Source organism: Elephas maximus, chromosome 3, assembly GCF_024166365.1.
Source record: "Elephas maximus indicus isolate mEleMax1 chromosome 3, mEleMax1 primary haplotype, whole genome shotgun sequence".
Lineage (NCBI taxonomy): Eukaryota > Metazoa > Chordata > Mammalia > Proboscidea > Elephantidae > Elephas > Elephas maximus.
In genome coordinates, this window is record NC_064821.1 from 37,610,023 (window position 1) to 37,893,667 (window position 283,645).

Consider the following 283,645-nt stretch of genomic DNA (forward strand, 5'->3'; position numbering starts at 1 on the left):
ATCCTTCTAGCCTTTTCCCGTTTTGTGGGCATGAAATGCAGACACACAGGACCCGGGGGGTGGGGCATAGCTTGTTACTTTTTTTTTTTTTACTTAATATGAAACAGGGAATCCCTGGGTAGTACAAATGGTCAAGTGCTCAGCTGCTAACAAAAAGCTTGGCGATTCGAACCCACCCAAAGGCACCTTGGAAGACAAGCCTGGTGATCTGCTTCTGAAAGGTTATAACCTTGAAAACCCTGTGGAGCAGTTCTACTCTGCACACATGGGGTTGCCGTGAGACAGAATCAGCTTTTTTTTTTTTTTTTTGGTTTAAATATGAAAGAAAGATCTTTACCCACCAGATCCATAGAGTATACGTTTATTTTTTAACTTATTTTTATGAGAAGTTCCGAACACACTTGTCTTAGTCTCCTGGGACTGCCATAACAAAATACCACAAGTGGGTGGCTTTAAAGAATAGAAATTTATTGTCTCACCGTTCTGGAGGCTGGGCGTCTGAATTCAGGGCATCAGCAGGACCATGCTCTCTCTGTCTCTAAGGGAGGATCCTCCCCCACCTCTGTCAGTTTTTGGCAGCCCCCCGGAGTTTCTCAGCTTGTAGACGGATCCTCACACAGTCTTGCAACTACTGACTGTTTCTGTCTCTGTCCTTTCATAAAACACCACTGAGAAGAACTGATGGCTTTGAATTACGTTGTTGGCGAAGAACGAATGAACAAATCTCTCTTGGAAGAAAGAGCGTTCCTGGGAAGTGAGGATGGCAAGACTTCGTCTCACATACTTTGGCCATATTATCAGGAGGGACCAGTCTCTGGAGAATGACATCATTTGGTAGAGTAGAGAGTCAGTGAAAAAGGGGAAGGCCCTTGATGAGATGGATTGACCCAGTGGCTGCAACAATGGGCTCAAACATAACAATTGTGAGGATAGCCCAAGACCACACAGTGTTTTGTTCTATTGTACATGGTAGGATGGCAAAACTGACCAACCTGTTTGGTGGTCACAATTACACACAGTCCTGACCAATCACTAGGGTGGGAGTTCCAAGACCATGGCTAGAAGGGCTATATTAAGTAATTCCTTACAAGCACAATTCAATCTATAACAATCCCCAAAAGCAGAGACTCCATATTCCCACAACCAGGCTCAGCAGGGACCTACTTGGGTGGTGGGTGTGTGGGTGGGGGGATCCCTGTCCCTCTGCTCCCCTCCCCCACATCTGGGTCAATCTGTTACCCCTTCATTTCACCAGCAAAGATTGTGCTGCCTTCCTGAAATACTCAGCCGAAATGTTAACTTGCACAAATGATTATTGCAGAAAAAAATTGTAAAAAGAAGCAAAGGAGATGGAAGAAGGGAGCGATGGGATGGGATGGAGTGAGTGTCACATGACCCCACCAGCCTTGCCTCGAGGCTCTCCTTGTCAAACCAGTTGCCATCCAGTTGGTCCAATATGTATCAGAGTAGAATTGTGCTCCACAAGGTTTTCAATAGCTGATTTTTCAAAAGTAGATCCCCAGGCCTTTTTTCCAAGATGCCTCTGGGTGGACTCCATAGTCAACCCTTGAACTGCCAAACTTTTGGGTTAGCAACTGAGCGTGTGAACCATTTGCATCACACAGGGACTCCTGGCCACCCCAAATTTTACTTCCTTAATCTCCAGACCCCACTGTCCCACATGCAAATAGGGACACAGTCCCTGTGCCCTAGGTTTATTTAAGAAATTACTTTTTTTTTTTACTTCAGTAAATACACACCTGAGCATTGTTCTTAAAACTTAATACTTAAGAATGACACAAAATATGATCTGTCTAGAGGGATTAGAAAATACATTTGAGTATTGGAAAGCAATCCTGGTAACATTCTCACCTAAACCCAGGCTTCACCTACGAAGTGCGTGCCCAGTCCCTTCCAGCATCGTTGGGCTCCATCTTCAAGTCCACCCTGCGTGGGTCCGTTATGACCCTGAGGCTAACACAGCGAGCCCACGGCGGAGGCTGTATTTGAACCTGGATTTGCGGACTCCAGGGCCCGGCCATTTAATGCCCAAGGACCTCCAAAGTCATGGGAACAGGGATAGTTAAAACCCATTTCACAGCCGAGGAAAATAAGGCGCAGATCTTTCAGGCCCCAAACCAGGTGGTAACTAGCCAGGCCGGCCTGGTGACCTAGCCTAGGACTTATTCAAGTGGAAGTTGGACGGCGCATTGGGCAGGGGTCCCCATGGCAGCAACAGCCTGGCGGGAGGGTCTGCACTGGACAGAACCGGTCGGGGCTGCGCGTCTCTTTAAGGCTCAGGGCTATGTCTGGGAGATCGGTTTGGAGTGCTCTGTACCTTTAAGGAGGGAGAGGGGGCGGGGCTTGGGAGGCGGGCCTGAGGGATGACGTCATCCCCGCACCTCCGAGGCTCGCGGCCCGGCCTGGGCCCGGACGAGTCCTTTAAGGGGCGGGCGGTCGGCCGGCAGAAAAGCGCCTTAAAGGCGACGCGTGGCGCGATGGCGGCGGCCCCACGCGCGGCCGGGCGGCGCGGGCAGCCTCTACCGGCGCTGCTACTGCTGCTGCTGGCGTCGCCGCCCCTCGGCGGCCCGTCAGGCGCCGCCGCCTACTTCCCCGAGGAGCGCTGGAGCCCGGAATCCCCGCTGCAGGCTCCGCGAGTGCTCATCGCGCTGCTGGCGCGCAACGCGGCCCCCGCCCTGCCCGCCACGCTGGGCGCCCTGGAGCGGCTGCGGCACCCGCGGGAGCGCACGGCGCTGTGGTGAGCCGCCCGCCGGGGGACCCATCGGGGCGGGCCGGGCCCTGACGCTGCCTCCTGAGCCCCCATTACAGCGGGTCTTCACCGCATCCTGCCGGCTGACCCTTCATTGGGCCAGGCCCTGACCTGCCAGCTGACCCCCTATTAGCGCAGGCATGCACTGCATCGTGCCGGCGGGTGACCCCACTGTTTCGGGCCATTCTCTAACCTTGCCTGCTGCAGCCCTTTGGGGTGGTCCAGATCCTAACCCTGCCAGTTATAGCCCATTAAGGTGGGTCCGTACCGCGCGCGCCCTGCCTGCTGTCCCCCATTGGGCCGGGCTGGGCCCACACGTTCCCTCTGCTTTTTGTCCTAACTCCCTCCCTCACATTAGGTGGACTAGGCCTTGCTCTGCATGCTGCCCTCCACTGGGCTGGCCCAGATCCTAACCCTGCCTACTGTCCCTCATCCACCACGGCTCCACGCTGCGCCCCGCGGTCTGACCCGCCATTAGGGGAGCCCAGGTTCTGCCCTGGCTCTGCCCCCCACTGGGGCTTCCCGGGCTCATGTATGCCCTCTGCTTGCTGTCCTCCCCCTACCCTTCAATCCATTAGGGTGGGAGGACCAGCTTTATGCCTGTTGTCCCTAATAGGGAAGGTGAGGCCACTGCCCCGCCTGCTGGACCCCCATTAGGGCAGATCTGGACCCCACTGCTGAGGACTAACTTCCTAACTCCTCCCGGTATGTGGGGGCTGTCCAGGGGACCCAGAGCTTGCGGCCCCTACCACATTGGGGGATTACTGTGGCCCCATCACCCTTGCACTAATGGGGAGTCCTACCCAGCTCCTGTTGCCACATGTACCCGCTCTGCCCCGTCGGAGTTCCAGGACCCCATCAGACCCTGGCCTTCCCTGACCAACCAGCGTAGGGGAGGAGATGGGACCCAAGGGTGGGGAAGTAGGGCGGAAATGTATCCTGCCTGGAAGAGGATGCGTTTGCTCATTGGAATCCGGCAGAGCCAAGGGGAAGCCTCATAGAGGGGACTTGGCACCTCCTGCTTTGTTTTCCCCATCTCGAAAATGGGGGTATTAATGTAACTCTCTTCCTGAGTTTGTCTCTTAGGATTAACCAGTTAGTGTGTGTGAGGCCCTTGGTGCTATCTACAGGGAGCAGAGATGTGGTTAGCATTCTCATCTGTGGCCCTGGTTATTATTACTGTCATCACTGCTCTGGATATTGTTGACTCAATAAGAATGCATTTGGGAAAATTAGCTCTGGGCTCATTGGTCAAACTGGACTTCCAAATGTACCCTCTTCCCTCTACCCCAGGTCCCACAGCCCCCGATAATCCAAGCACAGAGTTGGTGCTGAGCAGATGTTTGTTGAATGAATACTTGACTACAACCTGCTCTGAGGAGGTGTCGCTCTTAGGAGAGAATCAGGGAAGGCTGGCTGGATGGGAGTCAATTTTTTTAACTTGTTCATGCTGAGTCCCAAGGCATGGTTATAAGGCCCTACACCAAAACCACACCCATTGCCGTCGAGTGGATTCTGACTCATGGTGATCCTATAGGACAGAGTAGAACTGCCGCATAGAGTTTCCAAGGAGTGCCTGGTGGATTTGAACTGCAGACCTTTTGGTTAGCAGCTGCAGCTCTTAACCATACGCCACTGGGGTTTCCAATATGAGACCCTAGATGCTTTTAAAACCCACAATTGCTAATGTATTTGTCAAAAGTTAGCTCATTCGATCCACTTAATAGCTCTGTGAGGTGTGTCCTTTCATCATGCCCTGGTTACACAGATGAGGAAACTGAGGCGGGGGGGGAAGCATCTTGCCCAGGGCCACACAGCTGGTGGGAACTGAGCCAGGATATGGATCCTGGGTGGCCTCACCACTGCCTGGTCCTGCCTCAGTCTCCCTGCCTACACTGACTGTCCTCTTCTGACTGCAGGGTGGCCACTGACCACAACGCAGACAACACATCAGCTGTGCTGCGGGAGTGGCTGGTAGCTGTGAAGAGCCTGTACCACTCTGTGGAGTGGCGGCCGGCTGAGGAGCCTAGGTGAGTAGATGGGCCCTGTCCCTGCTCACACACCCTCCATGACTCCCTATTGCCCCAGGACAAAACCCCAGCCCCTCAGCCCAAATTTGCTGCCTTAAGCTCTGGCTGCTCTTACCCGTTCTTAGCTTCCACAAGGAGTCATAATCTCCTTCCAGACCTTTGCCCCAGCCGTTCCTTCTTTCTGCCCTGAATTCCCTCACTCCTTGTCTTTCTGGAGAACACCCATGGCTGTGTTCCTGTCTCAGCCTCAACCCCAGGATGGCTGTGCTGTGTAGCTTCCCGTAACCCCCTGGGCAGCGCGGACTCTGCCTCCTCTCACCTTTCAGTTTCTTTCTTTCTCTCTCTCTCTTTCTCCTTTCTTTTCTCCTCTTCCCTTCCCCTCCCCACCTGCTGGAGACAGTGGTGGTTCAGGAGTAGAACATTCTCTCCTTCCATGCAGTAGACCTGGGTTCAACTCCCAGCCCACACCTCACGTGCACCGGCCACCCATCTGTCACTGGAGGCTCGTGTGTTGCTGTGGTGCTGAATAGGTTTCAGCGGAGCTTCCAGACTAAGATGAACTAGGAAGAAAGGCCTGGCAATCGACTTCCAAAAATCAGCCAATGAAAACTGTATGGAGCACAACGGCCTGATCTGCAGCCTATCATGGGGATGGTGCAGGATGAGGCAGCATTTCATTCCACAGTGTGTGGGGTTGCCTTGGGTCGAGGGCTGACTCCATGGCAGCTAACAACCCCATTCACTGCACAGACACACTCGGGCAGTGGTGTCACTAGGGCTAGTGTCATCCATGCGGTAACTCGTGGTGTCAGCCCCCCACAATGGGCCTCCTCCCATACCAGACCATACAGAATCCTTAATAATGATTTTTGTACTAATCTTACTCATAAATGGTGAGTCCTGTATATCACTACTTCTTTCCTTTAATTGCTACTTCACCCTCAAAAAACGTTAATTGATATAGGTTTACAAATACTAAGTACTACAATATTGTAGCTGAAACACCAGAAAATTTGACGAAATCAGAGTATAAAAACAGCAGTGGAAACAACGGTGCATGCTCGTAGCGTGCAGACACAACCACGTGACTGGAAACATGACTGTAACTGAGTAATAACGACAGCTCTGACCGAGCATTAGAAGGTTCAAAAAGTAAATTAGCACAGAGTTTTAGCCATGTAGGCATACTGATGCACGTAAGCTGGGCTGATGAAAAATGTTTTCATTGTTATTCTGTAGGGATATTTTTATAGACTGTCATTTTGGTGTCACCCCCTTGACAGAGTTATCTGGTGCGATCCGCACCCGCTGTGTTTCCCTAGTGACACCACTGACTCAGGTTCTGAGATTTTTCCTGCTCTGTTTTCTTTTCCTGTCCCAGTGGCTCCCCTCACCTCTGGAGAACATCTTTGTTTGGCATTCAAGGGCCCTTCTCCCTCTACACCCCCAGCCACACTGAGCTTTCTCTGTCCTCTAAATCGCTGCATGTTTTCTCCCCTCCCGGCCTTTGTACATGCTGTGCCCCTGCCTGGAGTTCCCGAGTAGCTCAAACAGTTCAGTGCTCAACTACTAACCGAAATGTTAGAGGTTCTAGTCCACCCAGAGGCCCTCAGGAGAAAGGCCTGACAATCTGTGTTGGAAAACTCAGCCATTGAAATCCCCATGGAGCACAGTTCTTTGACACACAGGGAGTTGCCAAGTGTCAGGGTTGATTTGACTGCACCTGGGTTTTTATTAGTGCCCCTGCTGGGACACACCCCTCCCCTCCTCTTCTCTCCTTGCTTGTTGCTTCCCATCCACCAACTCCAGCTAACACATCCCTTCTTCTGGGAAGCTTGCGCTGACCATCCCCAAGGCTGGCTCAGGCACACTCTGGGCTCCAGCAGCGTGCCGTGCCTCCCACGTCACAGCGCCTCTCTGCAGGTTCTACCCAGATGAGGAGGGCCCCAAACACTGGTCTGACTTGCGCTATGAGCACGTCATGAAGTTGCGCCAGGCAGCCCTGAAATCTGCGCGGGACATGTGGGCCGACTACATCCTGGTGAGTTCCTGTGCCAGGCAGCCCACGGGTCACAGGAGGTCTGGGAGGTTCCCAGGGGAAGACTCTGCAGTGGGGTGCAGGGGGCATCCTTAACCCCATTTCACAGAGGGGTAAACAGAGGCTCCAAGAGGAGGAGTGAGTTGCCCAGGTAGCTCAGCTGGGGTTTGATCCTGGATTCTGCCCCCTGTGGTTGGACCCTTGAGTTGTCTCCACTTTTACCACCTCCGTAAATGACGCCAAACCTTTGTGACACCCTCCTCCCCCAACAACACCTGGGTCATTTCCAAGAAGAGTGAGGACAGGGTCAGGCAGGGGGTTGTTAGAGACACTGAGTTGCTGAGGCCTGACTTTCACTTCTTTCTCATGGGTCCAAAGTGTCTTCTAGTAGGAAAGGGAACTGTTGAGTCTTGAACACAGTACTGTTGGGATCAGTGTCCATATGTCACCGGCCTTCTGTGGGCTCCTTAACCCTGTCCCCTTGACCTTGGTGTGATTCCGCCTGATTCTGTCCCCCAGTATAGATGGGCCTGGCTTGCCATGGCAGTTGAACACAATAACGCAGCCTAACAAAGCTCTGGTTGTCTTCTGTCTCTGGCCTAGGCCTCGAGCTGTGGTCAGAACCTTCTTCGTTTATTATTCAACGTGTGTCTACAAGCCCCTACCGTGTGCAGGTTCTGTGCCGGGCCCTGGGGACAAAGAGAGGACTAGCACAGGCTTAACCCACAAGGGAAGGCGGACATGACCAGAAAGCTAACAAAGCTGTGTGAGGGAGTATCTGAAGGCAGCCAGTGCTGGGAGGACATTGGAAAAAGCCGATGAGATGGCATGACCAGGGCCAGGGGCCTCCCTGAGGAGGGGATGCAAGCTGAGACGTAGGAGAGAAGGAGCAGCCTAGGGAAGCTGGAAGAACAGTGTTCCGGGCAGAGGGAACAGAGGTGGGAGCAGGTGTGGGGCATTCCAGGAATGGCAAGAAGACCAGAGTGGCTGGAACAGAGTGAGCAAGGTACGTGGTGGTGGTGCGGGGGCGTGGAAGGAGTGAGGTTGAAGTGGTGAGCAGGGGCTGGACCATGTAGGCTGAGGGAGAGATTTGACTTTCATACCGAGGGTACATGGGAGCCATAGAGAGTGTTTGAGCAGGGGAGGGCTATGGTTGGATTTATGATTTTTAGAAGCCCACTGTGGCTGCTGTAGGAGCAGGGACTCTCCGGGTTAGGGGTGGAGTGACAGCAGGCCAGGGTGTTGGTTGTGTTGATTCCTTCCGAGTGAGACTCTGTCCCATGCCTCTCTCCTAGCTTCTGGTGATGGCCAGCGATCCTTGGCATCCCTTGCCTTGTAGATGCTGTGCTTTTGTTAGGTGCCGGTGAGCTGGTTTCGACTCATAGTGACCCTATGCACAACAGAACGAAACACTGCCCGGTCCTGCACCGCCCTTACAATCACTGTTATGCTTGAGCTCATTGTTGCAGCCGCTGTGTCAATCCACCTCGTTGACGGTCTTCCTCTTTTCCGCTGACCCTGTACTTTGCCAAGCATGGTGTTCTTTTCCAGGGACTGAGCCCTCCTGACAACATGTCCAAAGTATGTAGATAGGCCACTCCAATCTCCACTGTTTTCCCTCCATCTGTCTCTCTGTCTCTTTTGTATAAGGACTCCAGTCATGTAGGATTAGGACTCACCCTCCTGCAGTATGACCTCATGTTAACCCTACCTGAAAACACCTGCAAAGACCCTATTTCCAAACAAGGTCTCTCTGGAGAACCCTGCTGGAAGTGCAGGGGTAGGTAACCCAGTACGCAAGGTAAGCACAGGCTTACTTGTGCTTACTTATTAATCAATAGTGGACAAAATCTGCCCCTGTTAGGGATCGTAAATTCGAAAAGAGGCTTTGATTCTGTAGGGAGGTGCTATGGGGCTGGGAGAGAGACAGATGCCAGCCATACCTAGAAGCAGAATCTTTGATGTGGTGAAAAAAAATGTGAAATTATTCACTGCAGGTGACCCGGTAAGCAAGGTAAGCATCGTGCTTGCCTTGCCTGTTGGATGATCCACCCCTGTCGCTGTGCCAGTTGTATCAAACCAGTCCAGGGAAATCTCAGCTTCCCTTCCGTGGTCAGCCCAGACCCCAGCTGCTCTGCACAGCCCTTTCTCTGTCATCCTCATTCACCTGGGGCCAGGTTAGCAGGCACTGGCTTTGTCTCTCACCCCCATTCACCCAGGGCCTGGTCAGCAGGTACTAGTCTCTTCTGTCTCTAATCTCCATTCTACTGGGGCCAGGTCAGCGGGCATTGGCTCCTTCTATCTGTTGAAGGACTCACAAACTCCAGGGAATGGGCTATCTTTAAAAGGATACGAACACACAGGGTGAGGTCTGGGAGGGGTCTGGGCAGAGCTTCCATGTCCCCAGGGGACATGCATACCCTCCAGAGAGCAAAGCAGATGTTCACTGTGTCCACCCAGGAAGCTCGGCTAAGCCTCTGTCTTCCAAGGCCTTACCATGTGGCCGTGACAGACTGCATCATGCTTCCTGAGACTTAGTCAGCATTGGGCCTCCAGGTGATCTCTCTTGGTTTGGTCAGCCCTACTGATGGCCTCAGGCATGGTCTTTCTTTCAGGAACCAGGACCAAAGGCCAAACTGTTTGCTATGGAAGGGCCCGCACACCTCACACAATCCATAACAGCACCATCAGACCATTTTACAGAGGAGGAAGCTGAAGCTTAGTTGGGGGATGACAAGTCACCTGGTGGGGGTCACAGAGCCAGCAAGGCACAGAGGTGGGCAGAGACCACCCTGGACCATCTGCACAGGGCCGCCTTGTCCCGCTTCCCTGGGTTTTCCTTTTTGTGGTTTGAGGTGGGCTGGTTTTCACTGCTTCCCTCCCCCACCCCACAAACCTGGGTGGAACTCAAGGTGTTCGTTCAAAACTCAAAGCTGCCTTTGACACAAGATGGTATTTTTGTAAGTGCGGACTTTGGAAATTCACATTGGAGTGTGAATCATTGGTTTAATGTTTTAAAATTTTTATGAAAAAGCCTTTTTTTTCCCTTTTTACAAAAAAATTATGGATGTTAGTTTTAGGGAAAAAATAGAAGGAATATTTTTGTGGGATAGTATAGAAAATATAAAAATTATAAGAGATAAGGAGCTTAAGAAAGAAAAAAAACCAAACCGTATAATCTTACCTCCCAGAGTGACCTACTTCCTGGCTGTGTTTTTTTTTTTTTTTTAGGTGCAATTCATGTGACAAAATTGGCCATTTAAAAGTGAACAATTCAGTGGCATTTAGTCCGTTTACAAGGTTGTACAACAACCACCTCTGCCTAGTTCCAGAACATTCTCGTCACCCTAAAGGAGACTCCGTGCCCATTGTCAGTCACTCCCCACCCCCCTGCCCTCCAGCTCTAGGCAACCATGAATCTGCTTTCTGCCTGGATGGACTTGGCTGTTCTGGACATTTCATATGCGTGGGATCCTACAGCGTGTGGTCTTTTGTGACTGGCTTCTTTCACTGCGTAAATATAGCTCTGGAGGCCAGAAGTCTGAAATCAAGGTGTTGGCAGCATTGGTTCTCTCTGGAGGCTGTAGGGAAGGATCCTTCCTTGTGTCTTCCAGCTTCTGGTGGCTCCAGGCATTCCTGGGCTTGTGGCCACATCACTGCAAACTCTGCCTCTCTCTGCACACGCTGTCTTCTCTGTGTCTTGTATTATCGAGGTAAAATATACATAACAAAAAGTTTGCCGTTTTAACCATTCTTAAGTGTACAATTCAGTGACGTTAATTATATCCACCGTGTTGTGCAACCATCGCCACTATTTCCAGAAGTTTTTCATCACCCTTAACAGAAACGCTGTCTGTCCCCTTCAGCAATAACTTCCCCTTTCCCACTCCCCTCCCCCCGCTTAACCTCTAATAAATTTCGTTTAGTCTCTATGGAGAAGTGGGATTGTACAATATTTGTCCTTTTGTGACTGACTGACTTCACTCAGCATAACGTTTTCAAGGCTTATCCGTGTTACAGTCTCTCTCAGTGCTTCATTTTTATACTGAGTAGTATTCCATTGTGTAGATGGACCTCATCGTTTATCCATTATCTGCTAATGGACATTTGGGTGGTTTCCCCCTTTTGGCTATTGTGAATAGTGCTGCAGGGACACAAATCTGTCTCAGCTTCTGCTTTCAAGTCTCTTGGGTCATGTGGTAATTCTATGTTTAACTTTTTGAGGAACCACCACACTGTTTTTGACAACAGTTGTACCGTTTGACATTCCCACCAGCAACGCACAAAGGTTTCACTTTATCCACAGCTTTGCCAACACCTGTTATTTTCTGATGTTAGTCACCCTAGTAGATGTGGTATCTCATTGTGATTGTGATTTGCAGCTTGCTAATGCCGATGAGCATCTTTTCATGTGCTTCTTGGCCATTTGCAAATCTTCTCTGGGGAAATATCTATTTAAGCCCTCTGCCCAGTTTTTGATTGCATTGTTTGTCTTGTTGTTGTTGAGTTGTAGGAGCTCTTTATATATTCTGGATACTAAACCCTTATCAGATATTTAGTTCCCGCATCTTGTCTCCCAGTCTGTAGATTGTTGGCTACCCATTTTTAAATGTCACGTAAGTGGAGGCACATAGTGCATTTGTTTCTGTGTCCAGTGTCTGTTATCAGCATCAGGCCTGTGCAATTCACTTGTGTTGCTAGAGACAGGGGCAGCTCAGTGGTAGAGTTCTCACCTTCCATGCAGGAGACCTGAGTTCAATTATGGGCCAGTGAACCTCATTCGCAGCCACCACCGTCTGTCAGTGGACGTTTGGGTGTTGCTTTGACACCGAACGTGTTTCAGCAGAGCTCCCAGATTAAGATGGACTAGAAAGAAAGGTCTGGCAATCGATTTCCAAAGACCAGCCAGTGAAAATCCTACAGATCATAACGGCCCTACCTGTAATCAATCATGGAGATAGTGCAAGACCGTTTTGTCCCGTTGTGCATGGGGTCGCCAGGTGTCCTGGGGCACACTTGATGACAGCTAACAGCAAGTGCTCTCATTTGCGTTGCTGTGCATAGTTCTGGTTTGTGTTTTTTTGTGTGTGAATAACACAATTTGTTATAAAGGGCAGAGATACACAGCCCTTAGTGAGGATTAAGGGGTCCCAGGTCACATCTGCTTCTCCAGCTTGGCCGGGCCCCTATCTTCTCAGGGGCCCAGGCTTTGCCTGAGCCGTTTTGAGTCACAGCCCAATCCCGGGTTCACCCTGGCAGCCCACACTGATGCCATGTTGCTTGTTTTGCAGTTTGTGGACGCAGATAACCTCATCCTCAACCCTGACACTCTGACACTACTCATGGCTGAGAACAAGACGGTGGTGGCCCCCATGCTGGACTCACGGGCTGCGTACTCCAACTTTTGGTGTGGCATGACTTCCCAGGTCAGGAGGCTGCGGGGTCAGGGAGCGGGGCTGGGGGCCGTGGCTGGAGCCTCACTGATTGGCACACCACCCTGTGGTGAGCAGTTCACAAACACCATCGCCTTAAACATGAGGCAGCAGTGATTCACTGGTAGAGTTCTCACCTCCCATGCAGGAGGCCTGGGTTTGATTCCCGGCCAGTGCGCCTCATGTGCAGCCTCCACTCTTCTGTCAGTGGAGCCCTGCATGTTGCTAGGATGCTGAACAGGTTTCAGCAGAGCTTCCAGACTAAGATGGACTAGGAAGAAAGGCCTGGCAGTCTACTTCTGAACATCAGCAGTGAAAACCCTACGGATCACAATGGTCCCATCTGCAACCAATTGTGGGGATGGTGCAGAACCAGGTGGCCTTTCTCTGCATTGTGCTTGAGGTCGCCATGAGTTGGGAGCTGACTAGATGGCAGCTAACAACAACAATCCTTAAGCAGCCCTGTGAGGACAAGCCTAGGATCGTCCCCAGCATCTTAGTCTCCTGGGGCCATCTTAGCAAAATACCACAAGTGGGTGGCTTTAAAGAGTAGAAATTCATTTTCACAATTTTGGAGGTTGGGAGTTTGAATTTAGGGCATCAGCAGGACTATGCTTTTTCTTTGTTTCTCTCTTGGCCCTGAGGGGAGATCTTTGTCTCTCTTTGTGTCTGTAGCCCTGGGTGTCTCTCGACATTCCTTGGCTGCTTGGAGGTGTTTCTTCACTTGGCGTCTGTTTTCCTCCTGCGAGTCTTTCTGTGCTTACTCCACATTTTATATAAGACTCCACTCAGAAGGGATTACACCAGTTGAGCCTCATCTTAACTACATCTGCAAAGACCCTATTTCCGAGGTCGCATTCACAGGCACGGGGGGTTAGAAGGTGGACATATCCTTTTGGGGACACAGTTCAACCCCCAGCATCTTCCTTGTCATCACACTCCTGATGTTCAATTTCTTTGTAATTCAGAGGAACCCAGGTGTTTGTAACCTTTCTTCAGCTTTTCGATTTTTTCCTCAGCTCATGCCTTTCTGGTTGAAGTGGTGGATGTCTTAGCTATCTAGGGCTGCTATAGCAGAAATACCACAATGGGTGGTCTGAAAGAGCAGATATTTATTCTTTCACAGTTCAGGGGGCTAGACGTCCCAGTTCAGGGCACCAGCTTCAGGGGAAGGTCTCTCTGTCTCAGCTTCTCTAGCCCGCCACCTTGGAGCTCCTGGGCTTGTAGACTGGTCTGCCTGCCTTGTCTTCAGAAAGTGCCGGCCTGCCCCCTGTGTCTGCCTTTTTCTGTGCCCAGTCTCTCTTTATAACTCAAGAGTGATTGACTTAAAACTCACCTTATGCTGATATGGCTTCGTTAGCATAATAGAGTAAACCCTATTCCTAGATAGGATCACATCCACAAGAATGTTGTTGCTGTCTAGTTGCCATCCAGTCGATTCCAATTCGTGGCGACCCTGACCCCACATGTACAGCATAGAACTGCTCCATAGGGTTTTCAAGGCTGTGACCTTTCAGACGCAGATCACCAGGCCTGTCTCCCAAGGTGCTCCTGGGTGGGTTTGAACCAGCAGCCTTTTGGCTGGTAGCTGATTGCTTAACTGCAGCACCCAAGGGCACCTCCACAGGTGTAAGGATTAGGATTCCAACATGTATTTTGGGGGACACAATTCAGTCCATAACAGCCAGGGCTACAGATGGGTAACCATTTCCCTTTTTCTGTGGTTAACCTGCTGACTGAGGCTCTGCGGGAAGAGACCAGGCCTGACCCTGCCTGGAGCCAGGTCTCTTTCTGGGCTGTTCTTTGGGTCCCACCTTCCAGGTTCTAGCCTCACTTCTGGGGACCCCTACTCAGGACTCTTACCTCCATCCCCCACCCCCAGGGTTACTACAAGCGTACACCCGCCTACATCCCCATTCGCAAACGGGACCGCCAGGGCTGCTTCCCAGTGCCCATGGTGCACTCGACTTTCCTGATCGACCTGCGGAAGGCAGCCTCCAGAAACCTGGCCTTTTATCCACCCCATCCAGACTACACCTGGTCCTTTGATGATATCATCGTCTTCGCCTTCTCCTGCAAGCAGGCAGGTGAGCACATGGAGTAGGAGCATCTGGCTGGTTCCTTGGGGTCCTCACGGAACAAGGCCAGACAGCTGACAGAAGGCTTCAGAACCAAAAGTGTAGGGTGCAGGAGTGCCTTCAGGCATGGCTGTATCCAGGTGTTCAGATGATGCCACCAGGACTCAGGCTGTCTCTAGCCCTGGCTTTGTGGGTTGGCTTTACTCTCCAGCTCCTTAAGACCGCTTTATTGAAGGTTAAGGACCCCAGGTGGTACAAATGGTTTGGCTTGACTACTAACCGTAAGGTTGGCTGTTCAAGCCCACCCAGTGGTACCATGGAGGAAAGGCCTAGTGATTTCCTTCCATAGGATTATAGCCAAGAAAACCCTGTGGAATGGTTCTACTCTATAACATGTGGAGTCACCATGAGTCCAAATCAATGCCATGAAAACTTTGTTTAATGGAAAGTTATCTTCAACTCTATACTTAGCTGTATTCTCCAGGTTTTATGTAGTTGAGCATGTATTTATCATATAATCAGGAAAAGAATGTTTTAAAGACATTAGAGATATGCTGACTTGACATTTATTCTAAACCAGGGGTTAGCCTGGTGCTCAGTTCTGTCCCACACCCTCCCCACCTTACCTGCCTCTAGAAGGTTCTGTTTGTGACTCCCCCTGTTGGTGGGAGATGGAATGACATACTCCACCAGTGTGGGGTTTTTTGTTTTTTTTAATTTTTTTAATTAATTTTTAATTGTAGTAAATATGTCTGTAACAAAACATATGCTATTTCAACATTTTTTACGTGTACAATTCTGAGACATTGATTACATTCATCTTGTTATGCGACCATTACCACTATCCATTTCCAAATTTTTCCATCACCCTTAACAGAAGCTCAGTGCCCACTAAGCAGATTCCCCCTTTCTCCTCCCTCCCGTTGCTGGTAACCACTCTCTATACACTTGCCTATTCTAGATATTTTATATAAGTGGGATTACAAAATACTTGTCCTTTTCCGACCGACTTCCTCACTGTCATATTTTCAAGGTTCATCCATGTGGTGGCATGCATCAGAACTTCATTTCGCTTTAGGGCTGAGTAATATTCCATTGTGTGGACGGACCACATTGTGTTTATCCATTCATCTGTTAATGGACACTTGCGTTGTTTCCACCTTTGGCTGTTGTGGGTGTGCTGCTGTGAATATTGGTGTGTATTTATCTGTTAAGCCTCTGCTTTCAGACTCTTGGGGACATACCTAGGGTTGGGATTGCTGCGTCACATGGTAATTCTATGTTTAACTTTCTGAGGAACTGCCAGACTGTGTTCTACAATGGCTGCATCATTTTACATTCCCACCAACAATGGATGAGGGTTCCAATTTCTGCACATAGTCGCCAACACTTATTATTGTCCGTTTTTCTGATATTAGACATAATTTTTTTTTTAAGGGGGTGTGAGGGGGTCCATGGGTGATGCAAACGGTTATGCACTCAACTGCTAACCAGAAGGTTGGAGGTTTGAACCTACCCAGGGGTGCCTTGGAAGAAAGGCCTGACGATCTACTTCCAAACAGTTAGCCATTGAAGGCCCTATGGAGCACCGTTCCACTCTGAAACACACGGAGTCGCTAGGAGTCGGAATTGACTGGATGGCAACTGATTTGGTTTTGGGTTTAGTGAGCGTGAAGTGGTATCTCATTTCCCTAATGACTAATAACCTTGAACATCTTTTCATGATTTATTGGCTGTACAAGGCACTTTTTTTTTTTTTTGTAATTCTGTTTTTTGTTTTTTTACAAGGCATATTTAACAGCTCTGGAGTTTTTCCTTGTATCAACCAATGACATTACAAATGTTTCTGGTTTCTCACCCTCTGAACGGTCAACAGGGAGCATCCAGTGTGCCTGGCTGCCCACTCACATTTGAGGCTCTGTTCTGGCCATAATCCCTGGTGGAGCACTGAGGAGTCTGCCAGCGACAGCCACTGCTGGACCCCTGCCCCTTGCCCTTTGCTGGGCTATGGTGCCGTCCCTGCCCCTGCTGCCTCCTTGCTCTCTGGCTGTCTCTTTGTTCTGATTTTTGCCTGTTGTTCTCTTGGCCCCAGAGGTGCAGATGTACGTCTGCAACAAGGAGGTGTATGGCTTCCTGCCAGTGCCACTGCGGGCACACAGCACGCTCCAGGATGAGGCCGAGAGCTTCATGCACGTGCAGCTGGAGGTCATGGGTGAGTCCAGGCGATTCCGCACTGCTTGCATCCCACGTCACCCCGTGCACACTAAGTTGATCAAAGAGAGATGTGTACTGGACAGTGATAAAACAGAGTCCCTGGGTGGTGCAAACGGTGAACATACTCACTCCTAACTGAAAGGTTGAAGGTTTGAGTCCACGCAGAGGTGCCTCAGAAGAAACGCCTGGTGATCCACTTCCTAAAAGTCAGCCGCCAAAAGCCATGACACACATGGGGTCACCATGAGTTGGAGTCAACTCGATGGCAAGTAGTTAATGTTAAACCAGGCCAGGGTGACTTTTATTCAAAACAATTATAGTAAGGGAGCAAGAGTCCTGGGTGGCACAATGATTAAGCTCTCGGTTGGTGGTTCAAACCCACCCAGAGGCACCTGGGAAGAAAGACCTGGCAATCTCCTTCTGAAAGATCACATCCATTGAAAATCCTGTAGAGCAGTTCACGCTACACGGGGTCGCCATGAGTCAGGACTGCCTCCAGGGCAACTGACAACAACATAGTAAGGGAGGGGAAAGGATAAGGGACAGGGGGAAGGGACACTGCTGTGGGGGGGACCAGGACAGTCGGGGGAGTGAGAGAGACCCAGAGCTCAGTCTGAGCTGCAGCTTGCTCAGAGAACTGCGAGCCTTTTAAAAGAACGTGAGGGTTTATATGAATGTCTAGAACAGGCAGATGTGTGGGGCAGCGGTGGTTCAGTGGTGGAGCTCTCGCCTCCCACACGGGAGACTGAGGTTCGGTTCCCATCCATTGCACCTCATGGGCAGCCACTACCCATCTGTCAGTTGAGGCTTTAGGATGCAGCACAGATTTCAGCAGAGGTTCCAGACTAAAACAGACTAGGAAGAAAGGCCTGGCAATTGACTTCCAAAAGGCTGCAGCCTTGAAAACCCTATGGAGGAGTTCTACTCTGCACACATGGGGTTGCCGTGAGTTGGTACACACTTAATGGCAACTAACAACAACACTGCTACTAGAAGGTTCTATCTCTGACTTTTCTTTATGGCTGGACATGGAATGGGCACCCTGTCCTTCTTGTTTTGGGGATATTTTTGGGTCTTTACAAGAGTTAGAACAATCCCGAGTGGTGCAAACTGAGGCGCCTTGGAAGGAAGACCTGGCAATCTACTTCAGAAAAATCAGCCATTGAAAATCCTATGGAGCCCAGTTCTGCTCTGACACACATGGGGTCACTGTGAGTCAGAATCAATTCAGTGACAATTGGTTTGGTAATGTGTTCAAGGTTCATCAGGCTTGTTTTTTTCTAATTGAAATGTACATCCAAAATAAGAGCGTCTTCCACATACAAGTTTTCCACAGGTTCTGGGCCCTTAATGTAATATTTGATGCCTGTAAGAAATATGTCTGCCTTTTTTATTGGAAGAGAAAATATACTTGTTAAAAGTGCATGGGATCAAACTGTTTTCTCTCCAACAGTTTGGTGTGTGTCAAACCTCGACAGGAATCCCTGAGTGGAGCAAGCAGTTACACACTTGACTATTAGCTGAAAGGCTGGCAATTTGAACCCACCCAGAGGCGCCTTGGAAGACAGGCCTGGCAGTCTGCTTCTGGAAGGTGACAGCCTTGAAAACCCTATGGAGCAGTTCTATTCTGCACACTTGGGGTTGCGGTGAGTCAGAGTCAATACCTGGACAAACAGACAGACACAGGCCCCCCCCGCACTCCCATATTTGCTCATTGTGAAGTTTTCTCATTTTCATACATTGGAATACAAAAAAAAACAGCAGCCCTTTATATACACCCCTTGCCTTGCCATTCTGTCTCATGCCAGAACTGCACCCAAAATCAACCGTCCCTATTTTCTGTGCTGAAACTCAGGGCTCAGTCGCTGTGAACCAGCCCCACCTTGCCTTAATGAGCCTTACCAGTGGACGAGGGTTCCAGTCTCTCGCCACTACTTGTTATTTTCCATTTTTTCTTATCTTTTATCACAGCTGTACTGGTGGGTGTGAAGGGGTTATGTTTACTTTTTTCCACGTGTACAATTCAGTGCCATTGATTACATTCTTCAAGTTGTGCAGCCATTCTCACTATCCTTTTCTAAATCATTCCATCACCATTAATGTAAAGTCACTGCCCACTAAGCAAAAACTCCCCCATCCTCTCCCTCCCACCCCTGGTAACCGCTAATCATCTTTGGTTTCTATATATTTTCTAATCTGATGTGAGTGAGGTCCTACGGTATTTGTTCTTTTGTGACTGACTGATTCCACTCACCATGAGGTTTTCAAGGTTCATCCATGTGTGGTACGCATCAGGCCTTCGATCTCTTTATGGCCGAGCGGTGTTGCAGTCTATGGACGGACCACGTTGTGTTTATCCATTCATGTGTTGGCGAACATTGTTTCCTTTTGGCTTTTGTGAAAAGTGCTGCAGCGAACAGAACATCGGTGTACAGGTTTCTGTTTGCGTTCCTGCCTTCACTTCTCCGGGGTATATACCTAGTATTGGGATTTTGGGGCCGTAGAGTCATTCTATGTTCAACTTTTTGAGGGACTGCCAAACTGCTTCCCACAGCCGGTGTACCATTTTACAATCCCACCATCACTGCAGGAGGGCTCCACTTTCTCCAGAACCTCACCAACACTTGTTGTTTTCTGTTTTTTTTTTTTTTTTTATTGCCATTCTAATGGGCTGAGGTGCTATCTCATTGTGGGTTTGATTGGCATCTCCCTAATGGCTAATGGGGAACCCTGGTGGTGTAGTGGTTAAGTCCTCCAGCTGCTAACCAAGAGGTCAGCAGTTCGAATCCACCAGGTGCTCCTTGGAAACTATGGGGCAGTTCTGCTCTGTCCTATAGGGTTGCAATGAGTCGGAATTGACTCGATGGCAGTGGGTTTGGTTGTTTTTTTTTAATGGCTAATGACATGAGCATGCTCTCACGTGCTTGTTGGCCATTTGAATATCCTCTTTGGTGAAATGTGTTTTTGAGTCCTCTGCCCATTTTTTGGATTGGATTGTTTAAATTTTCGTTGTTAAGTTGTGGGTCTTGATTACTTTTAAAAACTTCTTTGATGTGTGTGATCTCCTTGCCTTTTTCATGAAAGTCTTGTGAAATTTATCGTCCTCATTTTATAGAAGAGGAAAGCTGAGGCCCAGACAAGTCAGGGGCACACAGCTTTTGACCATTCACTTTTTCCTTCCAGGAGTAGTTATTGTGTGCCTGCTGTGTGCCAGGCCCCATGCTTCGGGACCCTGTGTAAACAGGCAAACCAGGGCGTGGCCCCACAGGCTCACAGGGAGACAGGCACGTGGCCAGGGAGCTAGAACAGCGGTATCAGGGCTTTGATGGCAGAAGCCCGGGCACCGTCGGGGTCCAGAGGAGGCCCTGACCCAGCCTGGGGAGGTCGGGGGTCCTCAGGGAGAATGTGTGGGAGCTGAGAACCAATGGCTGAGGAGGGGGAGGGCAGAGGACCCGCCTTGCAGAGGTCGGGAGGTGGGAGTGGGTGAGTTGGGGGCCATGAAACAGCTGGAGGAACCGGTACGGGGAGGTGGGGTGGAGAAAGATGAGCTAAGACATTGTAGGTGGGATGCTGTAGGGGGGCCTGGTAGGGCCTGGAATGCCAGGCTGCGGGGCTCTGGGTAATAGGAAGCCATGGACGGGGTGGGAATGCAGTGTTGGAAAGAGGCTGGAGGCTGGTTCTGGAAGGGAGGCAGTGCGTCCCCCTACGCCTGTGACTCAGGGACCCAACGATACCCTAGTCCTCCTGGAAGGGCGCCAGTGACCCCGCAGCCTCTCTCTCCCCGCAGTGAAGCACCCGCCGGCGGAGCCATCCCAGTTCATCTCCGTGTCGGACCAGACACCAGACAAGATGGGCTTTGATGAGGTGGGTGGGGCCTCCCCGAGGGCGGGGCGGGGCCTGGGGTCTGTGGTCCGACTGGAGGCTCCGGCTGCAGGTCTTCATGATCAACCTGAAGCGGCGGCAGGATCGGCGGGAGCGCATGCTGCGGGCACTGCGGCTGCAGGGGATCGCCTGCCGGCTGGTGGAAGCCACAGATGGCAAGTGAGTCCCAGCCCTGGGGAAGGGGGACATGGGTGTAGACCATACTGGTGGAGGCCCTAGGTAGCAAGTGAGCCCTGATCCTCAGGGAGGGACTGGGGGAGTGTGAGGGCACCCATGTAGACCCTGCCGGTGGAGGCTGTAGATTGACTTGTGGGGGAGGGGCAGAGGCAGGGCCAGACACTGGGGTAGACCACACCAGTGGAGGTGGTGGACAGCAAGTGAGTCCCAACCCTGGGTGGAGGCATCAAGTCCAGACAGGTCTAAGCCACCATGTCCTGGAAGGCTGGGCCTGTGGTGTCCAGGAGGAGCGCTAACTGTGGAAGAGTAAAGCAGGGTGCTTAGCTGGAGGGAAGTGCTGATGGTGGACTAGCAGGCAGTGTTGGTCTCCTGTGTAACTCCACTCCTTCCTCATAGAGCCATGAACACCAGCCAGGTAGAGGCACTGGGCATTCAGATGTTGCCAGGCTACCGGGACCCCTACCATGGGCGGCCCCTCACCAAGGGCGAGCTGGGCTGCTTCCTCAGCCACTACTCCATCTGGAAGGAGGTGGGTGCTGTGGGGGTAGCGCTGGGGCTCCTTGTGGATTTTGGGAGGGACCAGAGGGTCAAGCAGGGAGCTGCCCATAGCCCATGCTGCTTTGCACGATGAAAACAAGCATGGCCTCTATTTAGCGATTGCTTCATGGGAACTGTCTCATTTTGGCCCAAGCACCCCTGGGTGGGGTGGATGCTTTCCTTCCATTGTGCAGATGTGAAAACTGAGGCAGGAGAGGGTTAAGGATGAGCGGGATGAGCTCTATGTGCAAAGAAGGTGCTTCCCAGCCTGAGTCTCAGTTTTCCCAAATGATAGTCATGAGCTCAGGGGGCGGTCATGAGGATTGTCAGGCTCATTCTTTCAGGGGGTATCTGCCAGGCATCTATGGTGTTCTCTGAGCTGGTGCTGGAGATGTGGCAGCTGCCAAGACAGACCCGGCCCTCCTCAGGGCCTCACAGTTAAGAGAGGTGGGAGACTAATGATATAAACCACAAAGAGATAAATATTAAAGTAATGATAAGTGAGGTGTATGTCCACAGCATAGGACTATGAATTGTCCTCAGTGAGGCAGATTTGGGCCTGCTGGGTAGGTGATATTTGAACTGAGACATGAAAGGTGAGGGGAAACGAGCCTGCTGCTTTCTGGAGGAATATACTCTGGGTGAAAGGCACAGCATAGGCAAAGGCCCTGAGGTGGGAGCCACCTGTGTGAGAGGAGCAGCAAGGAGGAGGGGAGGTGGTGGCTGAAAGGTCCCTGCAGCCATGGGGAAGGGTGTGTATTTGCCTCTCTCCTGAGTTGCCGCCTCCAGGGCCAGACTCAGCCTTGGTCTCCCTGGGCCTTTGGTCTCCCTGTGACCTGGGCAGGGCATCCCCCTCAGGTGGTGGACCGGGGACTGCAGAAATCGCTGGTATTTGAGGATGATCTACGCTTCGAGATCTTCTTCAAGAGGCGCCTGATGAACCTCATGCGAGATGTGGAGCAGGAGGGCCTGGACTGGGACCTCATGTGAGTAGGAGAGCCTGAGGTGTACTGGGGATCGGGGCGGGGTCAGGGTACCCTCGGACAAAAGCCCATTCTCCACCCTGGACCACCAGACGCCACGGGGTTTGGCCCTGCAGACTCCTCACCCTCCACCCTCCTTGCACCCCACACCTGCCAGGCCTGCCGCCACCCCAGGCCTTGACAATGCTCTTTGGGAGGCGGGAGGAGGGCTGCGGTGCAGCTGAGTAACACTCTGTGTATGCCCCAGCTATGTGGGCCGGAAGCGCATGCAGGTGGAGCACCCTGAGAAGGCCGTGCCCCGCGTGAGGAACCTGGTGGAGGCTGACTACTCTTACTGGACACTGGCTTATGTGCTGTCCCTGCAAGGCGCCCACAAGCTGCTGTCCGCCAGGCCACTTGCCAAGATGCTGCCTGTGGATGAATTTCTGCCCGTCATGTTTGACAAACACCCAGTGTGAGTGGGTTGGTAGATGAGTGGGTGGGAAAGCAGGCTCACTGGCGGGGGGTGCAGTGGTGCTTCAGGTTTAGGGGCCCCAGGGAGTATTCTCCTTCCCTCTGTCCCCTGCGCCCTCCATCTGCCTCTCCCTCTGTCCCTTCTCATCCCTGCTCCTTCCATCTGTCCCTGCTCTGTCTCTCTGCCCCTTCCTCTGTCCTCTGCTCCCTCCATCTGCCCCTTCTCTGTCTCTGCTCCATCCATCTGTCCCTCCTTTGTCTCTGCTCCATCCATCTGTCCCTCCTTTGTCCACTGCTCCCTCCAATATCACCTTGCACCCTGTGCCCACTTCTGCCTCTGTTTGTCCCTCCTGCAGGTCTGAGTACAAGGCCCACTTCTCCCCCCGCAACCTTCGTGCCTTCTCAGTGGAGCCGCTGCTCATTTACCCCACACACTACACAGGTGATGATGGCTACGTGAGCGACACGGAGACGTCAGTTGTGTGGAACAATGAGCATGTCAAGACTGACTGGGACCGTGCCAAGTCTCAGAAGATGCGGGAGCAGCAGGCGCTGAGCCGTGAGGCCAAGAACTCTGATGTGCTACAGTCCCCACTAGATAGCGCGGCCCGTGATGAACTTTGAAGGGTCAGTGCAAAAATAACAAAATAACCAAAAAATACAGCATCCCTCGCCGGGGCAGCTCAGGCTATATCAGAACCCCCCAGCAAGCTGTGGCATCTCTTCTCAACTCAGGGTGCATCCAGTCACCAACAGCTCATAACGGATCACCCACTTTATGCCAGGCATAGGGCTGGGCACCGGGAAATTGGGTGGGAAGTAGACGTCTGCATTCACCTGTTCACATGCCCAGCGTTTATTAAGCACCAGTTCCTGTGCTATGGCAATGAATGAGGCATTATTATCACCTCAATCAGCTGTTGATTGAGTTGTCAAACAACATATATATTGATCCCCTACGAAGAATCAGCCCTGGTGGCGCAATAGTTGAGCACTCAGCTACTAACTGAAAGTTTGGCTGTTCAAACCCACTCAGCAGCTCTGTAAGAGAAAAGACCTGGCAATCTGCTCCTGTAAAAGTTACAGAAAGAAAACCCTGTGGGGCAGTTCTACTCTGTCATATGGGGTCAGGTCAGTATGAGTCAGAATCAACTCAATGGCAACTAATAACAACAACTAGGAATTGGGCACTAGTGATGCACATTCAGATTTTAAACTCATTCAAGTATTTATTGAGCACCTACTGTGTATTAGGCTCCATCTCAGATGCTGGGAATATTGAGATGAATGAGACACTTTGATTCCTTTATTCAGACATGTATTATTGTGTGCTTGGTGACACAAAGCTCTTGTCATTGACTCAGTGGCATTTATTGAGTGCCTGCTGTGTGCAAGAGCTGAGCTAGGTGCTGGGGCTAGCATTAAACAAGGTGCTTTTCATTATTTCGTCGGTTTCTTCCCACATGCCTGAAGAACACCTACTACGTGCTGGGCATGAGAAATACAAAAGTGCGTGTGACTTTTGTCTAGTCCCATTTTTTATCACCTGCCGGGTACTGGGCCCGGTGCCAAGTGCTGGGACACATGAACAAGATGAGTTCCTTCATTTCTTCATGGAGCAAGCATTTATTGAGCACTTTCTGTGTGCCAGGCCTCTTGGACTCCCAGTTGGGTGGGGGACTGAGTTTGATTATTCTTTGTCCCTTCATCACCCAAGCTGTGTTGCAGACAACACCCCTCACCCCCCAGGGGAAAGGTGGCTCTTGCCCCACCTATTGCCCAGCTCCCCATGGGTGGGTGGCAAGATGGGTGGGGGCTGGGTCTCCCTTGCCCACCCTGGCCCCATTTCTTTGGCCTCCCTACCCTCGCATCTCAGGTGTGGTCTCTGCCTGCTTGATGAGGTTTTCCGTTCAAGCCTTTGCGGGGATCATGTGTTTGGGGGCCTTCTGGGGGAGCAGCTGCATGGGTAAGGAGGGGCCCTGGGGCAAAATGTTTCTAGCAACACTCTGGTGGGCTTCCCACGCCTTCAGCCTGAATTGAATGTCCGAGCCAGCCAGCGGTGTGTCACCCTCTTGAGGGTAACGGTACTTGCCTGGTTGGCTCCTGGGTAACTTGCTTATTTTTTAAATAAATTTTCTGGTTGGTTTTCACTTGTCTGATTCCTTCATGGTCCTTCACTCTGCTCACTGCCACTTTCCCCCCTTTCTTCCCCTCCGCCCGCCCCCGCTGCTGGTTGATAAAACCAAGCAGTTGCTGTTGAGAAGCCAATTGGTGGAGCGAGTGTGGGGTGAGAATGTAGTGACGACTTCGTGTCTCAGCTGCCCCATACAGTGCCCTGGAAATAGCCCAGGGACAGATGGCAGACCTTGCTCTATCTTGTGGGGTCCACTGCAGCATTGTCTCAGGTGACTTACAGTGGGAAGGAAGAGGGGCTGTCCTGGTTTGGGATTTCCAGAAAACAGACGCTAAGATGAGGACCTGTGGGCTATCCTGGAGGTGACCCCAGGAAGCCCTGGTGGGAGGTAGGGAACAGAGACAGGGAGGGGGCACCCATGAGCACATGGATCCTGGGCAACCCAGTCTCCATCCTGCTGGGGAGCTCAGGGAGACAGCATAGAGCACATACCTCAAAGTGGCCCCACCCAGGGGTGAGGGAGACAGTGTTTATCTACATCCAACCTCATTTGGATTTCCCAGAAAAGGGACCCCAAGATGAGGATTTCAGAGCACATGGGGCATCTAGGAATCGATCCCAGGAAGCCCATGCTGGGGGTGGGGAACTGAGACAGGAAGGGAAGGAGCCCTTCAGGGGCACCAAAGCCAGTGATGCTCTTTGTGGGAACCGGAGTTCAGTCCTGCTGGGGAACTCAGGGAGATGTCATAGAGCGCAGACCTCAGAGTGGTTCCACTTGAGGAGCAAAGGCAAAAAAACAAAAAGAAACCACTGCCATTGGCCTGTTCTGACTCATGCAAGCCAGTGTGTTACAGAGTAGAGCGAAGCTCCACAGGGTTTTCTTGGCTGTAATTTTTACAGAAGCAGATCGCCAGGACTTTTCTTCTGAGGCACCACCGGGTGGGTTTGAACCACTAACCTTTCAGTCAGTAGCCAAAAGCAAATCGTTTGCACCACCCAGGAACTTCTCAAGTTGCTTAAGGATTCTTAGGATTCTTGCCTTAGGATGTGTTCTGGGTTGAATAAACCCATTGCTGTCAAGTTGATTTTGACTCAGCAATCCTATAGGACAGAACAGAACTGCCCTGTAGGGTTTCCAAGGAGCAGCTGGTGGATTCAAACTGCCAACCTTTTGGTTTCCAGCCAAATGCTTAACAACTGTGATATATTGAAGTCCGAAACCCCAGTACCTGTGAATGTGATCTTATTTAGAAATAGGGTATTTGCATGTGTGATTAAGTTAAAATGAAGTCACTAGGGCCCACCCTAAGCCAATGAATGCTGTCCTCAAAAGAAGAGGCAGATTTGGATGCAGACACAGAGACATACAGGGAGAGGGCCAGAAGCAGACATTGGAGTGAGGCAGCCACAAGCCAGGGAATGCCTGGAACCACCGGAAAGAACCAACACTAGCGACACCTTGATTTAGGACTTCTGGCCCCAGAACTGTGAGAGGATAAATACCTGTTGTTTTAAGGCACACTGTTTGGTGAGGTGTTACAGCAGATTCAGGAAGCTAATACAAGGTGCCTAGGATCATACCCAGAGTCCCTGGGTGGTGCTAATGATTAACATGCTCAGCTGCTAACCAAAAGGTTGGAGGTTCGAGTCCATCCAGAGGTGTCTTGGAAGAAAGAGCTGGTAATCTACTTCCAAAAATTCAGCCATTGAAAACCCTGTGGAGCAGAGTTCTACTCCGACACACAGGGTGTCTCCTTGAGTCAGAGTTGATGTGACGGAGGAATGTAGGAAAGGCTTTTACAAAATAGCCCCGATGGTGTGTGATCGTTGCAGAACAATTAGAACATAGGGCTAAGCAAACTGAAAAAGCAAAATGAAATCTCATTTCCTCAGAGACAGCTACTACTAACAATTTGGTGAAAAACCTGCCTGCCTTGTCCATTTGCGTGGTGCGAGTATATACACATTTTAAACAAGAGAATCATGTTACATGAACTCTGCTTTTTTTTTTTTTATGCAAGACATTTTTATTTCATAAACTTGGCATCAAACTGTACCTTCTTGTCAGCAACTTTTTAAATTTGTGTCCTGTGGACATCCTTATCAAGTAGACAGTGCTCCCTGTTCTTTTTGGGTTGTTGTGTAATATTCTGTGGTAGGGATGGGCCATTGTCTTAGTCTCTTAGGACTGCCATAGCAGAAGTACAAATGGATGACCTTAAAGAACAGAAACTAATTTTCTCACAGGTCTGGAGGCAAAAAGTCCAAATCAGGGTCTCAGCCATGTTAACTCCTTCTCTGAACCTCTCTCCTAGAAATGCCTATGATCTCACGAGTTCCTTTGTTTATACCAAAACCAAAAAAAAAACAAACCCACTGCCGTTGAGTCGATTCCGACTCATAGTGACCCCATAGGACAGAGTAGAACTGCCCTGTAGAGTTTCCAAGGAGTGCCTGGCAGATTCAAACTGCCAACCTCTTGGTTAGCAGCCGTAGCACTTAACCACTACGCCACCAGGGTTTCCAAATAGATGAGTCCATATGGCGTCTGTCTTCCCCTGTGTGTGTGTCTGCATCTATTCTGCTCTCAGAAGTGATTAGGTTTAGGACCCACCCTGCTCTGGTATGACCTCATTAATATAACAAGAGAAAACCCCTATTTCCAAACAGAGTCACATTTACAAGTACTGGGGATAGAATTTCAGCTCATACTTTAGGTGAGCACAATTCAGTCCATTACAACTATCATTCACTTGACTCTTCCTGATTGAAGGACATCGCAACCTTGCAGTGAATGTCATTATACACTATGTCCTTCGTACTGGAGTTTTTAATTCAGTTACAGGTGACATTTCAGTTGAGGCTGCCATGTTGGTCTTTCTTGGTAAATCCTAACTCGTCATCATGTAGTCACCAGCGTGGATTACCCAACTTTATTTCCCAGTCTCCCCTGCGGGACACTTAATTAGTTTCTAATGATTTACAGTTCTATATGGTGTTTCTATATGATGTTTGGGAACCCTGGTGGCATAGTGGTTAAATGCTACAGCTGCTAACCAAAAGGTCAACAGTTCGAATCCCCCAGGCGCTCCATGGAAATTCTGTAATGTCCTACCTCATTAACAGTTCTGCTCCGTCCTATAGGATCACTATGAGTCGGAATCGACTCAATGGCAAAGGGTTTTGTTTTATGATGTTTCTAAATCTTATTAACTTAGCTGCCTATTTTTGTAAATAAAATTTTATTGGCACACAACCACGCTCATTCATTTACGTATGGTCTATGGTTGTTTTCATGATACAACAGTAGAGTTGAGTCGTTGTGGATTTCCTATATTAGATCCCTTTCTGTTAAAATGCCTCAAGTGGTTTGTTTCCTGCATGAGTGTGTTTGGCTCATGTTGTTATTGCCATTGAACTTGCTCCAACTCTTGGTAACCTTATGAATAACAATGGAACGTTGCCCAGTCCTGTGCCATCTTCATGATCATTGGTATGTCTGAGTCCCTTGTGACTATTGTGTCAGTCCATCTTATGGAGGGTTTCCTTCATTTTTGCTAGCCCTCTACTTTGCCAACTGTCTTAGCTATCTAGTCCTGCTATAACAGAAATATTACAAGTGGATGGCTTTAACAAAGAGAAATTTATTCTCTCACAGTCTAGGAGGCTAGAAGTCCAAATTCAGGGCTTTAGCTCCAGGATTCTCTCTCTCTGTCCACTCTGAGGGAAGGTCCTTGTCATCAGTCTTCCTCTATCTAGAAGCTTCTCAGCACAGGTACCCTGGGTCCAAAGAACAAGCTCCATTCCTGGCACTTCTTGCTTGGTGGTATGAGGTCCCTCTCCTCTCTGCTGGATTCTCTCTTTTATACCTCAGAAGAGATTGACTCAAGATAAAACCTAATCCTGTAGATTGAGTCCTACCTCATTAATATAACTGCCTCTAATCCTGCCTCATTAACATCGTAGATGTTAGGATTTACAACACACAGGATAATCATATTAGATCACAAAATGGTGGACAGCCACACAATACTGGGAAATCATGGCCTAGCCAAGTTGATACACATTTTTGGGGGACACAATTCAACCCATAACACCAACCATGATGTCCTTTTCTAGTAATTGGTCTTTCCCGATGATGTATACACAGTAAGTGAGAGGAAGTCTCGCCATCTCATTTCTAAGCACCAGTCTGGTTGTATTCCTTCAAAGACCGATTTGTTTGTTCTCCTGGCAGTCCATGGTATAGTCAGTGTTCTTCACCAACACCACAGTTCAAATACATCAATTCTCCTGTCTTCCTTTTTCATTATCCAACTTTCACACGCATATAGGGTGATCGAAAAGACTATGGCTTGAGCCAGACACACCTTAGTCCTCGAAGTCACATCTTTGCTTTTTAAAACTTTAAAGAGCTCTTTTGAAGTTGATTTGTTCAATGCAATACATCATGTGATTTCTTGACTGCTGCTTGCATGGGTTGGTCATGTCTGATATTGATATACATAAGATAGAGCTTATATCTTTTTCCTTGATCAGTCCCAAATTCCCTCATCCCTCCACCACAACTGCCTTTTAACACCCATCAAATAAAAAACCCAAACTAGTTGCTTTTGAGTCGACCCCAACTGGCGACCCCGTATGTGTCGGAGTAGCACTGTGCTCCACAGGGTTTTCAAGAGCTAATTCCTTGGAAGTTGGTCACCAGGGCTTCCTCCTGAGGTGCCTCTGGGTGGAATTGAACTTCCAACTTTTCAGTTAGCAGCCAAGTACAGTAACCATTTTTACCACCCAGGGACTCTCGACATGGAAATGCTGGTTCTGAAACACCGAGTGTTTCCATGCCTGGCTGCTGGCAGAGTGAGAGGGAAGCAAAACCTAGGTGGCACTGGTGCCTTCTGCGTTCCAAATTCCCGTGACGCCCCTGACTGGTGGCCCCGAGTGTGCGCCTCCAGTGTGCCAGGCTGCAGGGGACTCTTGGAGGCAGAGCTTGAGCTTTCCTGCCTCTGCCTGGAATGAGGGTGAGGCAGCTGCTGCTGTCGACCCACCACTTCCGCCCGTTTCTTATCATACGTTATCGTTCTGGTAAGAATGATTGTATAAGTGTAGAACATATAATTATGGAAACAATTGCATGTAATTGCAGGATTAGACATGGAGTAATTATAATGCAACATAATTATATAATGAAATGTAATCGTACATAGATCAGGAATTATATACTTGTGTTCCACCCGCCAGGAAATTGAATGTGCCTCTTTGGAAAGCTCCTTGGGTGATTTGGCTCTCTTAGCAAGTGGAGTGATGAGGAGGCAGGGCTTAAATGAGGTTAGGACCAGATAGAGGGAGGTGAAGAGAAGTGAGAAGCATTGGTGGTTCAGCGGGAGGATTCTCTCCTTCCACGCACGAGACCTGGCTTCGACTCCCCGTCAGTGCCCCTCATGTGCAGCCACCAGGCATCTGTCAGTGGAGGTTTGCGGATTGCTGTGATGCTGGTATTTCAGACACCAGCAGGGTCACCCGTGGTGGACAAGCTTCAGAGGAGCTTCCAGACTAAGATGGACTAGGAAGAAAAGCCTGGCGATTGACTTCCAAAAACTGGCCATGAAAACCCTACGGATCACTGCAGAATGTTGTCTGATACAGGAGGGGAAGATGAGGCCCTAGGTTGGAAGTTACTCAAAATATGCGGGGACTGCAATGGTGGACTAGAGCAGACCAACTGTCGCGAAGGCGGTGCAGGACCAGGCAACCTTTCGTTCCGTTGTGCATGGGTTTGTCAGGAGTTGGGGTGTACTCAAGAGCAGCTAACAATAACAACATATAAAACAGAGGAACATGGGGTGTGGGCTGAATTGGGGAGTGTGTCCCCCGGTATTTATGTTCCTAAGTGGCTTGAGTTTGGGAGAGCAGTTTTTATGAACTAGCCAAGGCACAGTAGTTAAGAGCAATAGCTGCCCAAGTTTTGGGTTTAAATTCCAGCTCTGCCTTTACCTGGCTGCATGAGCTGCGGTAATAAATCTTGCTTCTTGGGCCTCAGTTTTCTTGTCTGTAAAATGGGGATGGATACTAGTTGTGGATAAGCTGAGTTAGTGGGCGTTTACAACAACATTTACAACAATGCCTGCACATAGTAGGCATTCCCCCTGCCCCCCATAGGAGAACACAAGAAGGCCACCAGACTCATGTGGTTGTGTGCTTTATCTTTTTTTTTAATGTCTGCTGTTAATAAAATATTTTTACAGAGACCAAAAAGTGAGAATAGTGCAAAACATCTCAACACCATGCACCCATGACCACTTCTGGTTTGTTTTAAACATTTGTTCCAAGTCACATATTTACAGAGAAATGGGGCCTCTGTGTTGACACCAGACTGACGGGGTGGAATTAAAAAAAAAAAAAAATGACGTTTCAGAGTTCACATTTGCAATCACATGCTAAGAGAAGGTGCTTGGATGGGCTGCCTCCCTAGACTGCAGGCCCGGATGGGGAGGGTCAGAGGGGAGAGGAGTGGGGTCCGGGTCCCCCTGCCTGTGTGGCCGGGGAGCACGGGGGAGCCTCCGCCGGTGACCTATGCTGCAAGGAAGCCCCTATGGCTGGGGGATGGGGAAGAATGGGGGTGTTATTTGACACCGTCAACTTGATTTCTCTTTTTAAACAAACAAAAGGCAAAGAGAAAAAGCAACACGTGTCAGCGAAGACAACTTTGGTCCTTGATTCTCAGAGAAAGGGGAGGTGCCCAGAAGGCGGGCGGCGTGGATGGGTTCGGAGATAGAACCCAGCCCCCACCCCGCGCCTCCTCTTCCCCTCTGACGGCAGAGATGGGGCGACTCGGCGCTGTCCCCACTCTGCCCCGCCCCTCAGTGTCCCCATCTGCAAAGGGGATGGGGCGGGGGTAGGATGGACAGAGGGATCTCCGAAGTCCCGGCCAGGAGATCCCAAGGATTTCTGGCTGGGTGTGGTGTTTTTTGCATCTGAGGCAAGCACGGGGGCCTGAAAGAGTGAGGGATTTGGGATTGCAGTCGGCACCGCTGCGTTTATGGAAATCCGGGCTGGTGGCCTTGGTGGCTTTTCTTGGAGGGCTAGCAGCCGCCCCTCCCCACTCCGGACTCCCAGTGCTTTTTCTGTCTGCCTCCCATCTTTGCCTCTTTCTCCTGTGTTTCTCCACTCTGTCTCCCCTCTCTATCTCTTCAGAGTCTTTCTCTGTCCCTATCTGGGTGCCATCTCCCCCTCTCACTCCTTACCTTCTTTCTCTCTCCCTTTCATTGCCTCTGTGGGTCTCTGTCCCAGAAGTTCCTCCATATCACCCCCTTCCACCGGCCAACCCCACTGGATCCTTATCCCTGATCCATGGAAATGTGGGGCTGGCTCCCTGCATGAAAACCAAAAACCAAACCCATTGCCATCGAGTCGATTCTGACTCATAGCGACCCTATAGAACCCTATAGAACTGCCCCATAGAGTTTCCAAGGAGCACCTGGTGGATTCAAACCGTCAACCTTTCTCATTAGCAGCCATGGCACTTACCCATTATGCCACTAGGGTTTCCTCCTTGCATGAAGCAAGGTCCAAATGCAACCCTGAGCCCCCACTAGGCTCAGGCCCACCTGAGAACCCCCCAGCACCCAGGGCAAGGTGGTCAAAGCCCAGATCAGGCATCTAGGGCCTTGGGGGAACCCCTGCTCCTTGCTAGAACCTGTTGTGCCTATACCGCAGCTGCCTGACGTTGAAGCCCCTTCCAGCCCCTTGGGCTCCTTCCCATCCTCCTCCTCTCTCACTCTCTCTCTGCTCTGTGTCCTGTGGTCAGCCTCTGTCACCCCTACAATGCCTAGCCTCTGTGCCCAGGTCTGTGTGAGAGAAGAAGGTTAGTACAGACAGATATGAGTGTGGGTGCATGGGCACACACAGACCTTCCCTTGACATAACTCAATTAGACAAACCCTCCCTGTCACTCTTCTGTGCCCACTCTGTGCTGGGTGAAGTTGGGGCTCCTGGGAGGCCTCAGCCCCCAATCTGGTATAAGAGCTGGACAAAGACACATCCAGTCCCGTGGGGTCAGAACGGAGCCAGAGTGAAAACAGAGGCTGAGGGAATCCTGATGGAGAACAGGGAGGGTTTCCTACAGGAAGGGATGGGTTTTGAAGGATGAATAAGAGTTCTCTGGGGAAAGAAAAAAGGGAGCAAATTTCTAAGCCAGTTCTAGCCTGGGAGTCAGAAAAAGTCATTCAACAAATACTCCCTGAGGCTCCATTAGTGTGACTAGGGTGCTGCTGGTAACCCTCCTCACACACACCACACACATACACACACAAACACAGTGAGAGAGAGAGATTGCCAAAGAACCTTTTGAGAAAGATCTTGGCTCTCTCAGACTCCCTTTTTCCTGCCAACTATCAAAAAAAATCTTCTTCCAGGGCCCACCACAGAGCACATCCCCTTTGGGCGTTGCTCATGCTCTCAATCCTGAGTTCCCCCTGCCCCCTTGGCTGGGATATTAAATCTTCTGCCTTCAGTTCATGTGACTGATTGCAAGCTCTCCCATCACCACTACCCAGCCTGTCTCTCGCTCCTGGCTGGAGCCCACTGTCCCATGCGAGAACTTGCATCCTAAACTCTGGTTCAGAACCTCGAGTCACTCGACCCTGCCTAAATTTAGGGGACTTTGCAGACACACCGCTCCTCCGGCTAGATTAGAAAACGGCGCCACTTTCTCTAGATACTTGTGCAAAACTAAACAAAAATGAATCAGTTGTCACTGAGTTGACCCTGACTCATGGCAACCTGAGGTGTGTCGGAGTAGAACTGTGCTCCACAGGGTTTTCATGGCTGTGCCTTCTGGAAGCAGATCTCCAGGCCTTTCTTCCCAGGCACCTCTAGGTGGATTTGAACTGCCAACCTTTCCGTTAGTAACGGAGCACTTAACTGTCTGTGCCACCCAGCAATCTTAGACACTTGTGCATGTGTCAGGAAGCCATCACCATAAACATACAACCCTACGATGCCTAGGATTTGTGCGTGGCCTCCTCAGAGATGCTGGACCCCTTGGACAGTGCACAAGTGAAACTGTACCTAGCAGCCCCGGGGCTCATCTGAGGACAGATTTTTTTTTGTTGTTGTTAATATCCTCTAAAATCTTTTCAAGAATTCATTTCAGTGTCCTGAAAGCACTTTGCTGCCTCTCCTGGCTCCTTCCCCCTGCTCCCAAATGGTCCACTAGTCCAGAGGCAGCTTTTGAAAGGCGAAATCCAATTGTCCTTCCCTAGCTTTAAAATCTTGTGTGATTCCCCAGCCTCTTAGGGGAAAAACCTAAACTTTTCAGTGCTGCATATGAGGCCCTGCCTGGTCTGACCTCTGCAGACCTTCCTGTCCCCATTGCCCCCCCACCCCCCTTCATTCACTCTGCTCAGCCACACTGGGCTTCTCGCTGTGCCTCAAACGTCCCAACTCCTGGACCGTTGCACTTGCTCTTCCCTCCGCCTGGAGCTCTTATCTCTCCAGTGGGGGTTCCTTCTCATTGTTAACTTCCCCCATCTAAGGTATCACCCCCCTCTCCACAAGCTCAGCCACTCTTCCTCTCAGCCCCCCATTTAATTTCTCCCTAGCATTCAGCAAAATCCAGAAAGTCCAGAAGGTCCAAAGCCAAAAGGAGACCTGGAGCCAAACACAAACTTGGCAAAACTATTTTGTTGTGTGCTGTCCAACTGATTATGACTCATAGCGACCCTATGGGACAGAGTAGAACTGCCCCGTGGGATTTCCTAGGCTGAAATCTTTAGAGGAGCAGATTGCCAGGTCTTTCCATCACGGAGCAGCTGGAGGGCTCAAACCACCGACCTTTTAGTTAGCAGCTGAGCGCTTAACCACTGCACAACCAGAGTTCCTTGCAAAACTAGTAGGAGATGGAAAACTTTCCTGAAAGATTCTGCTAAAATGTGGGGACCCTCGGCTCTCCAGTAAAGTTTCCCCAATATTGCCATCTGGAGGAAGAGGCCAGGAGAGGCGCCTAGGTGTTTGAACAAATGAGATTTTCGAGAACAAGCTCCGAACATGCTTGTAAATTTGCTCGTTCATGCACGTATACACACACACCTAGAATTTCCGGTCTCTCTGTTTTTTTCCTGACTGGAGGGTTCTGGGAGAGGAAAAAAGGGTTGGGAGCCTGGGGGGACGAGACCCCCTATCCTCACTCCTTTTTGGGCAGAGGTCTTCTCAGGGCATCCCCCCTGGGGCTCCAGGGAAAAACAGAGAAGAGGGGTCTTGCTTGGCAGCCAGAGGAGGGAGGAGGCAGTGGGGGCCTTGGCCTAGGACCCCCGCTCCTTGTAAGGATGGGGGGAGGTCCCCCGAGGGGGAGTTAGCAGCAATGAGGAGCTTAGGTGGATCACCTCAGCCCACCCTTCAAGGAGGCATGGAGACCACTGGGGTGGGGAGTGGAAGTGGCACTGGGATCCTCCAGCCAGTCTCCAGCAGCCCTCTGGGCCTCAGTAATGCCATCTGTCCAATGGGTGGGTTGAACTCTGTGATGTGGAAGGGCTGGGTATGTGGGGGAGAAAGGGAGGTGTACCCGCAGAGAGGCGCGGGTGCCCCAGAGTCGTGCCCTCGGACCCCAGGGTGTGGGCGCCCGAGGGCGTATGTGCTTTTGAAACCCCTCGTTTCCCCCCCGCTTTTATTTTTTGCACAAACATAGGGACTCCGGTCCTCCCAGGTCCTCGGACGCCTCCAATCCGCATCTTGAGCCCTCCAGCCCCTAAACCATCCCAGGGGCGCTCTAGGAAGCCCTGTCCCTTGCCCAGGCCCCGCTCCTAGGGAGCTGAGAGTTCCATACTCGGCAACTGGTCTGGGGCTGCGAGGGCTTTATGGCTTTTCCAGGGGACAGGGGCGTGGCTTCCTCCAAGGGGTGGGGCCTCCTCCAAGTGGCGGGACTTCCCAGCTGGAAAGGCCCCTGGACGCTGGGGGCGTGGCCTCAAGTAGGGGATGTGGCTTCTTCCTTCCTCGCACCCTAGGGCGTGGCCACCACGAGAGGGCGGGGCGACTTCAGCTAACAATTCCCCAGAGGGAAAACTAAGTTAAGGGCGCAGGCGCAGCGCGCTCTCGGCGCGGAGGCTGAGGGCAACGCCTCCACGAAGTCCCAGCGCGCAGACACCGCCTCGGGCCCGGACGCCGCACATGCGCAGTGCCGCCCGCCCGGCCCGCGCTAGGGCGCAGGCGCAGCACCGCCCTCCTCGGCGGAGCGCGTGTCGGACTTGAGCTTGACGAACTCTTTGGCCACTTCGTCGTTGCTGCGCTGCGACAGGATGCGCAGCACCGTGAGGCCGGTGTCGTCCATGTGGATGCGGCGGCCGAGCGGCAGCCAGCAGGCGGCGCTCCCGCGCTGGGCCAGCTCGCGTAGCTGCAACACGGCCAGCCCCACGGTGCGGTCCTCGCGTGCGAAGCAGTAGTCCTTGACACACACTTGCAGCTCGTAGCACTCGGGGCCCGCGTCGGCGCTCAGTGTGCTGCGGGGAAGGGGCACGAGGGGCGCCTGAACACGCGCTGGGCCACGCCCACACCAGTGATACTCTCCCTTCCCCCAACACCTACTACTCAAGCCTCATGACCTCTCGAGGCCAACCCTGCCTGGGTGATGCCCATGTCCCACCCTGTTAAGCTTCGCCCCTTCCGGGTCACCCTGCAGCCCAGGCTGGGCCGTGCCTACACCAGGTGACACCCCCTCCCCACTCTCATCTCATAACCGCCCACTTAGGCCAGATGACCCCACCCTGTGATTTCCCATGCTAGGTGTGCCCTTGCCTGAGCTCAGGTGACCACGCCCCCACAGCCCTACGCTGGGCCATACCACACCAGGTGACACCCTCCTCCCTGTCCCTCAGCCACATGATCTCCCACTCTAGGCCGACCCCGCGCTACCTCGCGGCTTCAGTGGCGCCAGCGTCCCATCTGGTGACGCCCTGCCCCAGGAGACAATGCCCCTGCAAATTTGCTGGGCCGCACTCACACCAAATGACAACCCCCCCCATCCCCATGACCTCCCACGCTGAAACACATTCCTGCCCCAATGACTACAGGCTCCGTTGAGGCCCTTCAAAACCGAGGCCATGCCCAATCCAGGTGACTCCACCCCTATGATTGCCCACACTAGGCTACGCCCTGCCCCAGGTGACCCTATGCTTGGCCACACCCACACCAGGTGACACCCCCACCTCCATGATCGCCCACTTTAAGCCATGTCCTGCCTCACCCTAGGTGGCCCAGCTCCCACAACCCTACGCTGGGCCATGCTCACACCTGGTGATACCCCCCTCATCCCCATGACAACCCACGCTCAACCAGGTCCCTGCCCCATAAGGACCAGCACTCCAGAGGGCCCTACACCAACCCAGGTGACTCTGCCCCACAACGTCCACTCTAGACCACACTTTGCACCAGGTGACTCCATCCTGTGACCTCCCCTGTGGGCTGCACTCATAATCCTGTTGATTCCAGTCCCTAAATCCCCCAGGACGGGCCACACCCCCACCACACTGGGAGTCTGGTTGGCCCACCCCCACGCAGTGACACACCTGCCGGCCTAACCCATCCCCTGCTGAACCAAGTTCTCCACTGTAAGTGACCCTTCCCTCATCACCCCCATAGCTGGCCATGCCCACACCCAGATGCCTGCACCCACACCCTCGGTTGGCCAAGGCTTGGGCTCCCGCACCTCACCCCCAGATAGCCCAGAAGCCCCGACCAAACTCCCCCCTGAACTCAAAGTGCTCCCCATGTGTCCCCTAGTTCCCCCCTCCTTCCCCCACTCAGCACAGGTGACACCCACTCTGGGCCACCTCTCCCATGACACTGGGCTTCTGCCTCCCAAGCATTCCCCAGGTGACCTGCCCTGAAGCTCCCTGATCAAGCGCCCCCTCCCACAAACGGGCTGCATAAACCAAAGACTCCATCAGCCTGAGACCAGAAGAACTAGATGGTGCCCGGCTACCACCAAAGACCGCCCTTATAGGGAACATAACAGAGAGTCCCGGATGGAGCAGAAGAAAAGCATGGAGCAGAACTGAAATTCACATAAAAAGACCAGACGTCATGGTCTGACTGAAACTGGAGGAACCCTTCAAGCCATGGCCCCGGGACACTCTGTTAACCCAGAACTAAAACTATTCCTGAAGCCCATTCTTCAGAGAAAGATTAGACTGAACCATAAAATACCACTCGTAAAGAGTGTGCTTCTTAGTTCAAGCAGATACACAAGACCAAATGAGCGGCTCCTGTCTGGAGGCAGGATGAGAAGGCAGAAAGGGATAGGAGCTAGTTGAATGGACACAAACCCAGGTTGGAAAGGGGGACTGTGCTGTCACATTATAGGAATTGCAACTAGGGTCACATAACAATATGTGTATACATTTTTATATAAGAAATTAACTTAAGCTGTAAACTTTCACCTAAAACAGAATAAAAAAAAAAAAGCCTCCTCCCTTTGGGCCACACCCACACCGGTACTTCCTTTTCCCCTGAAACAGGTTGCATTCCCAGCCCTGAAGTTACTCTGCCCCATGCCAGGTGACATCTGGTCCCCTTGCCCCCATCCAGGCTGAGCTCCTTCTCCCAAGGTTTTTGTCAGGTGACCTTCCCCCTTGAAGTCCTCTGACCAAGAAACTCCTCCAATATGACACCATTCTGGCAGGTTATCACACACTTCGGCCCTAGGAGATCCCACTCCCCCAGGGGATCTCCACTGTGATGCCCTCTTACCCTTCATTACTTGTTTCCCCAAGAGCACCTATAATATTGCCCTGCCCTAATGCCCTGTAAGTTTCACACCTGACCCAAAGAACCACCCATGGGACCCCACCCCCAGGTCCTAGACCCAAGCCCACTCATGCTCACCAGGAACCTCACTTCCCCAGGTAACTCCACCTCAACCCCCACCAGACTCACTCTTGACTCTTAAGGTCCCTGCAGGTGACACTGCTTCCCCCCATGCCCCCTTCCAGATCTACTCTGAAGTCCAGGACCCCCCATTTGGATATGACCCCACCCCACTCCACATGACACTCACCCCTAAACCCTCAACCAAGCCACACTCTTGTTCCCAAGAGTCAACTCCCCCAGGTGGCTTATCCCAACAGCCTTTTCAAGTTCCACTCCTGACGCCAGGGGTCCCTGTCCCCATGTGATACCACCCCTACCCCATGAACCCCTCTCTACCCCATTGTGACCACCCATGCGCCTTAACCAGACTAGAGTCTCCAGCCCCAGAAATGGCTCTACCCACACACCCCTCTGCCCAGACTTCCCCTTTCATCTACAGAAGCCCACATCCCCATCTTCCCCACCCCATTCCCCTTATCACGTTCACTGCCTCCTTGGGACTTGCCTGCCCCCCAAGGTGACCTCCATCCCAGTGTCGCTTCAAACTTCACTCTTAGACCCTCCTAGAACATGCCCCCAGGTAACACTGGCCCCTCAGATATTAATCCTGCCTTTTTGCCCCTGAGGTTCACCAGGCAGGTACCCCCTCCCTTCTGTCCCCCCATGCTTTCCCAAAGCATCCCAAACTCACAACTGGAAGCTCTCGTTGTACTTGGGGGCCCAACTGTTGTTCTTGGATTTGGTGGCAAACTTGCGCTTCTTATCGCTGAGCTGGGGCCCAATAATGTTGACCTCAATGAATGGCCGGAAAATGCCAGAAGTCTGCCACTTGAGGTCATTGGCAGCCACCACTGTTCAGAAAAGTAGAGGGTAAGGCTAGTCAGGGTCCCTGAATAGGACCCAATAAACATCTGTGGTTTTCAAAGCCTGTCTGAAATAAAGACTACATTTCCCAGCAACCCCTACAGCAAAGCATGGTCATGTGAGTTCTGACCAATGAGATGTGAGAGGACGGGAGGTATCCACTTTCAGGTTGTGGCTTTAAAAAGCGGGGAGTGTGCCCTAAACATCCTTCTCCTAGCTGCAGGCTGGAATGGTGGGTGGAGCTGAGCTCTCTGAGACCCCATAGAGAAGGAAAATACATTGGGGATGATAGCGCAACATGGAAGGGGTCTGGATTCCCAATACTGCAAAGCCACTACATCAGCTCTGGATTAATTGCACTTGTCTTGTTACCTCAGAAAAAAATAAGCCAGTTGCCATAGAAGCAACTCCAACTCCTGGCAACCCCATGTGTGTCAGGGTATAACTGGGCTCCATAGGCTTGCCAATGAATGAGTTTTCAGAGGTAGATTGCCAGGCCTTTCTTCCAAGGTGCCTCTGGGTGAACTTGAACCTCCAGCCTTTTAATTAGCAGCTAAGCGCATTAACCATTTGCACCACTCAGAGAAAAAGAAATTCTGTTTTGTTTAAGCCACTTATTTTAGGACTTGGCTACAACAGCCCAGATTGTATTCAGCTTGTATTCTAATTCACAAAATAAAAACAAACCAAAAAAAAAAAGGTAAGTAGAATTGAGAGAAGTGGGATTGAGTCTGGATGCAGCCATGCCTGAAAGTGGTTTATCTCTGAACTTTTCAGTTTTATGAGCCATTAAACGAGATTTTTTTTTCTTGGTTAAGCCAGTTTAAATTGAGTTTCTGTCTTAGAATTTAAGGAGTTCTGGCTGAGGTAGCCCCCAATCCCTACCCCTACCTCAGGCCACTCACCTTTTACTGTGACTTTCTGTTCTCCAGTTCCAGGATGAGTGAAGAGCTCAACGTGGACAGAGACTTCACCCACAGGGTCTTCCACACCCGAACCTGGGTGGTGCAGGGGAGGATGCTTGGTGTGAGCTCCATTCTTCCCTACCCTTCAGGAGGGACCAGGCCCACCTCCCACCCACCATGTGCTGGCAGCACCAGGTCATCAGTCCCAACAGAGTGGCACCGAGGGGGGGCTGGGAAGGTAGGTGCTCTTGGGGGGCGAAGAGTCCTGGGTTCTGGCCTTTTACCACCTTCATGTGTGATACTGGACAGATGTCTTAACCTCTCTGGGTCTAACCCATCTGCCTCCCTCTCTCTAGTTCCAATGACTGCCATGTCGTCAAAACTCAGCCCTTATCTTACACACCATCTTGGCAGCCTCTGATACCCTGGCCCCCTGTGCCTCAGTTTCTTCTCTTGGCTTTTCTGCCACATTCTTCAGGTTCTCAATATACTGCACTAGCTGCTCATTCTCACCCTCCTTTGTCAGTTCCTCCTCTGTTGTAGGTCCTAAAAATGTTGGGGTGCCCCACACCTCAGTCCTGACCCCCTTCTTTGGTTTCACTTTCCCTCTAAACCTGATGGCTCTCCCTTCCAAATATACCCAGAATTTGACTCATCTGCTTGGCCTCCATCCTGATCCAGCTCCCACCATCACTCACCTGGACTATTGCAGTAACCTTTGTAATCACCTTCAATACACAGTACAATAATGTACATGTAATGTAATGTAATCACTTTCCATAATGTAATAATGTAATCACTTTCCTTAATGTAATAACGTAATCACTTTCCTTAATGCAATGTAATGTAATCCATCAGTCAGTTGAGATCATACCAGTGTAGGGTGGATCCTAAACCTAATCACTTCTGAGTTCTATAAAGGGTAAAACAGACACAGACACACACATGGGAGAAGACAAACACTATGTGAAGATCATCTACAATCTGAGGAATGCCAAGGAATGACTTGGGGTACCAACAAGGAAGGAATCAACTTAGCTAAGATCCTGATTTGGACTTTTAGCCTCCAGATCTGTGAGAAAATAGATTTCTGTTCTTTAAAACCACCCCCGTGTGGTATTTATGTTACAGAAGAATAGGGAACTAAGAGAGTCTCCTCCCTCATCTCCCTGCTTCCATCCTTGCCCCATCTCAGACACTCTTGATACACCACAGGAATATTATTAAGGCGGATCATATCCTTTTTCTGCTCAAAACCCTCCCGTAGCTCCCATCACACTCTGTAGTAATCGAAGTCCTTTTTGTGACTACACTGTCCCTCCTGATATATCTCCCTCCACTTGCCCTTACTAACTCTGCTCCAGACCCAGAATCCTCATCCCTCCTGAAGTGATAGTTTGTAGGAACCTCCATTACTTTCCTTGCCCCCACACCACTACCCTTCCAATATAGAATCTCACTTCCTGTCGAGGAATGCTCCACCCTCACCTCAGACCTCGGGTTCAGGTAGGGTGGGCTCCATCCCAGCTTCAGGTATGGCTAAATGAGCCACAATTGCCCAATCAGAGCATTCCCTGTGCATGACTGCAGTGATTGGCCCAGGGATGGTCATGTGACCCAAGCTGAACCAATAGGACTTGTCCCTGGAATTTTGGCTGGAACTGGTAGTTAAGAGTCTCTACCTTTCCGTGAGAGGTGGGTGCTAAGCTGGCAGGGACAATGTTGGAACTTCCAGGGCTTTCTCTGCCCAGTGAGGGTGAAAAGTGAGTCAGTAGTGTCAGCCAGAAACAAACATAACCAGGCTAGACCAGCCTTAGGTACTTCCACCTATAAACCTTATTTAACTGGTATCTTCTAAACTCATGTTCTCTTGAGACTTCCTCACAGTAAAAGTTAAGAACACTTGCACCTATTACAAATGAAAAAAAGGACACATAGCCCAATCACAAACTTGCTCCTTCTTTGAAACCAAACTCATTGCCCTCAAGTTGATTCCAACTCATAGCGAACCTACGGGACAGAGTAGAACTGCTCATAAGGTTTCCAAGGCTGCCACATCTTTCTCCGGCAGAGTGACTGGTAGGTTTGAACCATAGACTTCTTGGTTAGCAGGCGAGAGCTTAACCACTGCCCCACCAGGGCTGCTTTCCCATTTTGAAAAGACCTGCCTTTGCTTAAATGACAACATTCCAGAACCTATCCCATTTTTTCCAACTGACTTTCTTAAAGGTTCTACCAGAAAAGAGAAAGCTATCTTTCTCAAATCGATGTCCTTCCTTACTGCAGCATTTTGGTTTACTCCCAAATAAATTCTTTCTTAAAATTTGTATAACACAGACCAGAATCTTTCATTTAACAGTTGAGACCGATGACCAATGGTATTTTCACAGGCTCTGGATCAAGCTATTCCTGATGCCAACCCTACCTTTAGTCTTTCAGTTCTAGAGCCAACAAATTCACTTGTTTGCCTGAGCCAGGGTGGAGTGTCCTGTTTCGGACCACCACAATCCTCCTGACTGTTTGGTCTCTATGGGGATTGAGATTGAAGGGGCAGCTTAAAGGTTTCTGTCCCTATCCCTCCCTCTGTGACTCTGGGAAAGGTATCCTGCTGGGCCTGGGGACCTGTGACCGCCAGCACTTCCACCCAGTCCCTCCCCAGCCCCCCAGGCAGCTCCCCACATCTGGAGCCCCACATGCATGGGGAGAGGAGCAGGGGGCAAGTCGGGGTGGGGGGACTGGGCCGGCCCAAGGTTGATCCAGGTTACCTTACGCTGGACTGGAAGTGGCTGAAGCTAGGGGCAGGGGAGGCCTGGAGACCCCCATCATCTCAGTGCTGGGATGCGTGCCCCCCATCTTCACTGCCTACCCCCAGCCACCTTCCTGGTCATCTCAGGTGCTTAACCCCACCCCCACCAGTCGCATGCTCAGCCTCACGGCCCCCCAGGCTGATGCTCTGCAGCAAGCTCAATCCGGGCCAGACTTGGGGTGCCAGGGTGGATTTGGGCGGTGGTAGGTCGGGTGAAGGGTCAGATCAAGGCCAAAGCTAGTAAGAAGAGAGGAGGGGGGCAGTGCTGGGCGCCCCCATCCCGTGCTTTGCTGGCTCCTAGGGGAAGGATCATCCTTAGGTCTCTCTGTGCTTCCCCAACCCCACTCCCCACTCCCCAATTCCCGGGCCCCCCACAGAAAAGGCTCCTTGGGCAAGTGGCTTAAGCCTCACTGAGACTCAACACTCTCATCTGAGACTCGACATCCTCATGGGGCAGTTGGGACCAACCTTTGAGATAATTCTTAGCCAGCACAGGGGCTGGCTCATAGTTAGCACCTGGCATAAATTTTCATTGTGTTCTATTCTGGGAAAAGTGGCATCGAGTGTAATAATAATGTCGTTGTTAGCTGCTGTGGAGAAGATTCCAACTCATGGCGACACATATGTGCAAAGCAGAGCTGTGTTCCATTAAGGTTTTCAAGGAAGCAGATCACCAGGTCTTTCTTCCCAGGCACCTCTGGGTGAGTTTGAACCATTTGCACCCCCCAGGGACTCCTATAATAATAAAACCCGAAACCCACTGCTGTCAAGTAGATTCTGACTCACAGCAACCCTGTAAGACAAGGTTTCCAAGGAGTGCCTGGTGGATTCGAACTTTTTGTTAGCAGGCGAGCTCCTAACTACTACACCACCAGGGTTTCCATAGTAATAATAAAAAAAAATTTTTTAACCACCTAATAATTGTTTCGAGCTTGTTACATGCCAAGAACATCTCTCAGTTGAACTCATCTAATTCTAAAAGTAATTCCATGAAGTAGGGCCCATGACTGTCCCCATTTTACAGATGAGAAAACTGAGGCTCAGGGAGGCGGCCACTGGCCCTAGATCTGAGCGCCACTCTTGACAGCACAGGCGGTTTGTCCGGAGGCCCGGGACCTGGATTAAGACGAGCGCCTAGGGAGAGCCAGGCAAACTCCAGTTGCTTCTCCTTCCCCTGGTGGAACCAGCGCCCCGTCCTTCCGCCTCGAGCTGTGGCCCTCGCAGCGCGGGTCCTGGCCCGCGGGCCGGGGAGGCGGAAGGACGGGCTTTTTACTAGCCAGGGGCTGGGAGGGGCGCAGGCACCGGGCACCGGGCGCGGCGGGCGGGCGGCGGAGGCACGTACCCTTCTCAGGATAAATTTCTTCACTAAGGGTAAACCTAGTCCCTTTGCCACCATGAACTAATCGTGGGGGAGGAGAGAGGTGGGGAGGGGGAGAGGGCAGAGAGACGGAGACGAGCGAGAGGATGGAGGGGTGAGTGCGTGGCAGGGAGCGGGGGAGGCGCGGAGGGGTCGGCGTGTGAGAGGGAAGAAAAACAAGAAAGAGAAACATCAGCGGCAGACGGACGGACAGACGGCCTCCTGCTCCCGGGCGACGCCGGTGACAGTAAAAGCAGCGAGGGCTGGGGACGGAGAGCTGAGCGCGGGAGCATGGCGCCCGGAGGGTCCCAGGTGACCGGGTTGGGGGTGCCCGAGATTGCAGCCTCTCCCCTACCTCCGGGCTCCAGGGCACCTCTCCCTCCCGGTGATCAACGCCCTTAGGGCCAATTGCGAAGAGAGGACCGCCAGGGAGGGGAAAGAGGACCCGGGAGTCCTGCCCCCCAGCTCCAGCTGTTGGGAGTGAGCTCCAAGAGGGACAGGAGACAGAGGGAAGAAGAGAGAGATTTTGAGAAAGGGGGCTTCCCTCTTCATCCATCCTCCAAATTGCGGGGGGGTGTGTCCCTTACATCCCCTGGGACTGTCAATTATTCCTTGGCCACCGGACATCAGAGGTCCCGCCCAGAGCTGTCCATCATTCCTGGCTCCAAAATGTCACAGGTCCCACCCATCCCGGAGCTGTCAATCACTCCCTTGTTCCTGACGTCAAGGTCCTCCCAGGAGATGACAATCACCTCCTGGTCCTATGACGTCATAGGTTCCGCCTCCAAGGCCTGTCCACTTCTCAATGGCCCCTCGACATCACAGAGCTCCCGCGGACCCTAGAGTTGTCAATTACTGCCCAGCCCATGACGTCACAGAGGGGCGAGCCAATGGCGGCCGCACAGGCTTCAGGCCCGGTAGCGCACCGCCACCTCCGCGGGCCTTGCCGCTCAGAGGCTGGGCTGGCCCTGCGGGCCTGGCGGGTGCTTTCCGCGGGCGAGGCGGCGCCCTTACCCTGGGCCGCCTGCGTCTGCACGAAGGTCTTGATGAGCAGATCGGTGGCCTGTGTGTAGAGGGACAGGGCGTAGCGCAGGGACTGCAGGTCCGGGCTCTTCTCCAGGAAGGTCTTCTTGAGGCCCACGCCACCCGCGTGGAAGTATTGCTAGGAGAAAGGCGGGAAGGTGAGACTGGCAATCGATGGTCATACATTTGAAGGTCAGCTGGGGGGATTCAAAACACCCAGATCAGGTTCTGCTGCTCCCCTCTCATTCTTGCCTCAGGGCCTTTGCACATGTCCTGCTTTGCCTGGCAAACTCCTATGCATTCCTCAAAACCAATCTCTCATATCCCCCTTTCCAGCAAGTTCTCACTGCTCCCTCCCCATCCTTCCCTTTCCCCCAGCCCTGACCACAGGGCTGGAGATGTCTGTATCCAGGTGTCTACCCCGACTGGGCCTCCTTAGGGGCCCAACATCACCCAGACTAGCTCTGGCACAGAAAGGGCATCAGGGAGTGTTTATAAATGGAATGAATTTGTGTGGGTCTGAGCCTAGGTCCACGTCCACACCAGCTACGCCTTCTGCCCGCTGTACTTAGGAGGGGCAGGGGTGGGGAATCTCACCTTGATAGTGTCCAGAGCCAGCTCAACGACGGCGCACTGCTTTGGGGTCAAGCTCTTGGCTTCTTCTCGCACCATATGGTCCTGGACCGGTGGAAAAAGGGCCAGGTAGGCAGAGCAGGCCCCGCCTTGGGGATCTGCCTGACTATGGATCTCATCCCTTTTACACTCTGAGGGGTTGGAGGTTGGGTCTGTCTTTTTCATTAGTCTCCCCAGCATATGACTGGTATACAGCAAGCACTCAATAAATATTTGTTGCAATAATGATGTGCACCCTGTTATGGATTGACTTGTATCCCCCCAAAATATGTGCTGGAATCCTAACCACTGTACCTGTGGATGTGATTCTTTGGGGAAATAGGATTTCCTTTGTTATGTTAATGAGGTCATTATCAGTGTAGGGTGGGTCCTAAATCTAGTTGCTTCTGATTTATAAAAAGAGCAGATTAGACACAGGAGGGAGCGCAATTGGGGGAAGACAGATGCCACCTGGAGATCACCAACAAACCCAGGAATGCTGGGGCTACAGAAGCTGAAAAAGACAAGGATGTTCCCCCAAAGCACGGGGGATGGGGTGGGGGAGGGGGAGGGGAGGGGAGGAGGAGGGAGAGAGAGGTGGGGAGGGAAAGGGAGGGAGAGCCTTCCCCTAGAGCTAGTGCCCTGAATTTGGACTTCCAGCCTCATGAACTGTGAGAAAATAAATTTCTAATCTTTAAAGCCACCTACTTGTGGTATTTCTGTTACAGCACCACTAGGTAACTAAGACAGACCCTTTGATCGGGCTATATCTGAAGCTGGTCCATGGGCATCTTCCTAACACATTAAAAACCAAAACCAAACCCATTGCCATCGAGTCAAATCCAACTCCTAGCAACCCTATGGGACAGAGTAGAACTGCCCCAGAGGGTTTCCAAGGAGCACCTGGTGGATTTGAGCTGCTGACCTTTATGGTTAGCAGCTGTAGCACTTAACACATTAGAGCCAATAAATTGTGCTTGAGTCAGTCTGCATTGGGTTTTTGTTCCTTGAGCCTGCAGAGCATGTCATCATCCTGGGACACCCTCCTCCCCTAAATCCCCAGCTTCCCCTCCCCACCCCCACCTCTGGCCTCACCTTGAGTTTGGACAGTTGACCCAGCTCCTTGGCTGCATTAAAGATCATCTGGGTTCCCTGCAGGTGACAACAGACATAGCCAGGATGAGGGCAGGGGTTCTGCCAGCTCAGACCCCAAGCACCCGGCTGACACCCCAGCCCTGGACACCATCTTGGTCCTTGTCCAAAGGCTCTGGCAGAGCAGTGTCCCCAGGAGGGACAGAGGTCTGAAGTCCCCCAGGAAGTGTTATGAAGGAGGTGATGACCTCATTCCCCAAAACCCCAGACCCACGGGGACTCTGCCCACCCTCCCATCCCCACCATGACCTTAAGTCTGTGGGGTCAGAGAAGAGAAATGGTCAGAGAGTGGGCTTCGAGGGGCAGTAGGTGGGATGGAGCCCCAGATGTGGGGGTGGGGTAGAAGGAGTGGAGTTTGCCAGCCCCAGATCAGGGGCCTTGAGAAAACCACAGGATGGGCCTGGGTCTTGGGAAATAATGGTGAAACCCTTTCCCCTCCCATGGGACCACCCTCCCTTTGGGGAGGTGAATTACCCTGGGGAATCTGGGGGCACTGTTAGTCTGACCATTTTAAGGAAGAATATCCCCTCCCCCAAACACACACCTCAGTACGCATCCTCCATCCCTCCCCAAAACAGACACCGCAAAAATAGTATGGTGGTTACCACCCAGAGGGGGAGTGGTGGAGAGGTCGGGTGATGGGGGAGTGGAGGGGCTGGGTTCAAATCCCAGTCCTGCTGTGTGGCCCTGGGTAAGTCACTTAACCTCTCTGAGCCTCACTTTATCGCCACCTAGATGTGGGAAATCATGTCCATTTCCTCCCTCAGTTGGACTAAATGTCTTTGCTCAGTGTTCGCTGTTATCACTTGTTGTAACCTTCTGAAGGTCATGGGTGGTGCTGGAGTAGACAGGCTCCCAGGCTAGTAGTCACATGTCCTGCTCCCTCCCTGTTGCCTCCATCACCATCCTTTGACATGTCCCTGGGCTGATCCTCTCTGGGCCTGGATAATTGGGATATGAGGCTAGCTTGGGGTTGTGGTGGGGCTAAGTATAGATAAGGTCAGGAGCCTTGCATTTCTGGATCCTGGTGGTCCTGGGGTGGGCTAGGCAGGGAGGGGGGCTTTTACAGCTGGGATATTTGGAATTATGTTGATAGACTAAGAGTTAGCCACTCTGCCACTGCTAGTGGTATTATGATATTACTATTCTTCCTTCTTGTCTGCAGTTCCTTGAGGTTCTCACAAGGCACAGCTACTCAGAAGCCCAGCTGTCTGAGCCTCCGTTTCCCTTGCCACATTCATCTGCAGTCCGGTGAGGACACCTTCCTCCCCACCCACCACCTCCTGCCCACCAACCCCCACGAGCAAGCCAGACAGACAAAGGAAGAAAAGACCGACAGACAGGTTCACAGCGGGCCCCCACACGGCACGGCACGGCACGGACCACAGAGACGGCAGGGGGCACAGGGTAGGTGGGGTGGAGGTGGGAGTGGGAGCCAGACAGACAGTGAGAGGCTGGTCTTACGTCTGAGTGGCTTGGCAATTTCACCCTGCCCTGTGGAGAGAATCAGGCGGAGGTCAGAATTCTGGTGGCTGCTGGGGGGATATTCAGTGGGACATCCCTACTCCCTCAAAACACAGTCCCACTCTTCAGCCCATGAGCTCCGTCCCGGGTCCTGGGTCCCCTCCCCAGGTGGGCATTTTCCCTTGCCCCTCAGTGGGGGCCAAGGGAAAGACTCCTGGACTGCCAGGGCACTCTGGGGGTGCCCAAGAGGCAGGAACGAGCCCCTCACTGGGGACAAGTGGCCTGATCCCACGGTCAGCCCACTCTGTGATGGGGCCCCTTGGGGACAGGGAGAGGAGAGAGGGGGCTTGGGGTCTCTCCTCCCCCAACCCCCAATGTCTTACCCCAGCCTGACTCCAAAAGAAACATACCAACAGGTATTTCCAGTACACGCGATACATGATACACCCAGGCAAGTCCACATGCATGTGCAGAAAGTTCATGCACACACACAGCCAGGTCAACATACAAACACATACATACACATATGCAGAAAGAACTCAGGCTAAAACACACATGTGAACTCCTAAACACTTGCACGTGTACACACAATCACACACACACACACAAACTCATACACTCTCACCTCCCCCCACATTCACATTTGTGTATAGGGTGCCCAGCACATAGACGTGCCCCCAACAGGGCTGGCTAAGTGAGTGGAGAAGCCCTATAGCCCAAGATCATGAATCTGAGATCTCATCTGTGTGCACATGGACATGACAGCTTTTGCACAATTGCTCAATAGGGCAGCTTCCCCTGTGCTGCCACAGTGCCCATCACTTACAGCAAACAGCCATTAGAACAAAGACCACATAAAACAACACATGCCCCAGCCCAGGGCAGTGGCCCAGTGTCTGGGAACTTGGCAAAGCCAGAGAGTTTCGGCTGAGCCCTAGGCTGGGATGAGCCCCTTGAATATTGCTGTGAGTGGGTGGGAGCTGTTTCTGCACACCTGTTTGCTCACATCTGTACTCACACTCCAAGTTATATCCTTGGGGAATCACCTTGTCTCTGATTTCTGGTTTTGTGGGACTTGGTTAGGATGCCCACCTCCTACCCACACCCTCCACTGGCCTTCCTGCCCATGCACACACAGACACAGACACAGACACACACACACAGACACACACACACACACACACACGCCCAGACACCGGAGCTTGGGGCCTCAGTGGGGGCGAGGCCCTCATTACCTTTTCTAATCCCTTGCCATGTTTTCTCAAGAGGGTCCCCTGTAGAGACAACGTCACAGGGTGATCAACCTGGCAATTTGCGTGGGGTGGGACATGGGGAGCTCACATGTGTATTCACAGGGAAAGGGGCTAGCGGGCATCTGCACCGTACAGGGAGCTGGTGTTTGTGTTGCATGAGGGGACATGTGTATGTCTTATTGACCAACCCTCAAAAGGTGTGAGAGAGACAGGAAAGAAACTGAGAAAGGAAGAGAGAGAGAGAGAGAAAAGAAGCAAAGATAAAGACAGAAATACAAAGCCAGAAAGAGAACAGTCACTGCCAAAATATAATCCATTTACATTTACTGTACATATGAGGCTCTTGGTCCTTGGGTTAACAGGAAATCAAATGGGCTCCATATTCAGAGAGACCTGAATTTGAATCCCCACTCTGGCTTATATTTACTACGTGACCTTGAGCAAGTGACTCCTCCGCTCTGACCCTCATTTTCCTCATCTGCAACTGGAATTGGATTTAGTCAAAGGATTGTCATGAAGGTGAGCTGAAACAGCAGCTATGGGAAGGTCGGCACACAGGAAGCCATTAATAAATGTGGATTCCCTCATCTCCCTGCCTACGAGTGCATTGCCTGTCGTTGGGTATGCTGCCACCAGGTGGTTAAAGACAAAGTGTCAGGTTGCAGCCACCAAGAAGTGAGATGAGCACTAGAAAACTCTGGACAAGGTGAAATCTTTTAACATCTTTGTCTCATGCATAAAAAGGGACCCAAATGCTTTCACTGACATGTCTCTACCCTTGTGCGTGTCTGTATATTACCACCATCAACAATAACAATATTAGCTCTGATTTAGTGAGCACTGCCTCTGGGCCAGTCACTGGGATGAGGACTTTAATGCATCATCTCATTTAGTCCTTACTACACTCAGCGTAGTTGCTGCAATTAACCCCATTTTCCAGAAAAAGATACTGAGGCTGAGGTAGAGTGACCTGCCCAGGGTCACAGAGAGAGACAGAGAGAGTGGCTGGGCCAAGATTTGACTCCAAGTCTGCCCGACACCAAAGCCACAATGCTGTCTCCATGTAAACACCTGAGTGTGTGTCTGGGATTTCTGTGTGTCTGTGTGTGGGGAGGGATGGGGGAGTAGGGTAGGCAGAGGTGGTGAGGGGTGACAGAGGAACAGAGGCTGGACCCTAGGACTTTGGGAGAGTCAGAAGTGGAAGCAAGGATCAGCATGGTGAGGACCTGTATTTGAGGGGGCTGTGAACTCTTCAGAGCCTGAAGGGGAGGGCAGAGGAGCCCCCTTGACTTTTACCTCCTTTTAGGTTGGGGGAGAGACCCAGGTATACTGGGGGCATCTAAGCACAGGATGAGGGTGAATCCAACTAAAGGGCGAGGGCAGAGGTGAAGGGAAAGCTGGCCCCCTTGTTTTTGGGGGGGATTGATCCCTCCTCCTTGCGACTGATCAGGGGGCCGGCCGGGTGGGCATGGCATCCCTCCCTCCCGGCCCCGCCCCTCCCCATGCCCCGCCCCGAGACAGACACAGGCACATCTAGGCGAGAGGTGGTGGGACGGTGGGTGGGGGCCGGTGGGTGAGAAGAGGGCGCTGGGTGAAGGGGGTGCAGCCGCGCGGCGGGCCGAGTCCAGAACATAGAGCGGACGGACAGACAGACGGATAGACGGGCCTCTACTTACGATCATCTGTCAGCCGTGGTGGGGGCGGGGTGGTGGGGGAGGGGGGGAATAAGGCACCATGAGTCTCCCCGGAAGGCCAGGGAGGGGGCGGCAATGGCACTGAGGGCCCCAGCGCAGCCCCCAGGAGGCATGGTAGCAGGAAGTCTGAGTCTCCCCTGCATGGTGGCCTCTCTGTGACCCCTGCCCTCCAGAGTCTTCCCCATCCACCCAGGAATGTCCTCCCTTTTTGTACTTTGATCTCAACTCGTGTGCCATCGCTGTCCTCAGGCCCCCCACACCTCCCCAGATGCCCCAGACCAGGACCTGGGGACCCCAGCCCAGACACACCCCTCCGATGATGTTGGGGTCCCCCACCACTAACCATCAGCAAGTTTCCCCAGCCTCCATTTGGCAGCCTGATCTTTGGGCAGCCTGAACTTTGGGGATCTTGGTCTGTGTTTCTGAAGGGTCTCAAATGCAGATTCCTGGTCTCTGGGTGACCCCTGATCTCTGCTTGACCTCTTAGACTTGGATGCACTCGGTGACCTCTGGCTGACCTCCTGAAGCCCTCTGGTCTATTGGTCTCTGACCTTTGAAGTCCATGATGTCTCTCCTCCTTGTCTCTTGATTGACCCCTAAAGTCCTTTGAGGAACCTACTAATCCCTAGAAGGCCTCTATGACCCGTAGATGCCCTTGACCCCCAAGGTGACTTCTCTGCTCCCAGACCAACATCTTTGTTTACTGGGTGATCTGACCTTCAAATGATCCCTTGACCCCATGTGTGACCTCTACATCCCTTAGACATCTTTTGATTCTAGGTGACTAATCTTCGAATAACCCTGACTGACGTCTGAATGACCTCCTTGATCTGTTGATGACCCTCGACCCATGAATGACCTCTCTGATCTTTGAATGGCCCACTGACCTCTGGTGAACTCTAAGAACCTTGGATGACTCTTGTGCCTGACTGACCTCTCTGAGCCCCAATGCCTTTGGTCTGATCCCTGTAGTCTCTAGGCACCAAGCTCTCTGGACTCCCACAGGGGAGGTGGCCTAGGTGTCCCCTGGCCTCCTGCTGGGCCTCACCGTTTGGTCAGTGAGGGGTGGCAGAACGATGGTCTTTTCCATGGTGTTCATGACCAGCTTCCATAACTCCTTCAGCACCCGCTTCAGCACCGTCTTCTCACAAATTTTGGCAAAGAGAGTCAGGCTGGGGGCGAGGGGCAGGTCTGAGAGAGGGTCTGACTGGCCTCAGCCTGCGTAGACCCTTTCCCTCAACACATCCATCTTCCTTCCTTCTTTCATTCCATCCATCCATCCAACCACCCATCCATCCATCCATCCATCCATCCATCCATCCATCCATCCATCCATCCATCCATCCATCCATCCATCCATCCATCCATCCACCCATCCATCCACCATCCTTGCATGAACTTATCCTTCTCCCCACTCATCCATCCATCCATCCATCCTTAGTCATTCATCTATCTATTCACCCATCACCCACCCATCCATCTACCCATACATCCACCATCCTTGTGTGAATTTATCCTTCTGCCCATCTGTCCGTCCGTCCGTCCGTCCGTCCATCCATCCATCCATCCACTCATCCATTCTTTTTATCCATCTGTCCTCCTAAGCATTTATTTTTTAACCCACCCATCCACCTCATGTCATTTATCTATCCAACCACCACCCACGCATCCATATAAATATTTATCAATCTATCCTTCCAATTATTTACCTACCCTTCCTTCATTACTTTATCCATTCATCCCTTCATGCCTCCACCCATCAAACCATCCAATCACCACCCAGCAAACCATAGTACTCTCCAGGTCAGCCCATAGGTTTCTGTAGCCCCAGCCCCCTAGTCCCTCCCCTTCCAGCCCTGTCCATCAGTCTGGCTCACTTGCTGTCCAGCAGGTCCATGATGGGTTGTAGCACGTTGTCAGCATCCTGGGCCACGCTGCTGCAGGCACTGGCTGGAACATTTCCTGTGCCCTTCACCTGGCTAAGGATGTCACCCATCTGCTTGACACACTCCTCAATGTGCGGCTGGAAGCTGGGGACAAAGACAGGAGCAGGTCAAATGGACTCTTCTGGCCTCCCAGAGGAAGGACCAGATGAAGACCACAGAACCTGATCTCTGGACCTTGACCTTATATCACCAACACTAGGGAGCCATGGCCAGTAACAGAGTAAGGGGGTGGGGACATAATAACAGCAGTCTCAGCTACCATCTTTACTATGACTCGGGCACTCTGCTAAGCCATTCACCTGTGTTGTTTATTTCATTCTCCCAATCCTATTCAGGTACTATTATTATCATCATCTCCACTTTACAGTGAATAATGTAAGACTCAGAGAGATTAAGTGATCCACCCTAGGATACACAGCTAGTTAGCAATGAAGCCAGAATTTGAACTCAGCTCCATCTAATTTTCAGCCTGAGGTCTTTACCATTACATCTACTAAGCCTCAGATGCCCCAGGCTCAGAGGACTGGGGGCTGCCCACCCCCCCTGCCCCAGCCCTGGAGATGCCCCCACCTGGTAGCAAACACCCGGCTGAGTTCATCCAAGACATTGTTGAGTTTCACCTGAAGCTCCTTCAAAATGTCACTGGCCTCGGCATCCAGCTGAGAAGGGAGGAGGCAACGTCAGGTCTGGTTTATGGAGTATCCATATTCCCGGGCATTTTCTCATTTAACCCAGAGAAAAGCATCTCGATGGGCTGGAGAGGAAACTGAGGCACAGATGGTCAAGCAGCTTGCTTGGGTCTGAGGGAGTGGCTCTGGGGCTTGCAGGGACACAGAGGCAGTGGTGATCCCGCCCCATCTCCGGCCCCGCCTGGACTCCACCTCACCTCCTTCCCTCCCATGGCTTCGAACATCTTTTCAAGCTGAACTCGTAGCTGTTGAGTGTTGTTCATGAGGATGCAGGGCTGGGGATGGGAACAGAGGAGAAGTCAGGCCTTGGGACCCCTCCCCAGGGCCTCCCCACCCATTTCCAGGGACCTCAGGGTTGGTTTTAGGGTCTGGGTCTGGAGGAAGCTGGGGGTCCCACAGTGGGGTCTGACAATGGAAGATACCATTTGGGCCCCGGTTCCTGGGCTGCTGGGGGAATTTTTAGGGATGGGGGGAGCAGGGAGAAGGACTCAGGTAACTTCCACCAGGGTCTCAGCTGGACCTGGTGGGTCTAGAAGAGAGCTCAGTTCTCTGGTAGCACCAGGAAGGAGATTCATTGTCACACACCCACAATCTCCTACTCAGACCCAAAGCTTTGCACATTCACAAATACCCTGAAGGCTTCATTCACAAAAATGGTCAGAGCTGGGGATGGGATCAGGGTTAGAATCAGGGTTAGGGTTGAGGCTGGGATTGAGGTTGAGGCTGGGACTGAGGCTGGGATTGAAGTTGAAGTTGGGTTTAGGCTTGGCATTGGTGATGTCATTGAGGTTGGGGTTGAGGTTGGGGTTAGAGTTGGGGCTGGGATTGGGGTTGTGGTGGGGGTTGGGGTTGAGGTCAGAGTTGGCGATGGGATCAGTGTTGGAATCAGGGCTAGGGTTGAGGCTGGGCATTGAAGCTGAGATTGGGGTTAGGTTTGGTGTTGGTAATGTCATTGAGGTTGGAGTTGAGGTTGGGGTTGACAAACTGATGGCATATTCTCTCAAATCCAGAAGCATGCACACAGTCAGAACACCCCAGGCACGCAGAGTTGGATGCACAGTCACACACACACACACACACACTCACACATACACTATACCCAATTAGTCAATACAGTCAGACACATGCACTGAGATTCCACATACACAGACACACACAGCTGGACACACACTCAGACCATACACACTCAAACAAGCACAGCTACACATACACACACATTCACACTATATCATCAATACAGTCATACACACACACACCGACATCAACCCAGGGCCAGTGCCCTGGGAAGGATGGAGCCTGGGGGTGCTGAGTGAGGCAGGGAGAGGGAAGGACAGGGCCCCCCCAGGTCACCACTTTCTCCTTCTCCTTGGAGCAGTAGGAGGCAAAGTCCTTGGAGATGATGTCTGCATACTGGAGAAGCACATTGCTGATGGTCTGGGAAGTACACAGAGTAGGAGGACAGAGAGTGGGTGAGAAGAAATACTGAGGCCAAGGTGGCCTCAGGTCACCAGATCCCACCAAGAGCTTCTAGTGAGACCAGAGATGAACCTCAACTCCCATTAGCACCCAAAATAGCCTACTGGGCTTGGGCAAATTGTCCACACAGGATGACCATTGAGACACCACCAGACACCACCAGATAAAAACAATTATTTTGTGTGGACCCAGGTCTTTTTCAGAGTAATCAACCATCATATTAGCCCAACCATAAGCCTGACCTGATCTCTAATCTAATCCCAATTCCTAGTTGCAAACCCCAACTTCAACCCAGCCTATGCCAATCCAATCAAACCCCAGCCCCAACCCAGTCCAATGACCCTAATCCCCAAACTCACCCCAAGGTCCACCCAAATTCTACATAAATCCCCACACTCATTCCAACCTCGATGTCAAACCAAATCTGCATCCTAATAGTAACTCTAAACCGCAGCCTCAGATTCAACTCTAAACTTAACCACAATTTGGATCTCAAACACAAGCTCAACTCCAACGTCAATGACTTCATCAATCATGATCTCAACTCCAATCTTGATGACATCACCAAACTCAACCCTAACTTCAACCTCAATTCCAACCTCAACTGAGACCCCAACTTCAATGATACTATCATCCCCAACCTCAACCCTGACCTTAACCCCAATCCTAGTCTCAACTCTAGTCCCAGCCCTGACTCCAATCCCAACCTCAACTCCAACCTCAACCCCAAGGTCAACTTCAATAACATCGCCAACTGCAATCTGAACTTCAGTCTCAACTCGAACCTCAGTGACATCACCAGTCTCAACCCTAAACTCAACCTTAACTCCAACCTCAACCCAAACCCAACCCCAACCTCAACTCCAACTTCAAAGACATTGCTAACCCCAACCCTAACCTCATCCTCAATTCCAGTTTCAACCCTAACCCTGGCCTCAACCCCAACCCTGACCCTGACTCCAGCCATAACCCCACCCTCAACCCCATCAACCTCAACTCTAGCCCCAACCCTGACCCTAACCTCAAACCCAACCCCATTTCCAACCCTATCCCCTACTCCCACTCCCGCACCTTGGCAAAGCGCCTCATGTAATGCCCCACAATCTGGGGGTCGGGACACTCAAGTTTCTTGATGATCTCAAAGCTCTGGTTGAGCTGGGAGAAGACATCCACTACGGAGCAGGAGAACAGGGCATGCTCCGAGGTTTGCTGGAACTGCAGTGGGAAGGAGGTCAGGAGAGAGGAGAAGGATTAGAGCCAACAGCCCCCAAAGCCCATCCCTCCCATTCTTCTTTGGGAGATCCAGAGACCAGGGTCAAGGACTGCAGCGTTTGCTAGACTGAAGGCATGCCTGACCAGGTTGTTGAATCCCCACTGCTCTGGGGCAAGATGCAGAGAGCAAGGCTGACTTAGAGCTAACCTCTAGAGGTGGACACAGGGACCATGGGGTGGGGGTGGGGGACCAGAGTTGGGCTTGATGAACTCAAATTCCATATTTGTTGAATGGACAAAAGATTCTGAAAACCCTGAATGAGAAAAAGATGGCAGACCCCTTTCAAAAATTGGCCCCACCCCAATGGCAATTTTTGCCCCGTTGGATCACAGAAGGAGTGAGGCCACTGTGGGTGGACCAGGAGCTTGGTCATGGGCCTGCCTCTTACCCCATCCTTCTTGTCTCGCTCCAGGGCCCCATGCAGGAAATCCCGGGATACCTCCTCATTCTCATCAAGCCATTGGATGACAAAGGGTTCAAACCACCTGGAATGGAAGAATCAGGGTGGAGCCCTGCTGCCTCTAGCTCCCCTCGCCATCTGCTCTGCCTGGTTCCAATCCAGCACTGGGTGGTGCTGGGGGCAGGATCCTCTTCTATCTTGCTCTCCCTCAGACTTACCCTGTGACCTTGAGTGGCTTCTCCCCTGCTCCCCTTCCCTACCAGGCCTCAGTTTCTTCTTCCATGAAAAGGATGGAGCAGCCACTGTCAGAGCAGGGTACTGCCTTAGGGGAATACTGGTTCAGATAAACCCAACCCCAACCTTGGGCAAGTAGGTTTGTTCTCTGAGATCCCCTTTCCTATACACTAGAAGAGCAACTATCCCATAACACAGCTGTGAGCAGTGAATGAAAGCACAGAGTATGTCTTTGGTAAATGGCAGCCACTCTCTCATTCCCCAACATGGCATGGAGTCAGACATTCCAGGTTCAAACCCTGCCTCCATCACTTACTGGACCTCACCTTGGACCAGTGGTTCAGCCTCTTTGATGGATGCATGAATGGATAGATGGGTGGAAGGCTGGACAGGTGGAGAATGAATGAATATATAGGTGATGAATGATGCACAAATGGTTTCCTCACCCACACGATGGGAATTACAATGATCCCATCACATAAAATCATCAAAAAGATTAAATGAAAAGCAGAAGGAACTACTCAGCATGATTACTGTTCTTCTGATGATGATTAGTAATTTTCAGGGCTATAGGAGTTCACAATCTAATTGCTGGGAGTCAAGAAAACTGGGTTTGAACCCCACCTGTACCCCTGATCCCCAGGTGACCCTGAGTAGGTCAGCCCTCATCTCTGGACCTCATCCTAGCTATTGGTTCTTCAGTCCTGGCTTGGGCCTGAGGCAGGGAACTTACGCGGGGTACTCAGGCACGCGGTCCTTGAAGGCAGGAAGTTCTGCCACATACTCATTGTAGAGCCACTTGACCTTGAAGTGGAGGTTCATGTAGTCGGCGCTCTTGCATAGGCGATGCTTGTCATGCTCTGGTGAGGGTCGGGGAGGGGGTTGCAAGGAAGGGGCAGCTCAGCCAGGAGGGTCTGCCACCCTCAGCCTGTCCATTCTGACCATCACTAGTGTCTGACCTCAGGCATGAGCATCCAGAATAGTCACAGCCTTGGAGGGGACACCAAGGCACAAGTACCTCCCATAGGCAGGCTGGAGGACATGAGGGTGGGGGGCTCACCTTCCATGGCATACTTCATGTCCTGAGCAAACAGATTCCACATCACTTCGGCACTGATTTTACCCACGTTCAGTTCCTGGGGAAACCTGGCAAAGGTCACAGGAGTATGAAACCTTGGCAGACAGAAGCCAGACTGCATGGGCTGGTTTCCTTTACCTGCCCCAGGGGGCAGTGTAGGGCAGGGCAGGAAAGTGGAATCCATATTCAAGTTCTTTCACAGCCACTGACTTGCCGAGGGATTCTACATGAAGACCCTACTTCTCCCTGAGCCTCCTTCCACCCATCCATCCATCTCTACAACCACCTATACATTCTTTCATCATCTACTCATCACTCATCCATCCACACACCCACCCATTCACCCACTTGTGCAACTGCAGTACAGTGAATTGGTTCTGTGTGGCCCTTCTAGCCCTGATCTCGTAACGCCCACAAAATCATTGGATGGGACTATGCAAATGTGGTGCTTGTGCCCCACCAACGAGATGGGACAGTTTTTACTAATGCAAATAAGGCTCATGGAACCTTGTGGGGGGTGAGAGCATGCAAATAAGGTGCATGGAACCCTTGTAGGGGATTGGTCAGTGTTACCATCCCACTAGGCTTAAAGGGAGTTGATCCCAGATGTTGGAGGGAGGGACCTCACTACCATCGAGAAGAAAAGCCAGGGGCAGAATGTGGAGTGGACCCAGCGTCCCTGCACTGAGAACCTCTTAGACCCAGGAGACAGAGAGCTGAAACACTGATGACAGCATGAGATGGCAGCAGTACCAGCAGACTAGTCTTGCTGACCCATGGAATGAGAGAGCTGAGTGCCTTCAGGCAGGAGGCTTCCTGGCAGAACGGGGTACCTCTGGGCACTTATCAGCAGAGCTAAAGAGTTTTGTAACACTTGCCTAAGCAGGGCAAAGACGAGGGCTGAGAGCCAAGAGGTGAGAGTGAGAGCCAAAAAACCAAGAGAGAGGCATGCTTGTAGGCATGGCCAAGAAGAAGCTGTCCTAATAGAAGAGCTGTATCATGAGTCATTCCTGTTACTTCTAAGTTGATTCTGATCCTAAATTTTAAGCCATTACTTCCCTAATAAACCCGTAATCATGAGAATGGTCTGCAAGTTCTGTGTGATCATTGCAACGAATTATTGAACACAGCAGAGAAGTAGAGAGTGCCATGGAGGGATGGCTGGTGCCAGAGTTGGTTAAAAAAAAAAAAAGTTTAGAGAGAGGAGGTATGTCTGACCTCCATCTCATAGCAATCAGCACTGAGCTGTTGCTGATGTTGATTCTCCTCTATCCCCCTGAAGTTAGATGAGGTCTGATGCCTTGCTACTTTTACCCAAAATATCCACTTGTTCATTCATTCCTCCATCCATTCATTACCTGCTCCTCCATCCATTTATTACCCACTCATCCATCCACCCATCCACCCATCCATCCATCCATCCATCCATCCATCCATCCATCCATCCATCCATCCATCCATCCATCCATCCACCCCCCCACCCCCCCCCACCCATCCATCCTTCTCTTCCTCCTTTTCTCCCTCCCTCCCTCCATCCATCCCTCCAACTAGTTATCCATTTGTTACCCATTCATCCATCCACCACCTATCCATTTACCCACCCATTCACTGATCTATTCACCTATCCATCCATCCATCGTTTTGTCCATCTGTCCATTCATTTATCCACTCCTCAGCCCATCCATCCAAAATGCCTGACTTTAACTTCATATCTAAGTAACCAGAAGATGTTAGCACCCCAGAGTTTGGGGACCCTCTAGTGCTAACCTTGGGGAGATAAAAGAAAACACAATAGCTGATTCAGATACACACAGATGAGAATTCCTACAGACACGTAAACCCACAAACCAAAACTGTGTACACACTCATACAATTACACAATACAGAATATTATATATTTAAGTGTATTCCACAATTATACACACTTAAACCCCTAGACCACAACTATACACAAAATTACATACACTCACACGTCTAAGATATAATGTAATCAGACAAGATCGCCTTAACACACGAGACACAGTTATATGGACATTAACATGATGACCCTCAGACAATTAAATGCACAGACACACTACTCACTGGTTGAGGCAGGGAGTGTAGGAATTCTTGTCTTCCTCAATGATGGACACTATAAGGGTGATCAACTTGGACCAGAAGTCAAGGTTCTTGATGCTGGGGCCCTGTTCCTCTGGGGGAACCTCCCCCTTCTTGGCCTGAAAGAGTATGTGGAGACACTGGTGAAAAGGGGTCCAGGGGAGGGTGTCTCATTCAGTTCGTCAGTGAGGGGCAAGAGGTTGATGAGGAAGGGGCCGCGTTAAGGCGTATGTGTTTCAGACAGGAGATCTGTGTGGAAAGGAACTGAACTCATGTAAACTGGCCCAAACAAAACCCACACTAAGGCAGCTCAACAAAGGTTAATTAGGCTAACTCATAAAACTGAATGGAAATTAATGGAATTTAACTTAAATAGACCCAATTCCACTAAACCAAATGGAACTTAAATGAGTTCAAATCAAGCTCACTTAGCTTAAAAGTTAACTTTCTTCAGAGTGAGTTCAGTGGAAGTGGACTTGGGTCCAATTCCACTGACTGGAGTAGAATTAAACATTACTTGATTGAATTCAACTCAAGTTAACTCAATTGGATTGAACGTAATCAATCTGTCCAAGATCAACTCAATCTAAATCAAAGTAATGGAAATAAATTGACCTCAACTGAATCCAACTCAACCCAACCCAACTCAACTCAATTCAACTCAGTCTAACTCAACCCAACCTAACCCAATCCAACCCAACTCAATCTAACACAACCCAATTCAACTTTTGCTGTCTCAGTCCAACTTAACATACTCAAGCCAACTCAGCCTAACTTTAGGGAGTCAGTGGAAATAAATGTAGCTGAACTCAACTGAAATGAGTGCAACTCAACCCAAGTCAACTGAATTTAACTGTATAACTCATTAATACAGTTCATCCTAACTCAAGCCAAGTGAACCCAGTCAAGAGCACCTCCAACTCAAGGCAAATTAGTGAAAAGGACTTAATCTGTACTCAGTTCAATTCAATTCAATTCAATCCTACTCAGTTCTGCTTCTTAACTAGCAATTTTAACTTAAGTGAAGCAAATGGAAATAAATGACAGTGAACTGGCTACAGATGAACTGAACTCAACCCAATTTAGTATTGTTCACCTCAACCCAGTCAAACAAAAAATGACTAAGCTCAACTCAAGTCAACGGAACGTAAACGAACAGAATGAAATCAAATTGACCTGAATTCATCTTCTGTGTTACCACCTGTTGAAAGCTCAAGTTGGAGTAGGGGCCAACCCGGGCTCCCACAGTCTCCCATGTAGCCCCTCTCCCTGTACTAATCACCCTGGGTTGCAAATTTCCAATTTGTGTATCCTTTCCTCTTACTAGATGGTAAATTCCTTGAAACCTTATTTACAGCCCTGGGACACTGTATGTGTAGATAAATGTCTTTTGAAAAGTCTCAAATAAATTGAGTTGAACTATATTCAAAAAAATTAAATTCTACTCAACATTTATTGAAAAGTAATGATGTCAAGTACACTATCTTGTGCCAAACTCAACTGAGTTTAATTCAAACAGAATTTACTGAGCACCTACTGTGTGCCAGATGCTAAACACTTAACTATATTTTATCTACAGGTTGTATGTCACTAAATTTTCTCCCTAAACACAACAGAGAGTCCCTGATGGGGCAGGAGTAAAGTGGGTTCAGAACTCAAATTCTAGTAAAAGACCGGACTTAATGGTCTGACTGAGACTGGAGGAACCCTAGAAGACATGGCCCCCAGACTCTTTGTTAACCCAGAAATAAAACCATTCCTGAAGTCAACTCTTCAGACAAAGATTAGACTGGACTATAAAACATAAAATGCTACTTGTGAAGAGTATGCTTCATAGTTCAAGTAGATATACAAGACAACATGGGCAGCTCCTGCCTGGAGGTGAGATGAAAAGGCAGAAAGGGATAGGAGCTGGTTGAATGGACACGGGAAATCCAGGGAGGAAAAGGGGAGTGTGCTGTCACTTATAGGGAGGGCAACTAGGGTCACATAAAAATGTGTATATAAATTTTTGTATGAGAAACCAAGTTGAGCTGTAAGCTCTCACTTAAAGCACGGTAAAACAACAACAACAACAACAACAAACTCCTTAATAATGAGATGTGGGTTTACGACCCTCATTTTACAGAGGAAGAAACTGAGGTCCAGGGCAATTAAATCACTTGGGAAGGGGTGGAGCTAGGACTTGGGCCAGGGTCTGATTGACATTCACTATTCCCTTCTGCCCCATCCAGGGTCCTCACCGGGTCTGTTTGATACTCCCGGCTGTAGAGTTCATGACAGTTATTGAAGATGTACTCATAAGTAGAGTTGAGGCAGGCTTTCACACAATCCTTCACCACCTGGCTGGCTCGAGGTGGGCTCTGAAGTTCTTGCACCTGGAGGGAGGGAGACAGGCATAGGCGGACACAGCTGGAACAGGGGTACCCAGGAAGTGGCTACAAGGGGTTCTGGACTGGGTCCCCTTTACTACCTTCATCCGAAAGAAAGTGATGCTGGTGAGAAGGTCCACAGTGGATTTGAGGTCCTGGAGTCTCTCCGGGCTGCTGGCTGGGAAGTTATTCTGTTGGGAATGAGAGAAGTGGGGTTATGGAAGAAGGCTGGGAGACAGTCTGTCAGCTTGTTGTCCTGTGGTGGCTGGCGTGTTGCTGTGATGATGGAAGCTATGCCACTGGTATTTCAAATATCGGCACGGTCATCCATGGTTGACAGGTTTCCAGACTAAAACAGACTAGGAAGAAAGGCCTGGTGACCTACTTTTGAAAATTAGCCAATAAAAACCTTATGAATCACAACAGAATATCATCCAATATTCAGCAATACAGTGCTAGAAAATGACCCCTGTAGGCTGGAAGTTGCTCAAAAAACACAGTGGTCATAACAATGGGCTCAAACATACCAATCAATGACCATGAAGATGGCATAGGACCAGGCAACGTTTTGTTCTGTTATACATAAGGTCACCATGAGTTGGAGCTGGCTCAATGGCAGCTAACAACAAGAACACAAGAGTACCCAAGTTTCAGGAGGTGGGTTAGGGGTCAATGAGAGCACCTTGAAACAGCTGGGGTCAGCTTGGATGCACCGAGCACTTTGGGGCAGGTACTGCCTGCATATACGTCCATGTGTCTGAAGAAGGCACTCCACAGTTTAACATGGGTCCTCCCACATGCGCACCTGCTAGCAGCTGTCCCTTCCCAGCACACACAGGTGTGGGGTTGAGCCCGTCATCATGCGCAGGCTTCTTACCCGGTACATGGAGAGGTCGATTCGCAGCGAGTTATGTAGCTGGTCCAGGAGTTTCACAAATCGCTCTTTCTAAGGAGGCAGGGGAGGAAGGAGGACGGATGGAGACGACTAGGAGGTCAAGTGCAGCAGCTAATGGTGGCCACCATATTGACATTCTATATACTAAATGCATCACTTTCACCATTGAATTGAGCCCTCATCACATTTGTTTCCATTCTACAAAGGGGTAAACTGAGGCTCAGAGAGGGAAAGTGACTGGTATGAAGTCACACAGCAAGTCAGGTTCAGACTGGGGACCTGGGCATCACATGGGGTCTGAGCAGCATGGGGGATCTCCCACCTCCCCCGGTCCTGGCCCCTGAAACTGACCCCAAAGTTGGAGGCAGCGAAGCGGTCAGAGGCAGACACGTTGGTGGAGGCGGTGGTGTGTGCGTAGTAGGCATTGATGTTGGCGAGCAGGGTGCTCATGACAGCAGGCACCCCAGGGCACATGTACTTGGAGGAGAGGCAGGCAAAGTGGCTGGTGGGAGGGAGTAGGAGGCACTGGGCCCAGCGTTCAGCCACAATGGGCCACGTCCCCCCAGGTATTCCCAAGACACCATCTGTGAGAGACCCCTGGTCCCCTAGCCATTCCCCTTCCCCCTGCCCATTTCTGTCTTTCTGAGTTTCTTTCTGTCTCTGTCTTTCTTTCTATCCACTTTGGTTGCCCTATCTTGTCTCTAACTCTGCTCTCTGTTCCTTGTAACTTCAGCCCCCAGTGCTGTCTAACTAATAGAGAGAATTACTTATCTCTCTACACCCATTTTCTTTCTGGCTCCTCCTTCCAAGAAGCCCTCCCACCCCAGATCTGGCCAGTGTCTACTCGGTGACTTCCCCACTCCAGTTTTCTGAGCCACCCTCTCATGCCCACCCCGGCCTACAGCCTCACGTCATGGCTTGGTAGATGGACTCAACGCCGTAGCGCATGGCAAACTCATCCACAATCTCCTGGGCTGTCTCATCGTAGTAAACCTTCCAGGCGTCATCACCCTTGGCATCAGGGATCTTCACGACCCCGTTGTTCTGCACGTCCGTCACGAAGTGGAACAAGTTCTACCACGGGGGTGGGGGTGATAAGGTGTCTGAGGCAACTTACATCGTCCATCCATCAGTTTACTCATTCATTCACTGATTCATTAATTCATCTATGCTTGCACCCATCCACTCATTTGCTCACCCATGCATTCAGCTACCCTCAAATTCACCTCATCTATCCTTCCAATAATTCAACTACACATCCATCTGTCCATTCATCCATCTACCTCTCTATCTACCCATCCATCTGCCTGTCCATCCATTCATCCATCCAACCATCCATCCATCCATCCATCCATCCATCCATCCATCCATCCATCCATCCATCCATCCATCCATCCATCCATCCATCCATCCATCCATCCATCCATCCATCCATCCATCCATCCATCCATCCATCCATCCATCCACCCGTCTACCCACCCATCCGTCTGCCTGTCCATCCATCATCCACCCACCCACCTATCCATCCAACTACCCAAAAGTTCACCCATCTGCTCATTCTTCCAATAATTTAACCACACATCCATTCATCCCATCCATCAACCCACAACTTAATCTTTTCATCCAACAGTTCATCTTTCCACCCATTCAGCCATCCATCCACTCACCTATATATCCACACATCAATTTATCCATTCATGCATTATCTATCTGTCCATCTGTCTACCTGTTCATCCATTCATCCATCCATCCATCTACTCCAAGATTCACCCATCCACTCATCGGTCCCTCCAATAGGGACATGCCACACATCTATCTGTTCATCCATCTGCCCATCACCCACCCGCCCGCCCATCCACCCGTCCGCCCATCCGCCCGTCCGCCCATCCGCCCGTCCGCCCATCCGCCCGTCCATCCATCCATCCATCCATCCATCCATCCATCCATCCATCCATCCATCCATCCATCCATCCATCCATCCACTCATCTATTTATCCACCCACAGACTCATCTATCCATCCATTTATCATTTTACCTACTCATCATTCATTCATCATCCATTAATTCAACAAACTGTGTTGGGGATGGGGCTCTCCCCAGGAGCCCCTAGGCAGCTGGAAGAGACAGATGCAGAGACAAACAGCCTGCCCCCAAGGGTTCAGGACTGGAACAGATGGAAAGACTTGGAGTTGGGTAATATGAATCTGTCTGTAAGGTCAAAGAGGGCTTCCCAGAGGAGGGGGCCTTGAAGCTGGACCTTGATGGTTGGGGAGAAGTTTTCCAGACAGAGGAAATGGTGTGAAAAACAGTCATAGGTGCCAGAAGGATGTGGACAGTGTGGCCTGAGAGAGGAAGGCAGAATTGGGGCAGGTAAGAATAGTGAGTAGGAGGCAGTATGGGAGACCACAGTGGGCCTTGAAGGCTGGACAGAGCAGTGGGCCTCACCTCGTGCAGACAGGTGTACTGGACATGGTAGGGGGCCACCTTCTCTTCGCCTTTGATCTCCACACTGATGTGCAGACGGATGGCACCCGACACAGCCGACTTGTCAGTCCGCTTGTCTGCAGTGCAGAGACAATGGTAATATGAAAGGCAGAACTTCCCAATATGCCCTGGGTTATTTTAATGTGTCCCTGGGTGATGTGAATGGTGAATGTGCTTGGCTGCTCACCAAAAGGTTGGAGGTTTGAGCCTACCCAGAGGCACTTCTGAAGAAAGGCCTGGCAATCTACTTCTGAAAGATCATAGCCATTGAAAACCCTAAGGAGCATAGTTCTACTCCAACACACATGGAACGATCATGAGTCAGATTTGACTTGATGGCAACTGGTACAGGTATTTTAACGTATGTGTGTGTGTTTTCCACCCAGACTCCCTGAAATTAAGGCCTGGTGTCTTGTCTCAAATTGGCTTCCTAGGCTTATATAGCCTACTCCTTGGACTAGAATTTCTTAGACCCTGTTTCTCCCAAACTAGGATCCCAGATCTCACTTCCTCACTCAGATTAACTTCCTGGGTCTGTGTCTCTCCCCTTAGACTAGAAGTCCTTGGCCCCACTTCTCTCCCACACTGAGCTCCCAGGCCCTGCCTCCCCTATCAGATCTGGCTCATAGACCCTGCCCCTCCCATCAGATTGGACTCCTTGGGCCCTACTCCTCCCCAGACTGTCTCTCCCACCTGGCTGGCTCCAGAGGCCCCAGCCTTGTGCCCCTGCAGGACCTGCCCATGCTCACCCAGGTTGTACCACACGTCCATCTCGCCGCTGAGTGTCCGCACCTCAATGATTGTCTGCCCCAGGAAGTCATCAGACTCCCTCTTGAACCGCTGCTTCACACGGGATTTGATGTCATCATCCTCGTCCCAGACTCGCACTTTGATGCGGTCTGAGGAATTGTGACATTCGCTGTCGGGGGGGGGGAGCATGAAGCAGGATCAGCTGGGTGGGGTGGCCACTTGAGCTTCTTGGAGCCCAATCCGCTGCCCCAGCAGGGTGCTCTGTGTGGGGTCGTGGCGGGGGGTGGGGGGGCCTAACCAGGCACTTACAAATGGAAATTCTCCTCCCACACAGGGTTCAGGTTTCCATAGATGGTTTTCGTCCGTTTCTTGGTCTTCCCGACCTGGACAGTGACGTAGGGGTCACTGGAACCTGTCTTGTCCTTTGCCTGCAAGCCCTGGGCACACACCACTGGGAGGCACACAAAAGACAAATACACAGATGTGCACTCATGGGTGAGGAAAGCTGAGGGTGGATTGTTTGGGCAGTCACAGTCACACACTGCTCAATGGGGACACCTGTGACCCTGCTGTGGACTTTGTTCAAGAAGAGTTAACACCAGGGGAGCCCTTTGCCAATGAAGGGTGGGAAAGCACCCCACTCGCCTCGCTCCTGGGGTGAGACCACTCTGAGGTGTGTGCTCTATGCTGTCTTCCTGAGTGCCACAGAGGGACCGAGCTCCGGTTGCCCACAGCGTCACATGCTCTTTGGCGCCCCCTGCAGGGCTCCTCCCATTCATGCGGCACTTCCCTGTTCTTCACATGGGCTTCCTGGGGTGACCTTCGGGATAGCCCATGTGCCCTGAAGTTGAAATCATCATCTTGGGGTCTGGTTTCTAGGAAATCTAAATGAGGCCAGGTGTGGGTAAACACGCCAGCCGCCTCACCCCTGGATGGGGCCACTCCGAGATGTGTGCTCTACACTGTCTCCCTGAAGTCCCTAACCACCAAAAACCAAGCCTACTGCCGACCAGTCCATTCCAACTCACAGAAACCTTATAGGACTGAGTAGAACTGAACTATAGGGATCCCAAGGCTGTAATCTTTACGGAAGCCGACTGCCACTTCTCCCCCAGAACGGTATCCTAATCCTCGACAGTTAGGAGCGGAGTGCTTAACTACTGCGCCACCAGGGCTCCCTCCCTAGCCACACAGAGCACCAATTGCCCACAGTATCACCAGCTCTTTGGCACACCCTGCAGGGTTACTTCCCTCCCTGTCTCAATTCTCCACTCCCGCCCAACTGGGGCTTTCTGGGGTCATCGCTGCAATAGACAACGTTTACCTCTCATATCCTCTCCTTGGCGTCTGGCTCTGGGGTCACCTACCAGAACACATGTAGAGGCATAAAGGTTCACCCCACGAGGATAAACAAACAATCGTGGACATGGAGGCACATGGACACAGCCAAGAGAATGCCAACCAGGGGAGGAGTGGGAACGCTGGGCCCACCGTGAGTGCCCCTGGCCTCACCAGTGATGCTGATCTTGGCCGACCATTTGGACGTGCCGTCCAGCACGCTCTGCTTGACCGCCTTCATCTGCTGCGTGTGCGCTGTCTTGGTCACGGCAAAGATCTCCTGAATAAGCTCGAAGATCTCGGGCTTGTTGCGCTCCCGGATCTTCATGCGGTCCTTGAGCACCATAATGATGTTCTGCGTGCGGTCCTCCGCTCCATGCTTCGAGCTCTTCTCCGCCGCCCCTGCCAGGTTGCACCAGGCCGGTCACTGGGCCTGCCCACAGCCAGCGCTTCTTTGGTGCCCGAGGGGACCGCACTAGGGACCGTGGTGACAGTCTCATCTGTGGCGGCTCAGGTGGGTCACCCCGAAGAAGCTAGGCCTGCCATCTCCCGGAAACATCTCCTTCGAGTGTCCAACTCACTTCATAGCCTTTTCCTCTCGGGTACTGGCCTCCTCTCCTTCCCTGAGCCTCTGTCCCCTCTGAATCCCCGCCCATTCTGAGGCTCCTTCAGTTTAAGAGCTAACTGTAAGCCAGTCTCCTCCAGGGGAACCGCCACTTCTAAGCCCCTAGAAATTCTTACTCGTCCCTGAGCCCCACCCACCCTGCTTCTCTCAGATCTCCTTCCCTCTCCCTTCTCCTCCTCTCGTCCCCTAGCTCACCTCGCAAGGACTCCAGCTTCTCCCTTCGCCTAACCCAAAAAGCCTATTGCCTTCGAGTCGACATCGACTCATAGCGACCCTATAGGGCAAAGTAGAACTGCCCCATAGAGTTTCCAAGGAGCGCCTGGTGGATTTGAACTGCCAGCCTTTTGGTTAGCAGCCGTAGTAGGTAGCACTTTACCACTATGCCACCGGGGTTTCCTCCCTTTGCCTACCCATTGAACTCAATCCATTGTCGTCGAGTCTAGCAGCCCATAACCCCATCCCCAGCCCCCTTTCTCCAAACCCTCCCCTCCCGCCACCCTTCTATTCCCACCTCGAGAAACTCCCCTAGCTCAGGCCCGCCCCTCTGGCCCCGTCCCTCAGCCAGCAGAACCCAGCACCTTTGTCCTCACGCCATCCCTGCAGAGCCCCGCCCCTTTGTCCCCGCTCTACCCCACACTGAGCCGGGCAGCTAAATCCTGCACAGCAAGGAGACCCACCCGAGCCCCACCCACCCTTCCATCCCCGCCCCGTATCGTACCCCGCCCCAGGTCCCCCCAAACTTTTCTGTCTTGGCCTCATTCCTGCAGAGCCCCGCCCCTCTGGCTCCGCCCCTCACAGCCCCTCCGTTGTCATAGCCCCTCTTTGTGGAGCCCTGCCCCAAGCTCCGCCCAGTGCGAGGCCCCGTCCCAGAGCCCCACCCTGTGTGGAGCCCTGCCTTGCAGGGTGTTAGGACCCCATTCTCTGTCCCCACCCCGCACAGCCCAGCCCTACCCAGCCCCGCCCCTGCCCCCGCCCTCACGCTGCAGGCAGTCGGCGTTGAGCAGGTCCTGGCACTTTTCGTGGCACTTGACTCCGCATTCAGTGCAGCGCATGCCCTGTCGCGCGATGCCCCACAGCAGCCCCTCACACTCGTAGCAGTAGGTGGGCGTGGTGGCCGTCCACACCTCAAAGTTGTGCGGTGTCGTGCACGAGATGGGGTAGATTAAGGCTTGCAGGGTCTTCTTGTAAACGTGGTTTTTCTGCGGAGAGTGGGCGTAGCCATGGGCGCAGTGGCCTCAGGGAGGGCGCAAAGAAACCTCAGTCCTGCGCTGCTAGAAACTCCCGTGGGAAGGTGCGTTATCCGATTCCCCATAGCGAGGTATGCCCACCTCCTCGCCCATGTCTCCCGCTTCTCCCCCCAGGCCCAGGGGGCTGCGCCACTTCCAGGAGCCCCTAGCCCAATCCATCCCACCCAGGGCCAGAGGAGGCACCCGCGTACCAGCTCCTCGTTGTTCAAGGTGCTGGAGGCCAAGGCAGAGGTAATGCCTGCTTTCCGGGACTGGACGAGGGACTGTGGCCAGGAGGGACCGTAGACACCCAAGAGATCATCACCCCAGCAGAATACACAGCCACGGATGGGGTCAGTCAGCCATGGATTCCAGCCAGGACCATGAATTGGAAGCAGGTCACCAATGGCAGCCAGGAGCAACAAAGAATTGGAAAATGACATGGGCTCCAGGTTAGAAGGGATCATGGTAGATGGTCAGGCCCACACTCCTGGCCCCGCTGTGGACCAGATTTGGTGCCATGCTTGGCACCCCTCTATGGTGATGGCCACAGAGCAAAACCATCAGCCATGCCAAGGGCCAAGGTAGCTCAGAGGGGGAAAGACACCAGCTCTCTCCCCCACCCATGAACAATGGGACATGGAAAAATACGTACAAAGTAATATAGAACAATGCAACATATTTTTATGATGGTACTACTGACCTTCTCTTTGATAGATGATGCATTATTTCTTTAAAAAACCATGGTGGAAACTGGACTAAACCAAAAGCTAAGAAGTTTCCTGAACACAACCAAACACTTTGAGGGACAGAGTAGCAGGGGTGGGGGTCTGGGGACCATGGTTTCAGGGGACATCTAGGTCAATTAGCATAACAAAGCTTATTAAGAAAATGTTCTGCATCCCACTTTGGTGAGTGGCATATGGGGTCTTAAAAGCTTGCAAGTGGCCATCTAAATGCACCAATTGGTCCCAACCCACCTGGAGCAAGGAGAATGAACAACACTACAGACACAAGAAAAATATTAGCCCGAGAGGCAAAAAGGCCACATAAACCAGAGACTCCTGAGATCTGAGGCCAGAAGAACTAGATGGTGCCCAGCTACTACCAATGACCACCCTGACAGGGAACACAACAAGAGAATCCCTAATGGAGCAAGAGAAAAGTGAGGTGCAGAACTCAAACTCAAGTAAAAAGACCAGGCTTCATGGTCTGACTGAGACTGGAGGAGCAGAACACATGGCCCCTGGACACTCTGTTAACCCAGAACTAAAACCATTCCCAAAGCCCACTCTTCAGACAAAGATTAGACTGGACTATAAAACATAAAATAATACTCGTGAAGAGTGTGCTTCTCAGTTCAAGCAGATCCGCGAGACCAAATGGGCGGCTCCTGTCTGGAGGCAGGATGAGAAAGCAGAAAGGGACAGGAGCCGGTTGAATGGACACAACACAGGGTGGAAAGGGGGAGTGTGCTGTCACATTATAGGGAGAGCAACTAGGGTCACAGAACAATAGGTGTATAAACTTTTGTATGAGAGATTAACTTGAGCTGTAAACGTTCACCTAAAGCACAATAAAAAAAAAAACAAAACATGGTGGACATACATAGTATTTTGTGAGTAAGTCCCCCAAAACCCATACCAAGCCCCCCCAGAACCCATGGATTGTGGGTGGATTGGAACATCAAGTGGGGGGTCAGAGAAGGAGGCACAGGGACCCTGGTCACCGTTACTCACCATGGCCTGTGTGTCCATGCAGCAAGTGGGGTAGAGATCAGACTACATTAGTCCCAGAGAACACCTTGCTGGCCCCTAGTCCCAGGGCTGCCACGGACAGTAGCGCAGGATGCGCCCCGCTCCAGGCAAGCCTGATCAGCCAGGCGAGGGAAGGGTGCAGGGGCTCACCAGGTCGCTCACGAGGGGAATGGGCTTCCGCTTGCGGATGTCCGGCATGCTGTCAATGATGATGAGGCCACCACCAGGGCTGCAAGACACACGTAAGGCCATAGAAGGCTCAGGCTCCCCCACCCCATCCTCACACAGATATCACCTGGGGCCTGGGCAGGTCACTCTACCTCCCTGGGCCTTGACTTCCTCATTTGGGGAATAGTGCAATCCAACACTGAATCAGCACCTGAATTAAGGCAAATCTAAATAATGTGAGTTTTATGTACATATTATGACAATGCAATTGCCAGAACAATCGGCTCAAACATATCAAAGATCATGAAGACGGCGCAGGGCTGGGCAACGTTTTGTTATGTTATACATAAGGTCGCCATGAGTCAGCTCGACAGCAACTAACAAACAACAAATAATATAAAATATTAATAAAACCTTTCTTTAGGCTCAAAATTGGAAATATATATGCATATTTGAAGTCTGTCTTGGGAGGTGATTTCAAAGCTAATGTGGACCAAAAAAAAAAAAAAACCCCAAAATCCAAACCACTTGCCATCAAATTAATTCTAACTCATGGCAACCCCGTGGGTCCCTGGGTGGCGTAAACGGTTAAGCAAGCGCTCAACTACTAGCCCAGAGGTTGGCGGTTTGAACCCATACAGAGGAATCTCAGAAGAATGGCCTGGCAATCTACTTCTGAAATGTCGCAGCCATGAAAACCATATGGACCACAGTTCTACTCTGCACACATGAGGTCGCCATGAGTAGCAGTTAACTCGAGAGCAACTAACAACAACAATGAACCTAAAGGTTGGCAGTTCGAACCCACCCGGCAGCACCATGTACAAAAGGTCTGGTGATCTGCTTCCCATAAAGGTTACAGCCAAGAGAACCCTATGGGGCAGTTCTACTCTATAACACACGGGTTCTCATGATGTGGATGAGGTTACTGGAAATTGGGATTGTGTTTATCTCTTGGCGACTCTGCTTAGCTGGTGAGTTGAAGTGGACTCTGTGGTGGAGGCTGTAGTAGCCCATCTGGATCCCTTTATGGAGAGGGGCAACCATCCCCTGGGGGATTTGGGGGTGGCTCCTCCTAGACGGTTCCCATCAGCCAGTGAGAGAAATGCCTGACAGCCATGACTCTGGACAGACTCCGTGGCGCTGTCCACACTCTGGAGCTCCCCACAGGATCAGGCTGAGGCTGGGCAACTCCAGAACCCATCTTTGTTCAGCTGCTTTTCCCCTGCTGAGAGCTCCTCCTCCATAAATCCCGTGCACAGGACCACCCATCTCAGGCTCTGCTTGCAGGGAGTCCCACCCAGGACACTCACCTAGCATCCCGGGAGTCACAGCTGCTGTCTTCCCTGCCTCTGTTTACAAAGGACCTACAAGCAAAGGAGGTCACTACGCTGCCACTATTTTAAAACGTTCTTGTTGTTAGCTGTCATTGAGTCACTTCTGACTCGTGGCAGCCCCATAGATGCAGGGTAGCACTGCTCCATAAGGTTTTCAAGGCTGTGACCTTTCAAAAGCAGGTCACCGGGCCTTACTTTAGCGGCATCTTTGGGTGGATTTGAACAGCCAACCTTTTGGTTAGTAGTTCAGCACTTAACCATTTACGCCACCCAGGGACTCCCCTTTAAAACATTAGAGTAATTTTAACATCTCTTTTGCATTTTCTAACCTCACCACCTAAATGCTGGGGGAAAAAAAAATTGCCTTTGAGTCCATCCCAACTCATGGCAACCCATGTGTGGTCAGCGTAGAGCTGCTCCGTAGGGTTTTCAAGGTTGTGACCTTTTGGAAGCAGATCGCCAGGCCTTTGGTCTGGAGCACCTCTGGGTGGGTTTGAACCGCCAACCTTTTGACGAGTAGTCGAGCACTTAACCGTTTACGCCACCCAGGGAGCCAGTAATGCTGAAAAGCACCTTTGAAAATCAATAACTTAAAAACGGAAGTTAGATGTCACAAAATGCTCCATTTAAGGCCAAACTGAACCCACTGCCATCGAGTCAATTCCAACTCGTGGCAACCCCATGTGTGTCAGAGTAGAACTGAGCTCCATAGGGTCTTTTTGGCTGTAATCTTAGTGGAAGCAGATTGCTTGGTCTTTCTTCCAAGGTGCCTCTGGGTGGACTCAAGCTTTAAACCTTTTGTACAAACTGATGGTGCTACCCAGGGACCTTAACGCCAAACACTATCATTAATTAAAGAGCCAGCAACTTAAGCAATAATCTAAGAAATTAAAGGTAGAATCAAAGCAAACAATTCACTCCAGTGTAGTGTAACATAACACATTTATTTCTGGGGCCGGGGGGGAAGGGCCTTGAATTATGCAAGTGGCTTTGGCTAGGCATGAACCTCTATGTACTCAGTCTCCCCATCTGTGAAATGGGTTTGCTGTAAGGATTAAACGTGTTACTATCTTCAGCTCCTGGACTTTGTAAGTGCTATGTGAGAGTGGCTAGGTTACTTGGTTCAAGCATGGTCTATCTCTTTCATAAATGGAATCTCTCCCCACCCTTGCTGCATTGAGTCCCTGGGGGCAAACCAGCCTTGAGCTTTGCATTCAAAATCTCTCCCCACAGGCCTGTTACTCACCCGCCTTTGAACCACAGGGATTTTGACATCTCTCCTTCTCCCCGGGCCTGTGGGATGGACAGACAGACGTGGTCAGTGTGGCTGGCCTTCCTCTTCCCAGGGCTGGGCAGCCTCCACGCCTACTTCTGTGTCCCCTTTGGGCTGGGGGTCAGAGGCCCGAGTCCTAGTCCTGGCTGTGTGCTCTTGAGGAGCTCACTAACTTTCTCTGGGCCTTATTTTGTGCATCTATAAAATGGGCTGGAGGAGAGAGGAGCTCCTCTCTGTCAGGGACCTCAGTTTCATCTTTCAAACCTGGGAATTCCTTAACATCGTCTCCAACAACAGCACCGTGCTCTATAATCGTGGAATTCTCAGGGTTTTTTTTTTTACACTGTTAAGATTGTGAAATTCCCTGTAGCCTCACTTGCTCGACCTGCTCTTATGCCCCAGGACCTTTGCTTGAACTGTGTCACCTGCCTGAACAGACCAGCCTCTGTTCATCACTCAGATCTCAGCTGAGACCCAGGGTCCAGGCGACATCCTTACCTCCCCCATGGTCTCACAACTAAAGGGTTAACATGAGTCACTTGCTGAATTAGGTGGGGGTATGGGCTGAGCGCTGTCTAACCAGGCCGGGCTTGGTGTAGTCAGATGGGGGCATGGCCCAGCTGTGGGGGGGGGGGGGCGTGGCCATGGGTGGGGCACAGGCAGATGGACGGGGTTCTCACTTACCTCCTGTAGCTGCATCCGCACCTTGTTGAAGATTCGAAGCCAGTTGGCCTTGGCCCTGGGCATAGAGTCCTGACCCTCCTGGCCTTCCTCATCTTCCCGAGTCCTGAAACTAATGCAAGGGTGTTGTGAGGCTCTACAGCCGGCTCTCCATGACTCCTGATCTTCCCTTGACCCTCAGAGCAACACCACCCCTCCATGGCCTCTCTGGCTCTTCAGAGCCACTCTGGTTCACAAGTGACCCCTCTGCCTGGCCCCTTTACACCTCTCCAGCCCACCAGCACCTCTCTGACACCTTCAGGATCCCTGGCTCCCTCCTCAACTCCCCTGCCCCTGACCCTTTGTCACCTCTTACGCCCCCAGAGTCCTGATTCTCTGTAACCTCTCCAACCCTGACAGGCCCTCCAGTCCTCTCCCAACTCCTAACACCCCTTCAAGGCCCCATTTGACCCCTACAACTGCTCTGACCTCTATAATCCTCCTGTCACCTCCAATCCCTTTTATAAACCCCATGATCCCATGACAATCTCTCGCTCTTACCAGGTCCACTCTGACCCCTCAGGACTCTGTGCCCCTGTGACCCCCTCGGTCTCCTCCCCTTACCTCTCCTCTGCCTTGGAGGACTCCAGCTCAGTGGTCTGCTCAGCTGGGGACCTCTCCTCAGGCACAGTCGGCTTAGGGGCCACCTTGGCCACCTCAGGGGCCTTGGCAGGTGCAGCTGGAGCCTTGTCTTCCTTCTCAGGGATGGACAATGGGAAGCTGATACGCTTGAAGTCCTTGGGCTCAGACACAGGTGGCCCCTCACGCTCGGAGTAGCCACCCCGTGCCAGCTCAACTTCATCTGGCACCTCCTCCTCCTCCTCCAGCTCCTCTTCGTCCTCAGGGAGCTCCTCCTCCTCCTCCAGGAAGTCCTCCAGATCCTCCTCTAAGTCCTCGTCCAGCTCCTCCTCATCCTGGTCCCAGCGCGGTGAGTCCTTGTGGTAGCTCACTGAGCTGTGGCACGAGTGGTAGGAGTCCCGGTCCCTCTCGTCCTCCAGCTCAGAGCCTTGCAGGCTCTGCTCATCTGGGTCAAAGTCCTCGCTGAGCTGAGAGCTGCCCTGGCTCAGCTCTCCTGAGGAGGCATAGCGGCTGCTGCCTGTGGGGCTGCGGGGATAGCAGGCCAGTCATTTATTGAGCACCTACTGTGTGCCAGGTCCCTGGGTACCACAAGTGGTTTACACTTGGCTACCAGCCAGAAGGTTGGTACTTCAAACTCACTCTATGGAGCAGTTCTACCCTCTAACACATGAGGTTGTCATTAATCAGAATTGACTCGATGGCAATGGGCTTGGTTTTTTGTTTGTTTTTGATTACTGCGTGCCAGACCCTGCCCAGGGACAAAACGTCATGAACAGAAGAGACAAAACTCCCTGCCCTCATGGAGTTTATGGTCTGGGGAAGAAAAACACCTGCTCATCACCCCACTTTTCTCCCCTGCTGTCTACAATGAAAAACACAAACCTGCTGCAATCAAATTGACTCAGAGGAGAACTGCCCCAGAGGGTTTTCATGGCTGTAATCTTTATGGAAGCAGATCACCAGGCCTTTCTTCCGTGGAGATGCCAAACTAGATTAGCAGTTGATCGAAAACCACTTGTGCCACCCAGGCTCCTGCCATCTGCAATGATGGGTACTAAAAAGAAATGAACTATACATGTAAACTAACGAACAAGTACTAGAGGGAAAAACCTCGTTTTGATTCCTACAGCATCCTCAGGGCCAGTGGGGAGGGGGATCCCAGGTATTGAATGGTGGGGGCATTTAAGACAGGGAGTGAGTATGTTTGTGGAGTGACTGAATGAAGCAAGAACCTAGATCCATTATTGTGGTAGCTCCACTGGGAGTGAATGTGCTCATCCATCCACTCGGCGGGTGGACATGCTCTGCCCACGTGCTGCGATCCCTAATTGGTATCCTCGCCATGCTACCAAGATATCTAAAGCTCATTGCTGTCGAGTCATTCTGACACACAGCAACCCTACAGGACACAGCAGAACTGCCCCATTGAGTTTTTAGGGAGTGGCTGGTGGATTCGAATTGCCAACCTTCTGGTTAGCAGCCGAGGTCTTAACCACTGCACCAGCAGGGCTCCCAGGATACGTAGAACTCCTGAAACTTAAATGTGGCCATGCTCAGCTCTTGATGTCCCTTGGTCTCAACCTGGGCCTCCCTGGCCAGGGACTGGGTCTTATCTGCCTCCTCTCCTTGCTTCAACCTCTCTCCACAGCTGATCCTGCAGCAAGTCCCCTCAGCTGTCCCTCGAACATACAGCTAAAATCAAATTGCTTCTCTGCGCCCTAGGCCCCTCCCTGATCCAGGCTCCATCATATCCCTGGGAGGCCCTGCTTTCCATGGCAGCCACAGGGGGGCTTCTTAAAATCACAACCCAATCATATCCCTCCCCTGATCCAAATTCTACCATGGCTCCCTATTCTCCTTGGAACAAAACTCATGCCATGTCCTTTCTCCCCCCGTGTGGCCCAAACCTTCCAGCCCCCCAAGCCTTCCTCTCTTTCCCTTTCCCCGTCACTTCCTTCCTTACTGTTCCTCCAACAACCTAAACTTGTTCCCACCCTTGGGCCTTCGCACATGCTGTGCCCTCTGCCTAGATCACCCTTCCTTGCCTGCTTTATCTGACAAACTCCTACTCAGACTTCCATTGCCCACTAAAATGTCACTTCTTTGGGTAAGTCTCCCCTTAGGCCCACCAGGTCAGGGCCACTGTTATCACCTCCTAAACCCCCAAAAATCCAAACCTACTGCCTTTGAGTCTCCTAGAGCCCCTTAAACCGGGAAAAAATATCTGTCTCTGCCCGGTGGCAGGCAGACACCATGACTTATGGGCCACCATTCATCCCCCTTCCAAGAGCTCATTCAGTCATTCAACGAACTTCTCACTTCCTGTCTTAAGTACTCTGTTCACTCTCATCACCCGGGATCCCCTTACCTGGCCAGACCCGGGGATGCTGTAGGAAACAAAACAGGGTTTCTTCCTCCAGTCTTACTAGTTTACGTATTTAGGAACTGCCATTGTAGCTGGGGAGCCCTGGAGGCACAGTGGTTAAGAGCTCAGCCTGAAAACCAAAAGGTTGGCAGTCCAAATCCACCAGCTGCTCCTCGGAAACACTACAGGTGTTTGGCAGGAGAAGTCCCAGGGTGGCACAAACGGTAAAGGGCTGAACTACTAGCCAAATGGTTGGCAGTTCAAACATACCCAGAGGTGCCTAGGAAGACAGGCCTAGCGATCTGGTTCCGAAAGGTCACAGCCTTGAAAACACTATGGAGCAGTTCTACTCTGCCCTGTGATTCGGAATTGACTGGAGGGCAACTAACAACAATTGTAGTAGGCAGGAGATGGACTGGGCGGTGGGGGGGGGGGGGGGGGCTGGTGAGCAGATATTTTTTGGCTGTAATAAAGTACCCTAGGCTCACCAGTAGGGTAAGTCCATTCCAGCACATCCTAGGGTCCCTGGTTAAGGGGGCAGCCTAGGACTGGAGTCAGGGCACCTGGGGCTGGACCTGCCCACCTGCCTTGGGACCTCAGCTACCACGTGAACTACCCTGGGCTTTGCTGTTGCTTCTCAAACTGAGGCATGGAACCTGGAGGCTCCCCAACCCGGGTTCAGACATCCAGGGTCTCAGCACAGCTTTGGCCCCACTCACACCTCCCCTGCCTCCCAGTGGCCTCTGGATCAAGTCTGTACTCTTGAGTTTGGCACCTAAGGGCTTCCTGCATGACCTGGCCCCCCACCCCTCCAGCCTTTAGCTAAGCTATTTTCTCTGCCTGGAATTCCCTTCCCCTCCCCAGCCACCTCCTTTGTCCTTCAAGATCCACCCCTCATGCACTCTCCTCCAGGAAGCCCTCCCTGCCTTCCTCCCAGATTGCCCAGCCCCATTTCCCCCTCTGATTGAGCCCTGACCCCGAGGGCTGGGAATGTCTGTGTCCAGCTTTGTCTCCCCTAGTCCTTCGGGGCGCTCTGGGCAGCATGGCCGGAGGGGCAGCTGGGGGTGGGGGGCTCAAGGCACTGTCAGGAGAACCCAGGTGGTGCCTACTTTTACAGGTCCCTCGGGGGTGCAAATGGTTTGTCCTCGACTGCAAACCTAAAGGTCGTCTGTTTGAACCCACCCAGTGGGGCCATGAAAAAAAGTCCCGGTGATCTGCTTCTGTTAAGATTACAGCTAAGAAAACCCTACGGAGCAGCTCCACTCAGTAACACGTAGGGTTGCCATGAATCGGAACAGACTCAATGGCAACTAACAAGAGCAACCTCTCCGCACTTGCAAAACTTGACTCTGGGAAGTCTCACCTCACCCCTGCGTGGCCTGCCCATGGCACGAGGAGCGGAGCTCCTCCTTTCCATTCACCCCTCTCCTCCCAGGAATGCCCACAACAGACAGGCTCCACCAGGGACAGAGAAACACACCCAGAGAGTCGTAGTGTACACCCAGCTCTGTAACTCAGGCAACTGTGAGCCTCAGTTTCACTATCTGTACGTGCGCACGATGCACCCTGCGCTGCCTGGTGTCACGGGCATTCACGGAGGTCATGGGGAGTCTCTGCCCAGACACCCAGGGAGAAAAGGGTCAAAGAATTATCTCCCCTCAAGAGAAAATGCTTCCATGCGTTCTCTGCTCTCCTGTGCTTTTTCTCTAAGACTTTCTCTACTTCTAAGAGTTAATATTGTATTATATTTAGTATCTTTCTTGTTCTTCAGCAGTTTCCAATGGTTGCAACTTTGTTCCAATAACAGCTTTTGTCTGAGCCCTGTGCGGTGGAATTAGTGATACTTTAAACATTGTATCAGATAATGCTCAAGATGGAACAGGAAACTTAAGAAGGTTTTCTTCACATTGCTCATGCCCCAAGCCCTTTACAGCTATATCCCACAGAACGTTCTGAGAAGATGGCAATTTTTTCTATCTGTGCTGTCCAGTGTGGTCACCACCAGCGACGTGTGGCTGTGGAGCACTTGAAATGTATCTGATGACTGAGGGAGCTGAATTTTTATTTTATCTTAATTAATTTAAGTTTAACTTGGAGACGCCAAATGCAGGTAACAGCTACCATATTGGACAGCACAGTGCTAAAAAGCTCAGTTTCCCTTCGAAGGCATAAAGGTGAGCAACTTATAATTTGCTTTCTTACTGCACTTTGCTGTTGTTAGTTGCTGTCAAGTCGGTTCTGACTCATGGCAACCCCATGCATGCACAGTAGAACTGTGCTCCATAAGGTTTTCTTGGCTGTACTCTTAAAGGAAACAGATGGCCAGGGCTTTCTTCCGTGGTACCCCTGGGTGAGTTCAAACTGCCAACCTTTAGGATGGCAGTCAAGTGCAAACTGTTTGCAAAAGAAGATGTTTCTGAGGGTTCCTCAGCCATGACATCAATGTTTGTTTGTGTAACTAAGATCCTCATCAAGGCTCTGAGAAGGTCTGCAATTCAGGAGGCTATGTGATTTTGTCTAACTTGGTGTTGCCTCCGATTTTTTTTAACATGGAGCCACTTGTTCCCTGCAGGGTGGTTTATGAGAGATCCAACACCGGAAGTGCTGCTGGGAGCACAAAGGAGGGACCGCCCCTTCACTGACATTTTTGCCGCGTGATGCAAATGGAGCATCATCGTTGTCCAGCTGTGGGACCTTGGGAGACTACCCTTGTGGGTTCCCATGTGCCCCTTTTAGGGTTGAGAAGCAGTATGGCATTGTAGCTATGGATGTGGACTCTGCGGTCTGCTTGCCATGGTTCAAATCCTGGCTCAGCCACTTATTAGCTGTGTGCCACTGGGAAAGCCACGTAACCTCTCTGTGCCTCACTTCCCACAACTACAAACTTGTGGGGAAATGATATTAGTCCCCACCTCATAGGCGAATAAGTTAGGACTCCCAGAATCCCTAGGATACAGTGAGTGCTCAATTAACCATCATCATTTTTTCTTGCTTCCTCTTGTTGCTAGTTTCAGTCAAGTCGATTCTGACTCATGTGTGTAGAGTAGAATAGCTCCATAGGGTTTTCAAGGCTGTGACCTTTTGGAAGCAGATCACCAGGTTTGTCTTCCAAAGTGCCTCTGGGTGGATTTGAACTGCCAGGCTTTTAGTAGCAGCTGAGCATTTAACCATTTACACTGCCCAGGGACTTATTTCCTTGCTTAGAGACTAGTACAGCAGGGCCAGGACCTGGGTGAAGTGGGTGAGGCTGAGCCGTGCAAGTACAGGGTCAAATTCTGCCTTTACATAAAATTTTGATGTTTTGTTCATCAAGGATTTTAAACTTTTTATTGAAGTGTAATTTATACACAATAAAATCCACCTTAAATTTTGGTGAATATTTTCCCATCATGAATTTTTGTTCATTCATTTTGATTTTTAAAAACACTGCACTAAATATGATTTACCTTGGATACAGTATTTTGGTGTCCCCTTAAATTCTGCACCTAAGACAACTTCCTTACACACCTCACCCAAATCTTGAACCTGAGATACCTGAGATATGTCAGGTTCTCACAGTAATAGGAGCCCCTGTAGTTTGTATGAACTGAACCTAAAATCTTAAAGTGATTATTACTATTATTATTATTACTTGCTATATTAATAGCGGAAACCCTGGTGGTGTAGTGGTTAAGTGCTACGGTTGCTAACCAAAGGGTCAGCAGTTCGAATCCGCCAGGCACTCCTTGGAAATTCTATGGGGCAGTTCTACTCTGTCCTATAGGGTCGCTATGAGTCGGAATCGACTCGACAGCACTGGGCTAGGTTTGGGTTTATATTAATAGAAGTACAGGTTCAACACCAAGGGAATATATTTTTTGGCTATATTAATAGAAGTATAGGCTCTACACCATGGGAGTACTTTTTTTTTTTTTCCTTACTAATAGAAGGGTAGATCCAACCCAAGGGAGTACATTTTTGGGCTATATTAATAGAAGTATAGGTTCAACACCAGAGGAGTATCAAGTACGCAAAATTTCCTTCCTGCTCACCCTTCAGCGGAGGAAATGTACTCTTGGAAGGTGATGGGGGGACAACCATCTGGGAAGAGGGCCCACTACCAAAAATCATGCCACACCACTGCCTGACACTAAGCAGATCCACCATAAATGTTATTTCTTATGATGATTTGCCAGCTGTGTGACCTCAGGCAAGTTACTTAACCTCTCTGTGCTTTGATTCCCCATCTGTCAAATGGGATCAATAATATTCCTACCCCGAGAATGAAATAAGATGATGCAGAGAAGGTGTTGGACCAGCACTGGGCACACAGTCATCTACTGAACCCGTTATTTGTTCAATTTGTTTACCTAACAGTCACTGTGTAGCACTTCCAGACACGGCCCTAAGTGTTTTACAGGTATCTAACTTGTTTAATGTCCTGTTTGTCATTGTTTGCTTTAGAAACCAGGGCTGGGGTGATATCAGGGGGTGGTGCGAAGAGGCGGCAGGTGTGGACTTCAGCCTCCGAGGCTCAAGGATCAGCACACAGCACTGGGCAGTGGGTGGCCCACACGTGCGAGGGACCCACCCATCTGACACACAATAAAATCCACCTTTTTGAGGGTGTATTTTGGTGAATTTTTTCCCCTGATGGATTTTTGTGGGGGCAGCCTGCTTTTAGGGAAGGAGTGATGGCAGCTGAGCAGGGACACCAGGACAAGGGGCCACCAGGGAGGGCTGGACAGGCCCACCCAGGACCACTAACCACTTGCTCCCTGGGAGTCTTTCCAATACCATTATGCCTCACTCCTCTTCCTCCCCATTAATCCTCATCTCTTTTTTTGCATCCCAGGCCAATTAGAGAATACACAGGGAACAGTGTCTTTTAAAGGCAGTGCCAGGGAGCCCCCACACTTCAGGGGAACCCCTCAGGGGCCTCCTAACTTCCCTCTCTTTCTTCTGCCAAAGCAAACCCACTTGTATTGAGCTCTTGGAATTTCCTTGCAAGTTTAGGCAAAGAAAGGGCTGTACTGCCACAAGAAAGGGTGGATTCTGGTCTCCAAGATCTCTCCGCTCCCAACTACCTACTGCCCTATGCTCCTGTCTCCTCTCCAAGGGACGAAGAAGGACCCTCACTCACACCCCACACCGCAGTGGCTCACCTGAGGGCCCGTGGCTCAGAGAACTCTTCATAACTGTGCATGGAGTCACTGTAGGATTCCCGGGAGCCCAGGGGTGGTGGGCGGACAGAGTACTGGTGGACGGAGGCATTGGGCTGTGACGTGGTGTAATAGGGTGGTGGGATGCTATTGCTGGTCTCACTGCGGTAGTCGCTGTCACGATCGTCCACCGCACTGTCAGGGTCATCGTCTGGAAGGGAAAGAAGGTAGGGGACAAGGTGAGGAGAGAAGAGAGGTGAGAACAGGCAATAGAGGGTCTTCACTGGCTGCTAAGCCAAGAAGAGGAACTTCTCTCAGACTAGATGAAGGATCTTGGGTCATGTTAACAAAGGTATAAGCTTTAAAGTAAAGAGAAGGTGAAAACCCTGCTCTACCTCATGTGGACCAAATGGACCTGAAGTCTGGGATGCGAGGTGGGTCCTACATTGTGAGGAGGACATGGACGAATTACAAGGTGTCTTTCTGCTCAAACATGAGCAGAGACTTTGCCAAATTTGGGACTCTGAAAATGAGATGGATTTTTCCATCAGGCAGTGAGCTCCCCATAAGAGGAGGCACACGTGCAAGTACTTGGGGGAAGCTGGAGGACTACCAGGTGGACCAGGTGGAATAAATACTCTTTAACTCAAAGAGATTTCCTGATTATCTGAGAGGTGGGAACCCTAGACCCAAACTCAAAGGTGCAGAAACAAAGAAGAGGCTGTGGAAAGATACTGTCTCCCTCAAAAAGGACTGTTAGGTGCCTTTGAGTCGCTTCCAACTCTTAGTGACCCCATGCATAACAGAATGAAACACTGCCTGGGCCTGTGCCATCCTCACAATCACTGCTACACTGGAGCCTATTATTACAGCCACTGTGTCAATCCACCTTTTGTGGGTCTTCTTCTTTTTCGCTGGCCCTTTACTTTACCAAGTATGATGTCGTTCTCCAGGACTGGTCCCTCCTGATTACATGTCCAAAGTACGTGAGATGAAGTCTCACCATCCTCACTCCTAAGGAGCATTCTGGCTGTACTTCCTCCAAGACAGATTTGTCCATTCTTTTGGCAATCCATGGAATATTCAATACTCTTTGCCAACACCATAGTTCAAAGGCATCAATTCTTCTTTGGTCTTCCTTATTCTTTGTCCGGCTTTCACGTGCATATGAGATGATTGAAAACACCATGGCTTGGGTCAGGCTCACCTTCGTCCTCAAAGTGACATCTTTGCTTTTTAACACTTTAAAGAGGTCTTTTGCAGCAGATTTGCCCAATGATATACTTTGTTTGATTTCTTGACTGCTGCTTCCATGAGCATTGATCACTGATCCAAGTAAAACGAAATCCCTGACAACTTCAATTTTTTCTCCTTTTATCAAAATGTTGCTTATTGGTCCAGCTGTGAGGGTTTTTGTTTTCTTTATGTTAAGGTATAATCCATATTGAAGGCTGTAGTCTTTGATCTTCATCAGTGCTTCAAGTCCTTTTTGCTTTCAGCAAGCAAGGTTGTGTCATCTGCATATCACAGGCTGTTACTGAGTCTTCCTCCAATCCTGATGCCCCATTCTTCTGCATGTAGTCCAGCTTCTTGTATTATTTGCTCAGCATACAGACTGAATAAGCATGGTGAAAGAATACAATCTTGATGCACACCCTTCCTGATTTTAAACCAAGCAGTATCCCTTTACTCTGTTTGAACAACTGCCTCTTGGTCTATGTACAAGTTCCTTGTGAGTATAATTAAGTGCTTTGGAATTCCCATTCTTTGCAATATTTTATCCATAATTTGTTATGATCCACACAGTCAAATGCCTTTGTAGAGTCAATAAAACACAGGTAAACATCTTTCTGGTATTCTCTGCTTTCAACCAAGATGCTCTGCTTTCAGCCAAGATCCATCTAACATCAGCAATGACAGCCTTCATTCCATGACTTCTTCTCAATCAGGCTTGATTTTCCAGCAGTTACCTGTCGACATATTGTTGCAACCATTTTTGAATTATCTTCAGCAAATTTTTATTTACATGTGATATTAATGATATCACACATGCTTACCCATTAAGCAAGGTATGCACAGGCTTACTTACTAATCTGTAGTGCATAATTTCACGTAATAAGCCCCTGCATACCTTGCTTACTGGGTAATCCATCCCTGGTTGCATCCGTTTGTGGAAACACCTCACTTGATATTCTGTCAATTCCTGGAGTCTTGTTTTTTGCTGAGGAGCCCTGGTGGGGCAGTGGTTAAGAGCAGCAGCTGGTAACCAAAAGGTCAGCAGTTCAAATCCACCAGCTGCTCCTTGGAAATTCTATGAGGCAGTTCTGCTCTGTTCTATAAGGTCGCTATGAGTCGAAATTGACTACAGCAGTGTGTTTGGTTTGGTTTTCGTCAATGCCTTCAATGAAGCTTGGACTTCTTCCTTTAGTACCATTGGTTCTTTCTGTCTCCCCACGCCCCTTTTTTTTTTATTGTACTTTAGATGAAGGTTTACAGAACAAACTAGTTTCTCATTTAATAGTTAATACACATATTGTTTTAGGACATTAACAACCCCACGACATGCCAACACTCTCCCTTCTCAACCTTGAGTTCCCTATTACCAGCTTTCCTGTCCCCTCTGGCCTTCTAGTCCTTGCCCCAGGGTTGCTGTGCCCCTTTAGTCTTGTTTTGTTTTGTGAGCCTGTTTAATCTTCGGCTGAAGGGTGAACCTCAGGAGTGGCCTCATTACTGAGCTGAAAGGGTATCTGGGGGCCATACTCTCAGGGTTTCTCAAGTCTCTGTCAGGCCACCAAGACTAGTCTTTCTTTTTGAGTTGGAATTTTGTTCTGCATTTTTCTCCAGCTCTGTCCAGAACCCTCTATTGTGATCCCTCTCAGAGCAGCCAGTGGTGGTAGCCGGGCACCACCTAGTTGTGCTGGACTCAGTCTAGTGGAGGTCACGGTGGATGTAGTCCAGTAGTCCTTTGGACTAATCTTTCCTTTGTATCTTTAGCGTTCTTCATTCTTCCTCACTCCCAAATGGGTAAGACCAGTGGAGTATCCCAGATGGCCGCTCATTGGTTCTTGATCATGGCTTCTGAAATGGCTGAATGTCAACCATTCTTTTCAGCACAGTCTCTGTGTATTCCTTCCAGCTTCTTTTGAAGCTTCCTGCATCATTCAATTTTTCGCCCATACAGTCCTTCAGTATTGCAACTCAGGGTTTGAATTTTTTCTTTGGTTCTTTCAGCTTGAGAAATGGCAAGCACGTTCTTCCCTTTTGGTTTTCTAACTCCAGATCTTTGCACGTTTCATTATAATACTTTGCTTCTGAAGCTGCTCTTTGAAATCTTCTGTTCAACTCTTTAACTTCATCATTTCTTCCATTCACTTTAGCTTCTCTTCGTTCCAGAGCGAGTTTCAGAGTCTCTTCTGACATCCATTTTAGTCTTTTCTTTCTCTTCTGTCTTTTTAATGACCTTTTGCTTTCTTCATGTATGATGTCCTTGATGTCATCCTACAACTCACCCGGTCTTCAGTGTTCAATGCATCAAATCTATTTTGGATCTCGTGGACTTGTTTTAGTTTTCTTCAGCTTCAACTTGAACTTGCATATGAGCAATTGATGGTCTGTTGCACAGTCAGCCCCTGGCCTTGTACTGACTGATGATATTGAACTTCTCCATTGTCTCTTTCCACAGATGTAGCTGATTTGATTCCTGTGTATTCCATCCTGAGAGGTCCAAGTATATAGTCACTGTTTATATTGTTGGAAAAAGGTGTTTGCAATGACTAAGCCATTACTCTTGCAAAGTTCTATCACCTCTGGCTTTGTTTCGATCACCAAAGCCACAATTTCAAACTACCAGTCCTTCTTCTTTGTTTTCAACTTTCACATTCTAATCACCGGTAACTATCAAAACATCTCGATTGTATGTTTGATCAATTTCAGATAGCAGAAGATGGTAAAAATCTTCAGTTTCTTTATCTTTGGCATTCGTGGTTGGTGTGTAAATTTGAATGATTGTCGTATTAACTGGTCATCCTTGTAGGCATATGTATATTATTCTGTCACTGACAGCATTGTACTTCAGGACAGATCTTGAAAATTTTTTTTCCCTTATTTTTGCCTTGTAATTTCTAGCCTTTTTTGTGCGTGTGCTTTAGATGAAGGCCTACAGAGCAAATTAGTTTCTCATTAAACAGTTAATACACATATTGTTTTGTGACATTGGTGGCCAACCCCATGACGTGTCAACACTCTCCCCTTCTTGATCTTGGGTTCCCTGTTTCCATTTGTCCAGTTTTCCTGTCCCCTCCTGCCTTCTTGTCCTTGCCCCTGGTCTGGTGTGCCCATTTAGTCTTGTATACATGGTTGAGCTATGCATATTATTGTTTTATGGGCCTATCTCATCTTTGGCTGAAGGGTGAACCTCAGGAGTGAATTTGGTACTAAGTTAAAAGGGCGTCCAAGTTGAAATGTTCTTTTTGATGATCAGTGAGACACCATTCCTCTTTAATTTGTCATTCTTGGCATAGTAGACCATATGATTGATGGTCTGATTCAAAATGGCCAGTACCAGTCCATTTCAGCTCACCAATGCCTAGTGTATCAATCTTTATGCATTCCATTCCATTTTTTACACCTCCCGATTTTCCTTCATTTATACTTTACACATTCCTTGTTCTGATTACTAATGGATATTTGTGGCTGTTTCCTCTCACTTTAAGTCATACCACTTCAGCAAATGAAGGCCCCTAAAGTTTGACTCCATCTACATCATTAAGGTTGACTTTACTTTGAGGAGGCAGCTCTCCCCCAGTCATATTCTGAGAGCCTTCCAACCTGAGGGGTTCTATTTTCTGGCACTACATCAGAGAACATTCCACTGCTATCCATAAGGTTTTCACACCAGTTTTCCCAGAAGTAGACCACCAGGCCCTGGTTGCCAATCTGTTTTAGTTTGGAAGATCTGCCAAAACTTGTCCACCATGGATGACCCTGCTGGTATTTGAAATACTGCTGACATAGCTTCCAGCATCACAGCAACGTGTGAGCCACCACCATATGACAAACTGACAGAAGAGTGGTTGTAAAAATGATTAGATTTTTAATTTGGTGAGACTGCCACACACCCAGAATCTATTACAAACATGGAACATCAGGAATGTGGCCAAACTTTAAGTGCTTAATAAAAATGAAAGGATATTTTGGTTTGACTTTTTTGGTAAAAAAAAAAAAAAATTTTTTTTAAATAAAATTTTTTTTTCTAAATCTTAACAATGGAGCCCTGGTGGCTCAGTGGTTAAGAGCTACAGCTGCTAACCAAAAGGTTGACAGTTTCAAACTCACCGGCCGCTCCTTGGAAACCCTGTGAGGCAGTTCTACTCTGTCCTCTAGGGTCACTGTGATTCGGAATCAACTCAAAGCCAATGAGTTTTTAAATCTTAAAAAAAAAAAAACTCTGATTTTAAAAGCAATGCGTCTGGGTAGCAGGATCATTGGGAATTGTCCTCTTTCTATTCTTTTTCTGTACTGTCTGATTTTTTTTTTTAATTGCAGTGAAAACACATACAGCAAAACACGCACCGATTCAACAATTTTGACGTGTATAATTCAGTGACATGGATTAGACTCTTTAAGTCGTGCAATCAATGTCACTATCCTTTTCCAAACCTTCCCACCACCGTTAGGATAAACTCACTGCCTCCGAAGCAAAATCTTCCCTCCCCTTCCTCCCACTCCCGGTAACTAGCAACTAATCATTTTTCGTCTCTCTTTTTTTTTTTTTATGTATTTGCTTACTGGAGCCCTGGTGGCGAAGTGGTTAAGAGCTAGGCTGCTAACCAAAAGGTTGGCAGTTTGACTCCACCAGCTGCTCTTTGGAAACCCTATGGAGCAGCTCTACTCTGTCCTATAGGGTTGTTATGAGTAGGAATCAACGGCAACGGGTTTTTATTTATTTTTAGTTTCCTTGAGTTCCCGGGATGACAGAAATAGTTAAGCACTTGACTACTAGCTGAAAGGTTGACAGGTCAAACCCACCCAGAGGCATCTTGGAAGACAGGCCTGGCAACATACTTCCAAAAGTTCACAGCCTTGAAAGCCCTCTGAAGCAGTTCTACTCTGCACACGTGGGGTCACCACAAGTTGAAATCAACTCAGTGGCGACTAACAACAACATGTATTTGCTTATTTCACAGGAGTGAAATCATACACTATTGGTCCTTTTGTGACTGACTTATTTCGCTCAGCATACTGTTTTCTAGGCTCATCCATGTCATGGTGTCCATCAGGACTTCATTTCTCTTTAGAGCTGAGTAATATGCCATTGTACGTGTTGTACCTTCTGAATTTTGACAATGCACATATTACTTTTGTAATTGAAAAGAAGGATCCAGTTATTTTTATTTGGAAAGTACAGTAAAACAGTCCCTCTAGAAAGAGTGAAGGGTGCAGAAGGGGGGGGAGAAAAAAAAGCAGAGGACACCCCAGGCCCCCAAATCTCAGACCAGCGGGAGGGAACTGTGGACTTTTGCTGAGTTCTATGTGCGTGTGTGTGTTTGTGTGTGTGTGTGTGTGTGTGTGAGAGAGAGAGAGAGAGAGAGAAAGAGAGAGAATGTCAGAGGACAGTGTCAAAGGAGATGTTAAATTGCAGTGGGAAGGGAGAAACTCAATTTAGTTAGAAAACAACAATTTGGTTGAAAACCAATCAGCTGAGAAGGAAAATTGAAATCCTGACTTGGGGGCCCATGGTACACTCAGCCATTACGTAAATTTACTGGTGATTTTACACACCAAGAAGGTGGTTTGCATCTTCTTATGTCTTTAACTGTTTTTGCTCATTTCCCAGATGTTTGTCTATTTTTTCTCACGTTGTTATTTTAACTTTCTAGTTCTTTTTTAATCATGTCCATTTCTAACATTTGAAAAATAGGTCCAAACATTTTTTAAATGTGGTGAATTGTTCAAAAATTAATCTTGTACTTCCTGTATAAAGTTCTTTTGACTGTTCCCTAAAGTTATTTTGCTTTTAAAAAAATCAAGTTCATTTTCAGCTACCAAAGCCAGCTTTACCAAGGTATCTCTGGTTTCCAGGGTTCTCATTTGACTTGGGCCACTGTGACCTACAAGCTTTCCTTCCTGTCCCTGGGAGACAGGACCACCATTTGATGTGCTGTGTCTTAGCTCTGATATTAAAGGCAAAAGCCAAGGCAAACTTGCCACAAATTCTTGTAATCTAGATTTGTGTGCGTCGGGATGGAACAGCGACGTTGTAAATGATCCCTCACAAAACTGTGAACGTCGTCTTGATGTAACCAAATTTCTCCTCTGACCAACTTCATTTCTACCCAATCATCTGGGTTTATAGTCTTTAGCCAAATCAGTATTTTTCCACCGAATTGTCCTTGAGTTTGCCAAGGTGTTTCCAATGAAATCACATGAAGCTGTTCGTATGTGTGTTCACCAATTTTTTTTTTTTTTTTCCTGATGAATTGCCTTTTGGTGGGACAGAGTGTTTTTGAGTGGATTGTCTTCGCTTTTGCCCAGATTCTGCCTTTTATCAAATTATTTTTGACCAAATTGCCTGCTCCGGGCTAAGCCATTTTTGGCCACTTTGTAACAAACGCATCTGCTTTTGGCCAAGTTGTCTTTGCTTTTGACCCAATTATCAGCTTTAGCCCAATTGGCTTTAACCAAAAATGCCTTCTCTTTTGACTGTTTGTGGCAAACTGGTACCAAGCCACCTCGTCCTCCTCTGCCAAATGCCTATTTTGGCTGAATTGATTTCTGACCAATTTGTTTCTGACCAATTGTTTTGGATTAAAGTGTTTGTAAACAGTTACCCTGGTCCTGGTAGGGGAGGGGAGGGAGGGTGGGGCTGAGCTGGTGCACCAGGATGTGGGGAAGGAGGGGAGGACGCTCCAGGTGGTGGAAGAGAGGAAACGACATAGTTTCACGACTCAGATTAAACCACAAAAACCAAACCCATTGCCGTTGAGTAGCTTCCAACTCATAGCGACCCTAAGACTCAGATTAGAACGACTGAATTTCTCTTGAAAGGGCAGGTAAATGGGAAAAGGGAGGTATTCCTTAGGGAGAAAAATAGACATCCAACTGGGAGGGTCTTGCTTCCTTCTCCTGGGGGCAAAGGGGAGAAAGGTGGTGTATGTGGCGGGGTGCTTTTGGGGCTGAGGTTTCTGGAGTGATATCTGCTTGAGGGTCCCTGCCCAGCCCCTCTGTTTCAGGCCCTCTCCCCTTCCCCTCCCCACCCACCACCATACAAGTGCCGCTGGGGCCATTTCCTGGTGGAGGAGGAAGATGGGAGACAAACAGGGCAAGGGGTCACAGGAAGGGAGATGAAGTTATACATGGGGAGCAGGGGTAGGGGGAACAGAGTGCCCAACTGGAGAAAGGACAAGTCTCCAGTCTAAATGTCCACCCCTCCCGGCTGAAACCCCCACTCCAGTGCCAGTGCCCACTGCCTAACAGGCAGAGCAGGAATCCCAAGACAGGAGGCAGGAGGGCACAGGAGGGGTTGTGACAGTTCCCCACATCCCTATGCAGTGGGGTGGGGTCCTCGGGGTCACCAAGGCACCCACCTCCCCATGACTACCCAGAACAAATAGCTGAGTACTTACTCTGCTGCTCACCCCAGCCAAAATAATTCCAGTTGCCTATAAAGAGAAGGGGCAGAGATAACAAAGGGGAGCAGGCAGAGGGGTGGGCATGGGGAGCAGGAGGGCTCCCCCATCCTCCTCTCTTCCCATCTCTTCCCCCACCCCAGGACTCCAATGCTTTCCTGCCCCTCTTCCCCAAGTATCATTTTAATTGCTGACATTTGTCATGCTGTCTCTCACAGAGCCCTCATCATCTTGAGAGGAAGGCGGTATATCCCCACTTTTCATTGAGGCCATAGGCTCAACCAGAGAGTAACAAAGGGGGCACTGGGCCTCCCCCTCGACTTGAGGATAAAGAAACACTGAACCAGAAGCCCTAAGCTTCAAAACGCCCCTGTTGGTTAGGTTTTCTCATTCTCTTTACAGATGAAGAAACGAGGCTCAGGGAGGTGGAGTGAGTGGCTCAAAGTCACACAGCCTCTGAGCATCAGGACCAGGGAGAGAACCACGTCTCCGCCCCTCATTCCCAATGCCTGGCATCTCAGAAAACACCCTGGAACTGCACCCTGACTCCTTTGACTCTTGGCTGCCTCCTCTGTGAAATGGGGGTGATGAAACATTCCCAAAAGGACTCAGAGGCAAATGCTGGGCGATGGGTTCCATTTGCCACATCGAACCACCCCTCAGCTTCGTTCCACTTCCAGGTACTGTTTGTGGCTCTGTTCCTGCTCCCACCTTGCCTGCCCCCACTCCATTCACCGGGAGGGGGGTTTGTAATCCTCCAAGAGAAGTCAAGGAACCCACTTGATATCACATCCCAAGGTAGGGTGGAAATGGGGTTCCCCAACTGCAGGACTCTAGTGCTTCCCTCCAAGCTTCATCACCACCATCCTAGGCACATGGGGGGGGGGGCGGACAACGGATACAGGAGAGACTGTGAGAGGGAGGGAAAGATAATGGGAAAGCAGATGGAAAGGAGAAGGAGGATGAAGAACAGGATTGGGAGGCCAGGTGTCAGTGGCCCATGGGACAGGGGCGTGGGGGTTCTGCTTTGAAGCTGTATGATTTGCCACTTCCTCCCACCACGAGGATTTGGAGGACACTTTTAGGAGGGAGAATATCTCTTTGATCCATAGAGACCTGGTCTGGGGGTGACTGCCCACAGGGCCAAGGAAGACAAACAACATTAACAACTCCAGCCTTAGTGGGTTCAGTAGGCGAGGAACATGACCATCACAATAATTAATAGATATGGTACAGTGGAAAGAAAAGCAAAATGGGAGTCCCTCAGACCTGAGTTCAAATCCTGGCTTTGCCACTTGCTGGCTGTGTGACCAAGTCACTTCTCTTGGACCTCAGTTTCTTCATCTGTGAAAATGGGCACCAGAAATGTACTTCGTACATCGTATGCATGTTGGTGGGGTCATTTGATTAGTGTCTGTCTGTGCCATCAGACACAGATGTGTTGGCCCTATGAATAGTTTTTTGAAGAAATTATAGACACTCATCCAGGATCTTCAGAATGGAATTGAAGAGTCCACAAAATGCTTTTATACCTTTAGATGCCTTGGGTTCTTCCAACAGCCCTCAGAACGAGGGGGCTCAGATGCCCATTTCAAAGAGAGGGGCCCCACGGGTCAGAGAGGGCCACTGACCTGTCTGTGATTGCATAACAAGGCAGGACTCAAACCAACTCCCAGATCTCTTCTTCTTTCCACTACACTATGAGCAGACACTGTGGTCACACTCAGGACCCATCTCTCTGGGGAGTGACCAGTTAGGACAGTAAAGGCGTGGGGAGGGATGAGGGTTCCTTCCAGAGAGGAAGCAAGAGGTACTTACAACACTGGTTGCTGGGGACAGGAAGAGGCTTCTCTTGCTCATCTTGAAAGGAGTACTGAGGGGGAGGGAAGGAGAGAGGGCTTGTCACAGGGGAGCAGAAGCCAGAGAAGCAGGGTGGTTCTCTGTCCTGTTCCATTTGACTCCTCCTTGCCTCCTCAGTCTCCTCCCTCTGGAGGAGAAGGATACAGGTGTCCACAGAGACAGAGAGAGAGATACCCAGAGACAGAGAGACAGTAAGAAACAGAGACAGGGAAAAAAGAGAGAAAGAGACATCCAGAGACAGACACCAAGAAACAGAGACAAAGCAAAAAGAGCGACAGAAAAAGGGAGAGAGAGAGAAACCCAGAGACAGAGAGACAAGGGGAAAGAGAGAGAGAAAAAGAAAAAAGAAAGACGGATGAGGAAAGAAACACAGAGACAGAAACGATGAAGGCAGGGAGCTAAAGAAAGGGGAAGAAAATTAGTTTAGACAAAAGTTATTAACACATGAGTGTTGGTCCTTTGAAGTCCCTGGGTGTTATGGATTGAATTGTGTCCCCCAGAAATATGTGTTATAAATCCTAACTCCTGTACCTGTGATTGGGGCCCCGGTGGCACAGTGGTTAAAGAGCCTGGCAGCTAACCAAAAGGTCGGCAGTTCGAATCTACCAGGTGCGTCTTGGGAACCCTATGGGGCAGTTCTACTCTGTTCTATAAGGTCGCCATAAATTGGAATTGAGTCAACAGCAATGGGTTTATACCTGTGGGTATAATCCCATTTGGGAACGGGTTTTCTTTGTTACTTCAATGAGGCAGCATGAGTGTGGGGTGTGCCCTAAGTGAATCTCTTCTGAGATATAAAAGAGCAGATTAAGCAAGCAGCAAAAAAAAGAGAAAAAAAACAGAGATGGGGGAAGATAGATGCCAAGCCACAGGGGGGTCACCAAGGCACCAGGGAACAGAGGCTAAAAAGAGACAAGGACCTTCCACCAGAGCCGACCGAGAGAAAGCCTTCCTCTAGAGCCGAAGCCCTGAATTCGGCCTTCAAGCCTCCTAAACTGTGAGAAACGAAATTTCTGATCGTTAAAGCCATCCGCTTTGGGTACTTCTTTTACGGCAGCCCTGGATACTAAGACACTGGGTAACATAAACGGCGAATGTGCTTGGCTACTAACCAAAAGGTTGGCGGTTTGAGTTCACCAAGAGGTGCCTCAAAAATCAGCCACTGAAAACCCTGTGGAACACAGTCCTACTCTGACACACACGGGGTCGCTATGATTTAGGGTTGACTTGACAGCAACTGATTCGGTTTGGTTTGGTTGCTCCTTTGCCCTCTGCCTCCCGCTAAAAAAAAAAAAGGTTCTGGGCTCACCTTCTATTTCTTTCCTGCTGTTACTCTCTGAAGACTGTCTTCCAGGGCTACACTGGATCTTTCAACTGTGATGAGGTAGGGCCAAGAAGAAAGGGGATGGCATGAAAGAAGAAGTGGCACAAGGGGTAGGACTAGTGGGAGAGAGGACTTTTAGGAAAGTCTGGGTATCACTTGAGGACCTGAGGGGTGTGTGAACAGAAAGAGAGTGTAAGAAGTGCTTTCCGGGACCATGTGTCCCCTTAAGGGCATTTGGCAAGAGCAGAATTGGAGTTGTCTGAAATTGTGATGTGGTTGGTGGACTGTATGTTCCTGGAATCCCAGAATTGCTTTGAAACTGGACCATATGGACTGTGAATTTAATTGGGTTACAAAGAGGGACACTGATGGTGTAGTGGTTAAGTGCTACAGCTGCTAACCAAAGGGTCGGCAGTTCAAATCCGCCAGGTGCTCCTTGGAAACTCTATGGGGCAGTTCTACTGTATCCTATAGGGTTGCTATGAGTCGGAATCGACGTGACGGCACTGGATTTGGTTTTTGTTTCTTTTTAAGAGAGACACAGACACAAAGAAAGACAAACTGAGCGAGCGAGAGAGAGAGAGAGAGAGGAGGAGGAGGAAATGAGGAGGCAAAGAGAGACAGAGGAGACAAGGAAGAAAGAGTCTCTCACCCCAAATGCTCACCTCATCCTGGTCCCGCATAGCATTCAGCTGCTCCAGCTTCTTGGCCCAGTAGCGGGCCTCCTCCTCAGGAATGTCTAGAAGCAGAGCCAGGGCTGTGAGCAGGGAAGCCCCTCTCTGCCCCTCAACCTCCTCTGGCCCAGCCTCTGGGGTCTTTGGCAAGGTCTGAGTGGGGCCAGGCTGGTCTTGAGTGGGTGAGGAGAGGACGGGAGGACAGGACAGTGCCCCCACACAGACCTGAACCCCCTAGAGCTACCTTGGGAATGGAGGGAGGGTGGAAGGGGAGATGTGTCCTAGCCCTATGAGGGAGAAGGAATCATGAGTTCTTAGAAGAAAAGACAATGTGGAGCGACAGCAGCTGCCTCCAGGAAAGGCAGATGGGGCTCTTTCATCTCTCTGCTCCTATCTGTCTCTGTCTGTGTTTCTCTCTCTGCCTCTACTTTTCTCCCTATGTCTCTGTTTTTGTATCTTTGTTTCTGTCTCTTTGTCTCAGTGCTTCTCTGTCTCTGCTTTTCTCTATTTCTTTTTCTCTCTGTGTCTGTGTTCTTCTGTTTTTCTGTCTCCATCTCTCTGTGTGCCTTTCTGGCTCTGTGTCTGTTTTTCTCTCTATGTCTCTCTCTGTTTTTCTGTCTCTGTCTTTGTCTGTCTCTGCCTCTCCTCCTACCTGCAGATCACTCTTGCAGTACACCAAGCACCAGCAGTTCATGGTCCCTCCCTCCAGCACAGGCAGGGCTGAGAAATGTGCTCTGTACACAGCATGTGACCAGCTGATGCCTGCAAGCCAGGGAACTCTCCTCTGGGGAGTGCGACTCTGGTCTGAAGGGACGGCCCCTCCACCCGGGTCCAGCTATTCTCCTGGCCTCACTGGGTGAGCCCAGGGAGTGGGGCGGAGCTGAGCAAGGGGCTGAGGTTCCACACTCACCTAAAGGCAGTTCGAATCGGGTGTCGAGGAGAATGCGGTGGAAGGTGGGGTCTTTGGTGCCACAGATCTCATTGTCCGCCATGATGACCTGGGAGTCCAGTGTCAGCCACTCTCCAGGGCCCTCCTGGGGCAAGGGTTGGGAACAGGATTAGGGTCCCAGCTGGGAGGTTCCCTCCTTTCACATGAGACATCCGCCTCACCCCATCTTGCCCCTACCCTAACAGCAATGGTTGCACTCCCACTTTACAGATAAGGAAACTGAGGCTCAGAGAGGGGAAACCCCCATTCAAGGGCCACATAGTAGGTCTGAGGAACCCAGAGAGAGAGCCCCACGGGGCCAGGCAAGAGCGGTCCCAGCCTTGTGTGCCCACTCCCCACCCCCCAATGAGGGGGTATGGGGATCTGATTCCAGATGAAACCCTGATCCACCCACCATCCTGAAACAACCCCAAATGAATCAGCCAACATCCTCCTGAGGGCTGGTGTTCCCTGGTTTAGAGACATGAGCCCTTGAGCAAACGGGGTTCACTCTGACCTCAGTGTCTTCATCTCTTAAATGAGAATGGACCTTCTGTGGAATCTGCTTTCTGAAGCTCCAGGAAGAGGCTGGGGGTGGGGGTTGTTGGTCCAGGGTCTCTTGCATAAGAGCTTTCCTCCCACTTGGGGGCCACTGAGAAAAATTTGAGTCCCCTCTCAAGACTTCTTTTTGCCCTCACTTGCCTAGACTATTGCACCCATTTCCTCCCTCTCTGTTCGTTCATTCATTAAATAACAAACCTTCCCTGGCGTCTCCACTGCCTGGCCCATGCTGGGAGTGCTGAGATCCCCAGAAGATGGACAGAGTGGACACAGATATCCTCAGTCCCATGGGGTCGCATTGGGTCAAAGGGACGGAGGGGGGCTGGGGGGTGGGGGGGGTGTTAGAGAGGGCTTCCCAAGGAGGGAGCATCAGAGTTGGAACCTAGAGGGTGATGGAAGGGAGACACTGGAAGCCAAGGCAACAGCAAACATGAAGGAAGGTTCCAAAGCCATCCTTGGGGACCGTGAATGGTGGAGGCCGGGTGTGGTGGGAGACGAGGCTGACCAAGTGGGCACCCCAGATGCCTACGTGGAGGTTATCATGGGATGGGGGATAAACGTTCATTCTGTCGTGGCACAGGTGCTCCTCCTCCCCATCCTCGGCCCACCCACTCACCTCATTGGACTGGCGGATGGTCCGCAGTGGGATCCACACGGTGCCCACCATCGTGTCCCAGATAAGCCCTTTGTTCCACACCTCCACAGTCAGCCCCAAGTCCAGGCGGTTAATTTCGCTGTGGAGAGAGGGGAGGGGCACCGAGAGACACAAGTGAAATAATGGAGGCTCAGAGAGGTCAGTTTACTCACCTGAGGACACCCAGCAGGCTGGAATTCAAACCTCTTTCCTAGCCAAGCCAGGAGATGAAACAAGATAAGACAGTGGTTCTCCTTCACAGAGGGGAGACGGAGGCCCAGAAGGGGAAGTTACTAGCTCAGCATCTCTCAGCAGAATCAGGGTGTCACATGTCTCCTGCACTCCCAACTCACCTGGCCCTACCTTGTGCACTCAGACCTGACAATGCTGGGTTAGCAAGCAAGAGACTCCAGCATTTCCAATGGCTCCCTATTACCCCAGGATAACAGCATTCAGGTGCCTCCATTTTTCCCAGGGTCATCTCCCTTCAATCACACAGGGATGCCCCCCCATTTATGCATGATCCCAGCTCCAAGCACTTTCCCTACAGGATCTGCCCCCACAATCTGCTGATTTTGGAGGGAAAATCTCAGTGAATGTCCAATTCACCGACTGAATCAGTTTATCAAAGATTTATCCTAAGGAATGTTCTCTTTGAATACATCTGTTGATCGTGACCTGGTCAGTCAGTAACTGGCTCTGACTGAGTTGGGACCACACTGTCCCTCCCCTTCACATCTCCTCTAGAATTGGGGGTTCAGCTCCTTTCTTCCTTCCTGGAATGTTCCTCTAACCCGGGACCCTAACTCTGGGGCCTGTGGTGCCCTCCACAACTGACCATCCCCAGCAAGGCCCTGCTCAGGGAAAAGCCCAGAGGTTAAGGGTGACGGGGTTCAAAACCCAGCCATGCCACTTATCAGATGTTGAGCAGGCACCTCTGCCTCTCTGAGCCTCTGTTTCTGCATCTGTAAAATGGGAATGATGATAGCAAACCCCTCGCAGGGTTTTGGGCAGAATTGACTCAGTGTGTGCAAAGCATTAGAATAGGACCTGGCACAAATTGTTCCCCATCATCAGGGTAGGGGGATTTTATAAGTAGGGGGATATGAGGCCTTGGGGGTTGGGCTCCAGGCTAGGGCAAGAGTTCAGGTCATTCATTCATTCGGTGATTAGACAAAAATCCTTATTGAGCAGCTAATGTGTGCCAGGCCCTGTGCTTGGGAAAGGAGTCATAGCAGGGACTGAGACAGACCCAACCCCACCCTCCTGGAACTCAGAGTTCAGAGGTGCAGGTGGGGTATAGAAATGTGTGTCCAAAATTCACACAAATGGCTCAAACAACAAATTGTGGTGAGGCCTGGGGAGGATGGGATCCTCTTAAATCACAACTTGGAGGTGGTGGTCAGGGAGGGCTTCCTTGAGGAGGTGTCACAAGCTGAGACCCAAGAACAAGGAGGACCCAGCTGGGGGGCAATAAGAGCATGTGCAAAGGCACTGGGGTAGAAGGGTTGGGGGAGTTGGAGGGCGGTGCAGACGCAGGTGGAGCTGGGCCAGTGAACGAGGTGGCCATGGAGGGAGATACTGGTGGGAGGGAGGTCTCAGGCGCTGTGGAGAGAAGACTGGGTTTTATTCTGAGGTCCACGGGCAAGTTTGGAACCTGGGAGCAAAAGGACGTGATTTGCAGTTTTAAAAATATCCCCCTGGCTGCCTGGTGGAGAACAGATTGCAGGAGGTAGTTGGCACAGGAGGCCAGGACAGAGGCTAGGCGGTAGCAGGGACTTGGCTGGCAGCCGCAGAGATGGGAGAAATTGTTGGATTCAAGGCGGAGGGAAGGGAGCCCAGTGGACTCACAACATGAAGTCCTGTTCCCAACTGGGCTGGCTGCCCCGGACGGCAATGGTCGTGCTCTTGACGTTCTGCACCTTCAAGGTCACATACGTGTTGAACTTCTCTGTGATGGCAAGACAGCATGTGATGGTCAGAGATAGCATGGAGCTCAGCGATCCTCCGATGCCCCTTCCCAGCCTCCACACAACCCCATCAGGTCTCCCATGCTCCGTGGGCTCAGGGCACCTCCTTCTGCCATAACAGTGCAGCTCTGTACCGCCACCCCCAGGTCATCCCCCATTCCCACTCAGAGCCCCCAAGCACAACGAAGGGGCCCAGTTCCAGGAAAGTGGAATTGTAGGGTGCTTAATTCTGTTGTTTGGAAATGCCATTGTCCAATCGCCTTGGTTTTCATCTGGAAAACTGAGGTCCCAGAAAGGGGGAGGGGGCAAAATTGACCAATCTCGGCCCCACTTTTCCCATTTGTAGCCACGTGGAAGAGTACCTTCCCTGCCTCTCAGAATCCTGGGAAGGGCTATGGGCTCAGGGGTCTCCTGATGGGAGCCTGGGGAAGTTCCCACACTCTAGGGGTGGGGGGTGGGGGGAGGGAAACCCAGGTCTTGATCTGCCCCTCCCTGTTTAACCCTTCAAGCCCCCCTCTGATGTTCAGCAGTCATAAACACCAAGTCCTCTTTCCCTAGCTCAGACCCCCTCTTCAGTTTCTTCAAGAGACGGACAGACAGCACAGGACAGGGCAGCAAGAAAGGTTACTTACCTTGGGCACCATCAAACTGGGCTTTTTTGACTGTGGAAAGAGACAGAGATAGGGAAGGGAGAGGGGGAAGAGAGGTGGAGAACAGAGAGAGATAAAGATGCAGTGAGATATAGAGAAACACACCAAAATAGAGACATAATGTGAGAGAGAGAGAGTGGAGAGAGACAGAGGTAAGGAAGGGAAAGGGGGGAGGGGGAGAGAGGTGGGGAGAAGAGAGAGAAATATAGAGAGACATACCACAAGAGAGACATAACAAGAGACATGGAGAGGGGAGAGATACCAAGAGAAAGAAACAGAAGAGAGAGGCAAAGAGAGAGAACTCACGAAAGAGACAAACAGATAAAACAGAGAAAGAAATAGAGAGATGAGAAAGAGAGAAACCGAGATAAAGAAAGAGACCAATTCAGAAACAGAGACAGAGACAAGAAAAGGAGAGTTAAGGAGAGGAGGGAGGCAGGGATGAGAGGGAGAGAGAGAGAGAGAAGTCATCAGACAGTTTAGCACAGGCAGATCTACAGGTGGAAGGAAATTTGGAGGCTTAGAGCCACCCTCACCCCTCTCCTGCCCTCCCCATTTCTATAAAATTCCTCCAAAGCCCCCTGCCCAGCTGCGCCTCCACCTGCAACTGAATGAGATTCAAAAGGAGGAGTTGGAGCAGGTGACATGAGATGTTTTTCACAGGAAGTCCTCCAAGATTGCCAGAAAGGGAGAAGAGTTAAGGAGGAGGAGAAGTGGGGTGGAAGAGATGGCTCCGTGGCCCTATGAGACCAGAGAGGCCTCTCCTCCAGTTGTTCAGCTCAGTCTGTCCTTCTTCCAAATAATCCCAGGGTTTGGGGTCCCAGGCTCAAAAGGGGGCTGGGTGAGGTGGGACACAACAGTCCAGAGAGCTGACTCCAGTGCACATGGAGACATCTTAGTGGAGCTGGAAGGCTATGAGAGATCGTCTGGCCCCACTTGCCTGCGGAACGTGTAATCTGAATATATGCAGGGCTCCATGCTGTCCAGTGCCTTCATATTGCACAAGATCCCACAGCCCCAAGGGATTAAAAGCAATTCCAATCTTTGAAATATGGGTTTTCCCACAAGATACTAATTTTCACTTTCAAAATCCTGAAACCCTGAGGCTTCCCCCAACATCTCTTCCCACCACTCATTCTCCACCCCCACCCAAAACCTGCCCCCAAACCACGCCTATGCCACCCTTCTCTTGCTCACCTCTTTTTCCTGCTGCCTCTTTCCTTTGCAAATTAATTTTCTGTTTGTGTAAGCAAACCATGCCCACTTGAAAACCAAAAACCAAACCAATTGCCATTGAGTAGAACCAGACTCCTGGCAATCCCATTTGTGTCAGAGCAGAACTGTGCTCCATAGGGTTTTTTTTTTTTTTTTTAATAATTTTTATTGAGCTTTAAGTGAACGTTTACAAATCAAGTCAGTCTGTCACATATAAGCTTATATACACCTTACTCCATACTCCCACTTACTCTCCCTCTAATGAGTCAGCCCTTTCAGTCTCTCCTTTCGTGACAATTTTGCCAGTTTCTAACCCTCTCTACCCTCCCATCTCCCCTCCAGACAGGAGATGCCAACACAGTCTCAAGTGTCCACCTGATACAAGTAGCTCACTCTTCATCAGCATCTCTCTCCTACCCATTGTCCAGTCCCTTCCATGTCTGATGAGTTGTCTTCGGGAATGGTTCCTGTCCTGGGCAACAGAAGGTTTGGGGACCGTGACCGCTGGGATTCCTCTAGTCTCAGTCAGACCATTAAGTCTGGTCTTTTTATGAGAATTTGGGGTCTGCATCCCACTGTTCTCCTGCTCCCTCAGGGGTTCTCTGTTGTGCTCCCTGTCAGGGCAGTCATGGGTTGTGACCGGGCACCATCTATTTCTTCTGGTCTCAGGATGATGTAAGTCTCTGGTTCATGGGGCCCTTTCTGTCTCTTGGGCTCATAGTTATCGTGTGACCTTGGTGTTCTTCATTCTCCTTTGATCCAGGTGGGTTGAGACCAATTGATGCATCTTAGATGGCCGCTTGTTAGCATTTAAGACCCCAGACGCCACATTTTAAAGTGGGATGCAGAATGTTTTCATAATAGAATTATTTTGCCAATTGACTTAGAAGTCCCTCCATAGGGTTTTCAATGGTTGGCTTTTTGGAAGTAGATCACCAAGCCTTCTTCTGAGGTGTCTCTGCGTGGACTCGAACCACCAGCTTTCCAGTTAGAAGCCTACTGTGTTAACCATTTACACCACCCAGGGACTCCTATGCCCATTTTACAAAATCTAAAATATACAAAAGAGTAATGAAAGTAAGGCTCTTTCTACCCCAGCCCTCACTCTCCCTCCCAGAGCAAGCAAGGTCACCCGTTCCTCATGAGTCCTTCTGGAGAGATCCGTGCATCTACAATCGTGAGCTCATGCACATTATTTCATTTCCCACATAAATCCCAGCCTTCTGCACCCTCTGTTCTGAACCTTCATGTTTTTCAGTATATCTTTCAAGGTGTGTGCAAGAAGTCGAAGGCTAGATTCCTGGAAAGGGAATTTGGTGCCCGCTCTTTCTTCTCTTCTGAGAGTCAAGTTCAGCCTTTTCCCATGCAAACGTCAAAGTAGCCTCCCACCTCTGGTTCATATCTCTGTCCCCATCACTTGAACTTCTGTCTCACAAAAGCCCTTGAATGGAGTCAGTGAAGAGAGAATTCCCACCAAGCTGGGAGACGTGGGGCAGCTCCAAACACATGTCAGTAAAGACTGTTTGTTTCCCTTGCAGACAGACAGGGAGATGGTGGTCCAGAGGCATCAGTGAGCTCCCCAGAGCTACAGAGCTTCTTCCTATGCCAGTGCCCCCGCAAAAAAAAAAAAAAAAAAAAACCCAGATTTTATATGAAAATGAATTAGGCATCCTGCCCGCCACAAGGCTGCCCACTTGGGCTTGGGTGTGGGAGGTGGGTCTGGATGGAGCCTTTGGCAGGAGGTTGGGAAAGCTGAGCACTGATTCAGCATGGAGCCAAGTGGAGCCAGATTTAAATCCTGATGCTGTGTGACCCTGGGCAAGTTAATTTCCCTCTCTGAGCCCCCACCTCTGTCTCATTCTCTCTCTGACTTGCTCTGTCTCTTCTGGATCTGGCTTTCTCTTTCTCTCCCTCTACCTTTCCCAGTATCTTTCTCTCTCTCTTTGTCTTTCTCTGACACCCCAAATCACTCACCATGGCCTGTCTTCCTCACCTTCCCACTCTAGGCACATGAAAGCACACCCACCCACACCCCTCATGATCCTCTTGCCCACTCTCAGCCCCACACAACCCATGGGAAGCTCACCCACCCAGCCCCTCAGGGTCTGGGGGTCCTCTGGCCCTGGAGTGTGTCTGTGTGTGGGGGGCTGAGAATCATTGTCTGCCCCAGCCTCCCCCTTTCCAGCCCCAGGATGTGCCCAGCAGGAGCCCCAGGCCATTTCTAGGGGAGGGCCAGGTTGCAGACCTGACAATTTGAAGGGGTAGGGAGAGGGGAGGCAGGGGGAGGGAGGGTGAGATACAGGGAGAGAAAGGAAAAAGAGAGAGAATAACAGGAAATGAGAGTCAGAGACACTGAGTCAGAGAAAGACAGAGAGATGAAAGAGAGAGAGACACACAGATTCCACTAGGGAGGGCAAACCAGGGAGAGTTAGGGGAGGAAAGTGAAGGGTCCTGAGGGGAGGAAGAGGTGCTGGACCGCCACTTCAGGTCAGATGAGGCATGACTGGGTCTGGCCTGGCCTGGACCCCATCTTGCAGCTGCTCTTCACTCTGGGCATCATTTAACAAATAAGGCCCTGGCTCAGCTGGAGGGCCAGTAGTCCTAGGTTTGTCCTTTAATCTCTGGGGGTCTCACCCTGTTTCTTCCCCCTTCTCCCTGTTCTCTGTCTCTCTTCCTCCCCTTCTCCCTCATCTTCCTGTCTCTCTGTCCCTTTCTCTCCATCTCTCTCTGCTCCTGTCTCTGTTGGCCCCCTCCTTCCTCCCCTCCTCCCCACACAACAGCCTCTGCCTCCCAGTTCAGCCCCTGACCACCTGCTGCCTCAGCTTCTCTGGTGGGTATCAGCTCTGTGGGATGCAGGCAGCCACAAATCTTTGAGAGCTAAGGCCAGGGCTCAAGCCCTCAGCCCCTGTCAGAGAGTTGGGGGAGGACATTAATGTTTGTGCACCATGGAGGGGGCATGAGAGGGGATGGGAGACTGAGGGGGTGGGAGTTCGGGGGGGAGGGGAACGAGGGAATGGAGCTTAGGGTTGGGAGGCAGACTGGAGGGGGATTGTTGGGGAGATGGAACTTAAGAAGGGGGAGAGGCTCACAGTGGGGACGGGGACTCAGTGGAGGTCATGAGGGGATGGAACTCAGGGGAGAGAGGAGGCTAAGGTTAGGGGACTTAAAGAAGGGAAGGGTGTGGGGAAGAAAGGCTTTGAGAACAGGAGGATGCTCATGGTGGGGGGAGGGGACCATGGAAGGGGAAACTGAGAGGCAGGTGGTCTCACGGGAGAAGAGGGCTTGGAGGCAAGAAAGGGCTCAGGACAGCAGTGGATGGGGCTCAGAGAAGGAACAGAGGCTCTCTCTCTCCCTCAGTCTTCCCTGGTCTGTAAACGCCCCGAGTCATCATCACCTTCATCATCATCATCACTGTCGTCGTCACATCCCACCCCCCTCCAGCCCCCTTCATCTGCGGTATCGGGGTCATCGGGGCGGAAGCACCTCCCCCGTTCCCCGCGGGCCCCGGGTCACACGCGCTAGACTATTTATAACATCGGCACAGCGGGCGTGGGTGACGTGACGGCGGGGAGGGGGGCGGGGAGTGGCCTAGGCGGGGTCGGGGGTGCGTCTCTGGGGCCCACGCGGCCACACCGCGTCACGCCCCGCCATCGCCTGCTCAGCTTCTGCTCTCGCTGCGCCCCCTATAGGCAGAGCCAGAGGGGGCGTGGGGCGGGGGGCACTGCGTGACCCCAAAGGCGCTGCCCCTAGCTGGGTCTCAGTTTCCGCTTCTGGGAAATCGGACAAGTTAAGCCTGGCTGGTCTCACCTCAGTCTGCTTCCTTCCCTCTCCCCTCCTCTTCCATCTTCTCCCTTCTTCATCATTTATTATTACTTTTCATTACTATTTTTAACACTATTAATATAATTATTACCATAATTATTATCATTAATATTTTTTTCATTTGATCTGAACCACCCTGGAGGTGGACTCCTGCCTTGGGGCACCTGGTCCTTAACCTGTCTTTTTTTGGTGCGGGGCGGGGGGGGCATTCAGCCATCAAGAGAAGCAGCCCATCCACAGGACCTGCTCACTGAGAATGTCAGAACATACTAGAAGGCGTAATCAAATCAGCATGGCTTTGGCATGTGGGGGGTGGGGAGGCATAAAGAATCCAGAAATAGATTCTAGGGTATTTGAGCGTTCCACATGTGATGCCGGTGGCGGACCTTTCAGCGGGAGACGGAAGAGCTTAGTTATGAAGGACCTTGGCCCCGCTGGCTTTGCATCTGGAAGGGTAAATGTAGACTCCCATCCTTCAGTGTAAAAACAATAACACCAAGGACCTGGAGCTCCAGGCAGCTCCAGGGGTCAGAGATTTTTGTTTGTGTTGTTTACCATGTGGCACTTAGACCAAGGCCTGGCTTACAGTACCAAACCTGTTGCAGTTGAGCCAATTCTGACTCAAAGCGACTCTACAGGACAGAGTAGAACTGTCCCATAGGGTTTCCAAGGAGCGGCTGGTGGATTCGAACTGCCAGCCACACAGTAGACTGGTTCATCCTCCCGCTAGTAAGTCTGTGCAGGTGCTGTCCACGGTGCTGAACTCTCGGCCTGTACCCCAAGCACCTCCAATGAACTTGTCCTCCTCCTGCCTATGGACCTGGTGACTTCTCTTACCTCCTGGGCACCCCAGAGCCCTCCCTGCTCAGACCTGAGAACTCAGTGGACACTCAGTAAATATCTTAAATCTACAGACCACCTTCCACAAATCTTTTAATACCCATTAATAAATACACCACCATTGATTTTTAAGGTTTTTGGCTCTACGTGTCTCATCTCATATCACTGGATAGTTCCAGCAAACCTGGGTGGTGGGAGCTGTTAGTCTGCCCATTCTACAGGTGGACAAACTGAGGAATGAAGAAGGTATGGGATTTGCCAGGAAGCGAGGGATTTAGGGATTCAAACTCAGGCCTGCTGAACTCAGGATGCCCTCATTGACTCCTCACAGAGGAAGCTCGTTGTTTGTGGGGAAAAAAGTGAGGCTCACGTTGGGGAAGGGGCCGAGGTTGCAACCCTGAAGATGAATCAGAGCTGACCCTGGAGGAGTAGCTCCCACGAGGCTGTCAAGAGCAAAGCCCCAGATGTAGACTTCACCCTTGCTTGGTGGTATCAGGGATGGGGCAGCGGGGGGCAGAGGGACTTGTGAAGGTTTCCTGAGAAAGGGGCAGGGAACAGCCATGATAAATGGGAAACCCATGACATGTCTGTTCACTGAGTGGATAAAGAAGGAAAATAATTCCCCAATCCAGCATCACACTCTCACCCCATGGAAGAGACTTGGCTGTCTCTGAGATCCTGCAGGCTCAGAGGAGGCTCAGGAGTCTCTGGGTGGGCAAACAGTGAATGTGCCAGGCTGCTAACTGAAACGTGAAGGTTGAAGCCCATTCAGAGGTGCTCAGAAGAAAAATCTGGTGATCTCCTTCTAAAAAATTAGCCATTGGAAATTCTATGGAGCACAGTTCTACTCTGACACACACGGGGTTGCCATGAGTTGGAATCAACTCAATGGAAACTATTGCTGGTTTGAGAGAAGGTTCAATTCCCTCCCTGGAGCAGATTGTGGAGTCAGGCAGTTCTACTGTCTGGCTTTGTGACACCAAGCAAGTTGTTGAGCCTCCCTGGGCCTCAGTTTTCCTCATCTGTAAAATGGGGCTGCTGTAAGGATTAAAGAGGTTAATGGGCATACAAGTCCTCAAGACTGTGCCTGTGGAATGGTGGATAAATGGGGCTTGTCACTGATATTCATTGTGAGGCAAACCACCTGTTATGGATTAAATTGTGTCCCCCAAAGAGATATGTGGAAGTCCTAACCCCTATGTCTATAAATAGGGCCCTGTTTGGAAATAGAGGTTTTTTGTTACGTTAATGAGGTCACTCCACAGTCAGGTGGGTCCTAAGCCTAAACCTGAGTGGTATCTTATAAAAGAAGACAGACACAGAGACACACATACAGGGGACAGAAAGACACCACGTGATGACAAAGACAGATGCATTATAAGCAGCGAAGCAACGCCAGGGATTGAGACAGCCACCAGAAATTAGGAGACCACCCTCGAATGCATTTACTGATTTGTTTAATTTATTCATTCATCAAATAATTACTGAGCCTTTAAAACATCGAGTGACCAGTGCAAAATACTATGAGGCGGGTAAGAAGCGCTTAACTGAGTCCCCCACTTGCTTGGAGATGCGAATCCTTCCACCTGAAGCACCCTCTTTCTTCTGCTTAGCAAACTCTTCCTCACCTTCTGAGGCCCCAGAGAAAGACAGCCCTGGAACTCCCCATCTAGCTCCCTCAGCCTTGTCCCATGCCCCCCATTCTGGCCCCACCACATGCAGACTAGGACCAGGGCTGGGTCCCCAGAGCCAAAAAAAGTACCTGGCACACAGTAGCTGCTCAGTTAATATTTGAGTAACTACATGAATTCATGAAGGACTTGCCATTCACAGCCTCAAACCCCAAAGTGGATTAAGGGGGCACTGGGGATCCCCAGAAACGGAGAAAGAGGAGGTAGACATAAGTCTGTTCAGGGGGTCAGCCATGTGTCGGTGCCAGCGTGAGCACACGGGAGCCTGCATTTACATAGGACCCCATGTGTATCTGCAGGAGGAGTGTGCTTGTGTTACCAGGGCATGTAAGTGTGTGTACATGGATGTGTGTGTGCAGGGGAATGGGGGGTGACCAGGTGTGGGGCACGCTGGTATGTGTGAGCTCTGGTATGTGTGGGCTTGTGGGAGCTGTGTCAGGTAGATACACACACATGCACACGTTTTGTGTGTGTGTGTTATGCAGTTATATGGCACGCATGTTTGTTTACATGCATGTGTTACTATGGATTGAACTATGTCCCCAAAAAGATACTTTGAAGTTTTAACCCTGGTACCTGTGAACATGATCTTGTTTGAGAAATAGGGTCTTTGAAGATGTTATCAGTTAACATTAGGTACAACTGGAGTGGGGTGGGTCCTAATCCCATCTGAGTGGTGTCCTTATAAAAGAGAAAAAGAGACACAGACTCAGAGAGACAGACAGAGAAAGGACACCATATGAAGAGGCACCTACGAGCCAAGGAACACCAAAGATTTCTGGCTGTTACTAGAAGCCAGGAGGGAGGCATGGAATAGATTCTCCCTCAGAGTCTCAGGAGGAATCAACACAGATGACAACCTCATTTCGACTCAGCCTGCAGAACTATGAGAAAATAAATTTCTGTTCTTATAAGCCACCCACTTGTGGTACTTCGTTATGGCAGCCCCAGACAGCTCACACACATGTGCATATGTGTGTGTAGCTATACAGGTTCGTGTGAGTTTATATGCCTGGTCACCTGGTCAGCTAACACAGGCCTGGAAGGGGCCGGTTTGAATGCGTAGGCAAGTGTCGTATCTGCATATACATGCCCTCTACATTTGGTTGTGTGTATTGAGAAAAGTTGAATTCCCACCCCCACCCCGACCCCTGACCCTTTCGTATTCTGGAAACCAGAAGGGCTTCCTGCAAGGAACTGACTCAGGCTTCATGATTGGCTCTGTTTGAATAACCACAGTTTCTTTTTCCTAATCCCTCCCTCTCCTTCCCCCTGGGGCTCCCAGGAGCCCCATAACCAAAACCAAACCAGTTGCCATGGAGTCAACCCTGACTCATGGCAACCCCATGTGTGTCAGAGCAGAACTGTGCTCTATAGGATTTTCAGGGGCTGACTTTTCAGAAGTAAATCACCAGGCCTTTCTTCTGAGGTACCTCCAGGTGGATTTGGACTGTCAACCTTTTGGTGAGCAGCCAAGTGTGGTAACCCTTTGCATCACCCAGGGGCTCCTTATCAAAAACCAGAAAACATTCTGAGCAAATTGGCCCTAATTGCGACCTTGCTACATCACTCACCCCACCCCCATTTAACCTTCTTTTAAGAAGCGCACAGTCCTGTGTCCCTACGGACACGGCATGTCTGTGCTAGGACCATGCGTGTGGCAGCAGAGACTCTGCCCAGTGTACCCATGTGTATCATGTTCACACAGGGACAGACTGAGGCATGTAACGTGGGCACCCCTGGGTGTAAGAGTGGAGGGGGCTAGTTGGGGTACCAAGGTTTATCTTCAATGCCAAAGATGATCTCAGACCCCATGGAAACCCCTCCCAGCCTAGCTTCACTCGGCCCTGCCCACTTCACCCCTCCCAGCCACTCTCCCCCTTGACCTCCCAGCCTTACCTTGTGAGCCTCACACCACCACTCTTAACCCCTCCCCCACCCTGCACCCCCATCCTCCCAGCCTTGCTCCCCCCAGAGACCACCTCTCTCCACGCCTCCCAGCCACACCCACTCCGCTTACCCCATGGGTTTCAGCTTCGCCTTCCCAGCCTTGTCCCCTTCTGAGGTGACCCGTTTTCCTACCCCTTCCACTCTCCCCCTCCGCCCCTCTCAGCCTCCCCAACTCCCTTTACCCCTCACCCCGGACTTCACCCCACCCCTTCCAGTATATCCCCTCCCACTATACCCCCTCCACTCCACCCCTCCTGTCCCCAGCCTTCAGCACACCCTTCCTCCAGGCCTCGGTTTCTGGAAGCCTCACCCCTTCTGCCCCCTTTACACCACCCCCGCAGCCGAGCCTCCTGTTTGCGTCAGAGTACAGGGTGAGATCCCGCCCCCCCCACCAGGCAAACCTTCCAGAGAAGTGAGGCAGGCAGGGTGGGGGCAGAGGGAAGAGGCTGGAGGAGTCTGGCAGGAACCCCACGTTGGCCGCCCCCCCTCCAGGGGCCTGGCTGGTTCGTGACTTAGAGGCGGGGCCGGTAGGAGTCTGAAGCTTCTCCGCCTCCTCCCTTTCTTCTCCTGGGACCCAGTCTCGAGGGTGGCCGGGGGTCGCCTCTGCCTCCGCGCTCCCTAACTCCAGAGCCCTCGAGGCCCTAACTCAAGGTCAACCTTTGATCCTAAGGGCACATCTTCCACATCCCCCAGTCCCCCGGCCTCCCGAGTGTGCTCGGGGAAACGAGGCTCCTGTCGCTTTAAGAACACCAGCATCCACGCGGGCGCCGCCCGCATGCACAGGAGCAGCCTCTGCTGCTGCGGGGTGCAGGCAGGCGGGGCCGGGTTTGTGAATGAAGCGACCCGAGCGGGAGGGGGTCGGGGGGAAGGGCGGCGGGGGCGGCTCCCGGACCTGCCCTCCCAGGGCCTAGGCGGCTGCCGGTTCGACTGTCACAGACGCCCGCACACCACACTCTGCCCGACGCCCAAGGTCTCCAGGATACTGACATCTCAGGCTTGGTCAGGCTTGGCTGACACACCCCTTCCCCCACCCCAGGCTTCCTGAAGGGGGTTAGGGTGAGAGGGCGGACCCCAGTCCTTAAGACTCGAGGGTCAGACCTACGGAGGCCTTGAGCCCCAGACCGCTGCCAGCCCCGCCGCCCAAGGTCTCCCTAGACCTGAGTTCGCAGCAGGCATTACCAGGCGCCTGAGTTTTGGTGGGCTGGCTTCTTCCCCACCCCAGACTCAGAGGTGGAGGGGGGTCATGCCCCTCCCGCATCTCTCCCCCTCCCCCAACGCTTAGCTTGGGTCTGGGCGTGGGCCTCGGTGCATATGGCGTTCTGGCCCCAAAATAGCTCCCCCCCACGCCTCCCTCCCTTTCCCCTCCCGCGCAGAGTGGGTGAGGTGAGGATGGGCTGGGAGGGGGTTGGGGGCCCTGCCCCTACAAGGGGTTGGCTCCCTGTCGAGAAGGCCGGCCGCATACACGTCGGGGGGGGGGGCTGGAACGGCAGGTAGGTGGAGGGGGAGGCCCTCAGACCATTCCCTCAGCCCCCACGGGGCGGGGAGGGGGAAGAGTTAACCAGAAAAGCGCCCCTAGACCCCAATCGCCGGCTTCTCTGGATGTTGGAAAGGGTTTCCCCGGCCCCCCAGTCTTTTCCACATCCAGGGCTTGGGGCTTCCTAGGGCTTGCAGTAGTCCAGATGGCCAAGGCCCCCACCCAAATTTTACGTCCCCAGGGCTGGGAGACCCTTCCCCTGCACTTCTCCCTCGGAATTCCGAGCCCAGCCCGCACTCAGGAACCCGGCAAGGCGGCTCACAGCCTCCTTCTAAGAACCCTGCAAACATTTCCTGGAACTCCCAGCCCGGCCCCTTCCACACGAGCCCCCAGTAGCCCAGTCTACACAGACGTCCCCGTCTAGACCATTTCCAGATGGAGCCCCAGATCCCTGCCGGCGTCCACGCGGGCCTCCGCGTTCAGTCGCGTCCGCACGACCCCCAGCAGCAGCCACCAAGATCCTCTGAGCGCCCAGCCGCGTCTACAAGGGCTACCGCCGCAAAAGTCCAGCCGCGTGTGTGCTCGGGCAGGAGCCCGGTCGCCTCCACACGGACCCCGAGCCCAGCCCGAGTCCACACGGCCCCCCGCCCCCCAGCCTCGCCTCCTACCTCCCACACACAGCAGAGACATGTCTCCGGGGTCGCCGACGGGCCCGGGAGGGCCGGGCCGGCTGTGTCGGTGGTCGGGCTCAGTGGCCAAGGGGCCGGGGCATCGCCGGGGCTGCAGCCCGCGCGCGCTCGCCTCACGCCGGGGCCCGGCCACCGCCGCCGGCCATCTTGGTTCAGCACTGGGGGCGCGGACAGCTCCTTACGTGGCGCTGACGCGGGGCCGGCAGGCGGGGTCCGGGGACTCCTGATGGGGCGGGGGCGCAGCCGACTGTGGGGGCTGTTAAAGGCCCAGCGCCGGGGCAGGGTCTCCCCGTCCCTAGACTGCCCCCCGGTGGCACAGAGGGCGGCCCTCGCGCAGAGTTGCCTCTGATTCTGTGTATTTTGTCTCTTCTTGGGTCGTCTGTGGATTCACTGCCTCTCTGTTCTCCCTGAGTATCAGTTTTCCTCTTTCTCTCGACTCTATCTCTGCCTCTGTTTCCCTATTTCTCTCTCCCAGGGTCTTTCTGTTCCTCTGACTCTTCGTTTCTCCGTCTGTTTCTGTCACCTGTCTCCCTCACTCTACCTTCTCCTGTCTGGGCCTCTCCCTATGTCTCTGTCTCATTCTCTCCAGCTGCTCAGCCTGTGAATCTTTGCACACGCTCTAACTGGATCCCACCCTTCACCTTCTGTGTAACTGGCAAACGCTCCTATTCATCCATCAATGCCGAGTTTGAATATCTCCTCCTCCAGGAAACCTTCCTTGGCTTTCCCTAGCTGAGACTTTACTCCTTCTGGGGTCCTCTGTCACAGACCACCCCCCACCCTGGGTCCTTTGGCCCCGGCCCCAAGAAGCTCCGCCCACCCTGCCCTTCCCCAACCTCATAAGGCCAGTTTATACCTACATAGTTTCCTGCCTACCAAAAAAACAAACCCATTGCTGTCGAGTTGATTCTGACCTATAGCAACCCATGTGTTACAGAGTAGAACTGAGCCCCATAGGGTTTTCTTGGCTGTAACCTTTATGGAAGCAGATCACAAATCCTTTGCTCTGCGACACCCCTGGCTGGGTTCAAATCGCCAACCTTTCAGGGAGTAGCCCCGTGCAAACCATTCATGCCACCAAGGGACCCGTTTACTGCCTGAGCATCCATTAATACCTCCTAGTTGTCCTTTCACCCAGTTTTGGACATGGCCATTCTTATTTTACCACACAGCCTCTCAACACTTAGGGTCTTTAACTGACCCTCCCAGGCATGCCCCATATGGTCTCCTGTGGTAGGAAACTATTATTATCTTGTAACCTAGTCTCTCAAAGGCCATAGTTACTCCTTACCCCTCCTGGCCATACCCCATATGGGTGATTAAAACATCTCCCTTTTCCCAGACGAATGCCCTGGAAAACTTTAAACTGACCAGTAAGACTTCAGCGCATGCTAGCCCCAAGACCCCAACCTGCTTGCCATACGTAAGCCCACTCCAACAATTCCAGCTTGTTGTTGCCTTGTCCCTGGGTGCAATTCCCTGTGTGGCTCTGCATCCAGGCGTGCTGTTGTTGCCTCTCTGGGACCTGGGAGTATTAAATCCTATTTGTTTTCTGGCCTTCCTGCGTGAGTCTCAAGGTCCTTGAGTGGTGCAAATGGTTTGTACTCGCCTACTAACCTAAAGGTTGGCTGTTCGAACCCACCCAGTGGCACCACAGAAAAAAAGGCCTGAAGATCTGCTTCCATAAAGATTACAGTCACGAAAACCCTATGGAGCTCAGTTATACTTTGTAACACGTGGGGTCATCACAAGTCAGAACTGACTTAATGGCAACAGGTTTGGTTTTGAGTGAGTCTCGCTTCCTTGGGCCATGCCTCACAGACCATTTGAGACCCTCCCTGTGGGTCAGACTTAATACACCTGCCGTTTAGCTCGGAAGCTCCCTGCAGACCCTTCGCTGTGGGTTCCCATTGTCTAGAGCAGACCCAGAGGCTTAGCCAAACTGGGTCCCCTGCCCTCCCTCAAACAAGAATGAACTTTGTAAAGGGTGAAATGGGTATGGGGGTGGTTGTGAGAGGCTTGTGTTGAAAACCGAACTGTGCCTCTAATTTCCAGCATAATCTTGGACAAGTTACATAACCACTCTTTCCTCAGTTTCCCTACCTGCAGAATGAGGCTAACAGGACCTGCCTCATGGGGTTGCAGGAGATAATGTATAAGTTAATATCTGAAAGCAAGTGGGATAATAAAGCATAATGTTAACCACTGTTCCATCTTTTACTGCTTTTTAAATTTTTGTTAAATATCAGTAGTTATATGTAAGGGGGTCACCATGAATCAGAATGGACTCCACAGCAACTAGTTTTCCACCACTTGTCTGTCAGTTTGTCATACTTTGGTGGCTTGTGTTGCTTTGATGCTGGAAGCAGGGTCACCCATGGTAGACAGGTTTCTGTGGAGCTTCCAGACTAAGACAGGCTAGGAAGAAAGGCGTGGCAATCTACTTCTGAAAAGTAGCTAACGAAAACTCTATCGATCACAACAGAACATTGTGTAACTTGCTTGCTTTGGACATGTCATCAGCCAGGATCATTCACTGGAAATGGACATCATGTTTGATGAAGTAGAGGGCCAGCTAGGGTGAAGGAGATTCTCAGTGAGATGTATTGGCACAATAGCCACAACGATGGACTTAAACATACCAGCGATTGTGAGGATGATGCAGGACCAGGCAATCAATGTTTCGTTCTGTTGTACATGTGGTTGTCATGAGTTGGAGTGGACAGCAACTACTATCCATCCATCTATCTAGCCATCCATCCTTCTATCCATCCATCCACCCACCCTCCCATCCATCCATCCATCCATCCATCCATCCATCCCTCCCTCCCTCCCTCCCTCCCTCCCTCCCTCCCTCCACCCACCCACCCACCCATCCATCCATCCACCCACCCACCCACCTGTGTATCTGTTTATGTGTCTATCTATCTATCTATAGCCCTGGTGGCACAGTGGTTAACAGATACGGCTGCTAACCAAAAGGTTGGTAGTTTGAATCCACCAGCCACTCCTTGGAAACCCTATGGGGCAGTTCTGCTCTGTCCTATGGAGGCACTATGAGTTGGAATTGACTCAATGGCAACAGGTTTTTGGATGTATCTATCTGAGGAATAAGTCACAGCAGGCTGGGATGAGGAACATTACTATCACAGTGGAGGGCCCCTGTGTGCCTCTCCCCAGTGACATCACCCCTCCTGTTATGTATTGGTCCTCCAAAAGCATGTGTTGTAAATCCTAACCTCTGTTTGTGATTATAATCCCATTCGTGAATGGGTTGTTTGTTATGTTAGTGAGGCAGGATTAGGTTATGTTAATAAGGGTTAGGTTACATTGGTTATGTTAATGAGGCAGGATTAGGGTGTATCTTGAGTCAATCTCCTTTGAGATATAAAAGAGATTAAACAAGCAAGTGAGTGCAGAAAGAAAGATGCTAAGCCACATGAGGATCGCCCAGGAGCAGAGGCTCAAAAGAGACAAGGACCTTCCTCCAGAGCCAACAAAGGGAGAAAGCCTTCCCCCAGAGCCGGTGCTCTGAATTTGGACTTCTAGCCTCCTAAACTGTGAGAAAATAAATTTCCATTTGTTAGAGTCCCACCCATTTATGGTATTTCTGTTATAGCGGCACTAGGTAACTAAGACACCTCCCCTCAGAAGGAAGAACCATCCCAACTTTGTTTTCACTCCTTCGCTTTTCCTTAGTTTCACCATGTTTATCAGCAAAAAAAAAAAAAAAAATGCATGGTTTAGTTTTTGTTCTTGTTTCTTTTGCAACCACTGCCGCTATTTACTTCCAGAACAGAAATCCCATCGCTATTCCCCCAGCCCGTTAACCTTGAATCTACTGTCTCCATGTATTTGCCTATTCTAGATGTTTCATATAAATGGAATCATACAATATGTGCCCTTTTGTGCCTGACTTACTTCACTCAGCATCGTGTTTTAAGGCTCATCCATGTTGCAGCGTGTATCCATGCTTCATTCCTTTTTATGGCTAATATTCCATTGTATGGATGGACCACACTTATCCATTTATCTGTTGTTTTCACCTTTTGGGTGTTGTGAATAATACTGCAATGAACACTGATGTACAAGTCCTTGTTTGAGTTCCTGCTTTCGATTCTTTTGGGTATGTACCTAGGAATGGAACTGCTGGGGGTCTTAGTTATCTAGTGCTGCTATAACAGAAATACCACCAGTGGATGGCTCTAACAAAGCGAAGTTTATTCTCTCACAGTCTAGGAGGCTACAAGTCCAAATTCAGGGCGCCAGCTCCAGGAGAAGGCTTTCTCTCTCTCTCGGCTCTGGATGAAGGTCCTTGTCATCTATCTTCCCCTGCTCTAGCAGCTTCTCTGCACAAGAACCCTGGGTCCAAAGGATGTGCTCTGCTCCCAGTGCTGCTTTCTTGGTGGTATGAGGTCCCACTGTCTCTCTGCTCACTTTCCTCTTTTATATCTCAAACGAGATTGACTTAAAACAAAACCTAATCTTGTAGATTGAGCCCTGCTTCATTAACATAACTTCCTCTAATCCTGCCTCATTAACATCATAGCAGTAGGATTTACTAGGCATAGGAAAATCATATCATATGACAAAACAGTGGACAATCACACAATACTGAGAATCATGGCCTAGCCAGGTAGACACACATTTTTGGGGGACACAGTTCATTCCATAACACTGGGGCATATGGTAATTCTATGTTCAACTTTTGAGGAACCACCAAACTCTTCTCTGCAGTGGCTGCACCATTTTACAATCCCACCAGCAAAGAATGAGGATTCCAATTCTCTAAATCCTCACCAACAGTTGTTATTGTCCATTTATTTTTCTGATCACAACCATCTTAGTGGGTGTGAAGTGCAACCTCGTTGTCGTTTTGAGTGTCTTTTCATTTGCCAGTTGGCTGTTTGCATATCTTCTTTGGAAAAAGTCTATTCAAGTCCTTGCCCATTCTTTAATTGTGTTGTTTGTCTTTTTTGCTGTTACATGGTTTAGTTTTGCATGTTTCCGAACTTGTTCACAAATGTTCACATTCTTTACTAACTTATTTTGCTTTTTCAATGTTATTCTGTTGATATTCATCTGTGTTGCTGCAGGTGGCTCTAATTTATTCATTTTTCACTGCTTCATAGTATTTCTTTGTAGTATATTATCAATTACCTATCCATTCCCCAGTTGGTGGATATCTGGGTTGTTTCCAGTTTGGGTTTGTTTTTAATTGGATTGTGTCCCCCAAAAAGATGTTGAAGCTCTAACCTCCAGTACCTGTGAACATGACATTTTTTGGAAACTAGGACTTGAAGATGTTATCAGCTAACCTGTGCTCATACTTGGAGTAGGGTGGGTCCTAATCCAATATTACTGGTGTCCTTATAAAACAAGGGAACAGACACAAATGGACACACAGAGGGAAGGACATGATAAGATGCAGCGGCTACAAGCTAAGGAACACCTGGGGCTACCAGAAGCTGGGAGAAACAAGAAAGGATCCTCCCCTAAAGCCTTCAGAGGGACTATGGCCCTGCCAACACCCTGCATTCAGACTCCTGGCCTCCATTACTGTGAGAGAATAAATTTCTGTTCTTATAAGCCACCCTGTTTGTGGTACTTTGTTAGAGTTGCCCCAGGAAATGAATACAGGTTTATTATAAGCAAAGCTTTTATGAATGTTCTCAGACATGTCTGCTATTGCACACAGGTAGGAAATGGCTGGATCATAGGACTTAAGTTGTTTCAGGTTCTCAGCAACACTTGGAATTGTCTAGGCTGTTGAATTGTGCCAATCTGGTGGATGTGAGGTGACATCTCATTTTGGTTTTGATTTGCTCCCTGATTACTAGCGAAGGTGAATTTTTAATGTGATTATTGGTTTCCTCTGCTGGTGGAAGGGGAAGTAACAAGGATGAGTCCAGGGTTTGAGGCCTGGGCAGCTCGGTGATGGCGGAGCTGCTAATAGGTGGAGAACAGAATATCTCAGGGCAAGAGATTGGAAGCCCTGTTTTGGATGTGGTGAGCTTGCGATGCCTCCAAGGCACCTGGTGAGAATATCCGATGCAGTTGTAGATTTGAATTTGGACTTAGTGAGATTCATCAATGTGAGATGTGGCATGGCTACTTGCGGTGAGAGTGTAGACAGAGCCATCCTGAATTCCAGGCCAAAATCCAAGGCATCACACCTAGAAGTCCATCCTTCACACCTGTCCACCCCCAACTTCAGTCACTGTTACAGGTCAATAGTGATAGTATGTATAGGAAATATGGAATTCAAGGTCCCAGGACGGCCATACACTCTCATATTATTCCCCAGACAGTTCTATTGTCCATGATCCTGTCCTACGCACTGAGGGAGAAGGGGAAGAATAGCACATGAGTCCTGAACTTGAGGTTCTCATGGCTGCAAACAGGAAGGGAGCTCAAGTATTTCCTGAGGACCTACTGTGTGCTCTGGATAATGGTAGTAATAGTATCAGAACTTGCCTAACATCAGGGGGGATGGTGAGAATCACCATCCGCCCAAAGCTGATTTCTAAGAGGTGGAGATCAGACATACCTCCATTTTCCAACCTTTTTACTAATTCTGACACCAGCCATCCTCTCCACGGCACTCTCTTCTTCTCTGCTGGGTTCAATAATTCATTGCAATGGTCACGCAGAACTCACAGACCATACTTACACTTAAGTGCTTTATTAACGATGTAAAGGGTGCAACTCAGGATCAGGATCAGGAAGTATGTAAGCAAAGTCTGGAAGGCTCCCTGGAAGTGCAGAGCACATACCTACTTTCTTCAGTGTAGGACTGCACTCTAAGCTCCTCACAGCGGTGCAAGCAAGCAGGCCCTTCTCTTTGCCATGCATGCCCCCTCTCAGCCATGCAGGTCTCCTCTCAGCCCCCTCAGGACAGGCCTCCTTTTGGCTGTGCACACAGCCCCCTCTCCACAGACTCTGCGGCCTGTGGCTGCTGGCTCTGCTGTGGGGCCTCTCATGGTCTTCAATGTTCCAGCCCTTGACCTGTGTTACATACAACTCTTCCAAGTGGTTCCTTGCCTCCTCTCTCTACTTCTTCTCTCTTCTCCTCTTTTGCCTTTTCTCCTTTCCTGTTTCTTTCTTCTGTCTGCCAACCTCTGTGGGATTGGCTCCATATACAAGCAAACTCCTGATCAATTTTAAGGCATGGCCCTCCTATCAGGGCCATGAACTGACCAACCCCCTCTTGGTAGGCCACAGTCACTTCATCTGCATAGTAAGCTATAGTCACTTCATTTGCATAGTCTATTGACCATTCCCTGCAACGTGCATACCAATCACAGCGCAGGCTGCAGCCCAGGACCAGACAAAACGTATCAAACCAAGTTGCTTACAGCTTGCCCAGGAAGTGCCAATCAACCTGGACAAAAGTAACAAACTCCTGGGGTAGAAAACAAAGGCAAAGGTGACTTCTCAGGGATTAGGGGGAAAATATCTCAAGCTGTTTTCCCAAAGAACCAAGGCAAAAGGCCACATAAAGAAACTCATTTCACTACAGCTCTCCAATGACATGCGCTATTTCCCTTAACCCTCTGTGTTATCTGATTGGGGTCGGGTGCCCTGGAGCAGTAGAGCCAATGAAATGTACTCCGAGTCAGAAACAGAGAGAAAGTTCATTAGGGGGTGACACCAACAGAGGGGCCCCAATAGCAACGCAGGCTGTCCTTTATGGAGTCCCCCCAAAAGCAATGTTTACATCAGAGCTTATATATCATTTTGGCAAGGATTACCTAATGTTTTAAGCACTTAGCCCACAGATAGTCATATATATCACAAAAAACTACAAGAAACTCTTTATTAAACTAAAGATACGCATGTCAGACATCTGGACTCTAATCTGTGTGTTTGTAACAGGTTGAAAAAAAGCTTACGTAAGAATCTCTTGGCTAGTGGAACTGGCCTGCCAAGTCCACTCTGACTGAGATAAGGAGCAGGAAAGAAAGTTGCAGACCAAAAGCACCAGACAGCCTTCCTAACTGCCGTCTTGAAGGCTGAAAGCCATTTCTCAAGAGAACAAAGAAGAGGAGAGAAACCAAGGCCGCAGGAGCCCAGAGGGCTCCGCACGCGTTTGGAAAGAGACAAATGTAGCTGGTGCAAAAAAAAAAAAAAATTCTTATAGATTACTTAGAGTATCATTACGGCATTCGTTATGTCAAGCTCTCAATGACCCATTTTGAAAAGGAGAAACATGTTTTGAGGTACTGGGGTCCTACCTGGTCGCTGTGGTTAGTTGTCATCAGGGTGATTCTGGTTCATGGTGAACCCATGTGTGCAGAGAACAACCGCTCCGTAGGGTTTTCAAGGCTGCGATCTTTTGGAAGCAGATCACCAGGCCTTACTTCTGAGGCACCTCTTGATGGGTTTGAATTGTAACCTTTTGCCTACTAGTTGAGTGCTTAACCATGTGCACCACCCTGGGACTCCTCTGCAACATGGAGAGGGGTTAATATCATGCCCATTTTACAGCTGCGGAAACTGAGGTCCAGGGAAGTTGGAAGGGTGAGACTAGGATGTGAAGTGAGGCTGGTGGTCTCTTAGAATTGGCTGTTACCGCAACACAGATGTCCATGTAATCATTCATTTGCTCACTGAGCAAAGCCCTATTCTGTCTCGGTTCTGAGTCAGTGCCCAGGCCGTGTAGGGTCGGAGGTCCTGCCTAGAATTTGGGAGTTGGGGGACAATAGAACCCAACCTTGTAGGTGAGAGCTGGGACAAAGGAGGGGAGAGACTGGGGGCAGGGAGGCTCTGACTGGGGTGTCTGGGAGGGCTTCCTGAAGGAGGAGGCCCTGAAGGAGGAAGAGTGAGGAGAAGTGGGAATCGGAGGAAAGGACAAGCCTGACTGGGGGCATGGAATGTGCAAAGGCTTAGGAGCTGGATCTCCTGCTGGAACCAGTACAGGCCAGCTGTGACAAGCGAAATCAATGACAGCAATGCTTCACCTTGATTTAGCACCTATAAAATGGGGATACAAAATTGTTCCCCAGCCCGGCTACGACCAGGATCACAATAGAAGGTCCCAGTTAGAGTGGGAAAAAAATATAGAATAAAATTCAAATGGATAAAAAAAAAAACCAGGTTACTGGCCCAAGAGAGACTGGAGTAACCCCTGAGACTAAGGCCTGTAGACGCCCTTCTAACTTGGAACTAAAGCCATTCCCAGAGATCACCTTTCAGTCAAATAATAGGCCTATAAAAGAAGCAATAATACCCATAAGGAAAGTGCTCCAAGGGACAATCATCTATATGAGGCCAAAAGGGCAACATCTGCCCAGAAGCAAAGATGTGAAGACAGGAAGGGGCAGGGAAACCAGAGGAACAGAAATTGGGAACTCAGGGTGGTCATGGGGAGAGTGCTGACACATTGCGGGGATTGTTACCAATGTCACGGAACAATTTGTGTATAAACTGTTGAATGGGAAACTAATTTGTTCTGTTAACCTTTACCTAAAGCACAATAAAATAATAATAATAAAGTAAACAGAGGGATTTCATGGTATCTGGCCTGGATACCAAAGTCCAAAGCTTTCCCTGTATTTCCTCTGATCCTCAGGCTGGGTTAGGTGCCTCCTCCAGGTCCCCATGGCACATCACACTGTATTGCTACTGTATTGCTATTGACCCCCCCCCCCATAGACTGTAAACTTCCAGAGATGGAGACCACGGTACGTTCCCATTAGTCACACTAGGCCTGGTATGCAGCAGCCCTTTAGTAATGTTTGTTGAATGAATGATCAAATGACTAAATTCCTTGGTGTCAGTAAGTCCTGGGCCTCTAGGACTCTGGAATGACCCTTGCATAGTTATGTCACCCTGAGTCATAACTCTTAATCTTGTACTCCTTGATTCTGACCTGTTATCCTGTCTGGGATGATATCTGCCAGAGACCTATGGCAGCCCTAAAACCCAGCTAGCTGGTGGGAATCCTGGGTTGCTCCTACAGACTCCATTTTTCAGCCAGAGGCCTGGGCCCCTTCCCCTACCCTGAGTCTGGGGATCCTGCCTGCGTGTAACTCGACCACTCTTCACCCCCATTCTAATACTGAGCCCCATCTAGATTTCCCACCCCATGCCCCGTCAGGATCATTAGACTCTCTGGTGCCAATAATGTCTGGAACGAAGTGGGAATGGGGAGAAAGAAAAGGGAGGGCCAGCCTTCTATTTCTAACACCAATCTTAGGTTCTTTTTTGAGACTCAGACACTGTAGAGTCTTGATCCTATGGCTCCTACTGTTGGCATCACCTGACACTGGCAACCCCAACAGTTTTGTCTGGCCTCCTTTGGTTAGCAGATACTTTGATTGGTTGATTGTTCTAGTTTCCAGAGCACTGCTTTTGTTCTCGACAGTGGGCACTGATGTCAAGTCTCATTCTAAGGAATAAAAAAAAAAAATAGGGAGTGAATTTTTTTATTTGTAGGTGTAGGTAGGAATGGTGGTGCTATTCCTTTTTGGAGATTTGCCTTTCACATCTCCAAGAGGGAAAACATTACAGATGACTGGAATGAGTTAATCTTACATTGTTAGATGCCCCATGTTTTTCTTATTTCAAAATAAAAACATAGTCTTTTTTTCTGATTATACTCTCATAAAAATTCAAATATGTATAAGAAAAAAATTATAGAAGAAAATAAAAATCATCCAAACCCTATTACCTAAAGGCAACCCCCGTGTTGGGAGCATGAGCTTTGGAGTTAAACACACCTGGGCTGGAAAGACATCACCACTCGCTACCTGCTATGGAATGAATAGTGTCCTCCAAAAAGATATGTTGAAAGCCTAACTTCTGTACCTGTGAATGTGACTCTGTTTAGAAATAGGGTCTTTGAACCTATAATCAGTTAGGCTAACATAAGGTTATACTGGAGTAGGGTGGGTCCTAATCCTAGATGACTGGTGTCCTTAAGAAAGAGGAGAGGACACACAGAGACAAAGGATGCCACATGCTGCTGGAGCTACAAGCCAAGAAATACCTGAAAACCACCAGAAGCAAAGAGGGAGGGATGGAACAGCTTCTCTTTCTCTCTCTCAGAGCCCTCAGAAGGAATCAACATGGATGATAACCCTGATTTGGACTTCTAGCCTCCAGAACTGTAAGCCAACACATTTCTGATCTTATAAGCCACCCAATTTGTGGTATTTTGTTACAATAGCTCTAGGAAGTAAGACACTACCTGGTTTTGGACAAATTAGTTAACCCCTCTGAGCTCCAGCTTCTTCATCTACAGAGATAAAATATTACCTACTTTATAGACTTGTTTTGAAGATTGAGGACATTCAATATCAATAGTCAAATAAAACAGGCATGGTGCCTGTTTGCTTTACACACTCATTAAATGATATGTAATGGTCAACACTATCTCAGGTCTTAATGTTTCCTATTCCCGTGTTTTTCCTCCTTAAACCTCACTGCCCTTAGTGTAATTGAACTTAGGTCAATAAACACTAATTGAGGATCTATTAAAAAAAAAAAATTTGTTCCCCAGAGAACTAAACGGAGCAACGGCGGTTCCAACCTCTTGCAAGTTCACGTCGGCCCCTCTTCAGCCAGTGCGGGCCTCCAACCTAGGGCTGGGGTGGGCTGGGCTGCAGGGCATGTCTGGGGCGAGGCTGAGAAAGGAAGGAAGCCAGGTATTGGCCCGAGCAGCCGGGGTGTGACTGTAGGGTGGGACTAAAGCAAGGAAGCGAAGGGATTGGGTTGGCCTGGAGCAGGACAATGGAAAAGAGTTACTTGACTGGTCAAGAGGGAGAGGCATGGGCGGGTCACAAAAGGAGGCAGAGCAATGGGATAAGCCGGAAAAAAAAACTCGTTGCCCTCAAGTCTATTCCGACTCATAGCGACTCTATAGGACAGAGTAGAACTGCCCCCATAGAGTTTCCAAGGAGCGCCGGGTGGATTTGAATTGCCAACCTTTTTGATTAGCAGCCATAACACTTAACCGCTAGACCTCCAGGGTTTCCAAGCATGAGTCCAGGCCCAGCAAAGGGTGGGGCTCCAAGCTCAGAGGCAGAAGTGAGGCCCATAATCCCCAGAGAAACCAGTAGGGGGCAGCACTGGGACAATGGGAAATCCCTGGGCTGGGAGCTGCCTGAGGCCAGGGCCACTCAGGAGGGGAGTCTATTTAACCAATGCTTTTTTTTCTATAGAGTGCCAAGCTCTGTGCAGACCTCTACAAATGTTCACTTGTTTAATCCCCCAATCAGTTTTACACATGGGGAAACTGAGGCACAGAAACGTTAAGTCACTTGTCCAAGGTCAGGCAGTGGGCATGTGGCAGACCTGAGATTCCAGCGCAGGTAACCCAGCTGGAGCCATTAATCCCTACACTCTATTACCTCTCGTACCCCCAAGTCTCCTAAAATGATAGCCTTATTAAGACAAAAAAGCCAGGTCTCTCAGATGGGTACGAACATGTGTCCATTTTACAGATGTGGGAACTGAGGCACAAACGAGTGAAGCTTAGGGCCAGGGTGGTGTTATTTCCAACACAAAAAGCCCAGGAGCCCCTCTGCAGTGGGGTCTGGGGTCAGCTCAGGGGCACTGGGGCCCAGGAGACCCCCAGCCCCTGCCCTCTGCAGCCTCTGCCTTCTGCCAAGCCCTTCCACGTGCCCCAGCCCAGGGTTATACCTGCATTCATGCATCCTGCTTCCCGACCCCTGGGGTCTTAGACTGGCGGGAGACCCACAGACTCACACCCCAGCCTGAAGGGAGGGCTGAGAACACTGAAAATGGGGCCTCTATGCTTTTACCTCTAACAGAGATATCCCAGGTGGGGAGTTGGTGAATCAGAGACTCCCAGACATTTTCCCAAAGCCTCCCAGTCATAAGGCATAGTCAGTCAGAACTTGAACCCAGAGCTTCAGCTTCCCATGCCTCTATGACCACCCTTAGGATACTGTCAGGCAGAGCCGACTAAGCACTTCTGTAACACACACACACACACACACATACACACACACACACACACACGGTGGTTCCCAAATGCAAAAGGGAAGTCCAAAGGAATTGATGTTTAAATGCGTTCAGGAGCAAAATGTCAATGTTATTCAGGGTTCAGTCTGACGTATCTGGAACAGGCTAGAATTAGATGTGCACTCTGGGAAGACCCCAGCCAAACCACAGCCAGCTGTCGATTCAGAGAGCTATATTTGTGGCCAGAGGCTTTCCAAAGCAAAATGAAAAATTACAAGAATAACTAACCCTGAGCGAGCTCTTAGCACACGCAGTGCTGATGGGAACGGAAAATGTTGCAGCCATTATGGAAAGCTGTTTAGTGGTTCCTACAAAAGTTGAACATAGGATTATCCTATGATCCAGTAATTCCACTCCTTCTTGTTGTCGTTGTTAGGTGCCATCGAGCCAGTTCCAACTCATAGCCATCCTATGTCCAACAGAACGAAACACTGCCAAGTCCTGCGCCATCCTCACAATCATTGCTGTGTTTGAGCCCACTGTGTCAATCCATCTCACTGAGGGTCTTCCTCTTTTTTGCCAACCCTCTATCTTACCAAGCATGATGTCCTTCTCCAGGGACTGGTCCCTCCTGATAACGTGTCCAAGGTACGTGAGATGAAGTCTCTCCATCTTTGCTTCTAAGGAGCATTCTGGTTGTACTTCTAAGACATTCTTCTGGCAGTCCAAGGTATATTCAGTATTCTTCACTAATACTGTAATTCAAAGGCATCAGTTCTTCTTGTCTTCCTTATTCATTGTCCAGCTTTCACACGCATGTGAGGCGATTGGAGCCCTGGTGGTGCAGTGGTTATACAACTGATTGCTAACCTAAAGGCTGGCAGTTTGAATCCACCAGCTGCATTTTGGAAACCCTGGTGGCATAGTGGTTAGCAGTTCGAATCCTCCAGGTACTCTTTGGAAACTCTATGGGGCAGTTCTACTCTGCCCTCTATGGTCACTATGAGTCGGAATCGACTTGATGGCAGCGGGTTTGGTTTTTTGGGGGGTATAAGGTGATTGAAAATATCACGCCTTGGGTCAGAAGTACCTTAGCCCTCAAAGTGACATCTTTGCTTTTCAACACTTTAAACAGGTCTTTTGCAGTAGATCTGCGTGATGCAATACAGTGTTTGATTTCTTGACTGCTGCTTCCGTGGACGTTGATTGTGGATCCAAGTAAAATGATATCCTTGACTATTTCAATTTTCTCTGCTTATCTTGATGTTGCTTATTGGTGAGGTTGTAAGGATTTTTGTTTTCTTTATATTGAGGTGTAATCCATACTGAAGGCTGTGGTCTTTGATCTTCATCAGTAAGTGCCTCAATCCTCTTCACTTTCAGCAAGCAAGGTTGTGTCATCTGTATATGGCATGTTGTTAATGAGTCTTCCACCAATCCTGATGCCAAGTTCTTCATATAGTTTAGCATCTTGGATTATTTGCTCAGCATACAGATTGAATAATATGGTGAAACGATACAACCCTGACATATACCTTTCTTGATTTTAAACCACACAACATCCCTTTGTTCTGTTCGAACGACTGCCTCTGGATCTATGTTCAGGTTCTTCATGAGCACAATTAAGTGTTCTGGAATTCCCATTCTTCACAATGTTATCCATAATTTATGATCCACACAGTCGAATGCCTTTGCATAGTCAATAAAACATAGCTAAATTCTCTGCTTTCAGTCAGGATTCCTGTGACATCAGCAACGTTATCCCTCATTCCACATCTTCTTCTGAGTCTGGCTTGAATTTCTGGCAGTTCCCTGTCAATGTACTGCTGCAGCTGCTTTTGAATAATCTTCAGCAAAATTTTACTTGCATGTGATGTTAATGATATTGCTTGATAATTTCCACAGTCAGCTGGATCACCTTTCTTTGGAATAGCCATAAATATGGATCTCTTCCAGTTGGTTGGCCAGGTAGCTGCCTTCCAAATTTCTTGGCATAGACGAGTGAGCACTTCCAGTACTGCATCTGTCTGTTGTAACATCTCAGTTGGTATTCCTTCAATTCCTGGAGCCTTGTTTTTCCCCAGTGCCTTCAGTGCAGCTTGGACCTCTTCCGTCAGTACCATTGGTTCTTGATCATAAGCTACCTCCTGAAATGGTTGAACTTCAACCAATTCTTTTTTGGTGTACTGAGTCTATGTATTCCTTCCATCTTCTTTTGATGCTTCCTGCGTCATTCAATATTTTCCCCATAGAATCCTTGAAAATTGCAATTCGAGGCTTGATTTTTTTAATTCAGTTCTTTCAGCTTTAGGAATGTTGAGTATGTTCCCTCCTGTGTAGTGTAGCTCACAAAAACCCAAAACAATTGAAAGCAAGGACTCAAACAGATACTTGCACACCACTGTTTGTTGCAGCATTATTCACAATAGCCAAAAGGTGGGATCAATCCAAGTGTCCATCAACAGATGAATGGATAAACACAATGTACTCCATCTATACAATGGAATATTACTCAGCCATAAAGAGAAATGAAGTCCTGATGCATGCTACAACATGAATGAACTTTGAGACCATCATGCTCACTGAAAGAAGCCAGGCACAAAATGACAAATATTGTATGATCCCACTTATATGAAACTTCTAGAACAGGGAACCCTGGTGGCACAGTGGTTAAGAGTTCAACTGCTAACCAAAAAGTCAGCAGTTCAAATCTACCAGCTTCTTCTTGGAAATCCTATGGGGCAGTTCTACTCTGGCCTATAGGGTCGCTATGAGTCAGAACGGACTTGATGGCAACGGGCTTGGATTTGGATCTTAGAATAGTCAAATGCATAGGGACAAAAGTAGATTAGCTGTTACCAGGGGCTGTATGGGGAGAGGGGAAGCAGGGAGTTACTGCTTCAGGGGTACTGAGTTTCTGTTTAGGGTGATGAAAATACTCTGAAAATAGTGGTAATAATTACACAACACTGTGAAGGTACTTAAATTATACACTTAAAAATTGTTGGAGTGGTATATTTTGTTATATATACTTTATCACAATTAAAAAACTAACACCAAGCTTAGCTCGTGCCCTGATGGGTTCGGCACTTGGTGTGTTTTAATTCATTTAGTCCCCATGATGATATTATGAAGTGGAGGCTCTTATTGCACCCGTTTAAGAGACAGGGAAACTGAGGCACAGGAGGCTTGAGGTCTTCTCCCTTGGCCACTGTGCTATCCTCAACCCTGCAGCTTCATGGTGGCATCCTTAATGGGATAGGAAATATGGGTACATGGGTGATCTTTTGACTTTATGAGAGTTGTGATCTAGGGACGTGCCCTGCCTGGGTACCCAGACACTGCGAGTCATACTCACTTCCTAGGTCGATGCCTCCCACCCCAATTCCTGGGCCTGGATGCCCACCCCTGACAACGCCCCTGAGGCTACCTCTGATTGGACAAGGGAAGTGTGACTTTAACAGCAGCCCTTAACAGGACAGCTGATGGCCAGTGAAAGGACATACCTCAAAAGCTCTGGCCACAGAGTCCCTCTTGCACATCCCCATCTAAGCTTTCTTAGCACTACTACCCCAAGGGTCTTTAATTCCTCCATCTACCTCTCCCGCCAGGCCCTTGGTCTGCCTGAAACACCCCCTTCCTGGCTCTTCTGCAGATCCCCCACTTTCAGCTGAAAAACTTCCTCCTCTGGGAAGCCTTCCTGACACATACACCTCCCCCACACTGGGCTGACCCTCCTTTTGGGGTCTCAGCGCCATGTGTATCCTTAACACAGTTTTATTGTCTGGACGATGCATAAGGAAGATTGAAGAACTGATGCCTTTGAATTATGCTGCTGGCGAAGAATATCGAATATACCATGGACTACCAGAAGAACAAGCTAATCTGTCCTGAGGAAGTACAGCCAGAGTGCTCCTTAGAAGGGACAACGGGCGAGATTCTATCTTACTTCACACATGTTATTAGGAGGGACCAGTCCCTGGAGAAGGACATCATGCTTGGTAAGGTAGAAAAAAAAAGAGGGTCAGTGAAAAAGAGAAAGACCCCCAATGAGATGGATGTGGCTGTAACAATGGGCTCAAACAACTATGATTGTGAGGATGGCACAGGACTGGGCAATGTTTTGTTCTGTTGCACACAGTGTTGCTATGAGTTGGAAACAACTCGACAGCACCTAACTCCTCACCAGGGGGCAAGCTCCTTAGAAGCCAGGATTGGAGCCCATAAAACATTGCCTCCCCAGCACTTAGCACATAGAAAAGTGCTCAAAAAAAAAAAATGTCAACAATAGAATATTTTGCTGTTGTCGTTAGTCGCAGTTGAGTCAGCTCCAACTCGTGGCAGCCCCATGTACAACAGAATGAAATATCGGCTGGTCCTGTGCCGTCTCCATGATCGTTGGTATGTTTGAGTCAGTTGTCTCAACTATGGTGTTGATCCATCTCATTGAGAGTTTACTTCATTTTCCTTGATCATCGACTTCACCAAACATGATGTCCTTCTCCAGTGATCAGTCCTGCCCAATGATGTGTCCAAACTAAGTAAGCCGAAGTCTCAAACAGTATTTTGTGATTCATAGGGTTTTCATTGGCTAATTTTCAGAAGTCGATAGCCAGGCCTTTCTTCCTAGTCCGTCTTAGTCTGGAAGTTCTGCTGAAACCTGTCCACTATGGGTGACCCTGCTGGTATTTGAAATATTGGTGGCATAGCTTCCAGTATCACAGCAATACGCAAGCCCCCACAATGTGACAAACTGACAGGCAGGGTGTGGAACGTTACGCAGCTACAAAAAGGAATGAAATCCCGATACATCGTACAACATAGAGGAACCTCGGAAACACGGGGAATGAAACACGAAAGGCCACATATTGTCTGATTCCATGCATATGAAATGTTCAAGACAGACAAATCCAGAGACAGGAAGTAGATTAGTGGTTGTCAGGGACTGGGGGAGGGGTGATGGGGGTGGCTATTAACAGGTGCAGGGTCTCCTTTGGGGTGATGAGAATGTTCTGGAACTAGATAGAAGTGGTGGTTGCACAACACTGTAAATGGACTATAGGGTACTGAATTGTGTAATTTAAAATGGTTAGAATGGTAAATTTTATGTTATGTGTATTCTACCATAATAGAAAAAGGGGGAAAAAATCTGGTACCCAGGAATACCACACAGCCATGAAAAAGAATATGTGCCTGCTCTTCACCACAACATGAGTGGCCCTCACAGGAGCTGGCCCCGAGAGTGATCCCACTCATGTGAAGTTCAAAACCAGGTAATATGCATCTGTGTAGACAGAGGACAAGACGGAGGTCACCCTGGGGGAGGGGAGTATCAGCTGGGAGGGTTTCAGGAGCCATTGGGGGTCTGGGAATGTTCTAGATCCCAACCCAAAGACCAATGGCCTTGTTAAACCCCACTCCTGACTTCCAGGAACTTGACCATGTTATGTGCATATTAAACCTCAACAAAAAAAACCCAGTGCCGTGGAGTCGATTCTGACTTATAGCGACCTACAACACAGACATGAAAAAGAATCCAGAATTTCCAGGGTGCTGTGGGTTGGAGTGTGTGCTCCAAAAATATGTGTTGAAGTCCTAATCCTTGATATCTGTGAGCGTGACCTTATTTTGAAATAGGGTCTTTGCAGATGCAATTAAGTTGAGATCATACTAGATTAGCTGTTGTTGTTAGGAGCCCTCAAGTCAGTTCCAACTCATAGCAACCCCGTGTATAACAGAACAAAACACTGCCTGGTCCTCTACCATCCTTACAATCATTGCTATGTTTGAGTCCATTGTTGCAGCCACTGTGTCAATCCATCTCGTTGAGGGTCTTCCTCTTTTTTGCTGACCCTCTGCTTTACCAAAGATGATGTCCTTCTCCAGGGCTTGGTCCTTCTTGATAACATGTCCAAAGTATGTAAGATGAAGTCTTGCCATTCTCGCTCCCAAAGAGCATTCTGGCTGCACTTCTAGTACTGAAAGAAGTACTAGACTAGGATGGACCCTAAATCCAATGACTGGTGTTCTTATTAAAAGAAAGAGATGTAGACACAGAGAGACAGACACACACAAGGAAGATGGCTATGCGAAGATGGGAGTAGACGTTGGAGTGATGCAGCCACAAGCCCAGGAACACTTGGAGCCACCAGAAGCTGGAAGAGGTAAGGGAGGACCCTCCCTAGAGGCTCTGGAGGGAGAAGGACCTACCGACATTCTGAATTCGGACTTCTGGCCTCCAGAACTGACTATCAATAGATTCCTGTTGTCTTAAGCACACCTCCCTCACCTCCCCCCAGGAAACAAACCAGTTGCCGTTGATTTGATTCCAACTCATGAGTACCCCATGTGTGCAAAGAAGGGCTTTCAAGGCTGTGACCTTTCAGGAGCAGATTGCCAGGCTTTTCTTCCAAGGTGCCTGTGGGTGGGTTTGAACCTCCAACCTTTCAGCTAGTAGTTGAGTGCTTAACCACTTAACCGTGTGCGCCACCCAGAGACAGCTTAAGCTGCCCAGTGTGTGTAATTAGTAACAGCAGCCAGAGAAAAGGAATACACAGGGGAAGAAGATGAGAGTGTCTGGCAGTTCTGAGGGCCCAGGGCTCCGTTTTCCCAGCAAACGCCAGTGCCTGACTGCTCTGGGGCTGGATGACCTGGAAATGGCCCAGAGCTGGCCAGGAACCTGAGTTCGATGCTTGTGATTTTGTGAACAGTCCCCAGATGCTTGTCCATTTCTGGAGAGATTCCCCCCACAATTTCCACACCAGGACCCCCCAGCTGAGGGATGCTCTGAGACAGGAAGACCCCAAGGCTCCTGAACACTCACCGCACCAGCCCCCAAAGGCACCAAGTTAGATCCCTGCTGCGGACACATCTTGGTGACTCAGGCCCGTTTATGACTGACCAGAATTAATACCAAAAATCATAGCTCACAGCCTTGAGCAGAGGGAAGAACATGGATTCCAGTTAAAAGGTCCCGGGCTCAAATTCTGACTCAATGTTGTGGATTGAATTGTGTCTCTCCAATATGTGTTGGAATCCTAACTCCTATACCTGTGGATGTGATCCCCTTTGGGAATAGGATTTCCTTTGTTTTGTTAATGAAGCCCTATCTGTGTAGGGTGTGTCTTAGACCTAGTCACTTTTGAGATATAAAAAGAGCAGAGTAGGAACAAAGAAAAAACTTATTGCTGTTAAGTCAATTCCAACTCATAGCGACCCATAGGACAGAGTAGAACTGCTCCATAGGGTTTCCAAGGAGCGGCTGGTGGATTTGAACTGCCAGCCTTTTGGTTAGCAGCCAAACGCTTATCCACTGTACCACCAGGGCTCCAGGAACAGAGAAGTAAGCACAAATGAAGGTGAAGATATATGACCTGTGACTATCACCAACGATTCAAGGAATGCTGGGTCTACGAAAATTGAAAAACATCTTCCCCCAGAGCCTACAGAAAGAGAGGCTTCCCCTACAGCTGGTGCCCCGAATTTGGACTTCTAGCTTCCTGAATTGTGAAAAAATAGATTACTGTTTGTAAAAGGCACCCACTTGTGGTATTTCTGTTAAAACAGTACTAGAGAACTAAGACACCCAGTAAAAAAATACAAGAAGGAATCATGAGTAAATGAATAAATGATGGACAAATGGGTTTTTGATCTCATTCCATATGCCTTTATTGTGATCTTCCCAAATGGCTAGCCTTGTCCTGCACCAAGGCAGGGCCCTAAGGAGGCTTCAGCCTGGTGATCTGGCCCCCAACGAGCTTCCAGCCCCGTCACAGACACGTCTGCCCCGTTATTTCTCAGAGCCCTAACAGAGAAAATCACAGGCTGCCTGGACATAGGCAAGGGAGCCAAGGGGGAGTGACAGGGATAGCGGAAGGATGCGGGGGGCCAAGGAGAGAGAGGAAGTGGACTCCTGGCCAGGGGCCATTAAACACTGGCCAGGGAGGAAGTTGGGCTGAACAAGTCAGATAAGCAGAGCAGCTGGAGGCTGATTCCACTTCCCAGACATTTCCCATCTCTGCCCTGATTTGCTTTGGATATGTGTGGAGACAGAGCGCTCACTCCCAAGAGAGACAGCCCAGACTTTCCTGGACATGGATGACTGTCCAAGTTTGACACAATATGATTTTTCGAGTAGTAGACATCAGTGAAAGGTTTAATGAGATTGGGAAGCGGAGGGATGCTCACGTGAGTCAGACAGTCAGTCACTACCACGGGCTGGATCTGGAGTCAGACAGAGCTGGGTTCAAATCTGGGCTCTGCCACTTAAGGGCCTGGTGACTTTATCACTCCAAACCTCAGTTCAGGTTTGTGCACAAACTGAAATCGGCTAACGAAGATCATTCCAAACATGGCTGCAGCAGTATATTGACAGGGAACTGCCAGAAATTCAGGCCAGTTTCAGAAGAGGACGTGGAACCAGGGATATCATTGCTGTCAGATGGATCCTGGCTGAAAGCAGAGAATACCAGAAGGATGTTTACCTGTGTTTTATTGACTATGCAAAGGCATTTGACTGTGTGGATCATAACAAACTATGGATAACACTGTGAAGAATGGGAATTCCAGAACACTTCATTGTGCTCATGAGGAACCTTTACATAGATCAAGAGGGAGTTGTTCCGACAGAACAAGGGGATACTGATTGGTTTAAAGTCAGGAAAGGTGTGTGTCAGGGTTGTATTCTTTCACCATACCTATTCAATCTGTATGCTGAGCAAATAATACAAGAAGCTGGACTATATGAAGAAGAACAGGGCATCAGGATTGGAGGAAGACTCATTAACAACCTGGGTTATGCAGATGACACAACCTTGCTTCCTGAAAGTGAAAAGGACTTGAAGCACTTACTAATGAAGATCAAAGACTGCAGCCTTCAGTATGGATTACATCTCAACATAAAGAAAACAAAAATCCTCACAACTGGACCAATGAGCAACATCATGATAAATGAAGAAAAGACTGAAGTTGTCAAGGATTTCATTTTACTTGGATCCACAATCAACAGCCATGGAAGCAGGAGTCAAGAAATCAAAAGACTCGTTGCATTGGGCAAATCTGCTGCAAAGAACCTCTTCAAAGTGTTGAAGAGCAAAGATGTCACCTTGAAGACTAACTTGGGCCTGACCCAAGCCATGGTATTTTCAATTGCATCATATGCATGTGAAAGCTGGACAACACATAAGGAAGACCTAAGCAGAATCGACGCCTTTGAATTGTGGCATTGGAAGAATATTGAATATACCACGGACTGCCAAAAGAAAGAACAAATCTGTCTTGGAAGAAGTACAACCAGAATGCTCGTTAGAAGCAAGGATGGCGAGACTGTGTCTTACATACGTTGGACATGTTGTCAGGAGGGATCAGTCCCTGGAGAAGGACATCATGGTTGGCAAAGTACAGGGTCAGCGGAAAAGAGAAAGACCCTTAACAAGGTGGATTGACACAGTGTCTGCAACAATGAGCTCAAGCATAACAACGATTGTAAGGATGGCTCAGGACCGGGCAGTGTTTCGTTCTGTTGTGCATAGGGTCGCTATGGGTCGGAACTGACTCCTGACGGCACCTAACAACAACAATGGAATAAAATGCCTGGCGCACAGTACGATCAGAAAAAGTGCAGTCCCGCGCAGACCTAGTGTGCTCTGAATGTGTCCCAAACCACATGTACTTTCCTATCTCTAAAACTTCTCTGTGCTGTAACTTCTGCCTGGCATGCTCTTGCCCCACCACCCACACCTGGCAAACCCCTACGCATCCCTCAACGCCCTACCTCCAAAATGAGTTCCTTTTTTCTGCTCAAGTCCCCATCCTGGGGTCTGGGAGCATCCGGGTCGTAAAATGGGAGTTACCTGAATGCAGGGACACTGTCCGGCCCGCAGTAGGCGCGCGGTCCATGCTGGCTGAATGAATGAATGGTCAGTTGGAGAGCCCCAGGTGGGGAGCCCCAGGAGTCAGCCGACCCCATCAACGCCCCGATTCCCAGCTGAGTAACTCCTCTCAGGGCCTGGGGGTGAAAGCGGCAAAGGGGGGCTTCCAGGCGCGGTCTTTAGTGGGTTCTGCCCGACCCCTTCTGGGGGCGGGGCCAGAGCCCGGCGCGCCGCGCCCGGATTGGCCGCAGGTGACGTCAGCGCGGCGCCCGCGGGCGGGGCCGGCAGCGATCTGGGCGGCGGGCGGTGCGAAGATGGCGGCGGCGGCGGCGGAGCAGGGGGCGGCGGAGGCGCCGTGCGCGCTGCTGCTCGTGGTGGGCGGCGAGTGCGGGCGCCCAGGGCTGCTGTCCTATGTGCTGGAGGAGCTGGAGCGAGGTCGGGCGCCGGGGGAAGCTGGGGGCCCCCGAGGGCGAGCGCGGCAGGGGCTGAGGAAGGGTGTCCGGGGGCCGCTGGGGGACGCCAGGCGGGCGCGGCGATCTCGGGGCTCCGGGGCCTTCCCCGCTCGGCCATGGCGCAGGCCTGGGCGGGCGGCCGAGGCCCAGCAGAGGAAGCAGAGCCCCAGCCCGGCTTCCCCGCCCCACCCGGCGCGGTCAGGGGAGGGGACACGGGTGGGGACACTGCCCGGCCCGCTCGATTGGGCAACGTGGGCAACGGTCCCGTTTCCCGCCCGCAGGGCCCCTCCTGGGGGTAAGAGGATGGAGGGGCGGGGCTGCCTCAAACCCCCGGGTCTCAGCACATCTTCCCCAACCCAGGCCGTGGTGGCCCGTGGAGTCCCAAGTTCGGGAATCGCCCCTGCCAGAACCCTGGAATCCGTTGCAAGCGGAGTCCACGACATCATGTAACCCCATCTTGGGGCTCCTGGGTCTCCGCGTGCAGATACGCCATGCCCGGGTCTCTGTGTTTGCACCTGGGGCCAGAAGTCCCCACCTTGGATCCCAGGACCTGTTAGGAACCCCCTAGGGACAGGGAGCTGCTGCTCCGCCCTCCTGGGGCTGACACAGGGGCGGGGTCCTGTCCCTGCAAGGGGGTGGTGACCAGACAAGGCTGTGTGCCACTTGCTGGGGGGAGGGGTTGGGGAGATGGGAAGGGGCTTAGGGAACAGGCACTTCATCCTGACCTGTAGCAGACAGAAGGGGACATCCTTGGGGGGGGGCAGGAAGGGCACCTGGGGGAGGCAGGGATGAGAAGCCAGGCCTGGGCCCCCAGGCTCCATTTTCCACTTTCCGTTGCTGCACACGATGCTAACTGGGGCGTAGGTAGGCGGCCTGCCCAGGTGAGGTGAGTCATACAGGTGTACCTGCATCTGCCTGGCACAGTGTGATGGCAGGTATCGTCCACCACACGCTGATTCCAGAGGGCCTTCCTTCTCCATCCCTTGGACATGTCCTGAGGCTCTGTCTCATCACCTATAAAATGGGGCAACAGGGCACACCCTGGTCCCTATGTCCTGGCTCATGGTGTAGCAAAAGCCAATGAGGAGAGGAACAAGGTTTAGTTTGGCTTGTTGCAAGGAGTGTGGGGAAGGACAGCAGGGCCTGGTGGGAGCTTCTCAGGGGGGAAGCAGTTGAAAGATGAGACGTGAAGGGCAGGGGGAGGGCAGTGGGAACAGCTGGTGTTAAGGCCCAGAGCTGAGAATAGGCCTGCACAGTGGAGGAGCAGAAGGAGGCTGGGAGCAGGAGGGGAGGGAGGAGAGAGAGGTGATAAGATGACATCCAGGGGGTTCTGAGTCTTGTCCTTAAATTGCTGAGGTGCACCATGGGTCCTGAGACACAAGCTCGGCTCTGACCCACCCCAGGCCTGCCGCAGGGCGCAGGAGCAGCTCAAGGGGAGGAACTGGGGATAGCTCTCATCCCCCAGGTGCTTGTTGCTTGCCGTCGGGTCAGTTCTGTTGTATGTGCAGAGTAGAACTACTCCATGGGGTTTTCAAGGCTGTGACCTTTCAGAATCAGATCACCAGGCCATTCTTCAGAGGTGCCCCTGTGTGTGTGTGAACTGCTAACCTTTTGGCTAGTAGTTGAGTGCTTAACTGTTTGTGCCACCCAGCTGTCATTTGCAAACAGTTAAGTGCTTAAGTATTAACTGAGAGGTTGGTGGTTTGAACTCATCTAGAGACACGTTGGAAGAAAGGTCTGGTAATCTGCTTGTGATAGGTCACAGCCTCAAAAGCTCTCTGCAACACAGTTCTACTCCGACACGCCTGGGGTTACCAGGAGTTGGTGTCAACTTGATGGCAACAGCCTGGGTGCTAGTTACTGAACTACCCTGGGAGCAGGGGCTGCTGACTTCCCTTCTGCCACCCACCAGGCATCCGGTCCTGGGATGTGGACCCCAGCATCTGCAGCCTCGATGAGCAGCTCAAGGTCTTCGTGTCTCGGCACTCGGCCACCTTCTCCAGCATCGTAAAAGGTGAGGCCAATGCCAGCTCACCTGTCCTCAGCAGCCCACAGGCAGGAGCTAGTGTATTCACCCTCATCTTACACATGAGGAAACCACGGCATGGGGGCAGAGCCCAGAGCCCTCCGAGGAGAGTGTTTTGTGAGGGGAGCAGCAGCTAAGTTGGGAGATGGGATCCGATGTGCGCACTCTACAGGGCCTTGTACACAGTAGGTACTCAATAGATGGGAAACTAAGAAGCGGTCAGATGGAGAAGAGGGGATTGCAGCCCCTGGGAATCCAGGGGTGACCCTGTGAGCAGAGCATACCAGGTGTCACCCCAGCACCTCCCCCTACCCCCCCGCCTGAAGACCAGTAGTTGAGTCACCCCTGGCCACCATGAGAGGGGAAGGAAGTGCCTGCCGCCTCATTGTCCTAGCAGGTCCTGCTGGCTTCCTGACCCCTCATGAGGGTGAAGAGTCTGGAAATCCCATTTGCTCCATGTGGCTTTGGCAGCCACATGTGCCTCTCTCTGCCTTGGTTTCCCTGCCTGTGAATGGGCAATATCTGTGCTTGCTTAGGGGTTCAATGATCAGAGACTGGCTTTGGTGGGCCTTGGCCTCCAAAACTTCAGGGCCTGGTACACGATGACTAGAACTGGGTTCTTGGGGGATGGACTAGGGTTTGAGTCTCAGAATCAGCCCCACTGTCCCACATGGTCCACCCCTGGCCCTCTGTCCTTGGCTCCCTTCACACTGCTTCTGCCTGGCGCTGTGCCCCTACCTGGCATGCCCTCGTTGGTCCTCCCTTTTTGGTCCTCCTTGGGCTCAGTGCCCCAGTGTGTAAGATAAGGTGCCAATCGCACCCTCCTACCAGGACTTTTGGGAGTGTTCAGAGAAAGCAGCTCTGATCGCCACGGAGCACCATGCAGTGGGGACTCATGGTCACTGTGGTCACAGTGTAAGGCTGAGTGGGGCAGCTCAGGGGCACCCCCATCCTTCCTCATTCTAACCCGGGCTGGGGGGCTCACGTGGGGAGGCGGGATCCATCCCCAGCTCACAGCCCGGCACTCACAGGCCAGCGGAGCCTGCACCACCACGGAGATGCCCTGGACACCCTGGTCCTCCTCAACCCGTCGGACAAGTCGCTTTGTGACGAGGTAAGGGGGTTTTGGTGTCCAAGGGGACAGGTGGCTGAGACCCTAATGTCATTCTGCCTGAAACCCTCTTCTTGACCACCAGCGACAGCACCCCTTCCCCAGGAAGCCTGCCCCTCTTCCTTCCTCCATGGTGATGGTGGGGCAGGTGGTGGTGACGGAACTGGGGAGCACTCCCAGCTCAGGCTCAGCAGGTACAGAGGTCTGGAGGGACACAGGCCACACTGATGTTGGTGTCCAGAAGGTTCCCTCCATGGCCCTAGTCAATGCCTGAACTGACTTGTTAATGCTCCTGCCTCGGTGAAGTCTAGATCTTTCTCCTCATTATTCGTCAGAGAGCAGCAGGACAGAGCCCTGGGGCACCCCATTAGAGACCCTCCGACAAGCTGACTGCTTCACTCAGTACGAGCCCCTGTGTTCTTGGAGGGGCTGCCATCCCAGCTCCGGATCAAACACTGATCTGGCTGTGTGGTGGGGACTAGGGAAGGGCATGGTATGTAGATTTGGGGCTGGGGGCTTCCCCACTACAGGGAGTAGGACCCTTCACACTCTGCCCTCCTCTAGCTCCGGAACTTTCTGCTGGATCCTGCCCCTCACAAGCTGGTGGTGCTGGCCGGGCCATGCCTGGAGGAGACAGGAGAGCTGTTGCTCCAGACAGGGGGCTTCTCGTCACGCCACTTCCTCCAGGTCCTGGCGGACAAGGAGGTGAGGTGTATTCTCCCCTCCTGCCATTCTCACCACCGCCCGCCCCCGCTCTAAATCCTGGCTCATCCTGTCTGGGTTGGGCAGGAGCAGGACGCTCCCTGGTTGTCAGGGCTCAGTCCTCTCATTCACTAAAGTGTGCTGCAGGAAGCTGGGTTGTAGCTTGGCCAACTTCCCAGAAACCTCATGGAGCATTCTAGATTTCGAGTCCCAGGGGGACGGAGGCAGACAGGGTCCTCAGTCTGGTTGGGGAAAAAAGGGCAAAAATAAACCGGCAGACCATGTCTCCATATTGCAGGTTGCAGTGGGCTCTGTAAAGTTGGGGAAGTTGGGGTTGATAACAGTGGAGGGAGGTGGGGAGTCTGGGAGGGCTCCATGAAAGGAGCTATGTCCCAGGAAGCAGAATAGCTGCCCTGGGCTGGGGAGGGGGAGAAGTCTGAGAAGCAGTGGGGAGAAAGGCGGGAGGGGAGGGCAGGCCAGGTGGGGGAGGCTGTTTGGTCCCAAGGGGGTGGGGAGCAGGTGAGGGGCCAGCTGGAGGTCCCCTAACTCTAGGTGTCCCCACAGATCGGGGAGCTCCTGGCCTCGGCACCCCCGCCGTCTACCCTGCCCACACTCACCATCACCTGCCCGACCTTTGGCAACTGGGCCCAGCTGGCGCCCAATGTACCAAGCCTGCCAGGGGCACTCCAGCTGCGGCTGAACCCGCCAGCGCGGCTGCCAGCCTCTGAGGGCCTGCGTGAGTTCCTGGAGTATGTGGCTGAGTCGCTGGAGCCTCCCTCACCCTTTGAGCTGCTGGAGCCACCGGCTGCCATGGGCTTCCTCAAGATTGCCCGGCCCTGCTGCTACGTCTTCCCCGGTGGCCTGGGCGATGCCGCCTTCTTTGCTGTCAACGGCTTCACCATCCTGGTCAATGGTGGCTCGAGCCCCAAGTCGAGCTTCTGGAAGCTGGTGCGGCACCTAGACCGCGTGGATGCAGTGCTGGTGACCCACACTGGCGCTGACAGTCTGCCAGGCCTCAACAGCCTGCTGCGGCGTAAGCTGGCTGAGCGTGAGGCAGCGACAGCTGGCAGCGGGGGCGATGAGGGGCTGCGCAACCTCATCTCGCCGGAGCTAGGCGTTGTGTTCCTGAACACAGGGGCAGCCGGGGACTCGGTGGTCGATGAGGCCCAGCTGGTGCGCGGCGTGGACGAGGCAGGGTTGGCACTGGGCCTGCTGGCCCGCCTGGGCATTCCACCCCTACCCCTGAGCCGTGGGCCACTGCCCACCCAGCCCACTGTACTCTTCCAGAAGATGGGTGTGGGCCGACTGGACATGTACGTGCTGCACCCACTCTCTGAGGCTGCTGGGCGCAATGCCGACCGCACGCTGGCCTCAGCCTGCGTCTTGCTAGTATGGCAGCCGGCCAGCCCCACTGAGAAGGTGGTGCGAGTGCTCTTCCCGGGCTGCACGCCTCCCGCACGCCTGCTTGAGGGCCTGGCCCGCCTGCAGCACCTGGGCTTCCTGCGCGAGCCCATAGTGACGCCCCAGGATCTGGAGGGGCCACGGCGCACTGGGAGCAGGGAGAGCGTGGCCTCCCGGGACAGTGCGAGGGGCAAGGAGCGCCCTGGAACGGCCCGCAAAGAGCCCTCCCGTACTGAGAAGGACGCCAGGCCGCCACCCCGCGAGGTCAAGAAGGACCCCAGACCTGGTGCCCTGCGGACCCAGCCCCGGGAGGCACGCCGTGGGGCCTCCACCGCCCCTGATGTCAAGAAGGCAGTGGCCCCAGGGTCAGCTAAGACCCGGAGAGTGCCCGACACACCACGTCCAGCCATGGAGAACGGGCCCTGCAGTCCCCCCAGCTTCCGCTGTGGTGAGGCCAGCCCCCTGCTGGCAGCATGCATGTCCCCAGCTCCCCCACTGGCAGCTACGCCCAGCCTAGAGCATAGCTTGGAGCTAGGCCTGAGCCCAGCCGCTGGGGATGAGGGCTGCAGCTCCGAGGAACAGACACTGGAGTTGCTGTCGGCAGCCAGCACACCACGGCCACACACGCCCTCGCCCACTGGGCCACACCACGGAGGCCCCACTGAGAGTTGCGGGCAGCTGTCACTGAGCCCACTGCGATCTGGGGAGGCAGCACCTGATGCCTCACCCACTGTGACCACGCCCTCGCTGCCCGCAGAGGTGGGCTCACCGCACTCCACTGAGGTGGATGAGTCCCTATCTGTGTCCTTTGAGCAGGCGCTGCCGCCACCTGCCACCACTGGTGAGCCTGGGCTGAGCCTCCCGCTGCGTGGTGCCCGGGCACGGCGTTCAGCCTCCCCACATGATGTGGACCTGTGTCTGGTGTCACCCTGCGAATTCGAGCACCGCAAGGCTGTGCCCCCTGCCACCGCAGCCTCCCCTGGCGGTGGCTCCAACGATAGCAGCGCCCGATCCCAGGAGCGTGGCCCAGGGCCGGAGGAGACACCACCCACCTCCCTCAGTGAGTCCCTACCCACTTTGTCCGACTCAGAACCCCTGCCTGTTATCCCCGGCCCTGTGGACTCAGACGAAGATGACACTGAGAGCCTGGGTGTGCCCCGTCGCCGCCGTGACCCACTGCCCACCTCGCTCAAGGACCCTCACCCGCTGCCTGCCCCACCTGGTGTCTGCATGGTGGACCCCGAACAGGCACGGCGCCCGGAGAGCCTCGGCCGTACCCGGAAGCCCCTGGCCCGCACTGGCCTTGGTACCACTGGCCCCAAAGCTGCGACGGTTGGCACTGCCAAAACCAAGGGGCTGGCCAGTGGGGACCGGGCCAACCGGCCTCTCAGCGCCCGGTGCGAGCCCAGTGACAAGGCAGCCCGGGCACCCCTGTCCAGAAAGGCCTCCGTGCCCAAGACGGCCACTCGAGGCCCACCAGGTGAGTACTGGGAGTGGGGCCGGATTCGTGTGGTGGGAGGGGGCAGGAGCCACGCCCTTCCAGTCCTGTCTGCTGTGTGACCTTAGCCATGCCCCACCCTCTCTGAGCCTCAGTTTCTGTCCTAAAGTGGCAGTGGTGGCCTCAGTATTTAAGCCCCTGCCCTCCCTGTGTCTTCGAGCTGCACCACCCGGTAGAAACGTAACTCAAGGCACATCTGTCGCCATTAACTCCGTTAGGAAATAAACTATTTTTCATAGCATATAATTGATCCCCATAACGCACGGTAGTTATGTTCTAGAAGCTGGGGCAGTGGTGGTTCAGTAGTAGGATTCCCGCCTCCCGTGGTTGAGACCCAGGTGCCACTCCTGGCCAGTGCACCTCATGTGCAGCCACCACCCACCTGTCAGTGGAGGCTTGCGTGTTACTATGATGCCAGACAGATTTCAGCAGAGCTTCCAGACTAAGGTGGGCTAGGAAGAAAGGCCTGGCCATCTACTTCTGAAAACCCTGTGGATGACAGCGGTTAGATCTGCAACCGATTATCGGGTTGGCACAGGACCGGGCACTGTTTCACTGGGCATGGGATCACCATGATTTGGGGCCGATTTGACAGCAGCTAATAACAGTTCTTTGAGTTGTGCAGCCATTCTCACCCTCCTTTTCTGAGTTGTTCCTCCCTCATTAACATAAACTCACTGCCCCTTACGGTTCCTGTCTAATTTTTGAGTTGCTGTTGTCAATTTGATTCCATATGGATAGGTCTTAAAAGAGCATACTGCTCAAGGCAGACATCTTTTGCTAGTTAAGCTAAACTATTGTTCGGTTTTAAGATGACTTCAGGGGATATTTTTGGTTTAAAGTTTAAAGATTACTTCAGGGGAATAGTTTCAGAGCTTTGTCCACCCTCCATGGTTCCAGAAAGTCTACAGTCTATGAGAATTTAAAATTCTGTTCTGCATTTCCCCCCTTTTGATCAGGATTCTGCTATGAAATCTTTGATCAAAATGTTCAGTGAAAATAGTAGCCAGGTACCATCCAGTTCTGGTCTCATTGTTCATGGATGTAATTTGCTACACTTTAATAACAGTGTTCTAGAAAGTTCCCAGGAATGCTGGATTAGCGAATACGGACCACCCTCGTTGGACTGCAACTGGGAACATGCATGTCCACGAGTGACCACAAACACACTGTGATGCTGATTTTGGGGTTACAACTAAGTTTTAGTGAGTCGGTGAGTTAGCAAATGTGGAATCATGAATACAAGGAGGACAAATATATTTTCTTTAGCTCATTTGTGCTGGGGCCCCCGACACCACCCCCGGGTCTAGTGGTTTGCTGGGAGGACTGAGTAGGTAGTTGCACTCATAGCTGTGATTTCTCACAGAGAAAGGACACAGCACAATTAGCAAAGGATGAGTGTGAGTGGGGTGGAATCTGGGGAACCAGGCGTAAACTTCTGGCATCCTCTCCCCGTAGCGTCACACCAAAACCAAGAACAAAACTCATTGCCATCAAGTTGATGGCAGACCCAATGTGTGTCTGAGTAGCACTGCTCCCTATGGTCCATAGGGTTTTCTTGTCTGTAATCTTTGCGGAAGCAAATCACCAGGCCTTTCTTCCATGGCACTGCTGGGTGGCCAGCAGCAAGCTGTGATGACTCTTGAGAAGTGTTGTCTGCTAGGTAAGTTTGTTACAGACCCAGCGCCCGTGGTCATGTAGGCAACTCTCTCTGGTCCTTCCTGGAATCCCAGACGCCCAGAAGGAGTGTCAATGTTGAGCGTAAACCACGTTGAGTACACGAACAGTCTAGGCCCGGGGAGCCACTCTTACCAGTTCAAGGAATGGTGGGAACCCCCCTGAAACCCATGCCCTCAGACTCCAGATGCAGGCCGGCCTGGCCAGCAGCCTTTCTAAGGGCACCTCACTCAGGCTGCAAACTCTTCTCTCCAAAAAAGAAAGCAGTTGCCAGGGTGACTCCAATTCACAGCGACTCTATGTGTGTCAGTAGAACTGTGCTCCATCAAGTTTTCTGTGGGTGATCTTTTTGAAAGTAGGTCGCCATGCCTTTCTTCTTAGGTGCCTCTGGGTGGATGTGAACTTCCAACCCTTCGGCTAGCAGCTGAGTGTGTTACCAGTTTGCAACACCCAGGGACTCCCTTCCGCTCACCATTATACCCTAAGTAACATCACTTCCCCATGCAATCAATGCAAAAAATGGTTAGTGAAACATGTCACATTGCTTTTTGCAGCTGAGTCTTAGGGACCTGGTACGTGTGTTGCACCAAAACTGCACGCTCACCCCATCTCAGCTGCTCGGTGGTGCCAGTGGTCCATTCAGCTCCAGAGGAGGGCTGGCAAGAGCAGTAATAGGGATGACTACAGTTTCTCAAGCTGAAAGAACTGAAGAAAAAATTCAAGCCTCGAGTTGCAGTAGTGAAGGATTCTATGGGGAAAATATTAAGCGACGCAGGAAGCATCAAAAGATGGAAGGAATACACAGAGTCATTATACCAAAAAGAATTAGTCGATGTTCAACCATTTCAAGAGGTGGCATATGATCAGGAATCGATGGTACTGAAGGGAGAAGTCCAAGCTGCTCTGAAGGCATTGGCAAAAAACAAGGCTCCAGGAATTGATGGAATATCAATTGAGATGTTTTGACAAACAGATGCAGTGCTGGAGGTGCTCACTCGTCTATGCCAAAAAATATGGAAGACAGCTTCCTGGCCAACTGACTGGAAGAGATCCATATTTATGCCTATTCCCAAGAAAGATGATCCAACCGAATGTGGAAATTATAGAACAATGTCATTAATATCACATGCTCGCAAAATTTTGCTGAAGATCATTCAAAAATGGCTGAAACGTTATATCGACAGGGGACTGCCAGAAATTCAGGCCGGTTTCAGAAGAGGACGTAGAACCAGGGATATCATTGCTGTCAGATGGATCCTGGCTGAAAGCAGAGAATACCAGAAGGATGTTTACCTGTGTTTTATTGACTATGCAAAGGCATTCGTCTGTGTGGATCATAACAAACTATGGATAACACTGTGAAGAATGGGAATTCCAGAACACTTCATTGTGCTCATGAGGAACCTTTACATAGATCAAGAGGGAGTTGTTCGGACAGAACAAGGGGGTATGATTGGTTTAAAGTCAGGAAAGGTGTGCATCAGGGATGTATTCTTTCATCATACCTATTTAATCTGTATGGTGAACAAATAATCTGAGCAGCTGGACTATATGAAGAAGAACGGGGCATCAGGATTGGAGGAAGACTCATTAACAACCCGTTATGCAGATAACACAACCTTGCTTGCTGAAAGTGAAAAGGACTTGAAGCACTTACTAATGAAGATCAAAGACTGCAGCCTTCAGTATGGATTACACCTCAACATAAAACAAAAATCCTCACAATTGGACCAATGAGCAAGATTATGATAAACAGAGAAAAGATTGAAGTTGTCAAAGATTTCATTTTACTTGGATCCACAGTCAACAGCCATGGAAGCAGCAGTCAAGAAATCAAAAGACACATTGCATTGGGCAAATCTGCTGCAAAGGACCTGTTCAAAGTGTTGAAGAGCAAAGATGTCACCTTGAAGACTAACTTGGGCCTGACCCAAGCCATGGTATTTTCAATCGCGTCATATGCATGTGAAAGCCAGACAATGAACAAGGAAGACTGAAGAATAATTGACCCCTTTGAATTGTGGTGTTGGTGAAGAATATTGAATATACCATGGACTGCCAAAAGAAGAAACAAATCTGTCTTGGAAAAAGTACAACCAGAATGCTCCTTAGAGGCAAGGACAGCGAGACGGCATCTTACATACTTTGGAGATGTTGTCAGGAGGGATCAGTCCCTGGAGAAGGACATCATCCTTGGCAGAGTACAGGGTCAGCAGAAAAGAGGAAGGCCCTCAACGAGGTGGACTGACGCAGTGGCTGCAACAATGAGCTCAAGCAGAACAACGATTGTAAGGATGGCTCAGGCCCGGGCAGTGTTTCGTTCTGTCGTGCATAGGGTTGCTGTGAGTTGGAACCAACTCGACAGGACCTAACAACAACAACAGTAACAGTAACATGGTCTGCAATTACTAAGCATTGACTCTGGCCAGGTCCTCCTCCCAGTGCCCAGGGAGTGACCCGAAAAAAAGGACTGATTGTCCTGGTGGGCATGTCCCAGCTGGCAGCTGTCTCCTGGCTCTTGTCCTCATGGCCTGTCCTGGTCTCTACCTGAGCTGCCCCCTCTTGTGTTTCTCAGACAGGTTCTGAGGGGGAGCCCATGGGCTTCCGGAGCCTCTGGGGATAGCGTTCCCAGCACAGTAGGGGGAGGGGACACCAGGGCCATGGTCTCGGTTGCTTGGGCTGTCTTGCTCCCACCACCTTGGATCACCTGACCCTCTAGCCAGGGGCTGTCTGACTGTTCTGGAAAGGACCAGAGAGTCAGTATTTAAGGCAGCTGTTATAGTACTTTTTTTTTTTGTTATAGTACCAAAGCAGCCACAGTCATGTAAACAAGTGGGCATGGCTTCGCGCCAATAAAACTGTTTACACAAACAGTGGTGGGGAGGGGAGATGCGGCTGCAGGCCATGGTTTCCTGACTCCAGGTCTACATTGTCCTTCCGGTTCTGTGACTCCTGCCCACCTCCTCCCTCCTCACCTGTCAGCCTTTGCCACAGGCAGACAGCTGATCCACCCTCCCTCTCAATGACATCTTCACATAGCTTTCTCCCACAGCTCCCTTCCGAATCCTTGTCACTGTCCTGGGACAGTGGAGGCAGCTGAGGCAGGAGGCAGGGGGCAGCTTCCTGGAGCTGAGATGTGTTCTACCAGCACCAGCATCTGCCCCTGTGCCCACACCTGAGCTTGGCAGCTTTGTGTGCCAAAGACCCAGGTGCATCCTTCCAGCTGCTGATTATTGATCTGTTTGCTCGGGGATGGTGGGACCTGGTGGTCTAGAGGTTGATAGCCTGTCTACCTTGCACAGGCCCTGAGCTGAGGGCCTAACCCAGCCTTTGGTGGCTCTGGGGGACTCAAGGGGGCAGCTACCTGTCTCCATGCAGCCCATCCAAGCCTAGGTCCCTCCCATCTTAGCCTGGTCCCTCCAACCCCCACCTGGCTCCCCACTGCCAGCCCTCGGGAGGGACCCCCATGCCATAGCTGGGCTGGTATTCTGTTTGCTGAGCTCACTCTGTGCCCCCAGGGTCTGGTGCCCACTGGGGCTGGGTAAGTGCCCCTTGACTGAGTGAACTGCTGACTGTGGAAGCAGCAGTGTTCCAGGTCCAGACAGTCTCGGGGGTATGTCTCTCACAATCCTTCGTTCAGGAAGCCCTCCCCGATTGCCTCACCCTCTGTCTCTGGGGATGTCTGGCTGGGGTCTGGGCACAGAGGAGCAGCTGAGGGTGTTTGCAGAGCTAGAGAGATTTAGGGAGCAAGTGTTGCTTGGGGGAGGGTGGTGCCTGCTGTCAGGTGGGTGGGGCCGGTGAGCTCGAGGTCAGGTTGGGAGCCCATCTTGGCCCTGTCTCAGCCAGGACCCCTCCTTCCCGCCCTGCCATTCTGGTTGTGCCCCCTTTCTTGGCCAGGTCTCACTTCCCCCTTTCCTTCCACCTCACTGACCAATCTCTCTTGCCTGCAGGCGCAGCTGGTAGTCGTGTGGGTGGGTCAGCGGCCCCTCCAGGCAATCCTGTCTACCTGGATCTGGCCTACCTGCCCAGCGGGAGCAGCGCCCGCCTGGTGGACGCTGAGTTCTTCCGGCGGGTGCGCGCCCTGTGCTATGTCATCAGTGGCCAGGACCAGGGCAAGGAGGAGGGCATGCGGGCCCTGCTGGATGCGCTTCTGGCTGGCAAGCAGCAGTGGGACCGAGAGCTGCAGGTGAGGAATGGGACCGGGAGAGGCACAGCTGAGGGCTCCAGGGGAGGGATGGGCCGGGGTGCTCGGGACATGTAGTTATAGGCTCTTGGAGCCCCTCTCCATCTCCTGGGGTGGCCAAAACAGAGTCCCACAGTGTGGGGGCTTTAGAGGACAGGCATTTACTCTCATGGTTCTAGAGGCTGAGAGTCCAGACCTGAGTGTCGGCAAGGCCACACTTCACTCGTTCCGAAGGCTCTGGGGAGTGTCCTCTTTGTCTTCTTTCATTTCTGGTCTCCTCTGAGTGTTTGTTGGCTTATAGAGGGGTCCTCATGTGGCATTTAACCCCTGTGTGTGTGTCTGTCCTTCCCTTTTATAAGGCACCACTCAGGAGGGGTTAGGTTTAGGACCCACCCTACTCTGGTATGACCTCTTCTGACTTAACTGATAACAAAAGAAAAACCCTATTTCCAAGTAAGTGATGCTTGCAGGTACAGGGGTTAGGACATCAACCAATCTCTTTGGGGGACACAGCTCAACCCGTAATAGTGCCTCTGAGAGTGACAATAACAGTAAACGTGGTCGGTGCAGTTTATGGAACCCTGGGTTGGGGGTCAGTGCTCCACAGCCTCTTCAGGTTGAACCCACATAAGAGTTGGCATGGTCGTCACCCACCCCATGGAGACAGGGCTCAGAGCAGTCAGGGCGCATCCCCGAGGCCTCCAAGGGCAGGCACAGGTTCCCACCCTGTCCCTGGTTGGATCTGAGAGAAACCTGGGGCAGAAGGGGGCTGGCCCTTGTCCCCATGACGCCCTGCCAGCCCCTCCGCAAAGAGAGCTAGGGAGGCAGTGGGGTGTGTAATGTCTGCAGGGCTGGAGAGGTGGACAGTGACCACAGGGTTGGGCTGCAGTCATCCCCAGAGGCCACAGGGAGACCAGGGCCAGGACTGAGAGGTGTGGCAGTCAGGGCACAGGGAGGAGCCTTGGATCCTAGATGGAGCCACACGGGGTTGAACGGGGCACACGGAGCCTTGCAGAGCCTTCCTCATATGCAGCTCAGTGTTCCGCGCCAAGAGGAGGGCTCCCAGCAGGGACAAGACAGGACAAAGGCCAGAGTTGGGGATGAGCATGGCATGTCCAAAGTGGGGGCGGGGGGGTGATGCTGTGGGAAAAGGAAGGGGCTTTGAGGACGGGGTGACCACCGTTCAGATGTCCAGGTGGGTGAGAAGGGAGCCGAATGCTGAGCTCTAAGCTCAGAGAAAAGGCCAGAAGGGCCTCAGATGTTGGGAAAGGGCACATGGCACCTCTGGGCAGGGGCAGGTGGTGCCCCTCACCATCACTGTCTGTTTCCCGCAGGTGACCCTGATCCCCACCTTTGAGTCGGCAGCCATGCACGAGTGGTACCAGGAGACACATGCGAGGCAGCAGGCTCTGGGCCTCACGGTGCTGGGCAGCAACAGCACAGTGGCCATGCAGGACGAGACCTTCCCTGCCTGCAAGGTGGAGTTCTAGCCCTCAGCCCTGTCCCCCACACTCCCACCGTCCCCAGCTCTGCCACTGCCTGAGAACTCACCTGTCAGGAATAAACCACATGCTCACTCCACTGTGGCCTCCATTCCTTCGCAGTGCGGGCCCATGCCCATTTCACAGATGGGAAATCTGAGAGCTGGGCAGGGGGAGGGTGTCTTTCAGAGCTAATTACCACTAGGCGGGTGAGTCACTCCTCTGCGAAGCCCTGAGCCTGTCCTGGCTGCTCCCTCTCCTGGTGGCTGAGGTTTGATCCCTTGTCTCTGTGTCTCCAAAGCCATAAGACAAAAGTTACCCTTCTGTCCATAGGCATAATCAGTGCTCCAGGCAGAAAAAAATCACAGCAAGATTTTAAAAACAAGCTGGAGTCCAAAGGTTACAATATTCTGGTCAACCCCCTCCTGCTATCTCTCTGTATGTGTGGAAATACTCAGATGTAATAGTAGGTGAGAGGCCTTTCGTAGTGGGTTCAGTGGTGACCATCAGAAAGATGTGTCCACTTCCTAACCTGGGACCTGTGAGTGGGACCTCATTAGGGAGAAGGGTCTTTGCTGAAGTGATTGAGGCTGTCCAGATGAGACCATCCTGGATCACACTCTCCTTAGTTTTTGGGTTTTTTTTTTTTCAGTTGCCATTGAGTTGATTCCAGTGCATGGTGCCCCCATGTGTTACAGACTGGAACTGCTCCATAGGGTTTTCTTGGCTGAGATCTTTGTGGAAGAATATTGCCAGGCCTGTCTTCTGCAGTACCACTGGGAGGGTTCAAACTGTCAACCTTTAGGTTAGCAGTTGAGCACAAACCACTTGCACCACCTGGGGACCTTGATGGGCTCTAAACCTGATGACAAGTGTCCTTATAAGAAGAGAAGAGAGACACAGGCACACAGGGAAGGCGCCATGTGATGACAGGCAGGCTGGAGCAATGTGACCACAAGCCCAGGAACACCTGGATCCACCAGAAGCTGGAAGAGACAAGGATTTGCCCCTAGACCCTCTGGAGGAAGCATGGCCCTTCGGACACCCTGATTTTGGACCAGCTGGAGATAGATGTGTGCTATGGCCTGAATCCTGGGAACCTGACCGCCCATGGCCAGGGGCTGGTTTGAAGGGGCTCCGGAGCTAGCTTTGTGGGGGATCTTGAACTTGAAGCCTGTGAGGTGGGTAGACTGGAAGGGCAACAAGCCGGAGCCCACAATGACAGACTGAGGGGGTACCGGTGAAGCTGCACCCCAGGCCTTGCCAAGGCCTCACAGAAGCTGGAGGAGGGCCCCAGGGAGTGTGGGGCAGCCACGAGGTGAGCCATCAGGCCTGTGGAACCCCCAGCCAGCCTTCCAGACTAAACAGACTACGTTGCTCAAGTCCACCTCCAGACCTGGTATCCAAGGTCACTCCCAGCGGACACCCGCAGGGAAGAGAGTTCTGGGAAGCCTGGCCCACACTGCCCCACCTCCCCCCAGAGATACAGGGAGGGACCTGTTCTTACTCGAGGCCTGAGCACCCCGTTTTTCATTGGGCCACACTGTCGAGTAATGACTGCTGCCTCCTTGTTCTTACTTCATTTTATTTTTTCGCTGGTGAGGTTTTCTTAGATTTATTGCCTTTTTTTTTAATTAGCTAATTCAATTTTTTCAAATTGGGTCATTTGCTTTTTTCTCATTCATATATAATGTTTTTTTTTTTTTTTTTAAATGGGGATAGTACATTTTTATGCTGTAAATTAAGGAGTCCCTGGGTGGCACAAATGATTAAGTGATCAACTACTCTAGCCAACAGGTTGGCAGTTTGAACCCACCCAGAGGTACCTCAGAAGACAGGCCTGGCAATCTGCTTTCGAAAGGTCACAGCCGTGAAAACCTTATGGAGCAGTTCTACTCTGCACACAGGGTTGCTTTGAGTCGGAACCAACTCGATGGCAGCTAAACAACAATAAACTCTAACATTGTATTTTTTTCCCCAAATTTATCTTTCCATTATGTTTACGGAAGGTTTTGGTGCACAAAACGCTTTATTTTTATGGTTTTTAATTCTGAAGCTTTAAATTAGAAAATTCTTTTCTATACTTAGGTTTTTTTTCCACAGTTCATAAAATTTCTCTCAGGCTGTTTCATTTGTAGTTTCACCTTTTGCTTTTGAACCTTTAATCCACCTAGAACTTAGTTTGGGATGAAGTATGGGGTGGAGCCTGTCTCCACCCCTAGGGCTAATCAGTTGTCCAGTTGCCCTTTGCTGACTTGGAATGCCCCTGCCCCTTGAATAAAGCCTGAGTGACCAACATCTGTTTCTGGATCCACCTCTCCTGGACCCACCTCCGACTTTGCTGACCTTGACTTGTGGTTTTCATCGGCAGCGTAGCTTTAGAGTTCTTGGATGGTGCAAATGGTGAATGTTCTCAGCTGCTAACCAAAATGTTGGAGGTTTGAGTCCACCCAGAGGTACCTTGGAAGACAGGCCTGGAGAACTCCTTTTGAAAAATTGGCCATTGAAAACTCTGTGGAGTGCAGTTCTACTCTGACACACAGGATCACCATGAGTGGGAGTTGACTCAATGGCAACTGGGTTTTTTTGGCGTGTGTCTTGATATCTTGTCAGGCATGTTGTATCACCTTGATTTTCCTTTTCTTCCATTCATATATTTTCAGTTATTTTCATATGTTCATTCCTCTTGAAATCCTAGAATCTCTGGGGATGGGCTTGTCTTAATCTCCTAGGGCAGCCGTAACAAAATACCACTAACTGGGTGTCTTTAAAGAAAAGGAATTTGTTGTCTCATAGTTCTGGAGGCTGGGAGTCTGAATTCAAGGCATGGACAGGGCCATGCTGTCTCTGTCCCCTCAAGACCTCAAAGGGCTGCCTGTCAACATAAAGGTGAAATAGAAATAAAGGCTATCTCTGCGTGCATACCCCATAGGGAAAGGAAAATTGCATCTCTCAAACGTTGCTTTTGGGAAAAAACAACAACAACAAAAACCCATTGCCATCGAGTTAATTCCAACTCATAGTGACCCTATAAGACAGAGTAGAACTGCCCCATAGAGTTTCCAAGGAGCAACTGATGGGTTTGTACTGCTGATCTTTTGGTTAGCAGCCAAGGTCTTACCACTGCACCACCAGGGAAAAGGAGGGGGGAAAATTCTCATCTGCTAACTTGTAGCTTCTTATGGGTTTGCAACTCCAGTCACATTATCTGGCCTTGAGTCAATAACATGGTTTAAAGTGGCCCAGGATAGTGGTGACCCTGACTCCTCACGTAATGCCCCAGATCACATCCCAGGAAATAGGAGCGAGCTTCAAACATCTCGAGCTGTAGCTGTAGACGGCAGCTGATACTTCCAAAGTCAGCATCATCAGACACAAATCAGTGTGTTTAACCCCGAAATGTGAACAAAGGAAAGAGACAAGTCACATTTGAATAAGAACCGAAGAGAGCTAAAACACATTGAAAAGATAGTCATCGAGGTTTAAAACTCACTGGACAGGTGCACAGGTCCCTGGGTGGCACAAGTGGTTTGCTCTCGACTGCTAACCCAAAGGTTGGCAGTTGAAACCCAAGCAAAAGAAAGGCCTGGTGATTACACCCGTGAAAACCCCTTAGAGCAGTTCTACTCTGCAGCACATGGGGTCACCATGAGTCAGAATCAATTCGATGGCTACAGGTTTTGGTGTTTTTGGATGGGTGTAACAGTGGACTTGAGATAGCTGGAGAGAGAACTGGCTAGGTGGAGCTGAATAAATATCCCAGAGCACAGCACAGATAGACAAGAACAAGGGGAGAAAAGAGAGAGGTTATGAGGAGAGGAGGGATTTAAAAAAAAGAATAAAACAGCCATTGAGTCTACCCTGACTCATGGCTCCTCCGTGTGTGTCAAAATAGAACTGCACTTCATTAGGGTTTTCAATGACTGATTTTTCAGAAACAGACCTCTAGGCCTTTCTTTGGAGGTGCCTCTGGGTGAACTTGAACCTCCAACATTTTGGTTAGCAGCTAAGCACATTAACTGTTTGTGCCACCCAGAGGCAAAATCTGAAGGGATGACGGCTGAGAATTTTCTGGAATTCATGAAAGATAATGATTTGCAGATTCAAAATGCCAAATACATCCCAAGCAGGCTACATGAAAACACAGCTCAATGAAAGTGCCTTGAACCTAAATCAGTGAGAAAAATGACATGGACCAAGGATCACCTTCTTAGTCCCACAGCCTAGGAACCAGAACATGGTGGAGTAGCATCTTCAAGGTTCTGGGAGAAAATCACTAACAACTCAGAACTTCTCGCTCAACAAAACATCTTTGGAGAGTGAGTGTGAAATAAAGACCCACCCACTAGCCCACTGCCATTGAGTCAATTCTGACTCATAGTGACCCTATAGGACAGAGTAGAACTGCCCCATAGAGCTTCCAAGGAGCTCCTGGTGGATTTGAACTGCCAACCTTTTGGTTAGCAGCCATAGCTCTTAACCACTATGCCACCAGTTTCCGAAATAAAGATAGTGGTCGAGAATTTTCCACCTGCAAGACTCATCAAAAGACATTGAGAGGGAATATTTCTCAGGCAGAAAGAAAGTAATCCAGGTGGTGGAAGGGCTTAGATGCAGGGAGGAACAATGAGGGAAGAAGTGGGAAACGCAAATGAATCTAAAAAATTGCCTTTATTCACAACAATTATGTCCAATGTGTAGGATTAAAAACTAAATTAAATTTAGACAACAATAGCAGAAAAGGAAGAGCTTTGTGGAGTAAAGTCCTAAAATCCTTGTATCATTTGGGGGATGGTAACATTAACTTCAGTAAGCAGAGGAGGAATATTAAATTTCTTAGGGTGAGCATGACAAGGAAAAAAAAAGTCTGTAACTTCCAAGCTAGTCAGGGTAGGGGAGATTAGAATGAAAAAGAAATAATCCAAAGGAAGGCTCATAGAGAAATTGGTAGATAGAAAGTCCAAAATAAGAATGGCAATACATAAAAATTGCCAGCAATTACAATAAATGTAAATGGACAAAAACTCCAGTTAAAAGACAAAAGCTTGCATTTTTTTTTTTTAATTCAAGTTTTATGCTGTTTACAAGACACATTTAAGCATAAAGATGCTGAAATTTTGAAAGCAAAATATAGAAAAAGTAATCTGGTAAATACTAAAAAAGTAATAATTTAAAGATGATGTAGCCACATTAATAATAGATGTTATTTTTCAGTTTATTAATAGAAATGAAAAGTATCAAACTGGAGGTTTTAGTTCACCCCAAAGATATACCATCTCCAAACTTGTATGCCACTAATAACAGAGCCTTAAAATACATAAAGTTAAGAACCACTGGAGGGGGTCACAAGTCTATCTTAAAAAAATAAATAAATAAAACTGTTAATAAATTTCCTAACATTGGTCCATCCTTACTTTCCTAGATAGAACCCCAATTTTTCAGGCCCTCTTTCTATTTTAATAAGCTGTTGGGTTCTGGCTTTTGCCCTCAATATTTGGTGGATATCACCCTGCCCTTCAGGCTTCTGATGTTACTGCATTCCTCATCACCCTCACACAAAAGCCCAGCCTAACAGAAATTCCAACATCTAGAATATCATAGGTCTTGAGATGGGGGAGGAGGACAGGTGAGTCATGCACCAGCTCTTAAAATCTTCCTACCGGGGTGTCTGGGATCTCAAATGCTAGCAAGTGGCCAACTAAGATGCATCAATTGGTCTCAACCCACCTGGAGCAAAGGAGAATGAAGAACATCAAAGACACAAGGTAAATATAAGCCCAGAGATTACATAACCCAGAGATTACATCAGCCTGAGACCGGAAGAACTAGATCATGCCTGGCTACCACCGATGACTGCCCTGACAGGAAACACAACAGAGAATCCCTGATGGAACAAGAGAACAGTGGGACGCAGACCTCAAATTCTTGTAAAAAGATGAGACTTAATGGTCTGACAGACTGTAGGGGCCCCAGAGGTCATGGCCTCTGGACCTTCTGTTAGCCCAAGACTGGAAACATTCCCGAAGCCAACTCTTCAAACAGGCATTGGACTGGACTATAAGACAGAAAATGATACTGATGAGGAGTGAGCTTCTTGGCTCAAGTAGACACATGAGACTATTGGGCAGCTTCTGTCTGGAGGTGAGAGGAAAAGGCAGAGGGAGAGAGGAGTTGGTTGAAAGTACATGGGGAATACAGAGTGGAGAGGAGGAGTGTGCTGTCACATTAGGGGAAGAGCAGCTAGGGTTTCATAGCAAGGTGTGTATAAGTTTTTGTATGAGGAGCTGACTTGATTTGTAAACTTTCACTTAAAGTACAGTTAAAAACAAGAACTTCTTACTGGAAGTGACTCACCACTTCCATTTTCATTTCATTGGCCAAAGCAAGTTACATGACCCTGCCTAACTTCCTCAGTGGAGAAGTTCACTCCTCTCTTGTAGGAAGAGAACCAGAAATATTGGTAAAAAATCACTAATAATAATTACCCTCAAAAGAGTTAGTTTTGTCTTGGACAATGGTCAATGAAACTTCTTCTTTTTTTTTTTTTTTTTTCATCTTTTTCTGTAAAGAATGAGATACTAAATATTTTCAGCTTTGTGGCCCATACATTCTGTTGGAACTGCTCAACTCTGCCCTTGCCATGTAAAAGCAAACATACACGACACATAACAAATGGTCATGGCTGCATGTCAATAAAACTTTATTTACAAAAATGGGTGGTGGGTCCCAGATAGAATGGCAGAAAAAGGTAGAACAAAACTCAAATTCCTACAAAAGACCAGACCTACTGGACCAAGAGACTACTGGAACCCCTGAGTCTATCACCCTAGGACAACTTTTGAACTTAGATTTGAAGCTATTTGCATAGGTCACCTTTTAGCCAAATAATAAATTGGCTTATAAAATATATCACCTGTGAGTAATGTACTCCCTTAAATAATTAACTATATGAGACCAAATAGTCAACATTTACGCAAAAGCAATGATGAGAAGGCAAGGATGGGAAGGGAAGCTAGGTCAATGGAAACAGAGCAAGCAGAATGGAAATAATAAGAACGCTGACACATTGTAAAAATTGTAACCAGTGGCAGTGAACAATTTGTATAAAAACTGTTAAATGGGAACCTAATTTGCTGTGTAAACTTTCACTTGAAACAATAAAATATTAGGAAAAAAAACAGGTGGTGGTATATAATAAATCAAATAGGAGCTACAGATGCAGATACTTCTTACACATAACCAGTCACCTTATGGGATTTGTATTCTTGGTTTGAAGACTTAGGGTCATAGTGTTGCAGGTCAATTCAGTCAATTGGCATAACATAGTTCGTAAAATTCATGTTCTACATCCTAGTTGGTGAGTAGGGCCTAGGGTCTTAACAGCTTGCAAGCAGCCCTCTAAGATAAAGCTATTGGTCTTTCTCTTCATCTGGAGAAAAAGAGAATGAAGAAAATCCAAGAATCAGAGAAGGAACTGGAATATAGAAGAAATTGTCTCCATGAACTATGGCCTTCTGTACCTGGAGACCAAATGTTCTGATCAGAGTCACAGTAGATGGATCCTGACAGACAGGGAGAACACTGTGGAACAGAAATACAAATTCTTAAAGCATCCAGACTCCCTGAGCCCATTGAGACTGGAAGAATCTCCGAGATGATTGCCTGAGATACTTTTTAAACCTTGAACAGAAATTATTCCCTGAAATCACCTTTTAACTAAATAGCACATTGCTCAAAAAGTAAAGAATGCCAACCTTGAGAACTGCACTCTTTTAAAAATTGTATGAGCAATAAGACAAGAAAAAGAAAAGGTATCCAAATTGGAAAAGAAGAAGTAAAATTATCCCTATTCAGGGATGATATGATACAGTGCCAGAAGATGAGCCCTCAGGTTGGAAGGCATTCAAAAGACTACTGGGGAAGAGCTGCCTCCTCAAAGTCAGGTCGACCTTAATGATGTGGATGGTCTCCAGCTTTTGGGACCTTCATTTGCTGATGTGGCATGACTCGAAATGAGAAGAAACAGCTGCAAACACCTATTAATAATTCAAACTTGGAATGTACAAAGTATGAATCTAGGAAAATTGGAATCGTGAAAAATTAAATGGAACATGTAAATATCGATATCCTAGGCGTTAGTGAACTGAAATGGACTGGTATTGGCCCTTTTGAATCAGACAATCATATGGTCTATGCTGGGAATGACAAACTGACAAGAAATGGCATCACATTCATCATCAAAAAGAACATTTCAAGATCTATCCTGAAGTACGACCCTGTCAGTCATAAAATATCCACAGACCTACAAGGAAGACCAGTTAATATGACTACTAGTCAAATATCTCCACTAACCACATAGGCCAAAGATGAAGAAATTGAGGATTTTTACCAACTTCTGCAGCCTGAAATTGATGGAACTTGCAATGAGGATGCACTGATAATTACTGGTGATTGGAATGTGAAAGTTAGAAACAAAGAAGAAGCATCAGTAGTTGGAAAATATGGCCTTGGTGATAGAAACGATGCCTGAGATTCCATGATAGAATCTTGCAAGACCACCAACTTCTTCATTGGAAATACCTTTTTTCAACAACATAAACAATGACTATACACATGGACCTCGCCGGATGGAAAACACAGGAATCAAATCACCTACATTTGTGGAAAGAGACAATGGAAAAGCTCAGTATCATCAGTCAGAACAAGACGAGGGGCAAACTGCAGAACAGACCATCAGTTGCTCATATGCAAGTTTAAGCTGAAGCTTAAGAAAATTAGAACAAGTCCACAAAAGCCAAAGTAGGACCTTGAGTATACCCCACCTGAATTTAGAGACCATCTCAAGAATAAATTTGATGCACTGAACACTAATGACCAAAGACCAGGTGAGTTGTGGAATGACATCAAAGACATTACACGTGAAGAAAGCAAGAGGTCATTAAAAAGACAGGAAAGGAAGAAAAGATAAAAATGGATGTCAGAAGAGACTCTGAAACTTGCTCTTGAATGTAGAGCAGCTAAAGCAAATGGAAGAAATGATGAAGTAAAAGAGCTGAGAAGACAAAGTATTATAATGACATGTACAAAGACCTGGAATTAGAAAACCAAAAAGGAAGAACAGGCTCAGCGTTTCTCAAGCTGAAAGAACTGAAGAAAAAATTCAAGCCTCCAGTTGCAATATTGAAGGAGTCTATGGGCAAAATACTGAACAACACAGGAAGCATCAAAAAAACATGGAAGAATACAGAGTCACTGTACCAAAACCTGAGATATGTAGATAACACAACATTGCTTGCTGAAAATGAAGAAGACTTACTGATGAAGATCAAAAACTATAGCCTCCAGGATGGATTACACCTCAACATAAAGAAAACAAAAATCCTAACATGTGGACCAATAAGCAACACCATAATAAACAGAGAAAAGACTGAAGTTGTCAAAAGCTGCATTTTACTTGGATCCACAATCAATACCCATGGAAGCAGCAGTCAAAAAATCAAAAGACGCGTTTCATCAGGCAAATCTACTGCAAGAGACCTCTTCAAAGTGTTAAAGAGCAAAGATGTCATTTTGAAGACTAAGGTGAACCTGACCCAAGGCATGGTGTTTTCAATCTCCTCATATGCAGGTGAAAGCTGGACAATGAATAAGGAAGACAGAAGAATTGATGCCTTTGAATAATGGTGTTGGCAAAGAATATTGACTATACCATGGACTGCCAAAAGAATGAGCAAATCTGTCTTCAAAGAAATACAGCCAGAATGCTTTTTAGAAGCAAGGATGGCAAGACTTTGTCTCACATAATTTGGAAGTTATCAGGTGGGATCAGACCCTGGAGAAGGACAACATGCTTGGTATGTTGAAGAAGACCCTCAACGAAATGGATTGTCATGGTGGCCACAACGGGCTCAAGTTTAACAATGATTGTGAGGATGGCGCAGAACCAGGCAGCATTTTATTCTGTCATGGCATAGGGTCGCTGCGAGTTGGAACCGACTCGACAGCACCTAACAACAACAATGATCCTATGTATACAAAATCCCAAAGAGTCCACAAGAAAATTTCCAGAGCTAATAGAGGAATTTAGCAAAGTTGCAGGGTATAAGGTCAACAAATAAAAATCAGTTGCGTTTCTATATAGCAGCAGTGAGAAATCTGAAAGAGAAATTAGGGAAACAATTCCATTTACAATAGCATCTAAGAGAATAAAATACCTAGGAATAAATCTGACCAGGGATGTGAAGGACTTATACAATGAAAACTATAAAACACTGCTGAAAGAGATTAAAGAAGATTTAAATAAGTGGAAAGATTTTCCATGTTGTCATGGATTGAATTGTGCCCCTCAAAAACATCTGTCAACTTGGCTAGGTCATAATTCCCAGTATGATATGGTTGTCTACCATTTTATCATCTGATGTGATTTCTGTATGTGTTGTAAATCCTATCGCTATGATATAATAAGATGGATTAGTGGCAGTTATATTGATGAGATCTACAAGATTGGTGTCTTTTTTAAATTTATTTATTGTGCTTTAAGTGAAAGTTTACAAATCAAGTTGTCTCTCATACGAAAAGTTATACACACCTTGCTGCTCTCCTCCTAACGAGACAGCACATTTCTCCTCTCCACCCTGTATTCCCCACGTCCATTCAACCAGCTCCTGTCCCCCTCTTCCTTTAGTGTCTTAAGCCAATATCTTTTGAGATATAAAAGAGAGAAGAGAGCAGAGAGACGGGGGGACTTCACACCACCAAGAAAGTAGCACTGGGAGCAGAGCGCATCCTTTGGACCTGAGGTTCTTGGAAATACTTCCAGACCAAGGGAAAACTGATGACAAGGACCTTCCTCCAGAGCGGACAGAAAGAGAAGGCCTTGCCTTGTAGCTGGAGCCCTGAATTCAGACTTCTGGCCTACTGAACTGTGAGAGAATAAACTTCTCTTTGTTAAAGCCATCTGCTTGTGGTATTTCTGGAATAGCAGCCCTAGATGACCAAGACACATGTTCATGGATTGGAAGGCTTAATATTGATAAGATGTCAATACTACCCAAAGTGATCTATAGATTCAACTCAACCCCAATCAAAATTCTTCCTTACAGAAAAAAAAAAAAAAAAATTCTCAACTTTATATGAAACGGCAAGAGGCCCTGACTAGCTAAGGCAATGTTGAAAGAGAAGAACAAAGTAGGAGGACTCACACTTCCTGATTTTAAAGCATACTATGTACAGCTACAGTAATCAAAACAGCCTGCTATAACAATAGACGAATAGACCAATAGAAAAGAATTGAGAGTCCAGAAATAAACCCACACATCTATGGTCAACTAATTTTTGACAAGGGTGCTAAGTCCAATAGGGGAAGAAGAGTCTCTTCAATAAGTAGTGCTGGGAAAATAAGATTTCCACAGGCAGAAAAGTGACACAGGATCCATGCCTCAGACCACACACAAAAACAAATTCAAAATGGATTAAGGACCTAATCGTGCAAACTAATAAAACCATAAAATTCTTAGAAGAAAAAGCAGGGGCAATGCTGTCAGGTCTGGCTTTTAACAATGGATTATCTAATATAATAACAAAAGCACAAACAGCAAAAGACAACATAAATAAATGGGACCTCATAAAAATTAAAAGCTTTTGTTCATCAAAAGATTTTACCGAAAAAGTGTAAAGATAAGCTACTGACTGGGAGAATATCTTCAGAAAGCACGTATGTGACAGGAATCAAATAACCAAAATATATATAAAACTTTGACAATTTAGCAACAAAAATGCAAATAACCCAATCGTAAAATCGGCAAATGACTTGATTAGACATTGCACCAAAGAGGATATTCAAATGGCCACCAAACACATGAAAAGATGCTCAGCATCATTAGCCATCAGATAGATGCAAATCAAAACCACAATGAGATACCATTTCACTCCTACTAGATGGCTAAAAGGAACCCTGGTGGCACAGCAGTTAAACACTCAACTGCTAACCAAAAGGCTGGTCGTTTGAATCCACCAGCTGCTCCACCGGAGAAAGATGTGTATCGGATGGCTAAGATTAAAAAAGAAAAAAAAAAATGAAAATAACAAATGTTGGCGAGGGTGTGGGGAACGTGAAACCCTTACCCATTGCTAGTGGGAATGTAAAATGGTACAGCCAGTTATGGAAAACAGTGTGGTGGTTCCTTAAAACACTACAAATAGAACTACAATACCAAACCAAAAAAAAAAAAAAAACCCGTTGCTGTCAAGTCAATTTCGACCCATTGCGACGCTATAGGACAGAGTAGAACTTCCCCCGTAGAGTTTCCCAGGGGCACCTGGTGGATTTGAACTGCTGACCTTTTGGTTAGCAGCCACAGCTCTTAACAACTATGCCAGCAGGGTTCCGCAGAACTATAATACGACCCAGCAATTCTACTCCTAAGTACGTGCCCAAAAGACTTGAAAGCAAAGACTCAAACAGGGACCTGCACACCAATGTTCACTGCAGCACTATACACGATACCCAAAAGGTGGGAACAACCTAAATGTCCATTAACAGATGAATGGATAAACAAAATGTGGTACACACATACATCGAAATACTATTCAGCCAGTAGAAGAAATGAAGTCTTGATACATGCTATAATATGGATGGAGCTGTGTCATGGATTGATGGTGTCCCCCAAAAATATGTGTCAACTTGGTTAGGCCATGATTCCCAGTATTGTGTGATTGTCCTCCATTCTGTGATTGTAATTTTCCTGTGTGGTGTAAATCCTAATCTCTGCCCGTGGCTAATGAGGCAAGATTAGATTATGTAAAAGAGGATTAGGGTGGGGTTGTAACACCCTTACTAAGCTCACATCCCTGATGCCATGTAAAGGGAGTTTCCCTGGGGTGTGGCCCGTACCACCTTTTATTTTACAAGAGATAAAAAGAAAGGGTAGCGAGCAGAGACTGGGGGGACTTCATACCACCAAGAAAGCAGCAGCTGGGAGCAGAGTGTGTCCTTTGGACCTGGGGTTCCTGCGTGGAAAAGCTCCTGGTGCAGGGGAAGGTTGATGACAAGGACCTTCCTCCAGAGCTAACAGAGAAAGCCTTCCCCTGGAGCTAATCCCCTGAATTTGGACTTCTAGTCTACTAGGCTGTGAGAGAATAAAAACTTTTGTTTTTTTAACCACCCACTTGTGGTATTTCTGTTACAGCAGCACTAGATGACTAAGACAAGCTGGAAGATACCCTGAGTGAAATAACCCAATCACAAAAGGACAAATATTGTATGACCTCACTATATAAAAAGGCAAGAAAAGGTAAATGTATACAGAACAAAGTTTATTAGTAGTTACCAGGGGTGGGAGGGGGAAAGAGTGCGTTATCAGTGGTAGAAATATTGCATTAATTAAGGGTAGGGTTGCATGGCCGATTATTGTAATTTGCTGTCAATAAGCGGTACACCTGTAAAATGTTGAATTTGCAAAAGTTGTGTGATAGACATATTTACAACAACAACAAAAACAGTAGCTGCTGAGGCTGCTTATGTACAACCAAAAACCTCACAGGATTTTTTTTCTTTGTTTGGAGGTTTAGGGTCATGGTTACATGCCACAGCCCAGCTAATAGTCCTAATAACATGTTTAGTGCTTCTGTTCTACCTCCTAGTTTGTTGCGTAGTGCCTGGAGTCATAAAAGCTTGCAACTGGCCATCCAAGGCAAAATAATTAGTTTATTCACCTGGAGCAATAGAGCAAGAAGGAACGTCAGGAATAGAAGGAGGACATGTGAAGATTCTACAGAAAAATGCTGGTCAATTTCAAATTCTCATGGACTCCAGACTCCCTGGAGTCATAAATGTTGGAAGAACCCCTGAAACTGTTGCCCGGAGATCATCTTTAAACAGTAAACCAAAAATATCTCCTGAAGTCTTCTTAAAATAGAACAATAGTTTAGCTTAACTAGTAAAAAAGGTCTGCCTTGAGCATTAAGCTCTTTTGAGAACTGTCTACATGGGATCATACTGACAATAGCAACTTAAAAGATTAGACAGGAACCTTAGGGGTCAGTGAATTTATGTCAATAGGGGGGAAGAACAACTCAGAAAAGGAGGGTGAGAATAGTTGCACAACTCTAAGAATATAACCAATGTCCCAAAATGGTATATGTATGCAGTGAAATGAATTACTGAATATGGCCCTTCTAGCCATGGTCTTTGTGCCTTACACACAATGATTAAGTGGGACTATGCGACAGTCCACGTGTCTGTCAGTTTGTCGTACTGTGGGGGCTTGTGGGTTGCTGTGATGCTGGAAGCTATGCCACCGGTATTCAGATACCAGAAGGGTCACCCATGGAGGACAGGTTTCAGCTCAGCTTCCAGACTAAGACAGACTAGGAAGAAGGACCTGGCAGTCTACTTCTGAAAAGCATTAGCCAGTGAAAACCTTATGAATAGCAGCGGAACATTGTCTGATATAGTGCTGGAAGATGAACCCCCCAGGTTGGAAGTGCACTCAAAAGATGACTGGGGAAGAGCTGCCTCCTCAAAGTAGACTCGACCTTAATGACGTGGATGGAGTAAAGCTTTCGGGACCTTCATTTGCTGATGTGGCACGACTCAAAATGAGAAGAAACAGCTGCAAACATCCATTAATAATCGGAACCTGGAATGTACAAAGTATGAATCTAGGAAAATTGGAAATCGTCAAAAATGAAATGGAATGCATAAACATCAATATCCTAGGCATTAGTGAGCTGAAATGGACTGGTATTGGCCATTTTGAATTGGACAATCATATAGTCTACTATGCTGGGAATGACAACTTGAAGAGGAATGGTGTTGCATTCATCATCAAAAAGAACGTTTCAAAATCTGTCTTGAAGTACAACGCTGTCAGTGATAGGATAATATCCGTAAGCCTACAAGGAAGACCAGTTAATACGACTATTATTCAAATTTACGCACCAACCACTAGGGCCAAAGATGAAAAAATAGATTTTAATCAGCTGCTACAGTCTGAAATTGATCAAACATGGAATCAAGATGCATTGATAATTACTGGTGATTGGAATGCAAAATTGGAAACAAAGAAGAAGGATCAGCAGTTGGAAAATATGGCCTTGGTGATACAAACAATGCCGGAGATCGAATGATAGAATTTTGCAAGACCAACAGCTTCTTCATTGCAAATACCTTCTTTCACCAACATAAACGGCAACTATACACATGGAGCTCACCAGATGGAACACACAGAAATCAAATTGACTACATCTGTGGAAAGAGATGATGGAAAAGCTCAATATCATCAGTCAGAACAAGGCCAGGGGCCGACTGTGGAACAGACCATCAATTGCTCATATGCAAGTTCAAGCTGAAACTGAAGAAAATCAAGTCCACGAGAGCCAAAATATGACCTTGAGTATATCCCGCCTGAATTTAGAGACCATCTGAAGAATAGATTTGACGCATTGACCACTAGTGACCACAGACCAGACGAGTTGTGGAATGACATCAAGGACTGAAAAGACAGGAAAGAAAGAAAAGACCAAGATGGATGTCAGACAAGACTCTGAAACTTGCTCTTGAGCATCAAGCAGCTAAAGCAAAAGGAAGAATTGATGAAGTAAAAGAACTGAACAGAAGATTTCAAAGGGCCTCTCGAGAAGACAAAGTAAAGCATTATAATGACATTTGCAAAGAGCTGGAGATGGAAAACCAAAAGGGAAGAACACGCTCGGTGTTTCTCAAGCTGAAAGAACTGAAGAAAAAATTCAAGCCTCGAGTTGCAATACTGAAGGATTCCATGGGAAAAATATTAAATGATGCAGGAAGCATCAAAAGAAGATGGAAGGAATACACAGAGTCGTTATACCAAGAAGAATTAGTCGATATTCAACCATTTCAAGAGGTGGCATATGATCAGGAACTGATGGTACTGAAGGAAGAAGTCCAAGCTGCTCTGAAGGCATTGGCAAAAAACAAGGCTCCAGGAATTGATGGAATATCAACTGAGACGTTTCAACAAACAGATGCAGTGCTGGAGGTGCTCACTCATCTATGCCAAGAAATATGGAAGAGAGCTTCCTGGCCAACTGACTGGAAGAGATCCATATTTATGCCTATTCCCAAGAAAGGCGATCCAACAGAATGTGGAAATTATAGAACAATATTGTTAATACCACACTCAAGCAAAATTTTGCTGAAGATCATTCAAAAATGGCTGCAGCAGTATATCGACAGGGAACTGCCAGAAATTCAGGCCGGTTTCAGAAGAGGACATGGAACCAAGGATATCATTGCTGATGTCAGATGGATCCTGGCTGAAAGCAGAGAATACCAGAAGGATGTTTACCTGTGTTTTATTGACTATGCAAAGGCATTCGACTGTGTGGATCATAACAAACTATGGATAACACTGCGAAGAATGGGAATTCCAGAACACTTAATTGTGCTCATAAGGAACCTTTACATAGATCAAGAGGGAGTTGTTCGGACAGAACAAGGGGGTATGATTGGTTTAAAGTCAGGAAAGGTGTGCGTGAGGGTTGTATCTTTCACCATACCTATTCAATCTGTATGCTGAGCAAATAATACAAGAAGCTGGACTATATGAAGAAGAACAGGGCATCAGGATTGGAGGAAGACTCATTAACAACCTGGGTTATGCAGATGACACAACCTTGTTTGCTGAAAGTGAAGAGGGCTTGAAGCACTTACTAATGAAGATCAAAGACTGCAGCCTTCATTATGGATTACACCTCAACATAAAGAAAACAAAAATCCTCACAACTGGGCCAATGAGCACCATCGTGATAAACGAAGAAAAGACTGAAGTTGTCAATGATTTCATTTTACTTGGATCCACAATCAACAGCCATGGAAGCAGGAGTCAAGAAATCAAAAGACGCATTGCATTGGGCAAATCTGCTGCAAAGGACCTCTTCAAAGTGTTGAAGAGCAAAGATGTCACCTTGAAGACCAAGGTGGGCCTGACCCAAGCCATGGTATTTTCAATCACATCATATGATTGAAAGCTGGACAATGAGTAAGAAAGGCCGAAGAAGAGTTGACGCCTTTGAATTGTGGTGTTGGCGAAGAATATTGAATATACCATGGACTGCCAAAAGAACGAACAAATCTGTCTTGGAAGAAGTGCAGCCAGAATGCTCCTTAGAGGCAAGGATGGCGAGACTGTGTCTTACATACTTTGGACATGTTGTCAGGAGAGATGAGTCCTTGGAGAAGGACATCATGCTTGGCAGAGTACAGGGTCAGCAGAAAAGAGGAAGGCCCTCAACAAGGTGGATTGACACAGTGGCTGCAACAATGAGCTCAAGCATAACAAGGATTTTAAGGATGGCGCAGGACCAGGCAGTGTTTCTTTCTGTTGTGCATAGGGTCGCTATGAGTTGGAACCGACTCTATGGCACCTAACAACAACAACAACATGAGAATAAGGTATATGGAACCTGTGATGGTTGGGGTTATGTGTCAACTTGGTTAGGCCATTTTCTTAGGCTGGGTTCTCTAGAGAAAGAAAACCAGTAAAGCATATAAATATATATAAAGAAAGATTTATGTCCAGGAAATGGCGCAAGCAGTTGTAGAGGCTGGTGTGTTGTAGAGGCTGGTCTGTCGTAAGACCGTGGGTCAGGATAGAGGCATATCCTCTTTCATGTAGCCACAGGTGCCATCGAATGCAAGATCAGCTGGTCAGAGAGCAAGGCTATTGTTTACAGTCTTCAAAGATTGAAGAATCCCAAGATCTGCAAGCAAAACTGCAGGTAAGCTGTTAGCTCAAGTCCCAAGAACCAGAGATCAGATGAACAGAGCCAGCTGCAGCACCCAGAGCAAGCAAAATCTCAGGCGTCTTGCCAAAAAGTCCACTTCTACATTCAATGCAGGCCACACCCCCAAGGAAACTCCCTTTCAACTGATTGGCTACTCACAACAGATGCCATCATGGAGGTGATCACATTATATCAAATCTCATCATGAAAGTGATCACATCATCATATGACCACCAAGCTACATCATAACTGCCAAACCACTGAGAATCATGGTCCAGCCAAGTTGAGACACAACCTTAATGATCACAGCCAAGATTCCCAGTATTATATGGTTGTCTTCCATTTTATGTGCTGTGGACCCTGACCTCTACTGTCGATGAGGCAGGACTGGTGTACGGGGTGTCTTGGGTCACAGCCTTGCAGGAGGGCATGACTCAAGTCCCGTCCTTAGTAAAGTTACGCCCTTCCCTGGGGCGTGGCCTGCATCTAAGATATGTATGTGTTCTGGCCAGGCTCTCTTTCTCTCTGCATCTGGTTCTTACGTCTGGTTCATGATAGCTTGACCTTTGGTTCTTGGGACTCAAGCCAGAGGTCTGCTGTCGGACCTGCAGATTCTGGGATACCCCAGCCTCCATCGGTTGCCCAGATTCGCCAACTTCCGCAGGCTTGTGAGCCAGCAGCCTGTGGTCTGAACTGCCGGTTTGGGTTCGTCAGCCCCTGCAGCCACGTGGGTTGGGAGAAGCCATATGCCTGACCCACAGATTTGGAACTTGTCAGCCTCGGCAACCGCATGAGCCATTTCCTTTACACAGTTTATAAGACGTTGCAGTGAATTAGGGAACCCAGATGGGAGGGAGAGAACTGAGAGGACAGGGAGTAGTTGATGTTAGAGATGATGGCGTGGTATGGCAATTAGGAAAAGTTGAATATTTGGGACATCTTCAACTTCTGCCTCATAGGAACCAGCTTTGTGCTGATCCTTGTAAAAGAAATTATTCGTTTAATGTAGAAATCGTTGAATTGGTGTCTGTTTTGCTGCGTATATTCTCAACAACAAAATAAATAAAATTAAAATTAAAAATGTTCATATGAGACCATATGGCCAACTGATACTGTAAAGAATATGTAAGAAGTTTGGGGGTGGGATGGGGGGAGTAAGACTAAGTTAATAGGAATGGAACAACTAGAATGGAAATAATGAAAATCTTGACACAAACTGAAGAATGTCACCCACATCACTGAACATTATGTGTAGAAATTGTTGAATGGGAGCCTGTTTTCCTGCATATACTTTCACCAAAAATAAAGTAAAATATTATTTTTTTAAAAAAACAACAGATGGTGTACACTATTTGGCCTGCCTGCCATAGTTTGCTGACCCCTGGTCTAAGGTATCAGCATGCTAGAACAGTTTGGGACCTGGGAGACTGTGTGTTCCTGGGGAAGGAAAGGGCACTTGTGTTTTTAGCATGAATTAGTTAGAATAGTTTCAGGTACAAGAAACAAACCCCCTGAAGTCTCAGAGAAGAAACTAGTCCACAGGGAGAATAGCCTACACAAGCCACAGCTTCATCTACCCTGAGACCAGAACTAGATGGTGCCCGGCTACCACTACCAACTGTTCTGATCAGGGCCACAGTAGGTGGACCTGGGAGAAAAACACAGAACAAAACTCAAATTCTTAAAAAGTCCAGACTTGGGCAATGGGATAGAAAATGATACTGGTGAAGAATGAGCTTCTTGGATCAAGTAGACACATGAGACTCTGTTGGCATCTCCTGTCTGGAGGGGAGATGAGAGGGCAGAGGGGGGTCAGAAGCTGGCTGAATGGACAGGAAAAGAGAGAGTGGAGGGAAGGAGTGTGCTGTCTCATTAGGGAGAGAGCAATTAGGAGTATATAGCAAGGTGTATATAAATTTTTGTATGAGAGACTGACTTGATTTGTAAACTTCCACTTAAAGCACACTAAAATAAATAAATAAATAAAGTCCAGGCTTACTGGACCAGTTGAGACTGGAGGACTCCCTGAGGCTATTTTAAGATACTCTTTAAACCTTGAACTGAAAATATCCCCTGAGGTCACCTTTTATCGAAATAACAGATTAGCACACAAAATAAAAGATATTACCCATGAGTACAGGGCTCCATTAAAAAACCATCTATATGAGACCAAAAGGTCAATAATTACTGTAAAGCAAAGATGAGAAGACAAGGAGGGCAGAGAAACTAGAGTACTGGAAATGGAACAACCAAACTGCAATTAATGAGAATGTTGACACATCGTGGAAAATGTAACTAATGTCACTGAACACCTTGTATAGAAATTGTCAGATGGAAACCTAATTTGCTGTGGAAACTTACACTGAAAACACAAGAAAATATTTAAAAAGAAGAAGAAAGAAACGAACCCATTGTCTTTTGAGCAAATGAAGCAAAAAAGGGAATTTATTGGCTTGCTTGTCTTAAGTCTAGGAAGGTCTGACTTCAGGGATAGCTGGATCCAGAGCCGCACGTCATGCCTCTCTTCATCTCTCTACTCTGTTTTTTTTTTTTTTCCTGTAGGGGCTCACTCCCATTCAGGCATCAGGCAGCTCTCAGCAGAAAGGGAGCTAGCTCTCTTTCTCTGAAGTTACTGACTAAAGTCTCAGGGTTGGTTTTCATTGGCCTAACTGGGCCATGTGCCTTTCCCTCAACCAATGGGTGGGCAGGGACGTTCTACATGTCACACCCTAGTTAGGTGCTGAGCTTGGATTCCTGGAAGTGGTTGGGGCAGGTCAGTCATCTCCCACAAAATGCATTTTGTAGCCACTGTGCCCAGTGGACAGATGGGGAGACTAAGGCTCTGGAAAGTCCAGGGTTAGGGGCAGAGGCTGGATTTTAACCAGGCCCCTCTGGCCCCAGGAGTGGCTCTGCCAGAAGCATTGTGCTCCCTGGATCCCTCAGAGCTTGTCTTTGGGGTTGGCTGCCCCAAATCTGCCTGTGGTGGAGGTTGGGCAGTTTGAGGGCCTTCCTGACCCTCCAGATCCTTCAGTCTCTGTAGCCCCCTGGGAAGGGCCCCTTCTGCCTGCCCCTGCCCACCTGACACCAGCCCTTCCTGGCCCCCACCTTTGCACCTGACCCTGACCCCTTCTTCCCCTTCAACCCCCAACCCTAATCCTGGCCCCCACCCAGGCTCTATATTTCTCTGTTCCTGGTTTCTCTGTCTCTTTGTGTGCAGCTATCTGTCTCTCTCTCCATCTGTCTATATCTCTCTGTGTTTCTCTCTGTCTCTCTCTCTCTTATCTCTCTCTGCTTGTCTCTCTCTCTGTCTCTTTCTCTCTCTCTCCCTCACTCTCTATCTCATCTCTCTCTATACCAATCTCTTTCCATCTCTGTGTGTTTCTCTCTGTCTTCCTTTCTCTCCCCATGTCTCTCTCTCTCCCCTCTCTCCTCTCCTTTTCCCTCCCTCCTCCCCCCACCCTTCGGCAGCTGTCTGGACCAGCCCCTGCCACCCTTGCTGGAGCAAGCACTAAAAATATCCCCGGCTGCTGCTGCGGAAGCACCTGGGGACCGGGGAGCAGGCGGCAGGAGCAGCCAAGCGACCTTGGCTGAGCACCCACCCTCTGCTCCCCAGCCGCCCCTCCCCATACTCACCCAGAGCTGCACCTGCCTGGATTGCTTCTCCCTCTCCAGGCATCCCACAGTCAGCAGACACCAGGAGACAACTATCCAGTGGCCAGTGCGACAGGGAGGCCCCAGGATGCAGAAGACCAGAAGAGGTTCTGGCGCCAACAGAGGATCCTGAGAGAAGGGGACGTCTTGGTTCAGGGACTGGCTGAGGCAGAGAGCTGGTGTGTGGGAAGAAGGATGGACGCTGGTGGGGGAGGAGGGGTCAGATGGGGCCAGGAGGAGTTCAGACCTCCTGAGGGGCTGAGGAGCCATGGGTACAAGCAGGGCAGGGAGGAGGCTGGGCTTTGTTCGTGGAGCGGGGAAGGCTCGCAGTGGGAGCAGGAAGGACACAGTGACCCTGTTGGAGGTCTTTCTGTGGGAGGCAGTGATGCAGGTGGGCAGGCAGGGTGACTTGTCCCCAGGAAGGGTCATGCAGGGGCTCATTTTCCAAGACCCACCTGCCGTAGTAGCATCCCACACACAGTAGGGACCTGCACACAATAGGTGCCCACACTCACCAGCTCACAGTAGGTGACTACACACAGTAGGTGCCCCCATACAGGAGGAGCCTATACAGCTTGCACACGAGTAGGGTCCTGCAAGAAGTAGGTGCTCACACCTACCCACACACAGTAGGTACCCACACAAAGTAGGTGCCCTCACACGGTGGGTTTCTCACACAGTAGGTGCCTGCACATATTAAGCACCAATACCCCCCTGAGCATAGAGTCTTGCACACAGTAGGTACTCAGTGGGTGCCTGCACACAGTAGGGTCCTGTATACACAGTAAATGTCCACACAGAGTAGGGTCCCATACACAGTAGAGTCCTGCACACAATAGTGTCCTTCACACAGTTGGTGTTCAGGAAGTGGTGTTGGTGTCCCAGCTTGGCACCACTTGCTGGGCAACCTTGTAAACTTCACTTAACCTTTCTGGGCTTTTCCCCTCAACCTCAGAAATAAGAAATTGGCCTGAACTTCTTGGGGCCTCAGGCTGTATTGGGGTGGAGGACTGGCTCCGAGTTTCCTGCCTACCTGCTCACCCCAAAGCACTGCAGACAGGCCTGACCTTCACCCTGTCCTCTCTGCCCTCCAGGACATTCACAGCAGGACCTGAGGCCAGGGCAAGTGAAAGCCAGGAAAGAGTTTTGGCACCAGCTCCACTGGGTTTGAGTCCTGTCTCTGACGTGTCTTATGTGACCCCACACCCACCTCCACCTCAAATCCTAGCTGACGTGGCAAGTGTGGATGACGCTGAGACCTCCAAGGAGCTCCCAGTGGAACTGGGGAGTGATGGAAGAGCCCAACATTCCAGCTGCAGGATCATGGCTCCCCTGGAAGGAGGGACGGATGGGGACTCAGGGAGCTCTGGGAAGCCAGAGGAGGGCTTCTTGATGGAGAAGGCCATGTAGGAACCGTAGGAACTGAGACCCACAGGCAGGGAAGTTAGCAGACAGATGCAGGGCTGGAGGAGAGTACTGAGGGGAGGGGTGCAACAAAGCCCTGGAGTGGGACAGGAGGGGGATGCAGAGAGATGAGAGCAGGGACACGGGCAGGGGTTTGAGGTTTTATTAATGGTGCTAGGGAATCATGGCAGGTTTGGAACCAGGGAGAGAAGTGATCTGTTTTCTGGTTAAAACCCCCACTGTGAGTACAATTTTGAAACCACTGCAGGGTCACCATGAGTCAGAATCGAATCAATGGCAAGAGGTTTGGTTGTTTGGTTTGGTATGAGATTCTGGAACTGAACAATTAAGTCAATGGGGGGTGGAAGGCAGGAGCCCAGTTACTCATTGTTGGAGTGGGAGGTGCAGATAAGCAAAGGGAGGAGACTAGAAGGATCCCTGTGGTAATAGATTGGAGTGGGAGACATCAGTGCAAACTCATGTTTAGCTTACTATAGATACGAATAGTTACATATAGAAATATTTATAGATATGCGCTGTTAGTTTGTGTTAAGTGGGTTCCCTGACTGATGGCAACCCCATGTGTGCAGAGTAGAAAGATGCTCCATAGAGTTTTCAAGGCTGTGACCTTTCGCAAGTAGATCATCAGGGCTCCCTCCAAAGTGCCTCTGGATGGCTTTGAACTGCCGACTTTGAGGCTAAGTTGAGCGCTTAACTGTTTGTGCCACCCAGGATCTCCTATAGGTAACGTGTCTATATGTATAATACATAATAATGTATACATATAAATACATATACATAATTATATATACATTCATTTACGTACATTGTGATCTGCTGCTAACCTAAAAGTTTAGGGAGTTCGAATCCATCCGGTGGCTCCACAGAAGAGGCCTGGCGATCTGCTTTCGTAAAGATTACAACCAAGAAAACCCTATGGAGTAGTTCTATCCTGTAATGCATGGGTTTGCTATGGTTGGAATTCACTCAATGGCAATAGGTATAGTATATATACACAGCTTAGTCCACACACATGTATATTCAGCTGAGAGAGGCTGGAAGAAACCACATCCCAGGAACATCAAGAACACCTAGTTTCCAGATGTTGGTTTCTAATACCATTCACCAATCAAAGGAGAGAAGTCTGATTCTAGGACAGGGCAGGGAATATACGAGATGAGCCTGGAGCATCTTGTAGTGCCAGAAAGTAAGGACATACTAAAACAAAATGATAACAACAAACACACACACACACACACACACACACAATGGGGGTATGCCCAACGGACACAGGAGCCAACTGAAAGGGCTCCGAATGGCCAAAGCTGAAGCAATTTAAGCAAGAAGATAAAGTAGCACTGGCTTATAACCGAAAGTATAAAATAAATATCCACGAGTTCAGACTGATATGAATGACTGAACAAATTAACAAATGAGTATGAATGATTCAACACTTAAATAAATGGGGGAGGAGAGACAAGTCTCCCCCATCGAAGAATTCCAAATGATTTATGTAGCTATTCTGCTTTCAAGGAAGGGGAGAGCATAACTCCCACCCTTTAAGTCTGGGCTGTGCATAGTGACTTGCTTCCAAAGAGCACGGTATGAAAAGGGGAAACAAAGAATCACTTTACAGTGGAGACACCTGACAAACACACCTTGGCCAGGTGAGCAGGGTCAACATCATCAGTGATAAGTCCTATTGATAGTATGTACCCTGGATTTAGTTACCCTGGATATGATGGGATGAGAGCACCTCACCTCCATGGTCTTCCTCCCAAAACTCATCGCCCCAGTCCAACCATGAGAAAAATGTCAGACAAACCCCAATTGAGGGACATCCTACAAAACACCTGACCAGCACCCCTTAAAACCATCAAAGTCTCAAAAACAAGGAGAGTGAGAAACTGTCGCAGCCCAGTGGAGCCTGAGGAGACGTGACAGCTCAATGTCATGGGGGTCCTGGATGGGATCTGGGGACGGAAAAAGGATTTTAGGGGAAAATTAAGGAACCATGAATAAAGTATGGGTTTTGGTAAATAACAGTGTGTCAATGCTGGTTCATTCATTGTGACAAACATACCAGACTAATGTAAGACATTAAATAACAGAGGAAACTGAGTGTGGGTATATGGGAACTCTACGCACTGTTATTACAATCAGTCTGTAAATCTAAAACTCCTCTAAATTAAAAAGTTTTCTTAAAGGGTAATGTAGTTGCCTGTAAGAATTAAAAGCAGGGACACAGATACTTGTACACCAATATTCATTGCAGTACTTTTCACAATAGCTGAAAGGTGGGCACAACCCAAGTGTCCATCAACAGATGATGGATAAACACAATGTGATCCATCCATACAGTGGAATACTACACAGCCATAAAGAGAAATGAAGTCCTGATGCATGCTACAACATGAATACACCTTAAAAACATTACGCAAAGTGTACTAAATCAGTCATAAAAGGGTGAGTATTGTATGATACTACTTATATGAAATATCTAGAATAGGTAAGCGTATAGAGATTAAAGATTATTAGTGGTTTCCAGGTTTGGGTGGGACAGAGGAGGAAAGGAAGACACAATGCTTGGGGGGCACTGAGTTTCTGCTGGGGTGTTGAAAAAATTTAGGAACAGATAATAGTGATGGTTGAATACCACGATGAATGTAATTAATGTCACCGAAGAGTACATGTGAAGATTATAGAAAAACCAAATGCTTTGTTACCTATATATTTACCACAATAAAAATAAAAATAATGTAGTTGCCAGGGGAACAGGGATTGCCCAGGACTGGGGGTGGACACTGGGCAGCATCCAAGCTGGAGGTGACCAGGCCTGGACCAGGGCACAGACTGAGAGTGTTCAGAGATGCTGAGCCGGCAGTTCCAAATGCGGATGAGGAAGAGAAGAGAAAAATCTCAGGGACCTCCTGGGCTACCCTTACTGAGCCCAGAGGCTGGTGGAGGAGTAGGCCTGGAGCAGTGAGATCATGGCGTGTTCTGTCTTTGAGTTGACTGTTGAATGGAGAGCCGCCAGGCACTGGATAAATCTCACTTCATGAGGATCAGGCAAGGGGCACTGGAGTCCCTCTTTTGGGTGCCTGCGGCCTGATAGCATCAGTAGGGATGGTACCCCTGGCCCTGCGGTTAGATCTCCAGATTCCCTGCAGCTGTCTCCGAGACTCGCTGTGCAACCTTGGGACAAATCCTTGCCCTCTCTGAGCCTTAGTTTCCCCGTCTGCATAATGAGGATTAATAACGTCCTACTCTCAGGGTACTCATAGTCATTGGGAGTATCAAGTGTGTCCTGCACAGTGTCTGGCCCACAGTGAACGATCAATAACTGCTTGTCATCCCTTTCCCCTGGGTTTCAGGTGGCAGGAGAGGTGCCTGTCTCTTTAAAATATGCAAATAACTTAAGGGGCAATAAAAGTGGAGCCGCCTCTCGGGCTCAGCCAATCAGCATGCTGGGCTGGCGGAGCCGGCCGCCCAAACGGCCCAATCGCGGGCTGCTCGGCCCCCGAGCCCGCCCCTGCCTCCCGGCGACATCAAAGGGGCAAGGACTTTTTAGGCCACGCCCCGTGGGCGGGGCCAGCCGGCGGCCGCGCTGCAGCCAAGGAGGGAGGGGCGGGGCGGGCTCGGGTGTCAGCTACTGAGCCGCAGGTGGCGGCGGGCGCGGGCTCGGCGGAGCTCCGAGGTGAGTGCTTCCCCGGGACCCCCATCCAGGCAGATACCCTCACGCGCCTGCACTGGGCAATCCCAGTGGGCGAAGATGCAGCAGCGGAGGAGCAGGGGACAGCGAGCAGGGTGGGGGGCTGGCAGGGGGCGCCCCGGCCTCCTCCCGACTGCGGCTGTGGATCTGCAGGCGGAGGTGGAGACCCTTCCCAAGCCCCCAGTCCCCTGGCCTAGACACGTGGCGTGCAGGAGGGAGGCTGCAATGCGAAACCCCTCCCCAAATCCTTTATTCTAAGCCTCGATCGGGGTCCAGGTTTAGGGGCTACTAAGATGGGGACACTAGCCCCCTCCCCCTAGGGAGACCCAGGTGAGGACACCCATCAGTTTCCCTCTTCCAAGCTCTGACCTGCAGGCCTAAGCGGACAAGATGTGGGACCCCTTCTCGTTTTATCCAATGTGAACCCCAATCGAGGCCTCGTGGGCCCGAGGAGCTGGGGACCCCCGACCTCTCCCTAGACGGTCCCGCCCCAGCCCCCACCACTAGACGAGGACATTTAACTGCCATCCCAACCTCAAGCTTGGGATTCTGGGGAGGTGGTCCCCTGCCTGGCAGGGACTGATCCGTTCAGGCCTGGTGTGTAGACTTGGAGATGTCTCTGCCTCAGTGGTGGGGTGGGGGGTGGGGTGGGAGAGGGCGCCAGCATCTGTTCTCGGGGGGATTAAAATAAATCGAGGTAAATTAGGCTCTTGCCGGAGGCGGCGGGGTGTGGGGTGTGGAGGAGAGCTGGGGGGTGGGCAGCCCCTCCATCTGCCTCGAATCCCATGCCAGGAGTCGCCCGAGCCGCAGCAGGGACCAGGAGGCGGCTTCGAACGGTCCTGCCTCACTGGTGACCTTGGACAGGTGACAGGACCTCTCTGAGCCTCAGTTTCTTCTTGAAAATTAGGGGTGGGGCTTCAGACCTTGCCTTCTACAGATTTCAAACTTCCCAACCCCACCTTTTGCAAGGTTGTGACTTCACTTTTTTGTTTAAGATGTGGGTGATTTGGGGGCAGAGAGCAATGGGTTTGGAGACCCCCTGTCCTGTGCCTGCTGGCCTTGGAACCTCAGTTTACTGCTCTCCAAAATGATTTGATAGTCGCACCCAGACATTGCTGGAAGGGTCCAGAGAGAACAGGGGCAAAGGGAGGGGGTGCCCTTCCAGACAGTAAAACACAGAACAAAGCTGCAGTCGTTAAGACGGGGCCCCTCCACCCTGGTCACACTGGCGGGGCCACCTGGGGCACACCCTGACCCACATACCATCACCCACGCCAGAGGTGAGCCTGCTGCCGCTGAGCAGGAGGAGGTGGGAATTGCTGGGCCAGCCCCATCCCCTGTCAATCCAGTCTCCACCTCTGTGGGTGGGCAGAAGGGTGAGCACAGGGTTGGGGTCCAGGTGGTTTTGCCCCCTACACCTCAGTTTGTTTTTCTGTGAATTGGGCTGATTCCCTGTGGAAGATCAGAGGAGTTTATGGGAGGTGGGAAGTATTGTCAATGCAGATCTGATCATTATAATATTAATGACAATATCTGTAGTCATTAGATGAGGTCACAGCTGACAGGGTGGGGGGAGAAAAGCGGGGAGCCACCACAGGGTGTTGCCTGTTGTTTCCCCAGTGCCCAGTAGAGTCAGGTACACAGTTGTCATGCAACTGGTGTTTGTCTGGAGTGTGTGCTCGGACGCTATTCAGCTGGTGGCTAAGTCTCTCTGATACCCGGGACAGGTGCCTCAGTTTCTCCACTGGAATACGGCCAAGGTGAGAAACTGCCTCATGGTGCCATTGTCACAGTCAAGCCAGGTTGTGTACACGGTCCCAGCTCTGGTGGCTGGGTTGAAGGGGGAGAAAAACACTGCCAGTCATGGAAAAGAAAGGAAGGACCTCCACCCCCTCCAAACTGGCCCTGCTGTGCACTAAATCCAGGAGGAAACAAGACCTCAGATCCCCCTTTGTAGGACCCCAGAGGCCCAGACATGTTGGGGTGGCCCAAGGTCACGCAGTGAGGGGTAAGTGGCTCCGGATGCCCGGCCAGGCCCTCCCATTCCCGCGGCAGAACAGGAGCCTCCGTGTGCTGACTTGGTTCCTGTCCTGTTTTTATCTGCTCTTAGGCCTGCCTGGATGCTGGGCCACTGCTCAGAGTCACAAGTTTCTGGGAAATGGTGCTGGGGGCTTGGGTCAGACACCCCAGGAGGACTCAGCCCTCTAAGGCCAGCCACCAGAGGCTGGGGCATCCCTGTCAGCTGGGCCTGCTGTGTGACCTTGGGCAGGTCTCTGTCCTCTCTCGGCTTTGCTCTGGGGCTGTGGAACCCAGGAAACACAGTTGGAGCAGGGCTGACCTGCCTACCCATTAGATATAGGAGGCACCATGCTTGGGGCCACACGACTTTGAGGGTCCACAAACATGTTTTAATTTCTTTTAAAAAAAGAAAGAAAAAAATTAATTACTTTGGAATTGAAAAAAATGTTTAATAACATTAATGTATTCATCTTTATACCAACGCAGTCATAAAATATAATAAATCTTTTTTAAGGGAGTAAGGTGCCCACGAAGGCAAAAGTGCCTCGGGCCTGTGAAAGTCCTAATGTGGTCTTGGGTTCAAGTCCTGGCTCTGCCTTTCACTAGCTATACCAGTCTAGGCCTCGCTTTTCCCTTCAGTGAAGTGGCCATAATTGGCCCACCTCGAGCTGATGAGGTGTAGAATTCTTAGCCTGGGGTTGGTGGCTGATTTCTGAGTGTTATTACTTTGACTCAGTGGTAGAATTCTTGCCTTCCACGTGGGAGACCCAGGTTCGGTTCCTGGCCAATGCACCTCACGCGCAGCCACCATCCATCTATCAGTGGAGGCTTGTGTGTTGCTGTTATGTTAAATAGGTTTCGGCGGAGCCAAAAATCAGCCCATAAAACCCCTATAGATCACAACGGTCCAATCCACAACCAATCATGGGAATGGCACAGGGGCGGGCAGCATTTTTTTCCATTTTGCATGAAGTTTCCTTGAGTCGGTGGCGTACTCTACAGCAGCTAACAACAATAATTATAGTTGTTGTTATGATTATTATTGGTTGTCATTAGTATTATTTATTCAGTAATAATAGCCCCAGGGTGGGTGCCGCAGCTTCAGCGGCCTCAGTTTACTCACCTGTGAGGTTCCAGGCAGGTTTCAGGGCGCCCTCCTGGGGGGAGGTAGAGTGGCAGTTGGGTGGTGGGTGGGGCGGGGCAAGCTTCCTGTCCCCCTACGCACATGAGCCTGCGCTTGGTGCTGACGGAAGTAGCAGTGACTGCGTGGCCTCCCCGGGCGCCCGCCCCGTTGGAAGAAGGGCCCCAGCCCCTCTCACCGCCCCATCTGGTGAGCTTGAGCCCCGACCAGGAGGCCACCGGAGCCCCGACCAGGAGGCCACCGTTGCCCCTCCTTGTCCTTCTTGGGAACAGAGAGGAGCCCCTCCACCCACCCTAGGTTTTGGGAAAGGCAACAGGTGTCACTTCCTGGGCCCGGCCACTCTTCTCTCGCCACCCTGCCCTCCATTACGGCTCTAAGTGGTGAGGTGAGTGGGAGGGGGCAGGAGAGGGGACATTGAGACCGCAAGCCACAATTGGTTGTTCCAAACAGGTGTTTTTTTGGCAGACAGGCTGGGGTCAAGATCACAGTGACTCTGGGCCACCGATGGGAGATGCCTCTCTGTGCATCAATTTTCTCATCTGGAAAGTCGGGGCTAAGTCTCCTGATGTGGTTGTGAAGGTTGAGTGAGCTGATTCGTGTGAGGAGCTGGGCCCAGCACAGCACCAACATAGCTTGATGCTCAGTGTGTGCCTGTTGGGGGGGAGGGGGGAAGGGATAGGATAATTCATTTGGAGTTGTAAAAACAGTAGTGACATGCTTGGTGTCTGGGGAACTTGAGCCTGTGGCCCCTGGGACCCTCTAGAACAGCACTTTCTCAATCTGCGTTGTCCACCATCCAGCCCTGTGGGGCTTTGGAGCACCTGCTGGTGCAGCCAAGGGACTGGGTATTTAATTGTATAAATTTATTTAGCTTAAAATTAAGTAGCCACATGTGGCCAGTGGTTCCCATATCAATCAGCACAGCCCTGAGGGATTTGGGAATACTTGGGGTTCAGGTCATGGCCAGAAGCTAAGAAATGAGACAGAAATTTCGGAGTTCTCCCACTTGGGATGTCAGTCAAGCAATACCTCCTCTCAGACTGGGCTTCCTAGGGGTTTGCACCAGGGGCTGAATTTTCTCAGGGACCCCAGCTTTGCCTGGCACAGGGTGGTGGTTGGGAGAGTTTATTGAATGAAAAAAATTAATTTTTTTGCCTGTTGAACTCCTATTCGTGCTTTAAAACCCCAACTCCCATGTCCCCTCCTTCATCCTGGGCTCCGCCAGTCCTTGTCTGCCCATGCAGCCTGGTCCTGACCTCATGGGCCTGGAGGTGTCTGGTTTCACTGTGTCCCTAGACTGGGGGTTCCTTGGGGGCCAGGCCTGGGACTAGATCATCTCAGAGGCCCTGGCATTGTGCACAGTAGACACTGGATGAATCACAGAAGCCCAGGGAGTGGGGGCTGAGTACGATGGGTCAAATGAAACTCACTTTCAAGATTCGGTAAACTGAGTCTCAGCCAGGGGCAGCCTTGCCTGAGGTCCTGCCTCCTCCTCCATCCTCCACATCTTGCGGTTACTGTCCCTGTCCCTGCCTCCACTGCACCTCCTGGGCTCCCAGCTGCTGCCATACTGCCCATGGGGTCATGAATTATGGATGAGGCCTGCGGGCTCTGGTAACAAGCCCAGCCTCACTAACATGCCAAGGACACCACATGTCCCTCCCCTGATGGGCAGCCCAGCCCAGCTCCCTCTGAAGAGAGGCCTGGGGTCCCCCAGAGGAGCCCCTTCTAGCCATTCCTTCTTATTTTGCAGATGGGGAAACTGAGGCACGAAGCTGGTCAGTGACTCAGCCATCAGGTGAACACTGGGTCCAGACTTGTGGGGGAACTGATGCCAGCTGGGTCGTCTCAGTGAGGGGTGAGCTTCCCATCCCAGGGTTGTGCACAGATATGGGTTGTGGTAGAGGGACTCTGTAGACTACCAAGGGATCTTCGGGGACACTCCAGGGACCCCAACCCCCACATGGGTAGTCACAGCCCCTAGCCTCCATCTTTCACCAGACCCTTTTCCTGTAGAAGCTGCCCAGCGTGGAGCTGAGAGTGTGGGTCTGGGCTCAGCCTGTCCAGGTGCGAATCCACTGTTGCTTCCTGGCTGTGCAGCCTTGGCAGGTGGCTTTCCCTCTGTGGACCTCAGTTTCCCTACCTGTGAAATGGCCCAGATTTTCTCTGCCCAGGCTAGAGCTCATTCCCTCACTTGTGAACTCCTGTTCATGCTTTAAAGCCCCAACTCCCATGCCCTTTCCTCCAGTCTGGGCTACCCTAGCCATTGCCCCTCTATCCAACCCAGGGCTGACCCGACGGGTCTGGGGGTGTCTGTGTCCAGGTCTGTCCCCCGGGGCTGGTGCTCCTCCGGAATTATCTCAGGGGCCCTGGCATGCTCCCAGCCTTGGGGCTTTCAGTTCCTCCTCCACCTTCCATGTCCCTCCTCCACAAGGAGGACAGCTGGAGTTTCCCCTCCTCAGGCCCATACTACACTGGCTGTTACTTTGTAGCTCAAACTCGCCTCTCTCTTTGGGCAGGCACTGGACAGGAGCCTGCAGGAGTTTCCACAGCGGCCACCAGGATGTCATATTTTGGAGAGCATTTTTGGGTAAGTCCTACTGTTATTTTGGTGGGGGCCCCTGGCAGTACCGTGGGGCTTTTATGGAGGTGAGGGGATCCAACACCTCACAGGCAGAACCATAGGCAGGTAGAGGGTCTGCAGGGAATGGGAGTTGAAATGGGAAGGGTCAGGCTGTGTTTGAGTCTGCATCCCCAGCCCTCATGGGCCATGTGACCTTGGACAGGTCACAGCTTGAACAACAGGGACACTGAGGCCCAGTGAGAAAGTGTAGAGTCTGGGCTTGAACTCGATCTGAGCCCCAGGATCCAAGGACATTCCAGCCAGGGAATTTCCACACCCTTCCCACCCTGGAGAGTTGGGGGGTTTTCTTTCTTTTAAGCCTTTGTGGCCCTCTCTACTCTCCACCCCCTGGGCTAGGGACAGCATGCTGTGACCTAATTTGGGGGAGGGGCAGGTGGCATGGGCTTGTTTTCATTCATTCATTCATCCATCCACTCACTCCCTGCCACCCTGGGCGATGCTGGGGTATCTGAGAGGCTCTTTCCCGACCTGGCCCTGCCCCCGGAACAGGCACCCCCAGCCCTGCAGAGTCCACCTTGGGGGGACCCAGAGGAGCAGCCAGGGCCCAGAGCACATTTGTGGTGGAATTTGAAAGCTGAGAGATTTTTCAGGATGGGAGAAAAAGATTTCAGGCCAGAGGAACAGCCTGGACAGAAGACCAGATGTGTGGCACTGGTGGCAACATCAGGGAACAGGGACTGCTCATGTAGGGCCAGGCAATAGGGAGCCACAGAGGGCATGTAAGCAGAGGAGGGCCCAGAAGTCAAGGAGGGACCAGGGAAGAAGACCCCCCCTCCACCACACACAGTTGCAGGCCCTGAGCTTGCTGAGAGGAAGCCTGTTGCTAGGTGACTGGTTGCCCCTGGCAACAAGCCCGCTAGCTCCCTCCCTGCCCAACTGGGACTCTTTTTACTGGCTCTTGCTTTCTTAAAGGGGCCGCACCCCCTTGTTACCTAGGCCCCCTTCCCCAAGGGTCAGACTCCCCTCGTTTGCCTCTGAATGACTGTGTGACCCTGGGGAGATGCTGTCTCTCACTCAGCCCCTGTTCCCGCCTCTGTGTAAGTGGGTTGACCTTTTGGGGATCAATCCTTGCCCACGTTTTGGAACCCTGGCAGCGACACCTACGTTTATTTTAAATTTCTTTTAATTGCACAAGGCGTGCGAGCTTGCTGCAGAAAATTCAGATCAGCAAAGAGAAAATAGGAGCCACCCTTTTTATCTCCCCCCTGAAGACAGCTGGGTGCTGAGTGGTTAAGAGCTTTGGGTTCAAGGTTTGAATTTGGATTCAGACTCTGCTGGGAGCCCTTAATCAGGTGACTGTGCCTCCTCGAGCCTCAGTTTCCCCATTTGGGAAAGGAGTTTGAAATTTCTACCTCTGCAGGACTCAGGGAGGGCCCTAGGGACAGTCTGTCTTTGACAACAGTTCTTTTAATCAGTTTTTATATGGGCACCCCCACACATGCGTTGCTGTGTGCTGGGAGATGCTGGGGCCCTTGCCAGCCCTGAGGAAGTCTCAGTCAGGGGATATCAAGCTGGACAGAGATGCCCCAGCTCCATGGGCCCAGGGCAGAGATTGAGGCACAGAGAGTACTGGGGAACCATGGGGAAAGTGTGAGCAGTAGAGGGACATGCTCAAGCTATATCTAAGAAAGATCCTGCTGGGGCTGGTGCGGGGGGCAAGCCGGTGTCTGGAGGTTCTAAGAGGAGACACAGGCCCAAGCCAGACAGTCCTAGGACCCTCGGCTGCCAACCCAGTCAGAGGGAGGTAGACACCACTGGGGGCTTTGCCAGGCCTGGGAAACGGGCCAGCGGTTGGCTCTGAGTCAGCCCCAGATGCTGGCCTAGGCGGCAGTGCCTGGCACGGCCTCCCCCAAGGATCCCCTGGGTTGTGGGCAGGCAGGAGCTCCTGGGGCCATTTGGGGGACCCTTACCACCACCCCTAGAGGTCCAGCACTTGGCCAGCCTCATCTCACCAAGACCCTTGGGAAGTGGGTGCTGTCATCACCCTGTTTTGCTGAGCGAGGAAACTGAGAAGTGACATCACAGGCCCAAAGTGACCCAGTGCATAAAAGAGGGATTTGATATTTGAATCTTAAAAATATAACTCCTGACGCAAGAAGAGAGAAAGTGAATTCTCAGGGAGCTAGAGGGAGCAACCGTGAAAGTGCGGGGGTCATGGGAGTCTTAAGAAGGTCAGGGAAAGTTCCTGGAGAGGGTGGACCTGGCAGTAACCCCTGAGAAGCAGAAAGATTTGGGTGGGCAGAAATGGCCCAGGCAGAGTTGCAATGCCTGAAAGGTACATGTCTTTACATTGCTTGCTGCTTTGCTGGCTAGGCCAGGAGGAAGCTGGGAAATGAGGTTGGACAAGCAATTCCAAGCTAAGGACTTAGGACTTCAGCTGGTGGGCAATAGGGAGCCATCGATGATTACAGAATGAGGGGTGACACCTGAGAGATTCGAGCTTGAGGCTGTCCTGGGTCTACCCCAGTCTGAGCCTTAGTTTCTCCATTTATGCAGGTAGAGGGATTATCTGGTAGTGGCTTCTGGCTTTTAGCCTTCAAGCTTCTAGATAACTAGGAGGATGAACCCCACAGGTTGGAAGAGGATGGAGGAAACTTGTTTATGGGGACCTTGCTAAGTGCTGAGTGCCTTATGCCCATCAGTGTTGCCGAAGGGACTGCTTCAGAGATTTGTGCCAGGAATTAAATATCCTCAGATCCTTCCTTGAGCCTTGTCTTCCGGTCCAAATTACAAGGCCCCGTTTGGTGGTAAAATCTCTCTACTTCCCTAAGACCTTAGCGCATTCCCCTTTTTTTGTTGTAAAAATATATGTAACACAACAGTTGCTAATTTAACATTTTTACATGTACAATTTATTGACATCAGTTACATTAATCAATTACATTAATCATGTTGTAAACCATCACCCATAATTATTGCCAAATTCCCACCACCATAAACAGAAACTCAATGATTCCTAAACAGTGATTCTCGCTTTCCCCCTCCCTTGCACCGCTGGTAACCACTCATCAACTTTGGTCTTTATTCATTTATCTATTCTAGCTATTTCATATAAGTGAGATTGTACAATGCTTGTTCTTTTGTGACTTACTTCACCGAGCATGATGTTTTCAAGGTTCATCCATGTTGTAGCATGCATTAGGACTCCATTTCTCTTTATGGCTGAGTAGTGTTCCATTGTTTGGATGGACCACGTTGTGTTTATCCATCCATCTGTTGATGGACATTTCGGTTGTTTCCATCCTTTGGCTGTTGTGAAAAGTGCTGTAGTGAACGTTGGTGTACAAGTTTCTGTTTGTGTTCCTGCCTTCGCTTCTTCTGGCTGTATACCTAGGATTGTGATTGCTGGATCATATGGTTTTCCTATGTTCAACTTTTTAAGGAACCGCCAAATTGTTTTCCACAGTGGCTGTATCATTTTATATTCCTACCAGCAATGGATGAGGGATCCAGTTTCTCCACAACCTTGCCAACACCTGTTGTTTTCCTTTTTTTTTTTTTTTTTAATCATTGCCATTCTAATGGAGGTGAGATGATGTCATGGATTGAGTTGTGTCCCCCAAAAATATGTGTACCAATTTGGCTAGGCCATGATTCCCAGTATTGTGCGATTGTCCACCATTTTGTCATCTGATGTGATTTTCCTATGTGTTGTAAATCCTATCTCTATGATGTTGATGAGATGGGGTTAGTGGGAGTTATGTTAATAAGGCAGGACTCAATCTACAAGATTAGATTGTGTCTTTAGCCGATCTCTTTTGAGATACAAAAGAGAGAAGCCAGCAGAGAGACAGGGGGACTTCATACCACCAAGAAACTAGAGCCAGGAGAATAGTGCGTCCTTTGGACCTGGGGTCCCTGAGCTGAGAAACTCCTTGACCGGGAAAGCATAACAAGGACTTTTCCCCAGAGTCGACAGAAAGAGAAAGTCTTCCCCTGGAGCTGCTGCCCTAAATTCGGACTTCTAGTTTCCTAGACTGTGAGAGAATACATTTCTTTTTTTAAAGACATCCACTTGGGGCATTTCTGTTATAGCAGCACTAGATGACAGATGGTATTCTCATTGTGGTTTTGATTTGCCTCTTCTCCCTTTTTAACAAACAGCTCAGGGTTCGGACATGACATCTTGTGCAGGTGACAGCATCTGGTCAGCAGTAAAACTTAGTTGTTTCTTATTTTTCCCTGTTGCCTTCATTATGGCTGGGGACCCTGGTTTTCTATTTAGAATAGTGGGGAAAATTGCCCTCTAAAGTAAATATATTTGGAAACGAAACATGAGTGATTTAAATCAACATGTTAAGTAAACAATACCATGAATTAGCAAAAACAGGTGTCACCTTTGGGTGTTTGGGGGACCTAAACACCTAGTGCTGGTGTAGAATACCACAAGTGGGTAGCTTTAAAGAACAGAAATTTATTTTCTCACAGTTCCGGAGGCTAAAAGTCCAAATCAAGGTCTCGGCCATGTCGATTTCTTCCTTGTCAGTAGCCCTGGGCATTCTGTAACATTCCTTGGTTTGTAGATGATCTCACATGGCATCTTTCTTCCCCCATGTGTGTGTCTCTGTGTCTATTCTAGTCCTTTTACAACTCAGAAGGGATTAGGTTAGGGCCCACCCTACGTTGGTATGAACTCATCAGCATAACAAAATAAAAACCCTATTTCCAAATAGGATCATATTCAAAGGTACAAACCAAACCCATTACCCTCTGACTCATAGCGACTTGCAGGGATTGTATTGGCTCACAAAATTGAAAAGAGGGATAATGTGACTTTCAGGGTTAGTTTGATCCAGCGACTCAACTTAGGACACTTTAAAAAAAAAATTAGACTTTCTTGGGTTTAGCTTCTTTTCAAGCTTCATGATTTCCACTTGGCGTCCACTATCTCCTGTGTGACCACATTAATTTCTCATTTGTGAAAGAACACAGAGACAGAGAGAAAAACAGAAGGGAACAGACTGATTTAGACAGAGACACAGTGATACAGAGAGAAATATGGAGACACAAAGACAGAAATTAAAAAAAAAAAAAAGTGCAAATGAGAACTCTCTCCCTCCGTTATGGAACTAAAATCCCAGGCTCGTCTCTGATTGAACCAACTTAAGGCACATGAACCAATCACTGTGAGCAGAGGGAAATGCAACATGCTGATTGGCTCAAGCCAGAACCAATCCTTACAGTCAAGGGGATGAGCTTCTGCTGATTGCTTCCTCTTCCATGCTCCTGTTGCTAGGCAACCTCAATGTCCTCTCCATTCCCTTTCTCAATATCCGCCTCCATCCTCTGCAGGGAGAGAAGAACCACGGCTTTGAGGTTTTGTACCACAGTGTGAAGCAAGGGCCCATTGCCACAAAAGAGTTGGCGGACTTCATCCGGGAGAGGTGAGCCTTCCCGCCCCGCCCAGCTCATGGCCACACCCCCTCACGGCCCCACCTGGGCCACGCCACAGACCAACCTGCCCAGCAACGCTCACCCATGGCTCCGCCCATGAACCAGCCCCACCTATCACTATGCCGGTTCCCCCGAGAGAGTCATGCCCACCCCAAGAAACCAAAGGGAGTTGAAGACACTTAAAACCAGCAGTTCTCAACCTTGTCAGACCCTGGGTCTTGTCTTGTCTTTTTATCACTCAACCTCTCCTGCCCAGAAGAAATTCATAGATAATGTAATGTACCTACACCGGAATTAAAAAAAAAAAAAAAGAAAAGAAATCAGTCTTATGCCCTGGCTATGATAAAGGAAAATGCATGTATGATGAAAAAACTCTACATTCAGTGTGTAAAAAGTGGCCCAGGCACCCTTATCCCAGAAAACATAATAAACTAGTTGCAAAAGCAGCCTCTGCCCCCCTCCCCCATCCTCACAGTGGCTGAATGCCTGGAAAATATCCCATTTCTGTTACATCCGCCAGAGTCCCTGGGTGGTGCAAACGGTTAACGCACTCGGCAGCTAACCAAAAGGTTGGAGGTTCGAGTCCACCCAGAGGCACCTCAGAAGAAAGACCAGGCGACCTGCCTCCGAAACATCAGCCACTGAAAACCCAATGGAGCAGTTCTACTCTGACACACAGGGGGTTGCCATGAGTCGGAATCGACTGGATGGTAGCTGGTTGGTTATTAAATCCGCGGGAGTCCCTGGATGGTGCACATGGTTAATTGCACTCAGCTGCTAACTGAAAGGTTGGAAGTTTGAGTCCACTCAGAGGCACCCCGAAAAAATCAGTCATTGAAAACCCTATGGAGCACAGTTCTACTCTGACACACATGGGGTCGCCATGAGTCAGAGTCAACTCGGGGCAACTGATTTTTCTTTGGCCACAGATGGGAAAAAGGAAATATGAACTTGTCTCCTTTAATTAAATAAGACAAACCATATGAAGCACTTTGTAATATCTGCTCAGAAATAAAGCGAGCTGGTGCAGTATTACTGCTACTACTGTTGTTAATAAAATGTATTACTGAGGGGGAACACCTCCACGAATTTTTGAAATGCTCCCCCCCAAGGAGCTGTGCTGCCCCTGGTCAGATTGTCCCCCTCCTTGCGTTTGAGTTGGGGAAACTGAGGCTGGGAGTGGGGCCTTCCCAAGAGTGCTCAGAACCTCCCCCATCCTTCCCCCCACCCCCACCCAGGGCCACCATTGAAGAGACCTACTCGAAGGCAATGGCGAAACTCTCCAAGCTGGCCAGCAATGGGACCCCCGTGGGGTGAGTAGGCTGCGGGTGGGGCAGGAGTCGGCAAGGTGGCTGTGGGGCTGGGTGCTTTGGGCACCTCCTGGGATGTGGGCATCTGTCCACACTGTGAATTTCTGGACAAAGGTGTTGTCCCCGCTGGCCAACAGGGTCATTAGGGAGGAGACTGGTGTGGCTGCAGGGCCTAGGAAGGGGGAGGCGAGGGGAGGGTCCAGTTGGCGTTTTGTGGCTGCCATGGGGCAGAGGTTTTCTTGGGGACAAGAGTGGAGGTGGCAGGGAGGTCGGCAAGAGGGAGGTCGGCAGGGGTTCTGTTGAAGGGGGAAGATCCACCTGACTGGATCTGGGGGAAGGACTTCAGCTCTGTGGGCAGATTGAGCCTGGCCCCCACACCCTCCATAGCCCAGAGGACCTGGGGGTCTCAGGGCCTAGGGTGAAGTATGGAGCCCCCTGTGCCTCAGATTCCCTGTCCGTCACAGGCTGGCCTCCTACCGTTGTGGTAGGGACTCAGTGACTTTATACTCGGCTTTAATAGTACAGCCTGGTGCATAGGTGCAAAGGAGATGCCTGGGCAGATGCCTGGAAGAACTGGGGGGAAGGTTGCCCCCCTGAGCCCTAGTTGTGACCCCTGGTGGCACAATGGTTAAGAGCTTGGCTGCTAACTAAAAGATTGGCAGTTCGAATCCACCAGGCGCTCCTTGGAAACCCTTTGGGGCAGTTCTACTCAGTCCCATAGGATCGCTATGAGTCGGAATCAACTCGAGGGGGAACGGTTTTGGTTTGGTACCTAGGAGATACCTGGGTGGATGCCTGGGGGAGCAGGGGGGAAGGTCGCCCCCTGAGCCCTAGGTGTGACCCCACCTGCCCTCAGGACCTTTGCTCCCCTCTGGGAAGTTTTTCGAGTCTCCTCTGACAAGCTGGCGCTCTGCCACCTGGAGCTGACGCGGAAGCTGCAGGACCTCATCAAGGACGTGCTGCGCTGTGGCGAGGAACAGCTCAAGATGCACAAGAAGGTGCGAGGGTGGGTGGTGGCGACTGGGCAGGGTGATGGTGGATGGCCAGGGACTTCAAGGGGGCGTGTGGGGACACTGGTGGGTGGGTGAAGACACCAGCAGCTCAGGAATCTGGGGTCTTTGAACTTCCAGCCCCTGGAATGTGCTTCTGAGAATTCTGTGAATCCTGGAGCATCGAATGCAGAGACTCACAAACCTGACCATTGTAGAATTTCAGACCCTTGAATTCTAGACCAGGGCCTCAGGAAGCTACAGCCTTCGGGCCAAATCTGGCCTGCCACCTGTTTCTGCAAGGGCTCTTGAGATAAGAATGGATTTTACATTTTTAAGTGGTTGGGGGAAAAAAAAAAATCAAAAGAAGAAGAATACTTTGAGACACCTCAAAATTTATACAGCATTCAAATTTCTGGGTCTATAAATAGTTTTCTTGGCGCCCAGCCGCACCCATGTATATATACAGTCTATGGCTGCTTTTGCACTATAACCCAGAGTCAAACCGTTGGGACAGAAACTGCATGGCCCGGAAAGCCAAAAATATTGAACTATCTGGCCCTTTGCAGAAAGTTTGCTGGCCCCTGACCTAGACCACTAGAAGCTTCGAATCTTGATATCCACATTTCTGTACTCTTTCAAACCTAGAATAGCTGAATAGGCAAGCCTTAGACCCTTGTTTTTGGGTGCCGTGGAGTGGATTCCAACTCATTGCTGCCCAACAGGACAGAGTAGAACTGCCCCATAGGGTTTCCTAGGTCGTAAATATTAAAAAAAAAAAAAATTTTTTTTTTTTTTAAATATTACGGGAGCAGCTCCCAGGTCTTTTCTCCCACAGAACGGCTGGTGGTTAGGAGCTGAGTGCTTAATGTTACGGCACCAGGGCTCCTCTAAGGATTCCAAAATACTCAAATTTTATCATTCGAGTATTATAGACACTTTGCATTTATGTTCTGAAAATTGGCAATCATTTAAAAAGGGGGTAGGGAAGTCCCTTTGTGGTACAAATGGTTCACACACTTGGGGGCTGACAGAAAGTTTGGAGGGTTGAGTCTACCTAGAGGCACCTGGAAAGAAAGGCCTTGTGATCTGTTTCTGGAAAAAGCTAGAGGAGGGGGGAGGGGGATGGGGGGACAGAGGGAAAGAGGAATAATGAGACGAGAACATTTTCTATGGGCTGATATGAAACAATTTCAGGATGGATTATTAAGTTGAAAAGCAATGTGTAAAACAGCATGGTCTTCTGCCATGTGCGATTGAAAAAAAAATGGAATAAAAGAACAAATACATATGCTTGCCCGAGTGCTGATTATTTCGAGAGAAAGGACGCGGTAATGAGGGGGCTCCCAGGCAGGGGCCTGAGAAGCAGGGTGGGGGGAGTGGATGGGTGGTGTTCTGGGTGATAGCAGGCTGGGTCTCCAGTGAGGAGCCTCAGGGCCTGGTTTTACAGCCCAGATCTGACGCGTATGCGTGAAGGGACCTTGGGTGAATTAGAGAGCCACCAGTGCCTCAGTTTCTCCATCTGTCACAGGCCTGCCTCCTACCCTCCTGATGGTGTGCTGAGTCAATGCCTGCGGGGGGCTAGGGGAGGTCAAGGTAGGGCAGGCTTTTTCGTGGGCTCACCTCTGAGCACTTTAAGAAATATGAATCATGTGAAGATATTACCGATTAAAAAATTAAAAATTTTTAAATTAATAAAACACTCGGAAAATGGCTTTGTGGGCCTGGAATTCCAGAGGGAGTGTTTGAGAAACTGGGGATTTCACGGTCGTCACCTGGGGTGCTCAGGCTCCGAACCCCAGGGGGCGGGGACTTGCGGTGGCAATAACACCTCCTCCCCTCTCCCGCAGTGCAAAGAGGAGGTAGTGGGCACCCTGGATGCGGTGCAGGTTTTCGGAGGTGTCAACCAGCTGCTGCCCAAGTCTCGCGAGAACTACCTGAACCGCTGCATGGACCAGGAGCGCCTGCGCAGAGAGAGCACCAGCCAGAAGGAGATGGACAAGGTGGACCTTGGACTTACCGTCCCCAGCTGCCCCGCACCGCGGTGGGAGGGGTCTCAGGGATTGACAGAAGGGCGGGGTGCCACCGGATGGGAGGTGAAAACATATCACAAAGCGATGGTCATTGGACCTGTGTGTGATCACCACACCGTGGGTGCCCCAGGTGCCCACTTGCCAGGTGATAGGCCTGTGAGTGCATCCCAGCCCTGACCTCTCCTTGTGCCACCTAGGCAGAGGCCAAAACCAAGAAGGCAGCAGAGAGCCTGCGGCGCTCCGTGGAGAAGTACAACTCGGCCCGGGCGGACTTCGAGCAGAAGATGCTGGACTCAGCTCTGGTAAGACCAGGCATTGGGGCCTTTGAGATGTATACATTCCTTGGCCCAGGATGCTCCAGGCCTCGGAATTCCAGAACCTCTGGAAACTTCTACTCCCAGGATCCTTAGAATAACAAGCTCAAAGCCACCAACTTCTAGAATCAGAAACCTCTTGTGTTCGTTGTCGTTATAATTATTTCCAAAGCCGAATCATTTTGTGCCTCAGTTTCCCCACCTGTAAAAGAGAGAGAAATAGCACCTACTTCAGAAGGTTGTTGTAAAGATTAAATGAGTCACTGTTTATGTGAAGTTCAGCTGCTAACAAAGGCTGGAGGTGCTAGTCCACCCAGAAGTGCCTCAGAAGAAAGACTTGATGATCTATTTTCAAAAACTCAGCCATTGAAAACTGCATGGAGCACAGTTCCACTCTGACACACATGGGGTCACCGTGAGTCAGAATCAGGTCAACAGCAGCTGGTTTTTTAAGTGAAGTTTTCAAATCAGTACCAGATGCGTAGAAACTGCTCCATGAATCCTAGCCATTATTATTATTTCTGTTATTACTGACAAGGGGTTTAAACAAAACAGGGCAGAGTTTAGAAATAGAGAGCCTCCTGACCTTTCATGGTGGCTGGAAGGTCTGGGTTCTGTTCTAGCCTCCATCCCTCACCAGCTGTGTGAACTTATGCAAAACTCTACACTTTTCTGGGTCTCTGTCCACTCAACTGTACCATGAGCAGTTTGGAATCTTGGGAGTAGCAATCAGAATTTTTTCAAGTCACAAGCGATAGAAATCTTTATTCAAATTGACAAGGAGATTTATAGTCTCCGGGAACTGAAAAGTTTGGGGTGGACTTCAGGCACAGCTGGATCCAGGCGTTCAAATGGTGTTGGCAGGAAGCTGTGCCTCTCTGCTTCTCAGGTGTGTTTTCCTCCCTGGGGACTTCACTCCCAGGCAGACATGCCCTCCTGAGTGTTTGCATGTGGGTGTGTGGATGTGTGTGTGCAGCCACATGCAGCAAAATGGCCACCAGTAGCTCCATCTTACATTCCACCAACTCGTTGACTCGGGGAATAAAAAAATTTTTTTTTTTTCCCTGTAACTCCAGCAAAAGTCCCAGGGCAGACTCTCACTGGCTCTTCTCTAAACCAATCACTGCGGCCAGGGGCTAACAACATTCTGATCGCTCAGGCTGGTTCACATGACCTGAAGCCTGCCTGACCTACTTATTTGCCCCTCTCTTCTTGCTTTTTTTTCTTGCTTTAGCGCTTCCAAGCTATGGAGGAGGCCCACCTGAAGCATATGAAGGCACTGCTGGGCTCCTATGCTCACTCGGTCGAGGACACCCACGTGCAGATTGGGCAGGTGAGTTGGACCGGGGGTGGTGGATAAGGCTGGGATGCTGGGCAAGGGGGCCCTGCCCGGTCACATGCTCCATCCACCTGGCCAGGTCCATGAGGAGTTTAAGCAGAACATAGAGAATGTCAGCGTGGAGATGCTGCTCAGGAAGTTTGCAGAGAGCAAAGGCACAGGCCAGGAGAAGCCAGGTGAGTCCAGGGCTCAAGAGATAGGAAACTGAATCTCCCTTGGTCTCAGATTTCTCATCAGAAAAGTGGGCTCATGACAAGTCCAACTCAACAGCCCACCTCAGAAGAGGATTTGATGCCTGGTCTTGTGTGGAAATCTTTTAGAACCAGATCCCAGAGGGACCTTGAGTGCCAGGCTCAGCTTTTCAGATTTTACCCTGGGTGTCCAAGAGAGCCATTGAGGATTGTGGAGCAAAAGGCCAGTTTGAGGAAAATACCCAGATACAGGGTTGGGGAAGAGTTGAGAGCAAAAGTTGTAGAATCAGACTTGAGTTCAGGTCTTTTCTTCACCACTCACTGTGTGACTGTGGATGAGTGTCTTGATCTCTTTGAACCTCAGTTTCCTCCACTGTAAAGTGGGGGTTATAATAATTTCCAACTGATAGTATGGTGAACATTCAGTAATTTGATGCAGGAAAAGGGCAAAGCATGTGCCCAGCACACAGGAGGCACTCAGTGAACACTGTCACACAATAGGTATTCAATAAGAGCTGGTACACAGTGTATGTCCCCAAGTCAAGTCTGTTGCCAGGGTTTATTCTTTCTCCCTCTGTTTCTATCTATGGCTTAGCCCTGGCTTCAGCCACCCCTCCCTGTATGGGCAACACCCCTGCCCCCACTCTTGTCCTTCAGTAGCTCAGATCTGTCATGTCCTGTGCCTGGTCACACATTCTCCATGGCTCCCCATTGCCCTTGGGAGAGAGTCCCAGGCCCTCACCTTGCACTCGAGATCTAGCTCACTGTACAGTTACCGTCCATTCCCCCACCCACCCAGGTCCCAGCTAGACATGCTAGAAATTGTTGAAAGTTACTGCCCTTGGTGATTGGTTTCGGGAAGAGTCAGTGAGAATCTGCCCTGGGACTTTTGCTGGAGCTATAGGAAAAAAAGATGTTTTCATTCCCTGAATCAATGAGTTGGTGGGATGTAGCTCAGGTGTCACTCCCTCCAGCCCATCTAGTTGGAACTGGAAACAGCCACCTAGCCAATCTCACTCATAATGACCATCTCAGGCTAGTTCAACATCTTGGCTCTTGCTCTTGAACCCAGCTGGCCTGGAGCTCAGGTCCGTGTGCTGCATGTGGCCAAGGGTGTATTGCTACCCTTCCCAGGCCCCAGCTACTATTGTGTGGCCATGAGTATATTGCTACCCTCCCCAGGCCTCAGTCTATCTGCTTGGTTATGTTTCTCAATCTCCTCTGCCCCAGGGCCCTTGGACTTCGAGACGTACAGTGCAGCTGCCCTGCAGGAAGGCAAGTACGTCTGGGCCTGGGTGCCCAGGCTGGACAGACTGTGGTGGTAGGGGTGGCAGATCTGCAATGGAAAGGGGGCACCTCCCAGGGCTCAGCTGCCCCTCCGCATCTGATTCACAGCAATGAAACGTTTGCGGGGAGCCAAGGCCTTTCGCCTTCCAGGACTGAGCCGGCGGGACCGGGAGCCACCTGCAGCTGTGTGAGAAAGTGCTCTGGCCTAGCCCTGGTCCAGGCTAACCCAGGATCCCCTCTCCTGCCCAGGCTATCCCAGAAGTCTCTTGCTTAGCCCAGGAGTACCACTGTCCCAGGCTAGTTCAAATTATCTCTGCCCAGGCTAGTCTGGAATTCTTCCTTTAGCTAAGGCTAGGCCAGGAGTTACCTGTTCCAGACTACCCTGAGGTTGCCCGTGCACAGGCTAGCCCAGGATTCTTCCCTTTGCCAAGGCTAGCTCTGCTGTTTCTCCACCAGCAAGTATTACTTGGCTAAGGAAGCCCAAGAGTCTTCCTGCCCAAACTAGCACCAAATTCTTCTCTATGCCCATGTTTCCCAGGCTATCCCAGAAGTCCCTTGTCTATACTAGCCCCAATTTAGTCCTGCCCAGTCTAGCTTAGGATTCCATCCTTCGCCAAGGCTAGCCTGCACACTCCCTACCTTCTTAGGTCAGCCCTCTAGGACGCCCCCCTGGTTGGGCTACCAGCAGAGTCACCCATCCTAGTGAGATCCAGAGTCCTACTTCCTCCAGAGCTAGGTCAGGACAATATTGCAGCTCAGGGACCTCACCCAGGTGCCATGCCCAGTGTTGTGGGGGGGGGGGGGGCAGGATGAGGTGGATAAAACTGACACCTACACCTCTTTCTCTGTCCCCAAGAGACTCCATGGAGCCCGATTCAGGGGTAAGTGCCATGGGAAGGGTTGGGCTGGACTGTGAGTGACAGCCATCTGATCTCACCCTTGGACCCCCACCCCTGGAGCCCAAGTTGGAGGCCAAAGCCCTAAGCTCAAGGGACTAGAGGTAGCACAGTTAGGGCCTGGTTTCAAATGCTGCCTCAGCTGCAGACACCTGTGGACCATGTGGGAGAGACTGACATCCCATGCTAGCCTCAGTTTACCCCTTGGTCCCACCCCCTTAGGATGGGTAGGGGCACATTCTGCCTATACACTGGAGGAATATGGTTATTGCCATTGGTGTTGATTTTAAGTCTGAATTGGGGCCTAGAAGTGGGGGCGTCGCAGGGGGAGATGGGAGGGGTGGGGTAGGGCAGGGGCTGACTCACTCATCCTCCCCCCAGACATGTCCAGAGGTGGATGAAGAAGGCTTCACTGTCCGGCCAGATGTGACGCAGAACAATATCCTTCTAGTGCCCCCTGAGTGCAATTGTTGGCACTGCAAGGACAATGCTCTGTCTGCAATGATCAGTCCACCATTAACAATGCTGGGGTGGGCCCTGCTGGAGCCCCCAGTGTGGAGAAGGCAGATCCAGATGCAGACAATTAGTTTTCAACAAGAAGGAGCAAAGGCAGTTGGGTTATCCCAGAAGGGGAACCAGGAGTACTTCCTGGAGGAGGAGGCACCAGAGTTGAGGTTTAGCAGCTGAATAGGAGTTTGCCAGTTAAGGGCAGGCATGACTTCTGCAAAGGCTTGGATAGGTGCCAAAAACATGGTGTCAGGATCCAGGGTGGCAAGTGGTGAGAGAGAGAATTGTGTAGGTCCTTGGAGGGAGCACGCTTGGACCTGAGGGCTGGACAGTGGGAGGCCCCATGTTGGGATCTGCTTGGCCCCTTGACTGCAGTGCACACACAGTTGAGCCCTCCCGCTTCTCATCCAGCGATTCCGACTTCGACGATGAGGAGCCCCGAAAGTTCTATGTGCACATCAAGCCTGCCCCGGCCCGGGCCCCGGCCTGCAGCCCGGAGGCGGCTGTGGCACAGCTCAGGGCTACAGCGGGCAGTCTCATCCTTCCTCCTGGCCCAGGGGTGAGGCATGGGAGAGGTGCTCTAGGGCAGGGTTGGGGGGCCAGCTGGATGCAGCTGTACCTGATGCCACCCCTTTGTCCACAGGGCACCATGAAACGCCACTCTTCACGTGAGTAGCCTGTTAGGGACCCTCTGTTTGGGGAGGAAAAAGAGCCTGGAGTATAGGTGTGGGTTCAAATCCCAGATCTGTTATGTGATTTGGGGCAGGTTGCTTTATTACTCTGACCCTCAGTCTCCTCTTCTGTGAAATTGGATCATGGTGAAAATTAAGTGAGAGTTGAAGGGGCAGCCGGGGCCAGGGAAAGAGCCCAAACCTGGAGGCAGGCTGGCTTGGGTTCGAATTCCTCTCTGCTTGATTTGCTGGTCACCTCAGGCAGCTGCCTGGACAGCCCCACACCTGAGTCCCCTGGTCTATGGAGTGGGGACCACCAGAGGCAGGGTGATGGGAAGGCTCAGCAAGGTGCATCTGTCATAGGGGACGCTGCCGGGAAACCACAGAGGCCTCGATCTGCCCCAAGGGCCAGCAGGTGGGTTCCATGGGGGGGGGAACATGGGGTCATTACAGGTCAGCAGGTGGGCCCACCCTCACCTCCTCCTACCTTGTCTCCCCCCTCACCTCCTCCTACCTTGTCTCCCACTGCCTCGCACGTCTCTGCCTCCCCTTTTCGCACCCTGGCGGGGAGTTGGGGTTGCACCATTGTTGAGGGAATACTTAATCATTTATTTGATGAACATTTATTGAGCTCTTGCTGTATAATCATGCTGTTCTGGGCTCTAGGGATATAGCAGGGTGACCAAGACAGGTCCACCTTCCCGGAGTCACATTCTAGTGCTTCAGATTTTAAAACTAGCAAATAAATTAGAGAATATTCGATACTGCTAAGTGCTATGAAGCAAATAAAGCAGGCAGTGGGATAAAGGGTAGGGGATGACTTTAGTTGGGGCAGGGGCGGGGGCCTCTCTGTAGGGGTGATGTTAGAGCTAGGCCCTGAAGAGAAACAGGGAATGGCGGCAAGGAGAACCAGGAACAGAGCTCCAGACAGGGAACAGCACGTGCAAAGGCCCTGAGGTGGGATGGAGGCCCCTCATGGCTGCCCTGTCCTCCAGCTGTGCAGAAAAGCCGCAGTCAGAGGAGCAGTGTTCCAAGAGCCTCTTTGGGCCGCCCCTCGAGTCGGCCTTTGACCACGAAGATTTTACAGGTGATGGGGGCTTTCGGGCGTGGGCGATTGGCCAGCTGGGGGATGGGCGGGGCTGCAGGGAAGGTGGGCGGGGCCACAGTGCACCGAGTGTGTCCATTGGGAGGGGTGGGGCCTGCGTGGGAGCTGACGCTGAATGGGGCGGGTCATTACTGGAGATGGAAATAACCAGAGGGCGTGGTCTGGGGGGCTGGGCAGAGAGGGGTTTTGAATGGGGGCCGGCCCTTCATGGAGAATACCCTACAGGAAGGTGGCCGGGGCCTAGCTCTGACCGCCTGTCTTCTCTTCCCAGGGTCCAGCAGCCTTGGCTTCACCTCCAGCCCTTCCCCCTTCTCCTCCTCGTCGCCCGAGAACGTGGAGGACTCAGGCCTCGACTCCCCTTCCCACGCGGCGCCTGGCCCCTCCCCAGACTCCTGGGTACCCCGCCCAGGCACCCCGCAGAGCCCGTCATGCCGGAGGGCGCTTACCCCTGAGTGTAGGGGGGCACAGGCCCCTCCGCCTGATTCGCCACAACCCCTCACAGTGTCCCCAGGCCCCTGGGGGCTGGAGGCCGAGGCGGGAGGAGGTGAGTCCAGTGGCCCTGAGTCTGAGAGTGGTCAAATCCCTGTTGGGGAGGCTGGATTAACCATCTACCGGGTGCTGGGGACACAGCCAAGATCGAGACGGGCAGAAAGCCCCACTCTCGAAGGACAATAATGAGGTCGTTAAGGGTTCAGGATGCAGCAGGTGCAAGGTGAGGGTTGGGGGGGCCTCCCTGAGGATGTGACATCTAGGCTGAGATTGGAAGGAGGTGAAGAAGGAGCTATGCAGGTACAGGGGGAAGGGCACCCTGGGCGGACGGCACAGGCGTCAAAGTCTCTGAGATGGGAGCAAGTGGGGCGTCTTTGAGGAGCAGGTTGGTGTGACTGGGAGAAGTGTGTGGGGAAGATGGAGAGAGAGAAAGGGGAGGGGGGTAGGGCAGGGGGCAGGGAGGAAGAATCTGGGTGGAGGCCCCTTGGGTAGCTGCTGCAGGAAGGTGTATCAAAAGCGGAGGGAGGAGGAACAGGCAGAGGGCCTCGGAGAAGTAGCCAGGGAGGTGGGAGGGGAGCCCCGGGGGTGGGAGAGTGAGGTCCCCAAGTCAGAGGAACAGATTCTGTGACCAAAGATGGTGACAAGAGTCATTGGTGCCATAGTTGGGGAAGGAGCCTGGTTGCAGTGGGTTCAAAGGAGGGCTGGAGAGCTAGCATAGACCATAAGTGTAGCCCATGAGTGTAGAGAAGTCAAGCGTAGACAAGTTGGCTGAGCTCCTGCAAAGCCATGGTTGTCAATGGGGCCAATTCTGACCCCAGGGGGACACTTGCCAATGTCAGGAGACATTTTTGATTGTCATAACTTGAAGTAGGGGGGTGTTGCTCCTGGCATCAAGTGGGTGGAGACCAGGAATGCTGCTCAGCACCCTACAATGCACAAGACAGCCCCTACCATAGACGCCAGCAGTGCTGGGAGTGAGAAACCCTGGGGTAGAAGGAACACAGACTAGAGGGGGAGGTGGGAGACAAGCCTGTGTGGATGAAACAGAGCAGGGGACACTGGGGAGGTAGGAGACCAGGGGAGCCTGGATGTTAAATCATAGCATGCTAGATTCTCCCTGCAGCATGCCTGCCTCCTACGCATCCAGTCTTTGCTTGCATCCCGCCAGTAATGGGGAGCTCACCCTTTCTTGACACTTGTCTGATGCCTGGAAAGCTCAAGGCTGTGGACATATTTGCAGTCCTGCCTGGCGCCTCCTCTGCAGCCCCTTTCCATCCAGACCCTCAAGGGATGTCTCCAAAATGTCCCGAACTGCCAGTCCTCAGTTGAGTGCCTGCCCCTGGGGAGGCTCGAGGCCCAGGGCAGTGGCTTGCTGATGCCTGGTGTCCGTGTTTGCTCCCCAGACCTAATGTCCACTTCTGCTGAACTTGCGGCCCAGGAGGGCCTGGCAGCCCCACCCCGGAGACCCCGCTCTAGGAAGGTGTCCTGTCCTCTCACCCGCAGCAATGGAGACCTGGTAGGGTGAGGGGTGTGGTGGGAGCCAGGCTGGGGGTCACCTCCAGGGGGCAGTTTAGGGCACTGTTCCTGGGGTATTCACAGCCCAGCCCACCTCCTTCCCTTCCAGTCTCGTTCCCTGAGCCCCTCTCCACTGGGCACCGCCCCAGAACGGTCCAGCTTCTCAACCCAGACAGGACTCGGTACGTGGGAGCAGCCCTGGGGTCCCCCTCTGGGCCTTGGTTTTTCCTTCCTTGATCTGGGTGGTGGGAATGGTATGATGGAGGTGACGTTGGCGGAGAGTAGGGTATGTGCTCACTCTCTCTGTGTCCCCCATTCCCTCCCCACCATCTCAGGAGTCTCCCGGGGCCCAAGCCCCGTGGTCCTGGGGTCCCAGGATGCTCTGCCCGTGGCCACAGCCTTCACAGAGTATGTCCACGCCTACTTCCGTGGCCACAGCACCAGGTAGGCTGTGACAGGGATAATGATGGGGACAAACAGGAGATGTGTTGGCATCATCAGCAGGGTTTTCTGGAGGTTCTGTGTCCAGGTTCCAGCAAGGACAGCCTTCAGATGTGCTTCTTGACCTCCTTTAGGGTGGGAGGGCATTGGACGCCAAGTCAAGAGCCTGGGCCTCTGTCCCAAGGGTGATGAGAGCCATGTACAGCATTTAAGCAGGGCCAGCCATGGTTGTAGCCAAAGTTTAGACTCCTCTGACACTGCCGTGGACATTGAACTGAAAGGGACCAAAACATATGAACAAGCCCAGGGAGACTGTGGGTTAGGGCCAAGCTGAGGAGCTGGGGATAATTTAGGGGCTGCACCCAGCAGAACAGACTAAAATAAAACCACAAAGAGGAGGAGAGCGTTAGACTTGAAACCCAAGCTGAAGACAGTTGCAGAACTTAACATTTTGCTTTGAGCTTCCTGGTGGCCTAGGGGAAAAGGGAAATAGGAAAGGGGGTGTTTCTGCTTATTTCAGCCCAATGTGGATTTTCCGTAGTGTGCCCCTGGCAAGGATGTAAATGAAGGAGGTTCAGGAAAAGCATGCTGGGTGCTGTCAGGTCCTTGTTGCATTTGAGGGGCTGGAGGAGCCACGCACTGGCCAACACCCAGTTTCCCTCCCCAGCTGTCTGGCACGAGTAACTGGGGAGCTGACCATGACCTTCCCGGCTGGCATCATGCGTGTGTTCAGTGGGACCCCACCCCCACCTGTCCTCAGCTTCCGCCTCGTGCACACGGCCTCCATTGAGCACTTTCAGCCCAACTCAGACCTGCTCTTCAGGTACTGCGGGGGTCCCAGAGGGTCATGGGAGTGGGAGCTTCCGAGGTCTGAGTTCTTGCTCTGCCCCTAGGGATCTGCTGTGTGGCCCTGGACAAGTTGCTCACCCTCTCTGAACCTCGTTTTCCTTCCTCCCTTCAACCTTTCCCCTCATGAAGTCATACTTTGCTGGGGCAGGGAATCTGCATCTTTAGGAAGCAGACCAGATGCTGGAGGTGTCTCCCGAGGGTGGTGGTGATTACTCCTGGTCTTTGTAGTGACCCCTCCCAGAGTGACCCTGAGGCCAAAGACTTCTGGCTCAACATGGCAGCTCTGACTGAGGCCCTACAGCGCCAGGCAGAGCAGAACCCGGCTGCCTCCTACTATAATGTGGTGCTGCTGCGCTATCAGGTGGGCTATGGGCTATAGGCTGGGGTGGACTGGTAGTGGGCATGGAGCTTGGCCATGTGAGTAGGGTGCAGCTGGGGGAAGTAAGCAGGTGGGCAGGGAATGAGTGGGAGACTACTGGGCAGTGCAGCAGGGTGGAGCCTCTGCTAGTGCAGGCAGCACCACTGTGGCAATTAAAAGCTGCCCTTCCCCAAGAAGTTGGACTTCACCTGTCAGCAGAATTTGTTGGAATGAGGCACTCTCCTGCCCTCTGCTGGAAAAATGATGTAATACAGGGTCTGATATCTAAAGTCTCCCCAGGAATGGTGCCCTTTGGGTGGTGTGTAAGGCCCCTGGGTGGTGCAAAAGGATTGCATTCCACTAGGAAACCCTGGCGGCGTGGTGTTAAGTGCTATGCTGCTAACCTAAAGGTCGGCAGTTTGAATACACCAAGTGCTCCTTGGAAATTCTATGGGACAGTTCAACTCTGTCCTATAGGGTCACTATGAGTTAGAATCAACTCGATGGCAATGGGTTTGGTTTTTTTTAGTTTAGTAACCTAAAGGTTGGTGGTTCAAACCTCCCCAGCAGTGCTGTGGAAGAAATGCTGGCCACCTGCCTCCATAAAGATTACAGCCAAGAAAACACTATGGAGCAGTTCTATTCTTTAATGCATGGGGTCACTATGAGTTGAAATCTACTCCAAGGCAATGAATTTTAGGGGAGGAGAGGAGGTGGGTGTGTGGTGCAGGGTGGTGGGTGGAGGAATGGCGGGTGGTGAGGCAGGGACAGGACAGTTGAATGATGTGTGGTGTGGCAGGACCAGATGGTCCAAGCCATGCCCTCCTGCTTATCCTCCCTCCTCCTAGTTCTCCCGCCCCAGTGCCCAATCAGTGCCACTGCAGCTGAGTGCCCAGTGGCAGTGCAGCACAACCCTCACCCAGGTCTCAGTGGAGTACAGCTACCGGCCTGGCGCCACAGCCGTGCCCACGCCACTCACCAACGTCCAGATCGTGCTGCCTGTGGGGGAGCCTGTGACCAACGTTCACCTGCAGCCTGCTGCCACCTGGTGAGGGCGTGCGGGAGGGTCAGCAACATGCTCCCCTTGATGCAACAACTAAAGGCCCAGATGTCATGAGTTCACCCTGCTTAAAAGCTAAGGGTGATACTGTTGATAATAAGACCTAACGCTCACTGTTTCCTGCATGTTCTGTATGTTCCATGCACTCTACACGTGCTACCTGGTGTAGGTCCCTTAGCAATCCTAGGAGGCATGGACCACTATCATCCTCATTTACAGAGGGGGACACTGAGGCACAGGATGGCTGAGTCACTTGTCTGCAGCCCCAACAAGATCTGAACTTAATAAATACCCTGCACTCGGCTGCACAATGCTGCCTGCATTTTGTACAAAAGGTAGAACCTACCACAAAGAAGCCAGCCTTACAGGACCTAAATGTATCATCTCAAAATACTGCAAAGCTTGGGCCCTCAGGGAAGGGCTGTTCCATACCCTACTCCCATTTCATGGACAGGGAAACTGAGGCAAGAGAGGGAAACTGACTTGCTGGGGTCCTGCAGTAGGGAGGTGGCTGAGCTGGACCACAGACCTCAGGCTCCCAGTGTCCTCTCTGGAGAAGACCTAACACTGCTCCTCTTGCTGCCAGGAACCTGGAGGAGAAGCGGGTCCTGTGGAGGCTTCCGGATGTGTCCGAGGCTGGGGGTGAGTTCCAGTTCAGTGCGAGGCCTTGGGGCTGGGGGGGGTGTCTCAGCTGGGAGGGGCTTATTAAAACTGGGGGAGAATCAAGGATGTGCTGGGAGCAGTATGGGCATCAAGGAAGGCTTGAAAGGGTTTTGACAAAGCTGGAAAGGAGAGCATAGCCTATGCAAAGGTCTTGTGGCAGGATTGATCTTCAAACCACAAACAGCCCAGTGAGGCCAAGGAGAAGGATGCAGGGGCACAGAGAAAGTTGGAAGGGACAGACAGAGACCACAGACTGGGGGCTGTGGAGCCCAGGTCACAGCACGGCTCTGCCGAGGCTGGGGCATGGCTGACCCTCAGACCTCCCCAGGCTCTGGCCACCTGTCCGCCAGCTGGGAGCCATGCTCAGGGCCCAGCACGCCCAGCCCTGTGGCCGCGCAGTTCACCAGTGAGGGGACCACCCTGTCGGGTGTGGACCTGGAGCTCGTGGGCAGTGGCTACCGCATGTCACTGGTGAAGAGGAGGTTCGCTACAGGTACACCTCCCCGGAAACCATTTCCATCCCATTCCTGTTTCTATTAAGTGCGGCTGAAGGAGGCAGGAGCATTTGGCTACAGGCATGTTTGGAAAGCACAAGTGGTGTTGGGGATCCAGGAGGGGGACGGAGGGAGGCCAGAGCCCTAAAATGGGAGGGGCTAAGAAGGAAGACCCAGAAGACCCACTGGACCCACGCCCCCAGCTCCTCCCCTCACAGGGGCTGTTTGGGGAGTAGGAACAGTATGTTATAGCGTGCTTGGAGGAGGAGGAGGATGGGGGGATAGCAAGGTGGGGGTGAGGGGCAGGAGTCCAAGACCACCCTGCCCATGTCCTGACTGCCCTCCCCCACTCCCCCAGGGATGTACCTGGTGAGCTGCTGAGCTCTGCGCTATGTCCTGGTGCTCGCCGCCTGCTCCCGCTTTCCGTGGACCCTGGGGTCCCCCACCCCAGCCTCTCCGAGGTCCAGACCCTGTGGAGAGGAGCCCAACGCCTAGCCTGGCCAAGCCCCAGACTTGCTCCTCCTCACACAACCCTGCGCAGGCCCAGTCTTTTAATGTTCTTTGAATAAACATTCTATTTTCTAATAAAAGCAAAAACAAACCTTTTCCTGCTCCAGGAAGTTTCCTTTTCCATGCCAGAGAGCTTTCCTTCACAGTGCCTCCTCTTCTCTGTCATGACCAGCTGTGCTAGGCATTGCTGGGGGAGACACACCCCCAGAGGACATTCCCAGCCCCACAGGGTCAGATCTGGGCTGGAGGGAGGGACAGGAGCTGAGGGAGCCCAGAGAGTGGAGTTGGAAAAACTTCCTAAGGAAGGGGGATTTTAAGTAGGGTTTTGAAGAATGAGTAAGAGTTTGCCAAATGGAGAAGGGTATCCCAGGCAGAGGGATGGTGAGTAGTAAGTTCCATGAGTGTTATGGATTGAATTGGGTCCCCAAAAATGTGTTGTGAGTATGCTGTGAATCCTGACCTCTATGCCTGTGGTTATAATCCCATTTGGAAATGGGTTATCTTTGTTTTGTCAATGAGGCAGGATTAGTTTAGGGTATGTCTTGAGTCAGTCTCTTTTGAGATAATGAAAGAGATATAAACCAAGGTGATTAGGGAGAGAGAAACAAGCAGAGATGGGGAAAGAGAGATGCCAAGCCACATAAAGATCACCCAGGAAAAGAAGCTCAGAAGAGACAAGGACTTTCCTCCAGAGCTGACAGAGAGAGAAAACCTTCCCTAGAACCGGCGCTCTGAATTCAGACTTCTAGTCTCCTAAACTGTGAGAAAATAAATTGGTTTGTTAAAGCCATCCACTTGTAGTATTTTTGTTATAGTAGCACTAGATAACTAAGACAATGAAAAAACAATCAACTCACAAGTGTTGATTGAGTGTCTATGCCAGGCTGAAGGAGCACAAAGTTCTTGGAGGCTGTGAAGCCAGGCAGCCTGGATTTGGAGCCTTTTTTACCACAAATCGTGACTGTGTGACTTTGAGTTCGTGACTGGACTTCTGAGGCCTCAGAGTCCTTGTCTGAGACCCACCTCACTGGGTGGCCAAGGGAGGTCGGGAACTTGGTATTGAGTAAGAACACCAGCAGTTCTGGCTGCTGGCTTTTTTCTGTGGGGCGCCCAAGGCAGAGGGGTGGCCTGAGGCTGGGGCCAGGACAGGTGTGGGCGGGCAGGTCTAGGCTCTGCAGACAGTCCTGCATCTTGCTGGCATGTGAGGACCCTGGACACCCAACCTGAGGCCTTGCAGACCCCAGGAACAGAGCTGGGCCCAGACGGAGGTCGGGAAGCAGCAAGCCAAACTGGGCCTGAGACCCACTGTTATGGATTGAATTGTGTTCCCCAACATGTATGTGAACTTGGCTAGGTCAAGATTCCCAGTGTTGTGTGATTGTCCACAATTTTGCCACCTGATGTGATTTTCCTATGTGTTGTAAATCCTACCCTTATGATGTTAATAAGGTGGGATTAGCTGCAGTTATGTTAATGAGGCAGGATACAATCTACAAGATTAGGTTGTGTTTTAAATCAATCTCTTTTGAGATATAAAAGAGAGAAGCTGAGCAGAGGGACGGGGACCTCATACCACTAAGAAACAAGAGCCAGGAGAATAGCGCGTCCTTTGGACCCAGGGTCCCTGCGCTGAGAAGCTCCTCAACCAGGGAAGATTGATGACAAAGACCTTCCCCCAGAGCTGCCAGAAAGAGAAAGCCTTTCCCTGGAGCTGGTGCCCTGAATTCGGACTTCCAGTCTCTAGACGGTGAGAGAATAAATTTCTCTTTGTTAAAGCCATCCACTTGTGCTATTTCTGTTATAGCAGCACTAGATGACTAAGACATCCACTTCTCTCTCTTTCGGGTTCTCTCCCCTAGGCCTCTGAGGAAGGAGAGAGTCTGTCTGTGCCTCAGTTTCCTCACCTGTAAAATGGGGGAAATAGCCCTGGCTCCTAATGTTGGGAGAGATCTGGGAAGCCATCGTCAGCTCAAAGCAGGTGCACAATTGTCCCTCGTGTGTTTGATTCTAACTCAGTTGTCACCCCGAGGAGGGGACAGCTGGGCATGATCTCCCCCAGCCCAGGTTGTGTACACTGTCCCAAAAGGAAAGTGTCATTTCAACCACAGGACACAAAAATGCCTCACAGGTCCCAGGGGTATACAGCATGGTCATAGGCCACAGCATACACGGAGGTTGAGGGTAGGGTAGAGGGACCTTTATTAGGGTCTGAGGGTGGGGTAAGGGAATTTTCATGGGGTAAGTGACCAAGATGTTCAAATACTTCATAATATAACCAAACTCTTCTAACAGCTACCCATTACCCCTGAAATCTCTGACTTATCCTCCTGGCTAGATCCCTCTGTTGTAGTGTAAAAACATGTAACGGGGAAGACCAAAAACAAATTTTCATAAAGGAGATGGCCTTTAAGCTCCTTATCCCCCCTCCCCCCTCACAGCATCCATTGTGGTACTTCTCATAAAAAAAAAATAAATAAAATTTTTTTTTTTTTTTAGTGGGTGCAAATTAAAACTACGATGAGATTCCATCTGGATTAATGCAAGGCTGGCATTAATCCAAAAAACACAAAATAATAAATGTTGGAGGGGCTGCGGAGAGATTGGAACTCTTATACACTGCTGGTGGGAATGTAAAATGGTACAACTACTTTGGAGATCTATCTGGCGTTTCCTTAAAAAGTTAGAAATAGAACTACCATACAACCCAGAAATCCCACTCCTCGGAATATATCCTAGAGAAATCAGAGCCTTTACAAGAAAAGATACATGCACACCCATGTTTATTGCAGCACTGTTTACAATAGCAAAAAGCTGGAAGCAACCAAGGTGTCCATCAGTGGATGAATGGATGAATAAATTATGGTATATTCACACAATGGAATACTACTCCTTCATAAAGAACAGTGAGGAATCTGTGAAACATTTTGTAACATGGAGGAACCTGGAAGGCATTATGCTGAGTGAAATTAGTCAGTTGCAAAAGGACAAATACTGTATAAGACCACTATTATAAGATCTCGAGAAATAGTATAAACTGAGAAGAACACATTCTTTTGTAGTTCCGAAAGGGGGGAGGGAAGAAGGGGGGAGAGGGTTATTTACTGATTAGTTAGTAGATAAGAACTACTTTAGGTGAAGGGAAGGACAATACTCAATACAGGGAAGGTCAGCTCAACTGGACTGGACCAAAAGCAAAGAAGTTTCCTGGATAAAAATAAACTGAATGCTTCGAAGGTCAGTGGAGTAAGGGAGGGGGTTTGGGGACTATGGCTTCAGAGGACATCTAAGTCAATTGGCAAAATAAATTCTGTTAAGAAAACTATCTGCATCCCACTTTGAAGTGTGGCATCTGGGGTCTTAAATGCTAACAAGCAGACATCTAAGATGCATCAATTGGTCTCAACCCACCTGGATCAAAGGAGAATGAAGAACACCAAGGTCACAAGATAATTATAAGCCCAAGAGACAGAAAGGGCCACATGAACTAGAGACTTACATCATCCTGAGACCAGAAGAACTAGATGGTGCCTGGCCACAACCGATAGCTGCCTTGACGGGGAGCACAACAGAGAACCCCTGAGGGAGCAGGAGGACAGTGGGATGCAGACCCCAAATTCTCATAAAAAGACCAGACTTAATGGTCTGACTGAGACTAGAGGAATCCCGGCGGTCACGGTCCCCAAACCTTCTGTTGGCCCAGGACAGGAACCATTCCCGAAGACAACTCATCAGACATGGAAGGGACTGGACAAAGGGTTGGAGAGATGCTGATGAGGAGTGAGCTACTTGTATCAGGTGGACACTTGAGACTGTGTTGGCATCTCCTGTCTGAAGGGGAGACGGGAGGGTAGAGAGGGTTAGAAACTGGCAAAACGGTCACGAAAGGCCAGACTGGAAGGAGGGAGCGGGCTGACTCATTAGCAGGAGAGTAAGTGGGAGTATGTAGTAAGGTGTATATAAGTTTATATGTGAGAGACTGACTTGATTTGTAAACTTTCACTTAAAGCACAATAAAGATTATTATTATTTTTTAATTAAAAAAAAAAAGGTCAAGTTCCCCTTTACTGGGAGCAGCAGAACAAGACTAATACCTCTTGTCCTCTCAGAGTGATGGGTTGGATCCCCAACAGCAGTGTGCTAGAACCCTGCTAGTTGTTGCCAATAGTTGGTTAGGGAAGCAAAAGCAAACATGCCGCTGCCCAAAGGGTGGCTTTGGACCTGCAGTTTCATGGGTAGCCGTACCTGCCCTGCTATCGGGTGGGGCGCTGCAACTGGGGGCAGCTGTACCTAGCTGCTAATGTTTACACCACCCTCCCCAGTGTTCCCAGGAATTGGCAAACTATAACAGCCCAGCACAGATACCAGCATACATCATGGTGGTTTTGCCCCTTGTCCCTGTTCTAGTCCCAGGCCAGCACTACAGACGTGGAGTGGCAGGTAGAGGTGCTAGCCAGACACACCACGGCTGCACTTAACACCAGGTGGGCTATCACCTTTCTGGATGGGGAGACTCAACAAATACAGAAGGTCGTCCTTCAGAGTAGGATGGCCCTTGACATCCTGATCGCCACCCAGGGTGGCACCTGTGCCATGATAAAAACTGAATGTTGCATGTATAGCCCTGATGCCTCTAAAAATGTGTCTTTGGCTCTGCAGGACTTGCAGCAACACATCACTGCTATCAAACATGAGGCCGCTGACCCTGTCTCTAGCTGGCTGCAATCCCTCCCGTCCACCTAGCTGACAGGCTTCTGGGTGACATTGGGACCCTTATTAGTATGTCTTTTCCTGTGTTGCTGGTTATACTGAGTATGTGGTCTGGCTCTGCAATGCTCCTCTGCATACCAAGTCTGAGGGCTATTGCGGAAGATGGGGTGGTAAGATTGTAAGGATATTAGGAGGGTATGCAGGGGTGGACTGTAGGGTAATGCTATTCAGCTATATGCATCCCCTTCCTAATGGAATCAGCTTTGCTCTTCCCCGAAACATGCTGGGGATGAATTTGGGGTGGACTTGGGCTAAGGTACAAGGCCAGGAGGGGCACGACTGGGCCAGCGGCCAAGGCCGAGGAATGCCTAAGCAAGAAGAAGGAAAACATCTGGGCCTGGATGTGAAGTCCCTGGGAACACTGACTGCCCAAGGACATGGGCAAAAAACAATGAGCCTTGGTCCCAGCTGGAATGGTATATAAGCTTGGGTCCCTTGCTAGGTGGTTGCAGAAAACACTCTAGCCGCCCGCCACTGGAGAAAGCAGCTGCTTGCTGTGTGAGTAAGTATCCCTGAACGTATGAACCTTGAAAGGGCTATGTGTCAGTTCTTCCGATTATCTGCCAGGATGCACAGTGAGGGTCTTTCCTTGCTGGGGCTGTCCCCCGACAGCTGAGTTAGAATCCAACACCTTCGGGGCAATTATCTGCCTTGCTTTTTGAAGGATGACTGACTACAGAGGCAAACAGGGACTCTTCAGGCAGGCTCAGCTCTGGTGCAATGTTCCACCCCACCCCACCCCTGCAGGACCTCAGCTCCTGGCTGCAAGTTCAAAGCACAACCTGCCCTATGGGGGGGGTGGTTCACTGAGTTCATGAACCTCAGGGAGGGAGTTGCCACCCCATAAAGGAGCCAGCATTGCACGTCCTATTTTGTGGGCCTGTCCTGCCCATTCTAGTCTTGGGCACTTGTGAGCATGGGCATTTGGGACACATGGATCCCTCCTGGCTGGTCCCTGTGTTGCTTTCATGTGGCCGAGTGGCTGGGGTGCTGTCACTGCGTGAAGGGATACCATCTGCTAGCTTGTTTCCCTACAGCCTCCATCAGCATTTGGATTGGTGCTGACCTGATAAGTGCAGGAGGCTTAACACCTTCCAGTGATCTTCATTTGTTTTCTTTGGGCACAAATGAGGCCGGGCATCTTTTCAAACACTCAAGGCATTTCCAGGTGTGGTACCTCAAGGCCTTCACCTCCTTCCGGGTGTGACATGTATTGGGCACATGAGGTGATTTCCAGGAGGGGAGACAGGGTGGGTGGACCAGGTTGACTGGAGGTCAGCTGGCTGGAAGGGTGTCATTAGGTGGTTTACAACACCTTGGTCTCCTCTGCCTGGGAGGTGGTTTTGCCCCTTGTCCCTGTTCTAGTCCCCTGCCTGGGAGGTTCTAAAACCTTAGCTCTGGCCCACTGGGGAAATGGAAGCATCTAGTGGCAGGTCAGCCCGAGGCCACCCCAGCTGGCAATTGACCTAGAGAGAATATATTTAATTGAGGTAAAATTCACACACCATAGAATTACCATCCTAATGTGCATAGTTCAGTGGCACTTAGGACATTCACTGTGTTGCACAACCACCACCATTGTCTAGTTCCTGAAACTTTATATCACCCCAGAAGAACACACCACACCCATTACCAATAATTCCCCATTTTCTTCACCTGAAAAACAAAACCAAAAAAAACCCCATGTGGTGGAGTCCATTCCAACTCATGGTGACCTCATGTGCGCTAGAGTAGAACTGCGCTGCATAGGGCTTTCTTGGTTATCATCTTTACAGAAGCAGACCACCAGGCCTTTCTTCCCCAGTGCTGCAGGGTGGGTTCAAACTGTCAACCTCTAGTTTAGTAGTTGAGTGTAAACCGATTACACCACCCAGGGACCTCGCCCTGCCCCTGGCCACCACCAGCCTACTTCCTGTCTCTATGGATTTGCCCGCTTTGGATGTTTCATATAAATGGAATCTACAATATGTGGTTCTTTGTGTCTGGCTTCTTTCACTGAGTATAATGTTTTCAAGTTTCATTCAGGTCGTATCAGAACCTGATCACCAGGTATCAGAACTTTATTCCTTTGTATGGCTGAGTAATATTCCTTTTTATGGATGGACCACATTGCGTTTATCCTTTCATCTGTGGATGGTCACTTGGGTTGTTTCCACCTTTTGGTTATTGTAACTGCCATATTTTTACACAAATAATGTGTGCTTTATGTGTTTTTAGTCAACCAAAACCCCTTTGCACGTTATTTTCCTAGATGCACCGTGTGCATTATATGTATGGGCGCGTTACCTACGTGGAAGCGTTATTCGCGAAATTGCAGTAAGTCGGTTATGAACCATTGCTTACAAATTTAAAACCTCTTTTCAGTTCTTTTGGGTATATACCCAGGAGTGGGACTGTTGAGTCCTAAAGTAACCCTTAGCTAAACAGGTAAGCACTTGTCAGTGGTTTGAACCCACCAGCTGTGGCATGGTGGAAAAGACTTGTCAATCTGCTCCAGTAAAGATTACAGCCTACAAATCAAAACTAAAATAACATACCATTTCATCCCAGCATTACTGGCACTGATTAAAAAAAAAAACAACACAGAAAGTAACAAGCGTTGGAGAGGCTCGGAGGAGACTGGAACTGTTATGCGCAGCTGGTGAGAATGCAAAATAGTACAACCATTTTGTATAATGATATGGTGCTTCCTTAAAAAGCTAGAAATGGAAATACCACATGATCCAGCAATCCCACTCCTAGGAATATATCCTACAGAAATAAGAGTCGTAACAAGTATAGACATATACATACTCCTGTTCACTGCAGCATTGTTCGCAATAGCAAAAAGATGGAAACAACCTAAGTGCCCATGGACAGATGAATGGATAAACAAACTCTGGTAAATACACACGATGGAATACTACATAATGATAAAGAACAATGATGAATCTGTGAAACATCTCACAACATGGATGAATCTGGAGGGAATTATGCTGAGTGTAATAAGTCAATCGCCAAAGGACAAATACTGTATGAGGCCACTACTACAAAAACTCATGGAACAGTTCACACACAGAAAGAAACAATCTTTGATGGTTATGAGGGAGGGAAGAGGCGGGAGGGAAAAACACTAGCTTGACAATTGATAAGTGGTTAAGTTTGGTGAAAGGTAAGACAGTACACTATACTGAGGAAGTCAGCACAACTTGACTAAGGCAAAGTCATAGAAGATTCATAGGCACATCCTCCCTGAGGCACCGAGTTACTGGGCTCACGGTTGGGGACCATGGTCTTTGGGGACATCTAGCTCAATTGGCATAACACAGTTTATAAAGAAAATGTTCTACATTCTACTTTGATGAGTAGCGTCTGGGGTCTTACAAGCTTGTGAGCGGCCATCTAAGATACATCTACTGGACTCACCCTGTCTGGAGCAAAGAACAATGAAGAAAACCAAAGACACAAGGGAAAGATTAGTCCAGAGGACTAATGGACCACAAATAATACAGCCTCCACCAGGCTGAGTCCAGAACAACTAGATGGTGACTGGCTACCACCACTGATCACTCCGACAGGGATCACAATAGAGGGTCCCGGACAGAGTGGGAGAAAAACAGAGAACAAAATTCAAACTCACAAAAAAAGACCAGACTTACTGGTCTAACAGAGACTGGAGAAACCCCGAGAGTATGGTCACTGGACAGTCTTTTAACTCAGTACTGAAGTCACTCTTAAAGTTCACCCTTCAGCCAAAGATTAGACAGGCCTATAAAACAAACAATAACACAGGTAGTTCAACCATGTATACGAGACTAAATGGGCACGCCAGCCCAAAAGCAAAGACGAGACAGCAGGAAGGGAAAGGAAAACTGGAAGAATGGAAATGCGGAGCCCAAGGTCAAGAAGGGAATAGTGTTGACACATCATGGGGTTGGCAACCAATATCACAAAACAATTTATGTATCGATTGTTTAATGAGAAACTAATTTGCTCTGTAAACTTTCACCTAAAGCACACACACACACACAAATATTACAGTCTAGGAAACCACATGGGGCAGTTCTATTCTGTCCTATAGGATCGTTACGAGTTGGAATTGACTCGCTGGCACACAACATGGTAACTCCGTTATAGTTTGGTGTTGTTGAGTTGGTTCCAACTCATAGCAACCCTATGCAGGGCAGAAAGAAACACTGCCCAGTCCTGTGCCATCCTCAAAATGGTTGCTATGCTTGAGCCCATTGTTGCAGTCACTGTGTCAGTTCATCTTGATGAAGGTCTTCCCCTTTTTCAGTGACCTTCTACTTTACCAAGTATGATATTCTTCCCCAGGGATGGGTCCCTCCTAATAACTTGTCCAAAGTACCCAAGAAGCTATTTGCTCTGTAAACTTTCACCTAAAGCATAATTAGAAAAAAAAAAAAAAAAGATTACAGCCTAGGAAACCCTATGGGGCAGCTCTACTTTGTCCTATAGGGTCGCTCTGAGTTGGAATCGACTCAATGGCAACGGGTGGGTCTACTTTATCAATGCCCATGGAAGGAGCAACCAAGAAAACAAATGACATATTGCGTTCTGCAAATCTGCAGCAAAAGACATCTTTCAAGTGTTAAAAACCATAGATGTCACTTTGAGGACTAAGGCGCGCCTGACCCAAGCCATGGTATTTTCAATCACCTCATCTGCGTATGAAAGCTGGACAATGAATAAGGAAGATGGAAGAAGAACGGATGCCTTTGAATTACGATGTTGGCAAACAGTATTGAATATACCATGGACTGCCAGAAGAACGAACAAATCTGTCTTGGAAGAAGTACAGCCAGAATGCTCCTTAGAAGCAAGGATGGCAAGGGACCAGTCCCTGGAGAAGGACATCATGCTTGGTAAAGTAGAGGGTCAGCTTAAAAGAAGAAGGCCCTCAACAAGATGGACTGACACAGTGGCTGCAACAATGGGCTCAAGCATTAACAACTATTGTGAGGAGGGCGCCGGACAAAGCAGTGTTTCCTTCTGGTGTACACAGGGTCACTATGAGTTGGAACTGATTCGATGCACCTAACAACAACAACTACTTTACCAAGCATGATGTCCTTCTCTGGGGACTGGTCCCTCCTGATAACATGTAAAAAGTACAAATGTCCTAAGCCTCACCATGCTTGCTTCTAAGGAGCATTCCAGCTGTACTTCTTCCAAGGCAAAATTCGTTGTTCTAGCAGTCCATGGTATATTCAATATTCTTCACCGACATCGTAATTCAAATGCATCAATTCTTCTTTGGTCTTCCTTGTTCATTTTCCAGCTTTCGCGTGCATATGAAGTGATTGAAAACACCATAGCTTGGGTCAGGTGTACCTTAGTCCTCAAAGTGACACCTTTGCTTTTCAACACTTTTAAGAGCTCTTTGGCAGTAGATTTGCCAAATGCAATACATCCTTTGATTTCTTGACTGTTGCATCCATGGACATCGATTGTGGATCCAAGTAAAATGAAATCCTTCACAATAATATTTCCTCCACTTATCATAATGTTGCTTATTGGTCCTGTTGTGAGGATTTTCATTTTCTTTATGTTGATGTGTAATTCATACTCAAGGTTGTAGTCTTTGATCTTCAGTAAGTGCTTCAAGACCTCTTTACTTTGAGCAAGGAAGGTTGTGTTATCTGCATACCACAGATTGTTAACGTGATTCTGATGCCACATACTTCTTTCTATAGTCCAGTTTCTCAGATTATTTGCTCAGAATACAGATTGAGTAAGTACGGTGAAAGAATATGACCCTGATGCACACTGTGCCTGATTTTAAACCACGCAGTATTCCCTTGCTCTGTTCAAACAACTGCCTCTTGGTCTATGTACAGGTTCCTCATGAGCACAATCAATTGTTCTGGAATTCCCATTCTTTGCAATGTTATCCATAATTTGTAATGATCCACACAGTCAAACACCTTTGTGTAGTCAATAAAACACAGGTAAACATCCTTCTGGTAGTCTCTGTTTTCAGCCAAGATTCATCTGACATCAGCAATCATATCCCTCGTTCCAAGTCCTCTTCTGAATCTGGCTTGAATTTTTGGCAGTTCCCTGTCAATATACTGCTGCAAATGCTTTGAATGACCTTCAGCAAAGTTTTTCTTGCATGTGATATTAAATATACTGTTTGATAATTTGTGTATTCTACTGGATCACCTTTCTTTGGCATGCACACAAATATGGATCTCTTCCAGTTGGCTAACCAGGTAGCTGTCTTCCAAATTTCTTGGCATTGATCAGTGAGCACCTCCAGCGCTGAATCCATTTGTTGAAACATCTCAATTGGTATTCCGTCAATTCCTGGAGCCTTGTTTTTTGCCATTCCCTTCAGTGCAGCTTGGATGTACTGGTTCTTGATCATATGCTACCTCCCGAAATGGTAGAACTTTGACCAATTCTTTTTGGTACGTGACTGTATATTCCTTCCACCTTCTTTTGATGCTTGCTGTGTTGTTCAATATTTTACCCATAGAATCCTTCAATATTGCAACTCGAGGCCTGAATTTTTTCTTCAGTTATTTTAGCTTGAGAAATGCCATTTTGGTTTTCTAACTCCAGGTCTTTGTACATTTCATTATAATACTTTGTCTTCTCAGGCCATCCTTTGAAATCTTCTGTTCACCTCTTTTACTTCCTCATTTCTTCCATTTGCTTTAGCTACTCTGTGTTTAAGAGCAAGTTTCAGAGTCTCTTCTGACATCCATTTTTGTCTTTTCTTTCTTTCCCATCTGTTTAATGACCTCTTGCTTTCTTCATGGATGATGTCCTTGATGTCATCCCACAACTTGTCTGGTCTTTGGTCATTAGAGTTTAATGTGTCAAATCTATTCTTGAAATGGTCTCTAAATTCAAGTGGGATATACTCAAGGTCATACTTTGGCTCTCATGGACTAGTTCTAATTTTTTTCAGCTTCATCTTGAACATGCATATGATCAATTGATGGTTTGTTCCACAGTCAGCCCCTGGCCTTGTTCTGATTGATGATATTGAGCTTCTCCATTGTCTCTTTCCACAGATGTAGTCTATTTGATTCCTGTGTATTCCATTTGGTGTGGTCCACATGTATAGTTGCCATTTATGTTGTTGAAAATAGGTATTTGCAATGAAGAAGTTATTGGTCTTGAAAAATTCTATAATGTGATCTCCGATGTCCTTTCTATCACTAGGGTCATATTTTCCAACTACCATCCTTCTTCTTTGTTTCCAACTTACACAGTCCATTCCATTCAATTATCAATGCATCTTGATTGTATAGTTGATCAATATCAGAATGCAGAAGTTGGTAAAAATCTTCAATTTCTTCGTCTTTGGCATTAGTGGTTGGTGCGTAAATTTGAATAGTAGTTGTATTAACTGGACTTCCTTGCAGGGGCATGGATATTATTCTATCACTAACAGCATTGTACTTCAGAATAGATCTTGAAGTATTCTTTTTGACTATGAATGCAACACCATTCCTCTTAAATTTATCATTCCCGGCATAGCAGACCATAAAAAAAAAAAAGACCATACGATCGTCCAATTCAAAATGGCCAGTACCAGTCCATTACAGCTAATGCCTAGGATATCGATGTTTATGAGTTCCATTCCATTTTTGAAGACTTCCAATTTTCCTAGATTCATACTTTGTACATTCCATGTTCTGATTATTAATGGATGCTTGCAGCTATTTCTTCTCATTTTGAGTTGTGCCACATCAACAAATAAAGGTCCTGAAAGTGACATTAAGGTCGACTCTACTTTGAGGAGGCAGCTCTTTCCCAGTCGTATTTTAAGTGCCTTCCAACCTGAGGGGCTCATCTTTCAGCATTATATCAGACAAACTGACAGATGAGTGGCAGGTGGTAACTCTAAAGTCCCCCCCCCCAAAAAAACCACTGCTGTCAAGTCAATTCCAACTCATAGTGACCCTATAGGACATAGCAGAACTGTCCCATAGGGTTTCCAAGGTTGTAAATTTTTAGGAAGCAGACTGCCACATCTTCTTCCATGCAGTGGCTGGTGGGCTCAAACCACTGACCTTTTGGATAACAGCTGGGTGTTTTAACCACTGCACCACCAGGTTTCCTTCTGAGGTCCCTAGGAGGCACAAATGGTTTGCACTCAATAACAAACCTAAAGATTGGTAGTGTGAACCCACCCAGCAGCATCACAGAAGAAAGGCCCGGCAATCTACTTCCATAAAGATCACAGCCAAGAAAACCCTATGGAGAAATTCTACTCTAACACACATGAAGCCTCCATGAGTCACAATCTAGGGCAATCAATGGGTTTATGGAAATTCTACCAGTTGGGATTTGAACCTGGGTACTCTGGTGCCAGACTGTGGCTGTTGTGCTTAAAGCTCTAAACACCAAGTTTAGAGGGATCTGGTGCACAGGCAGGGGAGATTCGCTGCACACCTGAGATAGGAAACTGGAGCTGGCCTCAGTTTCCCAGAGGTCACTTCTCTACCTGCCAGTCGACTACCACAGCCCTAAATATGGGATTGGGGGCAACACAGGAAGGAGCCCAGCATAAGATCAGACCTGGGGTTCCAGCTCCTTTGTAGGGCAAAAGCATCCTCCCTGAGGCCCAGTAGCTCTGGGAACCATAGAAGGTGATAAAGCAATAGGGCCCGTTGGTCGGGCTTTGAACTTAGAGGGAGGAGTTGAGACCCCCACAAGGGTGAAAAGCACCTGCGGCCCAAACACAGGCTGCCCGAAGGGGCTCCATTTGGCTCAGCCACTTCCAGAATCAATGATCCTTCATAAAACCATGTGGATCATGCACTTGCTCTGAGCTGAGGACGGCTTCCCAGCCTTCTCCCAGTCCAAGGAGCCAGGGCTGTTCTCCCCCTTTTACTACATATGAGGAAACTGAGGCACAGCCAGGCCTCCACCCACCCACCCAGGAAGAAACAGGAAAGGGGAGGAAAGAAGGGAAGGAGCAGGGTGTCTAATCATCCATGGGCGCACATGAAACCCCTCCCCCTCTGCAGTCTAGTCAGACTCATAGTGATCCTATAGGACAGAGAACTGCCCCATTGGGTTTCCAAGGAGGGGCTGCTGGGTTTGAACTGCAGACCTTTTGGTTAGCAGCTGAGCTCTTTAACCACTGCGCCACCAGGGCACCACCTGCAACCCGGAGCTCACCAACCCTAGGCTCAATGATGGATGCCTCTGAGACCCAAACGCAGCGCCTACTAAGCAGGGTTCGAATCCCCGCCAGCCCCACTCCACAATTTTCAACTCTGACCTTCGACTTCAAATGCCAGTACCCGGAAGTCTGAGGGAGCTCAGGACAGGCTTTCCAGTTCTGGAATTTTCGAAACTCCTGCAGAGACCTGAAGCACCACTGGTTCGACCTGCCTCCCCCGCCCCCCATTCAATCATTTCTCCATCAAGCTCCTGTTGGGCCAATTGCTGCGCCAGGCCCCGGGCCCGGGACTGAGAAGGCAGCGCTTGGTGGTGGCCCGTTCTGAACTTGAATACCTCCAGTTGCAGGGCGCTCACTCTCTAGCGGCGAGCCCGACCCCGGTGAGGGTCTAGACCCGGGAGAGGGCAGCCAGGGCAGGGCAGGAAAGGAGTTGGGCCGAGAGAGGTGAGAGGGGAAGGGGCGGGGCCGGGAGGAAGGGAGGGACCTGCAGCGGGGGGAACTTCGCCCTCAGGAAACACGGCTCAGCTGGGGGGCCTGAAGGCAGCCGGAGGAAGGGTGGAGGCGGGACCTTGGCTCTGGGGAAAACTCGTCCTCCAGCTCGCGGGACCAGAGAAGCTCAGATACAGGCGCGGGGTGTGGGCCGCTGTCTGGGGGTGAGTGTTGGGGCCCTCTGGGGATGGTCTTGACGGTCACTTGAGGGGGGTGAATTGGGGCTCCAGGGAAGCCTCGTCGGGTCCCTGGGGGGTCGCCTCCTCCCACTTCCCAAGTCTCAATAAGCTCGATGGTTCCCCCATCGGTAAAAATTATTGTTAGGTGCGGTCCAGTCAGCTCCGGCTCATAGCGACCCTGTTGTACAATGGAATATAATTATAATAGTCTCCAGCATTTCCATGGCTGCTTGAAACCCTCCTGCACACCTGGGGAGTGGAAGAGATCCGGAGCCCCTGGAGAAGGCCAGGGCTTGCGGAGCCCGCACGGATCCACCTGGGACCCCGCGGCGCCCTCTCACCCTGCAGGGCTGGGCTCAGACCCCATCCCAGCCCCTGGGACAGCCCGGCGACCCTGGGCGTCCAAGGCGCGAACCCAGACTCGCGCCCTCTTCCAGGACTGAGAACACAGGAGCCCAGGGTGCTCAGTATGCTTTGGCCTTTACTATTACTGTCTTCGTTGTTGTGGTGGTTGACATCTGGGGACTTAGGAGGGTCTGGGCAGACCGATGCCTGGGTCCCCCCAGGTGGAATTATTGTTGTTTTTTGTGAGGGCCACGGCTCAACCCCAGACTCTCCGAGTTGCCCCCTGCCACCAGGCATGGGGACACGGTCTGGGTTCCGGACCTTAATCAGGGGTGAGGCCAGGGTTCAGGTCCTGGATCAACCAGTGCCTGGCTGTGTGACTTGGGCAGGTTGTTCCTCGTCTCCTTTCGTGCCTCAGTTTTCCTGCCTTGAGGTGGAACAGTGATCTGGTTGCCTAGGATATTTGTGGCATTCTGCTAAGGAAAGCTTTTAACTTCTGGCCACTGGGACACCTCAGGCAAGTGGCTTTAGGTCTCTGAGCCTCAGTTTTCTCATGTGTCAAGTGGGCTTATGGCACAGGACTGTGGTGAGGGTAAATTGAGTCGATAAGTGCTGCATCCCGTCAGAGCCTTGTCGTAATTATACTAATAATAACAGTAATTTGTTGTTGTTGTTAGTTGCCATTGAGTTGACTCCAGTGCATGGTGACCCCATGTGTGCCCAGTAGAACTGTGTCCATAAGGTTTTCAAGGCCGTGTCTTTTCAGAAGTGGATCGGCAGGCCTCTCTTCCGAGGCACCTCTGCGTATGTTTGAACTGCCAAGCTTTCAGCTAGCAGTGAAGCACTTAACCATTTGCTCCACCCCAACCCACTGCCGTCGAGTCGATTCCACCCAGGGACCCCAGTAGTAATAATAATTACATCATTAGCCCCGCTCTGGACCCTTCCATTTCCCAGGTTCCTAATCACCTTTGCCTTTGGGTCAGATTGTTTTTTTATGCTCATTTTCAGATGGGGAAACTGAGGACCCTCCTGTCTGAACCAGGTCCCCCAGCAGCCCAGATCTGGGACTCAGGACCCAGGGAGACCTGCCCCAGGTCTGGGCAGGTCCTGGGGCTGCTCCTTCCTTGCACTGACTGTCCTGTGGGTTCCTAGGCAATCCATGTCCCTGGAGTCAGGAGGAAGAGGTGTGGTCCTGCATGAGGCAGCAGGCCCCCACCTGGCCAAGGGGGCAGCTCTGTGTTTGCCCAGCGAACCCAGGTGCTCCCTTCCCCTCTTCCTCACCTGCAGGGTGTGGTGCCTCGTGTAGGTACTCTGGGTGTGGCGGAACTAAGACAGAGGCCTTGATCTTTTCTGCTGCAGATGAGCTGGCTGGGCCCAGGGACCCCAGGTGGCTGGGCAGAGCCAGCACAGGAGAAGCAGGTGAAGTCTCACCAGGCAACTTCTCTTCCTGCCACTGGCCTCTGAGGCCCCCACAAGCTAGAGAGCACACCTATTGCTGTCCCTTCTCCTGGTGGGAGTCTGGCTTGAGTTAATTGTCTCCCATGATGGGGAGCTCACTATCAGCATAGCAAACTAAGGGAAGCCCCTGTCACAGGATGGTTCAGGGCAGGGACTGGTCCCCATTCAGGCTTCCTCAGATGAGTTTCTCGATCACTCTGTACCTCAGTTTTCCTATCTGTAGCGTGGGGCTCACACAGCCCTCCTAGTGCAGGCGTGGACTTTAGATGAGCAAGTGGTAGAAACACTGCACAGAGGACCTGGCTGTTAACTCTAATCCTAATTACGTGGCTCCATACATTCCCATTAGTGACGTTTTCGAAAGACGAATATAATGCGCATAGCTTGAAGAATGTCGTCAACATCACTGAATATAAATAATAATAATGTGAATATCCTGGGGCCCTGAGTAGGGGGACTGGTGTAGGGGCTGACCAGCCTGAGAGGCTGAGGGTCCAGGAAGTTCCTGGAGGAGGAATTTGTCTTGTCCATCGTCTCTCTGTCCCCCATTAGCACACCAGCTCCACGAGCATAGGGGTTTTCAACACTGTCTTCATGGTGCCCCCAGAACCTGGACTGTCACCTGAGACCACAGTCCCTGCCTCAGCCCTGGATCAGGGGAGGGTCAGAGGGGAACTGGGAGATGGGGCATGCCTCTCCAAGCCTTAGTTTCCCTGCCTAGGAAATGAGCCCAGAGCTGCCCTTTGAGACCCAGCTGGCATCTGTTCTGGGGCATTCATCCTGCTGTAAATCTCTTCCTGGATCCACCCCAGAAGCCCCAGTCAGTTCCTGAAGGTGAGAGGACCCTGCTCATCTTATGAATCACCCCTGGTGAGGCCTGGGGACCTGGAAACCCAGAGCAGGAAGGTCTGAAGTCCTACCCAGCCCCACCCCACCTCATTTCCCCACCGTATCACCAGCTAGCCTTTTACCAGAGCCCTGGTGGCACAGTAGATAAGAGATTGACTGCTAACTAAAAGGTCAGTGGTTTAAGTCCTCCAGGTGTAGTGGTTAAGTGCTAGGCTGCTGACTGAAAGGTCGGTGGTTCGACCCCACAGATTATAGCCTTGGAAACCCTATGGAGCAGTCGTACTGTGTTCTATAGGGTCGCTATGAGTTGGCGACTCTTTGGCAATGGATTTGGTTTAGGCTTTTACATGCATGCATCCTGGGTTTATATCTACATAAATCCACGGGGCATATGGTTTTACAAAGTTAGGTTCTGGCCTTTGTGACATTTATCTTTATTAGGACTTTTTGTCTGTTTACAAAGGCAACTCATATCCGTTGTGAAAAAGGACCAGCCTGCCATTATAGTGAAGCGAGGCTGGACTGAACTTGTGCGACCTGCCTTCCGGGTTCAAATTCCACCAGCCCTCCTGGCTTCTGTGGGGGTTCTGTGGCTGTGTGCCCTTGGGCAGGTGGGTACCCTCTCTGTGCCTCCCACCCAGCTGGGAACTGGAAACAGTCCCTCCACCCCCGCAAGTCTCAGTGAGCATCACGGGGGCCCTCCCACGGGCGAGGGCTCACATGCTTCCCTGTCAGCACCCCCAACTTCCTCCTGAGTGTTTCTTCACCCACCCTCCTCTCTGGAGACTTGTCTTGTCCACTGCCTCTCTGTCCCCCATTAACGCACCAACTCCTTGAGCACTGTGGTTTTTCCACTGTGCCCCCAGAATCTGGACTGTCACCTGGCATACACTAGGTGCTCAATGTGTGCTCAGACCAGTCAGGTGTGAGCAAGTGGGAACACGGCTGCTGCGGGGGTCACAAACAGTTAAGCACTCTACTAGCTGAAAGGTTGGTGGTTCAAACCCACAGGACCCACCCAGACACACCTCGGAAGAAAGAACTGAGCGTCTGTCTCCAAAAATTCAGCCATTGAAAACCTTACGGAGCAGTTCAACCCTGCATCCCTTGGGCCATCGTCCTGAGTCAGAATCGACTCAGCTGCAGCTAAAAACAATACATTGGGGCTTCGTAAATGATGATTCCTGCTAGGAGCTGGTCCTTGGCCCTCCAGCCTTTTTCTAGCTTTATACCCAGCAGTGGGGGCCTTCAAGATGTTTCTGTCACCCCTACCCCTCAGCCTTGACTTTCCAGCAGCCTTGGAGTGTTCCAGGGCTGGATCTAGATCCCAGGTGAGGGTCTGTGGGACACCTTGAAGTGGTAACAACGACCTCAAAACACTGGTTTTCAACTCTGGCCTGGTCCCTGCCTTACAGTGAGGGCAAGAGATCCAAGGGTCCGGCATCCATTCAGTGGCCAGGTTGGTGGCACTGAGGCCCAGGATGTCCTTCCTCAGCCATTCCTGGTGCCACCACAGCCACTTTCACTGCTGGACAAGGGGGCGATGAGCCCTCATTTCCCGATGAGGAACCTGAGACCAAATGAGTGGGTTGGCCAGAGTCACCCAGCCAATCAGGGGAGCCCAGGCCTGGGGGATTCGGATACTTGCACTCTCTGAACGTCAATTTCCTCATCTGGAAAGTGGGAGCATTGTGTGGGGGATCACCTTGACATAATGGAGATCTCCAGGTCAGTGTCAGGAGGGCCCCCATGGCAATGGGATACAGCAGGGCGCAAGGGGGCAGGTTCGTGTCTGATGGTGTCAGCAAGGGTGAGGGGGCATTGCCATTCGGATCCCCTGTGTCCCTTTCAGCTGTGCCAGTCTTCTCAGCCTCCTGGCAGGTGGTGACAAGAACTGAGTTGAGGGGAACAGAAGGCGCCCAAACCCACACATACCTTGGACAAGGGCTTGGATGTCACCTATGGGTATGAGCGGAGAACACAGGCAAGAATAGGGTGTGGTGCTATGGATTGCTTTTATGTGGCCTTTTTCACCATCTTCTTATAACTCCCACCAAATGACTGGGTAACACTATGCAAATGAAGTGCTTGTGGCCCAACAAGGGGAATGGACAGCATGCTAATTAACGCAAATACAGGGGATGACACCCTTGTGGGGGTGGTGGTGGTTGTCCTTGTTTTCAGGTGCCTTTAAGTCGAGTCTGACTCATAGCGACCCTCTCTGTATGACAGAACGAAACACTGCCCAGTCCTGCGCCATCTTCACAATCGTTGTTATGCTTGAGCCCATGGTTGCAGCCACTGTATCAACCCAGCTCATTGAGGGTCTTCCTCTTTTTCACTGACCCTCTACTTTACCAAGCACGATGTCCTTCTCCAGGACTGATCCCTCTTGATAACACGTCCAAAGTATATGAGATGAAGTCTCACCATCCTCACTTCTAATGAGCATCTGGTTGTACTTCTTCCAAGACAGATTGGTTCATTCTTTTGGCAGTCCATGGTATGTTCAATATTCTTCACCAACACCACAATTCAAAGGCATCAGTTTTTCTTTGGTGTTCATTATTCATTGCCCAGCTTTCACATGCAGAATAGGCAATTGAAAACACCATGGCTGGTGTCAGGGACACCTTAGTTTTTAAAGTGACATCTTTGCTTTTTAATGCCTTAAAGAGGCCTTTTGCAGCAAATCTGCCCAATGCAATTCATCCTTTGATTTCTTGACTGCTGCTTCCATGGGCGTTGGTTGTGGAGCCAAGTAAAATGAAATCCTTGACAACTTCAGTCTTTTCTCTGTTTATCATGATGTAGCTCATTGGTCCAGTTGTGAGGATTTTTGTTTTCTTTATGTTGAGGTGCAATCCATACTGAAGGCTGTGGTCTTTGATCTTCATTAGTAAGTGCTTCAAGTCCTCTTCACTTTCAGCAAGCAAGGTTGTATCATCTGCATAACGCAGGTTGTTAATGAGTCTTCCCAGAATCCTGATGCCACGTTCTTCCTCATATAGTCCAGCTTCTTGGATTATATGCTCAGCATACAGATTGAATAAGTATGGTGAAAGGATAGAACCCTGACACACACCTCTCCTGACTTTATACCATATAGTATCCCCTTGTTCTGTTCAAATGATTGCCTCTTGATCTATGTACACTTTCCTCGTGAGCACAATTAAGTATTCTGGAATTCCCATTCTTCGCAATGTTATCCATAATTTGTTATGATCCACACACTCGAATGCCTTTGCATAGTCAATAAAACACAGGTAAACATCTTTCTGGTGTTCTCTGCTTTCAGCCATGATCCATCTGGCATCAGCAATGATATCCCTGGTTCCACGTCCTCTTCTGAATCCAGCTTGAATTTCTCAAAGTTCCCTACTGATGTACTGCTACAGCTGCTTTTTGATGATTTTCAGCAAAATGTTACTTGTGTGTGATATTAATGATATTGTTCTATAATTTCTACATTCTGTTGGATCACCTTTATATTTATAGGCATAAATATGGATCTCTTCCAGTCAGTTGGCCTGGTAGCTGTCTTCCAAATGTCTTGGCATAGACAGTGAGCACTTCAGTGCCGCATCCATTTGTTGAAACATCTCAGTTGGTATTCTGTCAATTCCTGCAGCTTTGTTTTTCACCAGTGTCTTCAGTGCAGCTTGGACTTCTTCCTTCAGTACCATTGGTTCTTGATCATGAGCTACCTCCTGAAATGGTTAAATGTCGACCAATTCTTTTTGGTACAGCGAGTCTGTGTATTCCGTCCATCTTCTTTGATGCTTCTAGTGTCATTCAGTATTTTACCCATAGGCTCCTTCACTATTGCAAATCGAGGCTTGAATTTTTCCTTCACATCTTTCAGCTTGAGGAATGCTGAGCATGTTCTTCTCTTTTGGTTTTCTATCTCGAGGTCTTTGCACATGTCATTATAATACTTTGTCTTCTCAAGCTGCCCTTTGAGATCTTCTCTTCAGTTCTTTTATGTCATTTCTTCCATTTGCTTTAGCTAGTCTATGTTCAAAAGCAACTTTCAGAGTCTCTTCTGACATCCATTTTGGTCTTTTCTTTCTGTCCCATCCTTTTAATGACCTCCTGCTTTCTTCATGTCCTTGATGTCTTTCCAGAACTCATCTGGCCTTTAGCCATTAATGTTCAATGCGTCAAATCTGTTCTTAAGATGGTCTCTAAATTCAAGTGGAATATACTCAAGGTCATACTTTGGCTCTTGTGGGCTTGTACTAATTTTCTTCAGCTTCATCTTAAACTTGCATATGAGCAACTGATGGTCAGTTCCGTGGTCAGCCCCTGGCCTTATTCTGACTGATGATATTGAGCTTTGCCATCATCTCTTTCCATAGATGTAGTTGATTTGATTCCTGTGTATTCCATCCGGCAAGGTCCATGTGTATAGTTGCCCTTTATGTTGTTGAAAAAAGGTATTTGCAGTGAAGAAGTCGTCCGTCGTACAAAATTCTGCTATGCTATCTCCGGCATCCTTTCTATCACCAAGGTCATATTTTCCAACTGCCAATCCTTCTTTGTTTTCAACTTCCACATTCCATTCACTAGTAATTTTCAGTGCAGCTGATTGCATGTTCAGTCAATTTCAGGCTGCAGAAGTTGGTAAAAATCTTCAATTTCCACATTTTTGCCTTCGTGGTTGGTGCGTAAATTGAATAATGGTCGTATTAACTGGTCTTCCTTGTAGGTGTATGGATATTATCCTATCACTGACAGCGCTGTACTTCAGGATAGATCTTGAAATGTTCTTTTTGGCAACAAATACAGTGCCATTCCATGCAAATAAGGTGTATGAAATGCTACCAAGGGGATTGGTCAGTTTTGTCATCTTTTTAGCCTTAAAATGAGCCATCCAGAGGCAGACCATGTAGGGAGACCTCACTACCACCAAGAGAAGATGGGACTGGAGTGCGTCCTTTGGGCCTGGGGTCCCTGCACTGAGAGCCTCCTAGACACAGGAGATAGAGAGCTGTGATGGCACAGGATGGCGAGAAGTGGCAACAGAGAAACTGCGGCAGCAAAGCCAGGAGACTGGCATGAGACAGCACAGTGGGGTTCCTGGCCCATTGAGTAAGGTGGTTACAGTGGGTGTGCCAATCCACGGAGCGAGAGAGCTGAGCACATTATGGCAGGAGGATTGCTGGTGGAATGGAATGCCTCTGGGCACTTGTCTATGGAGCTAAAGAGCTTTGTAACACTTGCCTGAGGAGGGCAGAGGCTAGGCTGAGGGGCTGAGGGCCAGAGAGAGGCCTGCCTGCAGGCACAGCTGAAAAGAGGCTGTCCAGATCAAAGAACTGTATCTTGATTTGTAACCTATTACTTCCCTCCTGATAAACCCCAAAACCATGAGTATTGTCTGTGAGTTCTGTGTGGCCATTGCAATGAGTTATCAAACCAAGCAGACAAGTAGAGTGCCATGGGAGGGACGGCTGGTGTCAGAATTGGAAAAAAGTTTGGAGGGAGAAGGTATGCCTGACCTCTGCCTCATAGGGCTCAGCTTTGGGCTATTGATCTTGACTCTCCTACCCTCTCGTGAAGTTAGAGGAGCCCAGATGCCCCTGCCATGCCATTTTTACGGGAAGTCACCAGTGGAAACCCCAAATTAATCCTGCTTAGTGATCTGTGTATCTAAACTAGTAAGTTGCCATTGAGTCAATTCTGATTCCTGGTGACTCTGTATAACAGAGAGTAACTCTACGCCCCAGGAGTTTCAGTTACTGAGTTTTTGGAAGTAGATCACCAGGCCTGTCTTCTGAGGTACTTCTAGGTAGACTCGAGGCTCCAGCCTTTAGGTTAGCAGCCAAGTGCTTAGCTGTGTGCACCACCCAGGGATTCTCTGTGTATCTGTTGTTGTAGTTGGGTGCTGTTGAGTTGATTCCATGACCAGCCTGCGTGACACAATAGAGCTGCCCAGTAGGGTTTCCTAGGCTGAAATCTTTATGGGGGCAGATTGCCCGGTCTTTCTCCTGTGGAGCCACTGGTGGGTTCGAAGGGTCAGCCTTTTGGTTTGCAGCTGAGCACTTTAACCATTGTGGCACCAGGGTCCTTTCTGTATATCTAGTGCTTCATTAATATTCAACAATTCATTAATATTTAGGACTTAACATATTCAGCATCCATGAAGATTTGGTGCCTTGGAGCTGTTCAGTGGCTTGTTAATATTCATCATATTAATATTCATTATTTCATCATAAATATATGCTTTGGAAATATGGATTGTTACTTTGCAGGTATTTCGTATACTGTTATAAATATCCGGCGTCTCCAGGTGAATATTTAGCGCCTCCTGTATATAGGTGGCACGAACGGTTTATGCTTGACTATGATTAACCTAAATGTTGGTGGTTTGAGCCCACTCAGCTATGCTACAGAAGAAGGGCCTGGCAATCTGCTTTCATTAAGATTACAGCCTAGAAAATCCTGTGGAGCTCAGTTCTACTCTGTAACACATGGGGTCACCATGAGTTGGTTGGGCTCATATCCAGTAAGTCATTAACATTCAGTACTTTTTGCACATTGAATGTGCTGTAAATATTCTAGAAGTGTGAATAGTCGGCTGTTTAGAGCATTAGGAATATTTAGGGTCAGAAATATTGGGGGCTTCTTGGTCCTGTCCTCCTAGGCTCCAGGTGGGACTGGTTTAAAATGGAGACTAGTATAACGGGGGGCGGGGCATCACAAGCATCTTTCCCTCCTGTTATAAACACTAGTAAGTGCCACTGTGTGCCCTGGGCTGTGCTGGGCGTGGGGACACACTATGGGGGACAAGACGCCTGGCCTCATCTCTGGGCTCCCAGAGGCTGGCTGGGGAGGCGGACAGGAAAGAAGCAAGTAGATTTCCCAAGTCCCATGGTGATTATCTTAGTTTCCTAGCGCTGTTGTAACAGAAATACAAGTGGGTGGCTTTAATAACGGAAATTTATGTTCTCATAGTTCAGGATGCTAGCGGGTCACTGTGAGTCAGCATCTACTGGATGGCAATAGGTAGGGTTTTAGCTCTAGGGGAAGTCTGTCAGGTCTGGGGGAAGGTCCTTACCTCTTTCAGTTCCTGTTCCTCCTTCCTTGGCAATCTCCAAGCAGCATGTGTTTTCCCTGACCTGTGCTTCTTCATCTCTGTGTCTAGTCTAAAAGAAAAAGCCAAACCCGCTGCAGTGGAGTCCATTCCAACTCATAGCCACCCTATAGTAGAGAGTAGAACTGCCCCATAGGGTTTCCAAGGAGCTGCTGGTAGATTCATACTGCTGGCCTTTTAACCACCGTGCTACCAGAGCTAAAAGTAGTGGTTTAGGACACACCATACACTGTAAATGGCTTCACTCACATGACAAAGAAAACCCTATTTCCTAACTGGGTCACGTACACACATATCTTGTTGTTAGTTTCTGCTAAGTCGATTCCGACTCATGGGGATCCCATGTGTGCAGAGTAGAACCGTGTTCCCTAGAGTTTTCAAGGTGGTGACCTTTCAAATGCAGATCACCAGTCTTTTCTTCCAAGGTACCTCTGGGTGGGTTCGAACCACCAACCTTCCAGCTCAAAGTTGGGCACGTAATCATTTTTGCCACGCAGGGACTCCTCCACAGATATAAAACAAACAAACAAACAAACAAAACCAAACCCATTGCCATCAAGTTGATTCTGACCCCTAGTGACCCTACAGGACAGAGTAGCACTGCCCCACAGGGTTTCCAAGGAGCACCTGGTGGATTCAAACTGATGACCTTTTGGTTAGCAGCTGCAGCTCCTAACCACTATGCTACCAGAGTTTCCGTCCGCAGACCCTGAAGTTAGGATTTACAACACATATTTTGGGGAGACACAAATCAATCCATTACTGGGGAATACTGCAAAGAACGGCAAAGCTGGGGTGGGGCGGGGTGGGATGCAGGATGGTGATTTGTCCTGGAGGCTGGAGCCTCTCTGAGGATGTGGCATTTGGGCTGAAGACCAAGGAGGAAGACCTGGGGGTGGGGGGCATCCCAAGCAGTAGGAGCAGCCTATGCAGAGGCCTTGGGACAGGAGACACCTGACTCTCTGCCAAGGACAACAGGTGGCTTTTCTGCACTGGGGGAAGTGGCTTGGCTGGGTGTGATGGTGACGTTACACCAGTGTGTGGAGGGCAAACAGACTAGATCAGGACTGGCTGGTCTGGTGGTCCCGGATGTCACTGCCGGATGTCACTGCTGGGACCCTGCACACATGGAAACCGCATCAGTGGGTAAAGCTCCTCCCTCCCCTCCCCTCACATTTGAAAGCCAGGAAACAACCACCCCAAGAGAAGTGCAGAGAAGATAAGCCGCATGCAGATGACAGACTGAGGGACTCATTTTGCATTTATCGTGCTTTCCATTCCAGCACATCCCAACAGCTCTCCCCTGAACTGGGTTTCCCACTGCCCCTGGACACCCCCACCTGGAAGGCTCAAAGGCCTCCCACATTCTGTCCCTTTGGCCTTTCCTTTCCATGTGCCCTGTGTCTATGTCTTCTCCTCTTCATATGAGGATACTTGTCATGAATACAGGGCCCACCCTAACCTAGGGTGATCTCATCTGAATTATTACCTGGGTTACTTACATCTTCAGTGACCCTATTTCCAAATAAGTTTCCATTCTAAGGTTCCGGGTGTACCTGAATGTTTGGGATTACTATTTGACCCAGTACATTTACCTTTCAGCAAAATAAATTACACGCAGTTCCCTAAACAGAACACCCCTCCAGGCCTTCGCACTTACCGTTCCCTCCACTCGAACTCCCTTTCTCCCTGTGGTGAATCCCTATGCATCCATCAAAGTCTCAACTTCAATATCTCTGTCCCTTCTGGCCCAGCCCTGACCCTGCAGGTGTCCAACTCTGTCTCCCCAACACTGAGGGCTCCTGGGGCTCGGATCTAGGATTGAGGCTAAAGCCTGGCAACCTTGCATATTTGTTGAATGAATAAGTGAATAAAGAAATGGTTTTCATATATGCGTTTTGGGATAAGAGCTCTTAAGACCTTTCTCAGGTCTTCTCAGGGCAACTTGCTGAGCCTTACGTTCGCCATCTGTAAAATTGGGGGTGTTGCTATATTTCCCCCCAGAGTTATTCAGACCCCCATGAACTTTAGAGCAAGCCACTTTTGGGGCCTTAACAAGTCCAATCATTCTGTTTCATGGGTGAGCCTGTGGGTAGCAGGCAGCAGAATCTGGGATCAAGGAGTAGAGACTGGAACCCATGTCTGAGTGGGGTTTCCCATCAACCACCCAGCCACACTTGGTGAAGGTCCCAGAATTGCAGCTCTGTAGCTTGGAGGAGGCACAGCTAAGAGGCATCTTGTCCTTGAGGAAGCTGCCTTGACCCCAGGCTAGGCCCCTGTGAGCCCCTTTAGACTGTTGGATCCATGAAGATAGGCTGGCCTCCGTCACTGTCTGGGGCGTGGCCCAGACAAGTGCCCAGTAGGTTTTATTAGACAAATCAAGTGAACCTTCATCAAGCTCAGCCTTGCTGAGAGGAATACCTGGAGTTTCTCCCGTCAGCCTGGATGTGGGCAACTGTGAGAATGGCAGCACTCCCTGCTTGGGGTTTTAAGAAGTGTCCGATGAGTTTTATTAGATAAGAGCTGTTAAGACAGGAGGGAGATCTTGGCTGCATTCATGAAGTACTATGCAGGGGGAGGGAGGGGAGCAAGCCTCCCCTGCCAGGACCCTTGTGGGAGCTCGGGGACTATGTGTGGGATCCCTTTCTTTAGAGAAACCATAAATACAGGGAGAAACATGTTGAGGATGCAGGTAGCCAATAAAGGGTTAAGTGCCTCATATGCAAAGAGTTGTTAACAATAAACAACAAAGGAAAAAAGTCACAAGGATACATTGCTGTTGTTAGGTGCCATTGAGTGGATTCTCACTCACAGCAGCCGTGTGTACAACAGAAGGAAACGCTGCCTGGTCCTGCACCATCCTCATAATCATGGCTATGTTTGAGCTGGTTGTTGCAGCCACTGTGTCAGTCCATCTTGTTGAGGGTTATCCTCTTTTTTGCTGACCCTCTACTTTACCAAACATGGGCCCTTCTCCAGGGACTGGTCCCTCCTAATAACATGTCCAAAGTATATGAGATGAATTCCTACCATCCTTGTTTCTGATGAGTATTCTGGCTGTACTTCTTCCAAGACACATTTGTTTGTTCTTCTGGCAGTCTATGGTATATTCAGTACTCTTTGCTAACACCATAATTTAAAGGCATCAATTCTTCTTCCTTCTTCCTTATTTTTTGCCCAGCTTTCACATGCATATGAGGAAATTGAAAATGCCCTGGCTTGGTGACAGACACAACTTAGTCCTTAAAGTGACATCTTTGCTTTTTAATGCTTTAAAGAGATCTTTTGCAGCAGATTTGCCCAATGCAATGCATCTTTTTTTTTTGTTGTTGTTGCTGCATTGTTTGATTTCTTGACTGCTGCTTCCATGGGGGTTGATTGTGGATCCAAGTAAAATGAAATCCTTGGACAACTTCAACGTTTTCTCCATTTATCATGATGTTGCTAATTTGTCCAGTTGTGAGGATTTTTGTTTTCTTTATGTTGAGGTGTAATCCATACCGAAGGCTGTGGTCTTTGATCTTCATTGGTAAGTGCTTCAAGACCTCTTCACTTTCAGCAAGCAAGGTTATGTCATCCGCATATCACAGGTTGTTAAAGAGCCTTCCTCCAATCTTGATGTCCCATTCTTCTTCATATGGTCCAGTTTCTCGGATTATTTGCTCAGCATACAGATTGAATAAATTTGATGAAAGGATACAACCCTGATGCACACCAAGGATATGAGCAGACATTAATGGAAGAATAAAACTAAATGTCCCTCCTGAAAGATTCTATTTTGACCTGACACCCCCCCATCTCAGTAATATGAGCTATTTAGTAGTAGCTCCATCTCACACCCCCAAACCCAAAACCCATTGCCGTAAACTCGTAGTGACCCTGTAGGACAGAGTCGAACTCCCCCACGGGATTTCCAATCTTTACAGAAGCAGACTGTCACATTTTTCTCACTTGGAGCAACCTTTCAGTTAGTGGCTGAACCTTTAACCACTGTACCACCAGGGCTCCTTCTCAATCCCCAATGCCCAGCTTTGGCCGAGTTATAAATATTCCTTCTTGCTGAGGTATCTTCCTTTGTTTCCGAGCCTTTTCTTGGAACTTACAAAGCACCTAGCCAGTAAATTGATCCCCATCCACTTAGGTTGAATTTTTTATTTAATACATGTTTAACGAATATGTAAATAGCATACAAATAATTCATAATAATACCACATATGACGAATTTATGTAAACCTCTATCAAGGTTCTTTGCTCACCCCTGCTTCTCCCCCTCAACTCCCTCATGCTGAGTTCTCTATTTCAGTTTCCGTATTTGTCTAGCTGGGGCAGGGCAGGCGGAAGGTCCCTGATCTCAGGACTATTGACATTTATGGTTGTTAGTTGCTGTCATGGATTGAATTATGTGCCCCCCCCGCCACCAAAATGTGTGTATTAACTTGGTTAGACCATGATTCCCAGTATTCTGTGGTTGTCCTCCATTTTGTGATTGTAATTTTATGTTAAAGAGGATGAGGGTGGGATTGTAACACCCTTGCTCAGGCCACATCCCTGATCCAAAGTAAAAGGAGTTTTCCTGGGGTGTGGCCTGCACCACCTGTTATCTCTCAAGAAATAATAAAAAGGAAAGGAAAGCAAGAGTTGGGGACCTCATACCACCGAGAAAGCAGCACCAGGAGCAGAGCGCATCCTTTGGACCTGGGGTCCCTGCGCCTGAGAAACTCCTCTCCCGGGGAAGATTGATGATAAGGACCTTCCTCCAGAGCCGACAGAGAAAGCCTTCCCTGGAGCTGACGCCCTGAATTTGGGCTTGTAGCGTACTGGATTTTGGGAAAATAAATTTCTGCTTGTTAAAGCCATGCACTTTCTGTTATAGCAGCACTAAATGACTAAGACAGTTGCCATCAAGTCAGCTCTGACTCATGGTGACCACATGTGTAACAAAACAAAATGTTGGCCCGGTCTTGCGCCATCTTCACGATCTTTGTGGTGACTGTTGAGTCAATCCATCTCCCTGAGGGTGTCCCACACCTTCACTGGCCCTCCACTTTACCAAACATGATGTTGTTCTATAGCTCTTGGTCCCTCCTGGTGATGCATCCAAAGCAAGCAAGTCAAAGTCTTGGACAATGTTCTGTGACCCGTAGGATTTTCATTGGCTGCTTTTTGGAAGTAGATTGCCAGGCCTTTTTTCCTGGTCTGTCATAGTCTGGAAGCTCTGCTGAAACCTGCCAATCTTGGGTGGCCCTGCTGGTATTTGAAATACTAGTGGCCTAGCTTCCAGCATCACAGCAATACGGAAGCCACCACAGTGCGGCAAGCTGACAGATGGGTCATGGAGGCTGGCCCATTCTCTGTGGTGGGGGCCGTCCTGAGCCCTGTAGGGTGTTGAACAGTACCCCTGGCCTCCACCCACTTGCTGCAAGTAGCATCCCCCTCCCCTCAGTCCTGGCAATCAAAAATGTCTCCAGACATCCACAATTGTGCCCTGGGGCAAAATCACCCCAATTGAAAAACACCGGTTTCAACTCCAACTGCAGATGGGGTAGGGGGTGAATCACCCTCTAAATTTTCATAGGACCTCCGTGTATTTCTTCCCAGACAGTGAGCATCCCTTGCCTAGATTCCCGATTACCACCCTTGTCTCCCAGCTTCTTGGGGTCTCTGGCTACTAGTGTGGCCCAGGAGAACTCCAAGACTTCTCTGGTTTTATTTCTCATTTGGAAACTTGGTTTCTCTGCTGAAGCCTGTGAGGTTTTTCCCATACTTGGAGTTGAGGATCTGCCAGGCCTAGTGAGGAGCCAGTCGCCTCATCATCCACCTGGACCCTGGGCCTCTCTTCAGCTCAGGAAAATCTCCTTCTAGGACTCAACTCATTCCTCTTTTTTGTTTTTTGCCTTTAGATTTTTTTTTGTTGTTGTTACAGATTTGTTGTTCTTAGGTGCCCTAGAGTCACTTCCAACTCATAGTGGCCTTATGTCTAACAGAAGGAAACACTGCCTGGTCTTGCACCACCCTCACAATCATTGCTATGCTTGAGTCCATTGTTGCAGCCACTGTGTAAATCCATCTAGTTGTGGACCTTCCTCTCTTTCAACAACCTTCTACTTTACCAAGCATTATGTCTGTATAAACAGCATGTGGGCAGCGTCCAACCTCCTCTAACTCACAAGGGGGAAGGAGAATCAAGATCAACAGCCCAAGGCTGATTCCTATGAGGCGGAGGTCAGACATGTCTCCTCCCTCAGCCATCTTTACCAACTTTGACACCAACCGTCCCTCCCACAGCACTCTCTACTTCTCTGCTGAGTTTGATAATTCATTGCAATGAGCACACAGAACTCACAGATCATGCTCACAGTTATGGGGTTTATTAGGGAAGTAACAGGTTCCAATTCAGGCTCAGGAATAGTCAAGGAGACAGTTCTTCCATCAGGACAACCTCTGCCCAAAGGCACTCAGCTTTCTCTCTCTGTGGGCCTAGAAGCCCACCACTCTGTCTCCTGCTACCGGGTCTCTCCTGCCGGGTCTCTTCTGCTGCGTCTCTACTACCAGTTCTCACTGTCTTCAAGGTTACAGCTTGCTCTCTGCATCCTGGGTCCAGGAGCTTCTCAGCACAGGGATTCCAGGTTCAAAGGACATGCTGGCTCCTGGCTGTTCTTCCTTGGTGGTGGTGGGTGCCTCTGGATAGCTCACCTCAAGCCCAGCGGGATGGCGAAACTGACCAATCTTTTTTACCATATATGCACAGTCTCACCCAATCACTTGGATGGGAGTTATAAGACCATGGCTAGAAAGGCCACACCCAAAAATTATCTGTCACATCAAAAGGTCCTCCTCCAGGGACTGGTCCCTCCTGATAACATATCCAAAGTACATGACATAAAGTCTTGCCATCCTTGCTTCTAAGGAGCATCCTGACCGTACTTCATCCAAGACAGATTTGTTCATTTTTCTGGCAGCCCATGGTATATTCAATATTCTTCACCAACGCCACAATTCAAAGGTGTCAATTCTTATAAATTTACTAAGATACAATTCACATACCATGCAGTTCATCCATTTAAAGCCCACATTTAAGTGGCATTTAGTACTTTCACAATCTTGTACAACCACCACCTCTGTCTAGTTCTGGAACATTCCCATCACCCCAAAAGGAAACTCTCATCCTCATTAGCTATCACTCCCCATTTCCTTTCCTCTAAGCCCTAGGCAACCACACCTGCACTTTCTGTCTCTGGATTTGTCTGTTCTGGACATTTCATGTAAATAGGATCAGACAATGTGTGGTCTTTTGAGTCTGGCTTTGCTCATTGAGCACCATGTTTTCACAGTTCATCCGCATCCTAACAAGTATCAGCACCTCACCCTTTTTTGTGGCTGAGTGATATTCCATTATTTGGATACACCATTTTGTTTATCCACTCATCCGCTGGTGGCCACTTGGGTTGTATCCACCTTATGGCTGTTGTGAATAGTGCTGCAATGAACATGCGTGTACGACTTTCTGTGTGCACACATGGGATTCAGTTCATTATTACATCTCATTCATCAATTCACGGTCTAATTCTAAGACCCCTCTTACTGACCTTTTGGGTCTCCCTCCAAAAGGCACACCCCTGGGCTGGAAGCCAAGTGAGGGGTGTGGAATGGCCCTGTGCCGTATGCAGCAGCCACGAGACAGGCCCTGTGACCATGATGCTGGGCCCTTCGGCTGTTCCAGCTCCCCCAGCTCACTCCTGTCTCAGGGCCTTTGCACCTGCTCTGTCTCCCTTACCCCAGACCTCAGCCAGGCTGACTCCTCTTTGCCACTCATGCCTCTGATCCAAACCAGTCCCCCAGACCCCATCTACTCATTTGGTTTTTGTCAACTCCTGTCATTTCATTGTTTGTTTAGTGTTGTCTCCCCCTGGAAAGCGTGGGCTCTCTAGGGGCAGAGGATTTTGGGTGTCTGGTTCTTGTCTGATGCTCTGTCCCCAGTGCCCAGGAAGTGTCTGGTACATAGGCGGAAGGCGATGAACATTATAAAATTTAAAAAGTTGTTTATTATACATTTTAGGAGGTAAGGACCCCCTAGGTAGAGCCAATGGTTAAGCACTCAACTACTAGCTGAAAGGTTAGTGGCTCAAATCCATCCAGAGGCACCTCGAAAGAAAGGCCTGGCAATCTACTGAAAGGTCACAGCCTTGAAAATCCTATGGAGCACAGTTCTACTCTGACACATGGGGTTGCCATGAGTTAGAATCGACTTGATGGCAACCAACAACAACATTTTAGGAAGTGGAAAATGCTATAGAAAAAAGAAAAAGTAGAAACAGATTGGGAATCAGAGCTGCCAGTGAAATGGTGTGCCCTAGGAGGGCCTCTCTGAGAAGGGAACATTTGTGCAAAGCCTGGAAGGAGGTGCTGGAGCAGCTTTGCAGAGATTCAGGGAATAGCATTCCAGGCAGAGGGAACAGCCAGTGCAAAGGCCCTGAGGCCAGACTATGCCCAGAGTGTTTGAGACTAAAACCCCACAGTAAAATCCTACACTAATACTCTTACTTGGGGTGGATTCTCCCCTCCCCTCATTTTTACATCCAGGAAACTGAGGCTGAGAGAGGTCAAGCTGCTTCCCTGGGGTCACACAGCAGTAATGGGTGTGTGGTCTGAGCCTCTTTTGGGCTGCATATTCACATCTGGCTGAAAAGGCCATGGCTGGGCAGTGAGCAGGGACAGGGCTGGGCATGTTGGGAAGTGGCCTCAGGGATCAGGTGGCGGGGGGGGCGTGTCCCCAGCTCCAACTCTAACTCCTGGGCTCAGATGGAAAGAAGAAGAAGCCACCCGCTTCCTTGTTCCCAGACAACTGCCAGGTAGAACCTACTGACTGCTCCATACTGTTCCAGGTGCTGTCGGGGAGATCAAGGCAAACCCAGCCAACACAGACATCCCAAAACAGCCTGAGGTAAGTGTTGAGGTTCTCATATTCATTCAACAAACACTCATTGAGTGAGTGCTCACTACATGCTGGGCACTGGGAGCCCTGTGAGTTGGGGACTGCTTGGATGCCCACTTTATAGCTGGAGAAACTGAGGCCCAGGGTATGGAGGGCACACAGCCAGAAAGTGGTGGAGTCGAGAGTCAGTCTCAGGAGTTGGGTTCTAGCATCTGTGGTCTTGAATTCTGGGGTTTCCTGCACCTTTCAGGGATGTGTGAATAAATGTTTGTTGAATGAGTAAAACCTGCCTTGAGTCTAATCTAGCATTTTCATGCTGCGCTGGAACGTAGATCCTCAAATTCAGGTCTGGGAATCAGCACAGACACGACCTTTCCAGACAAAAGAACACTGAGGGGACCCAAGGAGGCTGGGGAAGAGATCTGGAGGGGAGTACCAAGAGCTCTGTCTGGGTGTGGAAAAGAAAATCTTCCATAAAGGGGACATTAGAGCTGAAGTTTTGAAGGGTGCACAGGAGTTTGCCAGACAGAAAATTAAGAAATTTACTTTTATTAATGAATTCATCAAACTCTGCCTCCCCATCTGCCTGCTTCATGCTGGGCATTGCTAGGACCCCCAAGGAGCCCCTAGTCTGGGGGAAGATAAACCCAGACACAGATACCCCAAGATTTGTGGGACCAGGGCTGAGCCAGAGGGAGAGACAGCGGCTGGAGGTGCCAAACAGGACTCTTGCTGAGAGATCAAGGAGTGCTTATCAGGGGAAGGGTCATTTGAAATGGGTTTTAAAGGAAGAATAGGAGTTTGCTAAGGAAGATTCTGAGCTCAGCTTGGGACTTGTTGGGCCTAAGGGGGTCTTTGAAGAGCCAGAGGCCATACTAAGACAGAGGACCATTAGAAACACAGTCAAGAAGAGTGGGGAATGGTTGGACCAGAAACCCAGAAGCTTGGAGATTCCTGGAAGGGTAGGTGAAAAGGGAAGCAGGAAGATCCCCAGCAGCTCTTAGCTGAATTAAGGGGGGCTTTCCTGTCTTCTTTGGTGCAGCATTTTCACCCCCAGGGAGGCTCCTGGGCCATCTCCAAGGTGGGAATATGGGAAGGACCAGGATGGGTGAGGGGATTCTGGGCATGCTGAGTCGGGGGGACCCACCTTGGTGTCTCCATGTCTCAGTGTCCACTCTGTCAAATGAGGTGGTGGCAAAAACATTTAACCTCCAACAGGGTCTGAGCACCTTTCAGAGCCAACATAGGTTGGGGTGCTGGAGAGGTCCTGTGGGGTCTGATGAGGGTGAATTTCAGCATTTTACCAACCTGAGCAACTGTACGGGTGCAACCAGGTGCTAGGGTCCATGGGGGTGTGTATGAGTATCCTGGGGCTGCGGTAAGGGAAGCACCACAAATGGTGGCTTAAAACCACAGAACATACTTGCTCACAGTTCTGGAGGCGAGAAGGCCAAAGTCAAGGTGTCATCAGGGCCACACTCCGGGATCCTTGTTGGCTCCAGGCGGCCCTGAGCTTGTGGGTGCATCATCCCACTCTCTGCATCCGTTGTCCCGGGGACATCTTCCCCGTGTGTGGGTGTGGGTGTGGGTGTGGGTGGGGATGTGGGTGTGGGTGTGGGTGTGTGGGTGTGTGTGGGTGTGTGGGTACGTGTGTCTCCTTTTTTTGTGCAATGTTATTTTTTTATTATGGCAATTTTTAAAAATTTTATCGTGGTGAAAATATACATAGCAAAACATACGCAGTCTCAACAATTTTTACATGTACAATTCAGTTATGTTGAATACCTTCTTCAAGTTCTGCAGCCATTCTCACGATCCTTTTCCAAGTCACTCCACCTCCATGAACATAAACTCAGTGCTCCCTAAGCAAAAACTCCCGTCTCCTTCCCAACCCTGGTAACCACTAATAACCTTTGGTTTCTGTATATTTGCTCATTTCATGTAAGCGAGATAATATAGTATTTGTCCTTTGGCGACTGACTTATCTCGCTCAACACGGTGTTATCAAGGCTCATGCATGTCCTGGCATGCATCAGGACTTCATTTCTCTTTATGGCTGAGTAACATTTCATTGTGTGTCTAGACCACATTTTGTTTGTCCACTCATCTGTTGATGGACGTTTCGGTTGTGTACACCTTTTGGCTCTTGTGAAAAATGCTGCAAAGAACACTGGTATACAGGTTTCTGTCTGCATTCCTGCCTTCACTTCTTCAGGGTACATACCTAGTATTGGGTTTGCTGGGTCATATGGTAATTCTCTGTTCAACTTTTTGAGGAACTGCCAAATTGCTTTCCAAACGGGCTATATCTTCTCTTTTATACCACCAGTCAAATTGGATTAGGACCCGCCCTACTCCATTATGACCTCAGGTTAGCCTAACGAATAACATCTGCAAACATGTTATTTCTAAACAAAGTCACATTCATACATTCACAAGTGGTGGTGGTGGGGGGTGAGTTGGGGACTGCTTGAATGCCCATTTTATAGCTGGGGAAACTGAGGCCCAGGGTATGGAGGGCACATAGCCAGGAAGTGGTGGAGTCGAGATTCAACCCATCTTTTGGGGGGGGGCACACAATTCAACCCCAACAGCATATAGTTCAGGGAAAAACCAAAACCGTTGAGTCAATTCTGACTCAGTGACCACACTTCACTGGATTCAGCCAGCTTTGTTCTCCACAGGAGCAGCCAGGGGGCCTCCTCCCACGACCTCAGACCTCCGCCAGACCCTAACCGGGTAGGATGAGGTGGTGGCTCCTGCGAGCCAAGGTGGGCTTGACCCTGGTCCTGGGTGCCCTTACCCTCCTCTTCCTCCTCAGTCTGCCAGCGTCGCCACCCGCCTCTCTGGTCCCGGAGGAGTCGCCTGGTAGCCTCAAGGCCGGGGTGACCGGGCTCTCAGTGGCCTCACGCCCACGGCCTGCTCCCTGCCAGGCAAACTACTCGGCAGCCTCCCACCCAGAGTTTGCAAAGCAGCCGGAGCAGGTGCGCAACTTCCTGCTATACAAGCACTGCCGCAACTTCACGGTGCTGCAGGACGTGCCCCTGGACAAGTGCGCACAGCCGGTATTTCTGCTACTGGTGATCAAGTCGTCACCTGCCAACTATGAGCGGCGCGAGCTGGTGCGGCGCACGTGGGGCCGTGAGCGCCAGGTGCTGGGCGTACAGCTGCGCCGCCTCTTCCTAGTGGGCACCGCCCCCGACCCGCTCGAGGCCCGCAAGGTGAACTGGCTGCTGGAACTGGAGGCGCGCGCGCATGGCGACATCCTGCAGTGGGACTTCCACGACACCTTCTTCAACCTGACGCTCAAGCAGGTGGGCAGTGTGGGGCCGGTGGTCACCTGAAGGGGCCACCTGTCCTTCCTACCCAGATTGCCACTTCCTGCTGTACCCATCACTGTGTTCACTGTTCCTCCCCACTGGGAGCCTGGGAGAAAGGGATGGCTGGGGCAAGATCGTGAATCCAGGCTGGGGGGTATGGTTATGAGCATGGATCTTGGAGCAGGATGACGCGGTTCGAATCTGGAGTATGGGGGGTGGGGGGTGGCAGGTTAAAAGCACAGATTTTAGAGCCCAGTACCCAGGGTTTGAACCCAGGCAGGGGAATGGTGGCAGAGCCCAATGGCCCAAGTTCAAATCTGAGCTCTGCTTCTTACTGGCTGTTTGACCTTGGACGAGTCTATTCACTTCTCTGTGCCTCGGTTTCCTTATCTGGCAAATGGGATATTAATTAGACCCCCACTCCCACCTCCAAGGGCTGTTGTGAGAATTACAGGAGATGATAATTATAAGGGAGTTAAGCACGTAACTGCTAAACAAAATGTTGGCAATTTGAACCCACCCAGAGGCAGCTCAGAAGAAAGGCCTAGCTATCTGCTTCCAAATGGTCTGAACCAAAAAAACCAAACCTGTTGCCGTCGAGTCGTTTCCAACTCATAGCAGTCAGCCTTGAACACCTGTGGAGCACAGTTCTACTCCGCACTCAAGGAGTTGCCATGAGTCAGAATTAACTTGCCAGCAACTGGTTTTTTTTTTTTTTTTCGGACCAGTGCTGTAATCTCAACTAACATTCGTGATGAAGACAACAATGATGATGATGGCGTGGGACAGGTCTCATTTATTTGTTCAGGTGCTAGCTCTCCATGAAGGTTGATTCTGTGTCTCTTTCACTCACCTCTATATCCCCAGTGCCTAGAATAGGGCCCAGCGCACTGTAGGTGCTCAATAAAGACCTCCAAGAGGTAGAGAGACTCCTGCCCATCTTGTAGACAAGAAAGTGGAGGTTCCGAGGACCTACCTCAGGCTGGTGGGTGGAGCAAGCAGAGTCAAGACTATGTGTTGAAAAGGGGCCCGGGGCAGACTCCTGCTCATAGTGAATGCAGAGAGGCCTAGGTTTGAGATCAAGCACTGCTATTCTGCTGTGAAATCTTGTTCAAGCACCTTCCCTGGGGAGCCTTCATTGCCTCATGTGTAAATGGGGTTAAAAACCATGCCCACCTCCTAAGGTTGCATTAAGGATTTGAGGTAGGGCAAGCGTTGAGCACAGTGCCCAGCACGCAACAAATGCTCAGTCCAAGTGGATTATTATGGGGGAAACTGCAGCTGGGATGGGTGGAGGGGCACACCACTCAGCATGCCATGTTCACAAAATAAAACGCAGAAGTGTGTGGTAAATGGCAACCTGACAAATATGAATCAAGCACTGATGAAGTGCCAGCCTTACTCTGGGTGCTGGGAAAATGGCACACATAGGAGGGACACAGATCCTACCCTGGGAGAGTCACAGTGGGGGAGGCGGATGTTAAATAACAATCACACATTAATTATTTAACCATAGAGCTCAGGCCAGGCAGGGTTGGAAGAAGTCACAATAAATGTAAATGTAACAATTTTTCAAGCACTTCTCAATGCTTTGCGGAGCACTGTCTGTGAATCTTCATATCCCAGAGGCAAATCCTATGATGGGACCTGTTGGAGAGTTGGAAACTGAGGCACAGAGAGGGGACAGAGTCTAGTGGAAGAAACAGATGTTGAATAACAGGCACACAGTTAATTATTTAATGACAAAACTCAGGTCAGGCAGAATCAGAAGAAATAACAAAAATGTAAACATGACAATTTTTTAGCACTTCTCAATGCTTTATGGAGCATTGTCTCCATAAATCCCCAACAACACCGTGGAGGCAGGTCCTACAATGAGGCCTGTTGAAGAGTGGGAAACTGAGGCACAGGAAGGGCCAGTCACCTGCCAAGGTTACCCCACAGGGAAGGGTCTAGAACCCAGGCCACTAGACTGGGGGACACGTCCTTTCTCCAGCTCCCTGGGCTGAGGCAGTTGACTAGGACACCAGAGCTGATCACCCCAGCCCTCAAACTTCATGTGTTCTACCCGCTCCACCTGCAGGTGCTGTTCCTACAGTGGCAGGAGACACGATGCAGCAATGCCAGCTTCCTGCTCAACGGGGACGATGATGTCTTTGCACATACTGACAACATGGTCGCCTACCTGAAGGATCATGACCCCAGCCGCCACCTCTTTGTGGGACATCTGATCCAAGGTGTGGGTCCCATTCGGATTCCTTGGAGCAAGTACTATATACCAAAGATAGTGACACAGGAGGAAAAATACCCACCCTACTGTGGGGGCGGCGGCTTCCTGTTGTCCCAATTCACGGCCACCGCCCTGCGCCGGGCTTCCAGTGCCCTGGACCTCTTACCCATTGATGATGTCTTCCTGGGCATGTGCCTGGAGCACGAGGGCCTAAAGCCCACCAGACACAACGGCATCCGCACGTCAGGCGTGCAGACCCCCTCGGCACGTGTGCCCTCCTTCGATCCCTGCTTCTACAAGGATTTGCTACTAGTGCATCGCTTTCTGCCCTATGAGATGCTGCTCATGTGGGACGCACTGAGCCAGCCTGAACTCTCCTGTGGCAAGCGGACACAGGTATACTGAGGCAGCGCTGGGACCATCAGCCTCCATACCCATTGGAAAGGGCAGCACCTTCCCCCTAGGATGCTAAAACCTTTGTCCTCCTTAGTGGCTAGGAATAAGGGAGTACCAAGGAGAGTTTGGTGAATGAATATTCTCTCTGACAGACTCCTACACATCCTTCAAAACACCAGAATCCCAACTGGAGGGACCTCTGAAAATATCCATTTCCTTTCAGTGTCTACTGAAGGAAGCACCTCTCCTGTGGTCCCAGCTGCTGCTTTATCGATGCCATTTGGATCAAGGTCCTATTTTCTAGCCCTGACTTTTGTCACAGACTTGTTCAGTCCTTAGTAGTGAACTCACAATGGTTAATGGTGGAGGAGTTCAGCCACAGTTCAAGGCAACCCAGGAACTTCTGGGTCCATGTGGAGCTGAAGTGAGAAGCATCCTTCAGCTTGGAAAAGAGGGGTCCTCCTCTTGGCCCCTGGCCCATCATAGACCCTTCAGGTGGTAGGAGGAGCCAGATAGCCACTCCCTTCTTGCTGTAGTATCAAGTGCTGTAATGGTGGAAGCACTGGGCAGAGGAGGGAAACTGTCCATTTCAGGTAACAGAGTCCCCAATAGGACCCTGCCTTTGAACCTGGGTACCCCAAGAATTCAGGGAACAGTGTTGGGGCTGGAAGGGTCTTCACTGGGCCTGAGGCCAGCACACATGGTCACCCCAGAGCCCAGAGAAGGGGAGATTCAAGTCATTAGGTGGCCCCGAGCTCTTTGAAATGCTAGGCCTAGCCCCCAGCCCAGCATGTCTGACAGTCTGGGGAGGTCCAAGAGGGCTGGCGACCTCCAGCCCCACTGGTCTCAGGCAGGTGTATGGGGCTTGGGCTTCATGGGCATTTGTGGGGGGACCTCAGTGGATTGAGCACTGGGGATTGAGTTCTCAGGGAATAAAATATTTCTTGAAGACGTAGATGCTCTTTTTTTAAAAAAAAAACAATTTACAAGTTTTACTATAACCCAGTCTACATTCATCCCTAAAAGTTTCCTTTCCGGTAGAAAATTTAACCAGTTAACCAGTTGCCATCAAATCAACTCGGACTTGTGGTGACCCCATGTGTCAGTAGAGCTGTGCCCCATAGGGTTTTCTTTTCTTTCTTTTTTTTTGAGAAAAACATTATTAAGTTCTTAATTTTATTTATTTATTTATTTTTTATTTATTGTGTTGTTGAGAGTATACACACCAAAACATATACCAATTCAACAGTTTCTACATATACAATTCAGTGACATTGATTACATTCTTGGAGTTGTGCAACCATTCTCACCCTTCTTTTCTGAGTTGTTCCTCCCCCATTAACAAATTCACTGCCGCTAAGGTCCCTATCGAATCTCTCAATTTGCTGTTGTCAATTTGATCCCATAGAGATAGATCTTAAAAGAGCATAATGCTCAAAGCAGACATTATTTGGTTTTAAGAAGGCTTCAGGGGGTATTTTTGGTCTAAGGTTTAAAAATTATCTCAGGGCAATGCTCCATAGGGTTTTTTTTTTTTTTTTTTAAATAATTTTTATTGTGCTTTAAGTGAAAGTTTACAAATCAAGTCAGCATCTCACACAAAAACCCATATGCACCTTGCTACACACTCCCAATTACTCTCCCACTAATGAGACAGCCTGCCCCCTCCCTCCACTCTCTCTTTTCGTGTCCTTTTCACCAGCTTCTAACCCCCTCCACCCTCTCATCTCCCCTCCAGGCAGGAGATGCCAACACAGTCTCAAGTGTCCAGCTGATCCAAGAAGCTCACTCCTCACCAGCATCCCTCTCCAACCCATTGTCCAGTCCAATCCATGTCTGAAGAGTTGGCTTCAGGAATGGTTCCTGTAATGGGCCAACAGAAGGTCTGGGGGCCATGACCACCAGGTCCTTCCAGGCTCAGTCAGACCATTAAGTCTGGTCTTATGAGAATTTGGGATCTGCATCCCACTGCTCTCCTGCTCCCTCAGGGGTTCTCTGTTGTGTTCCCTTTCAGGGCAGTCATCGGTTGTAGCCGGGCACCATCTAGTGCTTCTGGTCTCAGGATGATGTAGTCGCTGGTTCATGTGGCCCTTTCTGTCTCTTGGGCTCGTAATCACCTTGTGTCCTTGTTGTTCTTCATTCTCCTTTGATCCAGGTGGGTTGAGACCAATCGATGCATCTTGGATGGCCACTTGCTAACGTTTAAGACCCCCGACACCACTCTTCAAAGTAAGATGCAGATCCCACTTTGAAATGTGTTGTCTGGGGTCCTAAATGCTAACAAGCGGCCATCTAAGATGCATCAATTGGTCTCAACCCACCTGGATCAAAGGAGAATGAAGAACAACAAGGTCACATGATAACTATGAGCCCAAGAGACAGAAAGGGCCGCATGAACCAGAGACTTACATCATCCTGAGACCAGAAGAATTAGATGGTGCCTGGCTACAACCGATGACTGCCCTGACAGGGAGCACAACAGAGAACCCCTGAGGGAGCAGGAGATCAGTGGGATGCAGACCCCAAATTCTCATAAAAAGACCAGACTTAATGGTCTGACTGAGACTAGAGGAATCCCGGCGGTCATGGTCCCCAAACCTTCTGTTGGCCCAGGACAGGAACCATTCCCTAAGACAACTCATCAGACATGGAAGGGACTGGACAATGGGTTGGAGAGAGATGATGATGAAGAGTGAGCTACTTGTATCAGGTGGACACTTGAGAATGTGTTGGCATCTCCTGTCTGGAGGGGAGATGGGAGGGTAGAGAGGGTTAGAAACTGGCAAAATTGTCACGAAAGGAGAGACTGGAAGGGCTGACTCATTAGGGGGAGAGTAAGTGGGAGTAAGGAGTAAGGTGTCTATAAGCTTATATGTGACAGACTGACGTGATTTGTAAACATTCACTTAAAGCTCAATAAAAATTACTATAAAAAAAAAAAGTGAGATGCAGAATGTTTAGTTAATAGATTTTATTATGCCAATTGACTTAGATGTCCCCCGAAACCATGGTCCCCAGACCCCTGCCCCTGCTACGCTGGCCTTCGAAGCATTCAGTTTATTCGGGAAACTTCTTTGCTTTTGGTTTAGTCCAATTGTGCTGACTTTCCCTGTATTGTGTGCTGTCTTTCCCGTCACCGTAGTGCTTATCTACTATCTAATTAGTGAATACCTCTCTCCCACCCTCCCTCCCTCCCCGCCCCCGTAACCACAAAAGAATGTTTTCTTCTCAGTTTAAACTATTTCTCAAGTTCTTATAATAGCAGTCTTATACAATATTTGTCCTTTTGCAACTGACTAATTTCACTCAGCATAATGCCTTCCAGGTTCCTCCACGTTATGAAATGTTTCACAGATTCATCACTGTTCTTTATCGATGCATAGTATTCCACTGTGTGAATATACCATAATTTATCCATTCATCCGTTGATGGGCACTTTGGTTGCTTCCACCTTTCTATTTTAAACAGTGCTGCAGTAAACATGGGTGTGCATGTATCTGTTCCTGTAAAGGCTCTTATTTCTTTAGGATATATTCCAAGGAGTGGGATTGCCGGATCGCATGGTAGTTTTATTTCTAACTTTTTAAGGAAGTGCCAAATCAATTTCCAAAGCGGTTGTACCATTTGACATTCCCACCAGCAGTGTATGTGTTCCAATCTCTCCACAGCCTCTCCAACATTTATTATTTTGTGTTTTTTGGATTAATGCCAGCTTTGTTGGAGTGAGATGAAATCTCATTGTAGTTTTGATCTGCATTTCTCTAGTGGCTAATGATCGTGAACACTTCCTCATGTATCTGTTAGCTGCCTGAACGTCTTCTTTAGTGAAGTGTCTATTCATATCTTTTGGCCATTTTTTAATTGGGTTATTTGTCTTTTTGCAGTTTAGTTTTTGCAGTATTAAGTAGATTTTAGAGATCAGGCGCTGATCAGAAATGTCATAGCTAAAAATTTTTTCCCAGTCTGTAGTTAGTCTTTTTACTCTTTTGGTGAAGTCTTTGGATGAGCATTTAAGTGTTTGATTATTAGGAGCTCCCAGTTATCTAGTTTTTCTTCTACGTTCTTTATAATGTTTTCTATACTGTTTATGCCGTGTATTAGGGCTCCTAACATTGTCCCTATTTTTTCTTCCATGATCTTTATCGTTTTAGATTTTATATTCAGGTCTTTGATCCATTTTGAGTTAGTTTTTGTGCATGGAGTGAGGTATGGGTCTTGTTTCATTTTTTTGCAGATGGATATCCAGTTATGCCAGCACCATTTGTTAAAAAGACTGTCTTTCCCCCATTTAACTGTTTTGGGGACTTTGTCAAATATCAGCTGCTCATATGTGGATGGATTTATGTCTGGATTCTCAATTCTGTTCCATTGGTCCATGTATCTGTTGTTGTACCAGTACCAGGCAGTTTTGACTACTGTGGTGGTATAATAGGTTCTAAAATCAGGTGGAGTAAGGCCTCCCACTTTGTTCTTCTTTTTCAGTAATGCCTTATTTATCCGGGACCTCTTTCCCTTCCATATGAAATTGGTGATTTGTTTCTCCATCTCATTAAAGAATGTCCTTGGGATTTGGATCGGAATTGCATTAAATGTATAGATCGCTTTTGGTAGGATAGACATTTTTATAATGTCAAGTCTTCCTATCCATTAGCAAGGTATGTTCTTCCACTTATGTAAGTCTCTTTTGGTTTCTTGCAGAAGTGTATTGTAGTTTTCTTTATATAAGTCTTTTACATCTCTGGTAAGATTTATTCCTAAGTATTTTACCTTCTTGGGGGCTACTGTAAATGGCAATGATTTGGTGATTTCCTCTTTGATGTTCTTTTTGTTGGTGTAGAGGAATCCAACTGATTTTTGTATGTTTATCTTATATCCCGATACTCCGCTGAACTCTTCTGTTAGTTTCAGTAGTTTTCTGGAGGATTCCTTAGGGTTTTCTGTGTATAAGATCATGTCATCTGCAAATAGAGATACTTTGACTTCTTCCTTGCCAATCTGGATGCCCTTTATTTCTTTATCTAGCCTAATTGCTCTGGCTAGGACTTCCAGCACAATGTTGAATAAGAGTGGTGATAAAGGGCATCCTTGCCTGGTTCCCGATCTTAATGGGAATGTTTTCAGGCTCTCTCCATTTAGGGTGATGTTGGCTGTTGGCTTTGTATAGATGCCCTTTATTATGTTGAGAAATTTTCCTTCTATTCCTATTTTGCTGAGAGTTTTTATCATGAATGAGTATTGAACTTTGTCAAATGACTTTTCTGTATCAATTGATAAAATCATGTGATTCTTATCTTTTGTTTTATTTATGTGGTGGATTACATTAATTGTTTTTCTAATGTTGAACCACCCCTGCATACCTGGTATGAATCCCACTTGGTCATAGTAAATTATTTTTTTGATATGTTGTTGAATTGTATTGGCTAGAATTTTGTTGAGGATTTTTGCACCTACATTCATGAGGGATATAGGTCTAAAATTATCTTTTCTTGTGGTGTCTTTACCTGGTTTTGGTATCAGGGATATGGTGGCTTCCTAGAATGAGTTTGGTAGTGTTCCATCCTTTTCTATGCTCTGAAATACCTTTAGTAGTAGTGGTGTTAACTCTTCTCTGAAAGTTTGGTAGCACTCTTCAGTGAAGCCATCTGGACCAGGGCTTTTTTTTTTTTGTTGGGAGTTTTTTGATTACCTTTTCAATCTCTTCTTTTGTTATGGGTCTATTTAGTTGTTCTACCTCTGTTTGTGTTAGTTTAGGTAGGTAGTGTGTTTCTAGGAATTCATCCATTTCTTCTAGGTTTTCAAATTTGTTTGAGTAGTTTTTCGTAGTAATCTGATTATGATTCTTTTTATTTCAGTTGGGTCCATTGTAGTATTGCCCATCTCATTTCTTATTCAGGTTATTTGCTTCCTCTCCTGTTTTTCTTTTGTCAGTTTGGCCAATGGTTTATCAATTTTGTTGAGCTTCTCAAAAAACCAGCTTTTGGTCTTGTTAATTCTTTCAATTGTTTTTCTGTTTTCTATTTCATTTAGTTTAGCTCTAATTTTTATTATTTGTTTTCTTCTGGTGCCTGTGGGTTTCTTTTGTTGCTCGCTTTCTATTTGTTCAAGTTTTAGGGATAGTTCTTTGGTTTTGGCCCTGTCTTCATTTGGATGTGTGCATTTATTGATATAAATTGGCCTCTGAGCACCGCTTTTGCTGTGTCCCAAAGGTTCTGATAGGAAGTGTTTTCATTCTCATTGGAATCTATGAATTTCTTTATTCCATCCTTAATGTCTTCTATAGTCCAGTCTTTTTTGAGCAGGGTATTGTTCAGTTTCCAAGTGTTTGATTTCTTTTCCCTGCTTTTCCTGTTATTGATTTCTACTTTTATGGCCTTATGGTCAGAGAAGATGCTTTGTAATATTTCAATGTTTTGAATTCTGCTAAGGCTCGCTTTATGACCTAATATGTGGTCTATTCTAGACAATGTTCCATGTGCACTAGAAAAGAAAGTGTACTTGGTTGCTGTTGGGTGAAGTGTTCTGTATATGTCTACGAGGTCAAGTTGATTGATTGTGGCATTTATATCTTCCATGTCTTTATTGAGGTTCTTTCTGGATGTCCTGTCCTTCACCGAAAGTGGTGTGTTGAAGTCTCCTACTATTATTGTGGAGCTGTCTATCTCACTTTTCAATGCTGATAGTTTTTTTTATGTATCTTGCAGCCCTGTCATTGGGTGCATAAATATTTAATAGGGTTATATCTTCTTGGTGTATTATCCCTTTAATCACTATATAGTGTCCTTCCTTATCCTTTCTGATGGATTTAACTTTAACGTCTATTTTGTCAGGTATTAATATTGCCACTCCTGCTCTGTTTTGATTGTTGTTTGCTTGATATATTTTTTCCATCCTTTGAGTTTTAGTTTGTTTGTGTCTCTAAGTCTAAGAGTGTCTCTTGTAGGCAGCATATAGACAGATCTTGTTTTTTAATCCATTCTACCACTGTCTGTCTCTTTATTGGTTCATTTAGTCCATTTACATTCAGGGTAATTATGGATAGCTATGAATTTAGCGCTATCATTTTGATGTCTTTTTTTGTGTGTTGACAGCTTCTTTTTCCCACTTGATTTTATGCGCTCAGTAGATTTTCCTTATATATTGTCCTTTCCTCATATTTGTTGTTGTTGATTTTGTTTCTGCTGAGTCTGTATTTTTCCCGTGTATTTTATTTTCATGAGTAGGATAGTTTGTCTCCTTTGTGGTTACCTTATTATTTACCCCTATTTTTCTAAATTTAAAACTAACTTTTATTTCTTTGTATCGTTGTATCTTCCTCTCCATATGGAAGGTGTATGATTATATTTCTTAGTCCCTCTGTATTATTTTAATGTTGTCTTCTTTTATATAAAAACATCACCATTACACTGTGTTGGGCTTTTTTTTTTTTTTTTTTTTTTGGATTTCCCTGTCTGGGTTGACTTCTGGTTGCTCTGCCCAGTGTTCTAGTCTTGGGTCGATACCTGATATTATTAATTTTCTAACCAAAGAATACCCTTTCGTATTTCTTGTAGTTTTGGTTTGGTTTTTACGAATTCCCTCAACTTGTATTTATCTGGAAATGTCTTAATTTCACCTTCATATTTAAGAGACAGTTTTGATGGATATATGATTCTTGGCAGGCAATTTTTTCCCTTCAATTTTTTAAATATGGCATCCCATTGTCTTCTTGCCTGCATGGTTTCTGCCTAGTAATCCGAGCTTATTCTTATTTGCTCTCCCTTGTAGGTGACTTTTCTTTTATCCCTCGTTGCTCTTATAATTGTCTCTTTATCTTTGGTTTTGGCAAGCTTGACTATAATATATCTTGGTGACTTTCTTTTAAGATCTACCTTATGTAGAGTTCGATGAGCATCTTGGATAGATATCTTCTCATCTTTCACAATATCAGGGAAGTTTTCTACCAACAAGTCCTCAACAATTTTCTCTGTATTTTCTGTTATCCCTCCCTGTTCTGGTACTCCAATCACTCGTAGGATATTTCTCTTGATACAGTCCCACATGATTCTTAAGGTTTCTTCACTTTTTTAAATTCTTTTATCTGATTTTTCTTCAAATATATTAGTGCCAAGTGATTTATCTTCGAGTTCAGAAATTCTAGCTTCTACTTGCTCAATTCTGCTTCTCTGACTTTCTATTGAGTTATCTAATTCTGTAATTTTTTTGTTAATCTTCTGAATTTCTGATTGCTGTCTGTCTATGGATTTTTCCAGCTTATTAAACTTTTCATTATGTTCCTGAATAATCTTTCTGATTTCTTCAGTTGCTTTATCTGTGTGTTCCTTGGCTTGTTCTGCGTATTGCCTCATTTCCTTCTTGATGTCTTGAAGGGTTCTGTATATTAAACTTTTGTATTCTGCATCTGTTAATACCAGGAATGCACTTTCATCTAAAAGATCCCTGGATTCTTTGTTTTGAGAGCCTGTTGAGGTGATCATGGCCTGTTTCTTTATGTGACTTGATATTGACTGTTGTCTCCGAGCCATCTATAAGTTATTGTATTATTTTATGCTTGCTTACTGTGTCATAGCTGCTTGCTTTGTTTTGTTTTGGTATACCCCTATGGGTTGCTTGAGTGAGCTAGCTTGATTATTTTCGCCTTTGGAGCTCTGGTTTCCTGTCCCCAGCTGGCTAGAGCTGTTATCAGGTATATCAGTCTAGGAGTCCATTCAGTTTTCTTGTATGAATTCAGCTCAGGTTTCCAGGTAGCTGATATCAAGTGTGTGGTACAGGCTCTGTCCTACAGTCTTAGAGGGGCAGGGGTGATTGGCGTATATACCTGTATCTGATTGCAGCGGGGGTCACACTCTGAACAAGGCAGGGGGCTGAGGACAGACCCCCAAGTGTCTCTGAGGAAAGCGCATCTCTGTTCCCTAGAGCATGCTGGTGGGTGGGCTCTGCAGAGGGACCATGGGCATCCAAAGTTTTTGTTGTAAGGACTGGGAGGTACCAGTTATCCATGGACCCGTGTCGCGGGTGGCTGGGTGACCCAAGTGGAGCCACCAGTCCTTAGGTCCCTGCTGTGGGTAGGTGAGGACCTTGTTTAATAGGCAAAGCAATGTCAAATGTCAAACACCCACCTCTCCACCGCACCACTGAAATGGTTGGAGTTTGCCAGCAAGGGCCTATTCTCCCGAAATAGGCCCACACAGGTCCATGCAGAAGGGAAAGATGCTCAAGGTCCATGGACAGTGTCTGCCTGTACAGGAGCCACTTCTGTCCTGAGCTCCCCCAGTTAATGGAGCTAGCAAATTATCTTTTCCCCCAGTTGCAAATTATCTTTTCCCCCAGTTGCAAATTTTTTCCTTCCCCAAGGCTGGGTGGACGGCTCCAGGTGCTCACCAGGGGCTGTCTCAGGCCCAGGGATTCAGCCGCTGAAGCCGGCTTGGGGGTGGGGGGGGAGCGTGGTAAAATATAGGGTAGTGCTTAGGTTTTGCCGAGAGCGCCCTTATCCTCAGGTTCTGGAGGTGTGAGTGGGCTGTGTGGCTGGCTGCTTCTCCCTGAGGAAACTGTGGCTGAACGCTAGGACCAGCCTGCCGCCACCACCGCCACCGCTGCTGCTGCCGCAGCTCTGGGAATGGTGCCTGAGGGCTCCCTGCGATTCAGGTCCGGTAACTCCTCTCCACTTATGAAAGGTCTCTTTCTTCCCCTGCCCCGCAGTTCATTGTCGAAGCTTGCCTTTGATACTCAGGGCTCCCAGCTTGTCACAAATATACTGTTTCACTTGTTTTTTCGGGTCTTTGTTGTGAAGAGGGCTCCACGGAAGCGTCTGTCTATTCTGCCATCTTGGCTCCGCCTCTAATGCCTCCATAGGGTTTTCAATGGCTGATTTTTTGGGAAGCAAATTGGCAGGCCTTTCTTCTGAGGGGAAACCCTGGTGGTGTAGTGGTTAAGTGCTACAGCTGTTAACCAAGAGGTTGGCAGTTCTAATCCACCAGGTGCTCCTTGGGCAGTTCTACTCTGTCCTTTAGGGTCGCTATGAGTCGGAATTGACTCGACGGCAGTGGGTTTGGTTTTTTTTGGTTTTCTTCTGAGGCACCTCTGGGTGGACTTGAATGTCTAACCTTTTGGTTAGCAGCTGAGCGTGTGAACCGTTTGCACCATCCAGGGACTCCAGTGGAAAATACATCTGTCAAAACAGGGCCTGGGTGAGGTGGGGGCTGCAGGGGTTGCTAATAGGAAGATCAAACCTCATCCCAACCCTGCTCACACACTCTCCGTGGCTCCCCAGTGCCTTCAGCCCATATGCCCAAGACTGATTCTCACTGCCAGCTTGATGAAAGGTGTGAAAAGGCTGGGGGAACACTACTCTGCCGGGGAAGGGGGACACTGGACCTATCTTGGATTCCTGTTTCCCATCTCAGGTTGAAGGGAGGAGACAGTGGAAATAATGGTCAGAGCCGATTCCATACATGTCTCTGTGATTGTCATTCAAACATCTGCATGTTGTTTCTACCATTCTCGACCTCCTGTGGACCTCACTAGAGACCTGGGTTCAAAGCTTGTGCTCAGCCATTCCCTCCCTGCCTGACAGTGGGCAAGTGACTAGCCTCCCTGAGCCTCAGCTTCCCCATTTTGTATTGGGATGACCCTTGTTATCAAGCTCCTGTAAGTGTTGCCAGATCTTGTCCAGCCTTGTCCCTTTTTTGGAGAACATGCAAGAAGCTATTTTGGAGTCTGCAAGAAGTTTATTTATTTACCACTGGAGAAAGAGCAAAAGGGGGAGACCCAATGCAAAGAGGGTAGAATCTGGGGTGAGGATATTTGGCCCTTGTTGTTATGACACCTTTGTAGAACCAGGGACCCTCCACGCCAGATTGGGGTATGGGTTTTTTCCCCCAGTTGGCTCCACAGAGGACAGATGAGGAGCGCCCCATCCCCAGAGATAATAATGTCCCCCAAGACGTGAGGCTTTATGGTGAGTGCTATGTGGCCTCAGGAGTTTGCCAGACCTCTCTGGGCCTCGGGCTTCCCCGGGGCCATGCCTGAGGAGGGGTCAGTGGGGGCAGAGGGTCAGCAGGTTTTGGTGGGTGCAGCCGCTCAGGCAGCAACGTTGGGCAGGGTTGTTGGCAGCGGCCCTGCGGCGCCGGTGGTGATGGCGAGAGACCGGGTGCAGGGGCTGTGGGCCGGGCACGAGCTCGAGGTCCTTGTTGGCCACCAGTCCGTGGGAGAGATGTTGTCCTTCCAGCCAATTCAGCAGCTCACCTGGGGACAGAGAGGATTCAGTGTGCGTGGGGGGAATCCCAGAGGATCTCCTCCATTGCGTGGACACACCTGCACGCTCCCATCCTGCCAGGTGATTCACCAAACACACCCACCACGCACACAAATATAAGCAGCAAGCATGTATTAAATGCCTATTTCATTCCAGGCATCCTTTCAATGCCCCCATCACCGAAGCACGGCCCCAGCTGTATACACCCTCACACCCCAAGACCTGAGGGGATTGAGGGTCCTGGAGCTGCAGGCAGTGGGAGTGCCCCGCAGCAGGTCTGAGGCACCCAGACCCCATCAGAGACAGACCCACAGACGCCCCACAGTGCAGGACACAGCAGGAGTGACATGTGACATATACTCTTCTAAGTACACACGTCACAGCTCCCTCCTGACCCCCCTACCCTCACATGCCCCTCTGAAGACCCACTTGCCTGGTGCCTGGTGTCACACAGACACACACGGACACACGTGTGTCACAGCATGCGTACAAACCTGTTGCGTACACCGAGCACCAGGGCTAGGAGGAGGGGGAAGCAAGTGAAGCCGGAGTAAAAATTAAGGGTGTGCCTTAAAGATAAGTACTATTTTAATGCAATATTTTCAAAAACCATCAGAATGCAAAATCCACTGTCTTAGTCATCTAGTGCAGCTATCACAGAAATACCACAAGTGGGTGGATTAAATGCACAGACATTTATTTTCTCACAGGGGGCTGGAAGTCCAAATTCAGGGCACTGGCTCTAGGGGAAGGCTCTCTCTCTGCTTGGGGGGAAGGTCCTTGTCTCTTTCCAGCTTCTATCCCTTGGCTCCTTGTTGATCTTCACATGGCACAATGTCTGTCCCCATCTCTGCTTGCTTCTATGCCTGACCTGCTCACTTGGTATCTTAAAAGCGTTTGGCCTAAGACACACCCTACACTAATATGTCTCATTCACATAACAAAGATAACCCATTCCCAAATAGGATTATACCACAGGTATAGGGGCTGGGGAGCCCTGGTGGCACAGTGGTTAAGTGTTCTGCTGATAACCAAAAGGCTGGGGGTTCCAACCCACCAGCAGCTACATGGGAGAAAGATGTGGCAGTCTGCTTCCATAAAGATTGTTACAGTCTTAGAAAGCTCTACTCTATTCTATAAGGTCACTGTGAACCAGAATCAACTCGGTGGCAATGGTTTATAACCCATTTGGGCTGATAGTAGAACTGCCCCATAGAGTTTCCAAGGAGCTCCTGGTGGATTGGAACTGCCAGCCTTTTGGTTAGCAACCATAGCTCTTAACCACTACACCACCAAGGTTTATAGGGGTTAGAATTTACAACGCATATTATGGGGGGAGGATACAATCCATACCATCCACGAACATCCAAATATGAGCATTTTAAATAAAGACAGAGTCCCACTGAACGCGACCCTGCCTTGCCTCTTACTGTGATCACCGCCTGGGCTGGAGCCTCTCTGGAGCCCACTACATCCGATTCATTTTCCAGGGACCGGGACCCTGTGTGAGCGCTTGCGCCTGGTGCCCCGTCCCCGAGCGCCCCCTACTCACCGTTGCTACGGGCCGCAGGCCACCTGGCCTCAGGGGACCAGCGCGGGCCCCCGCATACTCGCACCAGCGCGCGCACGAAGTGGGCGCCACACAGCTTCTCCGGAGACGCCTCGGGGTCAGCCTCAGGGCGCAGCGCGGGCGCCAGCACCGGGCCCAGTAGCACCAGCGTCCAGGTTAGCGGGCGGGGGTCCATGGCGGCTGGAGCGCCCGGGCAGCTACACCCTTGTTATAGGCGCCTGGACACTGCAGCTGGGGGCCTTGGAGGAGGGACAGAGCATTCCAAAAGGTCAAGAGTGAGGTCAGATGAAGGATCCCTTGTTCCAGGCCGGGACCTTGGCCGTACCTCCCCTGCAGGCAGTGGGTGAGGAGTCTTTCCTAAGCGTTTTGAAGAAGTGAAATAGACAAACCCAGAAATAATGATTCTGGAGTTCACGGGCCAGTGAAGTTCAGAACCTGGTGGTCCCTATGATTTTACAGATAAGGAAACTGAGGCTCAGACAGGGGGCCCCAGGTGTGCCCAAGGTCATGGAGATCTGAGGCAGAGCCTGTTCCCCTGAGGCCCTCAGCCCTGACCTCTGGCAGGGTGGTCCTGGCAGCTCTGCCTCCCCAAAACTAGGGGCTTCTGTGGTTTGGGGGGTGGGGTGGGGTCCATAATAAAGTCCACGGTTAGCTCAGCATCTGCTTGGCACCAGCCCTGGGCCCAGGGGAGCTTATGACCATGTTTTACCAAAGAGAGAAACTGAGGCTGGGAGACAAGAGGCGAGTCAACCCGAGGCAGGGGACCCTTCCACCAAATCAGTTGGCCTTTCCACAGACATCTCTGCCTCAGTCTCTCTCTATGGCTCCATCCTTCCCCATTTCTCTCTCTCTGTCTCGTCTCTCCATCTCTTTCTTTCTGGGTCTCTGTTTCTCTCTCTCCCTCTCCATCTCTCAGTTTTTCTGTCTCCCTCCCTACTTCCACTGCTCTCTCTTTCCATATCTCTGTTTCTCTCAATTTCTTTCTCTCTCTAAATCTCTGTCTTTGGGTCTCTCTTTCTCTTATCTTTCTGTCTCCCATCCCTCTTCTCTCTCTCTCTTTGCTCTTTAAGTCTCTGTCTTTCTCCCCATCCTTGTCACTCTCCAGCTACTGGCAGTCCTGGGGTGGACACGGCTGAGGGGGGCCTGGCCCAGTGCCTGCTGACGTTGGTCCCCTCCCCACAACCTCACCCCTCCCCAGACCTTGCCCTCTGACCCCCGAGAGCAGCCTGTTCCCTCCACCCACCAAGGGCTTTTAATCAGCTCCCCCAGGACTGAGCCAAGGCCAGCAGCTGGGACTGGAAGGGGAGGGTCTGTCCTCAGGGTCCCAGCCATGCCTTGCCCAGCTATCCCCAGGAGGCTTCTTCACCAGTCTGCCCAGAGGTCTGACCCCGTGGCAGCCCCTGAGGAGGCTCTAAACCTGAAGCCCTAACCATGACCTTCCCCAGCTCACACACCCTCCAGGGACAACAAATCATCTTTTCCACTGAACTCCTTTATTCATTCAACGAACACTCCCAGCACCCCCTCTGTGCCCACCCTGCCCTCAGGGAGCCTGCAGGCTGAAGGAGAAAGAGCTGGACATAGACAAAGAGCTAGTATCAGGGCTGGGCTGGAGGAGTTTAAGAGACCAAGGAAGACTGCATGGAGGTGATCACTGGGGTTTTGAAGAATGAATAAGAGTTTTCTGGGTAGACCAAAGTCACAGAAAGGCCTTGCAGGCAGGTGAGGAGGAGCAGTGGAGACTTAACCTGGTCCTGCACAAAACACCTCAAAAGCCTCAGGTGGTAGGTTCTGCACAGCTGGGGGGGGGGAGGGGCGGGCAGGCAGCATGTTGTTCTCCCATTTTTCAGGAGGTGGAAATGAGGCCCAGAGAGGAGAAGCAACTTTCCTACAGTTGCACAACGTATGAGTGGCAGAACAGTGGGCTCTATCGCCTGAGTGCTTAACCTCTGTACTCTCAGTGCTCACTCTTGACATGCAGTTTCCTCTGCTGGAAATGCCCTTCTCTCCCTTAGCTGCCTCAAATGCTCTCACCAGGTGTCCCTGTGGCCCTGAGGGTCAAGACAAAAAGGGCTGCATGGGGTGGTGGCGGGAGGACAGAAGCCCAGGTCCCTCAGGTGCAGTCAGCAACACACTTGGGCCCCAGCCTCCTTGCCCCCTTACACCGACCCAGACAGACATACGGGCCCCTGAAAAAGCAAATTCCCAACTAAGTAAGGTGCTTTTCTTGGCTTCCTGCCCCAAATAGGAGATGGGGGAGCAGAAGCCTGGAGTCACGTGTTTAAAGCTGCTTTAATATCCCCATTAGAAATGAGACTGGAAACTTAGAGGCAGGTTGTTGGGGACCGGAAGACAGGAGGGGCTTAAATTTGGATCATCGCTTCTGTGCTGAGTGGGCTTGGGAGGCCCCGCCAACGATCTGTCTTGAATCTTTACAAGTTCCAAAGGTCGTAAGGCCCCCGTCGCTCCTCAGTCTGGGGGCATCTCCAAAATGCAGTGTCATTTGCTCTATGGGGGTCTCTGTGAAGCAAGGGCCATTCATGAAGCCTTTAAGGTTCAGAGAGGGTTGCTCCCTGCCCTAAGTCACAAAGCCAGGCAGTGTAGACTGGACCCCAGAGATGTGTGTATAGGAGATCTAAAAAGAACAGGGCGTGGGGTTCGCCCTTGGTACAAGCCAGGAAGCCGAGATCTCATGCCCCTGGTCACTACCCCCTGCTTGCACTCCACAGCGAGTCCAGCTGGGGGCCCAGGGTGCTGAAGGATGGCCGGTCCTTTGGGCTGGGGGCCCAGCACAGCTTCATGAGCTCGTGAACCTGGAAGGGAAGGCAAAGGGGTCACATCCAAGCAGTAAGAAGGTGAGTCCCATCTGCAGTTTTAAAACATAAATGAGACTCCATCCTTCCCCTGTTCTAAACTCTCCTATGGCTCCCTACGGCTCTTGGAACAAAATCCCAACCTCCTCTGCTGCCCTCCCAACATCATGTCCCTCCATCCTCTTCTCACTGGTAACACTGCGGCCATACTTGCCTCTGTCTCACTGTTACTTAAACACATCAAATATATTCCTACCCCAGGGCCTTTGCACCTGCTGTCCCGCCACTGAGAATGACCTCTTCTACCTCTCTTCTCCTTCTCCTTCAGGCCCCACCTCAGGTGTTACCCCCTCTGAGAAGTCCCTCCCATCACCGTCTGTCACCTCCCCCTGTTCATCCCCTTCAAGACATTTATTGTCACTGGAAAGTTCTTTTGAGGCCCTGTGTTTGCTGGTTACAAGGAGGATGGGATAGTATCTGTTCCGGCCCCTACTGGGACCCCGGCACCCAGCAGAGTCTGGTACACAGTTGCTACTCAATAAATATTTGTAGATTTGATGGATTCATTTATGAATGACCAACATGAATTGTGACGTTGGTGAAGAATATTGAATATACCATGGACTGCCAAAAGAAAAAGGAACAAACAAATCTGTCTCAGAAGAAGTACAACCAGAATGCTCATTAGAAGCAAGGATGGTGAGACTGGGTCTTACGTGCTTTAGATATGTTATCAGGAGGGATCAGTCCCTAGAAAGGGACATCATGCTTAGTAAAGTAGAGGGTCATCAAAAAAGAGGAAGACTTTCAACGAGACAGACTACACGGTGGCTGCAACAACGCGCTCAAGCATAGCAACAATTGCGAGAATGGCACAGGACGAGGCAGTGTTTCGTTCTGTTGTGCATAGGGTTGCAACAACAACCACCACATGTCAGACACTTCCATCCAAGTTGTGAGTGTACACCATTGGTCACCACCATTTATTGAACACCAACTGTGTGCTGACTTAGAGCTGAGCACTTGACAATAGACATTAGCTGCTCTGACCCTTCTGCACCAATAAGGTGTTATTATTTCCATTTTGGAGATGGGTAAACTGAGACTCTGAAAGTGAGACTTGTACAGTGAACCAGCAGCAAAGTGGAGGCTAGAATCTCCTTCTGCCTCACACCCAAGAGACAGAAGCCCAAGGGGCCAGCTTGCTTGTGGGAGATCCCTGAGCCCATCTCGGAAACTGAGGCGGGCCCCGCGGTGCTCACCTCGGCTGGGCAGCCGGTGGGCGCCGGCAGCCTTTGGCCTTCCGCTAGCAGCTCCAGGAGGCAGCAGAGGACGGGGGCCTCTCGCTCACACCCCATCATCCGGAGGAACTCCTGGAGGGAGGAGGAGCACTCGCTATGGGGGAGGGCTCCTCTGTGATGGAGGCGGAGGGGGCTGCTCGTGGTTGCTGCGGGGAGCTCAGCCATGGTGCAGGGGTTCCTCCTAATTGGGGCCTACGATGCTGGGACGCGAGTGACCCTGAGCAAAGGGAAGCTAGAAACAGGCAGGATCGATTAGCAGGAGGGGTCGGGAGAGGAGGCTGGCAGCCAAGAGCCACTCACGGCGGAAGGGCTGCAGCTCCGGTCGCAGTAGGTGAAGAGCTCGTACAGGACTACCCCGAAGCTCCAGACGTCAGATTGGCGGGAGAAGACATTGTCCGAGAGGGACTCCGGGGCATACCTGAGGGAACAGAGAGGTTTAGCGTGCAAGGCAGGGCAGAGAATAGGAACGGGGCAGCCTTGGACTGGGAGAGCTGGTCAGTGAGGTCAGTCCCGGTCCGGGGGCGGGGGGGGGTCTCAGTTTCCTTGGCTGTGGGATGGGAAGATTCTCCAATCCTGTGGGAGAGGAGCGGGCGGGCCCAGGGTTGTGGAGGCGAGGCCGCTGGATTGGCAGAGCCAGGACCGGGTAGGGGGTAGGTGGCGGGCCAGAGCTGGAGTAATGAGGGGGCCTGGACACAGCTGAAGGGCGGGGCCAGAGCGATGTGTAGGAGGGGCGGGGCCAGGGCTGGGGGGGAGGAGTAGGGCGGGGCGAAAACAGGGCTGGGGGTGGGGCTTCGGAAGGAGGCGGGGCCAAGGCTGTGGGAGGAAAAGATTGGCTCCAGGGCTGTAGGGATAAGGAGGCGGGGACATGACTGTAGATGTGATGGGCAGGGCCGTGGCGGTGGTTGGGACAGGTGGGCAGGGGGGAGTCAGGGCTGGGGGTGGGGCTTAGGGAGGAGTGGTGAGACCCCGGCAGCCCAGAGGCTGGCCACTGTCGGGTAGGGTCCCCACCAGAAGATAGGGCTCTGGCCTGGCTCGCGGACCACGTAATAGTCCTTGTCCAGCGGCAGCAGCTTGGCGAGGCCGAAGTCAGCGATCTTGACATGGGCTTCGCTCTCCACTAGGATATTTCGGGCGGCCAGGTCGCGGTGCACGCAGCGGCGGGACCCTAGGTACTCCATGCCCTGAGGACGCCGGGGTGGGGGACAGGTGGGGCGCACCCCAGGATGAGCCGGCGGTGACCCAAGCCTGACTTGGGATCCGACCCCAGCCCTCACCCAGCCCTGACCCGTCAACTTCCCGTCCTGATCCCAAGCTCTAATTCCAGGTGGAACACCCAAACACGACCTGAACCTCAAACTTCCACCCTCAGCCTTAACCACATGTCACGCAGACCCCTACTCAGGCCGAGCGGGCTGATCCCCCACAGGTTCTGGGCGCCCCACCACCTCACCACACCTTGCAAATCTGGGAGGCATACAGGAGCAGGCGGCCGGCGTCGAGGCGGGCGCGGTACCTCTGCAGGTAGTCGCGCAGGCAGCCACTGGGCAGGTACTCCATGACCAGGCGCAGGCTCTGGCGGCCTGGGGTGGAACAGGGTCACCTCGGGGCCCATCCCTGTCTCCTGCCCCTTCATACTCCCCTTCACATTGGGACCTGGGTACCCTCCTGGCCTCAGTGTTGCTGTCTGTTAAATGCGGATGGCGACAATGATATTTATGGCTAATATCTCTTGAGCACCTTCAACACATGCATTGATTCACTTAAACCTCATGATGATCCATTTTTCAGGTGGGGAAACTGAGGCTCAAAGCAGTTAAATAGTCTGCCCAAGCTAGTAAGGGGTGGAGGAGGGATTCCAACTGGCATCCCTGATGGAGTTCCCAGTCCATTGAGGATGAGCGATTTGAAGGGCACCACCCAGTCTCAGTTTGCCCATCTGGGACGTGGCTCACCGGGGCCATAGCTGACACCGCGGTACTTGACGATGAAGTCACTATGAAGCGCTTTAAGGATCTGGATTTCCCTCTGGAAGTCCCTCTGCTGGTCTGGCCCGCTGTGCTGCAGCTGCTTCACGGCCACCAGGGCGCCTGTGTTGTCGCCCAGTGGGTCGTAGCGGCACAGCTCAACACTGCCAAAGTTGCCCTGAGAGAATGCACAGCTGGTGTCCGCATGCCTGGGGCCCTGCCCCAATCACCCTAGAGGTCCTGCCACCCTGGGATAGCCCCGCCCACCCATCCCTGCCCCGTCACCTTGCCCAGCTGCGAGATGTACTTGAGATGTCTCTCCTCGAAGATCGTGGGGTCCTGGCAGGCGTACAGCTGGACACCATTCCACAGTCCGTCGCGGGGCGCCAGGGCACCAGGTGTGGGGTCTGAGAGGAGCTCGTAATCTGGGGGCATGGGTAGGGGGTGAGCAGCACATCCTGCCCCAGACAGGGCTCCTGACCTGGCCTGCTGTGTGACTTCCACCTGCACACTCACCCTCACCCTCTCTGTGCCACTGCAAGCCAAAGGGCAACTTTGTGCAACCTGCTTGTGCAGTGTACAACCTGTACAACTGTCTATGCCTATAGAGCTAGAGAAGAACAAAGACACTCCATTTGCCAGCCTCCACTGCGGTGAGTCATGGTCACACGACTAAGCATGGGCTGATAGGTGCCCTTGCTGGCCCTGCGCACCCTGTGGGCCCCTGAAGTGATTAGGTTGTTGAGGCACCTGAAGTGATTAGGCTGTTGAGGTCTCGGATGACGGCGCGGAAGGAGGGCCTGTGTTTGGGCTCATAGGCCATGCACTGCTGGATCAGCAGGGCCAGCTCCATCCACTTCGGGGCTGGCAGCTGCTGTTGGTCCTCATAGAACTGGAGTTTCTGGGGGCAGGAGATGAGGCTGATCATACCTGGTGCCAGACCCACCCAACCTGCCCAAGCAGGACCTCAGTTTACCCTTCTGTCAAATGGGGGCTCTCTAGGCCAATGCCAGGTGGGGGACTCTGACCTTGGCAGGATCCAGGGCGCTGATGGGCATGGGGACCCCGCTGAACACCTCCCAGACTGTGGCACCAAAGCCCCACTTGTCTGCCTCCAAGCCGAGCATCCGGGCCTCCTGGAGACACTCGGGGGCCACCCAGGGGATCCTGTCAGTGAGCACTGAGAGTGGAGGGGGTGGTCAGGGCTCCACCTCCTCACCCCACCAGGCTCTGCCCACCGCTGCCCCTGGCACTTACTCTCCAGACTTAGCACTGTGGGGCTGACCCCAGGGTCACTCAGCTTGATGAAGGGCGGGCTTCCTTCAGCCCCCTCCCGAGCGAGGAGCACCTTCCGTGCTGAGACATTGCCATGGGGGAGGCCTTTGTCCTCCTATGTGGATTGGACATAAGAGAGTGCCAAGGAGGGTTTGATGAATGAATATTCTGCCTGGCAAACTCCTATACATACTTCAAAGCCCACCTGGTACTGCTCAGACCATGCTCCAGCATCCTCCCTAGACTCCCAGCAAACTGTCTGGCCCCCTGTAGTCCAGCCCCTATGCTGGACTGATTGTGTCCCTTCCTTTCTCAAACATCCCCCTGTGGCTCCCCATTGTCTTCAGGACAAAGTCAAAGTTCTTCAGCCTGGCATTTAAGGCCTTTCAGATTCAAAACCTGCCTACTCTTTCCATAAGCTTCCCCCTCTTCAATACCCCCTGCCCTGGTCTCCTGTCAAATGAGCGGCCTGATGGGTCCCAGGACATGAAACACATCTTCTAGCCTGCAGGCATTTGCCCAGGCTGTTCTCTCAGCCTGACATGCACTCCTTCCTTTCTCCACTTGGTGATCTCCTACTCAGTCTTGAAGGCCCCAGCTCCAATATCCCCTCTACTACTCCCCCCAAATTTAGGCTCCACAGATGACCAGCTTCTTGTGCTCCCACACCTTTCAGCCTGTACACATGCTTGCCTCAGCCTAAAATGCCTTCCCCTGGCATCCTCAAGAAACTCCTATCTATACTTCAGAGCCCACCCCTAATGTCCCCTCCACCCAGAGGAAGGCTTCTCTGTGAGTGGACACTCACCAGGTAGTTGAGTGCATAGGCCAGCTGCTTGACCACTTGCAGCTTCCAGCTGGCTGGTACCAGGTGGCCACGCTTTCGCAGGTATGTGTCTAGTGCCCCCAGAAGCACAAATTCTTGCACCATGATGCCTGGCGGTGGCAGGGAGGGTGGGGGTGGAAGGCTGGACTGGGCTTGGGTTCAGCATACTCTGTCACCACCCCAAGCTCAGGGGTCTCTTGAACTTCAGCTCTGATTCTTCCCACCAGCATTTCCATCTTAATCCCTATCCCCCTTCTGCCTTCCACCTCTCTAAAATATCTGCCTGAAATGCCTGCAAGGTGCCGAGCTCTCTTTCTACCTCAATTCCAGCCCCTTTCATGGGCTGGACCCTATGCCTAGAACACCCTCCTTCCTAAATCCTACTTATCCTTGCCTTCCCACCTTAGAACCTCACTACCGTCTAACCAACTCCTACACATCCTTCAAAGCTCACCTGGTACCACTCAGACCATGCCCCAGCATCCTCCCTAGACTTCCAGCATCCTGTTTGGTCCTCTGTAGTCTAGCCCCCACGCTGTCCTGACCGCCTACCAGGCACACCCAGAAGCTGTGCCAAACTTGATGATGAGTCAGTGGCTTCATCTGACGTCTGGCAATTCCCCAAGCTGCCCTCATTACGCACTGATCATTTATCACACACCCCCAGTCTGTCACATTCCACGCTAACCCCTCTCCCCCCACCCCCGGCCCCGTTTGTCTTGTCCCCATTTCCTGCCATATCCTGGGCTCTCACTAAATAGCACCTGAACCAAACTGATGAAGAAACCGAGGCTTGGAGAATGGATGCATAGCAAAGGCAAGATTGGAATTCAGGTCTGTCTGACCTGAGACACCTCTGGGGATGGGTATTAGTGGGAGCTGGAGCCACTGCCCGAGGAGGAATGAGTGACATTCACTGGTGGCCACAGGCTCCATCCAGGGCAGGCTTAATGTATTGGTGGAGCTGCCTGTATGGGTTCAGTGGGGAGTGGTGGCGAGGAGCAGCCCTGGGCTTGGGTGGGGCCGGGAGGCGGGGTAGGGCGGTCTCTCACTGTCTCCAGCCATGCAAACACCGTGAAGCAACACGAGATGCTGATATGACACCTGGCTCATCAAGCTTGCTGCTTCCAGAAATGACTGTGGGGAGCAGAGAGAGAGAAGACACATGGGCTCCTCCACCCCAGTATCCCAAACTTGGCTGCCTACAAACCTGCCTCAGGACAGAACCTGGCCACAGCTTCCTTTGGCCCCTGGGGCCTATTATTTGTGCTCCCAACGCCCTTTCTCATGACCTTCTGTTGAGGGATGGAAGTTCCCCCTGCATAACCCGTTGCTGTCAAGACGATTCTGATTCAGCGACCTATAGGACAGAGTAGAACTGCCCTATAGGGTTTCCAAGAAGCAGCTGGCGAATTTGAACTGCCAGCCTTCTGGTTAGCAGCCGAGCTCCTAACCACTGTACCACCAGGGCTCCTTCCCCCTGTGTAGGGGCTTTTAAAATTGAGTAGTCTGGTATATCTAAGATGGTCAAGTCAGGTTGCGGGCCCAACTCCATTTTGTGACTTCTGCTTTTGTCTTAGCACCCTCCAGTTAAACTCTTTAGGGCATCTGACATAATTAAAAGATGGGTGCTTTTGGGCCTGAACTTAACCTCCATTTTGAAGACTTCTCTACTCTTTGTCATCATATATATACGTATACAAATATTTTAAGGTTATGGTTATGCCTTAAACTGTAGCTAACCTTTAGAAGCAGCTTGTTTCACATAACTGTATTGTGTTTAGGTAATCAGGCCCACTGAAACACTTGAAACTTATTCTTTCAGAAAACAATAGAAGATTGATGAACATGCCCTATTTCTAAGACTCCAAAGGTCTTAACCATCAGGGCTCGCTGATCTTGCGATTATCTTAGCAAGATTTATATTTTTTGATTCTTTAAACTATTTGTCTCTGTAACCGAATTAAGGTATCTAAGGAAATATTTGTCTTTGTAACCAAGTTAAAAAAAAAAAAGACTATTGTCAGTTTGTTCCCGGAGAAACCACATAGTAGCCAGCCTATCAACTAAACGCACATGAAATCTTTGAAGAAATCACAGAAGATGATATCCCCACTTCCAGATTTCACACTCTCAACCACCTTACCTCACTAAGCACCAATCAGAATACTGCCCCTTAAAGTTCCCGGGGTTTCCTGTATAAATAGGACTATGAGACTCCAGCACAGTAGGCCATGCTGAATTTTACTTTGTGAGACACAGTGCCTCCCCAGCTCCAGCTGTCTTTCCTTTCAATAAATCTCTCTTGATGTTATTTTAAATAGAACATGCATCATTACTCTAGGACACCCCAATAGTCTACCTTGAGTCTCTCACACAGAAGTGGGAGATTCAGGGTCCAGACTCTGCAGATGTCTCCACCCACATCTCCCCCCTCATATCCCTCCCTAGCTCCTCTCCAGCCTACTGGGCCTCCTTGCTGTTCCTTAAACTTGTCAGGCTTATTCCTGCCCCAGAGCCTTTGCACTGGCTGTTCCCTCTCCCTGGTGCACTTTCTGTGTGCTTCTAAATTAATTCCACGATTCTTCCATATTGCATGATTTGGAGATGCCCTGGCTATACTTTGTTGTTTTAAGTGCCTGTGTTTTTAAGCTTCTCTAAGCCCCTGACTGTGGCCCCAAAGGCCCCCCTTCCATCCTCCTCACCTCCATGCAGTTCTTATGCTTGGCATCCATCACCTTGAGCAGCACCTCAGTCTCCCAGACCTCCCCATCCACAGTCTCGTGGCGATGACCCCGGTAAATCTTGGTGAAGGACCCATGGCCCAGATTCTCATGCTGGAGGGAGAGGGGGGTGCAGGAGGAGCCTCTGAGAGGGTTCCCACAGGTTCCCAGCCCCCAGCTTCTGGCCTGAACAAGGCATAGGCACTGGTCTGATTTTACAGATGGAGAAATTGAGGCACAGAGAGGTTACATAATGTGCCTGAGGCCACACAGCAGAGATAAGTGTAGACCTGGGTCTCAGGACCAGAGGTGTCACCAGGGGGGATGCAGGGGGTGCAGACCACCCTGGGTGACACTGTCAGAAGGAGTGACACCAAAATGACTGTCTGTAAAATTTTTGTGCAGTGTTTCCACAGAAATTTATTATTATTTATAAAAATACCCCAGTAGTGAGTTATAACAACAAAAACATTTTTTGTAAGCCCAGCTTACATGTATCAATATACCTACAAGGCTAAAACTCTATGCTAATTTACTTTTTGAACCTTCTAATGTGCTATGGGGGCGGGGTGACACTATGAGTTACCGCACTGGGTGACACCAACCCTGCACTGGGTGACACCAACCCTAGTGACGCAACTGAACTTGAGGCCCCAGACTATGAGGTCATGCCCCCCACCCCTACTTCCCAGGATCCCTTACCCACTCCAGGCTGTCAGAGGGGATCTTGTGAAATGTCATCTGGCTCAGCTGGCATTGGAATTGGGGTTGAATGGAGGATGACGTGGGCTGGCTGCAGCCTCCTCGGACCACAATCAGGTTGGACTTTTCTATGGAAGCAGGGGGTGGGAAGGACCAGAGGTCAGAGGTGAAAGATCCCCAAAGGCTACTACCTATATTAATTTAGGAGTTCCTCCCAGAAGTTGACTCTGAGCTGAGGACCCAGGGGTACATGGTTTATTTGGAAGATGACCCTAGAAACCCTGGTGGGGTCTGGGGAAGTGAGACAGGGAGGAAAGGAGCCCCACGGGGGCAACAGTAAGCAGATGACTCTGTGACAACTGGGACTCATTTGTGGTATACTTTGGAGAACTCACATCTTGGAGTTGTCCTATCCAAGGAGTTTGAGTGTGAAATTCACCCAGAAGAAGAGGCAAGAGATGGAGAGAGACTAAACTCTATTAACATCACTAAGATCCAGCTGCACCTGGATCCAACTGTGACTGAAGGAAGCCCTCAATCTCGTATCCCAATAAATCACTTTTTTTTCCTAAACTCCCTTGACCTGCAGTTTCTGTCACTTGCCACACAGCTGTGACAAAGGAAGTCAGGGCCCCAAACCTCTCAGCTCTGGGAAGGGAATGGGCTCACCTTTGGGTCTGGGGGGGCAGCAGGAGGTAAGGTTCAGCGCAACCCCATCTACATTCAGCCCACCATCCCTACAGGCTGCCACAAGCTCTCGAAGGCTGCTGTGGGACCGGCCAAGGCCAGCCAGGGAGAAGGTTCCAGTGGGGTCTCGCCGGATGAGGCAGCCCTTGTAATCGGGACCGAGGGGTGTCTGCAGAAGGGAGTGGTCCCTGAGTGAGAATGGCCATCACCCTCCCCTTCTTCCCCAAGCATCATAAGCTCATTCCAGTCTCCAGGCTTTTGTGTGTTCTGTTGCCTCCACTGAGAATGCTGTTCCCTCCCCTTCTTCACTAGGCAATTATGGACCCATCTTTCAGGTCTCAACTCAAAGGTCACCCACTCCAGGAAGCCCTCTGTGCCATCCTGGCCCCTAGAGGGTGGGCCCCACTCTGAGCCAAGCAACCTCACAGGGTAGGCAAGGGAGACCAGAGGGACAAACCTGGACGCAGACGGTGAGGAGGAAGCTGTCAAAGTCTTGGGGGCTGCGGCGGAGAATATAGGAGCCAGGGAGGGAGCCCCCCATCTTGAGCTTGTCAGTGGCAAAATCCAGTCTGTGGGGACAGGTGGGTGGGAAGTAGAAGGGGGGGATCAAGGATAAGAGACAGAGACAGAGAAAGGAAGCCAGACCTGGGTTCAAATTCAGATCACTCTGGGGCCCTGAACCCTCCCCAGCTAACGACCCCCCCCTTCCATAAAAGGAGACAAAAATCACGGCCTCCGCCTGGGGATTGAAAAACTTGAGGCAGCTGAAGCCAGGTGCCCTGTCTGTCCCAGAAATGGCTCTGGCACCCAGGGGTCAGACAGCGGAGCAGCGCTGGGTCAGGGAATGAGTGACCTCAGCCTCACGGAGCGCCAACTATGCACCAGGCACAGTTCCAAGAGCCTAGCTTCTTGTCCAGGGCTCCTGGGACGAGCCCGGGAGGCGAGGACAAAGGCGCTGAGAAGGGGAGTGGTTCGCGGTGGCAGGGACCAGGATCCAGATGGATCCAGCAGCGGAGAGGGGCCGGGCCCTTACGTGATGGGGCCGTGGCACTGCTCGGCTGCCTCCTCCAGCAGCCGCGGGGGCGCCACCTCCTTGCAGAAGAAGTGTCGGGAGTCGGTGGTCAGCCGGAAGTAGCCGTCAACGAGCGCCACAAACGACAGCGCCTCGGGCAGCCCCGGGAACTCGGCCTCCTGCGCGGGAACCGCATTAGGGCCCGCCGTGGCTAGAGGGGGTCGGTCCCGCGGCCTCGACTCCAGGAGAAGGCAGGAGGGGTGGGGGTCCCGCACCCACCAGGATCTGGTTGTCCGTCCTGGTGATGGTGACTAGACGGTGCTCCCCCGCCGGGCCCACGCGCAGGGCCTGCTTGATGCTGATGTCTACAATTTCGGGAAAGTCGCAGAAGGGCTGGAGGGCCTAGCAAGGGAGGGAGAGAGCTGAGCCCCCGATCTCTCTTGAAAACCTGAACCCCACCCCGCCCTGGAGCCTTACCCCTCTCAGCCCCGCCTCTTTCCGTCGCGCGCCTTCCATAAGTCCTATCCCGTGGCCCTGATCCTCTCATTCCCTTATCCCTCCCAGCCGGCCCCGCTCACTCCCCACCTCTCTCTCAATCCTACCCCTGCCAAGCCCCCAGGTCCTTCTCTCTGCCTGTCCTCTCCCTGAGTCCCTTTCCCCTCTAAACTCCACCTCCTCACAAGTCCCACTCCTCAGATCCTGCGCCCACCTCTGAATCCCACAGACCCCTGAGAGACGACCCCCTGAGCCCCTGCCCTATCCCAAGTTACGGCCACCTCTCCCAACCCCACCCATCCAAGCCCGTTTTTTCCAGAAGCCAGCTCCTTTCTAAGCCCCGCCCCTCTTAGCCCCGCCCCCTCTGAGGCTCCCTGAGCCCCTCCCATGCTTGGTTGCACCCCAAAAATCAAAAAAACGCAAACGTGTTGCCGTCGCGTCGATTTCGACTCATAGTGACCCTATAGACAGAATAGAACTGGCTCGTAGGGTTTCCAAGGAGCAGCTGGTAGATTTGAACTGCCAGCCTTTTGGATAGCAGCCCAACTCTTAACCACTGCTCCAACCTACCCCCTATTAACCCAGCCAGGAAACCCTGGTGGCATCGTGGTTAAGAGCTACTCTGCTAACCAAAGGGTCGGCAGTTCGCATCCGCCAGGGCTGCTTGGAAATTCTATAAGGCAGTTCTACTCTGTCCTATAGGGTCGCTATGAGTCGGAATGGACTAGACTGCAACTGGTTATTAACCCAGCCAGGAGCCTCGCCTCTTCTTAGCACCCACCTCTCTTGCCCGCCCCCAGCCCCGCCCACCCAAAGCTCCTCTCCGTCTGTCTCTGGGCTCTCAGCCCTTTCAGTTTTTCAACCTCACCCTCTCGCTTAGCCCCACCCCTCACTCTGCCCCGCCCACTCATCCAGGCCCCTCCTCCTTCTTGGCCCTCCCTACCTGAGCCCTGCCCATTCAATCAGTCCCCTCCCTCTCAGCCCCGCCCCTTTTCGTTTCCTCCCCACTCGGTCCCACCCTCTCTGTTACTGAGCCCCTCTGTTAGTCCCGCCCCGCGCCGCGCCCCACCTCGTGGTCTCCAGGGCTCCAGGCGATGCCGCTGTCTCCAGCCACACTGAGCAGCCCCTTCGGGTCCTGGCCCTGGCCACCGGAGGCCCCTGGGAGGCCGACGCGGAAGGTCTCGGTGGCCCTGGCTGGGTCCAGCCTCTGCAGGTCCATGATGTACTTGGCCATGAGCGATTGCCGGTCGGCTTGACAGGCAGCCACACGGCGCAGGGCCAGAAGTACCGTCCTCCGGATGCGCTTCCGCGTCACGAAGCTCAGGCCTTGGATCAGATCGCGCAGGCCAGGTGGCAGGCAGGTCTTGTAGCTGCGCCGGGGAGAAGGCCTCGGTGTGTGTGTAGGTCATCCCCTCAGGGATGGAGGGTACGCTCGTAAACACAGGCCTTGTAGCTGAGGGGCCCCCGTTGGGGAGGCTCAGTGGGGGAACACAGAGACCCAAAGCGACACAGAGATATGCGTGGGGGCAGTGGCCACTGGGATGGACAGAAGCACACATAGGGCTTTAAACTGTAGGAAGCAAGGCCTCAGTCCAGCCCATGCCTCCGTGAACTACACAGACACACCTGCAGTCTTGCCGGTGAGGAGCCACATAGGGGCCATTGGAGAAGCCCAGAGTGGTACTCACATCTGTCTGGGCCCTCACCTGACTTTCTTCAGCAGCTTTTCTGGCCGGTGGGCCTGCTCCTTGGCCATTCGCGTCAGGTCTAGCACAGCCAAGCTGAGGCACTCGCCTTGCTCCTTGAGACTGAGCCCCACAGGGAGGTGCCCACTCACCAAGTCGCTGCGATGCTGGATGCCGACCACAGGGAAGGTCAGCTGAGGCTGCTCAACCAGGACTCCTGGTGTGGCCCTGCTGACCCCCAACCCTAAGCTGCCACTGAGAGGGTCAGCTGAGGCCACACAACCATGAGCTCTGATGTTGGCCTACTGACCCCCAACCCAGGGCTGATTCCCAACCCTCGGTTGCCACAAAAAGGGTCAGTTGAGACCACCCAAGCACGAACTCTGGTGTGGCCCTGCTGATGCTAACTCAGGACTGACCCCCACCCCAGGGCTATCCCAAACCCTGGGCTGACCCCAAATCCTAGGCTACCAAGGGGAAGAGACCATCCAACCATGAGCCCTGGCGTTGCTCTGTTGACCCCTCAACCCAGGGCTTTCTTCCAGCCCAGGGCTCACCCCCAGCCCTGGGTTGATCCCCAACCCTGGGCTGAGCCTCAACTCTGGGCTGAGCCCCAACCCTGGGCTTCACAGGAAGGTTCAGCAGAGGCCACCCAACCGCGAGCCTATGTGGCCTTGCTGACCTCCGACCCAGGGCTGAGCCCCCAACCCTAGGTTGTCATGGGGAGGGTCAGCCAAGGCCACCCAACTGCGAGCCTCAATGTTGCCCTGATGATCCCAACCCTGGGCCTAACCGCCACAGACCCTCACCTGTGCGAAGAGGTGCTCCAGGACTGGCAGGTCAAGGATGGCACTGGCCAAGTCCTTGCGTAGCCCAAAGCGGTGGCATTTTTCCAGCCCAAACCAGTTGGGGAAGTAAAAGCTGCAGACAGAGGGAGAGGCCTGGAGTAGGGGAGGGTGTCCTGGCCTCAGCATGGGTGGGAGTATAGTCGGGATTATGGAGGCCTTCTGGAGCCTAGGCTGTGCCATTAACTTTGTGACCTTAGGCAAGCGACCCACCCTCTCTGGCCTCAGTTTCCTCATCTGTGAAGTAGGCTGAATGATCATGCCCACCCTGGAGGCACCAGGAAGTACAGGGAGATAATAAATTTGTAGGATTGCTGTTGTTTTAAACTCTCGTCCCCTAAGCCCCCTGCAAAAGCCTTCTGGCCTGTGTTTCATTTTAGTCCACACCTGGGGGAGAAGGGGGTGCATTTCCTACCGAAGCCTGTAGACCAAGACTTGGGTGCCTGCATCCTCCACAGAGAACACGTGACTTGGGGGGAACCAGCAGGAGAGGTCCTCGGTGGCCAGGGCAAAGAGAGAATGGTACACGGGCAAGATTCCTGCAGGGACAGCCCTGTCAGCTCCTTTCTGAATTGCCCCATTTGTCCCCCTGCATGGCTGCTAGGGTCATCCCCACGCAGTCCCACAGGACTCTTCCAATCCCACCATGTCCCACCCCAGTTCACACACACTCTGGGGCTCCCCGTTGCCCTCAGGAGAGAAGCCACTCATTCAGCCTGTTTTTCATGCCTCCCCGTCCCTCTCCCCAGGTCATCTACCCCCTTCCTCTCTACACTTTCTTCAAGGGATGACCAGCTGTTGACTTCTTGTGCCATCACACTTCTGAGGCTTTGCACATCCCGTTCCTTCTGCCTTGAATACCCACCCTGTGTATCCTCCTCCCATAAAACCAAACCTGTTACTGTCAAGTTGATTCTGACTCATAGTGACCCTATAGGACAGAGTAGAGCCGCCCCACAGGGTTTCCAAGGCTGTTAATCTTTACAGAAGCAGACTGCCATATCTTTCTCCTGTGGAGTTGCTGGTGGGTTCAAACTGCTGATCTTTCAGTTAGCAAGCAAACACTTAACCACTGTGCCACCAGGGCTCTTCCTTCTCCCTTACCAAACTCCTATTCATCCCTCAAAACCCCAGCTCCAAGCTGTCTCCTGCAGCTTCCCATCATCCCCCTCCCCACATCCCTGGCCTTCCCTCTGGCACAGCCCACTTACCGCTGGCCTTGGCAGCCCGCACACACAATTCCTCAGCCGAGTGGTCCCCAAAAGAGAAGGAGAGTCGCTGAGGGGGGCCTGGACCTCTAGGAGGGAGTAGCACATGCAGGGCACCAGCCTCTGAGGACGAGAGGCTGCAGGAGCGCTGAGAGATCAGGGGTGTCTCCTCGCTTGGAGGTGCCATGAATGCAGCCTGCCTGGGGCACAGGGAGAGGCAGCCCCTCAGTGCCAGCCGGGAGACCACAACCCATCCATGGGCAGAGAGGACAGGGTTTATTTGCAGATGAGGGTAAGCAGGTGAGCAGAAATGCTGCAGGGTGGGGGTAGGGGTGGAGCCAAGGTGGGGGTGTGGCTGGAGAGGGAGGGAGTGACAGAGACACACATGGAAAGAAAGAGGCAGAAAGACAGAGGTGGAGAGAGACAAAGAATCAAAGTGTAGGGGAGAGGTGGAGCTGAGTGTGCAAGGGGCCATAACCCCCACATGAAGGCTGAACTGGGGGCTAGAGGGCATTCTGCACCCAGGTTTCTATGAACATGCCCCCAACGTACTTGTTGATGCCTGGGGCAGACATCATCAATCCACCTGCAGCTTCTACTCCCCACAGCCCAACCTGTGCCCCAGGCAGGCATGAAAAATCAATTATAAATATACAGATCTGCCCAGACAGGAAGCAGATAGTTGCTGGCTTGGTGTACCTATGTGTGCATGGGGTGGGGGGGAGATCTGGGGACAGGGGCAGCTGTTACTCCCTGTGGATCTGGGAGGCTCAAGCACATCTGGAACTAGAGGCTCCTGGGCCTAGTATAATGCCTGCCCCGGGGGCTGGGGCTGGGGGAGGTTCCAGTCTGTGGACTCAGCCAATGACAGTTTCTGTGTCTGTCTCTCTGTCTCTTCACCATCTCTGTCTCATTCTCTGTTCCATTTACCGACCCCCCCATTTAACCCTCCAAGCATCTTCCTTCTCTCCCCTCCTCAGTCCCCCATGGCTAAAAGCCCACTGTGGGTGAATACAAGAGAAAACCACTTCCATCCCCAGGCCCCCAACTCCTCCTAACCTCCAGGTTTCTCAGCCTGGGGGGTGGGGAGGCCTCAAAGCTCGGGTCCCCATTAGGTAGGGTGAGGGGCTGGGCTTCAAGCCCAGTGAGAAAAGGGGGGAAGGTGGACAAGATTCACTGGAACTGACCAGCATGAGGCTCCAAAGAGAATCTGCATAAAAATCTACTTTCCACAACGAGACCCCAAAAATGAAAAACAAAACCCTTTGCCATCAAGTTGATTCTGAGTGATAGTAACCCTATAGGTCAAAACAGAACTGCCCTATAGGGTTTCCCGGGCTGTAATCTTTATGGAAGCAGATTGCCACACCTTTCTACCATGGAGCAGCTGGTGGGTTTGAACTGCCAACTTTTCAGTTAGCAGCCGAGTGTTTAACCACTGTATCACCAGGGCTCCAACAAGACCCCAGGGGTTTTAACACCCAGAATATTCACCCGGTGCTGGGGGCAGGTGAAGACCCCAGACTCCAGGTTCAAATCTCCGCCCCACCACATCCCATAGGGTTTTCTCTGGTGGTGTTGGGAAAGAATACTGAATATACCATGGACTCCCAGAAGAACAAAGCAATCTTAGTAGAAATATAGCCAGAATGCTCCTTAGAAGCAAGAATAGTGAGAATTCAACTCGCTTACTTTGGATGCATCATTAGGCAAGACTGATCAATAGAAAAGGACATCATGGTTGGTAAAGTAGAGGGTCAGTGAAAACAAGGGAAAAACTCAATGAGATGAACTGACGCAATGGCCACAAAAATGGATTCAAACCAATGATCGCTGGGATGACATAGGACCGGGCAATGCTTTGTTCTATTGTACGTGGGTCTGCCGGGAATCAGAGCCGACTTGATGGCAAATAACACCACCACCATATCCCTCCCATGTGACCCCGCCCTCTGGGCCTCAGCTTCCTTGGCTGTGAAATGGGGCTGACGCCCCCAGCCCCGGTGAGGTGGTTCGCTGAGCCCAGCCCTGGCCCAAAGTGTCAACTGTTTAATAGCATTAACTCCTATTGTCCTTGGTCATGTGCCCAGCAAGCCCTGGACAAATGCCAGCTAAACGTGCCAGGGAAGACCCCGAGAATGGAGAACTTTACAGAAGGGGCGTCCCTAGCATCCAGACCAGGAATCAGAACAGCCCCAGAAACCCTGAGAGTCCCCTGTCATCCCCACAGCAGCGACCACTGTCCTGATTCTACCAAGGAAGTGGGTTCTGCCCCTGTCTGCACTTCGCGTCAGTGGAATCCCGCTGCATGTCCTCTTCGTCTCTCTTTCAATGGCATAAAATTAAAGCCCACCTAAGCATTTTTTTTTCTTTTAAGCATAGGCATCTTAGCACTGTTCCACAGTAAGGAATTCAAGGAACTAAATTTGTAGCAAATTCAGTGGCAGTTTTAAAGTGAAGCTGCTATGCTAAATTTCTGGGCATTCTCAATGCTTGTATGTGGAATACGTGCAGAGGAAAAAGGAAAGCACTGTACTTTATTAGCACCAGGGGCCCTGGTGGCACAGTGGTTAAGCACTCGGCTGCTAAGCAAAAGGTTGACAGTTCAAACCCACCAGCCACTCCGTAGGAGAAAGACGTGGCAGCCTGCTTCTGTAATGATTTACAGCCTCAGAAACCCTATGGGCCGTTTCTCCTCTATCCTGTGTGGTCACTATGAGTCAGAATTGACTCCGAGGGCTACTGCTTTATTAGCACTGTATTGTAAGTAGAAAACGCAATGCCTTAAATAAAACTGTGCATAAAATAGTCATCACAAAAAAAACCCTTCCTTTTTATAATTATCAGTGTGATTGCTGTTATTGTTAATTGCTGTTGAGTCAGTTCCAACTCGCGGCAACTCCATGTGTGCAGGGTAGAACTGTTCCATAGAGTCTTCAAGGTTGTGACCTTTCAGAAGCAAATTGCTAGGCCTGTCTTCCTAGGAGGAAACCCTGGTGGCAGAGTGGTTAAGTGCTACGGCTGCTAACCAAAGGGTCGGAAGTTCAAATCAGCCAGGCGCTCCTTGGAAACTCTATGGGGCAGTTCTACTCTGTCCTATAGGATAGGGTTGCTATGAGTCGGAACGGCACTGGGTTTGGTTTTTATCTTCCTAGGAGCCTCTGGGTGGGTTTGAATCAACAACATTTTGGCTAGTAATGGAGTGCTCAACCACTTGTGTCACCCAGGGACCCCAAAGGATAAAAACAGAAATCTTAAATTAATGTGACTTTTTAAAGATTGAAAGGAAAAAGTCACAGGTAGCGGTAGGACCCTGAAGACACCCCTACTTTACCACTCAAAGTCTGGCATCCCGGGACCCATCAGAACTGGACAAAGGGGACAACAGTCCCGTTGCTTGTTCTGACTGTGACCCAGGGTCTGGGAGGTCCAGGGCTGGGAGCTGCCTCTTAGAGGCTATCACACTCGAGACAACTCATCCAGGGCCCACAGACTGGGAATTCGGGGCCTGAAGTTATGCAGGGCAAAGCTGCTGCCCAGAGAGGCGAGAATTGCTGGCAACCACCCAGCAGTAACGGCACATGTCTGCCTGGGAGTTGCCCCTGGAGGCCTGGGGAGAGGGCTCCCTTTGTCTCTGCAACACCCTTCACCACTACCATCCCCAGCCCCTACCATCCACCCCCAGTGCCTTGCCAGAGCCAGGCGGGAGGCATTTACCTGGCAGGTGACGACCCTCACCCTCGTAGACTCTGGAGTCAGGCAGTGGCAGGAGGAAAGTCCCACCCAGCTCCTTCCTGTGTGGGCCCCTCAGCTTCCTGAGCTGCTGTCACTTACTGAAAGTCAGGGTTGTGTGGGAGATGGGGGCGGGGGAGGCAAGAGGGCTTGATCAGGGAGGGGCAGAATGTTCCGGAAGCCTCTGCAGCTTCACTCCTGCTTGGACAGGCTTCAGGAAACTCTGACCCCTGAGGCAAGCCTGGACAGTATAGAGAGGAGCCCTGGGCACATGGAGGTCTCAGCAGGGCCCAGAACTGCTTGCTGTGGGGCCCTGGTGATGCCCTGGCCATTTAGGCTTCAGTTTACTCATCTGTGGCATGTGTGGGTTGGGTACCCAGTAGAAATAATTTTGCACCTTTAGCTGGATTTGCCCAGGAAGGAGGAGGGGAAGTTGCCCCAGATAAAGGTCAAGTTCTCTTCCGAGACTCTGAATGGATCAGAAAGTGTATAGAGTCCAGAGTTCGCTAGTGGTTACCAGGGGTGAGGGTAAAGTCCCTGGGTGGCCCAAATGGTGAACATGCTTGGCCTCTGACCAAAAGGTTGGAGGTTTGAATCCACCCAGAGGTGCTTCCGAAGAAAGGCTTGGTAACTGGTAAAGGGGCAGGCTGGAGGGATGGGGAAAAGCAGACAATGTTTAGGGAGCTTCTGCTAAGGGGGATGATATAATTTGGGAGGGCATAATGACGATGGTTGAATAACATGATAAACATAATGAATGCCACTAAACTGTGTATGTGAAGATTGGTGAAATGTCAAATGTTTTGTTACATATACGTTTGTCGTTGTTAGGTGCTGTCGAGTAGATTTCTAACTCACAGCAACCCCATGTGACAGAGTAGAAATACCCCATAGGGTTTTGTTTTTTTTTTAATTGCACTTTAGATGAAGGTTTACATAATAAACTAGTTTCTCATCAAACGGTTAGTACACACATTGTTTTATGACATTGGTTAACAACCCCATGACATGTCAGCACTCTCCCTCCTCAACCTTGAATTCCCCATTACCAGTTTTCCTGTCCCCTCCTGCCTTCTAGTCCTTGCCCCAGGGCTGGTGTGCCCCTTTAGTCTCATTTTGTTTTATGGGCCTGCCCGATCTTTGGCTGAAGGGTGAACCTCAGGCGTGACCTCATTACTGAGCCGAAAGTGTGTCTGGGGGCCATACTTTTTGAGCTGAAAGGGTGTCTGGGGGCCATACTCTCAGGTTTCTCCAGTCTCTGTCAGGCCAGCAAGTCTGGTCTTCCTTTTTGAGTTAGAATTTTGTTCTATATTTTTCTCTAGCTCTGTCCGGGACCCTCTGTTGTGATCCCCATAGGGTTTTTTTAGGCTGTAATCTTCATGGAAGCAGATGGCCAGATCTTCTCTCACAGGGCTGTCGGGTGGGTTTGAACTACCAGCCTTTCAGTTAGCAGACTAGCACTTATTTATTTATCACACACACACACACAAAAGAAAGACTCTGGGAGCAATAATGACACCTGTGTCAGCTTCCTAGGGCTGCCATAACAAAGTGCCACAAGCGGGTGATTTATAAGAACACAAATACATTCTTTCACAGTTCTAGAGGCTGGGAGTCTGATTTCAGGGTGTTGGCTGTGTTGATTCTTTCTGAGGCCCCATGCCTCTCTCCCAGCCTCTGGTGATGTCCGGCGATCCTTGGAATTTCTTGGCTTGTAGAAGCATCACTCCAGTCTCTGCCTCTGTTGTCACATGGCCTCTTCCCTCTGTCTGTCTCTTTCTCCAGCTCTTTTATAAGGACACCACTCAGATGGGATTAGAACCCACCTACTTTAGTATCCACCACCTGTCTCTCTGTCGTACTGTGGTGGCTTGCATGTTGCTGTGATGCTGGAAGCTATGCCCCCAGTGTTTCAAATACCAGCAGGGTCACCCATGGAGGACAGGTTTCAATGGAGCGTCTAGACTAAGACAGACTAGGAAGAAAGGCCTGGAAATCAATATCTGAAAATCAGCCAGTGAAATCCTTATAGGTCTCAGTGGTCCAATCTACAACTGATCATGGGAATGGCATAGGACAAGGAAGAGTTTTGTTCCGTTGTGCATGAGGTCACCATGAGTCAGAGCTAACTTGATGGCAGCTAACAACAACTGTGTGGGGGGCACTGGGGACACAGCAGGGGACAAGACAGACCCAGCTCCTGCCCCGTGGAGCTGACAGTCTAGTGGAGGAGATGACAATAAACACCCTATTGTTGTTGTTAGTGGTGTGGAGTTGACTCTGACTCATGATGATCCCTATGTGCACAGGAGAACTGCCTGGAAGATTTCTAAGGCTGTCACCTCTCAGGAGCTGACCATCAAGCCTTACTGCCAGGTCACCTCTGGGTGGGTTTGAACCACCAACCTTTTGACTAGTAGTGGAGCACTTAACCGTTCACACCACCCAGGGACTCCTTAAGCACAATATTACCTGATGGTGATTTCTCTGGTCCCCGAGGCTGGGCTGCCTGCCAAGGAGAGGCACAGGGTCTCTAGAGACCTCCTAGAGGAGGTGATTTTGGTCCTGAAATCCAAGGACAAAATGGATTATCTGGAGGGTGAGCTGTGTGTATGAAGTGGGTCTTAGTCTCCTAGCGCTGCTGTAACACAAATACCACAAGTGGGCAGCTTTAAAAAACAGACACTGATTTTCTCACAGTTCTGGAGACTAAAAGTCCAAATCAGGGTCTCGGCCATGTCAGTTCCTTCTGTGAGCCTCTCACCTCGTTTCTCATGTCTGCCGGCGATCCTTGGCGTTCCTTTGCTGGTAGTCCCCGCGTGAAGTCTGTCTTCCCGTGTGTGTGTGTGTCTGTGTGTGTGTCTGTGTGTGTGTCTGTGTGTGTCTGTGTGTGTGTGTGTCTGTGTCTCTGTGCCTGTGTGTGTCTGTGTGTCTCTGTGTGTGTCTCTGTGTCTCTGTGCCTGTGTGTGTCTGTGTGTGTGTGTCTGCGTGTCTGTGTGTGTGTGTGTGTCTCTGTGCCTGTGTGTGTCTGTGTGTCTCTGTGTGTGTCTCTGTGTCTCTGTGTGTCTGTGTCTGTGTGTGTACAATTGAGTGACGTTGATTACATTCTTCATATTGTGCAACCACTGTGGCATCCTTTTCCAAACCATTCCACCAAAAACTCCCCTCTGTGCCCCCCGGTAACCACTAGTAATCTTTAGTTTCTATAGATTTGCTTGCTTGATACAAATAAGATTATACAGTATTTGTGCTTTTGTGACTGACTGACTTCATTCGGCATGATGTTTTCAAGGTTCATCCACATTGCAGTATGGACCAGAGCTTTACTTCTCTTTATGGCTGAGTAATATGGTGTTCCATTGTATGGATGGACCATATTTTGTTTATCCATTCATCTGTTGATAGACATTTCGGTTGTGTCCACTTTTTGGCTATTGTGAAAAGTGCTGCCATGGACATTGGTGTATAGGTTTCTGTTTGCATTCCTGCTTTCACTTCTGGGTAGATACCTAGGATTGGGATGGCTGGGTCATCAGCCTTTGAGATTCAGCTAAGTAATTGCCTATATCAATAATTTGTTTGTTTTAACTGTTAGTAATATTCCATTGTATGAATAGTATTGATACTGAGTATCTGTATACTGTATCAAAGTTTGCTTATCCATTCACCTGCTGAAGGAAGCTTCGCTTGTTCCCACATTCTAGCTATCGTGAAAAGTGTGACAACGGACATTGGTCTACTTATTCTGCTCTTTCTATAACTCAGAAGAGATTACCTTCAGAACCCACTCAACTCTGGTTGTTGTTAGGTGCCCCGCGTCAGTTCCAACTCCTAGCGACCCTATGTGAAACGGAATGAAACGCTGCCCCATCCTACGCCATCCTTACAATCCTTGTTATGCTTGAGCCCACTGTCATAGCCACTGTATCATTCCATCTTGTTAAGAGTCTTCTATGACCCTCTAGTTTACGAAGCATGATGTCCTTCTTCAGGGACTGGTTCTTCCTGATAGCATGTCCAAAGTATGTGAGACGAAGTCTTGCCATCCTTGCTTCTAAGGAGTGTTCTGGTTGTACTTCTTCCAAGATGGATTTGTTTGTTCTTCTGGCAGTCCAACGCCATAATTCAAAGGCATCAATTCTTCTTCAATCTTCCTTATTCATTGTCCAGCTTTCACATGCATATGACGTGATTGAAAACACCATGGCTTGGGTCAGGTGCACCTTAGCCCTCAGGGTGACATCTTTGCTTTTTAATACTTTAAAGAGGTCCTTTGCAGCAGATTTGCCCAATGCAATGCATCTTTTGATTTCTTGACTGCTGTTTCATGGACATTGACTGTGGATCCAAGCAAAATGAAATCTTTGACAACTTCAACCTTTTCTCCGTTTATCGTGATGTTGCTTAGTGGTCCAGCCCTGAGGATTTTCATTTTTCTTCTTTTTTTTTTTTTATTTAATTTTTATTGTGCTTTAAGTCAAAGTTTACAAATCAAGTCAGTCTCTCATATCAAAATTTATATACACCTTGCTATATACTCCTAGTTGCTCTCCCCCTAATGAGACAGCACCCTCCTTCTCTCCACCCTCTATTTTTGTGTCCATTCAGCCAGCTTCTGACCCCCTCTGTCCTCTCTTCTCTGTTTCAGACAGGAGATGCCCATGTAGTCTCATGTGTCTACTTCATCCAAGAAGCTCACTCCTCATCAGTATCATTTTCTATCCTATAGTCCAGTCTAATCCCTGTCTGAAGAGTTGGCTTTGGGAATGGTTCCTGTCTTGGGCTAACAGAAAATCTGGGGACCATTACCTCCAGGGTCCTTTAGTCTCAGTTAGACCATTAAGTCTGGCCTTATAAAGAGAATTTGAGGTCTGCATGCCACTGCTCTCCTGCTCTCTCAGGGGTTCTCTGTTGTGTTCCCTGTCAGGACAGTCATCGGTTGTAGCTGGGCACCATCTAGTTCTTCTGGTCTCAGGCTGATGTAGTCTCCGGTTTATGTGGCCCTTTCTGTCTCTTGGGCTCATAATTACTTTGTGTTTTTGGTGTTCTTCATTCTTCTAAGCTCCAGGTGGGTTGAAACCAATTGATACATCTTAGATGGTCGCTTGCTAGCGTTTAAGAACCCAGACACCACTCTCCAAAGTGGGGTGCAGAATGTTTTCTTTATAGATTTTATTATGCCCATTGACCTGGATGTCCCCTGAAACCATGGATCCCAAACCCCTGCTCCTGCTACAATGGCCTTCGAAGCATTCAGTTTATTCAGGAAACTTCTTTGCTTTGGTTTAGTCCAGTTGTGCTGACCTCTCCTATATTGTGTGTTGTCTTTCCCTTCACCTAAAATAGTTCTTGTCTACTATCTAATTAATGAATACCCCTCTCCCCCCATCCCTCTCCACTCTCATA

At 50.0% G+C, this 283,645-nt stretch overlaps 7 protein-coding genes across 10 annotated transcripts; 4 read left to right on the forward strand and 3 right to left on the reverse strand.

Moving 5' to 3' along the window:
• Positions 1–2,415: 2,415 nt before the first annotated feature.
• Positions 2,416–24,744, forward strand: COLGALT1 (collagen beta(1-O)galactosyltransferase 1). The gene is made up of 12 exons (XM_049877376.1): positions 2,416–2,758; positions 4,690–4,800; positions 6,724–6,841; positions 12,130–12,264; positions 14,153–14,357; positions 16,441–16,560; positions 20,350–20,426; positions 20,497–20,603; positions 21,018–21,150; positions 22,017–22,144; positions 22,389–22,595; positions 22,951–24,744. Exons 1-12 carry the CDS (start codon positions 2,499–2,501, stop codon positions 23,216–23,218), a joined length of 1,869 nt encoding a protein of 622 aa, XP_049733333.1. The 5' UTR covers positions 2,416–2,498; the 3' UTR covers positions 23,219–24,744.
• A 9,553-nt stretch (positions 24,745–34,297) lies between these two features.
• UNC13A (unc-13 homolog A) lies at positions 34,298–135,852 on the reverse strand. The gene is made up of 41 exons (XM_049877379.1): positions 135,635–135,852; positions 100,401–100,500; positions 98,532–98,649; positions 97,337–97,460; positions 96,418–96,491; positions 94,387–94,441; positions 92,566–92,601; positions 83,945–84,152; positions 76,421–76,960; positions 75,821–75,929; positions 75,110–75,156; positions 72,509–72,587; positions 70,814–70,885; positions 70,355–70,574; positions 68,925–69,152; positions 67,722–67,863; positions 67,412–67,581; positions 66,624–66,739; positions 65,089–65,252; positions 64,530–64,680; positions 64,161–64,229; positions 63,385–63,474; positions 63,155–63,289; positions 60,897–61,030; positions 58,797–58,882; positions 58,470–58,596; positions 57,491–57,587; positions 56,901–57,044; positions 55,704–55,787; positions 54,551–54,628; positions 54,235–54,323; positions 53,596–53,748; positions 52,767–52,890; positions 50,007–50,045; positions 48,772–48,801; positions 47,251–47,307; positions 46,141–46,221; positions 45,535–45,682; positions 40,358–40,450; positions 39,280–39,439; positions 34,298–36,220 (listed from the first exon to the last, which is right to left on the reverse strand). Exons 1-41 carry the CDS (start codon positions 135,678–135,680, stop codon positions 35,920–35,922), a joined length of 5,118 nt encoding a protein of 1,705 aa, XP_049733336.1. The 5' UTR covers positions 135,681–135,852; the 3' UTR covers positions 34,298–35,919.
• A 105-nt stretch (positions 135,853–135,957) lies between these two features.
• On the forward strand, positions 135,958–150,301 carry MAP1S (microtubule associated protein 1S). Its single transcript, XM_049877380.1, has 7 exons — positions 135,958–136,087; positions 138,017–138,118; positions 139,162–139,244; positions 139,806–139,946; positions 140,508–142,824; positions 148,470–148,705; positions 150,037–150,301. The coding sequence occupies exons 1-7, from the start codon at positions 135,967–135,969 to the stop codon at positions 150,190–150,192; spliced, it is 3,156 nt and encodes a 1,051-aa protein (XP_049733337.1). The 5' UTR covers positions 135,958–135,966; the 3' UTR covers positions 150,193–150,301.
• A 29,697-nt stretch (positions 150,302–179,998) lies between these two features.
• Positions 179,999–205,031, forward strand: FCHO1 (FCH and mu domain containing endocytic adaptor 1). The gene is made up of 28 exons (XM_049877382.1): positions 179,999–180,261; positions 181,630–181,734; positions 182,396–182,466; positions 187,813–187,904; positions 189,153–189,227; positions 190,081–190,222; positions 192,064–192,216; positions 192,444–192,548; positions 193,795–193,893; positions 193,979–194,075; positions 195,321–195,365; positions 195,486–195,564; positions 196,234–196,258; positions 196,655–196,712; positions 197,161–197,339; positions 197,424–197,448; positions 197,815–197,866; positions 198,447–198,538; positions 198,828–199,100; positions 200,449–200,561; positions 200,670–200,742; positions 200,896–201,004; positions 201,669–201,824; positions 202,079–202,211; positions 203,057–203,256; positions 203,855–203,910; positions 204,260–204,424; positions 204,784–205,031. The coding sequence occupies exons 3-28, from the start codon at positions 182,440–182,442 to the stop codon at positions 204,804–204,806; spliced, it is 2,646 nt and encodes an 881-aa protein (XP_049733339.1). The 5' UTR covers positions 179,999–180,261; positions 181,630–181,734; positions 182,396–182,439; the 3' UTR covers positions 204,807–205,031.
• A 14,345-nt stretch (positions 205,032–219,376) lies between these two features.
• Positions 219,377–245,101, forward strand: B3GNT3 (UDP-GlcNAc:betaGal beta-1,3-N-acetylglucosaminyltransferase 3). Its single transcript, XM_049877383.1, has 4 exons — positions 219,377–219,506; positions 238,155–238,213; positions 240,889–241,518; positions 243,608–245,101. Exons 3-4 carry the CDS (start codon positions 240,949–240,951, stop codon positions 244,157–244,159), a joined length of 1,122 nt encoding a protein of 373 aa, XP_049733340.1. The 5' UTR covers positions 219,377–219,506; positions 238,155–238,213; positions 240,889–240,948; the 3' UTR covers positions 244,160–245,101.
• Positions 245,102–254,864: 9,763 nt separating this feature from the next.
• INSL3 (insulin like 3) lies at positions 254,865–258,050 on the reverse strand. Its single transcript, XM_049877387.1, has 2 exons — positions 256,954–258,050; positions 254,865–255,391 (listed from the first exon to the last, which is right to left on the reverse strand). Exons 1-2 carry the CDS (start codon positions 257,144–257,146, stop codon positions 255,183–255,185), a joined length of 402 nt encoding a protein of 133 aa, XP_049733344.1. The 5' UTR covers positions 257,147–258,050; the 3' UTR covers positions 254,865–255,182.
• A 231-nt stretch (positions 258,051–258,281) lies between these two features.
• JAK3 (Janus kinase 3) lies at positions 258,282–278,333 on the reverse strand. Of its 4 annotated transcripts, none has more exons than XM_049877384.1 (24): positions 278,225–278,333; positions 274,511–274,707; positions 273,715–273,838; positions 273,264–273,375; positions 272,476–272,621; positions 271,839–272,139; positions 270,554–270,676; positions 270,296–270,453; positions 269,720–269,831; positions 269,245–269,431; positions 268,576–268,703; positions 267,856–267,987; positions 266,203–266,287; positions 265,133–265,260; positions 264,307–264,439; positions 264,078–264,229; positions 263,800–263,950; positions 263,335–263,474; positions 263,038–263,227; positions 262,541–262,665; positions 262,094–262,266; positions 261,386–261,503; positions 261,047–261,157; positions 258,282–259,784 (listed from the first exon to the last, which is right to left on the reverse strand). In XM_049877384.1, the coding sequence occupies exons 2-24, from the start codon at positions 274,692–274,694 to the stop codon at positions 259,677–259,679; spliced, it is 3,321 nt and encodes a 1,106-aa protein (XP_049733341.1). In that variant the 5' UTR covers positions 274,695–274,707; positions 278,225–278,333; the 3' UTR covers positions 258,282–259,676. The 4 variants fall into 4 exon arrangements, 3 of the variants coding, with proteins under 3 accessions (XP_049733341.1, XP_049733342.1, XP_049733343.1); XM_049877385.1 differs by having other exon boundaries at positions 274,511–274,703; positions 278,225–278,328; XR_007516494.1 differs by lacking the exon at positions 258,282–259,784 and having other exon boundaries at positions 261,068–261,157; positions 262,126–262,266.
• Between the last annotated feature and the right edge of the window lie 5,312 nt (positions 278,334–283,645).

What these genes read in the sequence shown, in the direction of transcription:
- MAP1S (XM_049877380.1), top strand. Translation starts at nt 135,967, where the DNA reads ATGGCGGCGGCGGCGGCGGAGCAGGGGGCGGCGGAGGCGCCGTGCGCG. An exon ending in GGCCACTCGAGGCCCACCAG is followed by an intron (nt 142,825 to 148,469) that starts GTGAGTACTGGG and finishes TCTTGCCTGCAG; the next exon opens with GCGCAGCTGGTAGTCGTGTG. An exon ending in AGTGGGACCGAGAGCTGCAG is followed by an intron (nt 148,706 to 150,036) that starts GTGAGGAATGGG and finishes TGTTTCCCGCAG; the next exon opens with GTGACCCTGATCCCCACCTT.
- UNC13A (XM_049877379.1), bottom strand. Translation starts at nt 135,680, where the DNA reads ATGGACCGCGCGCCTACTGCGGGCCGGACAGTGTCCCTGCATTCAG. An exon ending in AATTGCCAAGCCACTCAGAC is followed by an intron (nt 47,308 to 48,771) that starts GTAAGACCAGCC and finishes TGTCACCTGCAG; the next exon opens with GGAACCCAGATGATCTTTAA. An exon ending in TACAACGAGAGCTTCCAGTT is followed by an intron (nt 36,221 to 39,279) that starts GTGAGTTTGGGA and finishes CCTTCCCCGCAG; the next exon opens with CACACTGAGCGCCGACGCGG.
- INSL3 (XM_049877387.1), bottom strand. Translation starts at nt 257,146, where the DNA reads ATGGACCCCCGCCCGCTAACCTGGACGCTGGTGCTACTGGGCCCGGTG. An exon ending in GCCTGCGGCCCGTAGCAACG is followed by an intron (nt 255,392 to 256,953) that starts GTGAGTAGGGGG and finishes CTCTGTCCCCAG; the next exon opens with GTGAGCTGCTGAATTGGCTG.
- COLGALT1 (XM_049877376.1), top strand. Translation starts at nt 2,499, where the DNA reads ATGGCGGCGGCCCCACGCGCGGCCGGGCGGCGCGGGCAGCCTCTACCG. An exon ending in CGGCCGGCTGAGGAGCCTAG is followed by an intron (nt 4,801 to 6,723) that starts GTGAGTAGATGG and finishes GCCTCTCTGCAG; the next exon opens with GTTCTACCCAGATGAGGAGG. An exon ending in CGTGCAGCTGGAGGTCATGG is followed by an intron (nt 16,561 to 20,349) that starts GTGAGTCCAGGC and finishes CTCTCCCCGCAG; the next exon opens with TGAAGCACCCGCCGGCGGAG.
- FCHO1 (XM_049877382.1), top strand. Translation starts at nt 182,440, where the DNA reads ATGTCATATTTTGGAGAGCATTTTTGG. An exon ending in CCCACGTGCAGATTGGGCAG is followed by an intron (nt 193,894 to 193,978) that starts GTGAGTTGGACC and finishes CCACCTGGCCAG; the next exon opens with GTCCATGAGGAGTTTAAGCA. An exon ending in GCCAGATGTGACGCAGAACA is followed by an intron (nt 196,713 to 197,160) that starts ATATCCTTCTAG and finishes ACTGCAGTGCAC; the next exon opens with ACACAGTTGAGCCCTCCCGC.
- B3GNT3 (XM_049877383.1), top strand. Translation starts at nt 240,949, where the DNA reads ATGAGGTGGTGGCTCCTGCGAGCCAAGGTGGGCTTGACCCTGGTCCTG. An exon ending in TCAACCTGACGCTCAAGCAG is followed by an intron (nt 241,519 to 243,607) that starts GTGGGCAGTGTG and finishes CTCCACCTGCAG; the next exon opens with GTGCTGTTCCTACAGTGGCA.
- JAK3 (XM_049877384.1), bottom strand. Translation starts at nt 274,694, where the DNA reads ATGGCACCTCCAAGCGAGGAGACACCCCTGATCTCTCAGCGCTCCTGC. An exon ending in CAGTGCCACGGCCCCATCAC is followed by an intron (nt 269,832 to 270,295) that starts GTAAGGGCCCGG and finishes CTGTCCCCACAG; the next exon opens with ACTGGATTTTGCCACTGACA. An exon ending in ATGCCTCCCAGATTTGCAAG is followed by an intron (nt 262,267 to 262,540) that starts GTGTGGTGAGGT and finishes CGGCGTCCTCAG; the next exon opens with GGCATGGAGTACCTAGGGTC.